Source organism: Trachurus trachurus, assembly GCF_905171665.1.
Source record: "Trachurus trachurus genome assembly, chromosome: 1".
Lineage (NCBI taxonomy): Eukaryota > Metazoa > Chordata > Actinopteri > Carangiformes > Carangidae > Trachurus > Trachurus trachurus.
In genome coordinates this window covers 7,579,401-7,867,758 of record NC_139891.1, presented here as the reverse complement: position 1 = coordinate 7,867,758, position 288,358 = coordinate 7,579,401, and the positions used below count along the sequence as shown (strand labels likewise).

The 288,358-nt window shown below is 42.6% G+C and overlaps 13 protein-coding genes across 15 annotated transcripts; 7 read left to right on the top strand and 6 right to left on the bottom strand.

The window, feature by feature from the left end:
- Positions 1–17,007: 17,007 nt before the first annotated feature.
- On the bottom strand, positions 17,008–26,605 carry LOC310987787 (CD209 antigen-like protein A). The gene is made up of 9 exons (XM_083974216.1): positions 26,578–26,605; positions 25,333–25,422; positions 25,020–25,094; positions 24,261–24,317; positions 20,085–20,153; positions 19,921–19,989; positions 17,673–17,800; positions 17,486–17,586; positions 17,008–17,392 (listed from the first exon to the last, which is right to left on the bottom strand). Exons 5-9 carry the CDS (start codon positions 20,095–20,097, stop codon positions 17,239–17,241), a joined length of 465 nt encoding a protein of 154 aa, XP_083830342.1. The 5' UTR covers positions 20,098–20,153; positions 24,261–24,317; positions 25,020–25,094; positions 25,333–25,422; positions 26,578–26,605; the 3' UTR covers positions 17,008–17,238.
- Positions 26,606–43,184: 16,579 nt separating this feature from the next.
- On the top strand, positions 43,185–49,770 carry LOC310987879 (transcription factor AP-4-like). Its single transcript, XM_083974348.1, has 7 exons — positions 43,185–43,509; positions 45,903–46,068; positions 46,272–46,370; positions 46,792–46,962; positions 48,007–48,153; positions 48,301–48,471; positions 48,595–49,770. Exons 1-7 carry the CDS (start codon positions 43,421–43,423, stop codon positions 48,748–48,750), a joined length of 999 nt encoding a protein of 332 aa, XP_083830474.1. The 5' UTR covers positions 43,185–43,420; the 3' UTR covers positions 48,751–49,770.
- Positions 49,771–52,143: 2,373 nt separating this feature from the next.
- LOC310993661 (uncharacterized protein) lies at positions 52,144–61,933 on the top strand (the record flags this gene model as incomplete). Its single annotated transcript, XM_083982084.1, has 3 exons — positions 52,144–52,201; positions 60,627–61,423; positions 61,574–61,933. The coding sequence occupies 3 exons, from the start codon at positions 52,144–52,146 to the stop codon at positions 61,931–61,933; spliced, it is 1,215 nt and encodes a 404-aa protein (XP_083838210.1).
- Positions 61,856–70,203, top strand: LOC310991059 (sarcalumenin-like). Its single transcript, XM_083978629.1, has 7 exons — positions 61,856–61,925; positions 63,430–63,528; positions 64,238–64,333; positions 65,495–65,611; positions 66,637–66,870; positions 67,792–68,141; positions 69,177–70,203. Exons 2-7 carry the CDS (start codon positions 63,456–63,458, stop codon positions 69,675–69,677), a joined length of 1,371 nt encoding a protein of 456 aa, XP_083834755.1. The 5' UTR covers positions 61,856–61,925; positions 63,430–63,455; the 3' UTR covers positions 69,678–70,203.
- A 6,648-nt stretch (positions 70,204–76,851) lies between these two features.
- LOC310991268 (adenylate cyclase 9) lies at positions 76,852–111,382 on the top strand. The gene is made up of 11 exons (XM_083978908.1): positions 76,852–79,354; positions 96,381–96,580; positions 97,446–97,553; positions 100,027–100,301; positions 101,107–101,209; positions 102,259–102,473; positions 103,327–103,486; positions 106,173–106,315; positions 106,848–106,877; positions 107,927–108,200; positions 110,078–111,382. The coding sequence occupies exons 1-11, from the start codon at positions 77,473–77,475 to the stop codon at positions 111,146–111,148; spliced, it is 4,461 nt and encodes a 1,486-aa protein (XP_083835034.1). The 5' UTR covers positions 76,852–77,472; the 3' UTR covers positions 111,149–111,382.
- Positions 111,383–116,356: 4,974 nt separating this feature from the next.
- Positions 116,357–168,932, top strand: crebbpa (CREB binding lysine acetyltransferase a). 3 transcript variants are annotated; one of them, XM_083981688.1, is made up of 31 exons: positions 116,357–117,266; positions 136,953–137,671; positions 143,349–143,528; positions 144,507–144,774; positions 146,747–146,860; positions 148,221–148,496; positions 148,851–148,950; positions 149,310–149,447; positions 149,665–149,782; positions 149,926–150,097; positions 150,263–150,325; positions 150,587–150,708; positions 152,788–152,997; positions 154,018–154,329; positions 154,673–154,852; positions 155,388–155,562; positions 156,542–156,660; positions 156,764–157,003; positions 157,332–157,420; positions 158,371–158,451; positions 159,369–159,425; positions 160,246–160,323; positions 160,430–160,497; positions 160,971–161,121; positions 162,077–162,223; positions 162,313–162,426; positions 162,572–162,737; positions 162,945–163,112; positions 163,448–163,609; positions 164,850–165,131; positions 165,351–168,932. In XM_083981688.1, exons 1-31 carry the CDS (start codon positions 117,179–117,181, stop codon positions 167,622–167,624), a joined length of 7,431 nt encoding a protein of 2,476 aa, XP_083837814.1. In that variant the 5' UTR covers positions 116,357–117,178; the 3' UTR covers positions 167,625–168,932. The 3 variants fall into 3 exon arrangements, with proteins under 3 accessions (XP_083837814.1, XP_083837813.1, XP_083837815.1); XM_083981687.1 differs by having other exon boundaries at positions 154,015–154,329; XM_083981689.1 differs by lacking the exon at positions 154,018–154,329.
- A 2,364-nt stretch (positions 168,933–171,296) lies between these two features.
- Positions 171,297–185,256, top strand: slx4 (SLX4 structure-specific endonuclease subunit homolog). Its single transcript, XM_083972599.1, has 14 exons — positions 171,297–171,440; positions 171,676–172,202; positions 172,849–173,047; positions 173,205–173,423; positions 173,969–174,189; positions 174,485–174,780; positions 176,670–176,919; positions 177,570–177,757; positions 177,981–178,127; positions 178,786–178,955; positions 180,153–182,488; positions 183,614–183,713; positions 183,927–184,244; positions 184,775–185,256. The coding sequence occupies exons 2-14, from the start codon at positions 171,740–171,742 to the stop codon at positions 185,157–185,159; spliced, it is 5,292 nt and encodes a 1,763-aa protein (XP_083828725.1). The 5' UTR covers positions 171,297–171,440; positions 171,676–171,739; the 3' UTR covers positions 185,160–185,256.
- Positions 185,257–185,622: 366 nt separating this feature from the next.
- Positions 185,623–191,145, bottom strand: mcrip2 (MAPK regulated corepressor interacting protein 2). The gene is made up of 5 exons (XM_083982428.1): positions 190,419–191,145; positions 190,183–190,252; positions 189,046–189,179; positions 187,278–187,385; positions 185,623–186,135 (listed from the first exon to the last, which is right to left on the bottom strand). The coding sequence occupies exons 1-5, from the start codon at positions 190,471–190,473 to the stop codon at positions 186,065–186,067; spliced, it is 438 nt and encodes a 145-aa protein (XP_083838554.1). The 5' UTR covers positions 190,474–191,145; the 3' UTR covers positions 185,623–186,064.
- Positions 191,146–192,730: 1,585 nt separating this feature from the next.
- gde1 (glycerophosphodiester phosphodiesterase 1) lies at positions 192,731–201,095 on the bottom strand. The gene is made up of 6 exons (XM_083980956.1): positions 200,607–201,095; positions 198,374–198,549; positions 196,863–196,968; positions 195,658–195,750; positions 194,895–195,106; positions 192,731–194,275 (listed from the first exon to the last, which is right to left on the bottom strand). The coding sequence occupies exons 1-6, from the start codon at positions 200,859–200,861 to the stop codon at positions 194,128–194,130; spliced, it is 990 nt and encodes a 329-aa protein (XP_083837082.1). The 5' UTR covers positions 200,862–201,095; the 3' UTR covers positions 192,731–194,127.
- Positions 201,096–201,285: 190 nt separating this feature from the next.
- Positions 201,286–205,289, top strand: tmem186 (transmembrane protein 186). The gene is made up of 2 exons (XM_083980971.1): positions 201,286–201,525; positions 204,600–205,289. Exons 1-2 carry the CDS (start codon positions 201,523–201,525, stop codon positions 205,263–205,265), a joined length of 669 nt encoding a protein of 222 aa, XP_083837097.1. The 5' UTR covers positions 201,286–201,522; the 3' UTR covers positions 205,266–205,289.
- A 324-nt stretch (positions 205,290–205,613) lies between these two features.
- On the bottom strand, positions 205,614–212,257 carry LOC310993655 (uncharacterized protein; the record flags this gene model as incomplete). The annotated part of the gene is made up of 7 exons (XM_083982071.1): positions 205,614–206,423; positions 206,469–206,551; positions 206,933–207,235; positions 208,193–208,489; positions 208,928–209,224; positions 210,474–210,653; positions 212,200–212,257. The coding sequence occupies 7 exons, from the start codon at positions 212,255–212,257 to the stop codon at positions 206,301–206,303; spliced, it is 1,341 nt and encodes a 446-aa protein (XP_083838197.1). The 3' UTR covers positions 205,614–206,300.
- hmox2a (heme oxygenase 2a) lies at positions 211,890–215,175 on the bottom strand. Its single transcript, XM_083972690.1, has 7 exons — positions 215,114–215,175; positions 214,487–214,606; positions 214,263–214,380; positions 213,778–213,945; positions 213,015–213,338; positions 212,723–212,855; positions 211,890–212,405 (listed from the first exon to the last, which is right to left on the bottom strand). Exons 2-7 carry the CDS (start codon positions 214,576–214,578, stop codon positions 212,278–212,280), a joined length of 963 nt encoding a protein of 320 aa, XP_083828816.1. The 5' UTR covers positions 214,579–214,606; positions 215,114–215,175; the 3' UTR covers positions 211,890–212,277.
- Positions 215,176–246,991: 31,816 nt separating this feature from the next.
- cxcl12b (chemokine (C-X-C motif) ligand 12b (stromal cell-derived factor 1)) lies at positions 246,992–267,964 on the bottom strand. The gene is made up of 4 exons (XM_083975662.1): positions 267,824–267,964; positions 265,302–265,419; positions 252,496–252,579; positions 246,992–249,907 (listed from the first exon to the last, which is right to left on the bottom strand). Exons 1-4 carry the CDS (start codon positions 267,888–267,890, stop codon positions 249,868–249,870), a joined length of 309 nt encoding a protein of 102 aa, XP_083831788.1. The 5' UTR covers positions 267,891–267,964; the 3' UTR covers positions 246,992–249,867.
- Positions 267,965–288,358: the final 20,394 nt, after the last annotated feature.

Sequence of the window (288,358 nt, the reverse complement as noted above, 5' to 3'; positions counted from 1 at the left end):
ATTGGGCCGGTGGTTTTGGAGAAAATGACCAAAAACCACACAGGCCATTTTGAAAAAAACGCCACTCCGCAGGTTAAAGTTTTTTTTTTGACCAAAAATTAAAATTTCTCCAAACTCAGATATATCATCTGGGGGTCCGAGGGGAGTCCAACGCAGAAGGTTTGGTTGAAATCGGGCCGGTGGTTTTGGAGAAAATGACCAAAAACCAAACAGGCGATTTTAAAAAGACGACAACCGCGCGGCTTACTTTTTTTTTTTTTGACCAATTTTTTTTTTTTTTTTTTACCAAAAATTTAAATTTCTCCAAACTCGGATATATCATCTGGGGGTCCGAGGGGAGTCCAACGCAGAAGGTTTGGTTGAAATCGGGCCGGTGGTTTTGGAGAAAATGACCGAAAACCACACAGGCCATTTTGAAAAAAGTAGGCCACTCCGCGGGTTACTTTTTTTTTTTTGACCAAAAATTTAAATTTCTCCAAACTCGGCTATATCATCTGGGGGTCCAGGATTTCTTGCAGTAGAAATGTAATAGAGACTATCGCCAAAACGCTGCCATCCGTCTTGAGCAAAGGGAACAACAAGAACTTCTCATTAACAAGAATTAACAAATTATTTCTCACAGGGGGTGTGAGGGCAATTTGTAGAAAAAGAGGAAGCAGCAACAACTACTGGTTGAACTGTCACAATGTCATGTGTTATTGTCATACTTTTGAGAAACTTCAAGCACCAGCTGTTTTGCAGAAACAGGCTGATGTCATTAAGACAAGCATTGCTATGACATTTCAGAGAAACAGACATGTTCTCATGTTACAGAGAGGGGAAACCTGTTGTTGGACAATCTGACTTTTGAAAACACAATGTAGTGTTGGCCTGTAATAATGAGAAGTATCAAATCCGTGAAGTCACGTCTATTTATGAATACTATTTAATGCAACATGGCATATATCAGTGGCAACAGTGGGTCATCACACAAGTCTTATAAGTAACCTACGTAAACATGTTTGTTATGTCCCATATTTTTGGTTCATTGATTATAATAACTGATTTCAGTCTCACCTGCTCGTATTGCCCTCATCATCTCGTCTCTCTCTGCAGTCAGGGAATTGAGCTGCAAAACTGTCAATTTAAAAGATGAGGTTACCATTGTCTTCTAAGTCAGTCCAGTCAGTTGCAGAGAAAACACTCAAGACTTCTGTACTTTGAAATCTAAACTCTTATTTCTGTTATAGTTTGGTTATCAAACTTACCAGTGGTGTTCATCCTCCTCTCCACAGCTTCTTTCTCATCTCTCAGGATATTACATCTGGTCTCAGTATCTGAAACAGAGGCTTTCATGAATCCATCAGCTGCATTGTTGGTTTCACTCTGTGAACACTCTGTCTCATGTTCTCTACATGCAACCCTCAACTCTTCTAGAAATTACATTCAATACTGAAAACAATTGTTTTTGTAGAAAACATTGTTGTACATTTTATAAATCACACTGCATTTTTATTGCAACACCAGGCCCAATAACCTTTTGGATCCAGTCCATTAGTGTTGTAGCAGTATCATCTTTATTACCAGAGTTGTTCCTCTTCAGCTGGTCTCTCTCTGCAGTCAGGGAATTGAACTGTGAAACTGTCAGTTGAGAGAAGTAATTACTATTATTTTTTAACTCTATCAATCATTAACCAAATACTCAGTTAACATTTTATTCCCATTATGCCATATATTGGTATCACTGGTATGCATTTATTAGTTCTGCAACAGCATCTTTTTCATGTTTCATGTTTTCATCATACATTGAGGTGGATAGAAACTATTAACTAGAATATTAAACTGAGACCTTTCCAAATAACACAACAAGACTTGTAGCCTCTGAAGTCGAGTCTCTTATCACTGATGTAGTTTCATACTCACCCAAGGTTTCCAGCTTCCTCTCCAGACCATCTCTCTCTTCAGTCAGGTTTTTATATCTATATCTTATAGATATATCTATCTATATCTATATATATATCTTTTTATATCAAACAGTGCATCAACTTCAAGATACTCGTCCTCACCTTCAAAGCCCTCCACCACCTGCCCCCCCCCCCCCCCCCCCTACCTGTCTGACCTCCTCATTCCCCACCGCCCCACCCGTGCCCTCCGATCCTCCTCCACTCTCTCCCCTGACAACACCCATATCCAAACTCAAATCCTTCGGCGACAGAGCCTTCTCCCGTACTGCATCCCGACTCTGGAACTCTCTCCCCCAATCTGTTCGCGACTCACCCTCACTCCCCACATTCAAGTCCCGTCTGAAAACATACCTCTTCTCCCAAGTCTATGACCTCCCCTACCCATAACCGGTGTCTTGTCCTTCCCCCCATACTCCACTCCATCATCTTGCTCATTACTGTGTTGTCTCTCCCGTATGTCTCTACCCCGTTTCTTTGTAAGCGTCTTTGGGTTACTGAAAAGCGCTATTATTATTATTATTATTATTATTATTATTATTATTATTATTATTATTATTATTATTATTATTATTATTATTATATGACAAACATTAATTTTGTAGTAAACATAACTGTCATTGAAAACGATGCATTCACTGCTCTGCATTGTTTTTACACCAAGTTGTCAAGTATAGCTTGTATGTGAAACTGTGGTAGAACAATACTTATCGAAGATTCAGGAAGGAAAACATATACAAAAGCCAATAACTAATTTATATAGAATCCTGACTTTAATGTCAAAGGATAATACTTATCATGTGAAAGAAAGGTGGGATAGAGAGCTACAACAGGAAATCACTGAGGAAGGCTGGATAAAGATCTGTGCTGAGATACATACAGTTACTAATGCCAATTGGTGGAGAGAGTTTCAATGGAAGATAGTAAATAGATTTTTTAGAACACCAGAAATTATGGCAAAGATGAGCTCAAACCAGTCAAATACATGTTGGAGGGGATGTGGTGTGAACACAGCAACTCACCTACATATATTTTGGCAATGCCCACTGTTGGATAATTTTTGGAAATCCATTTTTGCTATTGCGAACAAAACATTAGAAGTCGAACTGGCTAGAGACCCTTTGACTGCGATTCTTGGGATGAAACCAGATGTTATTCTCAGTAGAAAAAGGATGTATATCCTACAAATAGTACTAATAGCAGCAAAGAAAGCAATTACATTAAGATGGCGTAAACAGGACCCTCCCACATACACTGATTGGGTAACAATTCTGAAAAATATTTACACAATGGAAAGAATTACATATATGTTGAGATTACAGAAGGAAGTGTTTACAGAGAGATGGCAACCATTAATGGAGGTAGTGGGAGAACAAATGGATTGATAATGTAAAGAGCTTTTTTTTCTTTTTTTTCTTTCTTTGTTTGTCTTTTGGTACTGAGCGGGATTATAGGTCATACTCAGAAGTGATTGATAAAGATATGCACGTACTGATGAATTGATTGAGAGAACCCATGACTGATATTATTATTTATGATATATTGTTTTTGTTTAGTCTTTGTCTTGTTTTGTCTTTTTTGTTTGGCATGTTTTTTTTTTTATTTTATTTTATTTTTTTATGGTTGCTGTTGCTGATTTCTTTTTTCTCTTTTGTTTTCTTCTTAAATATCCTAAAATTTTGGTTTTCTGATTTATTATTTATTTTTTTTAATTTATACCTGTATATAAATCAAAAAAACAAAAGACGATTGTCTGTCTACTAGCACCACTTGTAAAATGAATTGTCCAAATGGTTGCTGAATTAATATTGTAAAAGTGGTTGCGAGGAAATGATTAATAAAAAAATATATATATATATAAAAAAAAAAAAGAAACTGTGGTGGTAACCAGAAACAAAGATGCTTGTCAGCAGGACTCACAGAGAACAAGGCATAGGGAAATGTTGACCACAGCTTGCAGGATACACAGGAGTCCAACACTCACAGCAACCAGTCTGTACAGTCTGACTCCTGTGTGTCACACACAGACACACACACACACACACTACATTACATTTTAAGCTAAATTACATTGCTTTAAATCAAGTGCCGACGTTCACTGATTGAAAGGCACTAAGTATAAGTATGTACACTTATACATACTTCTAAATTACAACAAATCTCCCTTTTTGTGACCCTTTACTTCCTCTTTCATAGAAACGTTACGTAAAACATTTGCTGGAGTTTGGTCTCAAATGATATAGCCTATCATAACATTATGGGCCCTAGTTTGGTGGCGCAGCAAAGTCAGATTGGCAGATTCGCAGATCACACTGCGCTAAGATAGGCGTGGCCGCGCAGCAGGGGGAGGCGTCACAGATTCAGCTTGGTGCAGTGGAAGTTTCATGCGAAAATGTCCCGCCGAGGTAGCGCTGAAAGCTCGCCACCTCAAACCAGGTCTACTCTCCAGAGATGGGGACTCGAGTTTGCGACTCGAACTCGAGTCGCACTTAAGTCGCACCCACAGAGACTTCAGACTTGACTTGGACTCTTGCCCAAAAGACTTCAGACTCGACTCGGACTCGTGTTTTGAGACTCGTGAACAATCTTTATTTTTTTGGGCTCATGTCTCCCTCCTGACAGGACGACCGACGACCTTTTTTTTTCTTTCTTTTTTTTTTTTTTTTGCCGTTAACACACCACTAGCAGAGCAGCGCCACATGGCCGGTAACGTTATTCAGATGGAGGTTAGATCTTCATACTGAACTCCTACAGAGTGCAGCCAAACACCAGTGTCTAAAGAGAGAGGAGCAGCAGAGCTCCTCTGACAGCGCAGTCAGCTGCTGGTGAGTGACAGGTGACTGTGAACTGGCTCTTTTTTCTTTTTAATAGCGGCACCGTCCGTAGCCTACATGCACAACGCCCGTTTGTTGTGAAACTTTACTTCACGGGGACTAGCTGCTGAATAACTGGCACATATCAGGCTACTGTGGGCTAAATCCTCCTGTTTATTTATGTTTTTGCTGCGAAATATGACTGAAGGCCCGTATGGAAGTCTGGACGTGTCGACACGCCCCCATGAGTTGACGGAGCTAATTAAAAAAATAATAACAACGATGCGGATCCAGAAAGGTTTTGCTGCACATAAAGATGTGAGCGATACCACCCATATCTAATGACCTATAATTAACAGCCTAAATCATGTTCCATGTTGTTCATCTGGGTTTTCTGAATTCAACAAAGCAAAAAAAGAGAGAAAAGGCCAGTGCAGAGGGGCAGAGCAGCCTTGATTATTTCTTGACTCAGAATAGCCTACAGTTTCCTTTAAAGGAAAGCTTTCATTGTGTGTTTTCTTCATATTGCATTGCAATATCCTGTTTAAAGTGATCATATAATAAACAACTAATCAATACTGTATCGATAAAGGAGTGATAATAACCTACAGTAAATGCTTTGAATTTCTTAGATATAGCTGTGCAGTATCCTTAGTAGAGCGGATAGCAGCAGATGATAAAGGGTCATTACAACCAGAAGAGACAGGAGACTTTTATTTTTTAGAGACTTGAGACTTGACTTGGACTCGTGACCAAAGACTTGAGACTTGATGAAGTCTCACCCCTCAAAGACTTGAGACTTGACTTGGACTCGTGACCAAAGACTTGAGACTTGACTTGGACTTGCAAAAAAAGACTTGTGAACATCTCTGGTGCACACACGTCACCAAGACCTCACAGGCAGATTTCCACAGTTCCAGGCACATTTCAATGCAATAAATATCCACAATAACCACTATTTAATGCAACTAATGGAAACCAAAAGCAGGACTGTGAGGGTGGATGACTGCATTTTGCTGCAGTGTTGAGATACGCACTGTGCCCTTGTGATGATCTGCTTTATTTATTTATTTAGGCCTACTTATTAATTCATTAGCGCGAGCGACCACGTAGTCACGCAGCCGTAATGAAAAACAAAACACAAATCATCTCTCTTAGCCCACCACAACAGCCTCGGTATCAGATAGTCAGTATATAGCCTATACTCAGCATCTCTATCACAGAAAAAAAAATAAAAGAAGAGAGAGAGAGAGAGAGAGAGAGAGAGAGAGAGAGATGGTGTTTGTTTATGTTGTGATTAGTGTACACCTCTCATCTTTCTCACACAGGGTTTGAATAAATGTGAGTTTCTTTATTAGTTGTTGTTGTTTTTTACGCTGGGCAGTGGTTCTCAGTGTATCAGATCAAACCTGATTAAGGATATTAGTAAACTCATTATTCGCTGTGTTAATCCCACTTCTCCTCCTCCTGTCTCCCTCCCGCCCTGTCTCCTCCCCCTTTGCCGTTTGCGCCGGTAGGAGGGACGAGGGGCGGGCTTGCGCTGGCGTAAGTCGGACTGCGCTGCCCACCAAACTTGCAAAATGGACCTGGACACGCCTCGTTGGCGTGGCGAAGCTGCGCTGCACTTAGACTTTGCTCGGTCTAAGAAACTAGGGCCCTATAAATGCTGAACTACCGTATACTGTAGTTGAACTGTAGTTAGACTCGCTAAAACTTAGTCATTTGAACTAAGTCTTTGTTGCTGAGGATATAGACAAACCTCACAGTAATCAGGCTTGTGAATTAGCCTATATACATAGTCATGTACATGTCACCACTCTTCACTTTAACAAGACAGTCTGAAGTGAGCATAGTGAGAAACACTGAGATTTTCATTTTACCGTTGTAGGATTCATTGCTAAAATTTGAATTTTCAATTTAATGTACAACAACAAATTATTGTTAACCATTATGTTCAGTTATATGAGTCAACATCAAAACATTACCAGGTGCTGCAGCCTGAATCTCACTGTCTTCTCCAGGGCGATTCTTCAATGCATCATTCATGACTTGAACATTGTGTGCATTTTCATATACCATGGATGTCTCAGATTCATCTGCATGATTAACCATCTCCATAGTCCAGACACTGGTCAGTTATGAAGCTGTTATGAAAGTGCTTAAATTGAGTTATGTGGGCCTTACAGAAACTCTTCTTCTTCCTCATTTTCCTGGGTGCTGTCTTAGACACTACATGATCAAAACCACAAAAACCACATCAGCTTGTCTAAGCAATTTTATAGGTTTCAACCGGAGTTTGGCATAGTACACTGTTATGGAATATTTGTGTGAACACTACAAGATAGTTTGATAACACTCTTGTGCCTCGTTTCTAAGATGCTTGTCAGAATACCAAAAAATATCAGAGTCTCTAATGTGCTTTACCGACAAAATGTCATTAAAAGAAACACAAAACACCCTCAAAGAAACCCAGATGGACTCCAGAGACGTGTAAAATGGCTACAAGAAGCTCCCAATGAAGATGCTACACAAATACAAAAAATATTCCAAATGACTAAAAAAAGCAGACCCAAAAGCAGACAGACATAAGACATGAGACTTAAATACACACCTAACAACATTAAAGACACACATTCACATGAAATGCAAACACATCAAATTATGTTTCATTTTCTTCTTTTTTTAATCTGTGTTTGCATCAATTGAATAATACAGAGACATTGTCATGATGATGCTAAAATCATCAGGCGGTTTCCCACTCAAACTGGTCTTAAAACAAATCTACAAACAAATATACTGATTTAAAAACAAATAGGTAGTCTGAATACTTCAGGTTCTGAATAATCATGTGAATAGACTTCAAAACCTATGATGTTGAACATCTGTAGTTGAAGTGAACCATTTAAATGACCAACAGCTAATTACGGTAACACGTTTTCTTCTGATGTTTCAGCTTGTCAAAACACATTGGTCCGTTTAAAGTGATTTGACTTCTTAATGCACCTTGGAAGTTGAACCAGTTTTACAGGTGTCAATTCATATCTTAAAGAATTGCGGCAAAGTTATTTCAGCACATTTCAATCGATCAAGATAATTCGCTTACACAGTTATGGCCTCCAGGTGGACTTTCTATTCATTCAGGATGTGGTAACAATCCTGTACCACAGGAGGCTGCAATAACACCAAATCTGTCATTAGAGACACATTTAAGTTTTTGGATACAAGAATACTTCAACATGTGGACTGCATGAGCCAGAGATCAAACTGCTATATGAGTCAGACCCTCCCTTTGTACTTCAAAGAAATGATTTTCACTCAGAGGCCTGATTTTGTTTTTTATTGACAGCAAAACCTGCGTTTCTGCATCAGCTGTGTATTAAGAATGAAAAATCCTGCAGCCAAGCTGAAGGAAAATTCCACATCACAAAATGGTATTTGTAAAAGATGTTTAGAAGTGGTTGGTCTACTGGCAAATAGTGAGAACTGATCTGTTTTCTGAATCACAGATGTATAATGTTTACAAATTCTCCTAAATCAGGAGTGAAGTCTATTGGATGATATCCTGGTTTTGAGGGACTGTGTTCAGGAGCTTGCAGGGGTGTTACCTCTAACAAGCTGTGGTTCCTGTTTGTCTCAAAATGTCCATTACCATTCCAGTGCCCAAAAACTCAGCTCTGAAAAGCATTAATGACTGTCACCTGGTGGCCCTCATGCTATTCATTATTAAATGCTTTAAACGGCTAATTTCGACCCACATACAGTAAAGGACACCCCCATCAGTATGCTTACAGGAGTATAAGTGGTGTGTCCAAGGCCGGATTAACCATATGGGCAATTGGGCAATTGCCCAGGGGCCCGCGACCTCTGAAGGGCCCAGGGCAGTGAGGGCATAAGCAAAATATCTGATTATCTCTCGCTTATAAATTAAAATGTCCGCCGGAGCCGCTGCGCTGCACCGTCTATGCACCGCACAGAAAGCCATGCACCTGCCTGTGACTGTATCTGTGACATGAGCTGAGACCCTCTCCTCATTGGTCAGCCCGTGAAGGCTGGTCAAAGGTGACGCAAATCAACGTGCACTGAGCGGGGAGTGTCAAGCAACTCAAAAAATGCAAAGATAGAGAAACTAAGTGGGAGCGCTGAACGGAAATTAAAAAAGGAGAAGGACATCAGAAACACAGAAAGTTTAAAGAATATAGCCGAAAATAGGTAATTTCTTCACGTTACCAACTCCTCTGCTACGGCAGCTTCCGTCAACGAGCCGGACAGCTCAGCTAGCCAGGACGGCCTGAAGTCTGACCACCCGGTGTTATGCCGGTAACTGTTACCGCGGCTACCGCCACCGCACCGGTACGTCTCTGCCTCCTCCGTTCACGTTCATCCGTGAGAACACCCGCCGAGGCGGCGCCGTCCACCGGACCGACCGGAGCTCAGACCGACCGGTGACCGCGGTGCGCGCAGAGGAAATGTTGTGATTGACTGGGAGTGAATTGCTCCGCGGCCAGTCCAGTATTGGTGAGTGACAGCTATTCATCATCATGCTGCCTTTATGGCGCTAGGCTGTGCATTCAACATGTTGATTTATTTTATTCAAACGGAGCAATAACGTATCGGTAAAAGTTTAAAGCAACGGGACAATTCACGTTTGTAATTAATTGAAATAGAAATCCGCTATTGTTGTGCCGGATCTCTATAGATGGTGAAGAGTGTCATAAGGTTGTTGTTGTTGTTGATTGCACTATAACTTGATAGTCCTGTTGAATTCTGAGGTGATAAGTTAATTTCTCTGTAAAATGAGCTCAGAACCAAATTGTTACTTGATTCTAGTAGATTATGGAGTGTCTTGTCTGTGGACTTCCTCTGTGATGGCTCTATCAATTCAATACAATATAATATTTGTGTTGTTAAATAAATATTGAATGCTTTGAAAGTGGTTGCTTATTTATTTATTTGTGAAAATGGAGGACACTTCCCTCTCTTTCTATGTAGTGGGTCAATTTTGCCAGATTATACTGATGCTGATGTGTTTTGTTTTCATAGCATCATATGTGAGTGAGTGGCTTTGACAAGAGGACATTGTGGTGTATTTGTAGTTCTGAGCATTTGCACATCTGCACATCAAAGTGCACTTAATGACAGTTAGATATTGAAGTATTATTGAGTATATTTACTGTGTATTACTGGAATTTATTCTGTATTTTGACAGATTATAGTGATCCTGGGGTCGTGATGATGGGGCCCTTGAATATTGTTGCCCAGGGTACAGCGAAGTGTTAATCTGGCCCTGGGTGTGTCTGATGTAGTGCCACTGTCATCCACTATGCTCTCACCCACCTTGAGAGCAGGGATTCTTCCAGGTAAATTCAACCTGGGTCTATAGTTTACTAACATTTTAGGGCATAAAGAATAAATCTGAAGATTTTCTTTTCAATTGCTCCTGTTGTGTAGTAGTTCTGTCTGTCCCCGCATCACCACAGCAGTGTATAATGGGAGTGGACGGATCTTAGGCTGTTTAGGATATTTATATCTGCAATAACTGCAATTTTTTTTTTTTACAGACAACGCAAGACTTTTTTTTTTATTTAACCTTTATTTATTCAGGAATGATCCATTGAGATTAAAAAATCTCTTTTTCAAGGATGTCCTGAGGAAATACAAGCAAACATACACAACAAGATCAAGAGACATCATCACTTTGCAAGACTTTGTATTACAGCACCGTTTACAAACACTTTCTTGAAGTAAATCAACCCCCTCTGTGTATGTTTGACTAGTCATTTAGCATTGTCTGTGAAAAAATGCGGTTTTGTGGTAAACAGACTATGATCCGTCCCATTATACGCTGCTGTGGCGCAGGAACTACTGCATAACAGGAGAAAATCTTCAGGTTCATTCTTTTAGAACTGTATCAAAGCTTTTTTTTTTTTTTTTTTACAACCAAAGCAGTGTAAACAGTTAAACACGTGTTTTCCTGTATGTGGCCACTCTCCCTGCAGCAGGTTTAACAAAGACCAGTGAGTTTGAGTGCTGACTTATGGAGCCTTTTCACAGATCCAGTAGTTTGGTTCCTCACATCCTCTGTCATTCCACTCTCTTTTAGTGGTATACTGTGGTATATTGATGTGTTGATGAAGAGAAGTGATCACCGCTGACACGTCTTTTCTTGCATTCAAAAAGAGTTTATTACAAGAAGAAGAACAGTGTACAAAAATGCCGAATCGTGGAGCATCTCTGGCCCAATATGAGATCTCTCTCTCTTGGCCCAAAGCTCTAACCTTATATACGTTTTCTAAAACTCCACCTTCTCCCACAGAAGGATATAACTGACCAGGATGGTCAGACAAAGACAGGATCTAAAAACAGAATCTAGCCTATGCCTTCTGACATTTAACCTCTTGACCAGGCTAACTTAAGAATAGATAGTGTCCAGTATCCCCAGAAACTATGACCCACAGAGATGGGTAGATGACAAGAAACACATTTCTCAGGGTACATTCCACACTACTACTAGACACCTAATCTAAACATCTTGCTGTAAATGTATGCATGTGCCTTTTCTCTTGTAACATCTGAATTTATTCATATTTATTCCATTTAACTATAAACTGTTACTTATTACAAATGAAGTTCCTATCCAAATGGTGAATTACTTCTAACCTATCCCTTAACTTTTAGGCTAAGAAAACACCATACAAAACACAAGATAATTCAAGATATTAAAGCAAAAATGTTCAGGTGGAAAATACACTACAATACGCTGCCACTTCTCCACAGTCTTCATCTTCTGTGTATCCCCGGCCATTGTTAGGCTCACCCTCTATCCAGTAGCTGAAATCCATAAACAAAAATATATATCTTATAGACTACAAACCAAGTAACATTTATCCATCGAGTTGTACTGTCAAATGTAATGTATAGAGACTAGTTTCTCATTGACAGATACAAAATTGAAAAAATAAATTGTTACTACTTCATGATTAGAGACTGAAAAATGTGTGAACCTTGTTGTCAGCGGAGTCCCATCAACCCATTTCCATGTCCCCTCCCTCTCTGCATCAGTGAGTCCAATCCACACAGATTTGGTCAATTGTCTTGTGAACTCCTTTTTTATACAGAGAAAATAACATCAGTATAATTTATCACTCATCAATATGTTTTTAACTCACACATACCTGTTCTTCTTTGCTGTTGATGATCATCAGATGTGCACCTTTTTCAACACAGTCACTTTTACTGTCATGCCAGGATTTCTTGGTAGAAGAAATGTAATAGAGACTATCGCCAAAACACTTCCATCCTTTTTGAGCAAAGAGAAAAACAGGAACTTCTCATGAACAAGAATTAACAAATTATCTTTCATTGGAGGAGAGAAGGCAGTTTGTTATGTAGAAAAAAGAGGAAACAGCAACAACTGGTTGAACTGATACAGCTGTGCTGTTAAAGCTATGGTCTATGATTAGAAAGACAATGAGAAAGATTTGAAAAATCTTCTCAAACCCCACTGTGTAGCCTAGTTTTTACCTAAAAATAATGTCTCTAAACTAATCATTGAAGTAGTAGAAAAATGTCTAATAGGATGAATGGTGCCACCGCTACAGCCTGAGTGGGGTCGCTCTGCACACTGAGCTCCAGACCCCTCCTCTCCCTCCTCCTCTCCCCCATACACAGCTCCCTGGGCCGGCCTCCCTTCAGCTCTGGAGCACTGCTACTATCGATGGGGCCGGTACCGGTGGTCCCGTTGCCTCCGCCGTGCACCAGTTACTGTGCATTCACACCGAAAGCATCGGGTGCGTCGCAGCGGCCAGAAGTCATTCATTTTCAATGGAGGCTGGCATCGACGGGTGTCGGGAGCGAGCGTCACATAGAAGTTGAGAGAAGTTCAACTTCATGTAAATGAGGAACAGTTGCAGACTGGGAGTCTCACAGCGGGAGAAATTGAGAAGGCCTGAGTGGACTGTGGACTTAAATGTGTCTGTGGCTGAGCTGCTCAGGGCGGTAAAGCAGAAGGGGGTGGGGACGAGGCAGGACATCTCAGGACAACGAGGAGCCGGGGAGTCGAGGGGATTGGGTGGAGGGTACAGAGAGAAATTGACCAATAGGAGCCGTGCGGGCCTCACGGCTCCTATTTCTCAGTACCCTCATCATCTTTTCTCTCTGTAGTCAGGGAATTGAGCTGTGAAACTGTCAATTTAAAGGTTTTTATATCTGGCCTCAGTGTCTGAAACTGAATTTTTATATTTGTAATTAATACAAATTGATATGATATTGGTTTTATTAACACTCTCAGGTCTTCTAGGAATAACATTTATACAACAAAACTACAAGATTATTTTTGTAATAAACACAACTCCCACTGAAACGTATGCATACAATGCTCTGCACTGTTTTTACACCCAAGTTGTCAAGTAATTCTCATAGCTTGTATGTAAAACTGTGGTGGTAACCAGATACACTTCAGAGGAGAGAAGTCAAACTAGAAACCAATACGCTTGTCAACAGGACTCACAGAGAACAAGGCACAGGGAAATGTTGACCACAGCTTGCAGGATACACAGGAGTCCAAAGGTCACAGCAACCAGTCTGTACAGTCTGACCGCTGTGACACACACACACACACACCTTTCAAAGTTACATTGATTTACATCAAGTGCTGACTTTTACAGATTCATTTATGCTCTTGACACAATTATATTATTTCAAGGCCAAATATCTGATAAATATAGGAAGAAATAGTGTGAGAAATCACAATAAATCCCCTTTTTTGTGTCCCTTTACTTCCTCTTTATTTAGAAATGTTCAAAAATTTTGTGTCTGGTCTCAAATGATTGTACTTGTATACAATAAGATTATACAGTAAATGCAAATAAGTAAAAGTAAAAGTTGTAACTGTAACTGTAGTTAGACTCACAAAAACTTAGTGGTTTGAACTAAGTCTAAATGTGGGTTGTACCACCGCTGATGACTTTATAAGTAGTCTGAAGTGAGCATCCCAGCTTTAAAAAAAACTAAACAGAACAAGAAAAACAAAAAATCTTTTAACTTTTTAAGTACATATCTGAATTTAAAACAGAGACTCTCTTTACCTTTGTAGGCTTCATTGCTAAAATTCAAATTTTCAATGTAATGCACCACAACAAATTATTGTTAACCTTGTTATGTTCAGTTATGTGAATCAACATCAAAACATTTTCACAAGATTTGTCTCACCAGGTGCTGAAGCCTGAACCTCACTGTCTTCTCCAGGACGATTCTTTAATGCGTCATTCCTGACTTTAACATTGTGGACATTTTCATATACTATGGACGTCTCAGATTTGTCGTCATGGATAACCATCTCCATATTTCAGTTGCTGGTCTGTAATGAAGCTGTTGATGAACGTAGTTAGGTGGAACTACAGAAGCCTTACAGAACATTTTCTTCTTCCTCATTTTCCAGGGAGCTGTCTTTCATGACAAAAACTAAGTTCTCAAATAACTTAACCGGTTTCATATGTGCCCAACACAATGTTCTGGATGATTCAGAATGAGATATTTGGTTCATCTGTGAGTTTTTGTATAATGTTGAATTATGTAGGCTACATAATATTTTACTGTACACAAATGTCTGATAGGATAAAGTGATTTTATATCCAAAAGTGTCAAATATGTTCCTCCTTTTTTTTTTTTTTTTTTATATATTTTTATTTCCAATAAATTAACAAAAAGGATACAACAACAAAAATATCCATCCTGAAACAATATCGATGATAGGGTGACTCGTACAGTTTCTTTCTTTCTTCTTTTTTTTTGTTTAACCCATGTATATATACTAGCTATATAGGACAGACAAGAAAACAAAATACAAACAGAACAAACAAACAAAAACAAACCAAAAAATAAACAAATATACAAATATCTAAATCAATAAAAAAATTTAAAAAAATAAAGTGGAAAAGCAGCAATCTGTCTTCACTGACATTAGTGGGTATTTGCACCTATGTGCTTACCTGCACCAACATACACATAAGCGTGCTCGCAACACGTATGTACATCCACATAGTCAAACATACACATATATTTTACAGAGATACATATATTTAATATTAAGGTCTGCCCTGCTCTATAGGGCACCAATTCAGGGCTCAACCAATCATATGTGCCCTTTAGAAAATTCCTCCAGACCTAAAAGTAATGGAAACCAAAATTCTTGAAAAATATGACCACATTTATGTTTTTCCAAAGTTAATTTTTCTAAGGGTAAAAAAGCTGAAATCTGATTTGTAAAAATCTTAAGAGTTGGAGGGAAATCATCTTTCCAAAATAAGAGTATGCATTTCTTCGCAAAGTATGTTATTATAATTAATATCCTGCATTTTTTCGTATCTAACTGAAGATGCAATGGATCATTTAACAAATAGAAACTGGGACTTAAATATGTTCCTCCTACCATATGACAATTCGATCAGTTATCCCTCTGACTAAAGACATGTTTCTGGAAAAAAAAATCTATTGGAGTCATACAGTCAAGTCAATATTTGATAAATGACCTTCACTTTAGCAAAAAACAAACAAACAAACAAACAAAAAACACTTTTATTATAATAGTAATAATAAACTTTATTATAGAGCACTTATCAGACGAAAATACAAAGTGCTTAACAGAGAGAATGAGGATTACAGTTAAAAAAGAAAAAAAAATCACAGGGGATGAAATTAAAATCAAAATGACAATGAAACTGGCCAGGCTGTATAGAAACAAACAGGTAAAAGACAGTGAGAAACAAAGAAAACCAGCAACTTGGATAAAATCAGGAAATGCTAAACAAAAGAAATGTGTTTTAGGTCGAGACTTAAAAGACGACCCTGACTCTGACCACCTTATTTCCTCGGGCAGGTCATTCCAGGGCATTGGGGTACATAAAGGGTTAAAGCCCCTACAAGGAACTTTTAACTGGATATGCAAAAGTTTCTCGTTTCTGCTGATGTCTCTGTGTGACTTATAAGGCCATCAGTGTCAAGATAAGCTATTTCTAAATATTGAAACCGAGAGGCAGTGGTCGGGTCAGCCCACAGACAAAATGATTTACCGCACTCAGACCTGGAGACGGCACACACGGCAGGGCCTTCCTCATCCGTCCCGAGTTGCAAACATGGGTGAAAGCGAGACGATGGGTTTATGCTCCAGCCAGCCGAGTCTCTTCACTCCTCTCACCCACACTGAGCACCCGCCCTGGGCTACAAAGTTAGCCTGCTCCGCTGTCCTGCTAGTGGCTGTTCTGAAGTGTTTTAAATACTTTTCCAAAGTAATTTGCCTAAAACTGCCAAACACTTGACAAAACAGTTGACACACTGACAAAAAAGTTAGTCTGGAGCCCTGATGCACGAGCCAGATAAGCGTCTTTACAACAATACACAAACGCCCCAGTTAACCGTAATCTCTTGTTTATGACAGATAAGACTACACAAATACACACATCATAACATGTATGATAATCCATCGATCCACTGATTGATTATAAAAGGCTTAATTGAAAACAAATGCACATGACCGGGAGGAGGCTTAGCAAAACAGCGGAGAACTGACAGCTACTGGCTGGTAGGAGGTAAATAGGAAGTCATTGTCGAACACATCAGAATTTCTTAAATTATTTAATTCAGACTAAATGTAATTTTTAATGGAAAAGCAATACTTGTATTCTGCACCCCTCTAAATGCCCCGTGGATGTTTTATTCTTGAAAAAATATAGCTTTCAATAAGCATTCTCTATATTCAACCTTTAAAAGTCATCCTTATCTGCCGTTTTGGAAACATCCACACCAAAATGATCAGCTATCAGCAAGAGCCGATCATTTTTACAAGTGTGAAGTAAAACTCACTGGGGGATTGAGCAAACTCCTCAGTTGAAGCCATTACACTGTTACTTTGGGCACTCAAACCATTTCCCCTACTCTTACAAAAGACCAACAAACCAGAGGACAAAGCACAAGCCAAACCAACACAGTCATAACCAAATTACTTTGTACAATAAGCTCATTCACATGCTGCAGGGATTCAGTGGACTGTGATTAAAATGTTTAAATGTATAAGGCCTTGCAAGTGACTTAGATGAAAGCAACAGATACAAACACAGTTACCACAAATTCAAGATATAAATAAAATACATTAAAAGGATGTTATCGCTGTGTGACAACTGCCTCTTTTGTAAATGGTAAAATCAAATGCATTGCATGCATTCATTTGACACTTTTCTAGTTTCTGCAACCACTCAACGCGCTTCACACTACAAGTCACATTCAGTGCTTCCATGTCAACATATTGCACATTGATGTATCTAACCATTCACATATTTAAGTTTTTGATACAAGGATACTTAGACATGTGGACTGGATGAGGCAGAGATCAAACTGCTGGCTTGGTAGGGGACAATAAAATGTAAAAACTATATAGAAACACAAATAAATCTCTTCATGGCCATGACAGGACGGCCAGTGAGTTTGAGTGCTGACTATGATGCCTCTGTCTTTTCACACATCCAGTAGTTCAGTTGCTCACATCCTCTGTCATTCCAGTTGTTTTCAGAGTAATAATGTTCCACTTCTCCACAGTCTTCTGATTTGTTTCTATGGTCTTTATTGTTAGGCTCACCATTTGCCCAGTAGCTGAAACCCATAAATGAAAATAATGTTTCTTATAAAGCATACAATCTAAGAAACATGTATCCGTCAACTTGTACTTGTACTAAATGTGTGAACCTTGTTGTCAGCGGAGTCCCATCAACCCATTTCCATGTCCCCTCCATCTCTGCATCAGTGAGTCCAATCCACACAGATCTGGTCAATTGTCTTGTGAACTCCTTTTTTATACAGAGAAAATGACATCATCAATGTAATGCATCACTTATCAAAGTGTTTTTAACACACACACATAGACATACTTTACCTGTTCTTCTTGGCTGTTGATGATCATCAGATGTGCACCTTTTTCAACACAGTCACTTCTACTGTCATTCCAGGATTTCTTGGTATAAGAAATGTAATAGAGTCTATCGCCAAAACGCTGCCATCCGTCTTGAGCAAAGAGAAAAACACTAATGTCTCATTAACAAGATTTATTTCTCATTGGGGGAGAGTGGGCAGTTTGTTATGTAGAAAAAAAGGGGAAGCGGCAACAGCTACTGGTTGAACGGCTACAATGTTCTGTCTTCCCAGTCCCGGCGGCAAGGGCGGGCCTGGGCGGGCCTGGGCGGGCCGTGCCTGCCCTCGGATGTCAGCTGTGCCCCCCCTGGACTGGAAGCTATTTATTTAATTTGGGTTTTGGTTTTTACCTCGGAGTGGGCGGCACGTAATGGAGGCTAGGGAAGCCTTCCCAGATGTTATGCTGGAAAATTGTGAAATTACCTCTCTCTGGAAAATTATGGCAATCGTTTCCCATACATTCATTTATTCGTGGCGGCCCACCACAAATAATATATGTCCGCCACAAATAGATTTTTCGGCTTTTGGCTTGTTATGCTGAGAAGTGTCTGCTTGCCGAGTTCTGCACGCCGCACAACAAATGCGGGACTAAGGATCATTCATTGCAGGGGGGATGCAGTTTTCAGCACAGCAGTTTTTGGACCTGTGTGATTTGCATCCCCTGGCTGTTTTAGCCAAATACACTGCTACGAAATCCATGTTCATATGCATAACACACCTAAATACAATGGGCCTCATTCACCAATATCTTCTTAAGAACCTTCTTAGATTCTTTCTTAAGTTGTTCTTAAGAAGTTCCTTAAGAAAACCCTACGTCAGATTCATCAACGTGTTCGTAAGCCTCAGAATTGTTCGCAGCTGTGTTCCTACTTGATGAATGCCATCTCCTCGTAAATTGAGGGCGTGTGCCAGGTGAGTCTAATTAACATAGGATTAGCATAGGTAACCGCCCCATCAATGCCCATAAAAGGGCATGAGACTGCAGGGCCGTGTGCACACAGCACCCACAGGCACTGAGCAGAGACAACAAAAGGCTTATATTTAGTTTATATTTTTATATTTATATTTAGGCTATATTTAGTAGCGTCAGCAGTGGATGCAGCTCTTCGGTTGTTATCAGAGAGACCACACTCTCACGTGTGCCATCATAAATATCATCATATTATCACATATGAAAAAAAAACAGTTGTGTGTAGTGTGAACACTTGCAGTAAGTGCACCGTTGCAGCCCGCAATTAGGAAAAAAAAAATCATATCGGCAGCTGTATGCCCCCCCCCCCCTCAAAAAAGAGAAAAAAACAACTGATATGAATTAAGTGTCTATAATGTTTTTTAAGAGACTGCAATGATTTGTCAATTATTATTATTCATATATATGATTATTAAAAACATCATAAAAGATAAGAAAATAATTCTTATTCAAATCATATAATGTCATACAACTGCAGAACAAAAGAAAACGCTATAATCGGTTATTTTTGCAGAAGTCTCAGCACCTAAAAGTGCGTAAGTATACTCCTGACTGTTTGTAGATTTTGTTCTTAGTTAAGAACAAATTCTGGATAAGAAAACATTCATGAATGCCACAATCTTCGTAAAAACTTCGTAAGTAGGATTTAAGAACAAATTTGTTCTTAAGAACGGTTCGTGAATGAGGCCCAATGTGCGTAACTCCATTTGACCACCAGATATCTGCAGTGAAACACATGGGGGATGCAGTATTCAGCACTGCTGTTTTTGGACCTGCCGAGATTTGCATCCTCTGGCATTCCGCGAGCGACATGCAGATCTCGGCAAGCAGGCTCTGCTGGGGTTACGCACATTAGGTGTGTTTATGCATTATGAACATGACAGCCAGGGGATGCAAATCTCGGCAGGTCCAAAAACTGCTGTGCCAAATACTGCATCCCCCCGCAATGAATGATCCTTAGTCCCGCATTTGTTGTGCGGCGTGCAGAACTCGGCAAGCAGACACTTCTCAGCATAACACCTTGTGCAACCCCCCCCCCCTTTTTTAAATCAAACATAACACTGCAGCACAATGTGTTGGCCTGTAATAATGCAACATGGTATGTTGCAGTGGCAACAATGGGTCATCACACACAAGTCTTTTTGGCGCTGACAAGATTTGGCTGTAAGCAACGTAAACATGTCCCTAACGTCCCACTGTTATTTTGGTTAATCGATTATAGATAATATGATTTCAGTCTCACATCCACTGAGGGTTCTCAGTGTCCTCTTCAGCTGGTCTCTCTCTGCAGTCCGGGAATTGAGCTGTGAAACTGTTGATTTAGGAGAACAGGTTACCATTATTTTCTTAAGTCAGCCAGTTAAAGAGGAAACATTCAAGATCTGTGTACTCTGTCATCAAACTTACCAGTGGTGTTCATCCTCCTCTCCACAGCTTCTTTCTCATCTCTCAGGATATTACATCTGGTCTCAGTATCTGAAACAGAGGCTTTCATGAATCCATCAGCTGCATTGTTGGTTTCACTCTGTGAACACTCTGTCTTATGTTCTCTAACTCTTGTTAGGGTGAAAACTCTCTTAAAGCAGATATCAGTGGAATGTTTTTGTTAATATAAGTCCTAAATAGTCATATTTTCCGTCAGCAATCACTTACATGAAGTATTTCAGCCTAAACACGAGTCTCTCCGTCACTCTGCTCTGCTGTAACCCGAGGAGAAAATTTTCCTTGTGGGATACAAGTGTTATCCAATGAGGAGAGAGAACGGCATGAAGGGCTGTGTGTGCAGCCAAGGGATGCGCGTGAATGTGGTGACGTAGCACGAGGACCAATTGATGCCTGACAAGGGCGGGGGCTGCTAACTCATGGTGCGTTCAAAGAAACTCATACTTTGTGTTTTTCCTTCCTGTGAAGTCATACCAGTTCGATCTGGTACGAGTTCACGGGTCGGAAGTTACGAGTGGCCGTTATAGGGAACTTTCACAGACAACAGGATGGTAAAAACACGAGCTACGGGTTACCTGGAACGCTACCAAGTCGTAGTTGTGACTTGAAGCTGTAACTTACGGTTTCAAAAGCCTGCCTTGAACGCAGCATTAGCCGAAACGGCCGTGAAGCTGATATCTGCTTTAACACGGAATACTTACCTTTACTAACTGAGTTTGATATTGTGCCCTACTGATTAACAAATAAAACAGAACACCATTGTTTTACTGACTGATGAGATAAAAGCTGAAACTGTGTCTCTACACTGGAGATTGCCAAGCTGCACACAATTACCTCATCACCAGAACTAACACTGAACATATATTCTCCACTTTGACATCATTGATCAACACTGAATATATCTCACTAATGATTGTTTTAGTAGATTGAGCACTTACACATTTTATCCATTTAAACAAGTTAATCCTGAGTGGTGTGAAACTTTTGTCTTTATATAAGATGTTCTGAACAAGGGGGCAGTTGTCGGTCTGAGAAGTGAAGCTCACTTCCGCGTTCAAAAAACTGCAATCCCCTCGGCTTCCTCTGGGGGCTGGCTCCAGAAGGGAGCAACTCCAATCGAGCCCCATGTTAAAATAGCCGATTTTACAGCTTAAAAAAACATATTTACAGCCTGGTACATTTTATTTTTTTGGTCTCAACCGATAGTTTCTACCCCCGCACACACTCTGAGGGGGGTGAATTTTTTTAAAACTCTACAGTTTTACTGTTATTAGGTTTAAAGTTCTGGCCAATTAGGGCGCAGAACCGTTGAGTGACAGGTCCGAAGACCACTACTACGAGGCCAGTGGGCGGGCTCTCGGCCGGCCAACGGCCGCACCTCTCCAAATATGGCAAGTAGAATCCAACATGGCGCGGTTCAAACCCCCGTAGTAGCGGCACAAAACAGACTCCCCCAAACCAATGGGTGACGTCACGGGTGCTACGTCCATTCTTTTTACAGTCTATGGTTCTGAACTGTATTTGAGCTGTTGTGTCCTGTTGAAGAATGTGAGGGAGTCAAGCATTAGCCTCGTGGTACGAAGGGTTAACACATGGAGAGAGAGGGGCCAGGACATATACTGTAGAAAGATTTATGTACCTGTTTGCTTTCACTTTAAGTAGTAGTAAAGTTTAGTCTCATGTTTTAACTAACCTATTGCGTCTTGTATTTTTCACTAACCCATTGAGTTAAAAGACAACTGAAACTTGTAAAAAAAAAAACATATAGATTTGTGTTGAGCTTAATTCATAATGCAGTGAGTACCAGTAACCTGTTTGATCATTCAGAGGTAAGCTGAGGGCACACAGAGCCACAGTGAAGGCAGGACATCTCCAAGGCCAAAGGGAGGAGAGGATGAGAGGCCTGTGGCCCGCTGAATGAAGCATTGTGAGGAAGAGCTTTAATGGTCTGTATTATCTGCCCTGACCCCTCAGACACCTGGGATGGAAAATTCATGTCAGTGTAGGGAGGATCTTGTTGTGTTTCAGACCCAGAGGTTCGTGTGCTGAGAAGATGGAACCAGCCTGTGCCAGCCAGAGGACACCAACGAAGGGAGGGCTAAGTCTAAACCACAGCCACTCCCCACCTGTTTCTGACTGTAACACACGTGGACAAACGGGACTGTAGCTCAGGGCGTCCCCGTCGCTACACAGCCACAGCAGCTCCACAGCCGGCCAGCTCGCTCGACTCGGCACTTGGTTCTTAGTTCATTTGGTGGGTGACTCCGGTGCGGTGTGTGGGTGTGTGTTTGTCGCCAGCGTGGTCTCTCCTCGTGGGGACCTGCCACTCTTCGTCTCGAAACCCCGTAAGTCGTCTCTCACTTCCGCCTCCAGCCCAGGTGACATGGGTCAAATCAACTCCGCCGACTCATTGGGTTAAAGGAGCATTATCGCAAATGCAAATTCTTAATTCGGCCACTAGATGGAGCCAGGCGGAGCATATCAGATATAAACAACAGCAACTGCAACTTCCTCCTACAAATGTATGATCGTTGGTGTGAAGTGCAGACCGCAGTGGGACGATTCAATGACTGTAAGCAGCCTGACACTGCTACATTACAATTTACTGTTGCATTTTTCCGGTTCAGAGGTCGGATTTGCGAGTTCCGAGTGCAATCGAACGCAGCAAGCGCCGGGCCGGCTTGGATCATAACAAAGACAAATGCTGCATTTGCCCCACGGACACTACACTGTTGGCGATTTTTTTTGTAAATTTAGTTATAGCTCCCCCGACCCATCTTTTGCATATTTCAGCTTGTTTTATGCTATTACTGCTGTATTTGCGATAATGCACCTTTAAGTGAGCTACCTCCCATCTTGTGATATGTTTCTGTGTTGTGTATTTGTGGACAGGCTTGGGGAGTAACGGACTACATAATGGCGTTACATAATCAGGATACAAAAAAAAGGTAACTGTAGTCCGTTACAAGTACAGAAAAAAAAACCGTAATCAGATTACCGGTACATTTGATAAAAACGGAGATTACTTGGCTGATTACTTCACATTTTAAAAATCAACCACAGGCTATAGAGCGGCCGTAGAAGCCACTCGCCGTCTCGCTGTAGTTTCAGAGGTGAGGCAAACAGACAGAGCACCTCTGCCTCTTCTGCCCGTACGGTGTGTGTGTGGCTGAGGCTACCTGCCTCATTGCGTAACTCTACTGAGTGTGAGCGGCACGTAAATTCACGTTGCTTTCGTGAATTGTAAACACACAGACGGCCCCTCAGTTTTAGCGTCCAGCAGTTTAGCGGCTAATTCAACTGCAGTGATGGATAACTGTACCAGAGAGGCTCCACAACTTCATGAGCTTCATCTGAGGAATAAACGGCAGCTTTTACCTGACGGGAGACCGACGCCTGAGCTACGGTAGCTAACAGCTAGCAGGTTACAGACTTTCTCTCTCTCTCCCTCTCTTCTTTACACACAAACACGCGCGTGCGCACACACACACAGCCCAGGTTGTCTGTCGCATCTGTTGTAAACCTTGTAATAATAGCTTGTTGAGTACAGTTAACATTATTGTTGCTTCGGTTTGAGTGTGGATTAATTGTTAACGGTTTGTTGTGTAGCTAATGTGAGCGGTGGTCCGATGATAGTAGGGCTCTTATTGGCGTGTGTGTATGTAAGGTATGTTTGGAGGCTGCTCTTTTTTCATAGAGGTCACACAAGTAAATTTTGTTGTGCTGTTTTTGTTTTCTAAACTGCATAATGTCTTTGAAGAGGAGGAGAGTGCACACTGCCGTTGATGAGGTGCTCACAAACGGAAAATAGACAGAGGAAAAAGGATGTGGCACACTCGTAGCCTTGCAGGAAAATGTATTAATAAAGTTGTGTTAAAAATAAAGTGATTTGATTTGATTTGATCTAACACTCAATCTTATACTCTCTAAATGCAACTCTCAACTCTTCAAAAAATTACATTCATACACTTGTTTTTGTTTGTTTTGGAGGAAACATTATTGTACTATAAACTTTACATTTTTATTAACTCGGAGAATGAGTAAATGTTGAAATGCTCTGGTAGCAACACCAGGCCCAGTATTGTACTTGAACCCTGTGAATCCAGTCCATTGGTGTTGTAGCAGTTTCATCTTAATTACCAGAGTTGATTCTCTTTAGATTGTCTCTCTCTGCAGTCAGGGAACTGAGCTGTGACACTGTGGATTGAAGAGGAGAGATTACTTTTTTTTTTACTCTATTAGTTAGTATATCATAAACCAAATACTCAATTCACTTTAAAGAGGAACTAAGCAGGATTTTCCCGTGACTATACAAAAAAAGCTCCGGAGTAATTGTGATAATTAACTACATGACTTATGACTTGTTGCGAGTGAGAACGGAGGCTCTCTGCCTTCCACCTGGCGTCTCATGGCTGAAAACCAGCCTTGCAACATCAGTGTAGTTACTCGGTCGCCGCCCCGGTGTCCCAGCTCTCGTCTCTGCGACACCACCACACAAACATGCTACGTAACGTAACCCATAATCTTTTGTTTATGACGGTTAAGGCTACACAAATATACACGTTGTAACATCGTGTGTGTTATACGTGATACACCGCTCCATTGATTTCTCACCGGCCTGTTGAAAACAAATGCACAGGCGGACGGCTGTAGCACAACAGCGGAAAAGCACCAGACTTGCATAGTTCCCCTTTAAATTTCTATTTCCATTTGGCATTTCTTATATTTTATAATCAGTATTTATCTATTCAGTTCTGTGAAGACATATTACTCGTGTTTTTAAATCATTGAGGTGTCATAGAAACTGTCAACTAGAATATTAAACTGAAATCTTGCCAAATTACATAACAAGACTTGCAGCCTCTGAAGTCCAAGTCTCTTATGTAGTTTCATACTCACCTAAGGTGCCCAGCTTCCTCTCCAGACCATATCTCTCTTCAGTCAGGTTTTCATATCTGGCCTCAGTGTCTGAAACTGAATTTCCATATTTGTTATTGATCCATCTGCTGTGATGGTTTATTAAGGCTCCGTCTTTAGCTTTCTACATGCAACTCTCAGGTCTTCTAGAAATAACATCAAAACTTTAACATTGATTTTGTAGTAAACATAACTGAAATGTATCATGCGTATGCTTCTCCTGTCCTGTTTACACACCCAAGTTGTCAAACTGAGGTGGTAACCAGAAACAAACATGCCTGTCAACAGGACTCACAGAGAACAAGGCACAGGGAAATGTTGACCACAGCTTGCAGGATACACAGGAATCCAACACTCACGGCAACCAGTCTGAACAGTCTGACTCCTATGTCACACACACACAAATAACTTTTTAAGTTACATTGATTTGATAAGATGGCAAATCTCCCTTTTTGTGTCTTCTTAATCCTTCTTAAATTCCCTAATCTTTCTTAAAGGAGCATTATCGCAAATCCAAATTCTTAATTCGGCCACTAGATGGAGCCAGGCGGAGTTTATCAGATATAAACAAGTGGGCAGCTGTCAGAGAGAGAGAGCAGCCTCGTTTAGTCCCCCCCCCCCCCTCCTCCCCCCTCCTCCTCCCTCACCAAGCTGAATGAACGTGCAATCGCGGGAAAAAGAAAACTCGCTAGTGGAAGCGGCAGCTCTACGTCGCGCACAACCACAACAACGACAACAACAGCAACTGCAACTTCCTCCTCCTTAATAACGCTGAGAGGACAGCTGAAGAAAGACACGGGACGTGGAGACAAAGTGTTCTACCGAGCGATTCAGTGACTGTAAGCAGCCTAACACTGCTACATTACAATTTACTGTTGCATTTTTCCGGTTCGGAGGTCGGATTTGCGAGTTCCGAGTGCAATTGAACGCAGCAAGCGCCGGGCCGGCTTGGATCATAACAAAGACAAATTCTGCATTTGCCCCACGGACACTATACTGTTGGCGATTTTTTTTGTAAATTTAGTTATGGCTCCCCCCGACCCATCTTTTGCATATTTCAGCTTATTTTATGCTATTACTGCTGTATTTGCGATAATGCTCCTTTAAATTTGAACAAAATATTCAAAATTTGGTGAAACCTGGTTTCAAATTATTTATACGTATACATGTAGCCTACATATACATTATAAATGCAATGTAAGAAACAAACCACACAGTAGTCAGGCACACGTATTGTAGCTACACCATCATGAACGCATTAGCTATCACTGTTGACATTAACAAGTAGTCTGAAGTGAGCATAACAGCTATAAAATAAAACAGAATAAAAAAGGAGCACAATGTTCAAAAATGCAATGCAAAAGCAAAAATGTTTTACTACATGAAATAAATACCTGTATTCACTACAAAGTTTTTCATTTTACTTTTATAGGATGAATTACTAAAATTTAAATTTTTCATTGACCGCTCAGAATAAGATTATTGTTAACCTTGTTGTTATGTCCAGTTATCACATCAACATAAAAGATTTTTGCCTCACCAGGTGCTGCAGCCTGAACCTCTCTGTCTTCTCTAGGACGATTCTTCAATACACCACTCCTCCTGACATTCTGGACATTTGCATATACCATGGACGTCTCAGATATGTTATCCATTTCCATATTTTAGTCACTAGTCAGTAATGAAGCTGCTGATCAAAATGCTAAGATAGAGCTATAGAGGCTTTATAAGACATTTTCTTCTTCCTCATTTTCCAGGAAGTTGTCTGAGGGCGTTAAACACACTGCATGATCAAAATCAAGAATAACTGTAGAGTTTTTCAACCAGGGTTTTGTATGTGCCCAATACCACTGAGAATCAAATATTTGGTCCAGGTCATTTAGCTACACCATCCTCAGTTAACTCTGTATTCTGTAATATACTTTTGGGCTCACTTTGGCACTAAAGCATAAGAATAGGGCTACATGTGTAGTGTAAATGACCTTTAATATGAGCATAGTATTTTTATAAATGTGTTTTTATGTTTACTTAGTAACATTCTTTAAAGCCAGGCTTTTATTTGTTATATATTAAGCAGACGGATATTCAGGGCTTTTATTTTGAAAGCGTCTCGCTGAGACCTCGTACACATCCGGTGCTTCGGAGTTTACCGGCAGAAGGAAAAGTGTGTCTGCAAGGCTAAAAGAGTGTCTTCAATGCTAAAAGCAAGCAAAGTGTGTCTAACCCACATGAAACGCCCTAGCACCTGGCTAATAAGGGGCACAAGGTTTGTTTTGTTACCATTTCATGCTATATTTATGTCCGGCTCGAGTTTGGTTGCCGTGGATATTATCATGCATAAAGCGTATTGTGGTTAGCGGTAGCTACTATTAGCATCGGCGAGCTGCCGTGTCGGTCTGTATTGAAGTGAGATGAAGCTATAAGCTAACTCGTAGGTTGTTTTATTAATGCAACAGGACGTATTTTGTCTGTTTTATATAAGGTCTGCTAAGGTTAAAAACTGTTTATTGGGTTAAAAACGAACGGTTAAAAATGCTAATTTCATGTCAAATATTGTTTTATATTGCACTCTATGTGAGGTTGTCTTTCAGTTAAAATGTGAATTTTCCCTCATGACTGTAACATCAATCGTAGCAGTTAAAACATATATTTAAATTCATGGAGTAAAACCTGTGAGTCTACAATAAGTTTATTAGATAAAAAGAGAGTCAACTTACATGATTGTTTGTGATAAAGGCAGTTAAAGGTAATTTCAAGTAAGAGTAAAGGTAACTGTATTTTGTTTTCTTCTTTTCATAGCTCTTACGGTGTGTTTGCATTGAATACGGTCCAAGGAATAAAACATTGTGAACCATCAGTTTGAGAGTCCGACCATCATTTAGCCGGGGATGCTACAGTAAGAGCTTCACCTCATCCGTCACATCACGCCGCTGACCAAGGACAACTGCAGAGGGACCTGATGTGATGGTCAAGGATTGTGGTACCTGCTCACAACATGGAAGCATCAGTAAAGACGCCTCCAGACGACAGAGACTCCGAACAGATGAAGGATAAGGATACTGAAGAGGAGGATCTCCGTCGCTCTGGTCGCCTACGGAATCCCACGGAAAAGATGCTTGCATTTCATGAGGAGGAGGCCCACAAAAAGGAGAAAAGGTTGACTCACATTTATGAACAATGGAAGATCCAGGCACGTAAGGCTAGGGAACAGTTAAAGTTAAACATTCCTGAAAGTGACATTGCAACTCTTATAGACACACTAGAAGAAGGAAAAAACTGTGTTATAAACCTGTACATAGACATCAGAGCTCACCTCACTCCATCTAATGAGACAAGACGTCGTATTGATGCCTGTGAGGCAGTTACAAGGGACATTGTTAAAATTGCTCTTGAAAGGATATCAGGCATAGATGGAGAATTTGATAGTGAAGCTGTAAGGCAACGTCTTCATGAGCTTCTTAACAGAGACTACGCTCGCTCCATCTACGGATCCACAGCTTCACCTCCAAGTCAACACTCAAGTAAAGGTTCCAGTCAACACTCTGTCATAGCAGCAAAAAGAGCAGACGCTGCAGCAGAATTAGCAGCAAAGGAAGCAGAGTATGAAGTGTTATTGAAGGAGGAGAAACAAAAAGAAAAGATGCAAGTCTTAGAACGTGAGTTGGAAAGATTAAAGGCAGAGAAGGGCATTAAAGCTGCACGAGCTAGGTTCACAACTTATGATCAAGAAGTAATGCAGGAAGCAAGTGTTCATTCTGTAGATCAGATGAGAACGAGAGAACACCAGTTTGTGTATCCTCCTCCTTCAGCTCTCATACAGCAGCCCACTGATATCACAATGACAGCATCACCTGCAAGGACAGATGTAAGTTATCTGGCTCAGGCAGTCCAAGATAGCATAGCTCTGAACAGGCTCCCAATGCCAGAACCGTCTGTATTTACTGGTGACCCTATCCAGTTCATTGAGTGGAAGGCTTCCTTCACATCCCTCATAGACAAAAAGAACATTGCTTCAGCTGACAAATTACATTATTTGAAAAAAATATGTAGGAGGTCCAGCTCGAAAGACACTTGATGGCATATTTTATAGAAATGATGATGAAGCCTATAAAGATGGATGGAACCGTCTCAACCACAGGTATGGTCAGCCGTTTGTTATACAAAAAGCATTCAGGGAAAAACTAACAAACTGGCCAAAGGTCCATCCAAGAGATGCTGAGGGACTTAGAGCATTCGCTGATTTCTTACACTCATGTCTGGAAGCCATGCCTTATGTTAAAGGTCTGGACATTTTGAACGATTGTGAAGAAAACCAGAAATTGGTCCAAAAGCTACCTGATTGGGCAGCATCACAGTGGAACCGCAAGGTCACTCAAGTCATGAGAGTTGACCAGGAGTTTCCCAGCTTCCGGGAGTTTGTCTTCTTCATTGTAACGGAGGCAGAAATTGCATGTAATCCTATTACTTCATTCCACGCTCTCCACTCATCAGAGGCTAACTCATCACGTCATCTGAAAGAAAAGAAATGTAAATCCAGTGTTTATCACACACAGTTACAGAGAATGAAACACAAGGACAGTTAAGAACGGGTTTAAAGCCACCATGTGTGTTTTGTCAAGACAGTAAACATCAACTTCATCGCTGTCCTGAGTTTAAAGGGAAAGCTCTGGAGGAACGACGGAAATATGTGAAAGAAAAGAAGCTTTGCTATGGCTGCTTGAGGATGGGCCATAACGCCAAGGACTGCCGCAATAGACATTTGTGCGACAAATGTAAAGCAAGACATCCTACGCTTCTCCATGATGACACCTACACCAAGGCCAAGCCCACGTCAGTCTCAAATCAAAGTAACACAGAGGAAACGGCAACCACATTGGCTCTCAGTGTGGCAACTAAGGAGCCATCTACCAACACTTCAATGATAGTGCCAGTGTGGGTTTCTTCTGTCAGCAATCCAGGTACGGAAAGACTTGTTTATGCGCTGCTTGATACCCAAAGCGATACAGTCTTCATTGACCAAGAAGTCAGCAATAGTTTACAGACTGAAACTCATCCTGTAAGACTGAAACTAACAACCATGACAGGAAAGGATGCATTAATGCATAGTAAAAGAGTGTCAGGTTTGAGAGTGAGAGGTTACTGCTCTGCTATCCACATTGATCTCCCCCCTGCTTACACCAAGGACTGTATACCAGTGAATCGAACACACATTCCTACCTGTGACACGGCACGGAACTGGAATCATCTCATCAAAATAGCAGATGAAATCCCACCACAGCTGGAATGTGAAGTCGGTCTGCTGATCGGCTACAATTGCTCAAGGGCACTGGCACCACGGCAGGTAATCCTTGGAGGAGATAGCGAACCATATGCAGTTCAGACGGATTTGGGGTGGAGTATCGTAGGCTGTTCACCTCACCACAACTCACCAAGCATCACCAACATGTGTCACAGAGTTTCAGTCAGAGAGCTTCCTCCAGTGACCCCAGCTGAGGCACTCAGGGTTCTCGAGTCTGACTTTAAAGATGCCAATAAGGACGGAAAGACTGTGTCTCAGGATGACATCCGCTTCCTGGATGTGTTAAAGGAAGGGATCAAGAGGAACATTCATGGACATTACGAGATGCCACTCCCCTTTAAAGAGAGACCCTATCTCCCTGACAACAAACAACTGGCGATGGTACGGCTCAGTCACCTTAAAAGAAAGCTGGCGAAGGATGACAAGTACAAGGAACATTATGTGAAGTTTATGAATGAAATCATTGAAAAGGGTGAGGCAGAGGAAGTTCAGGATCAAGGGAAGGAAGGAGAGAAGTGGTACATTCCTCACCACGGAGTGTATCACTCGAAAAAACCTGATAACCCCGCAGACATCGCATCTAGGGGATCAAGCGTAAGTGAGATTCTCACATCAAGCTGGTTCAAAGGACCTCAGTTTCTATGGGAGAAAGAGATACCTCTAGCTACAGATGTTAGCGCAGAAATACAGATTGGAGATCCTGAAGTCAAGAGGATTCAGACTCTAAACACACAGACACGGGAACAGCTGAGTCTCTCAGACCGCCTGTCAAAGTTTTCTTCGTGGTCAAAAGCAACTCAGGCTGTCGCTCGTCTCATTCGTCGTGTCAGACATGATAAGTCAACAGACCACAGCACCGTCCAAGAACGAGAAGACGCACGCTGCATCATCATAAGAGACTTACAGAGACACGCATATCCAGAAGAGTTAAAGTTGCTCAGTAAGGTAACTCAACTTCCCTCTCAGAGTAAACTGTTTCAGATGGATGCTTTTCTTGATCAGGATGGACTCCTCAAGGTGGGAGGAAGACTGAAAAATGCATCACTCCCTACCTCACTGAAGCATCCAGTGATCATACCAAAGAGTCATCCCATCACCAAGGCAATAATTGCTCATTGTCACGAGAAAGTCCAACATCAAGGAAAAGGCTTGACTATTAATGAGATCAGATCAAATGGATTCTGGATTCCAGGAATCAACAGAGCTGTGGCAACGCATCTGCATCAATGTGTTACATGTCGAAAACTCAGAAGATTCACAGAGGAGCAGCGAATGGCAGATTTGCCGTCTGAGCGTGTGGATCCATCACCACCTTTCACCTATTGTGGAATGGACTGTTTAAAATGTGACCAAGGAACGAACTTCGTTGGAGCTAAAAATGAACTGAATGAAGCTCTCAAGCAATTGGATGCTGATCGTCTGACTACGTTTTTGGCTGAGAAGCAATGTGACTTCAGCATGAACGCCCAGCATGTAAGCCATGCTGGAGGCGTATGGGAGAGACAGATCCGAACGGTGAGGAATGTTCTTCGTTTAACTCTTTCACCCTCATCAGGCAGGCTGGACGATGCCTCTCTACGGACATTCTTTTATGAGGCAGCAGCTATTGTGAACAGTCGTCCACTCACTGTTGACAACTTAAATGATCCAGATAGTCCAGAGCCGCTAACGCCCAATCACCTGCTCACCATGAAACCCACTGCAGCCTTACCACCTCCTGGCAGATTCATCAGAGAGGATATGTATGCTCGTAAGAGGTGGCGCCGTGTTCAGTACCTTGCAGAGCAGTTCTGGGGCCGGTGGAGAAGAGAGTATGTGTACAATATCGCCACCAGACAACGCTGGCATACTCCAAGGAGAAACCTCAAAGTCGGTGACATTGTGATGGAAAAGACAGAAGATCAACCTCGCAACGAGTGGAAATTGGCTAAAGTTGTAGAGACAGTGACTGATAAAGATGGACTAGTGAGGAGAGTGAAGATTCGTGTTGGAGACCAGAAGATGGGAAAGGAGGGACAGCGTTCTGGCAAGCCATCCATCGTTGAACGTCCAGTGCAGAAGCTGATCCTGCTCCTAGAGACTGTTTAATCACCCCCTTCACTCCACAACCTATCCTTTACAGTATGAAGAGTTTATGGACATTTTTGACCCAAGCACTAAAGGTTAAAGGTCACATGGTTTAGAAATCATTCATGCTTTACATCTAATAAGGGGATGAAAAACCAGTAATGATTTGGTGGGAGTGTAAATGACCTTTAATATGAGCATAGTATTTTTATAAATGTGTTTTTATGTTTACTTAGTAACATTCTTTAAAGCCAGGCTTTTATTTTTTATATATTAAGCAGACGGATATTCAGGGCTTTTATTTTGAAAGCGTCTCGCTGAGACCTCGTACACATCCGGTGCTTCGGAGTTTACCGGCAGAAGGAAAAGTGTGTCTGCAAGGCTAAAAGAGTGTCTTCAATGCTAAAAGCAAGCAAAGTGTGTCTAACCCACATGAAACGCCCTAGCACCTGGCTAATAAGGGGCACAAGGTTTGTTTTGTTACCATTTCATGCTATATTTATGTCCGGCTCGAGTTTGGTTGCCGTGGATATTATCATGCATAAAGCGTATTGTGGTTAGCGGTAGCTACTATTAGCATCGGCGAGCTGCCGTGTCGGTCTGTATTGAAGTGAGATGAAGCTATAAGCTAACTCGTAGGTTGTTTTATTAATGCAACAGGACGTATTTTGTCTGTTTTATATAAGGTCTGCTAAGGTTAAAAACTGTTTATTGGGTTAAAAACGAACGGTTAAAAATGCTAATGTCAAATATTGTTTTATATTGCACTCTATGTGAGGTTGTCTTTCAGTTAAAATGTGAATTTTCCCTCATGACTGTAACATCAATCGTAGCAGTTAAAACATATATTTAAATTCATGGAGTAAAACCTGTGAGTCTACAATAAGTTTATTAGATAAAAAGAGAGTCAACTTACATGATTGTTTGTGATAAAGGCAGTTAAAGGTAATTTCAAGTAAGAGTAAAGGTAACTGTATTTTGTTTTCTTCTTTTCATAGCTCTTACGGTGTGTTTGCATTGAATACGGTCCAAGGAATAAAACATTGTGAACCATCAGTTTGAGAGTCCGACCATCATTTAGCCGGGGATGCTACATGTAGTACAATTTAACCTCAGATGTACATTTAAAACACGTATAGAGACTAACTTTATTGAAGCTGGGATGAATCTGATCTAATATTATTTCAAGTGAAATTTAATGTATATTAACTTTCCATCAGGCATTGCAACAGCAAATCTATTAGCATTAACTTAGTAATCAAGCCTAATGTTCTTTCTTGTATGTAAATTGTATAATGGGTGTGAGCTGACTTGGGTGGTGGGGTGTGATTTCCTGTTTTTGTTATGCTCTAAAGTCACAGTAGCCAAATGTGCCAGGTACCCCAGAGACAAAGACACAGAATCGTGGTGCAAGTTTAACAGATTTATTAAAGGGGCGTTACGTTGGAGTGGAGCTGGGCCGAGGAGGGAGAGAGGGGGTATCCTGGGAGAGGTGAGAGGGTGGAGGGTCCACGTGGTGGTTTGGTGGGGGTGAAGGTGAGGGGCTTGGAAGGCGTGGATGGAGCGAGGAGACACTGGGTTTGCGGAGGGAGCCTGGAACAAACACAAAAGAGAACAGGGTTAGCAAAGAATACACTACACAGTCTTTCACGAGCGCTGAAAATGCTGCTAGGACACAGCCGGCTAAACTGACCACAATAGTCAACGTTCAAGCGGCGGGCGCCTCCTCTCAGCCTCCTCTTATACTCAGGCAGAGTAGATGATGTGGAGCAGCTGGGCTGCTCGTCGTCCTCATTGCCAGCACCTGTGCTGGGCTGACTGGCTGCTGGCTGCTGGGCAGCCCCAACAGTTTTAGGGGGCTTTCACACCTACCTCCTTTGGTCCGGACTTTCGGACTTTCCAGATAGTTCGGATCAAATTGACAGAGGGGGCTTTCACACCTACCTCGTTTGGTCCGGACTTTCGGACTTTTCAGATAGTTCGGATCAAATTGACAGGTGTGAAAGCTCCCCCGGACCACGGTCCGGACTAAAGACCGAGTCTTTGGTCCAGCCTCAGGAGGTGGTCTCGGTCCGGACTATCCTGGACCAAGGTCCGCAGCTGCGTAGTGTGAAAGCATTTTTTTGGAAGGTTCGAACTATCAGACCAAATACAGGAAATAACGTCAGATGCGCTTGTACCGAAAAAGTAAATAAACAGAAAAAAAGGAAAGAGGAGCCGCGGCAACACTTGGGGAGAGGAGGAGATCATATTATATCCAGATTTGGTCAGAGGGATGGGTGTGTCATTGTAGGCTACACTTGTAAACGTTTACACGGAATTAAACAGTAGAGTGTTTAATATAAATCCCCAAACGATACATGCATTTTTTTATATAGCCTATTTTTTTTTTTATATATTGACCCGAATATTTTTTTTTTCCGCCGAAAAAAGTCTGAAAAAGACGGATATTTTTCAGCGGGTGACACCAAACAACATCTGCCCCAGCAAGTCAGAGCTTTTATTTCTCTCACACACACAAGTGACCTGGAGAGATGCAGCCGCATCTGACAGGAGGGTCGCGCGTGTGTGCGCATAGCGTGTGTGTGTGTTCCCCTCCACTACACAAAACAGCTGATCGCTGCCACTCTGATCAATAAGAGCATGTCGCCGCGGCATGCCCTCTTTTTTTTAATCTCCTTTCATCAGCTCTAAACTCACTCTTCTGCACCGCGATTACAAACCACAGCGTGCTTTGCAGCAGTAGGCTATATTTTTCTTTTTCTTTCTTTTTTTTTACTTCTATTTTATTTTTTTCAGAGCACTTTCTATGCGCTAACGTCAGACGCACGCTCATCCGTCATGACGTCGGTAGATCCTTTAGTCCGCTGTCATAATAGCAGTGTGAAAGCGAACTTTACTGGACTATATGGAAACAATGTAACAAAAAAAAAATTTAAGTCCGGACCTTGGTCCGGACTATTAGGTGTGAAAGCGCCCAGAGTGTGAAAGCTCCCCCGGACCACGGTCCGGACTAAAGACCGAGTCTTTGGTCCAGCCTCAGGAGGTGGTCTCGGTCCGGACTATCCTGGACCAAGGTCCGCTGCTGCGTAGTGTGAAAGCATTTCTTTGGAAGGTTCGAACTATCAGACCAATTACAGGAAATAACGTCAGATGCGCTCGTGCCGAAAAAAGTAAATAAACAGAAAAAAAGGAAAGAGGAGCCGCGGCGACACTTGGGGAGAGCGAGGAGGAGATCATATTATATCCAGATTTGGTCAGAGGGATGGGTGTGTCAGTGTAGGCTACACTTGTAAACGTTTACACGGAATTAAACAGTAGAGTGTTTAATATAAATCCCCAAACGATACATGCATTTTTTTATATCGCCTATTTTTTTATATAATGACCCGAATATATATTTTTTCCGCCGAAAAAAGTCTGAAAAAGACGGATCAGCGGGTGACACCAAACAACGTCTGCCCCAGCAAGTCAGAGCTTTTATTTCTCTCACACTCACACACAAGTGACCTGGAGAGATGCAGCCGCATCTGACAGGTGGATCGCGCGTGTGTGCGCATAGCGTGTGTGTGTGTTCCCCTCCACTACACAAAACAGCTGATCGCTGATCGCTGCCACTCTGATCAATAAGAGCATGTCGCCGCGGCACAATCCTCTTTTTTTCTCTCCTTTCATCAGCTCTAAACTCACTCTTCTGCACCGCGATTACAAACCACAGCGTGCTTTCCAGCAGTAGGCTATATATATATTTTTTTTTCAGAGCACTTTCTATGCGCCAACGTCAGACGCACGCTCATCCGTCATGACGTCGGTAGATCCTTTAGTCCGCTGTCATAACAGCAGTGTGAAAGCGAACTTTACTGGACTATATGGAAACAATGTAACAAAAAAAAAAATTAAGTCCGGACCTTGGACTATTAGGTGTGAAAGCGCCCTAAGTTCAACTGCTTCTGCAGCTCAATTTATTGTACTCTGCAGTACAGTCAATCTTCTCTGTATTAGACATCAGTGAGTTTTATAGGGAATTTGTAGATGACTGATTGTGGTAAGGAAATGACATGTTTTAATACAAATCAAATATTATTATAGCTGCTGGGCAGCCATGGTCGGGGCCGGGCAATTTTTTTATAGACAAAATTAGGCAATTTCAAAGTGAAAGTTGCAAAGCCGTAGCAAATATGGTTGATCTGTTATGAATTTATTTTCAAAGTTTTGAAATTTAGATGCTGTAACGCCAACATCAGGACTATTGTTTTGTGTTAAAGCAGAAGTAAGCGGAATGTTTGTGTTAATATAAGTCTTAAATAGTTATATCTTCCGACAGCAATCACTTATATAGAGTGTTTGGTCTGAAACACAGGTCTGTCAGTCACTCTGCTCTGCTGTAAGCCGAGGAGAAATCTTTCCTTGTATCCTACAACATTTATCCAATGAGGAGAGAGAACGGCATAAAGGGGCGGTCCTCTCTGTGTGTGCAGCCAAGGGATGCGCGTGAATGTGGTGACGTAGGGACGAGGGCGGGGACTACTAACTCCATCGGCTGACAAGAAGTTAGCCAAAACCACCGGATCGCTAACTTCTGCTTGAAGGACATCTGGCATTTTGATGTCATCATCACCTTGCTGGGGCTTGAACCCACAACCCCTGACAGTAAGAACCAGCTCCTAACTCACTGAGCCAATTGTCTGAAAGTGAGACCTGGTGTGTGTCTTTTCAAATAGACTCAGGGAGTCAGCGACCGGGCAGCTGTTGTCAGGGCAGATTTCAAAAATTGTCAAAATGTCAGAAATTCTGTAATCTAAACAAAAAAATCTGATAACACATGAATTGCATCTAGATAGCATGGAAATGTTGGTAATTTGTTTTGAACAATAAGACTTGAATCATAAGAGAAAATGTGATGTTTAAAAATGCCACTCTTACATTGACTGCAGTTGTTCCCATGAGAGCAGAATTCAAAATGTTCTCAAAAATTCAGTTTTTGAGATATAATTCTGATATTTGCTAAACTTCATCAACCACGACTCCAAAATATTGTCTTTTTTTTCAGGAAGATTGAAAATGTATAAGAATTAGATGGTATGTTTACAGTAGCCTACTGTTTACAATCAAACTTTTTCATGCACTGTGGGCTCAATTTTTGATAAATCAAAAATCTGTATGGATCGTTTGTGGAGGACAGTCTGAAGATGCTCTCCAGCAAGTTTGGTGTCAATGTCTGAGTAGCCACAATGGTCAGACACACCTGGATTAATCAGTTTGCCCAATAATGTAAGACAGGAAACAAAGGGGCAGCATTAAGTTCAGGAAGTAGTGGAGCTGTGCAAAGAGCCCATTGAGCAAAAACTGTGGGAGGAGATAGGTTTAATAAGTTTTACAGATTTTGAAAAAAAAAACAGAGTGATGGACTTCATCATTTGTATGAGTTTAATTGGAAATGCAAAATGGCTACAAGAAGGTGCAAAATGTCCCTGTAAAGATGCACAGCTACAAAAATATGCCAAATGGCAACTAAACACTGGCAACAAATAGACCCAAAAGCAGTTTCAGACTTAAAATGAATGAATTACATGCCTAACGACATCAAAGACACACATAACTATGAAATGAACACATTCAATTGTATTTCATTTGCTTCTGTTTCAGTCTGTGTGTGAAAATCTGCCAGTCAACTGTCAAACAGAGAGAATAACATCATCAATATAATTTCTAAGAGTAAGAGTAACCTACCCTGGTTTAATGACCACCTGTGGGAAACATGATTTTGCTCTGAAAGTAGCACTTAAGTCTAAATCAATTACCGACACATTTTTACAAGTCTTCGTAATAAAGTAGTGAATGAACTAAGGAAAGCAAAGGCCAAATTTTTTATGGACATTATTAAAGACGGAAAAGGAAATAGTAAATTGATATGGAGGAACATAAATAAACTAACAAAGAAAGACAACAAGCAAAATCAGGGAAAGGGACATGAGCTGAAAATTCAGGGAAATTTAACTAATGATCTCAGTGAAATTGCCTCTGCATTTAATACTTATTTTACTGGATCAGTGCAGAATCTATCCCACACATTTGGTGCAAGAATTAAAAACATAGCAGCACCAGATTTTAATAAGCCGATTTTTAAGATAACTGACGTTCCTGAAAATAAAGTTTGTAAGATCCTAAGCACTTTAAAGTCCTCAAAGGCAAAGTGGGATTCAACATTTCTAAAGAACAATATTTACTCCCTCAGCACCCACCCCCATTACACATCTAGTTCATTTGTCTATAAAACAGTGAATTTTTCCAGCTGCATGGAAGGCTGCAGTGCAGTCGTAGTTCCCATGTTCAAGGCAGGTGAACTAACTGATGTAGCCAACTATAGATCCATCAGTATTTTGCCTGTGGCATCAAAGATCGCAGAAAAAGTGGTAACTGAACAATTAACTGACTTTCTAAATTCTGGACAAGCCCTTCTTCATCCTATGCAATTCAGCTTCAGAAAAAAACACTCAACCGAAATGGCTACCTGCTATTTTCTTGAAAAAATCTAATCAAAACTAGACAGTGGGAGTGCTGTAGGAGCTGTTTTTTTGGATCTGAAAAAAGCTTTTGATACAGTAAATCATAATGTTCTTCTTTCAAAGTTGTCAAATTTTAATTTTTCTGATGATGCAATGAAATGGATGGAATCTTATCTCACTATGAGAAAACAATGCGTTGAGTTGGGAATAAAATGTCATCATTCATTAACTGTTCTGTTGGTGTCCCGCAAGGCCCAATCTTAGGCCCTTTATTATTTAGTTGTTAACGACCTACCACTTGCATGTCCTGAAGTTGAAACCCAAATGTACGCGGATGACACGGTTATCCTGGCACATGGAAAAGACAGATGTGAAGTGGCAGCCAAATTAACAGCAGCGATGGCCAAAATTGCCACTTGGCTTTCAGAGTCTTGCCTGACACTAAACGTCAGTAAAACTGCATGTATGTACTTTTATATAAGGAAAAATGGAAATCAGCCAGATATCCTTGTAAAAATCCAGACTGTGTCACATTTTAAATATCTTGGAGTTACTGTTGATTCACAGTTGTCTTTTAAGAAACACATAAAGCAGGTGTGTAACACTGTTAAATTCAATTTAAGAAACTTTAGACACATTCGAAATCAGCTACCCCTAGATGCTGCCAAATTATATATGCACTCAATTATTTTTTCACATGTTGCATACTGCATCACAAGACACTTGCTCCACTACAAACACTCTATAAACAAACGCTCAAGGTATTAGACAAAAAGCCATCAAGTCATCATCACTGCAATATCATTCAAAAGCACAAACTTTTGACTTTTGAAAATTTAGTGTGTCTTGCCGATGTTAGTTTAGTGCAGTGGTTCTCAACTGGTGGGTTGGGACCCAAAAGTGGGTCGCAGACCCATTCTGGATTGGTCGTGGACAGCTGGTCAAAAAAGTAAATATATTTAATGCACATTTGATGTTGTACATGTCTTTTATTTTGAAAAATAACTTATTTTGAAAGGCACACGAGACACGTGAACACATGCAGTTGTAATGGTCCTCCTCTGTTTCTTATTATTTGCTCTATTTGCTCTGAATGCAAAGATATCAGTTTCTTATTAATGTGGCCTGAATGCAGTGAAAATACCTTGTTTTGTGGGTCTTTATTTTGTGCAATTTGATATTTATTCACTTTTGTGAATATGCTCTGAATGCAGAGATGCATTAGAAGTCAAATATATCATTTTGTTGGTCTCCATTTTGTGCAGTTTGATATTTTTTTATTCACCTCCGTACATGCAGTTGTCATGGTCCTCCTCAGTTTCATTCATGTGCCCTGAAATGCACTTTGCTCAATAAAGAGCTAAATGAGTTTTTAAAGGCTTAAAAAAAATCTTGGTTTGAATTCTATAAAAGTGGGTCGCGACCTAATGATGGGAAAATGTGGGTCCCAGAGTGAGACTAGTTGAGAACCCCTGGTTTAGTGTATAGGGTAATTCATGGCTGCTCCTCCGTTAAAGGAGTTCATACTGTATCACTGCACCCAGACAACAAGAGAACAACTAGGACGACCAGCAGAGGTCACTGTGCAGTACAGCACAGATGTACTGAGTTTGGCAGGTCAGCCTTCTCTGTCAGAGCCACTAATTATTGGAACCCAGTACCAAACGAGATCAGAGACATTAGTACATTTACTGGTTTTAAATCTAAGATAAAATCATGGCTTAAATCTACTCAATCATGCACCCATGCTATAAATTCAAACATTAGATCACTATCTTGCAATCTTTTTAGTGTTGTATCTTAACATTGTTTTGTTGTGTCTTACATTGCATTTTATTCTTGCTGTTGTGTTGTGTTGTATTGTGTGTACTTTGTATTGTTGTTGTTTGAAAGGCTGCTTGTGTGATGATGTTTTTATATTTGTATGTGTTAGACTCATGTTATTTGTTCCTGCCCAGGGACTACAGATGAAATTTAGCTGGTAGCTAATTCTGGTACGACTGAGAGCCGTGCACTGTCCCTGTTAAATAAACGATTAAATAAATAAATAATTTCTCACTCATCAATGTGTTTTTAACACACACATAGACATATATACCTGTTCTTCTTTGCTGTTGATGATCATCAGATGTGCACCTTTTTCAACACAGTCACTTCTACTTTCATGCTAGGACTTCTCAGTAGAAGAAATAGAAACTATCGCCAAAACACTGCCATCCTTTTTGAGCAAGAGAACAACAGGAATGTCTCATTAACAAGAATTAACAAATTATTTCTCATTGGGGGAGAGAAGGCAGTTTGTTATGTAGAAAAAAGGGGAAGCAGCAACAGTTCAACCAGTAGAACTGTTGCAATGTGCTGTGCTCATAATAATTATGTTTTTTGACTACTCAACATCAAACCGAGAAGATGCCTTACACGTAATTAATTCACAGCTTAAAATCCCAGATCAGTAAATTATTAATTCTTAGGGAAATTCAGGGGGGAAAAGGTTGGGAGCCACTGGTTTAGTGGTTAGCCTGGTTCATCGATTATAGACAGTAACTGATTTCAGTCTTATACCCACCTAGGCTTCTCAGTGTCTTCGTCATCTTGTCTCTCTCTGCAGTCAGGGAGTATAGCTGTGAAACTGTCAGTTCAAGAGAAGAGATAATTATTATTTCCTAAGTCAGTCAGTTGAGGAGAATAGCCACTATGTTCTGAAAGACTTTCTGTTTCAAAGCCTTCAGACCAAAGCAATTGATTAGACTAGATCAGCGTTGGCCCCACCCACTGACTTTGATGGGTGTGAGTTTGACAGATAAAATAAAGTCATGATGCACTGCAACACAGGACCATGAAATAATACATTAAATAGTGAAATAATTATATATGTTTTGTTTGTTTGTTTGTTTGTTTTTTTTACATCAAATGAATTGGTATTTAGTGAATTAATGACTCATGTAATAACACATTTATGTAGGCTACTTAATTCCAATGTTTAATGGTGTATTTATTTGTTTCATTTTGGCACTTTGAGTCCTCGATAGTGTAGCTCCTTACCATCATGATAATAACGTTTGTAAATGGCAGCATTCTTGTTGGAAATTTGTGCAACATTACTGCCACCTGCTGTATGTGCTGTGTGTTACATGTATTGTGCATTGCCTCTTACATCACTGCAGTTTACCAGATGTCCAACATGAAGGGACTACAAAGACATGAAAAACAAATATGAGATGTAAAATGGTCACAGGGTGCAAAATAGGCCTATCGCAAAAAAATATGCATAACAATTAGGCTACAAAACTTTGCCAAATGATTAGGAAAAAAGGCAACAAATAGGCTAGACCCAACTAGACTCCAAACAAATAATGACCAAAAATACATGCTTACAACACACGTCCACATAAAATGCCAACACATTATTTAATTTGCCACTGTTTCAATCTGTGTGTGCAATACGAGTGAGGCCTAAATCCATCTATGGATGTAATGTTTCATACTATATTAGCAAGGAAATTAATTAACTGAAGAATATAGACACAGTGGCACGATAAACCTGAAATCATCAGACAGTTTCACACTTTGCCAGAGCAGAGCATAAACATCAAACTGTATATAGCTAATTAGCTACACAACACCAGATCAAGATTAACCATTTATTTATTTTCTGGTCATTTAATTAATAAGACACTTAGAACGATGCAACTACTGCTATCTTTGTATATTAGCTGTTTTTTTTTATTCTATTAGCATCTGTTATTTGCCCACTTTAGTTTTTGTTGCTGGACCATATCAATTGATATTTGCCACTATTTTTTTTTTTTTCAGAATTGTGTTTGTGCTTATTATTAAAACCAACCAACGGGTAGTCTAATATGACTTCAGGTTCTGATTTATCTTTTTTTTTTTTTTTTGTAATTAAAGTGAACCATTTAAATGACCAACATCTTATGTTATCTCAGCCACTAATTATTAACACGCTTTCTTCTGACCCGTCTTATCACTACACAGTCACATATATTCCAGTCCACTTCTTGCCGACATGTGCTCTGTGAGAATTTGATTTGTTCCAGTTACACACCGACTCTGGCTGGTTTGTTTGTTCTGCTTTCCGGAAAACGGTCTCTGATTCCAACCAGCTGTTTCCCGCCTCACACGGATCAGCTGCACACACACACACACACACACACACACACACACACACAGAGTAGTAGGCGGAGGCAGCAGACACACACACAGACACAGACACGTAGTAGGCGGAGGCAAGAGGCCACACACACACACACACACATTGGAGGGAACCCCATCAGCTGTGGGAAGCAACACAGCTATAACTTACTTTTATTTTTCCGACTCTTCGCCGCTCAAATTCACAGATTTGTGAAGTGGTGTTTTTAGATATACGTCACCGAGGAGCACGGCGAGAGCACAGCGGCGAAAAGGAGCATCTTTTTGTGTTTGAACCAGAGGAGCGGTGGAGGGAGAGAAAACAGAAAACACGGACTAGAGACGGTGGCTGTGAAAGCATGGAATATTTCATGATGCCGACAGAGAAGATCCCGTCCTTACAGCAGTTCAAGAAGACGGAGAAGGATGTTATCGGAGGACTCTGCAGGTGTGTGTGGCCACCTATGTGTGTTGATACCCGACCGCTTGCATAAATCATGTTTCATGTGACCGTAGCGCGTGTGTATAATGTGTGCGAGTGTGTGTGTGTGAGAGAGATGCAGTATGACTTCAGTTAGCAGGCTAGCAGTTAGCTCCTCCGCGACACCTTGGCAGCAGGAGCGTGGTTGTGAAAATTAGCAGCTTGTTGTGCCAGCTGCTGGGGCTGCTGCTGCTGTTGTTGCTGTTGTTGTTGGCGGCGAGGATAAAGACACATTATTACTCCGCTTTGTAACATTTCCCGCCCCAATGTCATGAAAAGACCCAAAGAAAACATTTGCAACCATTCAGCTCGAAAATATGTAAATTGGTGAGGTGAAATCGATACATTTGCGTCTGGTTGAGCACCAACCACGTGGTGGTGAACGTGCTGCCCGCCGTCTCGCTGCTACACACATGTTTGTAACGACACCCTTTATTACACCGTGTATTATCCCCTCCCAAGTACTCGTGTGTGTAGTATAGCCCGTCTGTATTAAACGGTGTGGTGACAGATAGGGGTTTCTGCGGCGCCATGTGTTGTGTGGTGAAGTAACGCTCAGCCATGGTTGTGTCGTGTGCTAACATTAGCCTAGCCTGGCTAACGGGTTAGCCATCACTGCGCAGTCGTTTTCTGACCGCGCCGCGTGCGCCCTCGTTTGTTTTCACCCGTCTATACCAGGTAATGTGAGCCAAACACATCGACGGGGAGGTGTATTTTCGCACACACTTAGTTGTATCTACTTGTAGCGAGCTGAAACCCCAGCGCTAGCTCGGTGCTAGAAGTGGAAAGCATTGTTCTCCATGATGCCAGGGGGCCTGCTGCTGTAGCGGAGTCACATTTCGCTGCTGCCGCCGTGCAGACGCGCCCTCCGCCGGCCATGTTGGAGGTCCGCAGCTACAGCTGACAACAGCTGATCTCATCCCTCCACTAGAAAAAAAAAAAAAACACCCGACACGCTTCACCTGTGTGGGACAGATGTGGATGTTTTTCTGTGCTGGTGGCTGTGTGGCCCAATATCTACTACATTATTGAAAACCACCCTGCGGTGTTAAATGGCCAGTGATAGAAAGGTCTTGTATATTTGTATATCTTGTATATTCACCTAATCCCAGTTAACGTGGATATTTAATATCAAAGTGATCATCTCATGTGTCTCTTCATAATAGATGGTTTGTACTTGACTTGGCAGTAACCCTCTTGTTAAATTCCTCAAAGTCCACTGAATCATTTCATTAAGGGAGCATGTGGTCAATAAGTAACTTTTGGGGATTGAACAGTTGAATCATAATGGGCCAAATTAAGCCCTGAATGCTGCTGTACTGGGGCCAGTACAGTGATAATGAAGGGTGTGAACCGTAGGTGAAGATGTGCTTAAGACATCTTTAAAAATAATAAGAATCAAGGCCATGATTTAAGAATTCAAAGACCTGGAGCTTATTTTAAAGCCGGTGTGGGTGTGTTTTAAGGCTCCTCTTGACGTATGTTTTGGCTGTCTTTCACAGCTTTTGGGCTAAGCTGATGTCACTTTCTTGTAAACACAGTTTCAAAACACCCCATTTAATTTTAGCTCTGAGGATGGCTGCAGAGCCCACACACTCATCTTTTAAAGAGAGGAGCTGCTCAGAGCCATGTGAGCTGCGTCCTTTGTCAGACCTCACACTTTTGTAAACACCCTGATCTGGTTCTACGGGTTTGTTGTCGTCTTGGCGTCATGTCCATCTTTCGCCTTAATGGTTCACCTATTTCTTCCCCTGTGTAAATAGGACAGGGATGGTTTCGCCCCCATAACATCCAAACTCGTGGGGTGGAGGTGTGTGAGGGGGCACTGGGTTCACTCACACTCAAAGACCTCCTGACAGCTAGACTGAGGAATGTAGAGAGGTCAGGACTAATGCCTGGTTAAGTTCCAGGTTAAAGGTTTAAAGTGTCAGAGATTGCAGCTGGTTGAGGATTTTATTGCTTGACGTCAGTTGTGTTCATTCAGCCCAGCGAGGTGGATTTCACCTATCTGGTGCGGTTCTAGGTCTCACTTTATAGTGAATTGAATATTTTGGGGCTTTGGGCTGATGGTCATGCAAAATGAGATATTTTATCATGTTTCTTTGAGGTGATAATTTGTAGGGGGGTTGTTGACACACTATTCTTTTTCATAGCAAGTAAAGAAAATAATAAACAGACTAATTGGTTGTGGAAACGGCTCACGTACCTACTCAACCTGTCGCTGTTAATTGCTTGTTTTAATAATTTGTAAGAATAGTTTAACACAAGGTGCATAAAACAAGACAAGACGCATCAGAAAGCAGATTGTGCGGTCATATCAGACATCCATGGACAGAATAACAATCGTCTTTCTTCCTCAGCCTGGCCAACATCCCGCTCAGTCCAGAGACGGCCCAGGACCAGGAGAGACGAATCCGCCGTGAGATCGCCAACAGCAACGAACGTCGGCGCATGCAGAGCATCAACGCTGGCTTCCAGTCCCTCAAAACACTCCTGCCCCACACAGACGGAGAGAAACTCAGCAAGGTGCAGGAAGAATTGCATGCAGTCACACATAAAGAAGTTCCCGCTATAGTGATGATAACTTAAATGACTGGGCACAATGATAAATGATGGGATTTATACATTTTACCTCACTGGTCTCGGATTTATTTTCCTAGAGTTTTGTAAAGTTTAATGTCGGTGTGTGCACTCGTCTTTATGTTTACCTTCGACTTGATCCCTGCCAGGCGGCCATCCTGCAGCAGACAGCAGACTACATCTTCGCCTTGGAGCAGGAAAAGACAACGCTTCTGGCACAAAACAACCAGCTCAAACGCTTCATTCAGGTAAACACCTGCACTGTTGTTTTCACCACATCGGTGTGTCCATGTGATTTGTTTAGGTGCTTTAGTCCAACACACTGTTTGTGTGAAATGCTGTGGCAAGACTTCTTGTCTCAGCTGACTTCTTTTTAGCAACAAGAAAACAATTAAATGTCAGGCACTGAGCATGTTCACATGTACTGCCGCCTCCTTTGATATTTGGACAGCTTGCAAATGTTGGCAGCGCCAGTGCACTGACTTTGATGCCACGCTATGTGAAAAAGTGTGTGTTTACCAGTTCATAATTCTGTTTGTTCACCTGGTGTTTTATTTTCTTACCACACTGTCTATCTGTCCAACTTCACAAGCAGCTCCTACTCTGCTGGCGGGAGTTGATTGTTTACATAGGCATCATGCACATTGACTGTTTTACTTTGAATTGCAGGAGTTCAGTGGTTCATCACCGAAGAGGAGGCGAGCAGAGGAGAAGGATGAAGGGATCGGGTCTCCGGACACGCTGGAGGAGGAGAAGGTGGAGGAGCTGAGGAGGGAGATGCTAGAGTTGCGACAACAACTGGACAAAGAGCGCTCGGCTCGTATGCAGATGGAGGAGCAGGTGAGACCAAAGGCATCACATGTGATCTCAGACAACGTTTGCTAATTTTAGTAATGGACAACGGAAACTTAGGACCACACAGATGAACAGAATGGCCACAATTCATCCCGTAACTGCTTTGCACAATTACTGCATGTTTTCCATGGTTGATTTTTGAATGTCAAAACGGATAATGGCCCAAGCTTCAGATCATGCAGGTAAACCAGAACAGGTGAACAGTGGATATTAGGCGCTTAAACAAACTTTACAGATCCACTGCACTATCACAAGCTGATCTCAACAAGGTGGTGTTAGGGACATCTGCCAATTCCTCACATTCTCACTTTCTGGATTTGCCTGAACAGCAGGTTATGGCGGAGGCAACTGAACAGTTGGTGAGGGCAAACAAATTTCAGCAGGAAGTGAGAGAGGAAAGTAAACAGGAGGAACAATGCAGCGGTGTGATATTTCCAAAGAGTGACAAATGAGTGGGGCAGTAATTAAGTATTTTCTGTTAACTGAACGTAACGCTGCAAATCTGTCTTAAAACAAAATGGGAAATTAATTAGACCATGTCAATAAAAACTTCACATTGATATAAATTAAAGGGAAATTACAATTTTTTTTATTTTTTTTAAGTTTGGTGATTTATAAGAAACACCAATCAACAGCAAACATTCCTGACTTTTAGATCTTCATATGAGTCAAGCTGAAGAAACACTGGATGTTACCTTTTGTTAGAGCCTCTGCTACATTCCTTGTGCCAGGTTTGTAATACTTTCTGTTAACGAGCTCAAGTCTCAAGCTCAATCCAAGATAACCCTGTTGACATCCGGATTTCAGTATTGGTCTGAATAGCACTCCTCATGATGAGCAGACTGGTGTTAATGAGTAACAACAGTTGTGATTATTGTGTCGTAACTCTCCCCCCCCCCCCCCCCCCCCCCCCCCCCCCCCCATCCCACAAAGTCACAGGCCATGGATGTGTGGGAGTTGGTGTTGAGTTGCTGCTGGCGTGGTGTTTGATGGAATAAACTCTTACCTCTGCGATGTGCGTGTTTGCAGGTGCGCTCCCTGGACACCCAGCTGCACCCAGAGCGCCTGAAGGTGATCACCCAGCAGGTGGAGGAGGAGCAGGCGCTCATCCAGAGCCAGACACTGTTACGGCTGCAGCAGATCCACGCTGCCGACAGACAAACACAAAGTCCACAGGTTAGAACCACACGCACACACAAAAATATACTAGTCTCAACAGTAGCAGTGTGCAGCAGTAATACATTTGTCTTATGTGAATGTAGATAATCTCTGGCATGGAAAACACCTTTTCATTTTGTATTGTGTTGTAACTCTGTCCTCCAGGTGCTGGCTCCTCCCACTCCACCTGCCCCAACCCATCATCCCACAGTCATCGTCCCAGCTCCAACACTAACCCAGCACCCCCACCATCACGTCACCGTGGTGACCATGAGCCCTTCTGTCCACACCAGCACTGTGTCCACATCCAGACAGAACCTGGACACCATCGTGCAGGTAAGAGCTTGCTGTCTTCTCATGCTTGTTTTATTGTTTCATAGCGAAAATGTTAGTTTTTTTGCCTCCCGTTGGTCTGAACCGTTGCCACAGCCTTGAGTGTTTCCCGTCTTCTTCTCTCAGGCCATCCAGCACATCGAACGCACTCAGGAGAGGAGAGCCAGTGCCGAGGAGGAGCAGAGACGAGCCGTCATCGTCAGCCCCGCCCATGTCGCCATGGACACTGCCTGCTCGGACACAGACACTGACACAGAGGGAGAGGACTGCTCAATGAAATGATCCACTCCACAAACATCATACACACACCTACAAACACACACACAAACACTTAAGATACCTACTCACTGTAAGATTCCCTCCTGGAGCTTGACTACTTTCAAAAAAAATTCTGTCTTTGGCATTATCCAAACTCCTAAATCCAGTGGTTAAGCTTGGTGTCAGTCTTGTACTGTAAAATCTCTGAAGATTGAAAACATAGGATGGTCAGCGTGCAGAGGCCCCGTGAAGATTTCTAGAGGCAGTTTTTCAATGTCTGAGCCGCTGTGTCGCTACTTGAAAACTTCGGGGTGTCCTCGTGTAAAGTAAAAAAAAAAAGAAAAAAAAAAGCTATCAGCATCCATCCGTCCTTCATGTGTGTTTTATGTATGCTACATACAGTCACAGTATCAGTTACCCGTCGTCACTGGCACGCTGACAGTATTATTTGTGCTAGAAATTGATGGATTTAGCATAACAAAGTTGAATGTAATAACACAATAAGCACGCAGCTCTCAAGTCTCAAAAGGGCCACAGAGTTGCAGTTTCTTCTTCCCCAGTCTTAATTTTGTTTTTCTTTATGTCCTGGGTCATTTATTCGAGTGCCAGTGGCTGTGAAAAACCAACCTAGACTACAACTGAGGGCATTTCTAAATTTAAAAAGTTTGGGAAAAATACACACTTAATTACAAATTTAATTTTGAGGACATATGTATAAAACATTTTGTCTGATTTACTTGAAAAAGAGGTTGTTTTTTGATTTCTAAGTAAGCCCTTAAAAAAATAAGCTGTTGAACAATTTACATTAATCATCTTTTGGTTTTAATGTCGTTCATGTTTTTGTTAAGACTTTTCTTTTTCTGTCAGGGTTACTGAATGTTGAAGGTGAACATTTTGATATATTGAGATTAACGACTTAAAATTGGAGATTTGTCAGGTTTTCACAGGGAGCTGGAGGCCTTCAGATGAATTCCAGTTTCAGTTTTGAACCAACCACTTGTCGTTCAGTGGTTACTGTACCCCTTAGTTTAAAAAAAACAAGAACCAAATGTTGGTTTGTTGCTTAAAAACATCTGCAGACATTTTCTTAGTGACTGGTGTTATTTTTGAGTCGCTCTCCAACAATTTCACTGAATCAGACTCACAAAATGGAAGGTTTGGCTGATGTGAAAAAAAAGTAGATGATTCACATGCTAACAAAACACGAAGGCTTCCGGTGTCCCTACAAAGACTACAGTCTATCTTCTGGTCTTGGTTTGTTGATTTCAGTGACTATGCACTAGAGTTTTTGCTATTTATGCAATCCCATCTTCAGTACATTTTGTTGGTGTCATTTATACATGAGGTGAAGTTATCTATGCACCGTTGGTAGGTGTGCACATTACACCTACATTATATGTATGAAACTTGACATGCTTTTATCAAAGAATGTAGTAGTCTTTACTCGCAAGGTGCTCTTTGTCAACCTGGTGCTCTGCTGACGAGCAGTGAGCTGAGGCCAAAACCCGTCATGTAACTTCACACTTGATCATGCTCCCTGATTGTTTTTTTGTTTTTTTTGTTTGTTTTTTTGAAATAATATTTGTCATTTCCACGATTTTGGAAATGCTCAAGAGAGCAGGGGGAGCGGGGAAGAGACACACAGGTTGTGTTGGCTTGTTGTTGGGAAAGTAACATGCAGAACATACTAGGAGCACATCTCGCTCAACCACATCCCCAAAAAGCATCATTTTTGGAGAGGAGTCTGTAAAGAGTGAGTGGGGCAGCTTTAGTTGGAAAACTAAGCCGGCGCTGACAGATCAGTGTGTGTTTCCAGTGCATCAAATGGCACAAAAAGTGCTAAATCATTGTACATTGAGAGTGAAATTTTGAATAAGAAAGACTGAAATGAATTACAGACCACCTCCCTCTCTTCAATAAGCACCAAATCTGCCCACCTCATGTTATGTTGCTTGTAGTTCTTTTGGGAATTTGACTGGAAATCCCTGCTTGGAGCCTCTCTCCTGTCATACTCGATTTGATACGCTGACTTGATGCTGTAAACATTCCTTTTATTTGGATTTGTATCTGTCTTTTGATCTCTTACATGTTCTGTTGCCAATTGAATGCATGTTACTAATTGCTGTTTCCTCTCATCTAAAGCGGGCTTTTGTTTTGACATTGTTTATTTTTTGGGGGGGGAGTTCCTTTTTTCTTTTATTTTTCATGATCACATGACTGATGTGTTCAGTATGAAACTGTCTTGTGTGCAACGTGTGGACACTATTCACCCACTGACATCGGTTTTATATCTGGTTAGATTAGTAATTTTCATGCCAAACAAGGGAGGGGAGGGTACTTGTTTTTTTTTTTGTTTTTTTTAGTGACACGTTGTTAAAGGGTTTGGTGATCTGCTGACTGATGTTTAGCCCCAGCCTGAGTTAAGGTGAGGTTTGATATTGGTCAGACAAAGACATTATGCCCTCAAAATATTTCTGTACATTGTGTTGCAGCACTGCTGTCTTTTGGTGGAATTTAGAGATATTTGATATTAAGCACTTGCTGTTCTGTACTGCCTGAATCAGTGATGAGGAGGATTTTTTGTTTTGTTTTGTTTCCATTTTATTTTTTGTAAGCTCTTCGCTGTGACGCAATTTAACATCAGTTTATTGTGTTCTGCTTTTTTGTCTCTTCATTTGTCTTTCTTGTCCCGTTTTTTCCATTTTTTTGGTGACAAGCATTTTTTTATATATATTTTTGTGTGATTTCTGTTTGTTTTTTCCTTTCCATCAGTCCAGGTCGATGAGAAGCTGTTATATTTTGTTTATAAAAAAAAACTTGGGTAAACAGGCCTTTGTAAAGATGAAAAAAAAATAAAATTTGTACTTTTTTTATTACACTCCCTTTTGTTTTACTGGTCTCCTTCAGTCACCCTTGGTGTCCACCAGGAGGTGATATTGAGCAGCTCCCCACTCAGCAGCAGCAGCAACACACACAGTTCATATAAACACAGCTGGCCCACAGGCCTCATTGTATTCTTTTCAGTGGGAATACAGTAACTGGAGAGAGATGTGTAAATTATACAGCAACATTGAAATCTGACGGGTGAATGAAGACAGTATGAATGGTACTGGTAACTAATGTGGAAACGTTTCAATGAGAAACTCTTAAGAAAAATATGGCCTTTGTGTACTTGTAGTAGATTATCATTTACCGTTAGTGTTAAAAAAAAGTATACAACTACAACATAACCAGCCAATCTCTTCCTGTTTCTTTCTGCTCACAGCCTTCCTGATTGGACCAGACAGTTGTTCAGATACACATTGGCTGAAATGGGTGCAGTTGCTGCGTCCCGCCTCCACTGGCATGCCCTCTGACCTTCAGCCAGAGCAGTATATATAGCAGGGGCGGATGTGGAGAAGGCCCCTGGCAGTCAAAATGAAGTGGCTGCTGTCTGTGTGCTGCTTGGTGTCTCTGCTGGCCCTGTCTGCTGCAGGTATGGTGGTGGGCCATGGGTTTGGGGGAAATATTTGTCTTTAACATAGTCTAATTCATTTGAATGAAACAGGTGTGTGTGTGTGTGTGTGTGTGTGTGTGTGTGTGTGTGTGTGTGTGTGTGTGAAATTGAAATGACGATCCACTGTATTTAAATGGCTATATATGAATCTGGTGTGTGTGTGTGTCTTTGAACATACCACAGTGTTGTGTCTTGCTGAGATTTGGAGAGACTGTGAGCAGTGGTTTGTAATGACATGTATTGCTGCCTCTAAAGGTGCAAATGAATGAGTTCCATTTGTCACTTATGCATTGATACTGCACAATCATTTTTGCGTCCAACCGGTTGTAGGTTGTGAACAAATGGGGTCAAGGTGAGATCTGTGTTCTCAGGTTGACGTTTTTCAGATTTGCAGTGTTTCACAGTTTCCTTGTTTCCTTGGAGAACTGCGTTGTTGGTCTCTGGATTTTAAGCTTAATGGGACAAGAGATGTGTTGGATCCATGAATGTGTCCTGCATGTTACCATGTGATGCAGTGCAAGGTTTTGCGGTTGTACAAGTGGAAATGTCATGGCTGAGGTGTGACACCAGCTGATGGAAACTGTCCTGTGTGCTGCTTATTCTCTCTGCCCCGGAGAGAAACACAGTGACAGCGCTGACAGAGTGACTTGGACTCAGTACAAAAGAGTCACACTGAAATTATTGGTTTTCCCACTGGATCTCTTTCAGTTTGACCATCCCTTCACAGCAACTTCATGCACGCATGTAACTCCTCTCCAACGGCCGGTGCTTAAGCGAGGAGTCTGGCATTTCACTGTAGCTTCGTGTTTATAGACTTTATAAACTTCCCACTCTCTGACAAGCATGTATGATTTTTTTTTTTTTAACTGAGCAAATTAGAGCGGTTACACGCTTGCCCAAGGTTATTCCATCACAGTTGCTCTTCTGCTCCTCTGGTAATGTTGATACTTGGTGAAAGCCAAGGCAGAGAATACCCTTGTCTGTCCTTGCACTGATTCATTTTTGGTCCCCACAAGTTGCCGTAGACAGGTGTCAATAGCCGGACAAAGTTGTCACCAGATACCGTGGTCATCAATGCCATGCGGTGATATGAGTCCCTTTAAAAGTCCCAGGAGTACACACGCACATGTTAATCACACACATTCACAAATATGACTCACATGCTTGAAACTACGATACTATCATACAGCCATACAGTACAGACAGACTCCTCATAAACAGCTAAAGCCTCAATAAAACCTCATCACTGGCTCTCTGCTCCGTCTGCAGAGCTGCTAATCTGTCATTCCAGTCAGCAGGCTCCATGTCCAGGGGATGTCCCAACTAAAACAGGCATGAGAGAGCTCAGCAGAGGACATGTAGGACCAGAGTACAGTAGCCAAGCTGTTGGGCTGTTTTAACTTATATAACTCAAGTTCTATTAAACGTTAAGGTTAAGTTAATTCTTCTAGTTAGAGCTGTGGGTGTGGGAATGGATCAGAAAAAGGGAGATTTAACCAAAATCCAGTGAACAGTGGTGGAGTATGTATGTGTGTCTTACAGGACAGTGACAGACATGTCTCAAACTCATGGTGCAGAGAGAGAAAACGAGAAAGGACCACATCCACTGAGGTCCATTCAGCCTTAACAAACCAGCTAACCAGACATGCAAAACCACTGCTGCTTCCATGTGTGTTTGTATTCCATTTTTGTTGTATTTTTAGGAACCGGTGACTAAAAAGGAGGGTTCTGCATGTTACACAGTCGACGGTATACGTATGTCATCGCTCCTAGTGCTAATGCATTTACTGTCATTAGCATTTTAAAAGACTCTGAGTCACCCGCTGCCTGCACACTGTTGCAGGAATGTGAGCAATAGTGCAGCTGAACTGTGGGCCAGCCTCATGACAATCACAGGGAGGAGAGGAGCGTCACACTTCCTGAAAATAGGAGTGGAATTATCCCTCCTTCTTTTCACCCACTGACTCATTGTAGGACTATTTCTGTCTCGTAGATGTACCATCCAGCTCCAGCTCTAAGGCACCTGTCCCACTCTGTCCCCACAACACTGTGCTGTGCCCAGTATCTGCAGCAGCAGCAGGGTTTTTCTTTTTCACTGCACACTCTTCATTGGCTGCCCCTTGCTATTTCCAAAAATATTTTATTAATGCCAGGAGAAATGTAATCTCTAATAATGTAAAAATGAAAACTGAAATGTCACTGATCAGTATTCTTCTACCCAGAGTAGATTAAATGACTGTGTGAATGGAGAGGTGACAGCCAGTATTCTGCTGCTTGTGTCACAGCGTGCAGCTATATACCTGCCCAGCAACAGCACACAAACAAAGTTAGCAACTAGCTGGTGAACACAATCGAGTGTTCAGCAGCCAAAAAGCTTGTAATTTTCCTCAGGAGGTTTGTGGAGAACAAAAAGGGGCTAAAAGACATTTAATATTTAACAAATAGGCCTACTTAGATCTTGCAAAAATGATGGGAATATGTTTTATGTTTGTTTTTAGCTCAGTTATTACACTATGGTGTGTTATGGCATTATTCTAGTCGATAATAATAACAAGCATAAACTCTCACCAACACTAACCCACTTACATGACTTGTAAGCTATCACAATACAACAATGCTAATTTTCTAACATGTTGATCTATGGCAGGTATGATGATTAGCGTGGTCACTACTACCCTAGTTTAGCATGTTAGCATGGGAATATGCATAGTAGCCACATTTTGCAGGTATTTAGTCATAAAGACATTGGACTAATTAGATTTTTATTTTATTGTATTTTTGCCTTTAATTGACAGGATAGTTCAGAGAGAGACAGGAAATGAGAGGCAGAGTGGGGGGGGGGGGGGACAGGGCCACACAGCGCGGGACTCGAACCGGGGTCGCCTACAGCGAGGACTACAGCCTCAACACATAGGGGAAGGTGCTCTACCAACCGAGCTAAACACCGCCCCGGACTAATTGGATTTTGAGCCGATTGAGACATTAAAGGATCCACAAAGTGACTGTAATTTATCCTAAACAGATGTTGTTTTACCTAATTTTATGGCAATCCATAGCTGTTGAGATGTTTCAGTCTTAAACCAAAGTGGACAGCTGATCAATGCATTCTCCTCTTTATTATATTAATCTTGACTGGATATGCCTCAGTAATCCAACAATGTAACTGTCACATGAATTGTCTAATATTTTCCTCCCCTGTTGGCACATATTTTCCCATCTTCCTAATCACGTTAACTTGAATTTAATTTGGCCATCACTCACCACTTGCCTAGCAGAAAACGATCTCTCTGTTTTTTCCTCAAGGCATGCACTGTGGGGGTGAAACAGAAAACTACATTTTGGCAGTCGGCAGTTAGGGAGACAGAGGGCTTATTTCTATTGCGACATAAGAAAAAACAATCGATGCATAGTTTATCACATCACATCAAACAGAAATAAACTGGTGAATGGCCACTGGAGACTGACCTTCTTACGTGGCATCACTTAACTTTGGCAGCACATCTTCACCACCTCATGTTGGGATCTTGGCCACTGCTGCCGTTCATGTTACAATGCAAACAATGTGGTAGCGCTATGTCTTTGGGCAATATCCAAACCTCCCTCATGGCTCGATCAGAACAGCATCGGACCGCTGTCCTCAGGTTACCCCTCACTAATCTCCCTCTCGTTTGTTTCACCCAATTACTGACACCCACAGTACCCTTAAGAATGGCCAAGACACGTTTCACGAGTCCTGGGCCATGTTGAAAACCGGAGTGCTGGACAGTCGTGGCTCATACCTCGGCCTCTGCCAGTTACAACACTGGACTATACAATGTGCTACCGTCTCTTAATCTGACGTATTTTCCACTCACTGCCTCCCTATTTTATCTCCATCTACTGTCCTCTTGTATTTTTGATTTGTGTTATCGAATTCTTTTTCCAGTTACAGAGTACATTTTACCATTGTGAGTAGTGGTGGCAAAACCAAACATTGGCAATCCACTGCTTTCATTTGTTGATTGACTGGACTCGTATTACAATACACAATGGCTTGCCATGGCCACATTCTCACCCTAACCTTTATTCAGATTTGAAGTGAGACAAGCTTTGCTTTGTGTACAAAACATCATCGAAGACATTTTTTTTTTTTTCGAAACGGTCCACACAGAACTTGGATGCTGTTGGAGCACGAGCTTGATGTTCTGATTGATCGCTAACACTGACAATCCCCTCAGAAGGTGATAAGCTAACAAAGCATCCAGACATTAGAAGTGACAAGCAACATGATGAGCACAAAATTGTCTGATGGTGTGATTCAGGGCCTTAAAATAGGGGAAAGAAACCGTCATGGGAGATGGTGCAGGAACAGGAGAGTACATGGAGTCCCACAAGCATCATTTAGGACAGATGATGGAGTGTTAAGCCTTCAATCCAAGCCCCAAATACAAATATATCTTGACTCAGAAGCAACTGATTTTGGTTTGATGGGATCAGCTTCAAGGCTTCACACTGAGTTAATAGTCATAATGCTGCAACTTCCACATAAGGAAAGAAAATACATGTCAAATCATGCTTGTGATTGACTGGAACTGAAGTTTTAATCAAACACTAACTGAGGGTGTGTGATTCAGAGGTCAGAGCCTGGGTTTACAGGAATTTCATCCAAAACAACTTAATTAACTTCATAACATCATCAGTGAACAGACACAGCCACCAAAACAAGAATGTATGACATCATTGTATGGCATGATTCTCATTTTACAGTCTTGCTGCTGTTGCTGTGGCTAGAATCAGTCAAAGTAATTGAAAACACTTGGCTGCGTGTGGTCGTTTAACAGTCAGGTTGTAGGCTGGTTTGCTGGTTGATTAAGTACTTTTGGTTCAATGTCTTTGTCATTAATTATGTGGACATATATAATACATCAATTTATATAATAAAATTGAGTAAATTTAAAATAATGGAATTCAGAGTGTAATGTTGACATTATATAAATAGTGGTTAAAACCCAGCCTTATCCCCCACTTTCTGAGCTCACAGTGAAAATGTTAAAGGGACAACGAGGAGTTTCTATTTGGTTATAAAAAAAAGTCTCACATTAATGTGGATGAATCTACGCTACCCACACTTGTTAATGGCTCCATTTTCGATATATATATATATATATCGTTTTGTCTCTATCGTTATTTTGTTATTATTAGTGGTGGCGGAAATGCTGAGCCGACCACCGTTTCTTTACTTTTGGTTTCGTGGCGAGTCATGAGAATAACGCCGCCGAATCGCCGTTTATGGTCGGAACTACGACGGTATGTGATCGTCTTTGAACCTCTGACTTTAATTCTTGATGAATGAAAACATGAGTCCGTCTTGCGCCGGTCAAAGAATTTCAGTGTGATACTGTGAAAGGGTTCAGTCATATTGATGAGAACTACTGCCTCACAGTTTGCTTTGTCATGCTAGGGCATAGAGGAGCACTGCATCGGTAGCACAAGTGCCAGGCATTTCCCCCTGGGAGCTGGTAGGGACTAGCCTAGAAATCTCGACGCACCCTCGCGGCAGCAAATATATTTGCTCCGTAGGTGGGTCTAGAAACGAACCATAGGCACTTTTTGAGTCTCAAACACTGATTGTGTTCACCAATCACAGCGCTCTATCTGTTTAGAGAGTCGTTGGGCGGGCTTAACGCGATGACGACATACATTTTAATTGGCTTGTCAGGCTAACGTCATCCTGCTCTTTGCTCTGATTGGTCGTAGCGCTACCCTATTGCGTGCAGAGGCAGTTTGAAAGACAGCCTTCATCCCGCCCCCTGGATTGAGCCGAGGTCTACCGGTCGTTGCCAGACTAGACATGTTAATGATATAGTCTGGCTTGTCAGGCTAGGTAGGGACCCAACCAAGGGGGCAGTTGTCGGTCTGAGAAGTGAAGCTCACTTCCGCGTTCAAAAAACTGCAATCCCCTCGGATTCCTCTGGGGGCTGGTGTCAGAAGGGAGCATTCCCCATAGACCCCCATGTTAAAATCGCCGACTTTACATCCTCAGTAAACATGTTAAAAGCCTGGTGTCAGAACGTTTTTTCGTCTCAATCGATAGTTTCTACCCCCGCACACACTCTGAGGGGGGTGAATTTTTTTTTAACTCTACCGCTTTACTGTTATAAGGCTCTGGCCAATTAGGGCGCGGAAACGTTGAGTGACAGGTCCGAGCAGCTCCGTGGACAGCTGCTTCGAGGCCAGTGGGCGGGTTCTCGGCCGGCCAATCCAACATGGCGCTGTTCAGGCCGCCATATTTGAGTCACAAAAATGACTCCCCAAAACCAATGGGTGACGTCACGGACGCTACGTCCATTCTTTTTACAGTCTATGGACCCAACACAGAGCTGAAATAAAATGTACATTTGGCATAAACTTGCAATACATGTTTCAGAAACAACCCAGACTGAATGATAATGTCCGTCAGTGGGTGTTAAAATAATCAACTATTTACTGTCAGGTTTGTCCTATTTAAATAGTGGTGACAACTCAATGCTGTGTTCACAACTTGTTTTTAAGAAATCACACATTGCAGGTGTTTGAGTATTTAAAGCTGTCATCACGTGTGTTAGCTTCTGCCTTAGCGTTAGCCTGTGTGTCCATGACAGGCACAGGTCCAGAAGCCTTATGAACAAGTAAAAGCCCTAACAGCTGTCTCTGGCTATTAGTCTTCATCCCTTGCACTGACCCTCTCTTGTAACATGAACTGTGGACATACATTTAGCTGCCTCATGTCACACTGTACCCCACTATGCACCCCTCTAACTTAAGACCACACCAGCAGTTATAATTAAATAGAGGTCATGGCCTTGTGCCCTTTGTACACCGTGGTGGTGAAGAGTATTGAATGCAGATGTGTGATATGCATGTGGCGTAACAGAGAGGGAGTTCCCTGTTTAAGATGGGATTGTTTTGAAGCCATAGTAACTGTAATGTGCTGTATGATGCTGTGCAGTAGCTCCCTCGATGTGATCTGGAACGAACCGCTTGTTAACTTGTATTTTAACAACCTAAAATATTAAAATTTGTCCTTGAGGAATAGTTACAGTATGTTAATAAAAAAAAAATATTTGTTTGAAATCAAAATAATTGTTATCTAACCTTTACCAAAAATAAATGCACAGAATCGTTCAGGGAGAAAGTGTATGCACAGTTAAATAGCATACACAGGAAGTGAATAGTCTATGTCAGTGGCAGTCCTAAAGTTTATTTTATTGTAATATGGAAAGGCATGTAGGTTTTAATTGTATTAGTATTGGTATTGGTATTGTAGTTAGAGTGTTATTTTATTCTTACAAATTTAAACTTTAAGTTATGCCGTACATTTCTCAATTTTACATTCAATTTTGGTTTAGTGATGTTTAGGTCCAAAATTCCTTTTAATTCATTGAACCAAACCATATAAACAGTAATAAATCAATGCAATGGCAATAAACACATTATTCTATTCCAAGCCATCCTGTCCACTCAGCTGTCTTCTTTTAGATCTGTGACACAACTGTCCACTGTACGTCGCGCCTCAAATAGTCCATGCCTTGGTGTCCCCATTCAAGGAGCTGAAACCTGAGTCTTAAATCAGGGATGTGCTCAACTTCTGATCCGCTCTGTTTGCGCACAGTGACTGAGCACCGGCACTGACGTAACAAACAAAGGTGGCCGCTGTTTGCACATTTCCAGCTACTTTACGGCGTGCAGTGTGATTGGCCAGAAATGCATTTGCCCCGTCCGTGTCAAGTTTTTCAGCCTTGTGGATGCATAAAGATTTGAAGAAAATATATTAGTCATTAAAGCAGAAGTAAGCAGAATGTTTGTGTTAAAATAAGTCTTAAATAGTTCTATCTTCCGACAGCAATCACTTATATATATATAGAGAGTGTTTGGTCTGAAACACAGGTCTGTCAGTCACTCTGCTCTGTTGTAAACCGAGGAGAAAACTTTCCTTGTATCCTACAACCTTTATCCAATGAGGAGAGAGAACGGCATAAAGGGGCGGTCCTCTCTGTGTGTGCAGCCAAGGGATGCGCGTGAATGTGGTGACGTAGAGACGAGGGCGGGGACTGCTAACTGCATCTGCTGACAGGAAGTTAGCCAAAACCACTGGATCGCTTACTTCTGCTTTAAAACTGTCAAAGGTTTTGCAGTTGCAATCATTGTTGTCTTCATCAACATAAAAAATTATCCCACTGCTAAACGACATCCTGACTTTTTACTAGGTTTTGTTAGTTTGTTAGCTGTTTGTTAGCTTTTGTGTATCAGGAAGGAATTCTTGTCATTTTTCATCAGGGTATGTGTTGTTAGAAAAACATCACCTGGCAATCAAAACAAATGGATGTAGAAGTGGACTAAAACTAGTCTTGTCTAATCAATAAGTCTGTGGTCTTTGTCCTCACAGATCTCCTGGCAGGGCCGTCCATCCACGATGAGGAGCCTCTGGTGCGTCTGCAGCTCCAGCAGCCAGAGGGAGACCTCTTCTCCTGCACATGTGACACGACAGAGGAACACTCTAGCCAGACCTCCTCCAACGACACCCCAGCCCCAGAGAGGGCCATGTGTCAGCCCTGCAAAACAACATCACCTTTGAGCGCTGATACAGAAGAAGAGCCGGCCTCCGCCTCAGAGCAGGAAGAGAAAGCAGCTTCAACTGAGGAGGTGACGAGTGAGGGAGAAGAAGAGCAGGAAGAGGCTGCTTCCCAGGTAGAGGAAGAAGAAGAGGTCACCTCTGAGGAAGAACCTTTGGAGGATCAAAGTGTAGAGGAGAATGAAGCTGAGGAGGTTGTGCCATCTGAAGAGGAGGAGAAAACTGAGGAAGGAGAGGATGAAGCAGAGGAGGAACTATCTCATGACGAAGAGGAAGTGACTGAACCACAGGAAGAAGTTTCAGATGAGGAGGAAACAGTTGAAGAGACAGTGGAGAGGCCAGAAGGTGAGGACACAGAGGCAGCAGCTGAAGAGGAGGAAAGTGTGGAAACGGTGGAGGAGGAAGCTGCTGTTGCTGGAGATGCAGCTGAGGAGGAGGTTGCAGTGGCTGAACCTGAACCAGAGGCAGAACCTGAGGAGGTTCCTGCAGAAGACTCTGAACCTGAGGAAACACAACCAGAAGTCACAGCTCAATCTGAAGCTGAACCTGAAGAAACTCCAGAGCCTGAGCTTGAAGAGATGGAGGAGCCAGAACCAGAGCCAGAACCAGAGGTCATTTCAGAACCAGAGCAAGAGGTGGTTTCAGAGCCAGAACCAGAACCAGAGCCAGAGGTGGTTTCAGAGCCAGAACCAGAGCCAGAGGTGGTTTCAGAGCCAGAACCAGAACCAGAGCCAGAGGTGGTTTCAGAGCCAGAACCAGAGCCAGAGCCAGAGGTGGTTTCAGAGCCAGAACCAGAGCCAGAGGTGGTTTCAGAGCCAGAACCAGAACCAGAGCCAGAGGTGGTTTCAGAGCCAGAACCAGAACCAGAGGTGGTTTCAGAGCCAGAGCCAGAACCAGAGCCAGAGGTGGTTTCAGAGCCAGAAGTGATTCCTGAAGTAGAACCAGAGCCCGTTGTGGAAAAAGTCACACCAGAACCTGTTGAGGAAGTAGCTTTGGACGTACCAGTGGAAACAGTGGAGGAGGCCCGGGCCGTTGTGGTGGAGGAGGCACCTGCTGATGTTGTTGAGGAGGAAGCCACAGTTGAGGAAGTGGCTTCAGAGTCTCACACCACAGGTAAATAATAACAACATAATGTAATCTGACATCTTAAAAGACAAACTGCATGATAGAGGTAACTTATCTTCTCACCGACACCTCGGGGCACTGTCTTGTCCTCATTCCCATGCTGCTCCAATTAAAGAGGGAGGGATCCTGTTACAATTAATCTGTCCCTATCCTGTTGATTCCTCTGTAATTAAAGAAGCATGCCATTATCTGGTGTCTGGGTGTTGACACCTGCTATAGAAGATGGGGGCTGAGTTTTGAAAGAGTTTAACATGCATCTCTTACCCTGATACCACTTCATCATATCATACACTGTACTAAAGGGTGAGGTGGTTTTAACTTGTTCCAGTTTTTAGTATCAAATAAGTCTTGTCACTTATTTTACATTTTGATGTTCTGTGCACAGTGAGTTATGTAATTGACGTATGCTATTTGTTTAAGGTGTTTTTAAGTGTCAATCCTCTCATCTAAGGCTCAACAAGACAGCAAAGCAGTGTTTCTTAAAAATGTCAAACTGGATGGACCATTCGGAGGCTGACACTGTGCACATTAGTCCACCCATAAATCTATAAATCCATTAATAAATGTATTCACATTTACAGAGTCAAATAAAGCTGGAGGAAGATGTGCACCATTGAAAGGGATTTTTCACAATGTTGTTAAACACTCATAAATTCTTTTATAAACCCTTCATTACTAACAACTTATAATGCTAATATAAAACATGCCTCGTGAGAAAGAAAGGGAGTTTCCTCAAATTGCATGTGGAAATATGAATCATGCTTCAGTGGATTTCATTCAACTGACATGGGTCAAGGAATGACAGCAAAGATCTCAATCTTTCTGTCTTCCTCGCTGTCTCTCTCGCCTGCCAAACCCCCAGAATATGACACTGTGTGTAGCTAAAGAGGAATTAGCAACAACCTCTTGTTACAGAAATAAACAGACTGAAATAGCAGAGGAAAGGAACAGAGCAGATTGATGGACAACAGCATGATATAACAGTTGGGCCCGCTCTTGGCCCAGCTGGTCTGGTCACTCACAACTGAAGAAGTCATTTACCTGGGGATCACATTTGTTTTGCAACCAGGTCCACTGAGTTCTCACCGTCAATTGCTCTTGAAAACTTTGGTGGATAAGAGGTTGTAGTCATTCATTCACTGTCAGTGGATGTCAATTGATCGACTGATTTCCTGCACAGATATCTATACCCAGACGTATGTTGTTCAAATGTGGATCTGTCCATAATGCCATTTGTAGATTTCCTCAAGGAGTTTTATCCTTTTGTTAACTGCGATATTGTAATGCACCTGATTTGGTAAAACATCAAATTACTGAACCTGGTGGTTTTTATTGAGACATTTAAAACTTTTATTTTTATCACAACATGGCTGTATGACCCGTGACTTTAAAAAAAAAAAAAAAAAAAGGCAGAAGAATTAAAGGAATTGCATGCAGATGCATGTTAGGGTCTTTGTCCTGAACACCTGACTGACAGTCTGACTCTGATCAGGACATAAGGAGGAAGCAGCCGGCCCGATGCTGAGGGACCGCTCCCATATTGAGGACACACTGCGACTGGCTTCTTCTGAACCCTCAGCTGAGTTCTCAGGTAAGAAACGTCACATCATCTCAAAATCAATGACATGTAAATATTTATATGTCCTCTCCTTACATAGGGAAGGGCAATAACACCAGCACATTTGCACTGCAAACGCATCCTGCTGCTCAAAAACCGGGCCTCTAATGAAACACTGCTCTGCCTCAAATGTCTTCTGCAGCGGAAATGCCTGAAGTTCTGGGCTGAAATGAAAATGCAGCAGAATGTTTACAGCTACTTTGTCAATGGGAAAGGAAAACAGATGTTTTTGAATGTGAACAAATGGAAGTTTGAGACAATTTTGGGGGCTTTTCTACTGAAACTATTGCGGAAAATTGCTTCATGATGTTTAGGGCCTGAGGGCTTTATATTCAAGTGTGTGCACTGCATGCGTGCTTGTACGCATGGGTGTATGTGTGTGAGTGTGCAGACATGTCTTGAGGCAGGTGATTAATCAGTGCAAATGTGCACCTCTGTCCTCAGCATGAAAGCCCTCTCTGTTCTGTTAAACCAGATTCATTTCAGAGCGGCCGGAGTGCTGCAGCACTTAATCCCCTCACCTCAACTCAGTTGAATAAAATTATTGAGAGCAATTCATCATCAAGTACTGCCCGAGCAATTGTTGCAATCAGCAATAGCAGCAAGACCATTAATCCAAAATGTCTTTTCCCTATTATTTTCAAATTATTATATCCTAATGCATCTCTCTGTCTCTCTCTAGCTGCTATTAAGAAGCTGTTGAACATCTACCACACAGCCATCAAGCCAATGGAGCAAGCCTACAAGTACAACGAGCTCAGGCAGCATGAAGTCACAGGTAACAGGTTCCTCTGGGTGATTAAACAGCATTTACAGCCACACTTACAGTTTGTTTCTGTAGGTAAATATCACAAACAGTGTATCAACTTTTTATAGGTCCACCTCGGCAGTAGGTTTAAATCACATCTTTGTTAATGACCGGTTTATGTCAGTTTATAACTTTATTTTAGGTTCAGCTCGTATACTGTTAAATAAGTCTTATTTACAGAGTGAGTATAAAACTCTGGCACCAAGAGAAATATAACAAGACATACAGGTACTACAGCACTGCAGTTAATTATCTGACATAAATAACTGATCCATTTTCATTTTCAAACAGTCACGTATAAAAACTACAACAATGGTAATCCATGACCAACACGTGATACCTGCTCACCTGTGTGGGCCTTTATCAGTGAACCACACTGTTAAATATATCCAGCACATGGTTGCACAGAAACGGAGAAAGACAAATAAAGTCGTAATTAAGTAGAAAAAGAGCCAGGGCCTGACATTATTCAAACCAGACACACAGAGAAGCACAATAAGATCTCTGTCTGCTGAAAATTAAAGGGAATGTTGTGTGGGCCAGACACCTGACAACTTTATTCCAGCACTTGAGGGCACAAAGTATTATTTAATGCTCAAGACTAGGATGAAGCAGGACGTGTCATGTGATACTAGGACACCTTGTGGTGCAGAATGGAAAGACACCATCACAGTCAGAGCATACAAATCAAGTAATTTAACCAGCACTGTATTTATCTCAGAGTTTATAACTGAAACCAAATGCTTCTGTTTATTTTGAACATTAAATGTATTCATCTATTTCATAGCCTGTTGTGCAGTGAGATACAATGTGTGCTAAGTTGGCGTTTTGGCCTGCGGGTGGCACTACAGGGGAGTAGAGATGGTATTTCCACTGCACCAGTAGATGTCATAACTTAAAACTGGCGTGGGAAAATAACGTCTAGTCTCCATTTGTGTCGCAAGAATGTGGTGACGCATGAACAAAATACAGGAAAGTGCAATGAATCAAAAGTGCCCCATTCTGCAATGTAGAGCAAGATGCTGTTGCAACTCTATGTAGCATTATGAAAAAAAAATCTGTGTGTTTTTTCTCTGTCCATTCCCTTTCTCTGAATTCTTCTTGTGTGTGCCTCTCGCTCCAACGCTGCAGATGGTGAGATCACCTCTAAGCCCATGGTTTTGTTTTTGGGACCCTGGAGCGTCGGCAAGTCCTCCATGATCAACTACCTGCTGGGTCTTCACGGCACCTCACAGCAACTCTACACAGGTTCACTCTTTTAAACAAAAACTCAACAGTGGTGTAACTGAAAACAGACACAGCTACTACCCAGTGATTACATGTGGAAATCACCAGGGTTTCAGCAGCAGCAATAGCAAAGGCATTTGTTCTATTTTAAATTGTTTCATGAGTCAGTTACAGCAAAAAGTTAGCTAGCATTAGTCACAATAATGGTCCCAACAGACTGAGAGAGCTTGGAGCAACTCAAGCATTTTGTATTAAACTATGGGTTGTTTTGTTCCAAATTAAGTCAACATTTTATCTATAATTGTGAGAATATGTTAACTCTTCATCAGAGGTGGACATGGTACACTTGAGTCTTGAGTACAAACTTTAATCTGATAGAGGTAAAAAAAAACTCTTAAAAGTACTTTTTTATGTCAACACGCTGACACAATGACAGCAGTCATTTAAAATGAGAGGAATCTTCCTTTAAGTGTAAAATGTGGACTTAAGACAAAACCACAGTCTCTGGTGAAGAATCCTCTGCCTCATCTTCATCTCCTGTAGCCATCGTCAAGAACAGCTCAAACTGAACAGTTCAACACAACATGACACTGTAATAACCTGTGAATAACAAAGTGGATGGTTCATCTTATTTTTCAAGAATAATCATGTGAAGTATGGCTGGAAAAATATACATAAGTACCATGCTCAAGGTACCATGCTTCTTTCCCTTATCATGTCGAAACTTGCTGGACTGCAGCTAATGTATTGACTTGTGAAATACCGTATGCAATTTTTTATCCATTAAGACTGATTAGGTTGATTATGTGAAGAAATAATATATTGAAAGTGATTATACATTAATTAAACATCTCTTAACATATTTTCGATTAGTGGGGAAACATGGTATTATATTACCTAGTAATTTAGTATCAACTAAGTAAATAGCAAAATTATTAGTTAATTAATCATAATTGTATCATGGTTAAGTTTGAATTATAACCATATAGCAGGTAGAATTAACTCAACAAATATTTTTAACCCATGGATCTTCATTCTCCCTCCAGGTGCCGAGCCCACCACCTCAGAGTACACGGTCATCATGCACGGTGAGAAGTTCCGGTCCATAGAGGGCATCGTCATGGCAGCTGACAGCTCCCGCTCCTTCTCCCCCCTGGAGAAGTTTGGCCAGGGCTTCCTGGAGCGGCTGGTGGGCGTGGAGATGCCCCACAAGCTGCTGGAGAGGGTCACCTTTGTCGACACGCCCGGCATCATTGAGAACCGCAAACAGCAGGAAAGAGGTGATCATTGTTGATGGGAATGTTTTTTCATCCACACACACAATTACACAAATATTACAACCACAATAAGTAACACATCTAACCTTCAAGTTGAGGAGTGTGTTTTTAACAGATTTCCTCACCACTAACCGTAGTGCAGAAAACAAAGAATGAATCACGTGAAATTTTTAAAGGGATAGTTCACCCAAAATTGAAATTTCACTCATTACTCACCCTCATGTCGACTAAGGGCTGGGAGAAGTTTCAGAGTCCTCCGTGCCTTCTCTGAGTTACAGGGGGTCTCGGCATAGCAGTGCATGTCAATATAACGGTTGCAAATGGATACCACTTTTCTTCGTAACTAAAAGACACACCAAAAAACATCCAAATACCTCCATGCTGCTCATATGTAATGACCGTCCCGAAATGCGAAATTGTCCCGAAAAAAATTAAATAAGTCTATATTTCAAGCCTGTTTGTAGCGGAAGCTTCTCGAAGCTCCTCTTTCCGGTTCGTCCAAATTTGACGAACCGGGAAGAGGAGCTTCCGCTACAAACAAGCTTGAAATATAGACTTTTTTAGAAATAGAATTTTTTCGGGACAATTTCGCATTTCGGGGCTTCAATACAAGAGGGACATTACACACGAGCAGCATGGAGGTATTTGGATGTTTTTTGGTGTGTCTTTTTGTTACGAAGACAGTTGGTATCCATTTGCAACCGTTATATGGACATGCACTGCTACACCGAGACCCCCTGTAACTCAGAGAAGCCACGAAGGACTCTGAAACTTCTCCCAGCCCTTAGTCGACATGAGGGTGAGTAGATGAAACTATGAACTATCCCTTTCAGACTTGAGTTTCATGTCTGGTGTCTATCCAACTGTATTTTGGGCCTTTGGCAGAGTGAGAAAGTGTTAATTCTTCATTTCCGTCTCTCTCAGGTTACCCTTATAATGAGGTGTGCCAGTGGTTCATCGATCGAGCTGATCTGATCTTCCTGGTGTTCGACCCCACCAAGCTGGACGTGGGCGGGGAGCTGGAGATGCTCTTCAAGCAGATGAAGGGACGCGAGTCCCAGATCCGCCTCATTCTCAACAAGGCCGACAGCCTCACCAACCAGGACCTGATGAGGGTCTACGGGGCCCTGTTCTGGAGCATGGCGCCATTGATCAATGTGACAGAGCCCCCGCGGGTTTACATGAGCTCCTTCTGGCCTCTGGACTACGCTGCAGACACCAGCAGAGAGCTCTTCAAGAAGGAGGAGACCTCACTGCTGGAGGATCTCAACCAGGTACAACTTCCTGACTTGGCTTTTGTTTACATCAAGATTCCCTGAGTAAAGATGCACACAGATTAAAGGGATAGTTCAACATTATTGCAAATTCGCCTATCGCCATAATCCCTATAGTCATAGGGGTAGGTTTATTGCCTTTAATTATTGAGCATGTTGGTTTGAGATCCGCGGGGTAGAGATATAATAATAAGTTAAAGCAGAAGTAAGCGATCCGGTCGTTTTGGCTAACTTCTTGTCAGCCGATGGAGTTAGCAGTCCCCGCCCTCGTCCCTACGTCACCACATTCACGCGCATCCCTTGGCTGCACACACAGAGAGGACCGCCCCTTTATGCCGTTCTCTCTCCTCATTGGATAAAGGTTGTAGGATACAAGGAAAGTTTTCTCCTCGGCTTACAGCAGAGCAGAGTGACTGACAGACCCGTGTTTCAGACCAAACACTCTATATAAGTGATTGCTGTCGGAAGATATAACTATTTAAGACATATATTAACGCAACTATTCCGCTTACTTCTGCTTTAATAATGTAACTTTACGAGACAGAGTTGTTTTCGAGGCAAATGCGTAGCCGGAACAACCTTCCAGACATGGCTGTTGGGCGGAGTGACTTCAAAAGCACAAGTAGTTCAGAGTATTTGCTTCATGTGTCATAATGTTACATAATTATACATGATTATTTCATTGTGTGGTGAATGTGCAGGTCACAACTTCTCCACGAGAGTGTTTTGGAGTTGTTGGATTGTTATTTGATGAGTGTGTTTGCTGAGTAGCTTGAGTATCTGAACAACATGCACTGATAATTAAAGATAATGAACCTACTCCTATGACTATGGGCGAATTTACCAAAATGTTGAACTATCCCTTTAAGTACTTACCTAACTTACCAAAGTTTCTAAGAAAGACGGTAATGTTTTTGAACACTAAAAACCCGTCTATTGGAGCTCAGGAGAAATCTTGCATCAACTTTGTGATTTCTCTTAATGTAAGTAGCACTTGAAGTGACCTTTTCTTTCTCTCTCTTTCTTCCCCCCCAGGTGATTGAGAACCAGATTGAGAATAAGATCGCTTTCATCCGCCAGCACGGCATCCGTGTGCGCATCCATGCCCTGCTGGTGGACCGCTACCTTCAGACCTACAATGACAAGATGGGCTGGTTCAGTGATCCCTACGAGGTGTTCCAAGACATTGTGAGTGACCCGGACAAGTACTACATCTTCAAGTCCATTCTGGCAAAGACCAACGTCAGCAAGTTCGACCTGCCCGACAAGGAGGCCTACCAGGACTTCTTTGGCGTGAACCCCGTCTCCAGCTTCAAGCAGCTCTCCTCCCACTGCAGCTGGAGCGGTGGATGTCTGCTGGAGAAAATAGAGAAGGCCATCTCACACGAGCTCCCAGCTCTGCTCAGCAGCGTCAGCAAGGCCTCAGGCACGCCCGCCCCGGCAAAAGCTGCACCAGGAACCCCACCTCCTCTCCCTGGTACTTGCGAAGGTCCCGGGTGTGAAGAGAAACCCAAAAACCGTTGGAGGAGGCAGTGAGGTGGAGGAGAAGGATGGAGGAGAAGGAACAGATCAAGGCAGATGGCAGCAGCAGCAGCAGCAGCAGCCAGAGGGTTTCCTCAAGTATTCCCCACTGCTGTGATTTTCAGGACTGGATGTGGGGAGACAGAGCAGAGAGAGAGAACGAGGGAGGAGGAGAATACAAAATGTGCAAAGGTCTAATGTACCAAGCAGTCTACTAGTATTTAATAATACTTCTTAGTGCTTGTCCTTAGCTGTAAGCTGTACCAAACGAAGGGGTTTTACTACACTGGGACAGTGCAGATGATGGAAAACCGAGGTACGACTATTATATAATGAGACTTGGCCCATGTAGGTCAAACCAGCATTAGTCTCATTATTTAATAGCCACACCTCCTATAGCCAGCTGATTTTCAAATACTTTTCTATGACTGTGCAAGAACACTGTTACACATTGTCCAATACGAAACCTATATAGGATCTGTGTGGGTCAAATCAAACAATGCAGGTGCAAGTGTTGGCACGTAGTATTTATGACCACTGTCTGTAAGAAAACAAGTGTAGAAAAGGAGACATGTAGACAGCACCATCTCTTAGGCTACTTCTGGCTACAAATGTAATTGTGTGGAGCAGGGAAAGAGGAGGAGAGAGAAAGTGGCCTTTATTTCTACATAATTGCTCGTGTCATATTAATGAAATCTGAGAATTCTCACTGTTTCAAGTTTGTACATTATTTATTCAAGTTTCTTTCTTCAGAGAAAGATGCTGGCGGTGACTATGCTCCTCCAGAGATAAATGCTGCCACGTTTGCTAAGTCTGAAGATTCTGACAAATCTGCTGTGCTGTGTTTTTACAATTAAACCAGTGTCTGTATCATGTGGGTACATACTGTAATATCATTGGGACAATTGAATAGACTGAAGGGTATTCTCATAGTATTTTATTTATGGACGATTGAACCATGTTTAGTAACAGTACTGTACTGCACTGCTGTATCATGTAGCTACTATCATTTGTCTTTGTATGGTTCTATAGGCTAATACAGGTTCATGATAAAAACAAGTTTTGTTTTACCATTACTCAGCACTGCACTAAGGCTGAATACAGCCATGACAGAAGACATCATCATTTAACGATAAGTTTCTGACCATTTAAGCTTGTACTTGTGTCATTTTGAGCACTGTTGTTAGTTTTACCTCATCGTGACTGCATCCCACGTGGGCATTTCCTTTAAATATGTAATCTCTTCCTGATTCTTTTAGGTCTATTTGTAATTGTCTTTCTTTCTTTTGTGTGACTTATTTTGAGTAAACCAACAAAAAAAAAAATCTGCAAGTCTGTTTCCTTTGTGAGACTACAATGACATCACAGATAAAATCTCTTCCACTGAAACAATATATAATTGATATGATTTGCTTGTTTAGCAACAAAATTCAGTGAAAGAGGATTTTAGGACGGTGGGACATAGAAAAGCTAAAAACAGCTTCACGCAGCTGTCAGGGTAAAATATCGCAGGCTAATTTCTTTACACATTAGAAACATGGTTTTAAATGTGTAACAGCTGGACAAGCACAGATGTCCTGCAGTTAAGAGTAATACCCCCTGCAGTGACATTAAACGGCCACCAGGAGGTGCCTTCATTCAATGTGTTGATCAGACATGTGTTACAAAATGTACATTCACAATACAGTACATTAAAACAAAAAAATATCTTGGTATAGAATTGAATTATGCAAGATAATTTGTAGACCTCAGAAATAATTTGCATTACACATATAAATTCAGTTTTGTTGAGTTGTAATTCATCCAGCAATTTGTAATAGAAATGGCATTAGTATGACTCTCTTTGAGAAAAACACACAGTAACGCAACATTAGAATGCATCATTATGACAGATAACGTTAATTAGATTCAGAATATCACCCTTTTAGTGGTGAACAGTAAATATTAGATACATTTCCTTAAATAACAGTTCATTTCATCCTTCAGGCTTGTCAGTCAATACAACTGTCTCAGCTGATTGTAAACTGTGTGTGCACACGCAACAATAAAAGTGGGTGCTCAGTGAGCGTGGCTCTGAATTTCAGCATCACCACTTGCATCTCATATTGTTCAGTGATTCAAAAAGAGGCGACAGTTCAGTCAGTAGGCAGAAACTAAATCTCTCACTGCTGTGAAATCAATAGTTACAATCATAACGTCATAAACTATATTCCAAACTAACTATTCTTTATCCTAATGCAAACATGCAATAATACAAAGAGCTTGTTATGAATAGGCTACATTATGGAAAGCTAAATTGAAGGTATTTATGCTCTCTCACTGTCAGTCTCACAAAAAAATTTCCCCTTTCAATACAGCACCTACTTAAAAAAAAAAAAAAAAAGGGTCCAGGAAAACAGCAAAAGGATTATTGTTCTGACAGCAACAATATACTGTAAAAAAAAAAAAAAAAAAAAAAAAAAATGATACACTGTGTGTATTGTGATCAACCACAGCACTGGACAAGTTGGCAATTTGGCCTGATGGTGGCACTAGATGAAAAGTCAAGTTGTCAAAGTTGTCGCTTCATATCATGAGGGACATGAATAGAATGTTTGTACCATATTTTGTGGCAATGATCCTATTGTAGTGGAGACATCTCACTCAAAACATGTTAGTGTCATCATAGTGGCACAAGAGGAAAGCCATTTGAATACAGTGTGTGGTGATGAAACGGCAACAACGAATGCATTTAAAGAAAAGGGGTTTAGCCCATGTGCCACCATGTTTTTTGGTCTCTTGTTCCAACACAAACATTTCTCTTACATATCTGCAAGACAACCTGCGCATGTCCTGCAGCTGACCCTCAGCTCTAGCCAGAAGTTAATTTCCCCACAGCAGTCAATAAAAATCAAACCATACCACAAGCACATGTGGCATCAACACACCTGTGCACATGCAGTAAATATTATACATGCAAATATGTGTTTGAGCTCATACTGTATGTATAATCTGTGTTTGCTGAGCCGACAGGCAGCACTCCCAGGTTTTAGTCACACTGTTAACACAGACTTATCAGTGTAGCTTTATCAACTCTGCAAACAAGCCTCTCTTGTAAGCTCTTCAGCATAAGCACGCACACATGCACTCACACACAAACACACACACTTGAATGACTCACAGAGGGTTACCTGCTTTATTGGATTCAAAGTTTAAACATTATTGCTTCTTCAAAGGACACGCACATGCACACACACACACACACACACTGAATCAGCATCAACACTGTAAACCTGTGTTATCTTATTTATCTTCTTTCTAATTGCCAGCCGTTGACAGTCTCATCCCATTATGTTCCAGCAGCTATGAAGCACAGATCACCTTGGATACATGATGTCTGACATGACTTGGACATAAATACCAATACTTTCTGTTTCCTATACACCGTTTACCAGAAATATTTGTTGGGTCACTCCCAGCACAATAAATCATCTTTCTTTCATTCTTCTTTTTTTCCCTCTACTTGATAAACTTGGCCATTGAGATTGAACTGTCTCCTACTTTCACTGCATGCGTGTGTGTGTGTGATCATTTGCATGGCTGTGTGTGCTGTAGGCTGCTTCCACTCCCCAGACAATATTATTACTGCCACTGGCACTAACTGAATTTTGAAAGTCAACACAAGTAGGCTATTCTGTTGTACAAATTAAGTGGAAACATTTCATAGGATCTGTCTCAGTACAGCACTATTTTTCCTCAATATAAAGATCACATTGAAGTCTTTTGATTATTGTCACAAAATTGCTGCCTTAATGTGTTCCCTTTGCATGAAAGTGTTTTTTGTTTGTTGTTTCAGACAAATTAACATAACCAAGTACGATTGAGACACTTTTTGCTTTTCCATTTTTGAACAGATATTGCAAAAAAAAAAAAAAACTATAGCCTACACAGAAAATAAGTGATTTTTCATATGCTGTTTAATATGTTTGTATACTAAGTTATTATTGATGAATATCATTTATTAGTTGTCTATTCTTTCCGCAGTCAGGTCATAAACATGAGGTGCATTTTTACCATGGTCCCGTCTCAACCATACCCCATACGTGTACAGTTGAGACGGCACCATGGTACAGTTGAGACACCTATTGAAACCCATTGATGATGACTGAACATCAATTGTAAATGCAATAAACTTTTTTTTAAATGACAATTTGATATTTCAATATAAATTAATTCATTCCAAACAATGGAATATTATTGTATTATATATATACAATATACATATTAGTATATTATAATTATATAACATAAAATTATAATATTAATAGTATATATTAATATAACACTGTTCAGGTATCACAAATATTAGTTCCATTTTCTTTGTTTTTTTTAGCCTTATTATGACTTATAACATCGTTAGCCTACACTGCACAACTTAACAGTGATGTGATGTAATAGAACTCTATCAGGGTACAGTTGAGACACCCCACTGACCACTTTGTGTATTTCTCTAGATTGTGCAGTGACCTAACATAGTAGGATAGCATGAAATATGTGAATATTTGGGGCACAAAATAACGTTTGCAATGATGTAAGTTGTGTTTGATGGTCACAAAAGGATAATAAGCTATTCATTGTGGAAGGCACATGGTAAAGTGAAATTCTTACCCTAGTAAAAATACTTTTGCTGATATCTTTGGACTGGAGATGTTAAAACTCTCCAAATTTCCCACAACCAAAGAGGATGCTAATATGCATGTGCTGAGTAAAAATGGTGGCTGAGCCTTGCTGCGCGGGCAAGATATTAAGGGTGTTTCAACTGTACACATGTCTCAACTATAGCCCACTGCACCCAAGGGGGCCCTGTGACATATTTGGTTATTCTGTGAGTTTGTGTTAAGAAGTGCCTTCCCACTAAGTTTAACTAATGAACAACCCCCTCCCAATGTATTGTGAAGCTGTATTTATTTATTTTTTTATTTTTTACAGGAGATTGGAAAATAGGAGTATGAACTCATACCTTGAACGCAACAAGTACCCCACCCCCTCCCTCCCTCCCTCCTCGCCGTTGTGGTTTGTACCTCATGTGTCATGAACGCAGCTCTACTTCAGACACCCAACACAGCCGACATGGACCGTCAAGCTGCACACAGACAAGCCGGAAAACACCGCACGCCTTCAAATTAAAGGCGCCAGCTTCTTTGGTATCGTTGTTTCTCCACGCGGTTTTCAACTGTTCAGTTTACTGTGTGTCTTTTTAAGAGGAGTTGTGGCTGCGGAGATACATCGACCATCTGCTAAATTCCAGCCGGGCTGCACACCTGTGTACTCTACTTTTGGTCAGTTGTTGCCTTTTATTATTAGGCTGTTTGGCTTTTACTGTAGTGTTCGGCCTAAATGACAGTTGTCTGAATAGTTGCTTTAACTACAGCCTAATCACATTTATTGCAGCTCGCATACCACGGCTTTTTGCATTAAGCCATTCGGCTACAACTAAGGTTTTTTAGTCGTCAAACTTGGCCTCTCTTATTCCTATTGTTGAAACCCAGACCGGAAGCAGTGTCATTGAAAACTGCGGCGTGCTTGACAGGCTGGTCCCACAAACCCGCACCGCCACAACAGCTGGGGGAGGATTTCCGACCGAGTCACAGCGAAGATGGTGGCAGCTACAGGAGAGGAGATAGTGCGCTCGCCCGGATAAGACGGAAAGGCAGCCGCCAAACTCCCGCAGTACGCCCGTCTTTATTTTTTGCCCCCCAACTCCAGCAGAGGGATATATCAGGAGGAAAAAGGGTGGCAACCAGCAGCGGACGGAAGAGGACGCACCACAGTCAGAGCGCACACAGTGTTGTATTTGTTGGACACATGCATGCCAGCGAAAACTAGAGCTATCCAGACCCGAGGAATTGGTTGAGATAAGGAGTCATTGCAGTTTGTGGGGGCGGTTTTTTGATAATCCCACCGAGGACACGTCCAAGGGGTTTCCTTTATTGCTCTGGGGATTTTCTACTTCTTTGCTCTGGGGGGAATGCGAGGGGAGGAAATCCAGCCTCCAAATAACCAGAGACTCCTAACTGGGTCTCCTCTCCAAACGCAGGAAATACGGCCTGGGAAAAAAAGTTTGGGAGCTTTTGGAAGCGAGAGGGGGCCTATCGCTGACGTTCTGCACGCTTTTTTTTTTACGACTTGTTTTTAAGTATTACTTTTTGTGTGTGTGTTGGACACTCCTGCTATTCCACAGAATAAGTTGAGGAAAAACATTCAAATGTTACACTTCGCTGGTGTTGTTATTGCAAGAGTTTTGATCATCACTATTTATAGACCAGCCTGTTCCGACCGAGGCTGTTCCTCATAGCTGTATGTTTTGCCAACTGCGCGCAACAAGTTGCAGACACTCCCAGCAGAGGCAAACCTACGCTAATTTGGGCCAGTGGATGGTATTTTCTGTGCTTCTCTTTTCGGATTACGCGTCTTTGAATAGCGCATACCCCTCCCCGACCCCCTCTTTGGAAGGCAGAGGGGGAATAAACGGTGGAGATCCGGAGAGGGAGTTCAGGAAAGGACGGGGCTGGATCCGTGGGAATAGGCCTGCCTGTCAGGCCTCTTCTGATCTGATTCTTGGACTGGACAGAGCTCCAAAATAACTCAGCCTGGAATATTTGCAAGGGCCCGCTGGAATAAAGATGGAAGGCCAGTGTGTGAGAATAAGAACTGTAAAGCCTTAGGAGACTGAGCAGTAAACAAGAAGGGATGGTAAAGTCTGCTTAATTACACATAAACCTTTTTTTTTATTAACGAAATGAACAATTAATTCCTGGATGGGCAATACTTTATGTGAAGCCATCACAGTATGTAAAATTAATGTAAAGCAAGAATTATTCATTTTTTGAGATATCTGATTGCTACTTCAGAAACAATATTTTTGTGTTGTTTCCACGCATTATTTCAGCACTAGCTGTTCATAACCACAAGACTTTGGGGTGTTCTTAAGAAGGGACAGGACGCAGAAACGGACCATTTGTCACGCACGTTGCAGGGATAAGAGACAGTGTAACTTTTGTAGCCACTTGCTGTGCACAACGCACAACTGTTGACATCCTATAGCTTATCTGTATCTGCTCATACAATGAAGCCCTGGACCTGAGCAGCACTGTGTGTTTTTTTTTCCCTCCACACACACACAAACAGTTATTTCGGAATGAAGAGAAATTTGGCCATTTTTCCTTAAGCTGTCTGACTCTGTCATGTCAGCAGTATTGAAATATTGCGCACATCCAAGAGGAGGTAATTTCCAGTCATGTAACGTCAGGACTGACTTGATGAAGGCATAAAAAAAACCGTTGCATCACTAACCAGTCCTTTCCGAGAAGGATGTTCAATTCAGGAGGCAGAAAGAGTGATGACAGTGTTTTTACCGCAGCTGGAGAGAAAGCCGGGCTCAAACCCAGAGCCTCTTTGGAGAAGGATACATGTAATGTGAGTACTGACGCAAACCCGGGGTCGGATAATGAACTGCTCAAGAAACTGGAACGGCGCGTCTTGTGTGAGTGAGTGTGCAGGCTGCTGTGTGCGTAGCAAAGACGTCTGTGCCGTGCTCACCATTCATGCAGTGTGATTATTCCTACAAACACCTTTGCTCTCTCTCTCCCCCTCTCCGTCTGCCTGCCTGTCCCTCTCCCTCTCCCTCCTCTCCGTGCCACATGTGCACACACGGCGCCCACGCACCGCGTGTAATTGCTGGGCGCCATCAGAAGATACTGTATTAATATTTAACACCTTTCCCCGCGCCACCACCCCCACCCCCCCTCGTTTCCGCGTCACACCAGTCAATATGGCCACTCTGCAACATCACCGGCAGCTTCTCATGCATGGCACGGAAGTGAGCTGCGACTCCAGCGGGGACGGTGCAGTCACCGTGCGGATCACCAACAGCGCGCCACACGTGCATCAACATGAGCCACTGAGAGGCAGTGGAGCAGGAGGAGCTGGAGGCTTTGGGGCTGTGAGTAAAATGAACCCTAACCTCCACAAATACAGCATCTCCTCCAGCTGCAGCTCAGCAGACTCCAGACCAGCTCTGACTTCCACTTCCAGGGTGCAGAGGAAGGCGCCGCCGCTGTTCGAGCGCTCTGCTGCACAGTGCTGGGACCCCAAGTTTGACTCCTCTATCCTGGAGGAGGCGTGCCAGGAGAGGTGCTTTCCTCAGACACAGCGGCGCTTCCGTTATGTCCTGTTCTACCTGGCCGTGGCGGCCGTGCTCTGGGGCGTGTACTTTGGGGTCAACAGTGACCGCTGCAACCCCCTGACCTTCCTGGCCCCCACCGCCTCCTTTTTGGTCCTCCTAGTGCTCCTGTTTTTGTTCACCTTCACCCAGCCGTACACACGGCTGTACAACCAAACCTCCCTACTCTTGATAGCGGTCACCTTTGCCATAACCTTAGCTCCACAGATTCAGACTGCAGGTTACACTGAGCTGGAGGGGGCTGGTGGTGGGAATACCTCATATCTCTCACCAGATGCAGCTGCACCATCTTCAACCTGTTGCATATCCCCTGTAGGCACCTTTTCCCTGTGTATGGAGGTTCTGCTGTTGTTATACAGTGTCCTCCATGTCCGTTTGTATGCCTCCGTGATGCTGGGGTTCCTCTATTCTATATTATTCGAGGCATTAGGATGGCTGCCATTGCTTCAAAGTTACGATACAGGATTGGAAACAGGATTAGCACGTCCAGCTTCCAACTGGGAAGGAGACACACTCCGTTGGCTGGGCCCAGCCAAAGCTTTGCTCCACCTCTGTGCCCATGTCATCGGCATCCACCTGTTCATCATGTCCGAGGTGCGTTCCCGCAGCACCTTCCTCAAAGTGGGCCAAGCCATCATGCATGGCAAAGACTTAGAAGTGGAGAAGGCCTTGAAGGAGCGCATGATCCACTCGGTCATGCCACGGCGAGTCGCAGACGAGCTGATGAAGCAGGGTGATGATGAGGGCGGCGGTGAGAACTCTGGCAAACGTTACTCCTCCGGTGCATGCTCTGCCTCGGCCGTCTCAGTGGGCGGCGGAGGAAGTGGCGGAGCTTCACAAGCCCCGAGTGCCGCAAACCCCAAAAATCACCCTCACAACAATCACAAACGCAAGAAGACCTCCATCCCTCGCGGACAGATCATATTTAGGCCCTTCAACATGAAACGCATGGAGCCTGTCAGCATTCTCTTTGCAGACATTGTAGGTTTCACCAAAATGTCTGCCAATAAGTCAGCGCCAGCCTTGGTGGGCCTTCTCAATGACCTGTTTGGGCGTTTTGACCGGCTCTGTGAACTAACTTGTTGTGAAAAGATCAGCACTCTGGGCGACTGCTACTACTGTGTGGCAGGATGCCCCGAGCCCAGACCGGACCATGCCTACTGCTGCGTGGAGATGGGCCTGGGCATGATCCAGGCCATCGAGCAGTTCTGCCAGGAGACGTGCGAGACCGTCGACATGCGTGTCGGTGTCCATACGGGCACAGTCCTGTGTGGGATCCTGGGAATGAAGCGCTTCAAGTTCGATGTGTGGTCGAATGATGTCAATCTGGCCAACTTGATGGAGCAGCTGGGCATGGCAGGGAAGGTCCACCTGTCAGAGGCCACCGCTCGATTCCTGGATGACCGCTACCAGAGGGAGGATGGGCGCGTGGCAGAGAGAGCTGGGCAGAGCGCGGTGGAGAAACTTAAGGGTAAGTTCATATTTGTTCTATATGCTTTTTTTAAATGAACTGAACCTCGGTGTAACAGAAGTTGGATATTAGAGAAAGAAAGAATCACTGATCTTGAACACAAATTCATCATAAATGATTTGACATGAGAAAAAAAAGAGAAAATTACCTATGAGTTTATCTACAAAGCTGATTGAGCCTGGCTTATGATAACACTCAACTTGTGATAATAAGGTGAAGAGGACAGCAAAGGCTAAATACACATGATAAGAAGAGGCCATGTCATTTCAATAAACTCAAACGTGTACGGGATAAAGGTTAAATGTCTACATTCTCTCAATGTGGTCAGTCATCAAGGTTGAGTGGGGTCACTGCGTGCCTAGACAGCACTAAAATATGTTATCTGACCAGTTAGTCCTGTTGAAACAGCCACCAACAGAAGCAGATCAGGCTACAAGATCAAGAGATTAGAGCACCAGGAAGAGAGACATGTTTTGGTTTATTTCAACTGGCTATATTTCAACATTGACTTGTAATACTAACTGTCATTGTCAGTGCTGGGGGAATATCTCTCTGAAGAAAACAAATCAATTGAAGTATTTAATAACATGTGAAACATAGGCCAGTTTATAGTGTATTTAATGTAGTTTTGTTGCTCAAGGACGTACATTGTCCACTCCAAAAGGAAATATTTTCCTAATGCTGGTTTTGCACAAATGTGTATACATTTTAAGTTTGTTGTTTTGGAGTGAAACTCTACAGATTTATTTGGAGCTCCATATTGAAGTTACTATCCATTAATAGTATTGCTATGCAACAAATGTTACATAGTAATACTATTAATGGATAGTTATGGCATGAGGATGGCCTCAGTGTATTTGAACAAGTAGTTAAGATGCAGTCAAACAAGGTCAGTTTTACTACACAGATCAGGCCTGCTCTTGGACTAAGTGCAGTTTTAAATCATGCAAACAGTGTATAACCTTCATAGGCTGTTTGTCCTCTTATCCCTGACTGTGTTTGTGGCTTGTTGTTGTGGTTGGCTAGAATGTTGAAGCAAGAGATCGCAGTTGGTAAGAGGAGGGCCGACCGGCTTTACTGTTCTGAAGCAGGTATTGTACTTGATTCCACTGGATTAAACAGTTGATCACCATATTGTGTCCGCTACTTGTAGGATAGGAATAGTAGGGGGATGGTGCAGACAGAGACCAGACAGAGGCTGGTAAAAGATATGGAAAGAAATGTGACTTGACTGCCTGCTGCTAGTCCATGCATGGATCATGCTACTTGCTAAGTGGAAAATTCATCAATTCAGCAATTGCAACTGTGTGCTCGGCAGTAAACCTTAAAGGCAGGCCTTGCATTTAGTGCACGGGGATGCCATAGGTCATTCATGAAACAGAAGATAAAAATGTTTTGATGGTCACAGACTTAAAAATTAAAGTGCATATTTGCTTGTTTTACTCTGCTGCTGGTCAGATTAAGTTTTTCTAAGACAGCACTTGGAGCTCTGGTGATATGAAGGACCTTTGTTACACAAACACACACCCACACAGACACAAACCCAGACACCAACACACTCAGTCTGTCTCAATAGTCTGTGAAAAGCAGCATCAATGGAGCTAATCTCTCCAGCAGGGAATTCCTCGTGGACCATCTAATCTTAGGTCTCTAGTGAACAGAGACTGTCTGTTCTATTGTCAGGCCTTATGTCAGAGTATATTCACACTTGGCTCTAAATGGTGCCATCACTCTCTATTTCCAGACTAGTGAACAGTGACAGAGTGAGATATTGACATGCAGCCTTTGTTCAGGGAGAGAAAAGGGGAGAATGGCATCTAGTTTCCAGCTGAAAGAGGGACCCACATTTTCCTGCTCAGAGAAAGAGATGACCTTAACAGTTAGCTTCTGTAGCACAGGGAAAGTGTTTGGCACAGGTTTTTGTAGGTAAATCGTTCTCAGAAATCAGCATGCCCCCTCTTTTTGAGAGAAATGAACAGCCGGCATCATAGGCTATACTGAGCGAGGTAACAGCTGTTTTGCACAGGAGACTGAATAGCTGGAAAAATGACGTTTTTGTAGGTGTTGATGATGTTTGTTTGCTCATCTGAGATTGATTCATTTGCCAGTGATTTTTCAAACCACCTGAATGTGTTTGTCTGTTTGAGGCATCCTTTCCCCTGAAAATCAAATCCATTCTCTTTGAAGTTTTGTGAATTGTTGTATCACTGGGCCCACTGTCATGCCCATTTTCTTTTACAACAGTTATAAGCTTTTGCTTTCATTGCACATCAAACCACTCCTCCATTTCTCTTGAATCTCACAAACAACAGTTAGTAGCTGGTCAGGTAGGCTACATAGTTTGTTAAAATGTATACAGTTTTAAAAATTGAGGTTTCAGAAATCATTTAATCAGTTTCATGTGTGGTATACTGAATCATTTGGTTTATTTCTTTAATTCCTCACCTCCCACTGGCTGTCTGCCCCCCCTCCCCCCATGTTACACATCCCTCTCTCTGCTTGTGCTTATTCTCATGGTGTTATCACATTCATTGCCCCAGACTCTCACCTGTCACCCAGGCCTGTGCATGTGGCCTGTTGTGTAACTCTACTTTAGCGCTGTCTGTCTGTCTGTCAAGGCTTTGCTCTAGATCCCACAGCAGGCTGAATGAGTTGTCTCAGATAGCGTGCTTTCAACCTTTCGTTTTCTGGTAGTCCCTGAATACCCATCTCCCTGCTCTCCTTTAAACAAGACCTGAGCGCAAACCGAGCTTTGTTCGACCATGAATGCTGTCACTTGTTAAGATACTGTAGTTTCCCAGTAGTTGTTTCTGAATTGCACTTAAAATGATGTATGTAATGGATTGTGAAGGATGATTGAGCCACAAACAATCTCCCATCACGCGCAATGCAGCGCATGGAAGGGATGAGTCATTTCTCTGTTGACAAATGTATTAATTATGCAGGTATGCAGTAAAGGGTTTAAGTGTGAGGCAAAATAAGCAATGTTCTCAAGGCTCAGAGCACTCGAGTGATAGATGAGAGGTCTAAGATGGTTAAAGCTTGAACTGTACAAACTTCTGAAAAGTACACAAGTACAGTTTACTTGTATTTCATATCCACAATCCATTTATGAAATTGAAATATAATAGGCTAAATAAGCTGCTCTAAAGTGTAAAAAGGGTCAAATTAAAAATTAAAAAATTACCATGGCTATTTGGAAAACATAAAACAGGACTCATGCTTTCAAACTATCACTATTACTTAAACTATCACTTATTGAATAGGTAATGAAGGAAATACAGCGCACCGTGCAGAGCTCACATCTCCTCCCCCCCCCTCCCCAATCTAAAAACAACTTGCACCGACAATTAAAGGTAATAAACCTACTCCGAAAACTATAGGGATTATGGCAATAGGTGAATTTGCCAAAATGTTGAAATATCCCTTTTAAGTAATTTCTAATTGGAGCACATGCGTACTTATGAGAACAAATATTAAGCCTTGTTTGATGCTGTGGGATTTTTCATATCATATATCATTTGCCAGTGAGAGACTGTGATTTTACATCCTCCATTTTCCCGTTTGGTCTTGAATCTGAATTTCACTCGTGTCACTGGCTGCTTCCAGTCTCTCTGTCTGACTGCTTGTGTCTCCTCCATCCTCTCTAATCCAGCCCTGCCATTTCTGTTCCTGGCAAACATACACACTTGTATTTCACTGCAGGTGGCAAGGACTGCGGTTTCGTGCCCCCAATATTTTTTGTTTGTTTAGCTTGTCTTTATATTCTGTCCGTCAATGCTGTGTTAATACCTTTCCAGGCTTCCCTTGATGAATGTTCTAGTTTGGGCAAATGAGGTTGTAGAGTTTCTCTGTATGCCTGTGTCTAAATGTTAACTTTACAGTGTAGTATAGCAGGAAAGTTGTGCACCTGCAGACTCGAGATTTGGAGCCTGAACCCTTCTCATGGTGTCGGTGACACTGGCACCTTGTCGGTTTCAATCCGTGTGAGTCCAGAGGTACTTCTTGTGTGTGCATATTTGTATTCCAGTACAGTGTGTTGCAGTGAGAACTCCATGCCCTGAGGCTGGTTAATCTGCGTTAAATCAAATGTGTCACCTAAATATGCAGCACCAAATGGCAGATCCTTAATCATAACCAGGCCAGACCGCAGTGGGTCATGGGCTTTGATAGTTTACTCTGTGTTTGTCCCCATCCACTGTTTTTCTGTGAAATAATTTGTAAAAGCAAGATCATTGATGTGAAAAATACGTTGATTTTCAATCCACTATATACTTTATCATAGATAATGCTGGTTGGCAAATCCTTTTCTGCAGACTAACGACAGTGGAAATCCCTTCACCTTCCTATTGTTTAATCTTGTGCAGTAATGGCAATTTCACATGTACATAGATCATAATGACTCTGATCTAAGTGGCAAATACAGACATTCATCACTTGGTTTGAAATTTAGTGAGTTTCAAAGAACGGGTTAATACATACAATAACTTCTCTGATGGTGATTCATGTCATGTAACATTCATTGAGGCTCTTCATAGCAGGCCTCTTCACAGGCAACATCTTGACATGTCATAAGAAGAAAAGCACAGGTGTGTATAATAATGAAATGAATGATGGCTGAATTGCTTTTAGCTGCTTGAGTCTCAGGGTCCGGGTATTGTTCATGCTGACTCACTGTCACACTGTCATGGCTTCCAGGGAATCATTGTCAGTATATTTAATAACACCTGTGCTTTTCCTATTCTACCAGCTCAAAATTTGCACTTTATTACTTGCCTAGCCGATGATCAGAATCGTCTCAGCTGACAAACTTAACAACATTTCAAGTAATTTCCAGGCAAACGTACTGAAAATTTCAGGTCTAATATTTTGAATGATTTTTTTGACGTATGAAAAGCTCCTTTGACACAACAAGAGTGTCTTGACGGCAGTAGAGGAATGAGAGTATTACTTGTTTACTTTCTGCAGCCAAAGTTTACGCTGTTTTTAAGCGGGTTCAGATTTTATTACAGAACATCGGAGAAGGAAGAGATGAGCTAAGAGTTAGAGCACCAGGAAATGTGTTCTTTCTGCTGTATTCTAACTGCCTCACCTCTTCAGATATTCATCTGTCAGTGAGAGCGGCAGCACCACATACACGGCATGCTCTACAAGTGACTGTGTATCTGTATCTGTGTTTGTGTGTGTATGTTTTATGATAGAGATAAAGCATCCAGAACATAAAACTAAATTGATTGGTGAAAGTCTTTGTGGCTCATATACATAGATGCTCATGTTATCACTGAGATTTATCACTGAGAGGTGAGAACAGAGCCTTTAAAATGATTCAGACTTCCTCAAACTCTGTATGCTTGTTTTATTTTCTTTATCTATACCTTTTCTCTCTCCCTCTCAGCTTTTTTGCATAGCCTTCCTCCTTCACTGTCACACACACTATCTTAAACATACCTTCTGGTTCTTTGGATACATAAATCATATCTTGCTTCCCTGTGTGTCTGTGTGTTGCATTTGTGTTTGTGAGGGGGCTTTTTTTTTTTTGTATGTAGTTGATAGGAGACAGTTGCCCTCAGGCTGGTGACCCATCATGGTGTTGCTTCGGCCCAGCTACTCTTACATCACTGGTTCTCAGAATCGCTCTCACTACGAGGTTCAAACGTCAACTGTAATCACTTGACTAGCTGGTCATGCAAGTGTGTCTCAGTGTCTCTGTCTGTGACTGGCTGCAAGGAATAAAGACAAAAATTCTGTCCAGCATCAGAGCAGAACCTGTGTCAATCAGACATAAATTAATGCCTAAAGGAGACAGAAAAAAATATAAAAATGTGAGTTATTGAGATGATAACATTTCTAATATTATAGTTTTATTAACCTAGGTTATCATTTCATTAGAATTTGCAGTATTTTTGTTACAATCAAAGACCTTATCCTATGAATGGTCATCATCTCAGTGCTAGTGTGTTAATGAGACCAGGATTCATGATTTATCGCTCACTTTATGATGATAATGTCCTGGGAGAAAAAATCTCTTGATATTTGACCTGTCTCTTGGTACACTCCTCTCTTGGTGTTTTATGTAGGCCTACACTAAAGCAATGCCCTTTGTTACATGACATGAGTCGATCTGATTGAATTCTTCAATGTGTATTTTCTAGTGTTTAGGACTCTGAGGCAGCCGAGGTAAAAGTCTGACTGAAGGGTACACAGTAGAGTATAGGGAATCCACAGCTTCTGTATTTCTTTTCTCTTCAGACAGGTCACTGTTATTGCTACTTACAAGTTGTAATTGTCAAGACCGCATACTTGATTTGAAATATTTTATAACCCCTTTACTACAAATTGCATATATTCTACTAATAAAGGTTTTCTGAGGTGTTTCAGATGCTTTCCGGGCAGAGTGTGTTTCATTCAGAAATGAGCACCAGCTCTTACTTTTGACAATACTCACAACAGACAACCCTGCAACACAAACATTTTCTAAAACTGTAATTTATCTAGGTAAATAAAATGTAACTAAATACATAAGATGAAAATGCATTACTTGACTGTCTTTCCAGTGAACACACACACACACACATACTGCACATGAGTGGACCTACAATTACCGACATTATGCTCCTCTAACAATATTATATTAGGTACATCCTTATTCTATTATCATTAATACTGTGTGTTTGTTCCAGAGAGAAAAGGGATCATGTAGATCTGGCACTGAATCATAATTATACAGTGATGGCAAGCTAACTAGCAAATGAAATAACCTCCAGAATAACAAGGGAGGACCATACAGTAGGTAGAGCTTTCTGAGGCCTGTTCTCTTTCTCCCTTTTCTCCTAATAGAAATCCAGTTGCTCTTTTATCTTCACTTGCACCCAAATATACACTTTGTGTTATTCTCTCTCTCTCTCTCTCGGTAGATCTAGTAACATTCAGTCATTGTGTCTCCCACACAGCTGTCTAATGGAGCTTATTCTATTCATCCAGCCGACATATTTCACGAGAAGTTTGTCATTCCTGTTGCTCAAGAATGTGTTGAGTCAACGGTGTTCATGTGTGCGTGTTCAGTGTAGATAAGCATGCCCAGCCCTGTCCTAGTCTGATTGCAGATGTGCAGAGTGTACACGCGCGCACACATATTTTAACTGGTCTTTCCAGAGAGTTGTTGTCCATGCAATATGCTGTGCTATTTCTGGGCGAAGTCTTCAGTTAATTTCTGTAATTAAGTCAATTTTGAATAGATGAGTCACCTGCTCATATTTAATCATTTTGACAAGTCTGTCCAGTCTTCCTAGAGTATGAGTGTGTTTTACCTAGAATTAGCAGGTTGAATAGTCAAGTCAATTACACATTACATAAAGACGTGTGTCACAGGTATTTAACAGACAATGCTATCACAGTTCTATCTCAAAGACTTTATCATGGCCACATGCCCATGTAATGATTTACTGAAATATGACTTGGTACAGGTTGATTCTTTCGCTCCCTCATCTCATTTACTGTTTTATTACACAGAAGGTGACTTGCGTTTTATTCCCATGTGCCACCATGCGGTAGTTTTAGGCCTGGCAGACAAATGCGTGGCTTTAAATAGCCAGAAAATAGTTCAACATTAAGTAGATATTGACAAAGCTGACTTGCATCAACACTGAAGTTGTGTGAAAATCCTATGCGCTACCAGCATGGGCTTTTTTGGGCAAAGTAACTCTCAGTTCATAGCATGCAGCACAGAGGCAGGGAAGAGCTGTGGGAAAGAAGAAGGAGAGAGGGGGATAACATTCATCAAGGTCTGTGCTGGGCTTTGAGTCATGGACATTACAGTGATGTTAAGCAGCAGCTTGGACCACCAGGCCACCATATGTGGCTTTTTTTCAATTCCTGCAGGGATGATATTTTGGGTAAAATGTGGGAAATTTGGACTCCACCTTGGCATGCACTCATAAAACTCTGACGGTCCTGATACTCCACTTCCTGTGGACAAAGGCCTACCTGACACTCCTGCCAAACTGTTACTAATTGACTTGCTCACACAGAATGCTCAACTCTCAGCATAGCAGAGGTCGAATACTGACTGTGTGCTGTGTCTAAGCTTTCTGTAAATTTTCATTTTGGATTTGCGCACATTTTTTTTCTGCAGTCACGTCCCTGTTGTCCATTTATCTGCTTCTTCTTTGATTTGCACGTGTATGCATGTACTTTTACAATTCTTTAACTTTTGTAACAGCTTTTTTGGCAACATGGCAACAGCAGCTATTGTGTGTGTGTGTGCGTGCCAGCAATAGTATGCTGGAGATGCTGTTTTCAGTGGCTGCAACAATAGATATGGAGCATGCAAACAACAGTTCGAGGACATGCAGTGACATCTTTCATAGCTTACAGCATATTCATTTTAAGTTATCTACTGCGTTGGAAGTTTTAAAGTTTCTCTCAAGACAGTCACTCATTCTAGACAAAATCAAAACAAAGATGTATGTTTTTTGTATTTGGTAATAATTGGCTCCTTCATACAGTGGAGAGGGGTTGTATCAGTGTTTTCCGTGCTGTCCCAAACAATGTTTGTGAGACTTCACCAGTAGTTATACCCTGTAGCGAGTTAGAGGGGAGTTGTCTGTTTACCAAAAGGCCTTACTTCCTTGATGAACCCGCTTTTCCTTGTCCTGCCCTCTTCAGTCATTTTTCAAGCATTCCCTTTGGTCTCAGCATCAACATGAAGGGGTATTCTGTTCAGCATTTGTTGGTGTTGAGTATCAACAGGAGCATATTGAGATATAGTTCCACATTATCTATTATACTGTATATCCAGTCATTTCATTGCATGCTGGTCAGTTGAGACTAAGTTTAGTGCTGAAACCAGTGCCTCTACCCGTGTTGGATGATGGATTTCTCCTTGAGTTAGTGTTGAATGTTGATGCAAAGTAGTGCGACTCTATGTAACCACTGGATTTCAGATCAAATACTGCAAATCAGTGATGCTTTAAAAGGGTATAAATGGGTGTTTATTTTCAGAGTCAGTGTTTCAGCATTATTTGAGATATATATACCGGTATTTAAAAATACATGTCCTGGCATTCAAAACCTGTATCAGTCAAAGTCCTGCCATAAAAAGCATGTAAAGCTCTGTTCCCTGGTGGTCTGTGGAAAGAGAGAATTGTGTGACATTAGAGGGAAAAAGAGAAGAGAGACGGAGGGAGAATGGGAGGGAGGGAGGGAGGGAGAGAGAAGACGGAACATGTTTTCTGGTCATAACCCTTTCCCAAGGATTTCCCACAGTCTAGCTTAGGGTAGTGGGGGAGGTTTGTGTGTGTGTGTGTGTGTGTGTGTGTGTGTGTGTGTGTGTGTGTGTGTGTGTGTGTGTGTGTGTGTGTGTGTGTGTGTGTGTGTGTGTGTGTGTGTGTGTGTGTGTGTGTGTGTGTGTGTGTGTGTGTATACACATGTGTGTATGTTTGATGAGGGGCATCGTGAATCCATGGCATACAGCAGAATGAATCACCCCATGCAACAACTGTGTGACTCAAACGAGACTATGCAGTTCAAGCACATTGGTGCTCACCTTAAAGGGATAGTTCACCCAAAATTCAAATTTCACTCATTATCTATTCACTCTCATGTCAACTAAGGGCTGTGAGAATTTTCAGAGTCCTCCGTGCCTTCTCTGAGTTACGGGGCGGGGGGTCTGCGCAGCAGTATTTGTCTATAATGGTTGTCAATGGATACCAACTTTCTTCGTCCAAAATGACACACCAAAAAACATCCAAATACCTCCATAGTACTCGTCTGTAATGTCCCTCTTGTATTGAAGCCCCAACATGAGAAATTGTTCCGAAAAAAATTAAATAAGTCTACATTTTAAGCTTGTTTGTAGCGGAAGCTCCCAGTGTCTCAGTTCACTGCTCTTCCTGTGTCAGTGCAAATCTCGCGTGATTTGCACTGACCGGCGGAACAATTTCTCATGTTGGGGCTTCAATACAAGAGGGACATTACAGACGAGCAGCATGGAGGTATTTGGATGTTTTTTGGTGTGTCTTTTTGGACAAAGAAAAGTGGTATCCATTCACAACCATTATATGGACAAATACTACTACACAGACCCCCCCGTAACTCAGAGAAGGCACGGAGGACTGTGAAAATTCTCACAGCTCTTAGTCGACTTGAGGTTGAGTAGATAATGAGTGAAATTTGAATTTTGGGTAAACTATCCCTTTAAAATATGTCATGTGGAGATAAAGCCTTAGCCAGCCTGCTGCATATGCATACTTTAATACCATACACAGTTAACCTGCCAGTGTGTGTAGAGTTAATATGTGGCCAAGAGTGTGAACATGCATAAAACAAAATGACGTGCCAGCCGTCATTAGTGTCCTCTTTGCATCAGGGCCAAGGTTGGTCATTTCTTGCTCAAGGACTGTCCTCTGTCCTCTGCTGTTGAACGACACATTCCCCGAGAGAAACTCTGAGCTTCTGTGAAGTGAAACACTAAAATGCCTTGTTAACAGCTGTGAGTATGCATGCATGCGTGTGTGTGTGTGTGTCTGTGTTTATTCAAGTGACGCAGTGACACTTGGAGTGCGTCACTGCCCCTGTCAACCCACTACACTACATTTTGCATACGCACACACACATATACACACACACACTTGGAGTTACAGAAAGAAGAGTTGGTGGATGTTATAAAAGAAACATGTGTTCTTACAGCATTTTGTATTTGTATTTGGATGTGATTTTGATTTTATTGATAAAAAAAATTCCAATTTGGGCCGCCGTGTGGGGCAGTGGGTTGAGCAGGCGCCCCATATTCAGAGGCTATAGTCCTCGCTGCAGTCGGCCCGGTTCAAATCCTGCATCGGGCGGCCCTTTACTGCATGCCATCCCCCCTTTTTCTGCCTCCCGATTTCCTGTCTCCCTCAACCATTCTAAAGGCAAATCAAGGCAAAAAATACCCCAAAAATATCCTTAAAAAAAGATAATAATAAAATTCCAATTTTGTTTATCAGTTTGTTATTGATTCATGGTTCCAACTCGAGACCTACTGTTACCTGAGCAGAAAAGAAACCAAAATATGTATGAAAAAAAAGTTTGATTGTTGTTCATGTTTTGCACTTTTGCACACCTAGAAGTGGATCCTGTAAGAACCTGGTCTCAACACCCTAACCTCTGCTGGGATGATGGGACGAGGGTCCTGTTGTAGGCCTGAACTCAAAAATCCAGCTCATAGAGTAGTCTGGTCATAGATGCTCCATTAATTCCTTGGAGTGTGATTAAAAGATAAAGGAACAAGGGGAGGAAGGAGAGGGAGAGAGCATGGAACTCCCTGGACTAAAACGATGGCACAAAAGAGGGAAGGGGGAAGGGATGGATGGATGGGAGGGAGGAATGGGAGTGTATTTGAAGGAGGATCGTGTGAAAGCCTCATCCCTCGGTTCGATCAGCGTGTCCAAATATGGAGGCATGTGCTATTGCATGAGGCCTGTAGTCAAGACCCACCACCGACCAGGGAGAAAACCGAAGGGCAGGGAGGGGAGGGATGGAGGGAGCGAGGGCGGTAGAAAGTAGGGAAGACGGCTGAAAAATGAGACGCAGAGACAGCAGAGACAAAACAGACTAGGTAGATGTAAAGAGATGTAGTGAGAGGTGGCAAGAGATGTAAGGTTTGGCAAGACTAAAGAGGAGAAGTTGAAGAAGATGGTTAGAGATGGATGAGGACAGTTTGACAGTTGGAAGGCCATGTCTGCGAAAAGGGAAAACAAGTTGAAGTCTATTTTTAGGGCTGAAGTTGTTTATTTTCGGACTGTTCTAAGCAGCCGGATGAAAGTGAAGAATGGGAGAAGAGAGGTTAGATGAAGCTTGAAGAGAAAATGAGAAGTTAAGCCGCTGTCAGTCTCGTCCCTCTCCTGCTCCGCTTCGGTTTTGAGCCTGACTGAAGCTGCTTTGATGCTTAATTGGTTTGAGTAAATGTTGACGCATCTCCTCGTCTCCCTCTTGTCTCTCTCATATTCACACACATGCTCACTTTTCTGTGTGTGGGACCAGAAGGGGGGGTGATGACCTTTGGGTCACTGGGGATGGTTTTGATCATGTGGTTGGAAGCCGCCGTAAGGTCAAAGATCATTTGTCAGGAAGTGCAGAGTCCAGATTGGGACGGCTCTCTGGGGATTATCTGAAATGTCAGCTTCAGTCTAAGACTTTCACCCAAACACACTCAACTAGAGGACTTGCTCAGGGGGGACGCCTAGATGTCCAGTAGTGGGGAGAAGCGTGTGTATGAGTCTGGATAGAAAGGATGATTGTGTCAGTATTTGTTTGTTTGAATTCAGAGCTTTTTGTTGCACAGAATTCTACAGTCAAGTTGTTTTTTTTTCTTTTCTGAGTCCTTTAGGCAGAACAATTCAGCACAATGAATCCCAAACCCCCAAATATTATTTTTTACAATGACATGATGTAGAGAAAAGCATCAACTCCTTCTCTCAAATGTTTCATTTTTTTTTTTTTGGTCAGGAAAAAATGACTTGAATGTCTATGGTAATTAATTTATTGTAATTAGGCCTGTGTGTGTCAGCGTTGGGAAGGTGGAGGTGCATCAGTTAGAAAGTCATTCTCGTGTGTGTGTGTGTGTGTGTGTGTGTGTGTGTGTGTGTGTGTGTGTGTGTGTGTGTGTGTGTGTGTGTCCATGGTGCGCATGGTTTTCGGGCGTACATGTGGAATTTAACAGCTCAGCTAGGCTTCCTTTCCATTCATCCTCTCTGTTCATTCATCGATTCATTCATTCATGTGTTCACACTCGGCCTTTTGAAAGTGACTGTGTGTGTGTGTCTGTGTGTCTGATGCAAATTGTGGTAGTTTTCTAATATATGAGGATATGAGAGGCAAAGGCAATCACACTGCAGGATGAGTCATACACACAGCAAATGCCAGGTTTGTGTGTGTGTGTGTGTCAGACAGATCATCCATCCAATATAGAATCTCAAACAGAAACTCCATATTTACTGCAAGGTGTATTGTGCGTAAAGCACTTTAGGTGGATGTAGGTTGTATATAACTCACACATAGTAGTACAGGAGGCCTTCTGTGGAAAGCAGGAGTTAGATCAACGGCATCTTAATTCGATTTGTAGTGATTTTTTATACGATAATTATGTGTATTTTATGATGTTTAGCAGTAATGTGTGTGTGTAACTACAGGTGCGGACTGTCTTTTGAATGACATCAACCTTTGTTTAAAGACATGCTATGTTAAGTTATGTAAGAACAATGTATATAATAGAATATATACAGTATGGGCATTTTTGTGTCTGTGTTTGTATGTGTGTGTGTGTAGTAGTACAGTAGTTGTAGCTGTCCTCAGATGAACCCTCTGTGCTCCAGCCGGATGGTCGACTCTACATCAATAAAAACCATTGAGCTACATTGAGACTTTAGAGTGCTGGTGTCAGTTTCTGTCCCAGAGTGCTGCCTTTACAGAGTCTGGAGAGGATCAATACCCAAAACGCACGCACACACGCACACACACACACACACACACACACACACACACACACTGGCTGCAAAGCAAAGACTGGGTTGTAAAGGATTAGCTCTGTTATGCCTTACAGCTTATATAAACACACAGAAGCTACATGTGGTATTTTATCTAGTAGGTAATTGACACAAAGGTTGTTAACAGGTTTGCACTCAAGCATTCACACGTTAACCTCCTGTGCACTTGACTATTGGAAAAGTACAATTTCTCGCTGTTTTTTTTTTGGTCAAGCCTTTCAACGCCTTCACAATTCAAGGCCTGTTTTAAAGTTTAGAGCAGGCTGTTGATAAAGTTAGAAAGATGAAATGGAAGTAGACAAGGAATGTGGGTTATGTGAGGCATGCTAAACTCAGTGACCTTCAAACTACTCTCTTCCTCCCCCTCAATGTGTCTCCGCCGTTTACCACTTTGCTTTCGCTATCTCCTTTATCACTGTGTCTCTAATTCATTAGCATTTTGCCTCTCATGCTGGGACACATAGAGTAAGACTGAATATCACAAAAAAATAAAAAAACACTAATTACCACCTCCCTATCCATCTTTTGCCAGATCATTTTGTGACCTTTACTGACAAGAAAAAAAAAAAAAAGAAAACACATTTGAAATTCAAGATATAAAATCATTTTAGTTTTTGCTGCCACTTCCAAAGCCAAACTCAAACTGGCACTAAGTCAATACACATTTAATATATTTTGTCTTTGAATTACATTAAACTTTTAATAGAGATTAGAAAGTTTATTGCATCAGTTAGCCTGCTGTCATTAGAAGGTGATGGATGCGCTATGCTTGATAGATTTTGTACCTTTGGTGCTGTGGGAGATTTACTTTTGTGTAGAGTAAGTACGTTTTGATATCTGCTTAATAGATCTCTCTCACATCAGACATGTTGACATGTCACAGTTGGAAAGCGCATTGAGTGAATTATTACTAAATTACATTTAGCTGCTTCGGTTCCTTGTATAACACTCTGACTAACTGAGACACTTTAATTGAGCAGAGCCATTAAAACCAAGACCTAGCGCCCAAGATAAACATTACATGAAGCAAAATACATTTTTTTTATCTGTTATGTAATGAAAAAATTATAATTGACTGACTGACCTTTTAGTTTAAGGTAATTCAGAGGTTTGTTAGAGCCAATATCAGGAGAAGATGAGATAAATTGTATCTTAAGCTAATGATTGTGCCCCATGTTCCTTCATGTTTTTCCATGTTTTTTGTTTTGTCTTCTTTTTCCTTTGTCATTCATCCATACAATTCAGCCAACAAACATCTGGTTTATAAATCTTTGTAAAGAGAGTCAGGAGGTTTGGGTTTTTGTGTGAATGATCGTCCTTACACTCTGTATACAAGCAGACTGTGGTTTCTGACTGTGGCCAGGTTCAGGATCTTCATGGGAAAGAAGATGAGCAGAGAAAAATATGCTTATTATGATTTATTTTTCTGTGTCTTTATTCTTTCACTTCACAAAAGCCTTCGTTTTTTTTTAACCTGCCACTCCTTTCTCTCTGTACAAACTCCATACGAGCTCCCCACCCATCATTCATTTGCTCCCGCTGTTTCCCAACAAGCCGACCTTCTGTCTATGACAGGAGCCTGCTCTGTGTGTGTGTCCGTGTGACGGTCAGTGAGTGATTGGAGATCAAGAACAAACCCGGAAGAGGCAAACGAGCCCTCATTAGCCAACTCACAGTTGTATGCTTCACTTGTCGTACAGAGGGCCCCTGTTAACATCCATTAAAATCTGCTTTGCCTAAGAGCTAATGGACACTAGAGACTACAGTAGCAGTGAACCTATTCGGGACAGTGTACATGTGAGTGTGTGTGTGTGTGTGTGTGTGTGTGTGTGTTTTTGTGTGTGGTTTGAGGTCCCATAAATGGCCTTTGTTGCTTATTTGGCAATGGACTCAACCCCTAAGTTAGGACTGTTGGTGCCCTAAAGGCTTAGGACCTTTGCCAAGTCTGCATTGTCCTGGGGGCCCAGAACAAAACACACAGTACCTCCAGACTCCCAAGATAAGTTCATTAGTTACATTTTCATTACTAATATTATTAATGCAAACAAAGGGAGCAGGACAAACACTGTGAGGAAACTCAATCATGCTCTCATTCAAATTGTGAAATCACAAGGGTTTGATGGTTTTGTTCGACTACTGAATTAACTGGTTTTCAAAGCTAGAGGTGATAGTAGTGGTAGCTCTACATCTGCTGTTCCTCATCTCCTGACAGTATCCGGGATTTAAAAAAAAAAAAAAAAAAGTAGTTAGACTATTTAGCTAGTTGATTTATGTTACACCGACTCACTAAAAAGATTAACCTTTACAAATGAAAGGAATTTAAAGACATGAAAGACTGATGGCAAGTGCGTCTGTCCAGTGAAAGTAGAGACACATGAGGGGGAAGTTCACAGAAAATGTACTGTAGTACAGAGGCCAACACATGAACACACCTACTCATAAACTGACTGACTGACACACACATACATACTTGGAACTCATCAGTCGCACTCACATCATCACATGTATTTTCCTTTTTCGGTTTAATAAAAAATGACATCATGCATCAGAGTGACCAGAGTTCAAATGTTAAACGCTTTCGTGCCAGACAGGAGCAGCAGGATGAGCTTTTTAAAATGATAATTCATTTCAGATAATATTGTTGTTATTGTGGGGTTTCTTTTACATCAAGACTCTTAATGGTTGCTCTTCAAGTCATCAGTATGCTGACAAGGTTAGCGTCTTTAGCTGTTTGAACGAAGCCAGCCAGGTTACTGTGTGTTTGGTCAGGCTGATTGCAGCTGGATGTGGGCCACCACTCTAATCCACTGATTGTGTATTCCCTTGTTGGCCCTACAACAGTGTGACCATGGCCTGAGCTCTGGGCTGATATGCAAACATTGTTGGTGAAACACTGAGTATTGCCTTACCACCTGCTTGCCAGCATGTGTGTGCATGAACAAAGAGTGGCTAATGATTGGCTTATGAGGGCATGTGTGCAACTACCCACTATTTTCCAATACAAACTTCAAGTCTGTTTTAGTCTGAGCAGTAAGAAACAGTGTTTATTTCATAATAATGTAAAACAAGAAACACAACCTAATTTTAGCATTTGATGCTCTAACGGTACCAACACATTTTTGACCTAACCTTATTTTTATCTAATCGACTTAAGCAATTCACTATCACAATTATAGATCTGTAATTGCCCTGAAGACTGACTCATTGTTTCAGCACTAGATCAGAGTACATAGGTGTAACATGCAGCAATCTTCGCATTAGAGGATTTGTTGCCCAGTGAATGTTTGGCACAAACAAATTGCTCACTACTTTGTGGTGGTAAAGCCCTCCGAGCCAGCTACTGGGCTGTCGAAAGGATTGCATTCTCGCCGTAGTGTAACCATCGATACTCTGAGTAACATCACAGATGATATGTATATTGTATGTAGTGGTTGAAATTTAAACAAAAACAGCAAAAAGTCACGGTTATGCAGTCCTAAATGTACTTTTTCTGCCCCCCGTAGGCTTGAGGACCTACCTGATCTCAGGGAAGAGGGTGGAGCACGATGTGCAGTGCGGCTGTTCTCAGATGGGACTGCCAGGTGGGGATTTTGGGGGAGTCGGCCTGTCTTCCTGTCCTCAATCCCACACACCAGACCTCATCCCTGGAGGAGCTCAGGCTGCAGAGCCCCTGCTGCCCCACCAACCATCACACAGGATTGGGGTAAGTGAGGTTAAAGGGATAGTTCACCCAAAATTGAAATTTCACTCATTATCTACTCACCCTCATGTCGACTAAGAGCTGTGATAATTTTCAGAGTCCTCCGTGCCTTCTCTGAGTTACGGGGGGGTCAGTGCAGCAGTATTTGTCCATATAATGGTTGTCAATGGATACCAACTTTCTTCGTCTAAAAAGACACACCAAAAAACATCCAAATACCTCCATACTGCTCGTCTGTAATGTCCCTCTTGTATTGAAGCCCCGAAATGCGAAATTGTCCCAAAAAAATTTAATAAGTCTATATCAAGCTTGTTTTTTAGTGGAAGCTTCTCGAAGCTCCTCTAATTTGACGAACCGGGAAGAGGAGCTTCCGCTACAAACAAGCTTGAAAAATAGACTTATTTAATTTTTTTCGGAACAATTTCGCATTTCGGTTAATTTCAATTTTGGGTGAACTATCCCTTTAAAAAAAAAAACTGAGGATGGTGTCCCAAAAAGTACAATGTACCAACTAACAACTAGTAAGAAACTCAAACTAACATTCATTCTGTGTGTCTTTGATATTGAGTGATTCTCCTTCACTCCTTCAGTTGTAGAAGACAGGACGCTAAGCTCTGACATTGTATTTTTAAAATATGGGCTGGTGTGACCTTTTTCATTACTCCCAAATGTGGCTCATGCACCAAGTGATTTTGACTGTGTCTGTTCTGTCATGGGAGAGGTAAAGATATCAGAGACTACACCCTTTGAACTAGTCTGACTAAACGGTCAGTCATATATAAAGTGATGATGTTGTAGTTAATGCTCCTTCTGTGTGATCTTTTTTTATTTGTCAACCACTCCCCCTGTCATCCCTTTCTCTCTCCAGCCTCCCTGTGTGTCCCGTAGTGCGGCCTTGCCTGCGGGAGCAGAGCAGGCTGATGATGTGGCTGTGTTGAACGGCTGCCAGGAAGAGCACAAAACTAGCAGTGCAAAGGTACAACTGACATTTGTCATTTTATTTTTAACCTTTGTTTAACCAGGAAATCCCATAGAGATCTGATATCTCTTTTACAATAGAAACCTGGCCAAGGTAGCAGCCATGTAAAATCAGTTCATACAAGATATAAAATAAACAATAAAACAAAACCCAGATACTCACACACAGCTCATACGAGAAAAACAATCACACTCTTCCCTCACTGCATTCTTTATAATACACTTGAAGTCACTCATACTGTAGGTACAAATGATTTTAAGGTAAGCACTTTTTGTAAATTATTCCAAGACCATGGTGCATGGTAGGAGAATGATGTTTTGCCGAGGTCCATCCTGGCCTGAGGTGCGTCCAAAAGCAACCAGTTATGCACATGTCACAGATAGTAGCTACTGGAACTGACAGAGAGAAGGGTACTGAGTTTACCAACAAATCTTTGTAGATGTACCAGTGCTGCTGTCTGTGAATATTCAGTGATGTCCAGCCAACATCATAAAAAATGCAGTGATGAGTGAGTGATGTTGCATTGGGAATGAAACGTAGAGAAGCATGAGGCTCCTTAGAGTTGATGAGGCTGCATGCATGTACAGTACTGTATATCACCATAATCAATTTCTGACATGAAGGTGGCTTCCACAAGTTTTTTCTTTGCAGAAAAAGTAAAACATGATTTGTTTCTAAAATAAAAGCTTATCTTCAGTTTGGGTTTCTTGATTAGATTGGAGATGAGAGCTTTTCATCAATCCATATTCCTCGGTACTTATATGAGGACACCCTTTCAATCAATGTACCGTCAGATGTAGAAATGTTTAGATTGTTAAAGTTTTGCAAGCAAACTCTTGATAAAAGATCCCTCAAGCCTCTCTGCAATGACTGAAATGCAGTCTGAAGTTTGTCAGTCGCCTGTACTGCAGAGGGAGTAAATGTACTGTATATATGATTGTATCATCCGCATGCAAATGCAAATTAGCTTGAACGTCTTTACCCAAATCATTTATAAAAATAGAAAGTAATTCATGATCCACAGAGTCAAATGCTTTTGAGAGATCTACAAATAAGGTGGCGCACTGCTGTTTTTGGTCCAAGGCACCAGTGAGGTCATTTGTCACTGCCATAGCAGCAGTAATAGTACTGTGACCACTTCTGAAACCAGACTGAAACTCACTTGTTCAGATCACAAAGGTCTCCACCCTTGAGTAGAGGAAGAATGTATGCAGCTTTCCATATTGTGGGTATTACATTTGATTGGAGACTTAAATTGAATATATGTGCAATAGGTGCAGCAGTAATATCTGCAGCCATCTTTAAGAGATAGGGATCCAGATTGTCTGGACCTGCAGATTTTATGTGGTTAATGTCTTTTAAGGCTTTGTAAACTTGATGGGTTTAAAATCAAATAAGTCTATGTTTACATCACTTCCTGGGGTGGGAGAGCATGGGTCGTAAGTATTTGAAAATTGGCTGTCAGATATAGACCCTGCATTGATGAAGTGTTTATTAAGATGATTCACAATAGCAGCTTTGTCCTTTACTTTAGCTGAGCCAACCAGACAGACAGGAAGGGTTGAAACAACATTAGCATTAGACAGTGATTTAATAATTTTCCATAATTTTGATGGATTATTTAGGTTCTTCTGTGACTGACTTCAAATAAAACTCAGATTTAGCCTTTCTGATCATCAGAAGTACATTTGTTCCTTATGGTTCTAAATTTTGTCCAATCAGCAGATGAGTTTGTGAATCTAGCTTGTTCCCAATATTTATTTCTTAAATGAATTAGCTCTGACAGACTTTCTGAAAACCAGGGATTGTCATCACCACTCACCCTGAATCTCTTGACAGGAACATGCCAATTTGAAATGGATAAGAAAATAGAGTGAAAATAATCCCAAAACAGGTCAAACTCAGTAATTAAAGTGACTCTGCTGATGTTACTATTGTACAAATCCTGTAGGATGGCCTGCACTTCAAACTTTTTAAATATCCTTAAATGAACCGTGCAGTCTTGGGAATTTTTCTATTTCTGACACAGGCAATTGCACAGTGATCACTGACATCATTACAGAATACGCCAACTGAGGAGTATTTATGAAATGCATTTGTTAAAATCAGATCAAGCAAAGTAGATTTATTTTCTGACTTTGGGTTTGGTCTTGTTGGTGCTTCAATAAGCTGCACCAGGCCCAGGGAATCACACAACTCTTTAAGAATATCTGAGGTCCAGGGGAGCCAGTCCCAGTTGAAGTCACCCATAAGGATGAATTCAGAATCATTTAAGTCATGTAAAATATCTGATATGGATTTGAAGGCATCTTTTGTGTCATCGAAGCACCTCAACAATCACTCCCTCTGTCACTTCCATTTCATGTTCTTTCCCTTTTGCTCTTTTTCCTCATCTTCTCTTCAATTTTTTTCTGAACCTTGTCCCTCCCACCCTCTTAATGTTCTTCACCTTCTCCTCCTGCTCCTCTAGTTCGTCCCCGGTCACAGCCCCAGGGCGGCCAACGGCCTCCTTAGTCCCCCACTGGAAGACCCAGTGCGTGCCAGCCAGAGCTCCCTGTGTGACATGCTCCAGGAGAAAGAGAAGAAGACTAGCACTAGCACGGGGACCGGCACCAGTTTAGGCATGACTGGTGGTACAGGGACAGCGGGTCCCGGTATGGACCACTCCGCCCTGATACAGCTGCGTGCCAAGAACTTCCGAGAAAAGAGCGACGTCCACTTTGTGGATGTTATCAGGGAGGACAGGTGAGCAAAGAGAGCAAAGGTAGAATTTGTGATAGATCGTAGCACTCAAGGGTGATGGCTAATATCTGATCAGGGTGATGGGGTTAATGGAGATGAAGGGACACATTTGATAATGCTGCGTTCACACCAAAAGCGACGCGGGTCGACGCCCCTCGACGCAAGTCTCCATTGAAAATGAATTACTTCTGGCCGCCGCGACACTCCCGACGCTTTTGGTGTGAACGCACAGTAAGCATCGGTAATGTGAAGAATATAAACCTTTTCTATTAAGGGTGTGTTCCTATCCTTCCAAACATTTTTTTTTAAAAACCACTTATGCTCAGGATTGCAGGGCTGGGGCCTCATTTATAAAACTGTGCGTAGGAAAGGTCACTACAGGTGGCGTACGGAGGAAACACAGGAAATGCGTGTGCATAAAAACTTACAGATTTATAACAATGCGCACGCACGTCCTACACCTCTTTCTATTTATAAATCACAATCAGTTTTAAAGTTGGTGCATGTGAGGAAGCATTTTACCCTGCCCATACGGTGCCTATAAGGTCAGGGGAACACCCTTGATGAATATTATTATATAATATAACATGATCTTTGGATGCTCTTGATAAAAAAAAAAATACAAAGGTACAGTCTGTAAAATCCCACAATCTACTCAAATACTTACTTATATGAAGTATCTTATTGTCACTAAAATATACTTACACTGGAAATCCTGTTACAATTTGCCAGTAAGGTGTGCTTTTTCAGTGGGATCTAATTTTAATGCATGGCCTTATATTTGGACTTGTGTTTCTCTGGTTTACAGTCTGATGAAGGATTACTTTTTCAAGCCACCAATCAACAAGATCAGTCTTAATTTCCTAGAGAGACCTCTGGAGAAGGCCTATCGCAGCAGCTACAAGGAGGAGGTACACAAACACACACATGAACACTCCTACCTCAGTATTATTGCACCTATAAATACTTCACTGTCCGTCACTATAACCTTCATCGCTGCCCTTAGAGAATTTTCTCCATCTTTCTGATCTCTGTGATGATGCTGGGTAAGTACATGGGTAGGACAAGCAGAGCACAAACTGACCACATACAAATCGCACATCGATGGATCTTGGTCGGTGATATTCGTCTATGTGTGTTTAATGTTTGTGTACATGTTTGTGAGTGAGAAGGGGAGGGATGTTGTTCCCAGTATCCCACATTTTATGCCACATTAGTGCCACACTCACACACACCCAGGACCAGTTCCAGTTGGCCTGCCCTGACCTCACAGACTTGCAGCCCCCTGCTGTCACACCAGTGTTACTACAGAGAGAAATGTCTTGGACACGTTGGCTTCAATTCAGATTTAGTTTATCACAGCTTTCCTCTTCTTTTCTTTTCAATTTGAGACAAAGTTATTACACCTGCCCTTCATCCCATTAGTCATTTAGACTATCACTAAGTTAAAGTACAATACAAATGGTATTAGCATAAAATAGGGCAGCTATAAAGGTTATAGTAAGAAACAACCTAAAATGCACTTACAGTAGAGAAGGAGGTATACATAAATAGACTTGGATTACATATTAAATTACAGCATTTACTTTTGATAACACCAATATTCTTTACATCTTTTATTTTAACTCACTTTATGTATAAATGGAGTTGGTGGATAAACCTGGAGCTTTGGTGATTGTTACAGTCACAGAGAATTTAGAGAAATTATGAAAAAGAAGAAGGCAACATAATAACATAGTGAAGATAGCATCATCAAACAGAGGCAGGAACATGTGGACTTTGGATGATACAGGAAGAATAATGTTTGACTTTTCAGTCTGAAAACCATTCCTGCTCGATTTATGTCTAAACGGCCAGGCTGGTGAATATGAATATGCGTGCAATGTAAGCTGTAGGCCTGATTTCTGGGAAATTCGAGCCACTGTGTCTCCTCATTTTTGCATCCCGCCTCCTCTTTCAGGTGAAAAACCAGGCTCAGGTGGAGACATTTGCCAGCTCCACCTTCAGCTCCTTCCTGGATGTTCTCCTCAGCTGTTTTGTCTTCCTGGCCCTGACCCTGGCTTGCTTCCTTCCACCTCTTGTGAGCCCAGCCACCGGGACCCCGGCTCCTGCTGCCCTGGCCCTGGCTCCCTTGGCTGGTCTGTTGGAGCTGGCCTCTCTGGTGCTGTCCATACGGTGAGGAGGCTTCGGCAAATGACATGGAGATGGACTTTGTGTTAAATATCGTCTCAAACTTTGACTATATTATGAAACAAAATGACTCTGGACTCAGTGTTTTCCACAGAGTTATTTTTTTCCTGGCATGGACGGAAAACCCTCTGTCATTTAGGCTGCTGTAGTCAGTGCTCTGCCGCTGGGGCCTAAGAATATCCAAGTGTTTGTATTCTATCAGCTGCTCTAGTTCGGTTGGAACAAAAACCTCCATCTCTTGGGCCTCAGACAGTGGCACATTATGGAAAACCACTGATAGACCATTCTGTAGCACTACAGCTCCCCACTAAAACCAAAACAAATTATTTTATGTGTTGGTTGGCTTCCACACCACAATGGATTAACTTCCCCCTGGTCAGATACAACTGGCTCATGTCCATTTTGTATGTGCAAGAGCATTATTGGCTCAGACATTGGCATAAGGACATACTGGTACCAGGTACAGTCCCTCTGCAAAGTTTACGTGACTTTTTCCAGTATTCCAGCGCAGGCTTTGGATGGGTCTCAGTGGAGAGAGTGTTTAAAAATGAATCAATTTTCACTTATTGCCACTCCTAAATGGGCAATACATTTTCATCTTCTAGCTGGGAATTGGACAACATAGCTGTGTTTTAATGTGTCTTAATTAAGGGCTGGCTAGCAGCCTGCTGCAGTGTTTTCCTTACTGCGTAGGAAGAGGACTGAGGGTGGGGTGAGAGTTATAGAGCGAGAGTAATATTTTCTTCTTACTCTGTTGTCATGATTTTGTTGATTCTGGTGTGTTGTTGGAAACTCATCTTCTCCCCCCCCCCCCCCCCCCCCCCCCACTCTGCTGCAGTATGGCCTTCTATTTGGAGGAGGTGATGAACTGTACTCGCTCCCTGCTACTGGTGGTCTCTGGATGGATTCCTCGTCATGTGATTGGGGCTGTGTTGGTTTCCCTCCCCGCCGTCTCTGTCTTATCCCACCTCACCTGCAGCGTCCACTTGCCCCTCCAGGTAAAGATGTGCATCAGAAAACACTGTGGTCAGACTGACTCTGTATATCCAGGATGTGCAGGATGTCATTTTTCTTTGCCAAAACTTTTAAATCCCATTGTCTGAACCATATTTAGTTGTATTCAGGGCATAAACATGCAAAATGTGAAATGTGTTTATAAACTAACCAAACTAATTGAGCATTTCTCTTTTTTTCATTAGTACAAAATCTTTGACATACTTAAGACATATTTTACATCTCAGAGGTTAAAAGTGAAAGTACATCCTTCCTATATATATATATATATATATATATATATATATATATATATTTATTTATTTATTTATTTTTTTGTATTTGCACAATTGTAGAATGAAAAAATAAATAAATGAAAATAAAAATAAAACATGTGCGGGTGAGGTAGAAACCCACTCTGGTCTTATCTTTAAACCTCACCTATAAAAGGCAATACACAAATAACATAGCAAAACAAAAAATAAACTACACTTGCTGCTGCTGCACTCCTACTAAAGCTACCATAACTGCCACTATTTGTCCTAGTGCAGTAACTAATCTAACTAGTGGTCGACTCTTAGTTCAACTGTGCTTTCTGTGTGGTTACAGTGGTAATGCTAATACTAGTGCTGTTCAAGCCGTAAGAGTTTACCCTCATTGATATCTCTAAGCCTTAAGAGGAGTCAGAGAGGAGTCGGGTGGTTTGAGACCTTGCCCATCGTGGTCTGAAGCCAGAGATCCTCGGAGACCAGCATAGCCATTAGCTGGCATTAGCACTGATAGGAACTGTAGAAAGAAAACAGCTAGGAGGCTTCACGAGGTTTTAACTGTGGACCTTGGCACCACAAATGTTGACATTTCTTCTTCTTTGAGTCCTGCATGTGAGAAGATTGAGAGCAGCTATACTTAACAGTGTTTTTTTTCCTGCTGTATTGAGTCAAGGCCACAGCCAACTCTGTATAAGTTTGACTCTCGCCTTCCAGTTTTGAGCCAGCGGCTGCTTGGAAGATGTGTGGTGTTTTGATATCTTGTTTTTCAAGGATTTTCAACACCCCATTTCTCTATCCATTTCTCTCCCACCATGTTCTGTCTATCCTCCACTCTCTCCATCTCTTTGGGGCTTACAGATCAAAGCAGTTGTCTCATGGAGAGTTGTTAATTAGACATGCAGTTTTCTGGACTTTAATGCCTTTGAAGATATTAAGACCCAATAACAGTGCTAGAGGGAGGGCATGACTATGAGAAAGGGAGGACATGTGTAGGGATGAGAGGGAAAAGATTTTATCCTGTCCTTTGTCATCTTTAACAACCTGTGAATGTCCCCAAATTACAACCACTGTCTCCATGTGTTTGCATAAATCAACCAGTGCTTATGGAAATCAGCTTGTTTCTTATCAAATCCTATACTGACCTTGAAGAATCTTTTCCAGCATGTGATTTATGAAGAGTGTTTTTTTGCAATGCAATATGCTCTCGGTTTCACAGTTGGTTTATATTGCATCTGACATTTAGACTTTGGATACCCTTTGATTTACATGAGACGACTGGCAGAGCAAATGTTACAGTCTAATCGCTAATAATGAGCCATATTTCCAACTAATTTGTTATTAACACACTTGCAACCAGTGCTTTTATTGAAAAATTAGTTAGCAAAAAAGTAAAAACAAAACAACTTAGGATAAAACATGATATAATATAATACAATACAAATCACTTTATTGATCCCTGAGGGGCAATTAATGATGCAAAAACAATGTTTGATATTTATTTAGGTTTAAAACATTCAGGTGAAAATATTATATCAGGTCCATGAAGAAGTTGCCTGACAGTAACACAAGAGTCAGTGATTTCCCTCCGTTTAAACTGACAAATGTCCATGGAGGTATTCATAAGTCACTGAATTCAAATTTTGCTCAGTGTTGATTAATTTAAAGTGTTTCATCCATCCATCCATTGTCTATACCACTTATCTGTGCAGGGTGCTGTAGTACTGTGATAACTCAGTATTAACTTTTACTATTAAACTGCAAGTGAGATTTGAGATTGAAATTATGTTCAAAGTCTTCATAAAATAACTTGCATTTTCAGTCTTAAATCTTGATAAACCATGCCTGACAGTATTTAAAAAAACTAAACAAAAAGTGAAACTAAAACTGGATTGAAAGTGAAAACTGAAACACACCTGAACAGCCTGGGACAGCTGGCACCTGAATTGAAACTTGAGGACCAACCTTAAACCTTTAAAAACATTAAACACACCAGTCTAAGAAAAAAAAGTTTGCTGTGGAATAAAGAGGGATTTTAGCTAATAGATAAAAGAGATATAAGACAGACCAATTAGTCAGTAAACTTTTAAAACAATGATTTAATGACAAAAGGTGTTGTACAAGAGGGTAAATGTAATGTAGGACATCAGGCGATGGATTGCTTGTGGCCAGAAGTGGTCACTTGCACTGGCATGAAGGAAGAAATTTGTTATGTTGTTTTAGACCGAGTCTGTATTTGTAACAGTGCATCACACAAAGCACATTGAGCACAGCAGTCACTGCAGTTGGACACATTAACATCATTCTGATCTGTGGTTTTTGAATTGATATGATATCTTGCCATGTTAGCCCCCATGAACTGAACCTGTGGAGAACCCTATTAGATTTTTCCCTCATCTCTACATCAACCTGCTTTCTCCCCAAGGTGACCATGTTCCTGTGCTGTGCCACCATTCTGGCCATCATCCAGTATTGTAACTTCTGTCAGCTGAGTTTTTGGATGCGCTCAGTCCTGGCCACAGCTACAGGGGTCGCTCTGCTGCTGCTGCTGTACAGCCCCCTACACAGGTACAGGTCAAAACTTATTTCCATATACTATGTTTATGAATACACACGTACAAAACGGCAATAGATACATATACAGGAGCACATGTACTCCCGTGAGTATACACACACAAACACACACGCGGCTATAATATCTATGGTATTTATTACTTATAGTAGCATTAAAATACTAATAATCCAGTCTGAGCTCTACTTAGTTCATAAAAGTGAAACATGTAATAATCATCATTTAGTTCCACAAAAAATGTGTTTTATCTAAGGAAAGTAGTGCTTTTGAAGCAGCATAAAGTGAAATAATTTTCAAATGTATTTTATGATATATGTTACAAATGTAAATTTGTAAATTTATTTATAGATGAATTAGTTGTTGATAAACATTATAACTACCTTCATCGATCTGCTACTCAGCCAGAAAGGGGGATTTGAGCCCATTTGTATGTACATGTGTTCCTGTGTGTGTTGTGCGTACTTGTGTGTCTGTGCATATATGGGACCGGTGCTTTCTCCTGACTGGCTCAACTCTTGTTGCTTTCAGCTCCAGTAATAACAACTCGCCAGTTCATGGGTGAGTGTCTCCGTGGAAACAGAGGGGTTTGATGGATGAGTGACATTTGAGGGGTCAACATGAACTATGTGTCTCTTTTTTATATATATATTTTTCATAACTCCAGCTCTCTCTGGCTTCCCTGCTGTTTTTCCTCCAATCCCTCCCTGTCTCTTCTCTTCCTCTCCTGTGTGCACCAGTAGTAATGTCTGCTAAATGTCACTAGTGGTGAAAATGACTCATGCAGCCGGTGCTGGCTTGAATTTTGTATTAGGGCCACAAGTTAAGTAACTCCTCTTCTGAGCAGGAGAAAGACGTGAGTGAAAACTCTCTGTCTTCACTAGGTAGCGTTTTGATTTAGGCTTTACCTGTATCACCACTGTATTACTGTAATAACATTTTGTTGCTTTGTTACTTGTTACTGCATACCAATAGTTTTACTACAGTTTCTGATTTCCCAAGTTACCCAAAATGTCATTTGACAATAACTGCAGAGAAATGGAATAAACATCACGTCATGCAATTAAAGATGGATATACAGGCGTTAAAGTGTAGCTTGGTATTCAAGTTGTAAGTTTAGTTTAGTTTAGTTTATTAGTTTAATAAGGGACAATGTGCAATTACATCAATCATTTAAAGGAAAAAAATGAAAAGATGGTTGCACCAGATTTAGCTCGCAGCTAATTTCCATCTGTAGTCCCTACACATAACATAAAAGTAATAAAATACACAGAATACAAGCTATTATACAAAGATGAGGCATAAACAGACACAGTTAGACAATGGACAACATTGCAACAATTGTGCAACATTGTAAGCAATTAGTGTAATTGAGTTAGGCCATTAAAGTATCTCTGATTGGTCTGCTGTTTTTAGAGCCTGACTGCAGAAATCTTCTATCAAACTTTATTAAAACAGGACCAGAAATGTTCCATCATGATGACATGTCATTTAGATGAAACACACATCACATAATGATAGACAGGGCTAAGGAAATAAATGTATCTTCTAGCCTTCTTTCTCTTGTTACCTTTTAATCACATTTGTTGTCCCACTGTTTCCTCTGTCAGACGGAACATCTCCACATCAGGTGATGATGGTTCAGACTCTCGGGACCCTCCCCCGCAGCCTCTGGACCTTTTGGTCCCAGAAGCCGTCCTGGCTTTCTTCCTGCTGCTTCTTCTGGTCTGGTTCCTTAACCGTGAGTTTGAGGTCAGCTACCGTCTCCATTACCATGGCAATGTGGAGGCCGACAAACATCGCTCCAAGATCCAGACGATGCGAGACCAGGCTGAGTGGTTACTGGGCAACATCATCCCCATCCATGTCGCTGACCAGCTCAAGGTTTTTTGTCATTGTTGTTACAAAAATACAACCCCGTTTCCATAAAAAGTTCCAAAACAAGCTGTGTAAAACATCAACACAAAGAGAATGTGATGATATAGCCATTCTGAGTTTTATGTCAGCAACACGTTTGTAGTTGGGACAGTGGCAATAAAAGACAGGAAAAGTTACGAAATACCAAAGTCAACACCATATGGAACATCTCACAATGAATCAGGTTACTTGCAACAGGTTAAAGGGATAGTTCACCCTCAAAATTGAAATTTCTCATTATCTACTCACCCTCATGTGGACTAAGGGCTGGGAGAAGTTTCAGAGTCCTCCGTGGCTTCTCTGAGTTACAGGGGGTCTCGGCGTGGCAGTGCATGTCCATATAACGGTTGCAAATGGATACCAACTGTCTTCGTAACAAAAAGACACACCAAAAAACATCCAAATACCTCCATGCTGCTCGTATGTAATGTCCGTCTTGTATTGAAGCCCCGAAATGCGAAATTGTCCCGAAAAAAATTAAATAAGTCTATATTTCAAGCTTGTTTGTAGCGGAAGCTCCTCTTCCCAGTTTGTCCAAATTTGACAAACCAGGAAGAGGAGCTTCGAGAAGCTTCCGCTACAGAACAAGCTTGAAATATAGACTTATTTAATTTTTTTCGGGACAATTTCACATTTCGGGGCTTCAATACAAGACGCCGAGACCCCCTGTAACTCAGAGGAGCCACGGAGGACTCTGAAACTTCTCCCAGCCCTTAGTCCACATGAGGGCGAGTAGATAATGAGTGAAATTTCAATTTTGGGTGAACTATCCCTTTAATAACATTAGTGGGTTTAAAAAGAGCAACCCAGAGAAGCTGAGTCTTTCTGAAGTAGAGATGGCTAGGGCTCCACCACTCTGTGAAAGACTGCGCTGGATAGAATGTGCAACGATGTAAGAATAATGTTTCTCGATGTTAAACTGTCAAGAATTTGGGGTTTGGTATCATTGTCTGCAGTTCATATTATCATTAAAAGACTCAGAGGATCTGAAGAAATTTCAGCGCTCAAGGGACAAGACCAAAAACCAACATTGGGTGCCTGTGGTATTCAAGCCTTCAGAGGGTCCTGCATTGAAAACAGACATGAATTTGTGGTGAACATCACTCATCACTGTATGAGCCCAGCAACACTTTCAAAAAGCCTTGTCTGTGAACACTGTCTGTCGCTGCATCCACAAGTGCCAGTTAAAACTCTACCATGAAAAGAGGAAAACCGTGAATAAACCAGATCCAGAAGCTCCACAGCCTTCTCCGGTCCCACGCTCATTTACTGTAAGATGGACTGATGTGAAGTGGAAAACTGTCCTGTGGTCTGATGAGGCAAAATTTGAAATTTTTTGGAAAATCATGAATGCCATGTCCACATATTGAATTATGAAACATGAAGAAAAAAAAATCCACTTTCAAAATTATAGCAATTGGTCTCCCCCGTTTCCAAACAGAGTATTGTTAAAAGGAGAGGTTGATGTAGTAAACATGACCCACCCTGTCCCAACACAGCAAGCTCAAATTATAACTCGTATAATTGTCAATAACAATGAAATTTCAACATTTGATGTGTCTTTGTGCTATTTTGAATTAAATATGTGGTTTGAATGTTTTACCCATCATATTCTGTTTCTATTTATGTCACCTTTTTGGAAACAGGTCTTGTGAAATAATGAAGAACAATACTTTATACATACTTCCTCTTATTTTGTAATCAAGAACAGAATATTTTAAGGATCTCTATCAACACAGTCCTCTCTGAATTTTTCCTGAATGAAGTAGAAGAAAGGTGAGAATCCTAATCACTGCATTGTCACTCGGTATTAGCTCATCTTTGTCTTGTCTCTGTTCCACCAGGTGACCCAGAGCTACTCCAAGAACCACGACAGCGTGGGTGTGATCTTTGCCAGTATTGTGAACTTCAGCGAGTTCTACGAAGAGAGCTACGAGGGCGGAAAAGAGTGCTACCGTGTCCTCAACGAGCTGATCGGAGACTTTGACGAGCTCCTTCGCAAACACGAGTTCAAAAGCGTTGAAAAAATCAAAACAATCGGTGCCACCTACATGGCGGCGTCGGGGCTGAATGTCCGGCAGCTGGCTGAGAATGAAGATGACTCCCCGCACGCTCACCTGAGGGCGCTCTTCAACTTCGCTCTGGAGATGATGGGCGTCCTGGACGATTTCAACAAGAACATGCTTGGTTTTGGTTTCAAGCTGCGTATTGGATTCAACCATGGGCCCCTGACGGCGGGGGTTATTGGCACTACTAAGCTTCTCTATGACATTTGGGGAGACACGGTCAACATTGCCAGCCGCATGGACTCCACCGGAGTGGAGTGTCGGGTGCAGGTGAGCGAGGAGAGTCACGCTGTGCTTAGTGCCATGGGCTTAGAGTTTGACTACAGAGGTACCGTGAATGTTAAAGGCAAAGGTCAAATGAGGACCTTTCTGTACCCGAAAAGTGGGGAAAGTGTATATCAAGATCACACGGAGCAGGCCGTCAGAGCCGGACCCCCGTCCGTGGCGTTACCAGACAATAAGACTTCAGGATCTGTTGCCCAGGCAGCAGCTCCTCCCCCTACTTCTTCCTCTTCCTCTTCCTCTACTCTTCCTTCCCTCTCTTTTTCCACGCCTCCTCCTCCTCCCCAACCCCAAAACGCAGCAAGGCCTCCAGGAGCAGGGCCTGAGCCTGTCCTAGCAAAGTCCACAGAGGTGAGGGAGGAAGGATATAGGGACGCTCCACAACCTGCCACAGACAGTCACACTCCTCCTCGCTCCGAACCGGGCTCCGAACCGGGCTCAGAACCTGGTGCTGCACAGGTGGCCTCCCAGGTTCTGCCTGCTCCTCTGGCGCTTCAAGAGGAGGAGGACGAAGAGGAGACCAACGAGCTAACGCAACTCAATGAAGAGTTTTATGCTCGTCTCTGATCCCTCCTCTCCCCTTCCCCTGTCCTCTGCCCCCCTGCCGCCCCCCAGCTGCTGCCTCTCCAGGACTGATTGCAGGCGTGGGCAGGATGTCCCTTCCAAAAGGCAAATGTTTTTCGGCATGGATGAAGAAGAAGGGAGTTTATCACTCCAACACAAACAGTGGCTAAAGTGGCTAATAAAAATGGCCACTAATGTCTTTCATGGGAATGTTGCCTGAGTGCTGGGGTGGGTTGGACATGTGTTGAGCACAGACGTTTATAGTGGCGAGCAGGTTGACAGAGGGTAATAGGGAGAGGAAGATTTGTTGGTGGTGTTGTTGATGTTTTTTTCTTATTCATTTTTGTTATTAAGTGCCTTCAGGACTAGAACAGTGAACAAACAAATATGAATACTGAACAAAGTTTTAACAATCTTAGACTACGGAACATGCTGTGGTTTCTTACTCCATGCTCTTATTTTCAATGCAAGTATTTCTTTAAAAAAAAAAATTGTTATTGTCGTGCCATATCATTTGTTTTAACTTGATCAAAGTTTTGACCTTACTTAAGGGAAAATCATTTTAGATTCTATATAAGTGCCAGTGCAGCATGATGGGCTGAGCAGGGAACTAAGGGAAGAATGAGGGAATCACATGAAGCAGTGTTAATTTATGTATTCTGCTTTGACATGAGGGCTTAATACATTATTCATTTGTGCTAGAGTCCCGTTAAAAGGGCATGCTACAAAGTAGGCTGCATAGATTTTAGTTTGATTAGCAGCTAAATGCACATTTTAAGCACGGGTCTTGCACAGCATTTTCTCGACCACTTGTATTTGGTAGTTATTACCGTGTGAAAGATTTGAAAGTTCTTTGTCTTTCACAACAAGTACAACCAAAAGCACAAAACCAGATAAGGGAATATAGATTTGGAAGAAATGGTGGTTAAAAGTGAGATCGTCACAAAAGCAGGAAGGCACTTTAAATGTACTTAAAGTGATACTCTACATTTGAGTAAGAAACACTCACCCCATGTAGACCTGAATGGTGGCTGGAAAAAATGTAGGTTTGTCCTAAAAAAAAACAACATATATGGTGACTGTGATCAACTTAAGCTGACAGTGGTTAAATTGGAATCTATAGGAATTTCTATCCTGCACTATAATCCACTTCTCTGCTGCCGTACATGTATTCCTACTAGAGTATGCTTAAATACTCTATTTCAATGTCACTCTGCTTTTTCATTGGGTCAGAACCACTCTGTTGGAGCTAACTCACTGGCTAAATTAAAAGCTATTAAGCTGTATAAAAGAGCAATCTAAAACCTTTTCACACCCAGCCCTTCGGCTAACAGTAACGTTGCATTTTTGTTGTTGCCAAAAATAATGCCATGAAGACCAAAAAACAAACAAATATGCGTGTAAATGCATCTTGTAACTCTCAGACTTCCCTCTCCTGTCTGTGGCTCTCAGCCCAGATTTTAGAATTTTAGGGAGACATTTTACGCCTTTTAATTATAGCAGACAGCAAAGTGATGACAGGGAACAGGTTAAGAGAGAGGGAGATGGGGATTGACATGGAGCAAATGTCCCCCCGTTATAGTATATGAATCGGGGATGTTGTGGTAAATGTTCAGCACCTTAACACATAGGCCATCAGGTCAGTAAACAGTGTCAGATTTATTTTGGAGGGGGGGGTGGTATTTTCGATGGCAATTTGGTGCAGAACTCAGTATTAACGGCAACAGGACAGTGTATGTGGGGAAAAGTTAAAAGAAGTGCAGCTCTGTGGCACAGAAAAGATTTGGATACTTGTTAGTAGGATTAATTCAAAGAGATACATAATACAGAATATCACCACATTTATTCTTTAAAACCTACAGCGGGGTGAGAGTTTGATACCCAAAGGTTTTTGGATGGAGTAGCACTCGGTAGGACTGTGAGGGACAATCACTGTGTCGTTCTTGATAAATGAAAGGGTGGTCCACATTACTGTTGGTTAAAGTGTCAGAGCACACAGCATAATAGAGTTTATACAATACTGTGTGTGTAAAAACCTCAGACTCACATTTAGTGACTTTCCATTTGTTGCCTTCGTTTGCTAGAATACAAAACAAACTATTGGTCAGTCCATCACCATAGATTTATTCAGTAGTTCAGTATTGTCTGCCTTTAGCTGTGTGATATGCTATTGAAGGGGTGGGACTTTTAACTTTGATCCTGTCACAGCCTCACCACTGAGAGGAGCCTCTACTGTATCAATATACTTAAATTGTGCCACTTTAATTGAGTGATCTATAGGTGCAGTGCAACCTAAACTAGCTGATTGTTTTTGTGGTGCCTAAAAGTATGACTGTATTTTTTGAGTACTTTGGTTTTCAGAAAGTTTTTTATCATGCTGTTGTCATAATTTAGGATAGATTATGATTGTATGTTTGACAAAATTATGGTCGTTGTGCAGGTTTTGCTGCATTTTTTTTTTTTGACAAATTCCATTATTATTATCATATTTTTCTTCTGCTCTTTTCCATTTTTCTCATTCTGATTCTGTTCCGCCCACCTGGATTAATGTGGTGGTGTTCACCGGGCACCTCTTTAGTTCCTTTTGCTTCATGCGTTTTCTTTACTCCTGCACTTGCTTCCCGCTTGTACTTTGACTGTGTGTGTGTGTGCGTGTGTGCGTGTGTGTGTGTGTGTGAGTGATTGAGAAAGATATTTAAGTTTTATTCAGTCAATAAAATAGAAGAGATCACTGTTAAATGATCAGGAAATCAGTCAACCACATGGCCACTGTTTAACTGTGATGATTTTCCTGTCGCTGCCTTATATGTAGAGAAATCACTGCACAAAGTTGCATTATTTAAAAGGGAGAAAAGAAAACACATATCACCATCACATCTTTTATCGACAGGTCAGTGTTTGGCCTAAGAATCTCTCCTTGAGAAACTACGGCCGCAGACGGACGCACAGATAGTAGGCTACGTATGAGAAAAGAGGAACCATTTCTCTATATATGTAGCTGTCTACATTTGTAGCATAAAAAGCAAAGCTAACGAACACAACCAGTGCCTTTTGAATTAGGAATAAGTGAGCTGTGATTATTTGTATCAAATAGTCTTGATAACTGTAGCATACCATTGCATAGCATAAATATCCTGGAAATCCAAAGAAGTTAATGATGACATGAGATCTACTTTGTTGGCCAAAACTTTTTTTTTTTCATTGTTTTTCAAATATTTCTTAACAATCACCTCTCTTTGTACTCTTGCAATTCATATTGTCAACAACATATTCATTTTCACCAAACCTACTAAACCACGTGGGAAACAAATGAGACTATCATGTATAAATCATGAAGGAAGGTTGTATTTTCTTTGGCCCCCACAGGTCATAATCACCATATAGCAATCCACATCTGGAACTATCCAGAGTAGATTTGAGGTGTTGGACCCCACAGGTTGATGGGCACACCACCTCTCCAATAGCGCACATCTGTACACACGTACAAATAAAATATTAAAGTGAACACTGCTGACTCGATGGTCTGTGATAGAGTTTGGGGGAGAATTGAGCGTGATCTTGTTTGCATGGTAGTGAATGAATGGTTTTCTTATTTTACACTACAATGTAGTTTGGTTCTGCACCATACTCTCCTCTTTTAATTTCGTTTCACTCACTTCATTTTCTCTATACTTTTGTTGAGCATTAAGCATGTATTGCCAACACACAGGATTCCTCACATCACCAAGCTTTGCTTATTTATGTAGTTACTTGGATTTTGTCCCTTTCTGACACGTTTTCTTTTAGTTCTGCCAGAGGGAAAGAAGTGTTCCTAGAAGTCAAGCACTCCAATCACAACAATCAAGAATGCATCTGAGGAGATGTTTTAGGCGTTCAGTCATCGCAATTTGTTAAAGTGTTATTCTGCTCGGAGACAGAAAAATAGGGAAGAGGTATAAAGGCATAAAGTGTTTTATTAGCACTTGTTAAAAGCATCACAGCAAAATAGCATTGCCTAATCACTCATTTAAATGGTGACAGCTCCACATGTTTTCATTATAAATTTTCTAGTAAATTCAACCCATATGTGTTTTAAATTACACTGGGACATGAGTTTGACAGAGTTGTTTGATTTCAAATCTTTGTGTATTTGTTTCATGTTTATGAATGAGATGTATTATGTATGTTTTGTGCACATTACCCATGTATCATTTATCAACACATGATCGTAATCTGTACACATTTGCACAAAGCACTCAGTGTTTGTACATATGCAGTTATTTTATGTCACATATGATTTTTTATACATGTGCATGTGTCAGATTTTGCCAGAAAACAATGAAAAGAGACACATATTATCAAATTGATTCAATGTGTGTCTATTTGAGTAAGTGTGAGTGTAATGATTTTATTATTCTTTTTTCCAGTATGAGAGAAATAAATCTCAAAGCAGAAAATAGTTGAGTGCACTGTGAAATACAAAGTGAGGACAGGTTTATGTGAAACCGTTGGCTTGATTATCAGACTCAAGTGCCATTGTGTTTGTTTTGTTTTTGTTTTTTTTAATCAGAAGGGTGGCCTGAAGAAAATTACACCAATGGGATGTTGGCTTACCACTATCATCCCAGAGGGTGGAGGTCTTTCAGGAAACTAATGACCGAAATGTGTTATATAGAGTATTTCACTAAATATTTACAGCCCATACTACATAGATAGTGATAGTGTATATAAAAGTATAATAAGCTTTGCCTTATATCTGCAGTCATACAGAGAGTAAAAATAACACAGATCAGTAAAATGTGACCCCCAAAAAGTCAGTAATCTACCCAGCCACTAAGAGAGACTTAGTCTGATGTACTTAACATGTAATAACATGTTAGTCATGGCAAACCTTTTCTCTTTTTAAATTAAAAAGTTATCCCATGATATCTGCCTTTACAGTGAACCACAGTCGTATTGAAAGTAATATAAGGTGTTTGCTAATACTACATAAAGCAGCCATAATGTACGAACGGATTTATTTTTACCATTTAATCAAAGAAAAAAAAATACACATGGAGTAATTATTAAACTGTGAAAATGTATTGGACTTGTATGCAGCTCTGGCGGTGCTGTAGCGCCCCCGGTGGTGAAGAGCAGCAGTGTTTTCACGTAGGGCGTGATTGCACGGCCCCTCCCCCTCCACAGCCGATCTGGAAAAGAAAAAAAACTTTTTTGTATCGAAGGAATCAACAGCCGCCATCTTGTCGTGGCTCGGAATTAGGATTTCGGTCCAACACTGGTTTTTACGTAGAAATTGAGCATCCTTACCGCGATATGAGAGCGTCCTTCCCCCGAAAACGAAGTCTTAACACCACCTCGGAGACATTTTGTGAGAAAAAACGGGAATTGGATCGGTGGTCGTTGGGCAGAAAAGCTCCGTATATCTGATTTCCCCTTCAGAGTGCGGCGATTCAGCCCCTGTCGCCGTCCGGGAGCAGTATTGTTTACCGTGGGCAAGCGGAGAGCAGATCGTGACTTTCGAAGTGATTTGCAAAAATACAGCATTTTTATGCAATTGTGCATTTTTGTGGAGCTTCGCGCGATTTTTGCATGAAGAAATTTGACGTCACGCAAAATGGGCACTTTGAACATCTAGTAATTACGACTTTAGCACCGGAATGCAGCAATCCACCTGATTTCACCGGATTGTCATTTTGAAGCTCGATTTTTTACATGGGGGACATTTTATCCTGGGTTATTTAACGATAATAATGTGGGTGTTGGGTGTTGGATTATCATGGGGTGAATGGCGGTGGCGGAGCGGGGCGCTGTTGGATCTCTTTTGAAAGACACCGACTCTCGCAGCGAGCAGTAGCTAAGGCTAACGGTTAACTTAGCTGGTAGCAGCCAATTAGCTACCAGCTATTAGCCAGTTAGTTAACGTTAGCGGGCTGCCAGCTTGCTAATGTGCTAACCACCGGGAAGGGTCGTATCAATAGGAACAACTTCCCTGTCATAAAGTTACCGTAATTATCATCTTGAAGCAACCAGCCGGACAAGGTAACAACAACTATGGCTGAAAACCTGCTGGACGTCGGACCTCCCAACTCAAAGCGGCAGAAGCTGAATTCACCTGCCCTGTCAGCGTCTGATGGACAAGGTAAAGGCCTCGGCTCTCCTCTGTCTGCACATGTAAACACCGACATCATTCACATTTTGCACGGAGCTTTCCTCCCAGGTGACATTGGCTCCCAAATGCAGCCAGGTCTGAAGTTGCCCAGGTCGGCTGAAGTGTGCAGTGAGCTGTTTGTTAGCATAGTTATTGTGTTTTGTGTGTGTGTGTGTTTTTACTGCATTTGCTGCAGTGTTGAGGTCTTCTTTCTGTGGTGAGCAGCAGGCAATTTGCTTGGACCTACTAGTCTATACACTAATGACAGTCTTATACGGCTCTAATAACAGTCCTGTAACTAATTCTTCCTTCATAAGTTATAACGCAATTCACCCACAGCCAAACCAGAAATAAAGTAGTTGAAATGAACACATATGACACAATTAAAGCAACGCCAGCTCCGGGACAGGCATAAATGGAAGTCTAGTTTCTTGTAGCTTTAGTGCATTAGACTGTTTGAATGTTACTAAGGTGAGACTCGTCGACATGTGCATGTCAGCAAAGAGAAGTGTCTCTCAAATGCTGGACTTGTAGTCAGTCTCCATAGAAGTATAAGCCAATAGAGATAGTTGTTCAGCAGAGATAGAGGTGTACAGCAGCCCTGTAGTGATCTATATAGTAGCCTATACACAGTAACATGTTAGTTGTATATTTCACTTACTCAAATGTTGCAAAGGTGGCTTCAAAATCACACCAGCATCTAAGACAGATGCCACTTCATTTCATTGCATGATGTGCATCAGACATCTGCGTCTAATGTAGCTAATCAAATTTCCAGGCAGGCCCTGCTAAAGTGGTTCCATTCATTAAACGAGAGATGAAATTTTATTTATGTATTCAGTGCTCAGGTCAGTCTAGTATGATGATCAGGCCTACGTAGCCAGTGGGAGGGAAAAGCGTTGCTAACAAACAATCTTTGACATTAGCTTTTCATTCAGCTGTCAAGTGTGAAAATGTCAATAAACAAAAAACAAACAAACTGTCATCTGTATGGCCACTTTGATTATGCAGTTGATGTTTTATTTGCCAAAATTCCTGCCGATTGTGTTGCACTTTGTGCTAGGTTCTCTTATGACATTTCCCTACGTAGACAAATAAATCCCCAGTAAGAAAAATCCCCTTTTTGGAGTACTGGTTCTGCATAAATAAGACTAAAACACAGTATGCCATCCCATGGCAAACATATTTAATGTGTGGTGTAGAATAACTTAATTAAAGATAAGGTTGTTACTTGTTACATACTTGTCATACATGCGTGGTCACGCCCCTGCCACACAGTCGGAGGTGGCTGGTTGGAGGAAAACATATTTTCAGTGCTTCTCCTCAGGCTTGTCATTATCTGATATGATGATATTCTATGGCAGGTGTTTCTCGGCGGCTTGACAGAAAATGATTTGATACATTTCTGAGTTAAAAGGGATGTTTGGAGTGGATTTCCTCAGCAACAGCAAAACACCTAACTTTAGCCAAGAAACCGGTCGTGTATGCCAAACTGTGTTGAATGGATACGTTTGGGACTCATTTGCAATAGCAGTTGAGATACTCAAGATGAATGAGTGGACGCTTTTGCTGACTAAATTAAGCCATAGGCAGCCCATAATACAAAACTGTTGAACCTGCATCAGTCAGCTTTTTTGATATTAAAAAAAAAAAACCTGAAATCACAGAGACATAACTGTGTGCCTCTCATGGGTTTTGGTTTGCTGGCTGTAGATTTACCGTCTGGTTGGGTATCAGGTGGTCATATTTAACCCCGTAGACCTTCATCACCAAGAAACATCTGTAACCGTGCTAGTGGTGTCCACTGTCCAGCGCCGGACAAAGTGGTTACTGGCAAAAGTTGAATGTCTTACAGATAAAATTTTGGTTGGAGTTGCTGAAAAATTAAAAGAGGAAATAAAGATGAATGTCAATGCAAGTACATGTATGCATGACCAAAGCTGTTATATGTAACAGTTAGGCTACTGTATATATGCCACAAATATATACTGTACGCACTTGGCTGTTTGTTAGTCAACTGGATTTGAAAATGTAATCCCCCCTACTGGTAAAAAATTGAGCAACAGAGCTTTAACCGGCCGCAGGAACACAAGCTGGTACTTACTCAGTGTGTTGTAGTGAGTGCTTTAAAGTGTAGTCTGCAAATGTAATGGGGCCCTCATTATTCATATTCATATGTTTCCATGGGGGAAAAGTTTTATAGCTGTAAGGAAAGCTGTAGTTCTAAGTAAAATATGTGTTTTAATATCTGCGTGTCCCTAAGTTAATGGTTTTCTAGAGCACCACGTGCATCAAATGACACGCGTTCATCACCGTTGAGTTGAATTTCGCCTGGTCCACAAGAGAAATAAGAAGCTGGACATCCTTTGACCAAGAACAGTGGTCACAACAACAACGAACGCCCAGAACACATGGCAAAGGCACCACATGTCTGCAGCGATCAATCAAAGCTTTATAGTTTTTGCCAGTTGCAGTGGGGACTTAAAGGACCCCATGGGACGGCATCGGGCAACACTATCATTAGCCATAAATTACTGCAGATAAAGAGCCGACTTTCACTCTCGGACGTCTGTTGTGCCTGGAGCTTTGTGAACAGCATCCCTCCTCTACCCTGACATTTGGCCTCTGCCTTTTGCAGTAGAGCCCGCTTTGGGCCGTATGCCCCCCGTTTTGAGGTGTAATGTAGCACATTTTATAGGGAGCGTTTGTGCTTTGCATACTTATACGTGTGGGAGAACACTTGCGCTTGCGGTGGCTGTGGACCTAAGATGTTTTTTATGTAGTCAAGTTTTGTGTTGGCTCGGGGAGGTTCCCTTCATTGTTGTGGCAGAGAGCAAACACGTGCCCCCTGTCTGTCTGTTGAGGCCATCTGTCAGCCTGCAGGGTGCCTCCACTCCCCTCGCTGCCCCGTCTTCACAAAATACATCGGTGGTAGTAATAGGTTTTATGTCTTGACACATTTGAACTTTTGTCAGTGGCTGGTGGTGTTCAAATATTTATTAACACACGCCCAGTCTTGCTGTATTCTGATCATATTTTAATCAGTGTAAGGCTGACGGTCAAATAGACTTCATTTTTTTCTGCAAGTTGGGCTGTGTGTGGGTAGCTTCGGTCTCTGTCCCCTCAGTGTTCATCTTTATGTCGATCAAAGCTACAAGTGTGCTAAAACGTAACTAATGAATATTTGCTGCATGTCTTTGCGAGCTCTTAGGTCAACTCCATGTGTCATGAACTCCCTCCCCTGCATCACCCAAACGTTCACTTACTACTGCACAAATGGCATCTTTAATGCCTCGCAGGCAGACAGTAAGCTCATGACGCAGCCGCTAATGAAGCCATTTATGCTTCCGCCTGCGGCCAACCAGAAAAACCCAGAGAAAAATGAAGGGGGAGCAGACGAGGGGAGGTGGAGGGTAGTGACACACCAACCCCCCCACTCTTGTACTGTATAAAGTGTTTATGACAGCGTCTCCTCGTTTTGAGCTGCTTTAGTTTGCGGCACAGGCTCATTAGCAGTTTTGGGATGGTAATTATTTTTCAGTGCCTCTCATTTCTTGTGTTTCAGCCTGTTTTTTCTTGTTGCAATACAGACGGTTTCTATTAGCTTTCTGTTTGTAGACTTCTTTTTTGTGCACACGGTCATGAAAAAAAAGTGAAAGTGTTTAGTTGGTGAACACAATGCAGGGTTTCCCCCCCAGAAAACTTGTTAAGCCCGGTGGTAGGGTGGCACCGGCGGCCCACCAGCGGCCCACTGTTGCCCAAGCGTGTGTTTTTTTTGTGACAGGGGCCTGACCCTGACCATTGACTGGTGGCAGGGCCCTGTAGGTATCAGATTCATTAATGGAGTAATAGAATTTAGAAGGCATGATTTCATAAGGCCTTAAGATCAATGTTAAAAGTTGACAGGAAACGTGAAAATATTACCATTATCATGTCTTATTATAAGACATTTATGTAACATATTTAAAGCAGAAGTAAGCGGAATGTTTGTGTTAATATAAGTCTTAAATAGTTATATCTTCTGACGGCAATCACTTATATAGAGTGTTTGGTCTGTCAGTCGCTCTGCTGTAAGCCGAGGAGAAAACTTGCCTTGTATCCTACAACCTTTATCCAATGAGGAGAGAGGCAGGCAAAGCAAGGCAATTTTATTTGTATAGCCCGTTTTTTACAAACAGTTTGTCTCAAAGGGCTTTACATGGCATCACAACAACATCCACTGTCCTTAGACCCTCACATTGACTGAGGAAAAACTCCATAGAAAACCCTTTTAACAGTAGCCTGACAAGCCAGACTATATCATTAACATGTCTAGTCTGGCAACGACCGGTAGACCTCGGCTCAATCCAGGGGGCGGGATGAAGGCTGTCTTTCAAACTGCCTCTGCACGCAATAGGGTAGCGCTACGACTAATCAGAGCAAAGAGCAGGATGACGTTAGCCTGACAAGCCAATTAAAATGTATGTCGTCATCGCGTTAAGCCCGCCCAACGACTCTCTAAACAGATAGAGCGCTGTGATTGGTGAACACAATCGGTGTTAGAGACTCAAAAAGTTCCTATGGCTCGTTTCTAGACCCACCTACGGAGCAAATATTTTTGCTGCCGCTAGGGTGCGTCTAGATTTCTAGGCTATTTTAACAGGGAAAAATCGGAGAAACCTCAGGGTGAGAAACAGAGGAGGGATCCCTCACCCAGGACGGACAGACGTGCAATAGATGTTGTTACAGACAAACAGATTACAGTTTATGACACAGAATATGCGAAATATGGAAATGTTAGCAATAGTTGAGACAGGGAGAGCTGGCCAGCTCAATGGGGGGACTGGATGGCAGGAGTAAGCGAGAACGGCATAGAACGGCATAAAGGGGCGGTCCTCTCTGTGTGTGTGCAGCCAAGGGATGCGCGTGAATGTGGTGACGTAGGGACGAGGGCGGGGACTGCTAACTCCATCGGCTGACAGGAAGTTAGCCAAAACCACCGGATCGCTTACTTCTACTTTAAACACCAGCTAGGCTATAGCAGAGTCTCACAGATTGCACTAATGCTGTTCAATCAACCACAAAAATAAATAAATAATAAAAATACTATTTAAATAAATAATATCAACTGTCTGCACTAAAAACTAAAAAACAGCTGCCTGGTGTCTCCATTGTTAAAGTCTAGTGTTATTTCTCAGAGATTTTTATTTTTTTCCTCAGATTTTTACAATCTGGAGTCACGTAAACGTGACATAACACGCGTCTTTTTCCGGTCAGTCGTCATGGAAATGAGACAGTCACGGATCTACCGATCTATCTACTGTTTAGACCAGAGTGAAAACAAACGTGTGTAAACGCGAGCTGAAAAATGAAACAACGGATCATTTTCACATCAGGTGAATGACCGTGACGTGTCCCGTTATGCGCGACGAAGTTGTGATGTTGTCAGGTGATGAAAAAGACACCTGATCACGAGTACAAAAACAGATTTAAATAAATAAATAAACGATGCTTAGCCTGGCGGTGGGGCAAGTAAGACCTGGCAGCCCGCTGGGCTTATAATACACTGGGGGAAACCCTGCAATGAATGTCCATCACACCTCACACTTAAATCTTTTGCATTTCTGTCAGAGCAAACCTCCTCGTGTTTTCAGTGCTCAGCTTTACAGACCGTTATAACGAATTTGAGCTCTCTTTTTAACTGTACGCCTGCAACTTTACACTGTTGTTATTGCTGTGTTGCTGTGCTATTGTCAGTGAAGGTACGGTAGCTGTTTTCTGTGAGGAGGTTTGAAAAACCCACGGTACTCTACCTGCTCAAACAGCAGTAAAGACACAAGTAGCAACTAGATTGTGAACATAGCTGAACGTTTAGCATCTAATAACCCAAATACTTCCTTTGGGAGAGACTCAAAAGGTAGCTCAGCCAGTCAATGGTTGTTTTATTTTCACTTGGCCAACATAGTTTTGGAAGAATGGTGATGTTGCTCCATAACCACTGGATGTAAATGAGCCCCTGTTGACTTTATCAGTTTGATAATACACTGTTCCCATGCACTGATTTATTTCCAGCGGCCCATAAATTGTATTTATGGCCCCGTGTTTTCCCTTATAGTCACTCAGCAGCAGCACACCACCACTGCTACATCGAGTGCTGCTGCTAAATTTCACACTATCATCAATAAGAATGGACACACTTGTACGTTGTGCGACACCCAGTGTAACCTTGGAATTGTTTGAGTTGTCAACTTAAGCAATAATAATATATAATGTAGTAGCCTAATAACAATAATAATAGTGTAATATTGTGCTTATACAACTGTTACCAACAAAATAAAATGTATCATCAAAATATATTCATGTTGATGGACAATTTGCGAGTGTGCGTCCCGTTTCCATGGGAATACATGGGGTCCGACTAATAACTGAAACACAATCAGTCACGTCAGTGGACCCCTATGTGTAATGGAACCTAGTTTACCTCTACAGCAAATAGTCCGACCCTTAGTAACGACCTAGCAACAGAAAGGATTTTCTAGTCCCAGATGAGTGAACTCTGAGCTGGCGTTATGTTTTATCACGGTCTGGGACTTTCCCGAACTTAATCAGTATCGTGTTGGAAAGTCAAACATTTTGATTACTCCAGATTATTTAAAAGCCCAAAAGTCGTGAAAAATAGAGACAGAAAAACATAGAGGTATAATATCTTCTGTCTTATCCAAGGAAAAAACACGGTCACAACTAGTGTCTCTCTGACTGTACAGATGGAAGGGAACAGCCTCTCGGCTAAAAAGGGGCAGTTTACAGATTTAGTTTGTGATTTATTTTCACGATTAACGTAATGTTGCACAAAAAAAAAAAGAGTCAATGGATGGTTACCATGGAGATGGATACAACAACATGACATGGCAAACTAATATTTTTAGTCAGGCATGCTGTCATGCTAATTTGAGCACGTTCTGAATGTCTTGTTGACCAATCGGATTGCTTGGTCGGAACTAACTTGTTGTATGCATCACACCCTCCCAGACCCTCTCCTTATTCTTCAAAGGACAGCTACCGGTATGTTAAAGGAAATCTGTTACAGTAGTGCAGCTCTTTTGGGAAATAGAGCCAAAATGTGATGGTGAAGCAGCGAGTATGAGCGGAGCAGAGTCAGAGTTTTGCAGTGAGCTTTCAGCATGGCAGCACATGTACAGTACGTCCTGCAGTGTGTCCGTCAATAAATGCTGCAGCCTTTTCAAGACCAAGAAAAGTTGTATGTTGTTTCCCAGCTGGTGGAGAAGATGGCTGATGTTAACTGTTTTTTTGTCAGCACTACCTCCGAGTCCAGTATTAAAGGGATAGTTCACCCAAAATTCAAATTTCACTCATTATCTACTCACCCTCATGTCGACTAAGGGCTGGGAGAATTTTCAGAGTCCTCTGTGCCTTCTCTGAGTTACGGGGGGGTCCGCGCAGCAGTATTTGTCCATATAATGGTTGTGAATGGTGCTCACTTTTCTTCGTCCAAAAAGACACATCAAAAAACCTCCAAATACCTCCATAATGCTCGTCTGTAATGTCCCTCTTGTATTGAAGCCCCGACATGAGAAATGCGCGGAGCCCCCCGTAACTCAGAGAAGCCACGGAGGACTCTGAAACTTCTCCCAGCCCTTAGTCGACATGAGGGTGAGTAGATAATGGGTAACATTTTAATTTTGGGTGAACTATCCCTTTAAGATCCTCGGTTAGTAATTAGAGCAAATCTAGTGAGCTCCACAGGGTGCGGCAACTTACTTGACTACGGTAAGTTGCAACGGTACTGCTTCACTTGCTTGTCCAAATAGTGAACATCAAGTCTAGACTAAACATATACACATACGTACATCTTAGTCTAATCATATTTTCACACAACCTTTCAGACGGGTGTCAAATATGTCATCTTTTAAACTGTTGTGAAGTTTCTGTAGAGTTATGATGTAGAAATTAGGGCCCGACTGATATGGATTTTTTGGGGCCGATGCCGATTACGATTATTAGGGGGGAAAAAACCCGATAACCGATTAATCGGCCGATTATTATTATTTTTTTATTAAGTTTTAAAATTGTATTACTATAATAATATATCTATATATATATTATATAATATATAAATTAGGGCTGCCTGGTCGACCAAAAAATCATTAGCCGACTAAAATTTCATTGGTCGATTGGTTGCATGAAAAAAAAAAAACATTTGAAGCCCTGTCTTGTCAAAATGAAGTCAAAATCAATATGGGCTTTTATTTTGAAGGGCCAAATACAGGAAGCGGTTGCTGCCGTGCCCGGCACCGTGTCAAAGCGCTCACCGGCGGTCAGTCTACAAACAGTGTCACGGAGCGGATCCATGATAGTCCCCGCTGCAGTCAGAGTCCCACAATGCTCCACGCCGCGGACCCCCCCACCCGTCACACAGCCTCAGCTCAGTCACTCCCTCCCTCATCTACTGTGTTTATTGGTGATAAATGAGCATACTGCCGTGCCGGTATATAACGGTAAAACCCGACCCCGACCGGCTTGTTGAATCTCGGACCCAACACGGCCGGAGACGAGCATTAATTAATTAATTCACAACCCGACCGCGGTAAAAAAAAAAAAAAAAAAAGGGAAACAGAAAGCCAGTGGCAACACTGGTTTTGAGACAGATCAGTCACTCTGCTGTGTGCTGTGACTGAGGTGGTAGTGGATGGAGTTTGTCATGAGGTCGGCGCCGGTGCGGGGGAATCTTTTCAAAGTAAAACCAAGTTTTATTCCCTGCATTTTATTCCTGAAAATATCGGCGACAATCGGCGAGTTTTGGCCGATTACCGATTAGTTTCAAACGGGCTATAATCGGCCGATTTAATCGGCTCGCCGATAAATCGGTCGGGCCCTAGTAGAAATAGCTGTACAAAAAATGGAGTAAACAAAATGCCAGCTACATGTTGAATCTTGTTGTCCAGTAAGTGAGGGAGGAGAGAGGAGCAAGGGAGCAGCAAGGAGGAATGATGGTCATGAGCATGGAGAGGGGGCAGCGCTGTGGATTTGCTTCATACAACACTTGTATCTAGAGAAAACAGCAGAGTGTCGTGGTTCTGGTGGTCACGGTGAACCTGGTGAGGTGAAGATGTCACCAACCACCTGTTCAAGCAGCATTTACAGAAGTGTTTTGCACTCAGTCTCCAGGCATGTTTTACACAACCACTGGCTCAACTAATAACCTGGAGCCATCTGTCTGTTGTCTAATTGATTGTCTTGGTTTGCCACCAATCTTAAGATGTGGCAGATTGTTGTAAACAGAGCTACTGGCTGAGACAAAACAACCCCCATCTCCCTTCCAGCGGTACCTGCAGGCGGTGAATCACACCAGTAGCAGAGGGAGGACTGGGGACAGGGGGAAGTACCGACACTGACTGATGTCTGTGCTTTTGATTCTTTCTAAACTTAAAGCAGAAGTAAGTGATATATTTGTGTTAATATAAGTCTTAAATAGTTATATCTTCCAACAGCAATCACTTACATAGAGTGTTTGGACCGAAACACGGGTCTGTCAGTCACTCTGCTCTGCTCTGAGCCGAGGAGAAAACATTTATCGTATCCTACGGTTTTTATCCAATGAGGAGAGAGAACGGCATGCAGGGCTGTGTGTGCAGCCAAGGGACGCCGTGAATGTGGTGACGTAGGGACGAGGACTGTTATGGTGCGTTCAAGGAAACTCGTATTTTTCCGACCGTGAAGTGGTACCAGTTCGATCTGGTACGAGTTCACCGGTCGGAAGTTACGAATGGCCGACTTTCACAGGTAAAACAGGTCGGAAAAACACGAGTGGGTTGCCTGGAACGCTACAAAGTCGTAAGTTGTGACTTGAAGCTGTAATTTACGGTTTCAAAAGCCTGCCTGGAACGCAGCATTAGCCAAAACTTCTGCTTTAACAGAGTAATTTGATGTCAGATATGATTTACTTTACTGACGTTTTAGAGTTTCGTAGCGACTTAACTGTTGTCAACGTTGCCATTGCTGCTGTAGAAATAGTATTAACTTCATTTTATATTATAAATCATCAAAGTGCCACCTTAAACAAAAGTCATACTTAACTCATTGAGTGCCAACCACGTAATTTCTCGTTTTTCGTTCCCATGCGTTGAGTGCCAAAAACGTAATTTTACGTTTTTTGCTTTTTTTTTAAATTATGAAAATAGACACTTTAATACACATTATATGTAAATTTGGGGACTCTACGACGAGGAGAACTGAAATAGATGACGATCAAAGTCACATGACAGCTCATGATCTGGAAGTTTTTATCATAACTCGGCTTCTGCAAACGAGTTCCGCTCTCACCCGCGAGGCTGCAGCAGCTCGGAGCTGAACCAGGAAGCTCTCAGCCGACTGTCCGCCCGGTCTTCATCTGGAGCAACACCGTGTCCTCCCCAAAGTCCTCCCGTGGTAAAATCTGATGGTCTCTGGGCCAAAGCAGACCGGCATCACCGACCCGTACCACAGAAGGACCGCGACCACCGGCGGGACCGGTCTTCCCGCGGCGCTGTGGCCGACTGACACTCACGTTCCGCGGGGAGAAGCTGTGACACGGCACGGTGCGTCTGTGTTATTGTTGTTTAGTGGCGCCCCCCCCGCCCCCGCTGGTGGTTTTGTGAATAGAACAACCATTGTTGTATATATTTATCTTATACGAGCCCTTTGATCCAGAAATACGAGTGTGAGAAGAGCGACAGACACAAACAGCGCACCTTTCATAAAAGACGCTCCATCTCCTTTTCTAGAAAAAAAGGAGGGATTTTGGTGAAACCCAGCCATGTTTAGCTTGACTTTTCTCAGGAACGGAGGCACGTAGAAACAAACGGTTTGTGGCCACTTGACGCATTAAGTTAAACCTTTCAATTGAGCCACAGTATGTGTTGGTGGCAATAATATAGAATACACTGTGGCTCTACAAAAATCGTCAAAAATGGTCTAAATTGCCGGTACACTTGACTAAAACTTTGGAAAGGAGCGCGGCACTCACTGAGTTAAAGCAGATATCAGTGGAATGTTTTTGTTAATATAAGTCCTAAATAGTCCTATTTTCCGTCAGCAATCACTTACATGAAGTATTTCAGCCTAAACACGAGTCTCTCCGTCACTCTGCTCTGCTGTAACCCGAGGAGAAAATTTTCCTTGTGGGATACAAGTGTTATCCAATGAGGAGAGAGAACGGCATGAAGGGCTGTGTGTGCAGCCAAGGGATGCGCGTGAATGTGGTGACGTAGCACGAGGACCAATTGATGCCTGACAAGGGCGGGGGCTGCTAACTCATGGTGCGTTCAAAGAAACTCGTACTTTGTGTTTTTCCTTCCTGTGAAGTCATACCAGTTCGATCTGGTACGAGTTCACGGGTCGGAAGTTACGAGTGGCCGTTATAGGGAACTTTCACAGACAACAGGATGGTAAAAACACGAGCTACGGGTTACCTGGAACGCTACCAAGTCGTAGTTGTGACTTGAAGCTGTAACTTACGGTTTCAGAAGCCTGCCTTGAACGCAGCATTAGCCGAAACGGCCGTGAAGCTGATATCTGCTTTAACATGTAGCCTAAATTTTGTAATTTAAGGACTGAATTTTTAATGCACGTTTTAATTAAAAACACACTCCAATTACAGCAGATTTAAAGTAGGGCTGCAATAACCAAATTGCAGGAGCTGCAATAAAGATAAAGTGTGTTGTGAATTGTTAGTATCATAAGTAGGGATGGGTATCGTTGAGGTTTCATCTGATACCGTTGCCAAACTGGTACTTTTGAAACGGTGCAGGTGTTTAAACGGTGCCCGAACCAGTGCTTAAAGAATGGAAAACATACAAACTTTGTCTAAAAATGGTGCCTTTTTTTTAGGTGAAGATTGCATGTTCTGTCTGTGTGTGCATTGGTTTTCTCCTGGTTCTCTGCCTTCCCCCACAGTCCAAAAACGTGCACACTAGATTGAATAGCGATTCTACACTGACCATAGGCATGAATGTGTGCGAGTGTCCATGTGTGTTGTTTGTCACCATATGTTGACCCTGTGATGGACTGACGACCTGTCCGATCCAGGGTGTAACCCAGCCTCACCCTGTGTCAGCTGGGAGTCATAATCTTTGGGAGATCATCATCAGTCAGCAGACACAAGTGGACAAGTGGGCCCCTCATTTCTAAAGGCAGTAATGTCTATATCCTGTGTCAATCTGCAAGAATCAGGATTGAATATTCAGTTATATAAAATGTTATGTAAATCCTTCATAATCATTTATGATCACTTTGTTTATCCTGGATACATTAACAGTCAAAAGTTGTTGATTTCCATTAAAACACTGGAAAGTCTGACACAGTGTTGGAAGCAAGTGAACCCAAAGCGCCCAGCATCCTGCTGATTCAGTTAATGATTATATGTCACTAAATGTCATTGTGCATTTTCAGAAGACCTAGATAGAAGCAAAGGTCTATTAAGGTTACTATACCTCTAAAGTGTTGGTTGCAATATCAGTGTTTTGTCCCTTTGTGAGAAAGATGAGTCTGATTCCTGTCCAGGCTTCCTCCTCACTACGACAGACGCACATTGACAGATCTCTCCGCCCAAACCTCTGATGAAGATTTCCCTTTGAAACATTTTGGAGCCCATGCTATCTAACATGAGTCTTTAAAGATACATCTTTGCTATACCACAATCAAACTCATCAAGAATCTTAAAACAAGCATCTATGAAACACATGAAACAAATTTGTCATTAGATGATGAAAATGGAAACACTATTTCTTTCCACACTGGTGAAAAATATATGATTGTGGTGGAGCAGGGGAAAAGCCAAGTTCATGAAATCTTCCGATGCAATACAATGAAACTTATCACAGTGCATTAAGTTTATGTTCAATCATTTTACATTTAGTGTAATAAAGCTACATGCTGCCGTTCAGCATGATGGGACTGGGTTGTTGGTTAGGCAAAAGTGAAAAGCTTGTCCTGATAATAAAAAGTTCCAGTATCATAGTAGGATCCATCCCATGGGAACCACGAATGCCTGTGCCAATTTGGTTTTGGTAATCAAGGTGTAATTTTCCACTCTGGGTCAAAGAGTTTGACTAGCACTGCTGCCATCCCATAGCTGAACTCAACAAACTGGACAAACGTGCCTGAATTTCTTCTTCCGGTAGCTGCAATGAGCTGCTGATTTTATTTTGAAGGCACTGCTGTTCATTGAAAAATAATCCCTACAGTGATAATTATGTTTTTTTTAAATATCACATTCAGTATAAATGGGACGGGAATTTGTAAAATTGCTCTTTAAAGACCCAATGATACATTCACTTTATTTCATACAAGTAATTAAAGTGAGAATAAGATCCATCACATAGTTTTAAAAATAGTCCATTAATTAAATGATCAAACAATAAGCCTCACAAGTCCTAGTTAACTTAAACATTTCAGTCAGTAAACCACTCCCAGATGTAATTAATCTTTCACATTTGATGGGTTGAAGTTGATGTATACTTGCTGGCTGGAATGTAAACAAAGCCCCTGTGGTTGGTGTGCTGCTTAGGGGTTTGCTGGAAGTGGTGTCAAGCCTTTACATGATTGGACTGACCGGCCAGTGGAAAGAACCTGAAGTTGGATAGCTTATTAGCTTTTTCAGATTTTTTTTTTCTCTCCATACTTCCCTCCATTGTCACATTTCTTGAATAGGTAAACCACCTCAAGAGTGACGACTGACTCCAAGGTAACCCTTAGAGTGTTGTTGAAAAGCAGCGGTTAGGTTACTTTCCCTTTTCTCTTATTGCTGTGATGGTGAACAGTAAGTGAAAGGCTGCCAGGAGCCATGCTGCACCTGTCCCTCCCAGTCCAGACACTCTGCCCCAAGGCCAGATGACAGACAGCTCTAGTCTGGACCCCTGCTGGGGCTGCTTTTGCGGGTATTTATAGTCACCAACTTCCAGACAGGAGCCACGGGGGATAAAACAGGAAAAAGATCATTGTGGCGATCAGTCAGTTGAAGAAGGATAATCAAGTAAAGGAGCATAAGAAGGAAGTGAATGTAAGCAGGGAAAGGAGAGGCAGAAGTTTCCCCTCCCCCTCCTTTCATGGTCGGGGCTCCCCTGACTGCATGTGGCGCTACCTAACCAAAACATTGCTTTGCATCGTTGGTCTCCAGCCAAGGAGCCTGGGGGCAAGGTTGCAGTGTGTGTGTGTGTGTGTCCATTCTGAAATTAATGCAGGACCTGAGCACATGTGGTTGAACTGAACACCGCTGCTCCGAGAGCGTCCATGTGCCTGCTGGCTGAGCGGAGTGAGTGACGGCTCCTTAAACAAGCTTCCACCACACGGAGCCTGCTGCCCGCATGATGCAAGGAACAGATAACGGCCGAGCATGGCAGATCTGGAGGACTGTGTTTACTCAGGACAGTGTGTAGGCCTTGTAGCCTCATTAAAGGCAGGATCCTGACTCAGTGTAGACATCAGGCAGCAGCAGACAGTAGGTGGTGATTCTCTCACTCTAGTCCCCTTTTTACATCAGACAACAATGCCCAACATCTGGCTTTTGTTGTCATAACCCCATTCAGACCTGATATTAACATCTGTCTCAGGTGATCAGGTCACAGTTGGTGAGTTCTAAGAACGGGTGTGAACTAGAGGCTCACACGGGAGTGTTTTTTTCAATCTTGTCCCGTCCACATCTACCGTTTTGTTTTGTTATTTCAATTAGCGATAATGAACGCCCTACTCGTCCTTTCTCTCTCCCTCTCTCTTTTTCTTTCTTTCTTTTTTGCTTGTGTATCACCTGTTAACTGCGAGGTGGCAATTACGCCGCCGCCGCGTTAGCTGACTCCTCATACTGGCGGAAAACGTTTGCCTACCAGTATGTTGATTTTCTTACAGCCTGGTCGCACTGCACGCGGAACCAAAGCACAGCGCTCTGGAGCGGAGGCAGTTTCAGATAGGCACACATGTTAACCGGTCTGCCTGGTCGCACATATCGCACTCTGAAGCGCAGTGCGCGCGCCTGCAGCACTTCAGATCGGTTCAGTTCTATTTTTCACACGAGCCGCGAGCGCCGAGAGCGCCGTCTGTCAAGCTGGATAGACCAGGTCGTACCAGACAGGAAGTCGGGCACAGAAAAGGCGAGAGAATCCGGTCAATTTTCTAAATAAAATAAATAAAATTATGATTAATGTTGTTGCTTGTCCGTCTAGAGCCTAAATATTTGTCAGCTGCGCCTGCACACGAGACACACACACGCGTTTAAAATGACGTGTGTGTGGAAAACCGAGTGACGTAGCCACGACAGTGATCATTGAGGGTGTGAAGTGTGCATTGGTCCACACACTCAACTTTTGGACTGTTATGAGAGCACCATCCGGGTTACTGCCTGGCTTGTGCTTCTTTGAATGTTGACTCCCGCTCCCGTTCACTCCCGTTTACATTTTTCCCGTCACGTCCTAATCAGGTGACTAAAAATAAATTGACTCCCGAATCACGGGAATCCCGAGAAAATGTCAGCCTCTGGTGTGAACACACCCAAGACATGTTTAAGATCTGATCACTCAGAGGACATCAGGAAGTGGTCTGGGCCACATTTTTTTGCAAATGTGAACACAAATGTTTCCTGGACAGGACAGGACCATGTCCACAACTGACTCTGCCACTGTCAAATCAGTCCAAATACAGCGGCATTATGAACCGAAAACATTGTACTATGTTAAATGGATACATCTTGCCTGCAGAGCATCATTTTGCTCAGCTCCTCCAGCTTTTTCTCCCTCTCCTCGGACACTAGCTCCAACACATATTCATTTGCAAATAAAGCAGGGGGGGGGTGTGATCCGATCAGAAAATTGTCAATTGCTTCTTTTCCGTGCTGTGATGTCTTTAAGAGCACGGCCACTCTAAACAGACTCGCCACCTGTCCAACACACTGTTGTTAAACCAGAAACACAACGGCTACACCTTCTGCTGAGATTGTGTTTTGCCCGGTGCCAGACCTTGAATAAGCTTCTAAAACACACAATAACAGACTGAAGCTTCTCACTCTGATCCGACACTCGCAAGAGCCTAAATGAAATCCATTTTACCAGTCTTCACTGCAGCTAGCAGCTCACCTTTTGAATCTTATCCCCTCCCCTTCGGTGTGTGTGTGTGTGTGTGTGTTCTGTAACTGCAAAGGTAATGTTGCTCCTTACTGTTGTTTGTCTGTCCAAACAGAAAGGCAAACTGAAATGACTCAATCTCTTTTTTAGTGGGGTTAAAAAGACCTGCATATGTACTAAATCTGGTGTGAAGAGTGTCTGCCGGCTCTGTCCCGTCCTGTAGGAATAAAACCGAGGCCCTGCTCATTCTACGTTAAGTGATAACTTGATTCAATTAGGATATGTCTAGGAAAGTAACATTCCTCAGCTCTCGCTACCTTCAGCAGCGCGGCAGCAGGAAATTGTGAAACATGGTGCGACAAGCCACAGACATGAATGCTGATAATGGGCTCAGCTTTTTCTCAAGATGGTAACGTGAAAAAGCGTCTGATTCTCCGAGTGAGATGTTTGGATCCGCGGTTGTGTGTTTTTAAAAACATGCTTTTCATCCTCCAGTGCCGTTGCTGCCTCTGCCATGTTTTGACTGACGCATAACAAACCCGAGGTGGTCGCTGCACGCGCGTCACCACAGAACCTAACGAGTCCAGTTCACCAACCTAACCAGATGACCTAAAAATCGTATGTATTTGTAAAAGTGGTTGGATTATTCCTTGCCAGTGTGTCCTGCACATTACGGAATAGACATTTAACCTCTGGGTAATAAACTTCCTCCAGAGCAGACATGTCAGCTCCATATCTGTAGATGAAAAGTGTCAGTGATCTCAGATGTCGCCACCTTCATCATAAAAAGTTTGTTGTTTACAGTTGAATTAAAACAGTCAACTCTCCTTTTGTCACATACTGTATTAACACTTACACTTTCACTTACAGTTTCAGTATCTGAAGAAGAATTAACAACTAGTGTTTTACAGATGATGGTTTGTATTCCTGATTTGGACAAAATAAAAAAATAAATAAAAAGACATAGGACATTAAACCAGACTATCCTCTCGAGTCCTGCTCATCGATTAGTCAGAAAGGTGGTTTTCTTGAACGAGGACACCCCTTATGCACACACACACACACACACACACACCTCCCCGGTCTCTTCTCGCTGTCTTAATCACTTAATCTCAAACCAATCGTGGCTCCGGAGGCGCTCGGCATTACGCTCACACCTCTGGATGGTGCGACACAAATATTCCACCGCCGCTCAGCAGGAACCCTGAGTTGCTGCTGGATTCTCTCCGTTGTCACACTGTGTTTGTCAGCCAGTAGCGGTGCTCTTATTATCACACTGCGTCTTGTTTCTGTCTTGTGCTGTAGGGACAAGTCCACAGTGCACCACCGGATAGCATGTTGCTTCTTTAATACCCCCACCATTGGAGTGCTTGTGAACAAGGAGAGGGTACTTGGTGAATTTGACACCTATCGTCACGTGTGGCAGTGTTTACTTGGTATAATTCAGAGAACACTATAGTGAATTCCTTCATTTTCAGCGTGGCACCCTTGACATCACCAACAGACTACGGTTGTGCGGTATACCGGTTCGTCGAAAACCGTTTTTTATTTTTGTTATGATATGAATTTTTCATGTACCGCAATACCAGTGAAAAGCCCAAGCACCACCCAGAACGTGTGCAGCAGGAAAGTGTTTTAGCTGGGAACCGTTTTGCCAAAACAGGCGTGCTAGATAATCGCGGGGTAATTTGAACACTGTATAATTGGCGATTTAGTGCGTTTAGCATTTATTAGTGTTCCAGTGCGACCTGTGCACACACGCAAGAGCGCGTGCACGAGAGAGAGCATTCAAGGCGGCAATAACACCTCTCGGCCATGCCTACCAATGATACTGCACTGTAACATCTAGCTGTATAAGTAGATGTGAAGTGTCACCATCACAGTGAACAACAAATGAGATGCAAAAAAAAATCAACAGGATTGGTTGCTAGGAATTCTGATGTATTAAACCTGACTGGGTGCTGAAAAACCAAATCCAACTTTTTCAGACTTTGAAACTGCATTTTCAAATCTAAAATGCTCAGTTATTAGCGACTTTGTTGCTGAAACGTCTTGTAGCAGAACCCAAACACTACATTGACATGTTAACTCATTGAGTGCCGCGCTCCTTTCCAAAGTTTTAGTCAAGTGTACCGGCAATTTAGACCATTTTTGACGATTTTTGTAGAGCCACAGTGTATTCTATATTATTGCCACCAACACATACTGTGGCTCATTTGAAAGGTGAAACTTTCTGCTTCAAATGGCCACAAACCGTTTGTTACTACGTGCCTCCGTTCCTGAGAAGACTCAATTTAAACATGGCTGGGTTTCACCAAAATCCCTGCTTTTTTTCTAGAAAAGGAGATAGAGCGTCTTTTATGAAAGGTGCTCTGTTTGTGCCTGTCGCTCTTCTGACACTTGCATTTCTGGATCAAAGGGCTCGTGTAAGATAAACAGGGCTTGAAATTAGCGGTCGCCACTCGCCATTTGCGACCCAGATTCCTCTGTGGCGAGACAGATTTTTAGCTGTCTCGCCACTTCTGTTTCCTGGGTTTCCCCCAGTGTATTATAAGCTTATAGTCACCTGACAATGTCACAACTTAGTCGCGCATAACGGGACACGTCACTGACATCATGCTTATCAGACCACTGCTTCACAGCTGACCGAGAGGAACGCACCGAGCCCAGTTAACGTGAGCCGAGCCGCGGCTCCAAAAGGTTCAGTCAGCTGCTGTAGCACAGCTGGTAGCTGGTAGCTGTTAGCACGCCGGAGTCGGTGGTCGGACTATCCGAGGGCGGACGGGGGGGTGGGGGGTGGTATCTGAACACTGTACAATCAGCGCGATATAGCGCATTTAACGTTTACGAGCGGCCAAAAAGCGGCTTCCATTAAAGAAAGTCATCAAAAAACAAAAAAAGATATATTTTATTTTTTTCTGTGAGAGCCTGTGGCAGGCCGCCACACATAGGCTACTGTTATTCCAGAAAAGTTGAAAGGTCATCGTCTACAGAGCACAATTGATTGAGAAGAACAGGATGACTGTTATATGGTACTACTATGACTGCTATATAACTAGTGATGTCGAAATACAATAGTGAAGCAACTTGTTGGTTTTGGCTAGTAAAAAATCTGTCTGGCGAGTAACTTTTTTTTTGGTGTGTTAAAGTGTCTATTTTCATAATTTAAAAAAAAAAGCAAAAAACGTAAAATTAAGTTTTTGGCACTCAACGCATGGGAACGAAAAACGAGAAATTACGTGGTTGGCACTCAATGAGTTAATAATGTCAAAAAATAAATGTTTGGTTTTGGTGGTCTTTAAAAAAAACAAAACACTGAGGGGTCGTGCTGCATTAACCTGTGTGGACATGAAAACAACACTACACAGTCCTTATGACAGAAGAATGGGCTATTTAAAGTCGATGCTCTGCATTAATTCTTCTCCCATTAGAAGAATATGTGGGTAAGCCCACTTTTGCATAAAAAAAACGTCTATACCGTGAAACTGATATGATAAAAAAAAAAAAGTGACATGAAAATTTGGTCGTACCACCCAGCCCTGAAACAAACTCTTCTGAAATCTAGTAAAACATTTTCTCTCCTCTCTCTTAGATCTGGGATCACTGTCCTGGGATGACCTGGAGAATGACCTTCCAGACGAACTGATCCCGAACGGCGGAGATTTAGGCCTGATGGGTGGGATGCCTTCAAACGGCGGAGCAGCACCCGGAGCCGGTGGACCGGGCGGTGCCCCCGCAGGCCTTGGCGGCGGAACCCCCGTCGTCCCGGACGCAGCCGCCAAGCACAAGCAGCTGTCGGAGCTCCTCCGGGCCGGCAGCACCTCCGGTCTCACAGGCGCGGGGCTCAACTCGGCCAGCCCGCAACCAGGCGGTCTGGGGCCTCAGCTGGGCAAGAGCCCCCTCGGCCAAGGCTCCCCCAACAACCACCCGTCCCCCCAGGCCCAAAAAGCTGGAACACCAACTGGAATAGTAGGACAGAACAACAACAACAATACTGCAACAATGGGCCTGAACGCAGCGGGCTTCAACCAGGCCATGATGAACAATACCCAGGGCCACGCCGGGCTGCTGGCCCAGGGGGGGCAGCCCCAGCCCGGCCAGGTGATGAACGGTGGCCTCGGACCCGGAGCCGGCAGAGGGAGGGGGGCGGGGGTGGCGGGCCTGCAGTATCAGGGACCAACAATGCAGGGAGCAGCACCGGGACCAGGAGGAGCGGGTAGTGCTCTGGCAGAGACCCTCACCGCGGGGGGGCAGCAGATGGGGGCTCACGCCACCCTCAGTGCAGCCCAACAGGCCGGCAGCATCAACAAGGTGAGTCACAGCCTTATTTTCAGTTTTGCGTTGGTGCATGTGCATTTCATGACTACAGGATCAAATATTAAACTGCATCTATCATTTGCATAAAATTATTGATTTGACGTGGATTAGACCGTGGGTGGAAACTATTTAAACATTTTGACACTAATGAATCGGGGTCATTTTGAAAGCGTGCAAACTCCTGACAGGCGACTGATGTAATCAGATGGTTGATGGTGATGAGTTTTTGCTTGTTGTTGCTCTGAGCCTCGTTCCTGTGCATCTTTGCTGATCCAGACTAACAAGTCACAGTTAATATGATCTTGGAAACTTGGAACTCACTGGGATTTGTCAATCCTGGGTTAAGTAGTTATTTTGAAAAAAAATTAAATAAATAAATAGTGCATTGTACCGTATTGTTTACAAAGTCTTGCTGTCCTCTTCTCCAATTTTATTGGCACATGCCTATTGGGTGCATTTCCACCATATGAGTGATACCCATGAATCTCAAACAGCTGGTTTTCTCAGCAGCACCACTTCTGCTCAGAATCTAATAGTTACGTTATGTAAATGTTTTCCTATTCTTCAGTTTTATTTGTCTTTTTACCAAAAGGATATGCACAGTGGTTCTTGTCACTGCTTTCCCGGATGATCTACGGTCACCGCCTCTTGAATTTGAAAATGTCTTGCATGTCTCCGGACATATGGCAAACTGTCAAATCCCAACTGTGAATCAAGCAGCCTCATATTAGGAATGAAGCTCAATCTGGATGTAGTGGCTTGTTTTTGTAATGCGGTTGTAACAGTGTAATTGCTTGCGCTCAACTTCATGTCCAGTTATTGGGCTGGTTAATCAGAGTGGAGATGTTTCATGAGCAACCATATCATCAAAGGACACACTATGGCAGCAAACCGAAACCTTAGAGAGCACTGACGAGGACCTGGATTTCCTCCGACATTTCAAATTGCTCCCTTTTTTTGTGTTTGGGCTTTGTGCATCTGTATCTGTACATCTGTCAGTTGCTCTGTTGGTTCATATGCACAATCTTTTCTCCCTCTCTGCTCATTTCCACTACTCCGATGAGTAAGAAATGAAATGTGCATTCCTCATTTGGCAGCTGTGCTCTCACTTTTGGCAAGGAACGGGATATTGACTCGGCTGTCAAATGCTCAGTCATTGTTAAGATTAATCTTGGGACTCTTCAACAGTCACGCGAGTGTGTGTGATTGCATTTGTGTGTGTGTGTGTGTGAGAGAGAGTGAGTTCATAATGTCATGGGCTGCTTAAACATGAGCTCGCCACCAATGTGGTTTCACAGGAAATCAGTAGGAAGCCATCTACTCTACTGGCTGTGTGTCAGAGCCAAGACACCAAAGCAGTACGTAACCACAACACAGACAGATGCTGCCAGCTTCTGAGAAGAGACTAGGGAGAGATGGTGAATCTGTGTGTTGAAATCCTTTGTTGAATAGAGAATGTACATGAGCTGTAACCACAAGAGAGATTAGAAACCAAAGAGTAAGTGACTTTGAGGGGGACTGTCAGCGTTTTGATTCTGGTGCCTGTGTGTGTGTCGTAAGCTCGGTCAGTTTCCTGTGATTATCATGTCACCAACGGCTCCAGAGGAGAAAAACCACCAGACCCAGTGTGCAGCTTCCTCCATTGTGCTTTTTTACTCGCAGGTTGTAAATCTCCTTTTGGGCATTTGTGTCGGGTCGAGGCTGCTGTCGCTCCTTCCCCGGGCCTCGCGCTCCTTTTGTTTGCTGTAAACGCGCGGACACTCCCCTTTGCTTTCTCTGGCTTATTGGGCGGCTGCTTGCCTCGTCAGTCACGTAGAGGAGGACAGGTATTGTAAACCACTTAATCAGTTAGAATGACAGAGGGCGAGCGCGGCGAGGAAAGGAATAGCGTGACCTGGCAGCAGAGCGGCGAGATGATAGGTGGCGACCGTCCTGCTTGCCGATGTGTGGAGTGTGTTGGAGAGCAGTGGGGCTGAATGGGAAGAGCGGAGAGTGTGTGTGTGTGTGTGTGTGTGTGTGTGTGTGTGTGTGTGTGTGTGTGTGTGTGTGTGTGTGTGTGTGTGTGTGTGTGTGTGTGTGTGTGTGTGTGTGTGTGTGTGTGTGTGTGTGTGTGTGTGTGTGTGTGTGTGTGTGTGTGTGTGTGTGTGTGTGTGTGTGTGTGTGTGTGTGTGTGTGTGTGTGTGTGTGTGTGTGTGTGTGTGTGTGTGTCCGCCTGCTCAGCTGTGTTGAAAGGCTGCCAGTGTCTGGTCGTCTCAGCTGGGTCTTTTTTTATCTGGTCTGTTGGAGCGGTGTCAACAGCCTGAGGGGATACAGCCTGGCCTGGCCTGGCAGAGTCTGGTCTGGTCTCTCAGCAGTTCAGTGGATGAGAGAGCAGCAAGTTGATCAGTGTGTAAAGCATGGCACTAACAGGGGTTTTAATCCCTCTGGCACCTTGTAGCGTGATTTATGCAGTCAAGGCACTTGAAGGAGGGCAATATGGGTAAACTCTTCTGTCACTGTAATTTAACCTCACTGCTTTAGTGAGGTACGTTTTATAAAATAGCAGCCAAGTTTTAATACGTGAGTTCTGCTGTAGATTTTACAAGGTATATAATGTTCAGTTTTTGTTTAAGATGTTTTACAGATGTGCTGCTCAAATTTAGAACCATTTAGCGGGGTGTTATTGGGCTGTTTCTATTATTTTATCTGCTTCGTAATCAAATAACAGCACCACAAATAACATCTTTTAAAATGATCCTATAGTTAGATCAACACCTAAAAGGAATTCAAACAAAAATCAATCATTATTCAGCATTACAAGTGTTGAAGTTGGCAACTGGCAACTGATATTTTTGTAACTGATGTATTACGTCACAGGAAATTAATAGATGAACATTAATGCTTCAAATTAGGAAAGGGCATTTGAATAAATTTCCTTTATTCAATCATTGGGGGAAATGAACGCTATTGATCTTAAACAGTGGCGGTTGAAAAAAACGGAACAAAAACAAACATGTGCAGCCCAAGGCTCTGAACCAAAGTACAGGTTATATTCCAGGGTTCGACATTAACGGTTGCCCGATTGCCCGGGGCAAGTAAAAAATTACCGGCGGGCCAGTAGAACCGGACTTGCCTGGTCGGGCAAGCACCGACTCAGATTTTCTTATTTTTTATTTTCGGACTTTTTATGCATTTATTTTGAAAGGACAGCTGGAGAGAGACAGGGGAGGGAGAGAGAGAGAGTGAGAGTGAGAGGGGGGATTGACGCGGAGCAAAGCGACTGTACAGGTTATATTCCAGGGTTCGACATTAACGGTTGCCCGATTGCCCGGGGCAAGTAAAAATTACCGGCGGGCCAGTAGAAAACGCCCGCCATCACCACGCTCTCTTCCTGTTTACCTGAGATGCCTATAGTAGCTGCTGCACCTGCAGCCAAGTTTGAGTTTTCTCAATAGAAAATTTTAATTGCATCCAAGGTTGGTTCCTACCACTTAGTTAAATTTGTTTCGTTTTTTCAAGACGCAGTACACAACCTCATTGCTAGGTTGGCCAGGTTACACATGATTGACAAAATTAAAACTATCAATCATGGTCAACAATAATCTTGCCCACTCCTACTTCAAATGACAAATTGTACCAAAAGAATTTTGTAAACACTAATTCCATATGATCGTAAAGCAATACAGTTCAGTAATAATCGCTCATCAGAAGAACGAAATTGCCATGGGCTCTTGATAAATATTTCCTTCCTGTGGGGCGACACTTGAGTGCAGGGAGTTCATTTATGGACCTTAATTAGCTGAAAACGTAATTTGTTCTAAAAACCCAACAGAATCTTGAGAATACAACTGCCAAGTTGTTCTTAATTACCTGTCAGGGCGGCTAATTGAAGAAACACGCCGAAATAGAACAGCATTTATCTGGCTCCCTCAGCGACTCGCTGTAGTGTCAGGAATGTTTTTAACGGTGTTGTCTCAAGTGGAACCACTGGTTGCAGGCCGTCTGGTAGTTGTAGAACAGAGGGGAGGTGGCAGAGGAGGAGGAACAAGGTTGGAAATGTTTGTGTAAGGGTGAACAAGTCCCTGTTCCTGCCAATAGCTGGTGTCATGCTGAGCTGTCGTGGTGCCAGAATCTCAGTGGGCTGGGTTAGATCAACCCACTGGTTTCTAACCAGCATGGTTAGCCTGGCTCAGTTATGTTGGTGCCTGTATTGGCAGAGAGTCTTGTGTTGACAAATTGGCTTTAAGTGGAGACAAAACCTTTGTTGGCAGGTTGGTGCTGTTTTGACACGTGTCAGTGTAACGGAAGGTACAAGAAAATCATAACCCATCTAACATCTGGACTTTTTAAAACACAGTAATCTGCCTGTTTGCTGTTCAGGAACAATTTTTGTTTAGTTAATGGTGTCGCATCATTTTCAGAAAGATGATAGCTGCTGGCAAGGAAGTAATAGGGGTTTGGCTGGTGGGGACAGTGAGTTAAAATCACCCAGATAAAAGTCTAAGCACATCAAACCCCCAACTGATAACAAAAGATCAATTGATGCTATCGGTTAAAGGTGAAAACGTCCACCGTACCACCTGATCTTGGCCATTGGTCTGACAATTAACAGACTGTGCTCCAGACTGAAGCAGGCCTGGAATTATTTCGAGGTTTAATGCCAGTCCAACTCTGTGTTACCTGAGCAGTAGTCTGGCTGTTCACAATAGAAGTTCATGTCTCAGTGTGATTATCTGCATGTTTGCTCCACGATGTGTGCTCTACAATCCCTCTGTGTTTATACACTCCACTGGGCTCCTGTGTAATGATATTGTTTAAGGGGGTTAGTCTATGGCCCCGTCCACACGAATCCGTTTTTTTCGAATCCGGATAAATACTTTATCGGATCGGCCTCGCGTCCACACGAATACAGCGTTTTCGGGGGGTGAAAACGGTATTTTTTGAAAACGGGTCCCAGAGTGGGAAAATTTGAAAACGCTGCCCCAGCGTTTTCGTCTGGACGGCCAAAACGGGTTTTTTCTGAAACGATGATGTCATACCCCCCACCGCTCTACCTGTAACCTGAGACACACCCCTACAGCAGCTACACACTGACGGTCTATGTGGACGTAACAACAACAACGGCCGACTGCCGTCAGGTCGCTCAGACGCTGCGGCTGAATCACGTCTGTTTAATCATCACTGATGGTCATATTTACTCTGACACGACTCCCTGTCAACATTTAATCCCATGTTTGAGTTTGAATACAGCGGGGGACTTCTTCTTCGCTTGAATTTCAGCGGGGACTTCCCATCTTCTTCTCTGTCTGAAGTGTTTGTGTGGCAGCGCTACAGCGCCACACACGCTCCTCCACACACGTCTGGAGTACTACAGCGTTTTGAGTCATTTTCAGTGGATCCGTGTGGACGCAGATATTTCTGAAAACGATGCCGTGTTTACGGAGATTTTTTTCAAAACGATTAAGAAAAAGATCGGATTCAGTGAAGCCGCGTATTCATGTGGATGGGGCCTATGATAGTTTCTTCTAAATGGCTGCTTAATGAGCATTGACTGTTGGTCAAGACAAAAATGAACTTTAAGTTTATTCATACTTGGGGTATTCAGGGTTGTAAAGCAGCTGTTCCTATCTATAAGCTAATGCTGCCATATTATTACATTAACTTCTCTTCATCCGTCTGTTTTTTCCCCTAGATGAGCCTCGGTAGCAATGGGGGTCCATTCGTAGGTCAGCCCTATGGCCAGGGGGCGGCAGGGCCGGGCCAGCAGCTAAACCCTCAGCAGCAGCTCCAGAACAAGGCGGCCCTTGCCAACAGTCTGCCACCCTTCCCCAGTGAGCTCAAAGGGGCCGCTGTCACCAGCGTGCCAAACATGGTTAGTGCTTACACGTAATCAGACATTACCATACAGATGATAACAACAGTGTTTTAGACAAATTAATTTTGAACAAAATTAGAAATCTCTGTAAATAATTTTATGAGTATTATTCACATTTATGTCTTCCACATGATTTCACTGTCTGTGATCAGCATTTCAGTACGGTTAATATTCTGTACAACTTAAATGTTGTTGCTGTTCCATATCTGTGACTGGTGGTTGCTGCCCTTCAGTTGCTTTACCTTGCTTTCACAGTGATTCATGATGATTTCAAGTTAAAGGTGTACAGAAATGGCCGTTTGTCCTGTTTGTCGCGCCGAGTTGTCACGAGCTGCAACACGAGTTTACCCGAGTGAGGAAAACGAATTTGATTGGTCGTTATCGAGCGGGCGGGATATTCAAAGCTTGGGGCGAGACCGAGCTCCGTGTGTGTGTGCGTGTCTCAGACGTTTGAATGACGGATGACGGATCCAATATCAGTGGCTGGTGAATCGTGTACAGGCTGACGTATAATCCGTGCGCCTGCATTATCCAATGCGAGAAAAAAAAATACACACTTTCATCCCGGATTTACTCAAAAATAGAATTTTGCACAAAGTTTGGCCTACAACGTCTGAAAGATGAGTTATCACATTAATTTTATGACCCAGAGTGGGCTCAAATTCAATTTTCTTTTCTGTACACCTTTAACATATTATATCACCACTTTGTTCGCTAATTAGATCTATTTATACAGTAAGACAGTCTCCAAGAACTTTGTTTTTTGTTGTTTTCTACTAGTCAAATTAATAAGTTAATCTACAGTTGAATACAATGAAGAAACATTTTAGAAGCTGTAACCAGTAAATGTCTCACAACTTAAAATCTGAAGAATCAATCAACTCACCTTTGTTAACACAAGCAAAAAAAAAAAAAAGAAGCTGACAGCTTTAACCACTTGCAACAAATGTTGCCTTTTGTTTGTCTACCATGCAGCAGCTCCAGCAGCAGCCTCAGCAGCAGGCAGCGATGCTTCCCCTGGCCGGCGGTGGAGGTGTGGCGGTGCCTTCGGCAGGTCCCACAGCTGACCCAGAGAAGCGCAAGCTGATCCAGCAGCAGCTGGTCCTGCTGCTTCACGCACACAAGTGCCAGCGGCGAGAGCAGGCCAACGGGGAGGTGAGGGCCTGCGCCTTGCCTCACTGCCGCACCATGAAGAACGTCCTCAACCACATGACCCACTGCCAGGCCGGCAAATCCTGCCAGGGTGAGTTGGAATATTTGAAAGTGAAATATATACTGGTAATGCTGTACAGTATGTATATACAGATGTACACCACCGTTTCAAATATCAAGTTGAACTGTGACTACAAAATAGAAAACTTAAAAGGTCTTATCATTCCCTTTATAACATTTTGGGCTCCAATCTGGTAGGTTTTTACACCTACCACATACAGAAAACTGTAGGCACAATAACACCTACTACACTGTGTAAAGAGCAAACAAAGAAAAACTCACTACAGCAATAGGGGAAAAAAATACATGGGGATCTACCTAATGGAGCAATCCAGTGTGCAGTGGGTGTTAAGTGGGCAATTCAAATGAAATGCTGATAACGTATAACCTCTAAATGTGGAAAAAATGTTTCTTGATGAAGTTGCACAATGATAATTTATTTTACACCATGATCAGGAGCTTTGATTCAGGAATAAATAATCTCGCACTTCAGAACATTTCTTAGATACACAGCTAGAGAGGTTCTTTGTCCTTTTGTCCTGTTGGAAAAAACACCCTAATTAATTTGATCATTTAAACCTCACTGTTCTGCTTGGAGCTGAAAAGTTCTCTCTTATCTTCCTTTTGTCCCTTTTCCAATGTAAACTGCCTTTACAAACATGATGGTTGAGCATATTTCACCCAAATGTATTGATTACTAATGAAGTTAGTTTGATTAGGAATTCTGTGGAAACAATGTCCTTGTCTTCACTGCATGGCTTTAAAAATAACACATGAACATTAACAGACCTCAACTATATAATCGACCAGACGTAACCACAGTGATAATAAATCCTGAAGATTAAAAGGGGCTGGATGCTAGATTTACTTAAGCCATATTTGGTTATGCCTCATTAATTGTTCCGCCTTGCTGCCCCATTATCTTTTGCTTTACATCCCTCCCTGATCTCCATGGCGAGGTCACAAGCCCGGCCAGGGCCGAGCAAATGCTTCCGTTGTCTGCTCGTCGGTCACACCACGTGTCTCACATGGGGATTTCCATCCAATCAAAAGTTACTCACAGTTATCCCCTCCCACTCATTTGCCTGCTTACCGTTGCATCTTGTTCTGCCGCTCCTCCCACCACCAGTTTCTTTATCTCGATTTGTGATGCTCCCAGTTGCTACTTGCTCTTGAACCCTCTGGTCCTCTCCGTCCTGTTTCACCCTCGGAGTTGCTATGATTTTTTTTCCCTCCCCTCCTAAAACAAAATGCCCTTAAGCTATATTCAGTTAACTCCAGTGTGTTTGCGCTGCTCTCTGACTTGAACGCTCAAGTTAAATTTCAAGCCAAACATATTCAGAAGCTAGGGCGTGTTAAGCGTACAGGAGTCTGTGCTCCTTCCATGCCAGCTCATTTCCTCTCACTCAGAATCTCTGCTTCTCACTGAAATGAAATAACAATTTTTTTTTTTCCTTTTTTCCCCTAACACATAGTTATCGTCTCTAAGATTTTAGATTTAGCTGATGTCTGTTGGCTTAGTTCATGTTCACCTGAGGAACCCTGGAGTCTATGGACTGCTTGGTTTGGCTTTGGCCCTAAATCGGAGGCCTTTTCCTTGACTGCACACTGACTCACAGAAAGCCACCAACATGATAGCACTGCTGTGTTTGAGTCTTTGCCAGTGGTACTGGCGTTCTTACAAAGATAATAAGATTTAATTTTGTTTCTTTGTGCATAGTCCTTGAAGCTGTGTAGTAATTGCGTATGGAGCAACACTTAGCAGCACAGATAAAGAGCCGGGGCAGAAACAAATTTCTCCAATCGGTCATGTGGGCACACTGGGGGCTTGGGTAAACACAATATGGATCTTTATTTGGTTTATTGTAATAACCATGATATTGATTTCAGGAGATACAGCCCATCCCCCTAATCAGTGTTGGCGAAGACTGAAAATGTGTCAGTGTAAAGATTGTATACCTCGTTGCTCACTTTCCCCTCTCTCGGCCTGCTTTCCTCCACAGTGGCTCACTGTGCGTCGTCCAGACAGATCATCTCCCACTGGAAAAATTGCACACGACATGATTGTCCCGTCTGCCTGCCGCTGAAGAACGCCAGCGACAAGCGCACCCAGCAGCGTAAGTATGAGCAGCAGGCTCTGGGCCGATCTGACTTAACCATTGTCAAATTGTTCATCTTTAACCACTCAACAAACATGAGGCCAGATTACCTCTATTGACTGCTGAATAAGGAGAACATCTAGGAATGGGTTCGTTTTCACAAAGGCCACAACTTTTTTTTATCTCAGTCGTATTATGTCGGTATTATGGTATACTGAACTCTAACAGTCTGGGAGTGACAGCTTTAGAAAGAATTAGACCTGCTTGTTGCTTTTCTGAAACCAGCCAGAGACGTTTGTGTGTAGAAAGTGTTTATGTTTGGCCGTTCAAGCCAGTCAAGCAATTTATTTCTAAGCTTGTGCTCCTCCACAATGACTAAAAGCGCTCAATGAGTAACAGTGTGGTCCTGCTGGGCTTGTAATCTGACACACAGAAGGAATAGGAGTGTGATGGAGAGAGAGAGAGAGACAGAGAGTGAGACAGAGAGAGTGGAAACGGAGAGCGTGTGCTTGAGAAGTCCCACTGAGCCACTGGCTGTTTGGCTGTTTACAGCGACTCTCCGCTAGCACAGCGCAGAGTTTGACACTGTGCCTCACACTAAAACTTCTCTTCTTTCTGTTTTGTTTTTCACTCTCTCCATGTAACTGTTGTCATGGACTTATGGTCTGTTTTGTTTAATGCCCTGCCATTTCCTTTGCGACATCTCTTGATAACTAAAATTAGTTATTTATTTTAGCTGCTACTACTATTTTTTTTTTGTCCCTGTTCTGCTTTTTTTTTTTTTTTTTTTACTTTATTTCACCACTCTGTGCAGCATCTTTCATCACTTAGAGCATTCCAGTGTTGGTCTGTCCCTGTTTGGCTCGCGTGTTAAAGAACATGATGCTGGGGCTTGTGTCTCTCCTGCCAACGCAAACAGAGTGCAGCATTACTTTGTTCTGCCTCCTCTGATTTTTGTCTTTGCACAAATGGAGCCCAACCCAAGCCTGAACCCAGAAAAATATGCTAATGCTCTGTCCCCTGAAGCGATTCATGCATTTATTCAGTTGACTGCTTTTTAAAAGCATTTAGCCTTACATTAATGTTCTCACTGTATAATGCTGCCATGTTATGACTTCATTTTGCCAGAGGTCAGAGTGTCCAAATGTGTTGTATTTTGTATTACCCATTTTAACAAGCCTGCATCTTTGCCATGTTTTCACCAAACCAGATTCTTCTCACATTTATTTATTCTTGCACACAGCATAGATATTTGCCTGTAGTTACTCTAGATGGTGGTAGTATAACAGTGGCGTGATCATCACTGTCAATGCTGCATGTTGCTAACGGTGTACGCAGCATGAGTGTGTTGGACTGATGGATCCGTCTCTTTCCCCAGCCATGCTGAGCTCTCCCACCGCGGGCCTCCAGAACACCATGTCTTCAGTTGGTGTGGGCCAGCCCAGCGCTCCCACCATCAATACCTCGGCCCCCATAGACCCCAGCTCCATGCAGAGAGCCTACGCGGCACTTGGGCTGCCCTACAGCAGCCAGGCCACTGGGCAGGCCCCGTCCCAGCAGGCCCCCGGCCCAGGACAGACAGCAGGAGCACAGAATGCACAGACCCAGCAGCAGCAACAGCTTTCGCAGCAGATGAGACCCATCAATGCACTTGGTAAAGCCAGACGGCTGATTCTACTCTTAAGTTTTCAATGAGTACTGTGGCCCGTCTGGCAACATCGTATCCACTGTTGAATTTGTGTCGGTGTGTATAAGTATCTTAAATGAGCTTGAATTATTAAAAAGAAAAAAAAAAGTGAGACACCACTTACCCGTTGAAGTAAGTGGGAAAAATGGTCTCCAGCTTTTGGATTCCAGCCGGCGGTACGTCAAGGCTGTAAACTTTACTACTCGCAGCCAGACTGCTGTTTTTACACATTTTTTTTATTTGCTGTGTGTAGAGTGCATGTACTTAGTCTGATTTTGAAATTGGGCTGTGCTGTTTGCTCACTGCGTTGTGTATTTACAGGTAACCAGATGGCTCTTGGAGGTGCGGCAATGGGTGTGACCACTTCAGAACAGACAAACCTGCACACAGACTCCCTCCCCAACGCGCTCAACACTAACAAGTCAGTCTCTACCAATAAGCAGGATGAGCAGCAATAAGCAATAATCTTGCATTCAGTAATCTGATATCTTTGTTATGAGTTTAGTTTAGTTGAGTTTAGTTTAACTTAATTGTCTAAAAGTCGAAATTTGTCTTTGACTTCCCCACATAAAATTACAATACATTACACACAAGTGCACAAGAAATAACAACAAACAAATAGCAGCAGCAAAAGATCAAATTCTAAATGTAAGGGGTGTGAAGCATCCCCAGGTATCTGTCTGGCCTTTCTGAGCTGACATTTAGTGCATAATGTCACATTATATTTAAAAACATACATGATGTAAACTGTCTTCTTTGTTCCTCCTGTTTGACCTCCAGTCAGCTGCTGTCAGACGGGTCAGCGGTGGGATCAATGGGCAGCCTCCCCACAGCATCACCCATCTCTGCCACAGGCACCAGGAAAGCCTGGCACGAGCACGTCACTCAGGACCTGCGCAATCACCTCGTACACAAACTGTAAGCACAAAGCCCTCCTGAATGGAACTGTTTGGTGCCTCTTCTTGTCCTTTGTTTTCAAGGCCAGAAGTTTCGATTCACTCCTTATTGTGATCCAGCACCTAGTTGTAATTGTTTGTAGGATGTGCGTGTCTTTTGATTGCCTCAAGGCCAGGATTCACCGCAGTAAAAGTTTCCAGAGCCATTTATTGCTCCAAATTCTGTTCTTCTGTAACAGAGTACAAGCCATATTCCCTACCCCTGACCCGGCAGCTTTAAAAGACAGACGAATGGAGAACCTGGTGGCCTACGCCAGAAAGGTGGAGGGAGACATGTACGAGTCAGCTAACAGCCGGGTAGGTTCTTACACAACACAACATTGAAGTGATCACCTATGAAAACCTTTTAACATACCTACAAAATACGGAGTTTGCTTATTTAAAAAAAATAATAATAATCTTCCAATCTCCTTTTCCACTCCCTGCCCTCTGCCCCACAGGATGAGTATTATCACTTCCTTGCTGAGAAAATCTACAAAATCCAAAAGGAACTGGAGGAGAAGAGGCGCTCAAGGATACAGAAGCAGATCATCAACCAGGCACCAATATCGGCCCAGGGGACCCAGCAGCCCGGCCTCGCCCAGCCCAACGCCATGGGCCCAAGGCCGCAGAGTAAGCACAAATAATTGATATACAGAATTTTTCGGGTAAAATTTTAAATCATTAAAATGTTTCCTGGTTATCGTTGAACACCTCTGCTATGAATTCTACCTTGTTCTTGTGCAACAGTTCATTTTATGCGGTTTAACATGTAGGTGTTTTGTTTTTGTTTTACAGACGGACCTGTCTCTCTGCCCAACATGCCAAATCAGATCATGAATCGAATGCAAGTTTCCCAAGGTACGTCATTGTTGCAGGTTACACATGGTCATTTCAGACCCAAATTCCATAGTGAGGCCCTCAGACGGCAGAGCAAGCTGCAGACAAAAAGCTTCAAGTTGTATAAACCAAGATGAAGTAGTACAGAGGAGATTATTTAAATATATTTGGAGATGCTAAAATAAAAACGTGGATCTTAAGCTTCAATTTTTTACCGCGATGGGGTTGTGTAGAACTTCTGCACGTCCATTGGTTGACATTGTGGCCCACTCTTCTGTCCAGGAATCAACCAGTTCAACCACATGACGCTGCCCAACGCGCAGATATCCCAGGCGCCCATGGGAGCCCGAGCTGCCTCACCCATGAACCACCCACAGCAGATGAGCATGAGCTCCGTCCCAGCGGTGAGAAGGGCAGGGGGCATGCAAATCACAGTATACACACACACACATGCACGAAGACCCATTCCAGTAACATGAGCAAACTCTGCTCAAGGTACCTCAGGCTTATTAAAAATGTAGTCCACTGGTCAGTCCATGAGTGTTTGCTGAATTTTTAAGATGGACGAGTCTCGGCACCAGGGAGATGAATGAAAAAATAAAAAAGCAAAGAGCTGCTGTCAGCATAATCTTGGACTATTACTGAAAAGATTTTTTCAGTGTGTTACAGCAGTGTTGTGTTCACACTTTTTTTTTTTTTTTCTTTTTCCAGAATTTCAGTCTTAGGAAGGTGTAAGGCTTACCAGTATCACACATTTAAATGTAAACCTGATAATATTAAAAGTATTGCTGTCAATCCATTAAAAATATTTATCATGATTAATCTCATGAATGGCATAGTTAATTCGCAAGTAATCGCACATTTTTATCTATTCTAAATGTCCCTTGAATTATCATTTTAATACTCTTATCAACATGGAAAAGTGGATAGACTTGCTTTGTGCAAATGTTTTTTTTTTATTGAAAACAATGTGTACTGTAATATTTCACACTAACATTCTCGCTTTGAGCAGTCATTCATATTTGAAGCAAAATCTCACACAATGTAACACTGTCTATCAGTAAACGGGGCTTCAGAGGCTGAAAGATTTAACTCATCTGATGAGAAAGATTATGAAAAAAAACGAGAGAGTTCAGACTTCAGCCTGCTCAGACAGCAGGGCCACAGCTCCAGTTGTGTTTCAGTCAATCCTGTAACAAATCCAGTGTGACCGCGGTACCGGCAGAGTGACAGACAGGTTTGTTGTTAATGTGGACGAGATTACAACTGTCACTTAAGTTTCGTCCTGACACTTAAACTTGAGTTGCTTCTATATCAAAAAACTCTTGACATGTCAAACTGTAGGATGTGTTAGAGACTAATTAATCTGTCTCACCATCATAACTATGACACCTGAAACTGTAAACACAGCTGATCGATTGGAAAAAATTACCTCTCAAGTGAATTTCCTTTCCATCATTGAAAGCGTCGGTCTAAGTAAGACGTGTCCTCAAGATTTGACATGCATGCTGACAGAGTGAGGCATACCAGACTTCAGAAGTCCGGCAGATGTTCATGATCGTCTGGCTGTGGTTGAACTACTCCAGCGTGACATCATAGCACGATCCACCGTCCCAAGACTAGCAGAAGCCACAGCTTCTAAAAAAACAAGTTCACTAGGTCACTAAGAACATTAATCTCAAGGGGGGGGGGAAAATTACGCTGTTCAAATTGCAGCTCGGAGCCGAAACGGGAAGCTCTCAGCCGACAGTCCCGCCTGGTCTTCATCTCCAGCAGCACTGTGTCCTCCCGCGGTAGAATGTGATGGTCTCTCGACCAAAGCAGGCCGGCACCACCGACCCGTACCACAGACGGACCGCGACCACCGGTGGGGCCGGTGTTCCCGACCTGCTGTGGCCGAGAGACCATCACGTTCCGCGGCGAGAGGCTGTGACACGGCACGGTGCGTCTGTGTTATTGTTGTTTAGTGGCGCCCCCCCCCACCCCTGATGGTGGTTTTGTGAATAGAACAACAATTGTTGTATATATTTATCTTACACGAGCCCTTTGATCCAGAAATGCGAGTGTCAGAAGAGCGACAGGCACAAACAGAGCACCTTTCATAAAAGACGCTCTATCTCCTATTCTAGAAAAAAAGCAGGGATTTTGGTGAAACCCAGCCATGTTTAGCTTGAGTCTTCTCAGGAACGGAGGCACGTAGAAACAAACGGTTTGTGGCCATTTGAAGCAGAAAGTTTCACCTTTCAATTGAGCTACAGTATGTGTTGGTGGCAATAATATAGAATACACTGTGGCTCTACAAAAATCATCAAAAATTGTCTAAATTACCGGTACACTTGACTAAAACTTTGGAAAGGAGCGCGGCACTCAATGAGTTAATGGCTGGATGGTATGGTAATGTCTTTCAGAGCACCGGCACTGTACAATACTCAAACAATGTCCATTGCAGTAGTCATAGTAACGCTGATTCTCCTGCCTCGTAGATGGGCATGTCTCCCTCCAGGATGCCCCAGACCCCAGGCATGATGGCTGGACATGGCGGCGGGAACATGGTGGGCCAGACAGCCAGCCAGGGACCGTTTCTGGCTCAGACTCAGTTCCCACCTGGATCTGCTGCTGTGGCTGCAACAGGCGCCATGAACGTCCCCGTGGGGGTCGGCATGGGCCAGCCGCAGGCACAAGCTGTTACCCAGGTGAGACATGAAGAAAGACTGAAAAAGAACTGTAGCAAACTCGTCGGATCATTGATCGGCGTGATTGTATTTGTTAATGCCACCCCTTTAAAGGGATAGTTCAACATTTTCTCAAATTTGCCTATCGCCTTAATCCCTATAGTCACTGGAGTAGGTTCATTACCTTTAATTATCGGTGCATGTTGGTTTGAGATCAGCGGTGCAGAGACGTGAGCTGCTCAGTGAACACAGTGGAGGTGAACGGTACCGTTCCCCTTTTCCTCATCAAATACACAATCCAACAACTCCAAAACACTCTTGTGGAGAAGTTGTGACCTGCATATTCACCACGCGATGAAATAATCATGTAACATTATGAGACAGAGTTTGAGGCAAATGCAGCTGGAACTACATTTCAGACATGGCTGCCCGGCGGAGTGATTTCAAAAGCACAAGTAGTTCAGAGTATTTGCTTCATGTGTCGTAATGTTACATAATTATACATGATTATTTCATCGCATGGTGAATGTGCAGGTCACAACTTCTCCACGAGAGCATTTTGGAGTTGTTGGATTGTTATTTGATGAGTTTGATGAGGGACAGGGGACCTGTACCATTCACCTCCATTGTGTTCACTGATCAGCTCACGTCTCTGCCCCGCTGATCTTAAAACAACATGCACCGACAATTAATGGTAATAAACCTACTCCTATGACTATAGGGATTATGGTGTTAGGAGAATTTGCCAAAAGGTTGAACTATCCCTTTAAGGGATACTACAAATTGCAACTAATTCCAACTGCTAATTCCAACTAGCTGCGGCGGACCTAAACTCAAACTACTTTACCCAATCATACTACACACTAATTGCTCTAAAATTGTTCTGTTCCAATCACAAGGTGCCCTCTAAACCCCAAATTATGTGTGGTGTTGTGTTTGTCTGTTTGGTATTTCGACTGAATGTATGTTTGCTTCGTGTGTGTGTTTGTGTGTGCGCGCGTGTGTCCGTCCGCCCTCTGTGTGTATCCTTCTCTCCAGCAGCAGCAGCAGAGCGCTAACCTCCCCATGAATGCACTTGGCCCCTCGCTGGGCCCTCAACTAGCCTCCTCCCAAACCCCTTTGCACTCCACGCCTCCGCCTGCCGCCTCCTCCGCCTCCTCCTCCTCCACGGCTGGGGGGGCCACTAACCTGCCACACCCCCAGCCCTCCAGCCGCAGCTCCACCCCCACCCTCCCTCCCGGCCCTGCCCCAGCCCAGGGTGCCACCCCGCCCTGCCCCACCCAGCCCCAGCCCCAGGCGGAGCTCCCCGCAGCAGCCCAGACGCAGCCCCCGCCTCAGCCCCCTACCACGCCGGTGAGACTGAGACCCTCCGCATGCCCTCCATCCACTCTGAACCCCTCCCTCCCTTCCAGTGCAAAACTCCCATCCCTCTTGACTGCCATGTGTCACCCCACCCCATCCACATCCACATCCACCTCTCTTGTCTTAAACCTGCATCTTCACCATCCTTTGTAGCGTCCATCACAATGGGAATGTTGCATCTTTCAACCTAAGGGAGCAATGACATGAATATGGGAGGTGTTCATCTGTGTCACAGCTTCAGTTCTGCATGCAGCAACGGAGTGGAGCTGTCGAACACAGCTCAAACTGATCTCTCTCTTCCTCTCTCTCTCTCTCTCTGTCTCCTGTGTTTCAGCTGTCCCAGCCCGGAGCCAGTCTGGACAACCGCGTCCCCACGCCCGCTTCGGCCGCCAGCGCCGACCTGCACCCGCAGCACGCCGGAGCCGACCTGCCGGCCCAGGAGGTCAAAGCGGAGACGCATCGCGACCAACAGGAGTTTGAGGCCGCTGGCGGCAAAACTGAGCCCAAGATGGAGGTGGGTTGGTCGGGGGCTGCACGGTCAAATAACACTGAAAAGCGGTTCAGTCGGCTTCAAAGACAGCGCCTGTCAGATGTTCAAACGGCATCTGAAGCTCCCTCCGCACACACATTTCATGCAACAATTGCATATAAGGTGTCATACCGACTAACCAATGACTGCCAATCTTACGGCCTGTGTTTTCTCAAAAAAAAGAAAAGAGAAAAAAAAGTAGCTTGAGAACTGCTTCTTTTGTTCAGTGTATGATCATAAATGAATCCACGTATTCATTGCGGTTTCTTCCCTTGAATACCTGTAACATGCTTGATTTTGTTAAGTCTTTTTATGCTGTGTTTGTTTTTTAAACGTACTCCTGACTCCAAGCTGTCAGGAGCCAGTCAGCTTATGGTTCTTTGGCAGCCATTCACACCAAACAATTGAATAAATGAGGAGACTCGCTGATTGAGGAGCAAACCATCTTTTTCTTTGTGGCCATTGCATCAGCAGGGTTAGGTATAAGCATTTTTTCATTTATTTGCCCGTTTGTCTGTAGACTGAGGACGACTCTGCTGCTTCCACATTGGTGAAGAAGGAGGAGCCGGAGGAAAAGCCGGAGCCGATGGAGGTGGAGGAGAAAAAGCCGGAAATGAAGACAGAACCCAAAGAAGAGGAAGAGGGCGGAAACAACAGCACAACCTCCTCATCCCCCTCTCAGTCACGGAGGAAAAGTGAGTCTGAAGCCAAGGGATAAATAAAACCAACTGTCAGACGGTCGTGACTTATTTTAAGTTTCAGTTCAACTTGTTATTACATCATTTTTTAGTCTGGGACTGAGTCTGAACAGTTAACAAGCCTTTGATCAGCATTTCAGCGAGCTGGCTGTGCAGCTGCGAGTAGAATATCCTAGACAGAGCGCGATACCCGCTCGAAGGCCTCCAATCATAATGATTCAGTTAGGATTGATTTGTAAGCAAGTAATAATGCAGGTTAAATTTAGAAACAATTAAAACGCTCGCTCAGTCATGGAGTGAGTGCCGCTGAATTACTGGAGACGTCCCAGAGGGTTTGTACAGCTCACAGAAGCACTCAGTTAGCGTAAGTCAAACCAAACACTACAGTCATGTCAGAACGTTTACCATTTTGATTTGGTGTGGTGTTTCAGCTGGTAAGCAAATAGAAACCGGTGAGGCGATGCAGATCTCAAAATGCAGCAGGTTTTTGTTGTATTTTGTTTTTATTGAGTCTGTACTTGTGAAGGTGTTTAAAATGATGTGACTGGGAACCAGGCAAATATTTTGCACTTAACTGTGTAGGTCAGGAAAAGTCAGGAGCCTCAGAAAGAAATTGGACAATGTGAAATTCTGATACATGCTTCTCTTGTTCCTTACTCATACTTCGATTGTTTTTTATAGATAAAGATTTTTTTTTGTTTAGAATGAGCAATTCAGGGTATCTGTGAGTCTGTAGTGTGTTTATGAGATAATAATGTAACGTTACGAGACAGAGTTGTTTTCGAGGCAAATGCAGAGACTGCTTGCCGGAAAACTGCCCCCAACGGGAACGTGCATCAGTGGCTTTGCATGAATTTACCTGGAAAACAAAAAGCCATTGCATTCACACTGTTTATTCCACATGTTCACATCACGGTGTTGGGTCAGCCTGAGTGTAACACTTTTTCTTCTGTTTTCATTGCTTCTTCTTTTTCAGTCTTCAAGCCAGAGGAGTTGCGCCAGGCTCTGATGCCCACTCTGGAGTCTCTGTACAGGCAGGACCCTGAGTCTCTGCCGTTCAGACAGCCAGTCGACCCCATGCTGCTCGGTATCCCGGTAGGTGGCACTTGTTCAATTTGATGGATGCACGGAATTCATCTGCATTATCGTAGCTCTTCGGTCAGTAACACAAAGATTTCCATTGTCCCACTCTCTCCAGGACTACTTTGATATTGTCAAGACCCCGATAGATCTTTCCACAATAAAGCGTAAGCTCGACACAGGCCAATACCAAGAGCCCTGGCAATACGTCGACGATGTCTGGCTGATGTTTAACAACGCCTGGCTTTACAACCGCAAGACGTCCCGTGTCTACAAGTACTGCTCCAAGCTGGCCGAGGTGTTCGAGTCCGAGATCGACCCCGTCATGCAGGGCCTGGGCTATTGCTGTGGGAGGAAGGTGAGTTGGACGTTCATGATATATAAATGTTTCAGGAAAGACTGAAAGACTATTGAGCTGTTGGCTGCCAAGTTACCAAAAAAAATCAATTTTAACTTTAACTCTTTGATTTAGCCTGTAAAACTTTCCCCCGTGTGAATATTTTTTGGTATTTGTCGACATTTCATCACCCAGCAGTAACTCGAGACGAGGCGAATTTAGTTGTTAACTAAATTTTGCTAAACCTTAAATAACAACACTCAGGCCAATTGATTTTCCGCTCTTTAAGGATTTATTAAGAAAGCTGGACATGTTTTGACCATCTTTGCCCTTTCACTTGTGTCAACAGTACGAGTTTTCGCCCCAAACCCTCTGTTGCTATGGCAAGCAGCTCTGCACCATACCTACAGGAGGCACATACTACAGTTACCAGAACAGGTATTTGTGTTTGTGTGTGACAGAAAGACATCGCCTGTGTTTGTTTGTGTACATAATAAAACACCAGCAGGAATTTTATTGAAGCATCTTTCACACGTCACACATGCACAGTTGCTTATTAAGAGTTTTGATGGGCAATAAATGCAGCCATCTAAAGTGTGTTACCCTTTCCCTGCAGCCTGGGATCTGTTCCTCTGTTGCTCTATAGGGACCGCTGTGGTCCAGGCAGTACTGTCAACCCCACAGCTACAGATTTAATGGCTCTGCCTCTCGGCCCTGGCACGGCATAAGACGACTAAATGGGATTCGCTCACAACAACGTTTATTACCAGCTAGGTTCCAGCATTGCATCCCATTCCCATAAAGGGAAACACTCTGAAAACCCCAAAAGAGCGCCAGATACTGAAAGCAGCAAAGCAGAGTGTTTATTGTTTTTCCTCTTAGCTCCCGTCAAGGGACAGAGTGGATTCAGCCCCCTCTCTTGTGTGACAGATGAAAATATAACGCTTTAGTGAAGGCCACAAACAGCATTACCCATCATTGGCTTTTCCTCTGGGTTGAAAGCCAGCAGATAACCATTTCCACCATGTTCCCTTGCACCCCCTGCTGTATGAACTATGTACCTGCAGTCCCTTTTTCACACTTGGACTGGACACTGTGAGAGCAGAGTGGCACAGCAGCAGTAGTGAAACAGCACAGCTTGACGGACAGCACGAGGCTCCTGCGGCGCAGTCCATTTACACTCTCAATGGGAACTCGCGAGTCTGCGCTCTCTATTATAGAACGTTAAAAGACAAGTGTTATTTTGTGCATATTTGTTTTGGACAAACACAAACAAATAGCCAAATACTAAACATTGGAATTCAGTGAAAAAAGAACGTTATAATATTCACCAATGTGTGTGTTCACAGTGTTGAATGTGCTTGAACGTCCACTGTGTGTTCTTCCAGGTATCATTTCTGCGAGAAGTGCTTCAATGAGATTCAGGGGGAGAGTGTGACGTTAGGAGACGATCCTGCACAGCCGCAGACGTAAGTAAACTGTTGATGTGTCCACACACTGCTCCAGGAGACCTCTGCCCTTTTTGTTATTCCTGGGACTTAGTTAAAATGAATTCATAACACAACGTCCCTCTCACTCATTAGAGCACCAGGTCAGATTCAGGAGCACAACTGGGCACCTAACAAGCTTTCTAAAGAAAACCATGTCAAACAACAGTTGTGGCCAGAGGCGTTGAGTTTTCAGATTATTCTATTCCCATTAACACAGCGACACCTTGAGGGATTTTCCTCGAATTTGGCCCAAACTTACTTGGATGTATGAATGGATTTGAATTTGGTGATCAAAGGTCAAGATCACTGTGACCTAACAAAACGCACTCGCCATAACAAAAGAATTCATACGCTACACGTGACAAAATATATTTTGGTTTGTTTGTTTAATTAAATTCCTTCTTAGTCCTCCGTCCTAATATTAAATGAGTCAGGACGGACATGGATGTAAACAGCAACAACCTGAGACTGTAATTCTAGTTCCTCATGTTTCAACCTCATGTATTCTGCTGGTGCTGGTCCTAAAGTATTGGGAATAATGTTAGAAACATGTCATCGTTGCATGTTGCTTGTGTGGTGTCAGTCTAAACTGAGACTTAATATTGACTTCTCAGTCTTTTTATTGGACTTGTACATCTGATCCATCACTGCACACATTTCATAAACAGTGGATTAGTGATTTTAGGATGTTTAAGCATTATTGGAAGCGCATGGAGGAACGGTCCACATGCCCACAAGATGAGTTTCAAGGCCATTTTTTGCAGTGTTGTATTTAAATAGTTACCGTGAGTGAGCCAGCAATGAGAAACACACAGAGCTCAGAGCTGAAAAACTGTCAGATTGTGTGCATGTGTGTGTTTCTTCCTGACGGTCCCCTCTCTGTTCCTCCTCTTCAGGATGATCTCTAAAGACCAGTTTGAACGGAAGAAAAATGATGTTCTCGACCCTGAACCGTAAGTAGACACAAATCCCGCACCTTTCAATGAGAGGACCAAACTCTGATTGAAGCCGTCTTTTTTTTTTTTCTTTCTACGTCGTCTTCCTTCCCAGGAGTTAGTTTCATGTGTGTTGAATAATCATTTCACTTGCGTTTCCTACTTTTGTGTTCAGGATCACATCTTTGAAAGTTATTTTCTGCCATTCACATCTGGCTTTGTTTTTGTGCGTTTGGTGCACAGTCTGCATATTTTTTCTCTCTGGAGCTCTCTGATCAATCACTTTGGTTTCAGCGGAGCCTCAGGGCAACTCAGCAACGCCACCTGCTGAGTGGAACTCAAAACCCAGTGTGTCCAATGAGAGTTTTTCCATCAGAGAGCTCTGGCTCCCAGTACTTCGACACACAGCGATTGCCTTTCTCACTGCCATTGTGATTTATTGTTAAACAAGACGTTGAAAACTGACTAACCCTCCCACAAAGGCGCACTTGCATTGGCTGGCTTGCAACTGCGTAACGAATGGAGGAACATAAACTTGAATGGAGATGTTTGTGCTGCTCGGTGCTTCGGCAGATGAGATATCAACATTCATACAAATGATGATCAGAAACGTGACTTGTACCGTTTTCAGAGATGTAACAGTGTGTTTTTTGTTGTTGTTTTTTTTTTTACGTTTTTGCTTCATGCACATGTAAATTCTCAGTCATCCATGTCAGAACAGTGCACTGGTTGGTGCAGTAACTCCTCATTTAGTACTGCAAGATTTTGCATTTTGAACATTTGGTGTAATTTTATGTGTGAACTTTTGTTTAATCTCATGTGTTTTGTTTCTCCTCAGGTTTGTTGAATGTAAAGATTGTGGACGGAAAATGCACCAGATATGCGTCTTACACTACGAGGTCATTTGGCCATCTGGGTGAGATGTCAAACTCGGCTTCTTTTTTTCTTTTTTTTCCCCCTTTCATTTTCATTTTTTGCTAACTTTTGCTAACTTACAAAGTTTTTACTTCTCTCTCTTTCAGATTTATTTGTGACAACTGTTTGAAGAAGAGTGCAAAAACACGGAAGGACAACAAGTTCTCTGCAAAACGTTAGTGCTCCCCTTTTTGCCTAAAAATGACCAAAAGGATCCAAATAGTTGCAGTAGTTATTTTTACTTGTGGGTTAATCCACTTGTTGAATTGTTGCTGTTGGAATACTTGTATGTATAAATATACTTGATCCAGCTTTCACTGTAATGTTTTGTGTCAGTTGTTCCCTGCAGTGTCGACCTAGCTGTTTTTGTTGTGGGCCTTGTGGTTTCACTGGTCTTCTCAGGTGTTTATAGCCCTGGAGAGCGTATCTGACCTTTATGGCACGTTGTACAAGCAGATGTGAGCTGTAATCATCTCGCCTAAAACATCTGTAGTGTCACAATCATCAGTTCTCGTGCCTTTCTCCCGCTTTACTTGTCACCTGCTGCACGTCGTGTCAGACGTGTTGTAACTCTTTCTTTCTGTCATCCTGGATAGTTAACAGAACTGACTGTTTGAAATCATTTATCCCGTGTTTGTCCCACTGTAGGGCTGCAGTCGACACGATTGGGAATGTACATAGAGGACCGTGTGAATAAATACTTGAAGAGACAGAACCACCCGGAGGCCGGGGAGGTGTTTGTGCGAGTGGTGGCGAGCTCCGACAAAACGGTGGATGTTAAACCAGGCATGAAAGCCAGGTGAGAGCCCCACTGACCGCTGCAGGTCAGGGAGACAATGTATGAAATCAGATTTTGATTTAAAGCTGCCGATGCTGTCTCCAAAAACATGATTCAGGTGAACTTGTTTTGTTTTCTTAATCACTGTTATTATTTTATTCATTATATAACCTGGTTATTATTTATCAACTACAAATCAAGCGAGACCGTAATGTCGTGGACGACCAAATTACCTGTCTCTGCTTTGATTTGTAGATGCGCTGGTACAACTCGTATTTATCCAGGTCTTATTTTTATTGCCCCCGCCATACAGAGCTGAATGCCCTCCATAAAGCTTTTACACCAATCAGGCTGACGGTGGAACCTGCATGTTTGACAAGATGGAGCACCTCAGACGCTGCTTTACCTTTTTTCCTTACACAAGATCAAAGTCTGCAGTGCTCATCCAATCCTCGCAGCAAGCAGGCCCTCATCCAAAAACCTGTTATCTTCTGGTGGACTGATTTAAGGCTGTTTGCCTTTTTATTGACTGAGGGCCACTTGGCTTGAATTGTCCCATTATGTTCTTAGGGCTCTCTAAAAGCAGCGACACACAAGTAAACAACCAAGACAGCTTGGGACTCTTGTTTCCTGGAAGCCTCTAGAGTCATATTATAAAGGGGACGTTTTTTTTTAAGCTGCTATTATATAATGTTTTTACTTGCTGAATTATGTACCTACGAATGTCTTAGAATTAGGTTTTCAGATTAAACTGAACCATATGCCCAAATAAAGTATCATAAAAAATGTGCAGTTGTGCGAGGTCCACACATTGGTGTAGTGTTCAGAGCAGCCCCTCTGAACTTCACATCACACCCCGATGATGTGTCACTTAATTTGTATTAACCCAAAGGCTGAATATCGGAGACTGTTGTAGCGTGTTCTGCAGAGAGGTCTTTTCACATTTTAATACTGGATTTTTTTTTTTTTATTGCAGGTTTGTGGACGCGGGTGAAATGCCCGAGGCCTTTCCCTACAGAACCAAAGCACTTTTCGCCTTTGAGGAAATTGATGGTGTGGACGTTTGCTTCTTTGGCATGCATGTGCAGGAGTACGGCTCCGAGAGCCCATTCCCCAACACTAGGTCTGTACTCCTCATTCTTCCATTTAGAGAGAGATCACCTTTTCGCTCACCTGTGAAACTTACCATCGTCCATCTTTGTATATCTGCAGACGAGTCTACATATCATACCTTGACAGTATTCACTTCTTCAAACCTCGGATTCTACGAACAGCAGTATACCACGAGATCCTCATCGGCTACCTAGAATATGTCAAGAAACTCGGGTGAGCCTCTGCCCTCTGTTCTTTGTGCTTCAACTCTTGACACATTACGTGGACGAGAGTCTCGGGGATCCATTTCTAGGACAACAGACGTTTTAACCTTTACATCGTCTCACTGGTCTGATCTTTGGTGCATGCGTCTTGGCAGGTACGCGCAGGGCCACATCTGGGCATGCCCTCCCAGTGAAGGAGACGACTACATCTTCCACTGCCATCCTATTGATCAGAAGATCCCCAAGCCAAAGAGGCTGCAGGAGTGGTATAGGAAGATGCTTGACAAGGCATTTGCAGAGAGGATCCTGCATGACTACAAGGTATGATGGAGAACATTTCTTTCACATTTCTGAATATGCAGTTTGTAAATTTAGTTTGTCGAGGTGTCTTATCACATCCCTGTTTAAAGTATGTTGAAACACATTTTCTACTACATAAAACATGTAAACACACAACATGTTGGATTGAAGAAAACATGCAAAAAAACATTTTTACTATATACTATACATTTTTTTTCTCTCCCTCAGGACATCTTCAAACAGGCGACTGAGGACCGAGTGACCAGCGCCAACGAGCTGCCTTACTTCGAAGGCGACTTCTGGCCCAACGTGCTGGAGGAGAGCATCAAGGAGCTGGAGCAGGAGGAGGAGGAGAGGAAGAAGGAGGAGAACACGGCCGCCACTGAAACTCCTGAGGTCAGAACTTTGTATCATTGTATTGGAGCAGATATGAAAACGCACATCCACTGTTTCGTAATTTTTTGCACTATCTTCGGCAGACATTTTGCCCTTAAGTTTCTATAGATTGAATTTACATATAACTCTCTCGACCACTGGACTGTTGTTAGCAACACATTTTGAATCAAATTTTAATAATCTCCAATTAGAAATTGTTAAATGATGCAAAGAGCCACACAGTTACCTTGGCCTCTTTAAGAAAACAAAAAAAACTGTCAATAATCAGAACGGTGGCAAAACATAATCACTTCATGCTGTTTTCTTTATTGTCTGTCATTACATAACTCCCACAGGGTACGCCAGGTGACAGTAAAAACGCAAAGAAGAAAAACAACAAGAAGACAAATAAAAACAAGGGCAGCGTTAGCCGAGCCAATAAGAAGAAGCCAGGGATGCCGAATGTAGCCAATGATCTGTCCCAGAAGCTGTACGCCACCTTGGAGAAGCACAAAGAGGTCAGACTTGGTTTGTTTTATGTTGTGGATATGTGACAATACTAGGGATGTCCCGATCACATTTTTTTGCCTCCGAGTCATTTGATTTTGAGTATCTGCCGATACAGAGTCCCTTTAATGTAGATCAACTGTATCATCCCACTATTTTTCTGTTCTTTGTGCTCTACTAGGGATGTAACAATATCACAATCTCACAATAATACTCTACCTCAATAACAAGCCCATGACATTTATTGCAGTATTGTAAGACATGTCATGATATCAAACTCTCCCTGTATGATAATAGCACAGTAGCGCCACAGTTTAATATTAATTCTGTTATCCATAAGTCAACAACAAGAACATTTGGTCAAAAATAAAATAGCTTATCATGTCTTTCTCAATCACCAGCCTCTCTCCCCTGATCCCACCTCGCTCATTCTCCCTCTCTAACTTTAAATAAATACCTGCTTCTGTATCTGCCGTCACACAACACAGCGGTATTTTTTTTCCAACAGTATGAGAAGTTTAACAATGTCCGTGACATCTGCGCGGTCGGTCCGTGTGTCGGTCTCACGTGCGTTACGTCTGACTCGCTCTCAGTAGAAGCTGCAGGTGTCGTAGCGCTCAAACATCAACAACAAGCTGCTTGGAAGTCAGCAGTGAAACAACGCAGCCACACACACACACACACAAACAGTCAGCTGACACGGTGACACGGACGATTGTCTCTCACACTCTCGCAAGCGCCGTCATTTCATATCGTTACATGTCCGCGACGACGCAGCCACACACACACAGCGCCACGGACCATGCACAGTAAAAGTAATGGGTTTGAGAGTGCATAAAATTATGCATCTGAACGCCCCCCATGCGGGCCCGTCTTTGCTTTAGACAGATAGGGAAAACCCTGACATGCAGCTGATATGTCATATAGCCGATCCCTGATCGGGATGTAACGTCCGATTCCGATCGAGTCTGAAACCACGTGATCGACCCTGATTTCCGATCACGTGATCGGATCGGGACATCCCTAGACAATACACACCAGTTGTTTTGGGTATGTTTGTTTTAGATGGTGAGAAATGGGCAGTAGTTTGACTCTAGCAGAGTGTGGAGTTGTTTCCCCACTATTTATCTACACGATAATCATCTCTCTCGTGACATTTCCTTTTTAATGTAAATCCCTGAATAAATTCTATCCAAATACTGGTTTCAGTTTAGTTTGTTGCTCCTCTGACTCATTCTCTGTCTGCTGAAGGTGTTCTTTGTGATCCACCTGCACTCTGCCCCCATGGTCAACACTCTGCCGCCCATCGTGGACCCTGACCCCATGCTCTCCTGTGACCTCATGGACGGCCGCGACGCCTTCCTGACTCTGGCCAGGGACAAGCACTGGGAGTTCAGCTCCCTGAGGAGGTGCAAGTGGAGCTCCATGTGCATGCTGGTGGAGTTGCACAACCAGGGACAGGATCGCTTTGTCTACACTTGCAACGAGTGCAAGCATCATGTGGAGACACGCTGGCACTGCACCGTGTGCGAGGTGAGTTACCATCGCTGTGTTGCGCTCCATTTTTACACAGGGATTCCTTGTGCCTGAAGCAGCATCATACAGTAACAAGTAAATATAAAAGTGTCCATTTTTAAATGAACAGACAAGGACAAACATGAGGACAATTGCAAACATGATTAAAGAGATGAATTGTGAATACTCTGTTAGACCCCTGTTAATGACTGTGCCCCCCTCTCTTCTTGTTTTCAGGACTTTGATCTTTGCATCAATTGTTATAACGCGAAGGGCCACGAGCACCAGATGGTGAAGTGGGGCCTCGGCTTGGACGACGACAGCAACGGCCAGAGCGGAGAAGCCTCCAAGAGCCCTCAGGAGAGCCGGCGCCTGAGTATCCAGCGTTGCATCCAGTCCCTGGTCCACGCCTGTCAGTGTCGCAATGCCAACTGCTCTCTGCCGTCCTGTCAGAAGATGAAGCGCGTGGTCCAGCACACCAAGGGCTGCAAGCGCAAAACCAACGGCGGCTGCCCCGTGTGCAAGCAGCTCATCGCTTTATGCTGCTACCACGCCAAGCACTGTCAAGAGAACAAGTGTCCTGTCCCGTTCTGCCTCAACATCAAGCACAAGCTTCGCCAGCAGCAGCTGCAGCACCGGCTCCAGCAGGCCCAGCTGATGAGGAGGAGAATGGCCACCATGCAAGGCAGAACCATGCCGCTGCCGTCCCCGCCGGCCTCGGCCGCGCCCACTACTCCCACGTCCCACGCCCAGCCCAGCACTCCCCAGACGCCGCAACAGCAGCCGCTCTCCAACCAGCCGCAGACCCCCAACTCGGCAGGAGTCATGTCCCCGACTTTCCCCAACGCGCCTCGCAACGGGCAGCCTCAAGCACAGGTGTCCCAGGGCAAACCCGGGCCCCAGGCCTCCCCGCTACACCAGCAGCAGTCCCCGCTCCCGCAGCCGCCCCAGCCGCCTCAGCAGCAGCCGCCCCTCGCCGCCGTCAAGATGGCGCGGCACATCGAGATGATGGCGCAGGCCCAGCAGAACCAGCAGAACTACCGGGTCAACATGAACGGCTTGGCCATGAACCCCCAGCAGCCGCAGCAGCGCATGACCGGACCGATGCAGCCGCCCATGCAGATGGTGCCGGGGCCCCGGGGACCACAGGTCATGCAGCCCGGCATGGCCCCGGGACAGTGGCCCGGAGCTGCGGGGCCCATGCAGGCAGCTCCAACCCAACAACCAGGCCTGGTCCCGGGCCAGACGCCACAACAGGCCCTGACCTTGCAGAGAGCCATGATGTCTCCAGGGCAGCAGCCTCAAGGCCAGAGGATGCTGATACCACAGCAACCCGGCGCCCGGCCACAAACGCCCCAGAGACCCGGCGCTATACCCCCCAACGCCCTGCAGGACCTTCTACGCACCCTCAAGTCTCCCAGCTCGCCCCAACAGCAGCAGCAAGTCCTCAACATCCTCAAGTCCAACCCTCAGCTGATGGCCGCCTTCATCAAACAGCGAACAGCCAAGTACCACGCCAACCAGCCGCAGCAACAGCCAGGTCAGCAGCAGCAGCCGGGCATGCCCACCATGCAGGCCATGACCATGCCGGGAGGGGCGGTGCAGCGGCCGGTGATGCCCCCGCAGCAGCCCCAGCAGCCCCCCTCGCAGGGCTTGGCAGCATTAGGAGCTCAAGGGCAGCTGCTCAACGCAGCGCACAACGCCAGCCCCCAGATCCAGGAACTCTACCGCCGACAACTCTTAAGACAACAACAACAACAACAACAACAACAACAACAGCAGCAGCAGCAGCAGCAGCAGCAGGGCGTGTTGCCCCAGGGCCACCCGGGCCAGTTCCCTGCTCAGACGCAGGCCACGGCAGCTACATACTCGCAACTCCGCATGCAGCAGCAGCAGCAGCAGCAGCAGATCGCCATGCAGGCAGGCGCGGCTGCAGCCGGGGGTCCGATGGGCCAGCTCCCCCCCATGGCTCAGATGGCGCAGGCCGGCATGGGGATGGACGCCACCCAGAACCTGCTGCATCAGCGAATGCTCCAGCAGCAGCAGCAGCTCCCCCAGCAGCAGCAGGCCGTCCTCAAGCAACAGATGGGCTCCCCCGCACAGCCCAGCCCCATGAGCCCCCAGACCCATCTGCAGGGTGGAGCCCACCTCCCCGGCCAGCCCGCGCTCGCCAACGCCCTCGGCAACCAGGTCCGATCCCCCGCGCCCGTCCAGTCCCCCTGTCCGCCTTCGCAACAGCAGCCACAGCCGCCACATTCCAGTCCCTCCCGGCAGGTCCAGAACCAGCCCCAGCCCTCGCCGCAGCACCCGCCTCCACCACACTCGGGTTCCCCCCGCCCGGGACTCGGGGGTCCGCTGCAGTCCATGGAGCAGGGACACTTGGGGACACCAGAACAGAGTGCCATGCTACCGCAGCTTAACACACCTAACAGAGGGGGGCTGAACAGTGACTTGGGGATGGTGGGAGACGCTACAGGGGACACTCTGGAGAAGTTTGTAGAGGGATTGTAGCATTTCTGCTGGGAACTAGAAAAAAAGAAAGAAAAACACAATCTCTCTCCCAGGGACCCATCTCCCCACTCCTTCCTCCTAGTTTCCCCTCAAGACTCTTTACAGCGTTGGAGGGCTTTGTTTGTTCTTTCTAAGGTTGAGAACGGTTTTTTTTGTACTGACATGTAAAAAGTTTCAGTTGTTGTAAAAAAGAAAAAAGGAAATTTGGTCAAGGAAAAAAAAACCAACAAAAAAAAGTCAACACTTCGAGGAGATGAAAACCCAAATTGAGGGGTATTTCTTCCTTAGGATGTTGAGGAATTTGCAAATTGCTTCTTTAATGAAAAATTAAATCACAAAGAATATATTTTTTGGTTGAGACCAAATGTGTTCAATACTCAATTTATTTTTGGTTTGTTTTTGGTATGATTTCATGCCTTCTCATTTCTTTCTTTTTCTTTTTTTTGAAGAAAATGTACAATTGCATTATATTATTCATATCTTTTTATTTTGTACCTTTGGAAAAAAAACGTAAGCATTTTTGTGTTGAAAATGTAAAATAATTTGTCTGGGAATTGGGCCAGGTTTTTGTTCTCTTCTCAAACTGTCATTCCTGGCAATTGTACTCTAGTGTTGTACCATTACTCCAAGACGATGCGTTCAGGGACAGAGACTGCTCCCTTCCTCTTTGTGTGTATGAAGAGCACTCAGTTGTATTAAATAGGAAACGGACTGCGCCAGGTTGTGTATACACGGGCATGTATGCAGGCACACATGAAGACACTGACACAAACCCTCACAGTCACTAAGAGAAACACAGCTGCGACTGGTTTCACCAACAACACAGACAACAAGGACTGCAGCCTACATTTCAGTGGCCTGGAATTTGGAAAAATCTGTCTTGCAGGTGTAGAAAATTGTTGCTTTGACATTAAAAAGAATTTGTCATACCTTTTTTGTCATACAAATGTTGTAAAGTGTAAAGAGAGTGTGAGAAAGAGACCAGCCCCCTAAGCTGAGGTGGAATGATCACCGGTTGTTTGTAGGCCACATCTCGGGTGACGCCCCATCCTCTGAATTTTACACTAAGTAGTGTGTTATCTAGAGATGAAGGGCACATCTGAGATTCACCCCGAGGAAAACTAAATCAACCCTTGTTCCTCTCTCACAGAAACTTGAATTAGGGGGATTTACTTTTTCTCCTATTGTAAATCAAGTTATTAAGCAAAATACTATAAATATAAGGAAGATAGAATGAAATCACTGTATAAACTGGTAAAAGACTCATTTCTTACTTATATACCATATTGTTAAATAAACTGTGTGCAACAGAAGAACTCCAGTACTCTGTTGACTAAATAATGAGGCATCACTCCTCCTCTTGGTTTGTGTTCATTTGTTTCAACTCACCAGGGTTTTGTCGGCCGATCACGAGCAACCGTGCGGAGAAATATTAGCGATGGTCGTCGGAAAAGTGTCTCGGCGATGCAGGTCAGCTTGAAGCCATGCGCCTGCACAATAACGTTTACTCCTGTGCTTCTGTTCTCCACCTCAGGCTCAACCGATTGGAAAAGTGACATTGCAGGTGTTGTGACTGTTGGGATAGTTTACTTACAGTGATGCAGCACTTCTCAGACAGAGCTCACATTTCAGAAACAATTAAATTTGCCATTGCAGGGTTTTCCTAATTAGTTGGCAGGGATGTGGTGAGGGGTAAACATCTTTGAGTGTTCACCCACTTCATCATTAATAAATGGTAAAAGACCACTAGACTACATCTATTGTAACTTTATTCCAAGTCAATCAAGCTTGGACAATAGAAAAAGCATCCAAAACGTTGCATTAAATCAAGAGTCAGTGCCTCCATCTAACCTGACTCCCAAATTTTGTAAAGGTCTTAAAGGGGATAAATGCATTTTTGAATTCAGATCAGTCGCAGACTTTGTCCAAGTCCTAAAATAGATAAACTTTTTTTTTTTTTTTTAAGTTTTTTCTTATAAGTTAAGCATACAGAAAATATTTTCAACATGCAGAAGATCAGGCCTGTGTTTATCAGACATCTAAGAATAACACTTAAGAATTTCCTAAAGCATCAGATGGGAGCGTGCCTATGTTCCCTCAGCCCTATGTTCCCTCTGGACTCTCTCTACCTATCTGGACTCTCTCTCTCTGGCCTGTCTAGCCTCTACCGGGTCTTTTTACTAAACTTAACCAACTCCTTTCTTCATTGCCTAAACCCAACCAATGGTTGGACCAAAGGGCTGTGGGAACATAGGGCCTAATTTTCAGTGACAACAAAAGTTAGAAATGAGGGAACATAGGGCTGAGGGAACATAGGGCTGTGGGAACATAGGAATGACCCCCATCAGATCAGGATAATTTGTTGGAGATTTAAAAAAAAAAAAGAATATACTTTTTGGGATGCAAATTTTAATGTCCAACATGGGAGAAGAGGTTTGATTAACAGGTCTCAACAGAGGAGATGTTTTTTTTCTTATCTTTGAAGTTCAAAATAACAGTTTCAAATGCTCACATCTTTTTATTCTCAGTTCCTGCATGTTTCTTGGTGTCAAAGATATGAAGACAGTGTTTCACAACTCAGAATGACATCAGCCTCAGGGCCGTAGCCAGGGTTTAGAAATTGGTGAGGTCCAAAACTATGCTTCACTTTGGACCCCTCTAGCTAGTAGTAATTTTATAGGCTGTACATAATTACATCAAAATTACCCACAATTATATAAAGTAGACGAAAGTTCCCCACATACTCGGGCATACTGTGGCCCCTTTGTGGAGACCTTTAGACTTTTCATTCTTATTATTATAAAGGCCCATTACTTATGAAAGGAGGCTGATTGAGCTTTACACCCGCTGACTATCAGGACATGTCCTGTGGTTTCCAGCCTTTAGTCTACCGTTTACAGCTGAGAACATCAGGTATTGTTCCCTCCATTAAATACAGTGCAGTGAAAAAGTATTTGCCCCCTTCCGGATTTCTTACTTTCTTGCAGATTTGTCACACTTAAATGTTCATTTAATATATATATATATATATATATATATATATATATATATATATATATATATATATATATATATATATATATATATATATATATATATATATATATATATATATATATATATCCTTTATGGCTGCCCTACCAAAATACTATATATATATATATATATATATATATATATATATAGTATTTTGGTAGGGCAGCCATAAAGGATCTAGTCCCAAAGCTTTAGACATGTCTTTGCAACACTTTCCAGACTGGTAGATGTCAATTACTTGCTTTTTCTGCTCTTGAATTTCTTTAGATGATATATTGCTGCTGAGATCAGCCTGTCAGTTCTCAGAGGCCTTACTACTGACAGTCTGTCAGGCATTAGAGACCGTGATGTAAGCATTTCTATTTTACCATTTGGGATAACTATACATTGACAGCATCACAGTTCACTCTTTTACTAATATATTACCCAGTTTTTCTAATAATTACTTAAACCTCTATGTAGTATTATTGACAGCAAAGCAATAACCAGAGGTGTCATAAATGACGCTGCAGCTGCAGTCACGTGCCCTGTATGACAGCTAGTCATTGGTCCGCTGAACGTCACATGACCGGAAGTTCGAAATGAAGCGGTTGAGTATGAGTTTAAAATGAAAACAAACCAGCGGCCTCCGGTCTGTTTCATCCACCAGATACCTACTCCACACCATTTAGTTCACAAATACACGAGACTCGCCGCTGCCACAGACCGACCGTGGGGTCGACACGATGAACAGCCATGTGGCGGGAAGCTGAAGCAGAGGAGCAAACACATCAAACCTGGGTAAGAACTAACAAGGAGTTAGCATCAGCAGCTAGCTGGCTAACTGATAATGTCACAACAACAAACACCCTCGCGTTTTATATCTCAGAGTATTATCTCCAATACAGTGTGATTAATGTGAGTTTCTATTGAATGATACCTTTCTACTACTAACTACTCTTATTAAAAAGAGTAAAATAGCAAAACTGTATCTTAAATTTAGCTGTTAGCTTATGATGCTTCTCTAACTGTGCAGCCGGGGACATGCTGAGACTTTCTGCCCGGGGCTTTTAGTGTGAGCAGGAGCAGAGCAGACCACCATGGACGACTCGGACCAGGATTTCGTAGAACTGTGTTCAAAGCCGCTGAAACGAGTCCGTAAGAAAGCAGCAGAGTCCAGACCGGCTCGGCCCTGCAGCCAAGACGGAGAGGGCGACAAGAGGAGGAGAAACAACAGGAGGAATGGAGACAATGGCTGCAAAGCCACCGGCAGCCAGTCTGTCTGCACTGGAGCCAGCCAGCAAATGGTTAATGGAGGGACTGTACATAGTGCGGGTGATGCTGGGTCGTCGGCTGTGCTTTCTGCAGCAGCAGGACCAGGACCAGGACCAGGACCAGGACCAGGACCCAGAGCTGAGAGAGGTTTGAGAGCAAAAGACAAAGTCCTCAACAGAATGCAACAGTTCAAGAGAGCCAGTCCTCAGAGGATGGTGCACAGGTCCAACAGTGAGCCAGCCCAGCACGAGGACCACTGTGGACCTCTGTCACAGCCACAAAGACAAGGTGAGATGATATCATGATGCTATTTGCACAAATGTCCAGTTCACTGCATCGTTGATTCAGGAGGTAGCTGAGATGAATATCTAGTTTATTCTTTCTCCCTTTGTTTTTAAAAATGTTCCATTATCTGTGATTGAGATAAGGTGGGTTGTTTTTTATCTTGACACAGTTGGCTCTTCGCCGGTGTTTTATTCTTTTTGCAAATAGGTTGAAATGCATTTTGATGCAAAATACAGGAAGAAAACCATCACTTGTAATTTATAATGGCAGTATATGTACGTTACAGTGCTGGTAATGGTGTTGTATGTATGTATGTATTAGGATGTATTCAATAGAGCTTTGTGATATAGGAAAAACAACGTTCTCAATATTTTTGACATCTATAACTATATTTATATTGGTAATGTGATGGTGCTTTTCGAGGAGCTTATGAGAGGCAACAATGACCAAGCACACAAGATTATGCAACTTTTTAATTTAAGGTTACAATGTGTCTATATAAACAATAGATGATGCGTAATGTGGGCAGAATTACTTGTCATGACAAAAACCCATAAATAATTCAGTGAAGCATCTTGGTGTATTTCAGATCAATGTATTATCAGTTTAACTGTTCTGTTTGTTTGTTTTTGTATATGTCTGTGTGCAGATCCTCCAGAGCCCTGCACCTCTGGTCTCCACCTTGACAGTGATGAAGCTCTGGCCCTGCGGCTGCAGCAGGAGCTGGACAGGGAGGCGGGGGGGACTGAGAGGGTGGACCTAGAGGACGGAGGGCTCTTCTTCTGTCAGATCTGCCACAAAGACATGTCACACATGACTCCTGAAGGGCGAACGCAGCATCTGAACAGGTCGGGACATTTGTATTCTTGGTGTTTGACTGATGCTCTGAGTGAGAGAGATTCGCAGCTGATGAACTTTGCAGTAGAAATTTTCAAATTTTCACATTCAAGTCGTAGACGACGGGTTTACACACACAGAGTGAGGATGTCTGATTTCTCTTCGTAGGTGTTTAGATGACAGTGAAGAAAGTGCCCCGGCTCCTCCTCCTCCTCCTCCTGGTGTCCCTGACTGTCCCATCTGTGGCAAGAGGTTCAAGTCCCAGAAGAGTCGCTCTGCCCACCTGAAGCGCTGCTCCTCAGACATGGGCGTCCCTCCTGCTGTGCTGCTGCAGGTTCTGCAGAGACAGGCTGAGGAGACCCAGAGCGTCCCCACGGGTAACACACTGTGAGTCGGCCTCAGTGCTTCTATTATTCTTTTTAAAATTATGATTAAAATCACCACACACGATCTTAAACAACTGTATTCTATACTTTCACTTTCTTGAATATAAATCAAGTTCAAATAAAATATCTGAGCTGGCATTGCAGGCCGCAATCACTACGGGGTCGGCAAAAATTTGTGATGTCAAAATGGGCTGACAAGTCAAAAAAGGTTGGGAACCACTGTATTAGTTTATGGCATAATAACATGTCTGTTATACTGTAGCAGCTGAAAAAGTCCTGGAAAACAATTTCCAGAAATGAGTGGGAATCCTGCTGTCTGTGTGTGTGTGATGTCCAACCGAGTTTCTTTAAAAGACTGGGTCTAAAGGTGGCATTGTTTCTATTAAACTGATAAACAGAGAGAGAATATAACTTGCCAGTCTCCTCCTATCACATACATACTAATGTAATATTCCTATAATAACTCACCTTACTTCAGTGTGTGAGTACTTGCAAAGCCAAATCAAACCTCATTCTAGCCTTTGTGTATTTCTTTTCCTCATTCAGTGCACAGACTGGAGGCATTAAAAGGAAAGGCGCCTCTAAGCCAGGCAATCCAGCGAAGAGGAAACCCAGGAAGAAGACTGATCCCGTGGATGAAGACACCATGGTGGCTCTGGCTCTGTCCTCCTCTCTGCTGGAACAGGAGAGAGAGATAGAGGTGCAGCCTGGGCCTGCTGCTCCTCGCCCCTCCCTCATACCAGCGCTGAAGTGGAGGACTGATGCAGGTACAGGACATTCAATCTAAGTCAGTCTGACAGCGTTGGGTTTCTCACAGTAATGCCATCTTCAGGAATAACTTGAAACATTATATACACTGCCGTTGACTTAGCTTTATATTCTTTGCAGCTAATTGTTCTGTGGTTATGTCAAAATAGAATAAATCAAAATGCAGTAAATTAGCCAAAATGTAGTCAATCATAAGTGAACAAAGGAAAGTGATGATACTGGAAACTGGAAGTTACAAATAAAGACTTTGAGACGCAAGCAGCACCTGAACACAGTCTCGTCCTCTTGGTGCAGGTACGGGACGTGGAAAGAAGAAGAAGGGTGCCGTCCCTCGCCCTCCTCCGCTCCTCCTGGTTCAGGATGCTCAGGAGGCCCTGATCAGGCTGCAGGAACGTGTTTCTGCTCTCCTCCTACGCAGTCGGGCTCCCTCTCCCCCCACCCCGACCCGCTGCCCCAGCGGTCTGTGTGGCTGGAATGGTGCTGCCCCCCTCTGGCAGAAAAGCACACTGCCGAAGGCCAGCTCCACCTGTCCGTCGGATTTCTACACTCCAGAGCTAAAAGAGTTCATCACACCTTGGGAAACGGCAACGGTGAGATTGACCAAAAAAAGCGACTTCATGCAGTGTTATGTATGTATGTAAAATGGTAAATGGTAGGGCTGCCCCCGACCAAAGATTTTGTTGGTCGACCAGTAGTCGTCACTTATGGCGATTAGTCGACTAATCGACCCCCCACCTTGAGGGAAAAAAAAAAATTATTAAAAAAAAAAAAAAAAAAACATTTTTAAAATAATTTCTTTCTTTTTTTTTGCCCGCGGTCAGGTTGAGAATTAATTAATTAATGCTCGTGACTCCAGCCGTGTTGGGTCCGAGATTCAACAACAAGCCGGTCGGGTTTCACCGTTATTACCGGCAGAATGCCCGTTTATCACCAATAAACACAGTAGATGAGGAGGGTAAAAAGTTACTGAGCTCAGGCTGTGTGACGGGGGTGCGGGGGTGGGGGTCCGCGGCGTGGAGCGGTGCGGGCATAGACCATAGACTGTAAAAGGCATAGACATGTCTATGGGTGCGGGTCTCTGACTGCAGCGGGGACTACCATGGATCCGCTCCGTGACACTGAGACTGACCGCCGGTGAGCGCTGTGGGACGGGACCGGGGCTCAGACAGCACCCGCTAATGGTGACAGCGGTGATACGAGAGAGACTTGCCGTGCCGTGTAAAAAAAAAAAAAAAAAAGTGTCACGTCACGACTTCCTGTATCTGGCCCTTCAAAATAAAAGCCCCATAACCGTTCCTATACAGTTCAGTCATTGATGTTGGCTTAATTTTGACAAGACACGGCTCCAAATGTTTTTTTTTTTCTTCCTGCGACCAATCGACCAATGAAATTTTGGTCGGCTAATGATTTTTTGGTCGACCAGTGCTTGGTCGACTATTTGGGGGCAGCCCTAGTAAATGGAGATCAGACCGAACACTGGTCGTTCTGTCCTGTCCTAAAAATACAACTGGTCAAGTTAATATTAAATGTTTATGAATCTAAAAGGGAGATGCTGTGTTTAGTTACTTTACTATTGAGAATTGAAGTTATTATTGACTACTTGTTAAGTCTGGGCTGCTGAAGCTCAGAGAGTTGACTGAATTGGGAATGTTGTTGATTGTATACAAAGTAAAAAAAAATTGACTTGCCTGCAAATTTGCAGAAGTGTTTTGTTTTAGTTTCACAACATGTCAGTCATGGTAGGAAATTTAATTTTAAATATTGAATGGCAAGGACCAAGCTAAAACAATGTGCATTTCTGTGGTTGGTGTTCAAGCAGAAGTAAGCGGAATGTTTGTGTTAATATAAGTCTTAAATAGTTATATCTTCCGACAGCAATCACTTATATAGAGTGTTTGGTCTGAAACACAGGTCTGTCAGTCACTCTGCTCTGCTGTAAGCCGAGGAGAAAACTTTCCTTGTATCCTACAACCTTTATCCAATGAGGAGAGAGAACGGCATAAAGGGGCGGTCCTCTCTGTGTGTGCAGCCAAGGGATGCGCGTGAATGGGGTGACGTAGGGACGAGGACCAATAGATCCATGACGAGGGCGGGGGCTGCTAACTCCATCGGCTGACAAGAAGTTAGCCAGAACCACTGGATCGCTTACTTCTGCTTTAAGCTTAGGAATTCGTTAACAGTTGAAGCGAAAAAATGTTCAAATGTTTTTCAGTTTGAGAGGGTATATGAGAAAAAGGTGGGGATTTTATATAGAAACATGTTGTGATGGAAGGTACTGGTTGTGGATTTTATTTGTATATTGTTGGCTGTAAATTGGCATTTCATCTGATGTAAGTGTTCTTTTGTTTTAAGAAAGGAGCAGGTAGTTTTCTTCATCCTGCTCCTTTCCAATCCTTGGATTGGAACGAATAATAGAAATGGAGGAAAACAAAGTTAAAATTTAAATCATGCAAACCAACACTGTTTTCTCTACATTCAGACAAACGCAGCATCCTCCAACGCCGGCAGCAAGCCCGACTCTTCTCTCCAACCAGGAACTCCCGCCACAGAGACCGGGGCCTCCGTCCTGCCGTCCTCCTCTCAGACTGCAGCCGCCCCCTCAGCTCCCTCCACCCCGGGGACGGGGCCGGCCCCGGTGGGGAGCCAGGCCCTTCGGGACCTGATGGATCTGGCTGAAGACGGCATGACCCTCACACAGTGTGGATACTCTACCTCAGGCAGCGACAAGAGTAAGACGCCCACATTTTTACAAGCTGTACTAAATGATCTGTTTACCTTCTATAACCATATAAATGGTCCAAATATTCATAGTGCCTGTGAGAACAGGGTTTCATTTTTCTCATATTTTTATATTCAAATGGAAGAATTCTCTAGGTGACAAACAAATCTGTACTAATCATAATGTCAAATCAACTTCCTAAATATGTGAATGGTACAGGCAGAGATAACTGGTAATTATTTACCTTTTCAACCTGTCCCTGTAGTGAATATTGGTTATCTTATAAAACTGTTTTGTGGTTGTAAACCTGGAAGTGCTTCTCTTGTGGCCTCCACTTAGTGTTCAGTCAGTTTCAAATGATCTACTGTAGTGCACATTCGGTTCCACTGAACACTTTACTGTACATGTAGTGTTCATTGTTGTTTATATTTTAACCACTCAAATTAATGAATGTGACTGTGGATTCTGAACAAACAAGATTTTACAGTTGATTATGTTCAGCATTGCCTTGCAGCAGAAAATGATAATGCTTAGATGGTCTGATCAACAACAGGTGTCAACAGTGCTACACTCTAGTAGCCTGTGGGAGCAACTTGTCAAGTCGAATAGTGAAAATCTTAAGTGGTCGTAGGTTGGTTCTGAGTGTCTCTGTTCCTACAGACAAGCAGAGCAGTGCCAGTCTGTCCGTAAACCTTCATCTGAGCGGCTTTGTCCCGGAGGAGGCGGAGGAGCAGGCTGACCTGTGTGTGAGTGGCTTCCTGCCAGAAACGGCACACACACTCTCCGAGGGCAACCACAGGAAGACACATCAGCCCAGAGCAGATGAAGAGCCAGGAAGCCACCGATCAGTAAGAGCAGTTTAAACTGAAGTGATTCTCATCACATCAGGTCAATGTAGTTTATATCAGGTTATAGTATCATTTAAAAGTTGCATTAAGTCATTTGACATGAATTTATAACACTGTTGAGCTTTAAGAATCGTTGAGGTGTTTCCTGTGTGACGTGCCTGCTCCATCATGTCATCATTTCATTCTGCAGTGATTTGACCTCTGCTGACGTTTTCCTCTGTAGGTAGCACTGTCCAGACTGGCCTCGGACCTGAGCAGCATGGTCAACAACCCTCAGCTCAGTGACCTGCAGCTCCAGGTGGACACTGGAGAGGTCTACTTTGCCCATTCCTTCATGGTCTATGCTCGCTGCCCCCTGCTGGCAGAAATGGTAAAAATGATCACAGAGAGTATTGAAAACATTAAAGTGAAAACGAGGAGTTTGTAATTGGTTATAAAAAAGTATCATATGTATGTATACTTGTTAATGGCTCCATTTTCGATAAATATATAGTTTTGTCTTTATCGTTATTTTGTTATTGTTATTAGTGGTCGGCTCGCCCAGCATTTCCTACTTTCGGTTTCCCGGACGCTGCCCGGTGGGTTGTGGGAATAACGCCGCAGGATCGCCGTTTATGGTCAGAACTACGACGGTATCTGATCGTCTTCAAACCGCCGACTTTCATTCTTGATGAATGAAAACATTCTTGGCAAATGTTTTCCTTTCGTCCATCTTGCGCCGGTCCAAGAATTTCACCGTGCGCGCGGCGTGGAGGCTTATGGGAAATGTAGTGTGAAAACACTTCACTTTCCAAAACTCCTCGTTGTCCCTTTAAGGACAACCCGGATACTATGAGACCTATAAAAATTTCTCATAAATGTGAGGTGATTTAATACAGTCACTTAAAAGTGATTTATATGAGATGTAATGAATGGACAAATCGTGATTTTCTGAATCTGAAACCTTCATTAATCTTGGCCTAGAAATTCCCTATTTCTTTTCCCAACTAATCATTTTCTCTTCCTCCCATCCTCCGCTCCTCTTACAGGTTCATGAAAGTGGTTTCAGGGTGCAGGAGGTGGACATGCCTGCCGCCCAGAGGGTGTTGGTGAGTGACGTCCCAGGACAGGCAGTGTTGACTCTGCTGCAGTACCTGTACACGGCCCGCTGCTCCATCCCTGCCTCACTGCAGCCTCACCTGCTGGAGCTGGCCTCCAGGTTAGTACAGAGCCAAAAGCCTCATCCTACAGACCTCACGCTCCGCCGCAGGCAGAGCTGCCACCACACTGTGTTTCTCCAGACCTGAAGACCAGACCCACCGATCGACCGAGCGAGCCTCGGCCGTTCCTGATTGGCCCCGAGCTGCAGACATCCTACGGGTGAAAGCGGGCAGCTGGTGCTCCAGCCAAGTCTCTCCGCTCCTCTCACCCGTCCTGGGCTGCACAGTGTCGGCACGCTCCACTTTATTTTTTTGTGAGGGAATGGAACAACCAATAATGTCACTTGCAACATAACTAATGACTACTGAAATTGATTAAAGCAGAAGTAAGCGATCCGGTGGTTTTGGCTAACTTCTTGTCAGCCGATGGAGTTAGCAGTCCCCTCCCTCGTCCCTACGTCACCACATTCACGCGCATCCCTTGGCTGCACACACAGAGAGGACCGCCCCTTTATGCCGTTCTCTCTCCTTATTGGATAAAGGTTGTAGGATACAAGGAAAGTTTTCTCCTCGGCTTACAGCAGAGCAGAGTGACTGACAGACCCGTGTTTCAGACCAAACACTAAGTGATTGCTGTCGGAAGATATAACTATTTAAGACTTATATTAACACAAACATTCCGCTTACTTCTGCTTTAATCAAAACAGTAACTTGATTAGGCTACTTTTAAAAGGAGTCCTCAGTAGGTTTAAATACTTTTCCAGAGGAATTTGCCCAAACTGCTTCTTGATCCTTGTTTTTCACCATGCATAATCAAAATAATATGTTTTAGAAGAAATCTTTGTTCTTGTATGTTTAATTTTAAGACTAGTAGGCTACATTAATTGATTTGCAACATCTCCCCTTTGGGCCTCAGTGGAGACGCAGAGGACAGTGGGACACAGGAACATTTTAGTTCCAGAAAAACAAAGCTCCAGGAACTAAAAGTCCCTGGAACCTTTGGTGGAAAAGCGCCTCTAGATATTTGTACAAAGAGCCAGTTGTACCAAACCATGGATTTTGACTACTGTGCAGTAGTTTTTTCCTAGTTGATGTAAATTTAACAACACACCAGTTATTTAAAATAATTCTTTCTTTTCATGTCAAACTGTTGTTAATTGACCCAAGATTTTATGACACTTTACAGATGAAAGATAAAGAAGAACGCTGCAAAAATCATTGTTTAATTTTTACGCCAATACCTCTCTTCTCTTCAGGTTTGACTTGCGGGAGCTGCAGTGGCTTTGTGAGCTCCACCAGCAGGAGACGGACCACATGAACCAGGATAGGAACGTCGGCGACCAAACAGACCAGGCCTTCGTGGAGCTCCTTCGCTCCATGTGGAACGAAGAGGACGAGGAAAACGAGGGGACGGATACCGACGGAGGAAACGACGAAGAAGAGAGGCGGTTGGAAGAGGATCGTAAAATCTGCGATGTTACATCTGGAGAGAGAGAGATCTGTGAGGAACGAGTGAATGAGGAAGAGCTGGAGGAGATCTACGAGTTTGCCGCCACGCAGAGACAGAGGGGGGAGGAGAAAGACAGTGTGGAGGAGGAAGAGAAGGAACAGGAAGAAGAAGTGTTCACAAAACTGACAGAACCTACGAGACGTTTGAGGGAGAAAGACCCAAAGCCGGACGCTCGACCAGAGCCAGACCCCAGTCTGGATCGCAGCTACAGCCGCCTCTTTGCACACTCTTGGGGAGTCTATGAAGAAGAAGACTCGAACTCCAGTCCACAAAAGACTCACACCCCTCAGTCCCAGAAACATCCGTCTCCTCATAAACCTTCACTCGAATTGTCCGGCAGAACTTTGCTTCTGTCCTCGCCAAGTATGGTGGACGACGTCTCCACCAGCCCTCCTCCCTGTACGTCCAACCTGCCCATCCCAGGCCTGTCCCCTGGTCTAGTGGGAGACGGCGGCGGAGGAGGCGGAGACAACGGACCAGATGCTTTTAAACTGGACGCGCCTGAAGAATGTCTGTCCTTCAATCGGGAAAGCCGAGGTCCTCGTGGTGTTGGTTTTCCTGTGTCTCCTGTGAAAACGGAGGAGCCTGAGCTCATAGTCCTGTCTGACTCCAGTGAGGAGATGGAGGTGGATGTCGCTGTGCTGAAGTCCTGCAGTCCTCCACCGCCTTCTCCCTGCGCCATCCAGGACCTGCAGCGCTTCACCCACATCAAACCTCAGTCCATCCCAAAAGCCACTCCAGCGTCAGACACAGAGAACGAACCCGCAGCCTCGGGTCAAAGTCGTCAAGGTTCTTCTTGTGATCAGAGTCCAGCCGACTGTTCTCCAGAAGTTTCCTGGCTGATCCCGTCCACACCAGTGCACCGTACCATCTCCACCCAGACCAAAAGCAGCATATGCAGGACGCAGCTGTTCCCTAGAGGTGATATTTCCTCCTCCTCTGCGTCCTCTCCGTTTCCATCTCTGCACAACCGACCCGAGACATCAACCAGAGTCTCTGCCCACGCTGATCCGACAGAGGGCGGCGTTCCCGGGCTCAAACTGGAAGAATCAGTTCCCTGTAGCTCCAGCTCAGAGCTCGGTTCTCCCCCCAAAAGAATCGCTTCTTTCGATGCGAGCAAGAACATAGACGTGTTTGCGGTTCCTCAAAACCAACACAAGCCGTCGCACCGCTCGAACTCGATCCATCACCATCGTCCCCTCGAGGCTTCCTTAAAGCAGGATACGCCGCTCCACCTCCAGCATCCACACCCACAGCCCTGCAGCAGCACTCCCCTGCATACGGAGCTTCACCAGCCTCTCGTCCCTCTGGCCGATTCACCCGTGATTCACAGCGAACACCACCAGCAGAGGTGGACCAGTCAAGAAAGGGACAGGTCTCCGTCTGAAAGCCCACAAGACAAGACGGAGTTGGCGAGCTTTCATCTCTCCCCTTTGTCCGATCGTTTGGATCCACCGTCCTCTTCGTCCCACGGAGGTCTTCAAGGTTCACAGAGAGACGGCAAATCATCTAGTGAAAGTCGACGCTCTGTGGAGTACAGCGATCATAACAACACAGGGGCTGAGCAGAGGACCAGCGCAAGAAATGAGGAGGGAGAACGAGAGACAGAGTGTGAAAGTAAGGACATGTGTTATGAGGAAGAGGAGAAAGGAGGAACAGATGTTGCAGAGCACAGTCTCCAGCAGTGCTTCATGGACGAGCCTCCCATAGCTTTTAGCGACTCGTGGGAAGCCTGCATCGGAGGCAACCCGGGCTGCTTCAGTCTGAGGCTGGAGGACAGCGGAGGATCCAACCAGCACCAGCGCAGTGAAGTGTCCAGGTCCTCGTCTTCTGCTGAGCGTCCACCTCCACCTCCTAGTGGCCGTATCCAGCAAATGAACAGTCGCGGCAGTGCGACAAAGTCTTCTCCAGCCAAAGCTCGCAGCATACAGCCATCCAGCAGCGTACATGCTCCCACTCCACCAGCGCCAGACCATAACAGTCTCCTGGAGTCCAGACTATGGGACAGCTGGGAGGAGGAAGAGGAAGAGGTTCTTCCTCTCTCTCAGAGGGTGAACCCTTCTGCTCAGCTCAAAACCCCAAGTATGAATATACACAACCTAACCGAAAGTAAGGAAACGCTGGTCGGCTCGCCCAGCATTTCCGCCACCACTTATAATAACAAAATAGCGAATGCGATAGAGACAAAACAATATATTTATCGAAAACGGAGCCATTAACAAGTGTGGGTAACGTAGATTCATCCACATTAATGTGAGACTTTTTTATAACCAAATACAAACTCCTCGTTGTCCCTTTAAAGGAATAGTTCACCAAAAATGAAATCAGTCATTATTGAATCACCCTCATGCTGATGAATACTCTGGAGTAGTTTTTTATTCCTCAAAGTGCATCTGGAGACCGGGGAGGGGGGTTCGTAGTCCAACCAAATCCTAATATGAGAGTTAATAGCGCCCGACACAAAAAGGTCCGTAAAACTACACAAAAATCTTGTAATATTCCTCCATACTGCTTGTCTGCTGCAATCCAAGTGTCCTGGATTGTATTTGCCTGTGGCGCGTGCTCACGTTCACGAGATAAATTCAATACAGGACTGTTTAGGCTGTAAAAATGTCTTAAATGACGTCGTTTCGAGTAAACTCTGGACTATATCCCTTCAGGACACTTGGGTTGCAGCGGACGAGCAGTGTGGAGGAAGATTACAGGGTTTTTGTGTGGTTTTATGGACGTTTTTGTGTCGGGCCCTATTGACTCTCATATAAGGAATCAATGATGACAGAATTTCATTTTCTGGTGAATTATTCCTTTAATGTCCTGCTGCAGGGCGACAAAAACAGTATGTTCGTAACAATTTGGGCATCTGCCTTGAAAATAAAGCGCATGTGTGTCTGGACAGAGGAAAACAAAGAATAAAAAAAGAAACATGAGTGAAAACATAAGTGCAGAAACCTCAAAGAGCCTGCACATCAGTTATAGCAGCTGCAAACACCACGAGGCAAACTCATCCAGCGCAGTGATGATCATCATACGAATATGTCACAGTGTGAGAGAGGCTGGATACAGCATGTGGTTAATTTAGTTTTTTGTTTGTTTATTTTATAATGTATCCAACCCTGTGGGTTAGCTGATTTCATAGATGGAACTGTGGTAACGGAATCAATGCCTGTGGTCTGAAAAACGAAACTCTTCTTGGTTCTGTCTCATCAGAGTCTTCGTACATTAACAAACGCCGCTCCCTGGTGCCGATCACTCCATTGCCCCAGTACTCCGACATGGACACGCCGGAGCTCAAGAACAAACTCAACAGGTCAGTGAGTTCACCCTCATCCTGCGTTAAAGAGAGGTTAAAGAACGGCCACTTTTCTAATCAAAGCTATTAACTCACGAGCCTATGCGATTAGCTCCCCCGGTGTCGCTGTCAACTTATCCTGTCTGGCTCTCCTCTCTGTCTCGGGTTCTTTCCCTCCATCTGTTCATCGATCCGTCTGCCACAAACGCCCGCTACTTTCCCCTTCTGCAGGTTTGGTGTTCGGCCTTTACCGAAGCGCCAGATGATCCTCAAGCTGAAGGAGATCCACCAGTACACCCACCAGTTGGTCAGCAGCTCGGACTCTGAGGACGAGGCGCCCTCTGCAGGCCGTACGGCTCAGATGAAGCCCCCTGCTGCTGGCAGCAGACCAGTCTCCTGTGCCCAGACAGTGAGGTTTAAAGAGCCCAGAGCACCGGCAGCCATCTCCCCTCTGAAACATATAGGAGGAGAGGAGGAGGAGGGAGAGCTGCTGTCTGCCTCACAGGGCTCCAACACCTCTTCAACTGCTGCCAGTGAAGAATCTGAAAGGTAGAGTGTGGGGGATGTAGCAGCACGCTCGAGTTGGTGCATGTGTCTGGTTACTATACATATTTTCAGAGAACTCGGTCAATTTTCTGTTCAATGAGGAGACAAAGACGGTTCCTCATTCGCAACACTCAGTCACAATCGCACCTCGCAACAAAGTTGTAATTATTTTATAGAAATCCCACTGTGATACTTCAATAAACATGGTTCGAAACGTGACATTGAAGTCACTAAAAAGGTGAAACAACAGTAAATAAAGCTTATGATTAGAACATAATTTGTCACCTGTCAAACAGAGATGCCTCACATTTATTTGCTGCCAAAAGCTTCTTAAATTCTGATGTTTTGGGGGTTTTATTCTGTAAGTATCTATGGTCAACATATTTTTTGTCCTGTCCAGATTTAATAAGGGAGATGCATCATTTTCAATTGGAGCTACACTACAGTCAAATGATCACATAGATATGGTACTTTGTGTAGTTCTGTCATAATGGTTGCTATCTATATCTAACCCCTTTCTTCTCTGTCATCAGGTCCAACCCAGAGCTGTGCGTCTCTTCTGACGGCAACTCAGACAGCGACGGCGGCATCTCCGCCTCTCAGGCTGCCAACCGCCTTCAGGATCGGCTCCGGGCCGTGCGCTCCTTCATCCTGTCCGACCCCAGGTTGTACAACCAGATCCTCCAGTACAAGCCGCTGGTCCTCTCCCAGCTCCAAGAGCGGCTCAAGGCGGCCGGGATCCGGCTCGGTGCCGCCAAGCTCGTGGACTACCTGGACTCTCAGTGCATCACCTTCACGACAGCCAAGCCGGGCCACAGCGCACCCGGCCGCAGGCGGGGCAATAGGACGGGCAGGGGGGCAAAGGCAGCAGGTGAAAAAAGAGTGTACAAGAAAAAGGCTGTTACAGTGACGCTTTAAAACCTGCTGACTGCAGGAGTTTGGACCATGTGTTTTGAGAAACTTTCATGGAAGAAAGAGGCAATGAGAAGATTAAATTATGACGAGTTCTAAAAAGAGATTGTGTGCTTGTTCCTGGAGAATCTGCACTCAGTTTAATCCTTAAATGTTGACTTGTGCTTTTACTGCTTTGTTTAAAACTAAAACATTTTCCTCTGTCTGAAGTTTCTTCAGGGTTTATTTTATTTTAGTTATTTAGCTTTAAATGTTGAACTCTCACTGTGAAAATTAAAATGGTAAACGCTGCCATGGTGGTCACAAAATGTTCTCTTTCATTCAGACACAGTAGCCACAAGATATATTTTATATTCCTCACCTGTGATGGTGCAATGATAACGTATTATCATGTAGTACCATAAACTGTATTAATACCAGGTCATGAATATGTGCAAATCAGGATTAGAGGAACTCATTTCAAAGAAATGATTCTACACGGGAAGTTTTTTGCAAAACATTTTACTTTTTTTTTGCTCATCAGTAGATTTATATCCAAAGATCAGTCAAGACTTACAGCTGAGCACATGTGAGAAAGGAGGCGGGTTCTTCAACAAGAAAAATCTCACAACTTCTATTGAATATGTCATTCAAGTAGAGAGAGAGTCGGGTCCTTTGCAGCAGCACCACATCAAGTCAGCGCTGTGTTCAGTCGGCCCAGTGTTGTTGCATCAGAGGCAGTCTCGTCTTGTGCACCCAGTTTTCTCTACAGCAGCGTGAAGCGCAGGGCGTCAAATCAGATTCCAAATTACGCACGACCCTTTTGCACTGCAGATCCTGGAGACGGACTCTGCTTCTCTCCACTCCCGCGATGCCTTCACCGACGAAGCATCGACGCAGTGCTTCCTGTCCCGGCTCCGAGCCTCAACCAGTCATGACAGGTTGGCAATGTTGGCAAGGAAGCGCTGAGCCCACCACTCCTCCAGGTCTATGGGCACAAAGTCTGCAGAGAGAGGAGGTCAACACAGGACAAACGAATTAAAGAATAATCCGTTTTATGATTGATTCATTTTGTTCATGAATTATTAACCTGTCGCCAAGTTAGATTTGTAATCACAACAAGGGATGAGTATCTCAGCAGATTAAAGATTTTAAAAAAAACTGTCAATCCAATTGACTGATTCAGGTTTTACAGAAAATAAACTACTGGATTTTAAATATTTTAAAATATGTGATACAAAGTTGAAAATCTATCTAGAGCTGCACTTTGAATTAAGTAACACAGAAGCATAACTCAGACCCTTCACTGTTGCTGCCTTTTCCCCAGTACTCCACAATGACAAAGCAAAAAAGTGAGTTTTTGCCGAGTCATCAAGAAGGGAAAACTGAAACGTCACATTTATATAAATATTTACTTATGAGCCAAATATTTAAATATCAGATAAATAGTCGTGTTGGCACTGGAGGAAAAGCAAATAAATCATGTCACATGTCATTAGGCTCCGTCCCCTCCTGGGACCATGAATGTTTGTGCAAAAATGTTATTGCATTCCATGAAATAGTTGTATTTATATTCATATTTCAGTGTGGGCCACTGGGGTGGAGATAAAACAAACAAAACAGAATCCAAGAAGTTGTAAGGGAACCACAGCGCTCACGTGAGCCGAAGTTCACTAGATTATTGTAGTTTCCAAACTATGTTTTTAACTAATGTTAAAAAAAAAACTCAGATTGTCCAATGAAATAATAGAGTGTGAAATGAGCCACAGGAGCAGAAAGGTGTGTGAATCCAGACGAGAGATGTGCTCGCAGTCAGCAGTCAGGGCTGGTTTATCTGGAACCAGCCAGGTTCACACAGGCCGATGAAGAGTTAAAAATTAAAGACAACTATTACAACAGTTGCCCTCTGGCTACAGATAAAAGCTTATCCAAAAAAAAAAAAAAAACATTTGGCGTGTGATCCATGCGGAGAGATGAGAGCTTCCCCGCGGGGTTTCAATAACCAGTGAGATTACTGATTCAAAGTTCAGGGGGTCATGGAGCAGGAAGCGGGTTATCTGATCAGGTGCTGTAAAACTTTAGCGGCTAAGTGAATGGGAAATGCCTGATAATCATGATCGGCCCCGAGGAGTTCCAGGTACTTACTCTTCATCGCAGCACTGGGGGTCTTCTCCGTGTACTGAACGGGCCCCTGGCTGCTGGTCGACTCCCCTCCGGCCCCATCCCCCAGCTTCTGCTCCACCTCCTGCCACGCTGCACACAAAATACACACAGCGGATAGTGAATTAGAAAAACAGAAATGTTTTGTTTTATTGTTCAAAATACAACTAAATCCATCTACTTTTTTCCATTTCTTAACTCATATTTTACACCCAAAGCATCTGCAAGACACTCCATTGCTTCACAGCCACTTCTGTCCAGTCCAAACCTAAGTTTTGCAAACACTAGTGCTCTTGTGACAGGCCTGCGCTGGTCTGTGATGTATGGTTATCAGTTGCTGTGGGTGAAGGTTTTTCCAGCTTCACTCTGAGATAAATCTCAAGGTTTCAGCTCACACACACACACACACCGCAGGTAACACACTGTTTACCTACAGCTTGTATAACTAATGTAATGATGTCAAATATGAAGAACAAATACCAGAAACCAGTTGGAAGGGGGGAGAAAACACTATCTAAATATGTCTGGAGGTGACGTGCCTATGTGTGTGTGTGTGTGTGTGTGTGTGTGTGGTGAGGGGGGGTCAGGTCCATCAGGGTGTCTGTGTTGAAACGACTCGACAGGCTGTGACGGAGGTTTTTCTGTAGGTGTGAGCGACTGAACTTCACAGTCACAAAGGAGCGACATGGAGCGGTCCTTACTGGCAGCCGTCCAACAGCAACACAGCTAGCCGCTTCGTGCCGATTCAGCGCTACAAGTCATTCATTTCCACCGGTGCATGAAGTGCCAGCCGGCACTGAGGCATGCTGGGTAAACACCAAGACCGGGTGAATAGTGCACAGTCACAGTTTTTAATTATCGTTAGGTTGTTTTTTTTTTTTTTTTACACCCACTACGAGTCGAGCAGCACTCTCCGGTCTCTGTGGACGGTCTGCTGAATTCTTGCAGTTGTGCCACCTTAATCCTCATTTGTGCAGCTGCTGTTTGTTCATTAGTGTTGTTGTTTGTTGGTTCAGCCTTGTTTGTAACAGCCAAACACATTAACCCTGGGTTAATATGTGGCTGAAGCACAATGTGCACTGTGGTTTCTGAGCAGCACTTCACAGACCTCTGAACAGTGAGCAAGGAATTAGTGAGTAACACTGATTAACAGAAAATTAATCTTTATCTGACAAAGTGTTTTGCACTCAACACTCTGTGGTGTTATACACAGTCCTGTTGCATCGATGTAATCTAGCACTGATAACCTGAAATAATGCTGCTGAGGCCTGTAGGGATACAATAAGGAATTGTTTTCATGATCAATTAATCTGTCAAATATTTTCTCAATTGCTTTGTCTATAAAATGTCACAAGATCATGAAATATAGTCTGTCAATAAGTCTATCAATACACAAATTAATGTTCTTACTTCTGAAGCTCGTTGCTTTCTCCACTTTCAAATGGTTTCAGTTCGTGAAACCACAGCAACTAATCAAATACATTCAATGAACTAAATTTGTCTTTACGTCAGCATCCACAGTGCAGCTGCTCAGTGTGTGTTGTGTTGTGTTTTAAAGGGACAGCAGAGAAAGCAGTGAGATTATCTTCCACCCACAGTGTCCAGGTTTTGATCTTCACAACCTCTGACCTTGTAACCTAATAATCCTGACAGAGCGATCTGCAGACTCTCCTGGCTGTAGGTCAGGATTACGCCCTGGATATATGACCCAGTACCTCATCATCACCCTCTCACCTACTCCTGCGGCTCTCACCTTCATACACGAATCTGACGTTCTCCTCATGTGCAGGAGTGAACCCCTCCGCCGGGCTGTCGCTCTTCTGCGTGGCTGCACTGTGGTAGCGCTTCCCGTTGAGGCGGTTGAACACGATCTTTGGTGGTGGCGAGCTGCAGAAACGACACCAGGGTTAGTTACAAAATGAATCATTTTGGGACTGAGGCAGCCTTTATATCACAAGAGTAGGGTCTCACAGTGAAGATAAATGATGCTGGCTCCCTGTTTCACTTTGGGCAACTTCATGGTTGACTGACAGACATGCCTATACATTTACTTTCGGTTGGATTATTGGAACTGTAGTGATGCTATAGCCTCGGTTTAAACTAATGTTCCCATCAGCAAACAATAGACAATGTGTTCATAGTTAGATATCAGTTTTCCTTCCGTTTTGTTTGTTCACGCAACTGAGTATTACTTCATCCCAGAATGCATTCCATCATCCATTCTGGTCATCTGAGGCTTATTTAGTTGATATAGTTGGTTATGGTCTAATACTAAGGCAGATATTTCCTATTAATACACTGACTTTGAAATCTGACTTTTACCTTTACCTTACCTTTAAATTTAAGTCAGTCATTGGAATTCAATTATACTGAATTACACTGATAAGTACCTCAAACTACCCCCTCCTCCATTATATAATAGTGGGCGATAGACTTAACTGGCTTCAGCTAAGTGTAGCACGTTTAACTGGCAACTGAATCGACCGCAGGCGAGGTTTTGTATTTTCCGAGCAGCACCTGAAGGAAGCACAACATATTCCTGCTGCTTTAAGGGGCCACAGTGCGCCAGACAGGTGGTGGCGGGCCCCCCACGACACCTTGGCCCCCGAAATCCGGCGGTGACATGCGGTCACGGGCGGCAGAGAGAGGGGCGTGGAAAAACACACGCCAACAAGCAGCGAGGAGCCGTGGGGGGAGAGGACACAAAAGTTGTGTCCGATAATGGGCGCAGCGTCGTTACCTAAGTCACAACGATGTGTTACATGATCGCACTTCACGGCGCACGTGCGGGCGGCGAGTATTTCGGGCCCACGCTGCTCAAACAGCGTAAAAAAAAACAGTAAATAGACACTTTGTTGAACACGTGATGACTGACAGAGCAGCTACTTACTTTGACGTGAGCCAAGACGTCGGCTTGAGCTTCAAGTCGCTGAATTTGCTCTCGATCTGTTGTGTGGGACCTGGGAGACACAATCCAGTGACACAGTTTTATATATTGTGCAGTTGTATACCCCTGACATCTGACCTCTGACCTCTGCACTGACGCAACGACCCCCGGCCCACCACTCTCCCACTCTCAGCAGCGTGATGTTACGTTGCATCATGCCGTGTTGCTGAAACACTCACCTGTCCTCCGTTGTGTAACAAGTTTGCTGGGACCTCTGGTGATTGTGTACATCATGTGAACGCCAGTAACCTCAAGAAAAATCCTCGTCTTTTCGTGTTAAAACCCGACCTGTCTCCTCGGCGATCGGCTGCAAACACCGACTGTCAACCGTGCAACTTCCAGTCCTGTGTCCGCTCCTCCTGACGCAGCCACGGTTGGAGGAGAAATGAGCGCAGCGGGTCTTATGGTGCAGTCCGGGTCAGGTGCTCCAGGGTTCGGCCTGAAGCTGCAGGAGCCTCCGCTGTGTGTTGATGCCTCCGACCTGCTCCTCCTGCTGACCGCCAGGTGTTGAGCTGTACCGAGGCGACGTCCGCTGCTCCTGAGAGGAGGAGGTGCTGTGTAGGTCATCCAAGGAGAAAGCGGCTTCTCATGCCGGGGATCAGTCAGTCAGTCACCGGGGGAGGGAGGGCGCTGTGGTTCCTGACAGTCCGAGGACAGGGTCTCTCTGGGCCGGACAGTCCGCTTCTCTGATGCTCCGGTTCGGCCTGATAAACCTTGGCTCTCTGACACCACACAAGGACACCGCACACTTTGATATTTTCATCAGTATGGAAAGATACCATGCTTGGCCAGTGTCAAGCACACCCCAATTAAGACTGCGGACTTCCGGCTGTGGTTTTCAAAATAAAAGCTTGTCCTATTCGATGCCCTCTCCAAGCACTTGCAATGCAATCCCGTAAACTACACACACAAAAAATATGCACCACATTAATCAACATTGTGGTCTGTCATCATGTGGTCTCTGACCAAACTAAAATAGCACAAATTGTTAGTCTTCATTTAACATCCTGAAAATGTAAAAAGGAGCATGAATAAGGAAAGAGTGAATGGTTTGAGTGTGATTCAATAAATAAGTGTGATTTTCTCTGATAGTTTTAATTTCTTTCATAAAAGGTTTTTCAAATATAAACACGGGAAGTTCATAAATAGGGCAATGTTTTGGGGAAAATTTGAAATTATAGTCAATCCCATGACAGGCATTGCAGTAGAAATCAAGCGGGGATAGATACACAGAAGCAGGCAGATGAGGATATTTCAGATGTTTTCTGTGATGTTTATCATGTGGCAGGCAGCTATTATGTGATAATAAATCTGCCTACGTTATATCATCATCTGACCACTAACCATTTTATTTTCAACAGTACAGTTGGCACCGTTTCTGGTTTTGTCGGCTTTTATTTTGAAGCTGGTGTCTCCATTCCGCTCTCGTTGTATCTGTTTGTATCTGGTCGGACTTCAGATGGGCAACCCCCCTTCGTGACGTCACAACACGCCCCTCAGACCGGCTTTTGGAGGAGGAGCCGGAGCGCTCACCCTTCACCTATAAAAATAAATGCGCAGACAGATCAAGGAGTCATCAGCCTTTAAGAAAACTGATACAAAGTTGACTTTTTTTGTGCATACTGCATAGATTTTCCCTTACACCATTTATAATGCTGTAACAACCAAGAAAGCCTGATATTAACCAGTTAATTTGTATTTCTTTGGACTGACAGCATGATTGGTGCCAGTATAATTTAAACAAAACCTTTCAAGTCATCTGTGTGGGGGGCCCTTATTAATTTAGCTGTGTCCATATTGTAGCCTTACTGCAAGATCTTATACTGTATGTTAATATTACCATGTAGGTGAAATTCACCCAAGTGGCCCAAAGTGAGCTGACAGTCTGCCTTCAGCGACTGAAGATCAGCCAGGACAAGAAGTGGCTCAGACAGGCTTATCCAGGGTGATATCCAACACTACACCCCCATTCATCTCTACTATCTGGGTCAGTCACCTGAGTCTCCAGGACAAGAAGCTAATCATCAGCAGTCCAATCTACACAGGCCTGGTGCTAGTAGCAGAGTGGCTACACTGTGGCCAATGGGTGGCTGATTTAAGCTGAATATTGTAAATTGCCCACTATTAAACCTTTTAGGACCAGCATCTGTTCAGACCAGTGTGGACAGATGCTCAGTATAAAAGTTAAAACAGTGTAGTAATGGTTCATTTTCCTATCAGCTCACAGCTTGTCCCTTTAAAATTCTTAGAAAGAGAATAATGCCACACATCCCATAAAAACATTTGTGGTTTGAAATGTGGGTGTCATTTTTCCAGACTCAGGGTATGGATTGTACATTAATGATTGCTACCAACACTGGTAATTTTAGCTTTGATCTACTGAATCTTTTCTGTTTTGTGTAGCATCAGCTGCTAAAACATAGGAGCCCATTTGGTGTTCCAAAAAAAAAAAACATCTAATGAGAAATAGCAATGTCACTTTGAAGTCAGGCATTCTGCCTTTTATTAAATTTCATCATTCACAACAACTTTCATTCATATGTAATCAGATGTTTATGATTTATTCCTTTGAATGACACATTTCTTTTCATTTTAAAACCAATGATTTTGGACAATGAAATACACCTTTAATTGTTTTGTTATCCTTGAAAATGACAAGACACGTTAATGATTTTACTGTCACGTCTGTGTAGATTGATTTCAGTACAAATTAAACGAAACGGTTGATATCCGAGTCACAGAGCACATAAACTGAAGTAGTCCAGCCAATTTCAGAGCACCATAAAATTTGAAAACCTTCCTTATGGTAAATTCAGCTTGAAGAGGTCAGTCCATTACATCCACTCTCTCATTACGCACTTTTTCATCTTTAAAGCTTTATATTCTCTGTACATTCACTCTTTAATCCCTTATTCCAACCTATTTCATTGCTGAGCCTGTGTTGCACTGACACACTGTGTTACCCCAAACAGTACCGCCTTCTACTCTAATTCTAATAGTAGCAGAATGATTGTTATTAGAGATACTAGACAGGTACTGGAGTCACTGGTATCTGCACTACAGACACAGCTGGGTCTATGGCCTTTTCCAAACCAAATTGCATTATCAATTAGAAATAATGTAAATATTTGACTATATGATGTTGTTATACTGGACTGTGCAGCCATCACAAGCTGAAAGAACTCTGCATCGATCAAATGGCACCATACAGAAGAATGACATAAGCTGAAAAACCTTATACTGTACTTGTATATCACTGTTATTCTATTTAACAGCTCAGCTCCGTATGTGCATTTCCGAAAAGTACAAAAATGTTAATTAGTGTTAATTTCTAAACTTGCATTAATCTTTTATACAGTGGGATGGAAAATTGCTCTCAGACTTTTTGACCCTACTGTTAATTATCTCCCTGTTTTTTCACTTGAGACCTTTACCGAGTAAAAAGCACAGGCAGCATATGACATACAGTAGTACTCATGTATATACAGAGACAATAAGACATAAACATTTACCAAGACAAAAAGACAAAAAAAAAATATTGTCCTGAGTTGATCAATACAGTACAATTGATTAAGGTCTATTATAGACACACATTACCAAAATGTAAAATGTTTATATTAAATTGTCTATAAATGCAGGGGTCCAAACACATCTGAGAGAATTTACCATCATATTAAAATGATTCAGAGTAAAACCTGTTACATGGCTTCTTATTAGTAAGTATAGCGCCCAGTTTGATCAGAAATAAGCATGGAAACAGAAAAGTGGCACACTGTACGCCCTCTTACCTCAATGCCACATATGGGTGATGATCAGTAAAATATTCCTTTTGTGTGTGTTTTAGTTTGACTATGTGTTTGAGGATATTCTGCAGGGTTCATGTGAGTGTCAGTAATGGGGTTCACAGTCTTCCACCAGGCTGTCTGTGATGTAGTTGACTCGCAGCAGCTCCTGGTAATAATCTTTCTCCACTTTTGTGTTGACCGTCCAGGACACCACCTCCACTCCTCTCTGGGCCCAGTACTGCACATAGTCTCTGCAGACGGCACACAGCAGCACAGAGACACACACAGTTATTCAAAGCAAAGAGCAATGTGGTCTAGAACTAGATCTATATATATTTCCTCTAGCGATCAATTTTAAATTATTAACATGAGATGGTTCAGTGTAACTTGAGTTACGACCAAGTTATTGACCAAAGAGACCAAATAATATTGACCAAGTAAAAACCAGGATGTAACGAAACAGCCTCCAAATAATTATAGCCTTGTATGGCATGTGTGTGTATATAGCCTCTGCAGATTAGGACTGCACAAACACTTCAGTATTTTAAGTCTTTATTAAAAACACATTGTTTTTCTTTGGCATTTTAGTTAGGTTTGATATACAGTGTATTCGCTTCTGCTTTATTGTTTTAGTCCATGTTTTTAATGTAAATTACCTGTATCCGCTTTAGTTTTATTGTTATTATATGTTTTACTTGTGTTTTGTTTATATTGTACAGCACTTTGGTCAACTTGGGTTGTATTTTTAAATGAGCTACATAAACATGTATTGTGAGTCTAATGTCGTCATTTCAGTGTACCGTATCCTGAATGAAGTTTCCAGTGAGGATGAGGGTGTACGACTCTACGACTGCAGCTGCACAAACTCACGGTGAGACAAAGTTCTTTTGTATCAAGAAGGCCGAGATGCCGCAGAGCTTCCACAGCACATGGTAGTGCGCCGTGTCCAGCATGATGTCCATCAGCGTCATCCAATGGTGTTTCCATAGTGATGAGAAACGCGGGGCGCCGTCGCCGAATCGACTCAGGCTCCACGGCCTGTGGGTCAGCGCCGTGACCACCTCTGGGTCGCTCTGTCTCATCTGGGCCGGAGGAAGAATGGAAACAAAAGCGTGGGTTGTGTTTGTTAAACACAGTCGCTGACGATACATGGCAAACATTTCAGTTTATTCAATCAGAACAAATATTTCAAAAATGGGAAACGGCAAGGGATCTCATTTTCCTGCACATAAACATGTTTGTGTTGTCGTTTTAAACACACTATGAGAAATGAGTCCATTGTTTGTGTGTGAATGTGTGTGTGAGACAGAGAGAGAGAGAGAGAGAGAGAGAGAGTGTTTATAGTCAAATTGATTGAGATGGGCTATGGTACTGTGGGCTAGATGATGGGATGTGTGACCAGAAGACTTTGGTTTTGATCACTACAGTCTGTGGCAACACTGTAGTATCAAAATATTCATGGTCTCATTTCCTGGATCCTCAGTGCTCAGTTGCTGGGAAATCTTCATTTACATGGTTGTCATTTTCTCCCCTTTGGTCAATTTCATGGTTTTGGGCAATTTTCTTATTAAAGTATTCTGTCAACCCAATTCTTTGGTGTTCCATCCGTACACACTTTAGGGCGTCCACTTACCCTGTAGATGACTTTAGGCTCAAAGGAACAGACGATACTGCTGTTGTAGAGGACTGGATGCTTCTTATACACTTCTTTAAGAGCTGCGGCCGCCTGGGAGCGGAGGAGAGACACATGGTTATTGGAGGTCAGGGTGTGTAACCAGTTGGTGGTAACCAGCAGCTGTGTATGTGCAGAGAGACACACTGACTGTGCTGGGCCCAGAACTCAAGAATGTCATTGCCTGAAACAACAACCACAGCTCAGTCCTCACTCTTGATCATAGTTACAACTCAGCATTTTAATGTGCAGAATGAAATGGCATGAACTCTGCAGCCGTGCGTGTGTATGTGTGTGTGAGTGAACTGGCACACACAATAAAGCTGTATAAGCTACATATTTCTGGTGATGATGCAACATTATCATGCGCACAAAACAGATACACCATCTCACTGTGGCATCAGGTTGTCAGTATGTATTTTGGAGGTTTGGGTTCACGCACAGTTTACACAAGTTGTTACAGACTATACCTAGAGTGTTTCCAGCACCCAACAATACTCCTCTGTGTTTGCCAAAGATGACTGGTTACCAATCAAAAAGAGGGATTTGTATTAGACTACATTAAAGGGATAGTTCAACATTTTGGCAAATTGGCCTATTGCCATAATCGCTATAGCGACGGCGTTTTGGAGTTGTTGGGTTGTGTATTTGATGAGTTTGATGAGGGAAACCAAGAAATTCCCTTAGCCTCCATAGCATAGCCCTGAGCAGCCTGCTGCTCCACTCTGCCGTTCTAAAAATAGCTTACACCGACAATTAAAGGTAACGAACCTACTGCTATGACTATAGCGATTATGGAAATGGTCCAATTTGCCAAAATGTTGAACTATCCCTTTAAAGAAGACTTTCTGCCTATGTCTCCAGGAAAATTTGCAACAATGTGTGAAGAACTGGTACGGCCTTTATAAAGTAACGTTAAAGTAATAAGTTATGGAGTCACTTTCAACCCCGAACTAATTTGGAGACATTTGATGAATAAATTATACTAAAACAACCCCATCAAACCAATGCAGTTATATGGTGATCCCTTTGTACAAGGACAGAGTAAACACCACCATCTTTAGACCAATACAGTCACATCACCACACTGCCCTCGTTATGCAATGTTGACTGGCTACACGTCAATTAAATCAACCAAGTGTATGACAGATTGCACATAGCTGCACCTCATCTGGATGACCTTTGACATCAAAGTAGATGGTGAGTTGCAGTTTGATGCATTCCTCCACCGCCTCCTCCAGGGTTGGGATCTTCTCTCCAGCAAATGTTTCCCTGATGACGAAGAACACAAATGTCACGGTGCCAAACATCACAAATGTCCGACTCGGTAATAAAATCACCATAATCAGTGGCCCTGTGTGATTAGAATACAAGTTACACCTGTAAAACATTTATGCAGAGGTTTTGCTCCTGTGTCATATTAAAAAAAGCTCCCATGTTCTATTAAGGAGTCTGGTACAATGTAATGAAGGCACAATTAACAATTATACTAATTTATTCACATAATCCTCATGTTCTTATCATCATAATATTATTTAATACATAGATACACTTGGAGAACCCTGGTTTATTGCTGTAACAAAAATCTCCAAGATGGCGGACACTCTCTTTTTGGTCTTCCTGAACGGTCCTAAATGGTGTTTGAATGAATGTTGTGTTTATTCTGGCTGCATCGTAACGTGATTTCTTTATTTGAGGAGCTATTTTGCATTACTATTTTGTGATGCACTATTTTGTTTGTTTTTAAGAGAGCTGTTTTAAGAACCCCCCCATGTCATTTATCTCAGCAGCATGCCTCTGAATTAAAGGTAACTTCGCTTTTAAATTTTATCTGGATTAATTGTAACAGTGTGTTTACTTATCTTTGTCGTTTACTCACAGTATCTTTGTCAACTCCTTTTAATGTTTTGTTACAGAAGTCTTGGAGACCATTATTACAATCAAACATATCCACCTGCTAATATGATCGTATCAGTGTCTCAAAATTGCTGCCTGTCGCTTAACATTTTAATATATAATAAAACAGGGAACTCTACTGCAAAAACTGCATTTGCAAAAGAAAACCATTCTTGCATTGGATAGATAATGTTCTGACTTGCTGATAAAGGTCAGCTTTATCAGCAAGCTGCAATTGAAAGTCTGCTCCAGGGCACTACAATACGTTATAGTCAGTTTGAGTAGCAGTATTCAACACCTTACAAAACTTGTTTAACCTGCTGCCACCCCTCCCAGGCTTTAACACATATGGTATGCTGGAGATATTGGTTAAAAAACTGTTTTCTGACCAATCCTTCATATGAACTTTCTTGGATTTCTTGCCCTCACCACGGATCTACAGACTACGTACATCCTACAGTATGTGATATGTATACATCTATGTGATAAACATGTCTATGACCCGGCTGTTAACCCCCATCATACATTTTACTTTATCCAGAGTTTGTCAGATGAGTCAATCCACCTTAAACAGAGGCTGCTTTTTTAAAGAATTTGTCTTTAGTCTGAGTTTTAAAGGAATATCTCAGTGCACCACATCAATATACCTGCTGCTTCAGATGCTTTTCATGCAGACAATATAGACTGGTGAATAGACTGTTGGTTGCACTTAAAAGCGTACTGGTATCAGCTTGGAAACTAAAATCTAACCATGTGGATCCCTGCATACATTCTCTCTTACCTGAGTCGATGTTTAGCTGCTGCGTCCAGTTTAGTCAGGTCAGAAAATCTCATCTGGGTGAGTGGTCCTGATCCGTTGGTGGTCCGGTCAATGGTGTCATCATGCATCAGTATAGGGACGCCATCTGCTGAGAACTCCAGGTCCAACTCCACACCAGTTGCCCCATTTTTACTGGCCTAGTATAGAACAAGAAAGTTGACAGATTCATTTGAAAAGATTCATACCACATAAAAGGCCACCACGCAGGCCAGACTTTGACTTGTTTGTAGATAATATGCTGTATGTGTAGCAATAACCATACCTCACTCCCGAGTCCCTACGTGTTCATGTTTTTGTTATGTTCTTTTGTTATTTATTTATGTTCTTTTATTAATAGAAAAAGGACATTCATGCTGATACTCTATTGAAATGGATGTACATGTCATATTTGTTGCGAAGTGTCAATAAAAAGGTACATTTAAAAAAAAATAAAATTTCATACCACAAAACCATAATTTTTCCCTACAGACATTGATTTTTAACACTGCTGTTTAATTGTCGAGCAAGGTGAAAACTGGTTTAGCAAAACTTTAAAGGGACAACGAGGAGTTTTGGAAAAGCGAAGCGTTTTCACACTACATTTATGAGCCTCCGCGCGCACCGTACATTTCTTTGACCCGGCGCAAGACGGACTCATGTTTTCATTCATCAAAAATTAAAGTCAGAGGTTCAAAGAGGTTCACATACCATCGTAGTTCCGACCATAAACGGCGATTCTGCGGCGTTATTCTCATGACTCCCCACGAAGGAAACGCTGGTCGGCTCGACCAGCATTTCCGCCACCACTAATAATAACAAAATAACGATAGAGACAGATCGATATATTTAGCGAAAATGGAGCCATTAACAAGTGTGAGTAGCGGAGATTCATCCACATTAACGTGAGACTTTTTTATAACCGTATAGAAACTCCTCGTTGTCCCTTTAAGATGACAACACAGAGAGAATGAAAGTGAAACATCAAAAGGAAAAGGACTGAAGTAAGAGTCCATACTAGAGCTTTACCAATAGATTACCTGGGCCAGTACTCACAAATATAATGAGAGGGGGTGACTGCTTAACATAAAATATTATAACAAAAATAGCAGGTATTGTTCCCTCTCTAGTACTACTTTTGTGAGCTCAAGAAAAATTCAGTATCAGTCAGGCCATGGAGGCTAAAGTGTTGATTATGTTATCATACTACACACAGTCCCACTGTATATGGGTAGTTAACTGGATGACTCTGTGTGTGTGTGTGTGTGTGTGTGTGTGTGTGTGTGTGTGTGTGTGTGTGTGTGTGTGTGTGTGTGTGTGTGTGTGTGTGTGTGTGTGTGTGTGTGTGCAGAGATAGTGCTGCATATGAACTATCAATGGTTAAAATGGACTTGATGTCCTCATGGAAATTATACCTGATGTTCTGCCCTTATTTTTATCCAACTCCTTGCCATCTTCTAAATAGATACCTAGGGCACTTCAGTGAAGTTAGTTTTAAGTTGGATATTTGACAGACATTCGCTCCTTCTCAATACATTAAAAATTCATAGAAAATATCAGATGTGTTTTGAGCCAACAGGTCACATGACCTGGGAGTTATTGAGCTATAATGCTCATATTTACAGTATAAAATATATTAAAAATTCATATAAAATACTACATGTGTTTAAATGCAATAAAAACAGGTGTGTGTCATAGAGGAGATTTAGATCTTCTGTTCTGTGTTGATTTTGAGTCAACAGGTCACATGACCTGGGAGTTATTGAGCTCTAACGCTCATATTTACTGTATAAAATGAATTTAAAATTCATATAAAATATTACATTTGTTTAAATGCAATAAAAACAGGTGTGTGTCACAGAGGAGGCTTAGCCCTACCTTCCTGTGTTGATTTTGAGTCAACAGTTTAAAAAATATAAAAAAAAATTCATGTGACCTGTTGGCTCAAAATCAACACAGGACAGAAGATCTAAATCTCCTCTATGACACACACCTGTTTTTATTGCATTTAAAGTTAACACATTTAATATTTTATATTAATTTAATTTTAATGTATTGAGAAGGAGCGAATGTCTGTCAAATATCCAACTTAAAAGTAACTTCACTGCGGTACCTAGGGCAACGATCACTGCCGTCTCTAGTAGTGCTGTGACCTTTGTAACCACAGCTAACTAACAGGGAAGTATAACCCCCCTGACTTATCCCCTGCTGCTCTCACCTCACGGATAGCTGCTATAGTGTTCTCCGGTGCGTCGTGCCCCCCGCCCCGGTGAGCGACCACCGCCGCCTTGCCCTGTGCCGGGTGCAGCACCTGCTGGGCTCGGCTGGCGGGGACTTGGGGGAACCGAAACATAGCCAGGAAGAGGTAGAGGGAGGCGGTGAGAGCGGTGGTCCATAGCGGGCTCCTGGTCCCCAGGAGGACCACCACGAAGACGACAGAGTACAGCGTGACTTCGTCTCCCAGCTGCAGCATCGTTGTCCTCTGCTGTCTTTCTGAATGGACCGTGTCCAAACTCAGAGAGCAGCAACTGGAGTCAAACCCACCGCCGCTGCTGCCGCTGCTGCTGCCGCTGCCTGTCCGGTGCCGTTAGCTGGGGTTAGCCTCAGCGAGCCGCCCGGATCTTCAGGTGCCCCGTCTCAGATAAGGTCATACTCCACTTACCGGGGAGGTGGGTGACATTGGCTGGAGAAAATTAGCAATTAAACAACATCATCATCAGCCGAGGAGAGGAGCGGAGAGGAGAGGAGAGGAGAGGAGAGGAGCTCCAGCTGCTCTGACGTCCAGTTGCTCTCTGGGCGGAAATGAGTCTGACAGCTCTGTCGCGTGTTACGTTACCGTTTCAAAAAAAACACCAAAATAAAAATATTGTTAATTTTTTTTATACACATGTTTGAATACAGCCCAGCCACATTACCTAAATAATTCATTCTAAATCCAATGCACACACCTACAATACTGTTATCCCGCAAGGGGGCACACAAAAGAAACGTAAAACCTACTAGGTTAGCAGCACTTCCGGGTCAAAGTGTGCACATCATGCTAGCTACATGTTGACTTTAGTGTTGTCTTTGCTGTATGTCTCTCTCTGTTTTTAAGTGTCTTTTTCCTTCATCTAGTTGGTCTGTCGTCTGTCATGGTGAGCATCCTTCTTTCTCAAGCTGTGACACTGTGCTCATTGTCACGGACGTCCTGTACAGGATGTAGAAATTGAATTATTGGCCACATAAGCTAATTGTTAGCCACTGGTTTGAATGAACAACTCAGTCTGGTCCATTTATACATGGGTATTACTTTTTTTGGTTAGTGTTGCTAACCTCAGTTATAATGTCAGTTGTTCTGTGTGGCGTTATTTTTGATTGAGATACTTGGAGTTTCTTACAGTGGATACTGAAGAATAAGTGCACAGGATGTTTAACATTATTCCATGTTGGTGGTTAAAATTAAGGTACAGTGTGACAAAAATTCTTGTGGACGTGGCAGTGATTTGAGTTTCTCAAGTGGCCTGCAATCTTTTTCCCTCAAATGTTGTTTTTTTTTTAAATTTTATTTCTAGATTAGCCCTCACTTTCAAGTTTGTGCATATTTTTTTTTTTTACCTTCACATGCCCTGAACAAAGATGCTGAGACATCACAGGGAATCATACACATTTAAATTGAAGAGAAAGATGAAGTAAAAACAGCTCAATTTCCATTCCGCTGTAAGAGACCAGCTGCCACACATTTTACAAGAATTGTTGTTTGTTTCTTTTATCTTAAAAGTGGCAGAGTAAATACATTTTCAAGACTGTAATGATTTTTTTTTGTTTATTATTGATGAAAGAAATTGATGTCATGTCAGACATTGGTCTCTCATGTTGTTAAGAAGGAGGTCTGTTCAGATGACATTGTCGGATAAGGGCTCCCTGTTGTCCTTCCATCTCTGGGGTTTTCATAATCCCAGGAAGAGGAGTGTTCTTTTCCACACAGACTTCCTCTTCGGTGTGGTGGCCAGGTTCTGATCTGCAGGTTCCTCCTGCTGAGTTCGGTGTTCCTCTGGATTCTCCTGCTGGGTCTCCTGGCTGCTGCTGCTGCTGTCTTGGGAAGGCTGAAACCACTCTCGTTCAGCCTGGAGCTCCATGCTCAGCTTTCGGTTGCGTGAGAGCTGATTCTTCAGCTGAGTTTTCATCCCCTTTAGCTTTCTCTTCAGGGCCAGCTCCTGCTTAGATGATCTTTGATGAGCAAGTCTGATCCCTGCCATGTGTTCTTCAAGGACTTGGATCTGGGCCCTCAGGTCTCTCTCCAGGAGCAGGTCCTCTGACGCTCTGTCAGCGTGAGCCTGCTGCTCTTTCTCCAGCTCATGCTGCAGGTTCTCGGCCTGCTGCCTGGCACTGAGGACTTCAGTCTCATACCTGTGGGTGACATCTTGGTGTGAAGCCCTCAGTGTCTCCAGTTGTTGTTGGAGAGCGGTGTTCTTCTCTCTCTCTGCATGCAACTCGACCGTGAATTTTTCTTGGCTGATTAAATGCGCCACCTGCAGCTCCTCGTGGTCCTTTTGCAGGAGCTTCTTCTTCTTTTGCTTGATGGTGTTTCTCACCTGGGTGGCGATCTTTGCAGTGCCTAGGGTCTCCGGATCTGTATATTTCTGGACCATCTCCAGCTCTCGTCGGGTCTCTTTTTCCCTGTTGATGAACATTTCCTTTTGGGATTTCTGATGGGCCAACTGTTGCTTAGTTGACCCCAGCTCCTGGGAAATTTGGACCCTCCGGTGTTGCTCTTGCTCATATTTGGCCCTTTCCTCACTCAACCAGACATTGAGGTTGTAGACCTCATGTCTAAGTGTTTGAATTTGCGCCTGGCTCATGTCCATGACCTGTGGGGTGGTCATCTCATTGTTTGGCGTTGAACTGGAAGTCGCCATTAGTTGGGTTGAATAATTCTCCAAGTCTTCTCCAAGGTTAAAATCACACTCTGTAATCACGTGCCTGTGTCAGTTGTGTTTGTGTCCGGAACTGTGAAAGTGTTCTCTACACAGATTCCTGGCAGTTGATGATGTCACAATAAAAGAAAGGAAATTAGTTACTCTTGCTAGCTGATGAGAACAGTTCAGTTGGTGACATCATGATGTCAGTTTCTTTCTTTCTTTCTTTCTTTCTTTCTTTCTTTCTTTCTTTCTTTCTTTCTTTCTTTCTTTCTTTCTTTCTTTCTTTCTTTCTTTCCTCTAAACAAAAAAAAATCATTACAGTCTTGAAAATTTATTTTCTCTATCTACTCTACCACTGTTTCATTTCTCTCTTCAGTTTAATGTGTATGATTTCCTGTGATGTCTCAGCATCGTTGTTCATGACATGTGAAGGTAAAAAAAAAAAAATGCACAAACCTGAAAGTGAAGGCTAATCTTAAAAAAAATAATAATAATAATTTGAGGGAAAAAGATTGTAGACCATTGGTGGGCCATTATTTTTCCTAGAAGACCACTTGAGAAACTCAAATCACTGCCACGTCCACAATAATTTTTGTCACACTTCTTCATTTTAACTGACAGTGGCCAGTCCGTGCCCTTAAGAAACTTAACGTAACTTTTTCTTAGGGAGCTATGAGGGTTAACCACGAACAGGGACATGCTATGCACTTATTCTTCAGCATCCACTGTAAGAACAATTACTCCAATATCTCATTAAGATCAATAAACTATGAATCTTTGAAAATATTGTATGAAAAGTAGCACAACTTCAGGGATGCTGTCATACACACATCCTATACTCTTTTAACTTGTCTAGAACTGTTATTTAACACACAAATGTTAAATAAGTATTAAAGCAGAAGTTAGTTTTGGCTAACTTCCTGTCAGCTGATGGAGTTAGCAGTCCCCGCCCTCGTCCCTACGTCACCACATTCACGCGCATCCCTTGGCTGCACACACAGAGAGGACCGCCTCTTTATGCCGTTCTCTCTCCTCATTGGATAAAGGTTGTAGGATACAAGGAAAGTTTTCTCCTCGGCTTACAGCAGAGCAGAGTGACTGACAGACCCGTGTTTCAGACCAAACACTCTATATAAGTGATTGCTGTCGGAAGATATAACTATTTAAGACTTCTATTAACACAAATATTCCGCTTACTTCTGCTTTAATTATTTCTGTCAGTGCTATTACAAGAGGTGTGACTTGGTCCAGCTCCTTCATGCAAGTTGAGGTGAGTGTCAAATGAAATGTCAAATGTTATGTTTCTACAGATCAGACCAGCGCTGCTGCGCCGTTTATCCTGGCACGTCCTGTCCTGTACCAGAGGGTCATGTCTGCTGACGGGTCGGGTGCCTCGCGGGGTGCAGCCTCCTTCACCAGGTCATACCCACGTCCAACAGAGCTTCCACCAACCCCTCCTACCAAAAAGCACATCTCTGGTCAGGTACTCGGACCTATCCACGCAGGAGTACACTATGATTTACACCCTGCAGCACATTAAGCTCCTCAGAGCTGTGTCCAGGCTCAAACTGCTCCAAACCGCCATCACCGTGGTCATCCTGCCCCCAGTCTACGTCCTCTATCTCCAGGGAGACGTCCCCTTTTTCCTTGCCAGCTACACAACCGGGATAGCACTGTTTGCTGGCGCCATGTTATACACTGTCAGTCACTTTTTCAGGAGGGTTGTGGGTATGATGTACCTGGACCCGTCCCAGACTACGCTCAAAGTGTCCCACCTTACCTTCTGGGGCAAGCGCAATGATATCTACCTCCCTGTGTCAGATGTTATGACCATCAGCGACACAGGAGACTCCGCAAAAGAGATCGTCTTGAAACTGAAGAGGTACAGCAGTCCACAGACGATGTATTTCTCCACTCATTATGGACGTGTGCTCGACGAACAAGGATTTGAGAGGGTCTTTGGGAATTTTAAATAATGAATCATTCTTGAAATTGGTTAGATTTGGACAATGATTACAATGTAATGATGAGGAGTCTGTTCTCGTAATGAATGTTGTAGTAAATTAAACTTGTGATTGAAAAGTGAGGATGCACATAGTGGCTGCTGCTTCTGCTTCTGCACTTTGTAGAACAACATGACATACTGTATAACCAATGCAATAATGAGTTAACATTATTGAGTTGACTTTCTGGTAACCAGTGACCTAATACGTGATGCAGGAAAAAAATAAAATAAAATCAATGTCTGCTTCATACAGGTGAGATTGTCATGTTTTACAAATGTAGAGTGAAAGGTTTTTTATTAAAATTAATTTCCAAGCAATGATATGAAATACAAATTCAAAAGAAACTTTACACTGTTAGTGACCCAGCTGTGATCAGACTGAATTACAACACATAACATTCAGAATAGAGAGGCTCATTAATATCACACAGAAGATATGAAATACAATGTATAATCTTAGCCTATATGATTTTAGAATTGAATCAGAAAATGCCTTGTAAGAACCTTGCACCAGATCAAATGCTGCATTATGTACATGCATAAGTTTCCATTTTCAGCTCTCTGACTGACTACATGCAATGATAATAATAGTAATGGTCATGAAGCAGTAGCCTACAATCTTAGAGTCAGGAGAAATGTGAAATGTTCAGACTTGCTCTTGTGCTTGAAGAGGAAATCAGATCTTGAATTCTAGTACTAAGTATTAAGTATCATCACCAAAATATACCAAATGTACAATTTATGTATGAAAATATATCAAAGGTTGAGCCCCCATGCAGAAATACAGAAAATACAACGTCTAGTGTCTATCATGCATGCGGTATTTACACTAATGCAAGTAGCCTTTTACTATTATAGTCAGTGTGGCCCTACGATTCATGCCGTCACTCCTCTTCAATAATAGTGATTTTCCCACTTAAACAGGAACCGCTCTGTATCTGTAACTGCTTTGACTGAGATGATAGAAAATAACATGGGTGATCCATTTGGATGCAAGATGAGAGTCTTAGACATGTGTTTCCTGGATGTCTGCTGCATCATTTAGTCCAACTTCAGCTCTGGAGGCACTAAGGTGGCAGCAGTTAAGCCCAATCTTCTCCTGTCCTCCTGACTTCTGCCCCCCGGTGGCCTGGAGAGACATAGCAGGAGACCTTTTTCAAAACATGCACTATACCTTTTTATGGAAATAAATGGTAGAGAGACACAATGCAACAGTCAATATCAGGCCAAGTCTGATGACAAAAACTTTTGGAGAGGCTGAAACAGATTCACAATAAACACAGCAAATCATAAACCAGTACGACAGATCAATCTGATCTGTAGAGGTTTGGTTGGCTAAAGAGAACAAATTCATGCTGATTTTACTTATAATTCAATATTTTTATTGAAATGCTAAAATGCATTACTAACATAATATAGTGAAATAGTCATATTTATCTAATTGGTTCAAACTCCCAATGTCAGAAACAACCTAATACTTGGGGCATAACACTTTCATAAACAGCCAACTAACATTAGGTTAAATTGTGACATGGAAACAGCTTACATGCTCTACGTGTTTAAACTTTAATAAAAACCCAGCTAGTGCCACATTCCCCTTGCCTGGCAGATTCAACTTTGCACTTTCCTTCCTGTTACCTGGGATACTGAGAGAGAGCAGCTGGCTCTGTGAGCTGAAGTTATGAGAGAAGACATTGACGTGATAAACACAGCTGTAGTTCCCGTGGTGGCTGTTGTGTACAGCAGGGAACAAAAAGTGTGCAGTGTGATTGACAGCTTTTTGGGTGTAGTTGTGTGCGGAGCTGGAAGTGGTGAAGACGATGAGCTGGAAAAAGCCTCTTGGGTACTGTGGTTTAATGGAGCAGCTGATGGTGAAGCCGGAGGACGTGTCGATCCGATCGATGGAGGGAGAGATGGAAATGATTGGCTGATAAAGCAGATCTGTAGAGACAAAGGGACATGGATGAAGGAGCAGGACTGGCTAAAGCTGCCTGTGATACGCAGTGAGCAGTAATATCAACCAGCACCTCTTTGGCCTCTTTGCAGTCTTGTCATGCGGTAAAGTTCAGTAAACTTCTGGTGGTCCAGCACAACATAAGTCTAGAGATACACGATGCTGGAGACTTTGTGAGGAGAATAAAGCCAGTCATTTTCATATCTTTTGGGGATGCCCCTGTATTCTCCCTTATTGGCGGGAGTTACATAAGAGTATGGAAAAAAAATTTGAAAGTGAAAATTCCATTTACATTTGAAGTTTTATATTTGGGAAAAGAGAACCAGGAGATTACAAGGTCAGGAGAAAAATAAAAATTTCGAATAATGCTGGTGGCAGCTAAGAAAGCCATCACCAGAAAATGGCTTAAAACTGATGCACCAAAAATGGAGGATTGGGTAGAGGAAATGCTCAATATTTATAGAATGGAGAAGCTGACTTTCTCAACTAGACTAAAAACAGAGACTTTTAAAAATTACTGGGAAAACTGGGTTAATTTTGTGTCTCCATTGAGAGCAGAATTTGTGCAGTAAGGATAATGTGTATGGTAGATTACGGATCCCCTTGGTTCAGGCTACAAATTTGTTCATTGTTCATATGTTTATTATGTTTACCCTCCAACAGGAGAAAAGGGACGATGTAAGAGAGATGTGAAAATAAGGACAGGAGTGAAAAAGTGTTTCTTTCATTTCTTCAAATTTACTCTACGGTAACTTTCTTTGAGAATGTATGTTTATAGTATATATGTCTCTGCCCCCTGGTGGAGAAGTTGTTGTATACTGTTTGAAAATTGTATATGTGAAATGTTAAATATTGATATGTGGAATCAATAAAAAACATTAATGAAAAAAAAACAAAAAAACTTCTGGTCACTGTGATTAGTAATGAGTCACTGAAATGATTACCTGAGCAAGCGACCTCCAGGTTGTTAGAGGAGTACCAGGGCCTCATTGACACATACTCCCTCAGTGCAGAGCCACTCTGAACCCTGGAGGGAATGATTCCCCACGCATATGTTTTCTCAGATGACTCAATTTGGATTGAAACCACAGAGCCGCATTTCAGCCGTCTGCAAACTAATGCTGCTGACTTCTGGAGCTCCTCCTCCTCGCCATCCACTGGCTTCCACTCACCGTGGAGTTTCAATTCGAATCTACCACCACAGCGGCTTCCTCCTTCCACCAACCTGACATTATCAGGCTCTGAACAGAGACACAAGAGAATAACGGAGAAACAGTTGAGAAAAGTCGATTTGTGTTGCTTTTCTGGAGTTTATTGGTATATCCCACAGTATTCAACAGCAGATGGACCAGTTGTGTTAGATATTTAGGTTGGTTTTTTTTTTCATCTGTGCTGGAGGCAAGGCTCTAGGAATAGCAATAGTGTCTGAGTTTTGTATTGGATGGGGTTAAGGATTGTGGTGATCCCGATATGTGTTAAATATATTGATTTATAACCAAATACCTACAGAACTGATGAATCCTTCAGCTTCCATTTTACCCAAAAGTACAACCTGATGCTTGTCTTGTTTTCTGAGAACTGAAAAAGCTCCAGAATAGCTGCTAAATGGACTTAGAAGTCAACCGGTGATTTTTTAAAGAGAACAACAGGACACATCAAAGTAGTAATGTGGCCTCTACCTGAGCAGGTGAGATGTACAGGTGAGCAGGTGTTCCTAGCTGACTCATATGTCTCACAGTCCAGAAGAGTGGACTCATTTTCACTGCACCGGAACTCTTTTGTCCACTCAGGAGCCTGTGTGTTTTCATAGAGTGCCCTCTGGAGTTGTAAAGGAGCCCCACATCCAAGCTCTCTACAGACCACCACTGCATCCTGGTGGTCAAAATCACCCTCACACACTGTGGACCAGGACTGGTCAGCTCTGAGCTCCACTCTGCCTGAGCACAGAGTCGTCCCATTCACCAGCCTGACAGACTCTGAGGGCGAGAGACAGTCTGAGAGTCAGTGATAGCAAAAACCACACCATGTTTAATGACTGATAATAAACCAAGCTCTGACTGAATACTTAGAAAACATTAAACAATGGCAACAAAAATCAGAAACCACCCCCCAAAAGCCGCTGCACATGCATGGAATCACTATCACAACCCAACAAGTTTATCCTTTATCTGCACAGCTGCGCCTGACCACGTCTCCTCAAGTAACACTATATCGTGAAAATAAATCAACCATAAACTGCCCTCAATTTTCAACACAGGTTAAATGATAAAACATGATTGAATCTGTGTTCAGATTTTAATAATATTGCAATGAACTAAAAATAAAAACACCCCTGGCCAGATACAAAATCCCCTGAATAATCCAGTGAAACCATATTCTTAGTAGTTTCCCTCAGAATAACACTTTTGTCTGCTGATTATTAACACGAGGCTTCTCTCTATGTATATATGATATGTTTGGTAAAATCCATCTCTTTAACTGAGACACCCTTTAATCCCATATAACTTGGCAAACAGAACAGTTCAGTAGACATTTACAATGAGCAGATTGTGTGTTGTAGTTGAGAAGCCTCTTTTAAATTGTGCTCTTTAGTTTCCTACAAAGGTAATTATATCTAATTGTTATTAGGTACTTGTATTTTTCTAAGTATGTCCTCTATTGGTTACGTTATATTTCTATTTCCGCACATGTCAGAAGCACATATCATTTTTCTATTTTTGGCAGCTGCTGTTACTTCCTGGCTTTCTAAATAACATTTAAAACTGGCTCCATGTTGGTCAATGACAACATGGACTTACAGGTTGATGAATCAGCAATCATAAACCAATTGTGTAAAATTTGGCAATATTAACAATCATAGTTGCTGTGCCCTTTTACTTTTGATGCAGAAAGCACATTTCTCTATTAATTATTTTTAATTGATTAAGAATTTGAATCCATGACTTGCACCTGTTATGGTGTTATATTTCTACTTAAGCTTCTAATGATATATAATACACAATAAAAAAAAAACACAATACAAGGTTAACTTACTGTACCTTGATTTTTTTTTTTTTTCAAAAGAGGTAAGGATTATCATCATAATAGTCTTACTGATAGTGGTACCTGAACAGGTGATCTCCACATGAGAAAAGGAGTGTTGGGGCTTCGCTGAGACATACTCTGTCGGTGCAGAATCAGACTGAACACTGGAAGTGTCTACTTTCCATACAGGTTTTGCGTCACCGTCTTTGAGTCTTGCTGAAACAACAGATCCACAGTCCAACTGTCTGCACACTGAAGCTGATGTTCTCAGGTTCCAGCCAAAAGCATGGTCATCCACTGGTTTCCAGACATTTTGGAGTTTCATTTCCAGGCCACCGACACAGCGGTTAGCTCCTCCCATCAACCTGATAGCAACAGGCTCTGAACACAAACAAGAGAGTTATTAGCACATAAGATGCCAAACATGGCTGTTAATTCCTATTTTTCTTCTCCCTTTACCTGATGAATTCATTTTTGCTTCAGTCTGGAGTCCTGAAGAGTGAAAAAATGAACAAATCAACCACATACAGTATACAAGGTAGTATAATAATTTCATCAAAGCTAGACTGAGAGATCAGATGACCTGATGAAGACCCAAGTGGTCGAAACGTTGTCCTTATAATACATTTTTGGGAGCTCGATTATAGCAGTTGTGCGGACATCGTTTGTTTTTTCTTCTTGTTAGTTTTTGTCCTGCACCTGCCTGCACTGTCTTGGATGTGCGTGCACTGTCCTTCCTTATGTAGCTACATCACTCACACTACACAACCCCTTACATAGCCCTAATTTTGCTGTAACTGAAGGCTGACCTTCACCCTAAAACCTGAAAGTCTTATTTCTTGCAGCACACTGCTCTTCTTTCTTGCTGATATGACCTCCCAAAAATATCACTAGAACTTTCTATCTGACTTTCATAAATGAATGAGCAGACATTTAAGAGCACGGCTAGCGGCTGATAACTAAGCCGGACTCTGGCTTCTCCCTTCCTGCATTAAAAAACAAGGTCTTACCTGAGATCCAGAGCAAAATGAGCCATTTGAATATAAAATCCATATTCTGTTTCAACTGGTCTGTGCCTTTGCTACTTTGCTGTCTGCCATTTGATCTATAAGTCAAACGTGCTCACCACAAATACTTATTTCCTTTCGTTATCTCATCTGTCAAGTTCCTGTGGTTTCTCTTGGGTCTCTGGGTTGACTTTAAAACTCTAGTTTTAAAGTCTGGGGGCCCATCTCTATTAATATCCAAGTCTTTTAGATTTCCAGTGACCCATCTTTCCCACTAACTCCAGTTGGTTGAACGTACTTGTTGAGCAGTGGTTAAAATGACAAACTGAAATCATAACCTCAATTATAATTTAATTTTGCATGCAAACTCTCTAGGCTTCCTCTTCACTCATTGTCACTGTCATACACTGCGACTGATGATGATGACTCATTTGCACTTAACATTTTTTGCTGACTATTTCATATGCTTAAAACACTCCAAGCCATTTGTTTGCATTTATTTCCTTTTGTCAATGTCACATTGTCGTTATGAGGTAACACAAATCAGTTTGCAAGCATGCATAATGTAACTCTGACCAAAAATTACAGTAAGATTGTTGCAGGCATAGGTTACTGTAAGTGCATTTTAAAATAACCTTTTAATGCTTTTTGTATAAGCACAAGAATTGTTTTCAAATATTTGCAAAGACATAAAATGCAGGAATTTAAAAAAATATGTCCGTGACAACAAAATGACATGTGGAAATTGAACATCAGCGCATCTTCAGGCAGCCTTGAACACATTGTGCACTTCTCTTTCATATTAAATACATTCAACTAAAACTATAATCACATTGAGAAGGAGTATAGATTGAATATTTCCATTAAGTAAAATGTCTTCAACCCTGTATACACATTAGTGCTGAATATGGTGTGCAAACCACATGCATCATCGAGTCTCTTGTCATGGCCGGATACAGCAGCGTCCTCCTCAGACATGATTCCTGTCAGAACAAGTGTCACAGAAGGTACCAGGCGGTGAACCCGGCGAGGACGGCCACCCAGGCAGCCAGCGCCACCTGACAGGGCGGATGTCTGAGAAGCATCATGGCTAACTGGCACACATAGGTGGCATTTCCACTGGCAGCTGTAGAGGAAGTGGAGAAAGAGATGAAAAAGAATAAAGAAATGAGACCAGACAAAGCACGATGACTGGATTTGAGTCAATTCATGGATTTTCAACCTTGTCACTAGCTTCAGCAGCCTGCGATAGATCTCTTACTGGACATGTGCCGTTACAGGGAGATCATTTAAACTCACTCCTCTCTATACATATAGACTATAAAACGACTGTTATACTGACACATAGTGTTTGGTTTTAGGGTACTTTCCCCGTTTCATATTTCTGATTTTGAGAATGAATGTGATTCGTTTCAGACCAAAACCCCTCAAATGACGTCTTACCCATTTTTGCTGCATAGTAGGGGCACCTGTTGATGTCACCTCCCTGCATGATCTCTGCATGACTGTGTCCAAGACCTGCATCTTGGACTTCCTCTTTGATGGTCTTCCCAATCTCTTCCAGCTCGGTGAAGACCTGTTGTCGGAACGAAAGCAGGGTTTTGTCATAATTTTGTCTTTTCTCCATCAAACAATGTGTTTCTTTTTGACATTTTACTGCATTATCATGATCATTAAAAAAACAAACAAATCTGTTATCAGGACTTTCCCAACCCATGATGGTTCCAATCCTCACCATCATATTAAAGCCAAAGGCCCGGTTGGACTCATCCACAATCCTCTCCTTGGCGGCTGCGTCCATTTCCAGCTCGTTAATTCTGCTTCGGTAAAGCTGCTTGAAGCCCTTGTGACTGTGGATCCCCTCAAACTGGTAGAAGTTGATACCCTCGCCCGTTGAGGGGAGCTTCAGTGCCCTCTGAGCCACTTTCTTGAGGATCTGTCCACCTGAGAGGTCTCCCATGTAGCGGGTGTAGGAGTGGGCCACCAGCAGCATTGGGTCCTTCTGTCCCACCTCATGGACGCGGTCCACGTAGGGCTTGGTGCCTGCAGAGAGGCTGATCTGTGACACACAAACACAGAAAAGGTCAGCAGGCTTTGCAGCTCTGTCATGTCACTCGCTGTAATGTCTCTTTGATCATAGATATCAAGATTATTGTTTTGATTTTAGTCCGTTTTATCAAAGAAATCTCACATTAAAAACTAAATGAAGTGAATATCTGGATTTGGTGAAATGCTAGCTGCATCAGGATTGAAACTTTTGCTTATTTTAGTTTAGGAGAGAAAGAGACCCCATACATACAAAGCCCTACAACGAGTTGATAAAAACATACTGCATAAAGTAATACAATATCAAATAAAAAAAATAAGTCACACACTGGTTCATGTCTGAATTTCAGCGACGATACAAGAGGCAGCAGGTGATTGATGATCCATCATGGGCAGCCATGTCTTAGTTTGAACCGTGTAAGCTTTCTATCATGAGAGTGACCTCTGCTGACCTGGCTCTCCCAGTCCTCCCCATAGAAATACTCCAGATCCCTGGCCAGGGCCTCGCGCCTGTGAAGCTCTGTGGGGAAGTACATAGGTGCGATGTGAGGATGGTCTTTATTCTTCTCAATCTCCTCCTCCATGGCCGAGTAGACGAAGTACAGAGCAGCTGTGCCTCTCTGGAAAGAGAGAGAGAGAGTTCATACTGTAACTCCACAATGGGTTCGCCAAAATGATTAACAATAGTTTGGGCAAAGGTACCGCAGATGTGGAAATGAACATTTTCTGTTTAATGGTTTTGATTTAGTTTCACCATATTAAAAACATCTATAATATGTTACATTCTCACAAAGATCACAGGAATATATGAAAACCACATAATAAACATCTGGATCTCCATTTAATGCAGCCAGTAAAAAACTATATTATGAAGTGATGTGATGTGATGTTTGACTTGTTGTGTTTGACACCGATGCAGTACGACTTGGAGCCCAACCTTAAATAGCTCTTTTTTGATGCGACCTCTGAGGAAATCTTTGACAAACTGGCAGTTCTCTGCTCTGTCGTGGGACTCCTTGGTCCCCTCTGCCAGCATCTCAGACAGGTCGGTTGGACTTTAAGGAGAGGATTTAAAAGAGAAAGAGAGACGTTTATAATTTTGCTTTGAGATGCGTGCCAGGGTCCTAACAGACTTTTGATCACAGTAGATTCCCTTCATACCTGAGAACTTCATCATCGTCATCCACAACAATCCTTGGCCCTCCGTTTGGCACGCCGTTGGATTTCGGCTCTGATGTCAACTTGGTGTCCATCTGGCTGGTTGTCACGCTGTATTTTTATCTTAGATAAGCAGGAGAGAGATATATAGCAAATGTATCACACTTGGTGAAGATATGACCTGAGAAAACTACTGTGAGAAACTATGATCAATTCTTGAGTATACATGCAAGAGCAGCATGTCGACTCAAATCTTCAATTGTTGTAACTTCTTTAGATAAAACACTTATTCTTAATCTACCAACCAATTCCATAAGTGAGAGTATATTTTGTATCTGCTTTCAAAATGATAAAGTCAAACAGCCGCAGTTAAAGCATTATAGTAGCAGTTCCTGGCTCGTATTTGGACAAAAAACATTGCACTGAAACAAGTAGAAGCAAAGAGCAGACACCGGTCAGTTACAAAACTGTCATTGCACGTCTTCAGTGTTATTGTGTAAGCAGCAACAAGACGCAGACACTTGAACACCGTGTTGACTTGTAATAAATCACCTTGTGTCAGTGTAGACGCACGTACACACCGAGTATTGTTCATTATATTCGCAAAATTAGAATAAAACATATGTTTACCTTGTTTAAATGCTGCTGTTAACGTCTGTCACAAGGCACACGGACACCACGTTCAGGGGGCGTGTCTCTAATGACAGCTAACCAATCAGAGGACTCTCCGCAGAGACGCGTCGCTCTGATTGGATCGAGCTACAGATCGTTCACAGAAATGAGGCCTCGTGCATGTTTTGTTGATAGATAAGGCTCAAGACGGTGCTGCAAGGAAAGAAAGTCGCACCTTTTTAGTCGATATGCATTTTATTTTAAATTCTAAAGAGAAGTCCTGCTGTTTGATTGTCCTCATTTAAACAATCTGTTTCGTTTTCAGAGCCTTCATTCTTTAAGCTTTTGGAAGTTTAGGCTATTTTACATTGTTCCTTTCAATAAACAGACCTGCAGACCTGTCAGTTGTCCGTTCACATATCCTTTCTCATCGCCATAGTCTAATGTAGGATCTAATTTCGACCACCAGGTGTCACTAGACACCGTGTAATGTGCCTCTAACGTGCAACAAGTGGTCATGTTATTCTGTTTAGCAGCTCAACAGTGTATCGCAGTTTAAAGCAGATGGAGCAGGAGGTCGTTGTCTCTTTTCATAAGTGCACAGGTGATTCTTTTACAGCCAGCTACTGTTGTGTGAATGTTACTTGTAACAATATATTGGCTCATTAAACTCTGCAGGAGCTTTCCTCATTTGTAGATGCAAACCCTCATCGTTGTTACATCACCACATTCTTTACTTGACTCTGCTTCTTCTGTATGAGGCCAGGGACATAACCACACGTCCGGCTCTACCACCATCTGACAATGCATAGGAAGTGTACGGTTTACATGGCACCGTCATATTTTGTATAGCTTGTCCCCTCTTTGGCCTGTTGTTTACTATATTGTTATCTATACATCTACTCCTGGCTGAAACATCCAGCAGATAGGGACTGCTATTGTGTGCATGGTGTCACACCCCTAGATAAAGAACATCCTCAGTTCACCTATCGGTTCCCAGATGAACACTTGAGAACATGAACAAAGGAACAAAGGTACTGAACTTTTTAGTGAGTTTTTTTTTTTTTTTCCTCTGCAAAACCTCCGTGTATTGAAAGGGATCCTGGAAGCTCGGAGGGCCTCTTTCATGTGTTGAAGGGCCCTGGAGAGCCCAGCTCCACTGTAGGAAAGCCCCACTTCTACTTGTTGCTGTCTTGCTCCGAAACGTCCAACTACAGACCCACCTCTGTTTGTTGTTGTCATTGTTAATAACCGAGACAAGCTTCCTATGATCAACAATATTGCATTGACCTCAACTCCACTGCTGCCTGAATGATTTTGCTTTTATATTCAATACAATTTCCTGTGTTTATTAAAAATTTTGGCTGCTTTTCTCTGACTCATTAGTCATTAACAATATATAGGAAGGTGCGTGTAGCTTTTTAAAAGTAGTGTGTAATATTCTTAAGTATGCTTAACGGCTTGCGTATTCCCCAAGAGGCATTTATCACAATTGCAGCCTAGATACTATCATGTTTGGATCACTCCCTATAAGTGCTAAACTAAAGCCACTTCTCCCTGGGGCTGACATGACGCTGCTATATGATCAACTGCCCTGCCATACCAGAGCCTGGTAATCACACATCTACCATGTGGGCAGTTTGTTCCCTCATTGTTTGTCACATTCCAGATTGTTTTTTGGCACAATATTTTGGATCTTTATTACACAAAAGGGAAACCTTCCTGTCTGTGAAGGATTTCCTCTTGTTTTCAATAATGAAAAGGCTCAGGCAAAAAATAATCCAAAGCTTGATTCATTCTGGCTCGGTTCAAATTTTAAAAGTGTTTTCTTCCTGTCAATACTAGTTGGTGATAGTAGCCACTGTGGTGCCATTGATATTTTGTTATTTTGTTTCATTCAGTGACTGTTTTCTTTTATTGTTATGGACACATACAGTAGCCTATTTTATCTACTTTATTTTTATCTAAACTTAATTTAACATCAAGTACAATATATATAAATATATAGACTTTTCTCAGTCTGATTATTTAGTAATATGTATGTATTTTAGAAAATAGGCTTATTTGTTCTCTTGCTGAGAATTAGATCAGAAGAGAGATACCACTCTGTGTTAATCATGGAGCTAAAGACAGCTCAGCATGAAGGCTGGAAACACAAACAGCTAGTCTGTCTCTGTCCGAAATTATATCCACCACCAACTCTAAAGGTCACTAATATGTTGTATCGCGTTTATTTAATCATACTCAAACCAAAATGAAAATTTGTGGTTTTGGCGGCGAGACACTGCTTCAAGCTGCTGTTCACCACCGAAGAGTTAAAGCATGTAACTCTCTGTAAAAATGCAACGCGTTTTTACACCTCTGTTTTTGTATGGATTAAACAAACGAGATACAACATGTAGGAGTATTTTCGAACTTTGGGGAGAGCCAAGCCAGCTGTTTCTCTGATAAATGAAACGTCTCCTGGCTGTAGCTTCAGAGGCATACGGACTTCCGTGTGTAGGCTATATCAGGGATATGCTGAATATGATATCAACAGCAAATATTCCTTGATAATAATTAATTTTTCTAATATGAAATCTATGAATGGTTTTGACACAGAAAACTGCACTTTCTCAACAAAGCACACCCAAAGTGTTAGTATCCAGAGTTGATAACACTAATGTAATGACTATTTTTTATAATAGCTAGCAGTGTTGATCCTACATCTCTTAAAACCAGTAAAAGACAGAGATGCACCTGCTGATTGAGATTCTTGTTCATGCACCCACGCTCTCTGTGTGTGCAGCATTATGAGACACGCTTAAACATTTAAGAAGCCACACCAGAACAAATAAAATCTAACATGAGTGCAAGGAGCAGATTTGTTTTCTCTCCTCTTGTTGGATACAACACTATCAGTTTGCAACAGAGTGGCAGCTACCGGCGATACTTTTCTGATTTACAGCCACAGAAAGTGAACAGCTTTGCGTCTCTGGAGGGTTTCTGGGGTGCTTGGCCTTGGTACCATAAATCCTGGTGGCGGAGCTAGGTGGCCTGCACAGAGTGTGCTTAACCCTGCATGAGGTTTATAATTAGAAACATACCTAACTGCATTCGCAGGCAGGAAACAGCCCGGGCCTCCATGTGTGTGCGAGGGGCTGTAGGCTAACAAAAAGAGGAAAGTGTACACATGGGGCAAGCATGCGATATGATCACGGTCTGGTGTTTGAGCGCTGCGATCACCTCGTTAGAATGTGCAGGTGGATGGGAGGGCAGGATGGAGAGAATAAGACAAAGTAATGAGACGAGGGAAAGGAATAGTCATCCTGTTACTGTATATGTTTCAATAAGACATCAGTGAAGTACAAACGGCTCTGCAGTTGACTCATATTCAGGAAACAATGGGATTTGACCGTTAAAAATGCAAATACAATTGTTTTGAACATATCTGTGAGCTTAGTATGCAGCAACAGTTCTCTGTTGTTTCCAGTAAAGAGTTTTATCACAACTCTGAATCTTGACTTTTGTTGATTTGCTCAAAGTTAAATCCCTCAGATTTGTCTGTGTCAGTGTTTTTCAGTTTATTGATTAGATTTTTAATGTTTCTTTAAGTATTTTGTGTAATCAAATTTTTTTTTTACCCTACAGCATGGTGCCAAAATTTACACCCTGTCAAAGATCATTGTTCCTCAATACAACCACTACATCCCACTTACCTCCCACTAGCAGTGTGCAGGAAGTGACTGAAGTACAGAGTTATCCTCATCGCGGTTCGCATTGTTTTACTTTTGGACAGAGAAAGAACTCTTCAGGGACGAATAAGAATGACACATACAGCCTTCATTGTCTAACTTTTTATTATTTTAGCCAAAAAAAAAAAAGGTTTCTGGGGAGACTTAATACAGTGCATGCTGGGGAGTAGATGCATATAGGCTAACAATAATTCTAAACAGCTTAAACGTTAAAAATTCATCAGACAATTCATCAAGGGAACTCAACCCAAATTTTCCTTTGGCTTTTATTCAAATGCTGATAACTGAAGTTTCTTTTTTTTTTTTTAGGCCTAACCACCTCTTAGTGATATTCATGCAGATATGTGAGCTGCTGTCACTGAAAGTATGTTTCTTTTTTTTCCATTGTGACCCAGACAGTTCTTGTGATGAAGAAGATCTTGCTCTGCCAAGCTTGGCAATGTAGGATATTTGCTTTTTTCACCTTTGACATCCACTGATCCCCTCTATACTTCATCTGTGATCCACTATGTCTCCAAGGAAATCTAAAACATATGGGCTAACATGAAGTCTGATTAGAAACCTTATATATTAGTGGGAATGGGAAATCCTATTTTGTAAGTGAATACAGTTACATTTGGTTGGAATCCACAGAGGACAGGAAATCCAGCTGATTCACAACATACACCCAGTTTAATATCTGACTTTTTCATATAGACATCAGTTTTTTCTGTTGTAATCACATTCACACAAATATTGCCCAATTAATTCTCACAAACTGGACTATGTATAAAACACAGTTTGTTCCTATGACTGAGGAAAATAAAACAAAAAAACAAACAATGCATAAATTAAACCTAAATCCAAAACCCAACATTTAAAAAGGCTGCAAAGATGTTGTGAACAAGCCACAGATCCACTCCATGAAGTATCTTTAACCTGGCTGCTCCTCACTGACAGTGGATCACATGAAATAAAGGATTCATGAACAGAAAAGGAAGAACAGACAGTCACTAGTTAGGGCAGCCATGTTCCTGGACACGCTTCACGCCATCTTCTGTTTCATCAATTGTTTTTACGAAGTGTTGCGTCCCACCGCACTGACAACCCGGGCCAAGGCCAAGGCCAGGCAAGGCGCTCGCTGATGGGATGTGTTTGAAAACAAAAAGAGTTAGAGATTCACCAGTTCACTCTGTGTTTTTTCCAGTAATAGTAGAGGGGATGTGTTGTGGGGTAACGCAGGGTGAGGCTGGGGGCATCTGACAATAGACAATGGATAATCTGCATCACAACATCCATTGTGCTCTGGGCTGAAGTGTCTCCTAGTTTGATTCACGGAGCCCAAATATTCCCTTTTTTGAACCAGACCCAATTTTTTTTTCCTGAAATCACAGCGCAGCATTCTTTCACCAGGGAATCCGCAACAAAAATGCTCTATTTCTGTATCTGAGCCTTTAGTCAGCACTGAGGGGGCATTTAAAGATTGATTTCTTTTAAGGAAATGGAAAATGTCTACACAGCAAAGGGCAGGTCTCTGTTTGTGGCCGAGCATTCCCAAATGACGGTAGATTGAACGTATGCTTCAATTGCCCTTATAAGGTTAATTAAGTGTTGTGTGATAGAGGACCTGCATGAAACACATTGCATTAACACCCTCACGGGGAGAGCCTGGAAAGTTCAGGGGTTAATGTGTACAGCATTTGCACCAGTTTGCCATGCTGAGCGTACTTCCCCCAATTGGACTGAATCTTTGTTATACAATTTCCCTCCCTAAAACAACACATTGAAGCCAGCATACCGGGCTGCTTCTCACACCCGACCTATAGAAAAAAGCCCTTGTGAGCCATGCTGCACATTTGAATTCTTTGAAAGCGATGCCTCACCCAGCGGGGGGTTCCTGCTGAAAAGAGAAGCGCGGCTCAGCCTAGACTAATACAGGATGGAGGGAGGAAGACCAACTCTGCTCCCAACATTATGTCCCCCCGGTGTTCCCAGTGCCATTCCCAATCCAGTTTTCCACCAGTGAGTACGATAGGTGAGAACAGCCTTGCTTCCTCATTAGACAGGTGTCAGATGAGCACAGAGGGGTGGGCGACTGATTGGCTAATTTAATGTGTTTACCTTGGCTGCACTCCTTAGACCGACAGACTCCACCTGAGAGCTGGAGGGAATTTCCTCAAGGTCAATCTCATCAATACTGAACAATGCCACATTACTAGGGGAGCGACGGAGGCAGCAGGAGAGGCGAGGTGGGGTGGTAGGTGCCCTCCGGGTGCTGAGCGATGTAATCTGGTCACTTATTGTAGCGCTGCCCCTTGAGGCTTCAGGCACTTACCTTGAATGCAGCACAATGAGCACGGCAGGAAGTCAGTATTTTGGTGTATATCAAGAGCTGGCAGGTTTATAGCTTAATCGCACCGTTATCTACAGCTCCATTGTGTAAAGCAGAGTTTGAGATGCAGTATAGAGTAAATACAGTGAGAATAGATTATGAGCTATTCAACATGTAGGTGATGGAGTACATTGAGAATGCAAACAATGACAATGCCGAATCATAAAGTACATTTTAAGCACCAGACCCCTGTATGAACTGACCCCTTGTTTTGTGTGTAATGCTGTTGCAGATAGTGATCAACTCTGTGGTTGTGTGTTCAGGTTGATCGTATGCACAAGGCAAATTTAATGTGTGTTCACCTGTGCACTAATTTCTGCCGTCAGTTTCATGTTTCCCTTCTGTAAATCTAATAATTTATAACTTTATACCACAACTTGACTCTGTCTAATTAGACCAATAGAAAAAGGAGTTAAGACTTAATGGTACTCTTTACCTGCAGCCGATACTGATGCTGGGCGTTTATCACAAAACCCACTCATGTTGGAAGTGTGTGCTAACATATGAGCTAACATTAGCTGTTTTACAAGCAGTCTCACATCGAGAAGTCCAGGGGGTCCAACGTGATTGTGAATATGACATTTGAATGTGTATTTTTTGTGACACTCAGCACAAAATAGGAACATATTTCTCAAAAGAATGACACTACACTACACTATGTAGCTGCTGCTATAGGTCAGTGGGTTGGTTGGTGAAGAAAACACACCACATTCATTTCACAGCACATGCTTTTATTTCTCCAGAAACACTGTGAATGTCAGGTTTCATTGCAGAACTTGTTGAGTATTGAGCAAACTACATTAAAATTATTCAGCACTGAATCTCCACTTCAAATTTCACTATGCTGCCATCAGCTCCACCACTTACTCTTTAACAAGAAAATTCACTGCCGCAAAAAAGCAGCCTTCATTTGGTTTTGCTGACTTCTGTGTTACCCTGCAAGAGTTCACTATGAATCGGCCAAGTTTCAGTGCAGGCATGGTTTTACATTCTGCTTACTGTTAGTCACCTGACAGCCTTGAAGAGAAATAGAAATCTCTGCCAGAATATCATTCATCAAAAGCTTGTGCTTTTCCAGAGCCCCTGTTAATGAGACAGTGTGGCTGATTGCTGAAAAGACCAAATGGAAAAATCAAATGTTTCATTGTGTAAATTAATACCTCATAACTTTTGGAAGAAAGCAGCGAAACCACAGTCACAAAGTCCCATTATATAGGGAGAATGCTGTTGACAAATGAGTTCAGTATGCACTCATTTCTCAACATCATCATCTCTAAATAACTGTGGCCTTGGGGAAGAAGAATATCAAGGTAATACAGATTACACAGCAAAGATGAATGTATGTCTTTAATATTGCTTCATAAAGATGTACATGAGATTAATTACACTTAAATTGGCTATAGCTCATTTAAAATAATTGTGTGTTCATATGGTTGAAAATATTCAGGTAATTACCCAAACATTCAATGGTTTCCAATCATTTCAAAAGCAACAGTACAGTTTTATTTATTCTCTTTAAAAAAAAAAACTTCTTCTGATATCAAGCAACAGCAACTTTGTACAGTATGTGGTCTTAGTTTGAAAATCACAGATTGGATCAGGGAATATATTTGACATGTTTTCATGAGGGGGTACAAGATTTATTATTTCATCAAAAACAAAAATTGCCTACTATTCAAAACTTACTGAAAACAAGTTAAAAAGTAGTTACTGATTACCGGTATGTGTCATGCAACAATTGCCGGATAACATAATAATATCACATTATTACATAGTGAGGTGATAACTTGGGCTTTTACAGATATATCACCAAAATAAATATATCATACCTCTTAAACAAAGTTTTCCTTGGTCCAGGTCAAGGAAACACTGAAACACGTGGTTTTCCACAATTTGACATATTTTCAAGGACTCCGATAAAATCTTGGTATTTCAAACCAGAACTCGAGGCCCATTTGTTCTGCCCAGACTACACCCTGCTATAACTATCAGCTCCAGCCTGTCATTCATTATTCCTGCTGTGGACTCACAGGGTAGTGCCTGGTATTTCCATCTACACACACACACATACACAATCATACCGCATAAGAGTAGAGCACACACACAGTTGTTCTGCCTTTTGTTTTTCGTTCGGCGGCCTGGAGTGACTTGATTGTGCTTTAATTCACCAAAGTCAAGTCATACATCATTCACAGCAGAACGTTCAGCCAGTGAAACAGATATTCTGCAGCCTGGGAGTTTGCTTTCTTATTATCCTTTGATTATGATCAATGTATTGATGCATTGCTTTTGGCCATGCCAAAACTAACCAATATGGTGACAGACTATCACCGCATTAAATGATCGGTATTTCTGATATTTTGTGTTTTGATACCTGCCACAGCTCATGTCAACATTCTGACAGTAACAATCAGCGTGTTAGCATTGTTTTGGCTGTAGATTCTTGGCCTGGTTAAATGTTGTTTGTATTATTTTGGGATGCTTCTGAATATTTGTACAAGGTGGCTTAAAGACACACCGTCATTGTATCCTAAAATATGCCTGCCTCATTCCCTAAGACTTTGTGGCGCTCTGAGTCTCTCCCACTGGGACCACTAGCTAATAACAGCATACAATCAGCAAGTGCATCACTTTTTTGTCATATTAGGGCATATCGAAAAAGGGAGAGAGAGCTCTGGAGCAAGGGAGAGAGAGAGACAGTTCCTCCTCCAGATTCTCAGGCCTCTGCAGGTCTGTCTCAATGGCAGAATGGACGGTTCCTGTGTTTGTGCCTGTTCCTGTCTCCTGCTGTCACCCTGAGGCGCGTCGCCATTGTTTCCTCCTCTAGCGCCGGAGGTCGGGGCTGCTCCCTCACTGGCTCATGCTCTCTCTCTCTCCCTCTCACTCTCTCGACCTTGCCGCCCCGGCGAGGGAGGGGAGCGGGTCAGAGAGCAGGAGGCGAGGCTCCAAACAGGGCCGGGGCCGCTCACACCTAAATGAATCAGAGGTAGAGCATGGAGAGAGGCTGCTGACTTGGAGCAGTGTGGCTGCTCAGAGTGAACAAGGGCACGGGCACACACACACATGCACACACACACACATACAAACAAACACAGGTCACTTGTACAAGCACACGTCCACCTTTTGTTGTGCAGCAGGGGGATTCCAAAGGTTTCTTGTAAACATCATGCAGGTAAACAGACTCACTGTCTGGCACATTGAGATTAGAAGCAGCCGACTTCACTGTACTCTTCTCTGCTGAACTCAAATGTGCTTTGATTCTGTGACATTTAGTTTTTTGGTATTGTTCTTTGGGCCGTGCTGTTGTCATGCACATCACTATTCCTCTTTATCCATCTCCATACTGTACCAGTCCACTGTTTAGTTCTTTACTGTAGTTTTTGAAACTAATTTTGTGCCTGAATGCAGAATGTGTGAGGACGCAACATCCAGTTTCCAACAACCTGACATACAGAAAAACAAATACAGGCCTTATTTTTAGAATTACATGTGAAAACCCAGTAAGTATTAAAGCAGAAGTAAGCGGAATGTTTGTGTTAATATAAGTCTTAAATAGTTATATCTTCCGACAGCAATCACTTATATAGAGTGTTTGGTCTGTCAGTCACTCTGCTCTGCTGTAAGCCGAGGAGAAAACTTTCTTTGTATCCTACAACCTTTATCCAATGAGGAGAGAGAACGGCATAAAGGGGCGGTCCTCTCTGTGTGTGCAGCCAAGGGATGCGCGTGAATGTGGTGACGCAGGGACGAGGGCGGGGACTGCTAACTCCATCGGCTGACAGGAAGTTAGCCAAAACAACCGGATCGCTTACTTCTGCTTTAATTATCATGCTTCCACCAAAACAACATCTATTTGTTTTTTTTTAAATCACTTTAAAATAGAGTTGCACAGAAACACTTTTTGGCTTCACCGTCATATACATGTGTGAGTAATCCTGGTTCAACTCCAGCTCTGATATTTCAATAAATACAGATTTAACTGAGCTGCTGTGTCTTGGCAGCGCTGCAGGATTCAGACTGACATGTTTACCCGGTCTTCTCACCTCACTGAAAGTGTTAATTGGGGTAATTTACACATGAAATTACTATGATATTTGTGCTGGCGTGTGTATCGGATGCTCTCATCATAGTCCCAAAAATAAATCCAGTGTGTTAGTATGATGGGTCATGAACTATTGCTTTTAAATAAATCATCATGATCACTGTGATAATGGGGTGTTGAAGGCCTGTCATTATTGCTAAATTCATCTCTGTGCTGTATCAATTTGACAGCTGCTTTCTGGGCTGTGGTCAACTTTCACGCAAGGCTACATGTCTTATAAATTATGATATACACAAGTGTTTATTCAAGGAAAGTACATTGAGCACACATTTTTTTGATCACCTTGTCTCATGTTCAGAGTCACATCTGGAAGCTTGAGAAATTCACTGTCTCATATAAGGAGGAAGAGTCACGGGAACATCTGAGTGTGGTGTTTTGATGAAGAGTAGTTCATAGCTGCTGTGATGGGGTTGAACATTATTGAAATTCACCGCATATTGATTTCACTGTACAGTGTTGCAAGGCCAGATCTGCAAGATCAGCAAGATTTCAAAGATATACTGTACATGCAAGCCATGAACAAAAGCCTTGTTCTGTTGAATAATGGCCCTTTCAATCAAAGCAGAAATATTCCACTTAGAATATTGATATTGATCACTTGTGTGATTTACTGTAAAACCAATATTCTTCCCTTAGTGATCTCCTATCACTCAGACGTTGCTCTATGTTGCAGAGACCGTAAAAAACAATGTCAAGCCATAAACTGATATGTTCATATCAGACTTAAATCAATTTACTCATATACTGTATGGCCAGAAATATGTGCACGCTGTACAGAATGCAATTACATTATAGATTCTAAACTCTATTCATTCTCCATCCAGGTTTAGGGGAGACCCGCTCCCATTTCAGCCTGACAATGCCTTTAAGAAAAGAAGAGCTTTTTAAAGCTGTACAGAAATGGCCGTTTGTCCTGTTTGTCGCGCCGAGTTTCAACGAGTTGCCGCACAAGTTTACTCGGAAAACGAATTTGATTGGTCGTTATCGAGCGGGCGGGATATTCAAAGCTTGGGGCGAGACCAAGCTCCGTGTGTGTGTGTTGTCTCAGACGTTTGATTGACGGATGACGGATCCAATATCAGTGGCTGATGAATCGTGTACAGGCTGACGTATAATCCGTGTGCCGGCATTATCCAATGCGAAAAAAAACTACCACACCTTCATCCCGGATTTACTCAAAAATAGAATTTTGCACAAAGTTTGGCCTACATCGTCTGATAGATGAGTTATTACACTAATGTTAGGACCCACAGTGGGCTCAAATTCAATTTCCTTTTCTGTACACCTTTAAGGTTGTTGTGAAAGACCATGACTGGTCGGCACAGAGCCCTGACCTCAACCTCAACTCAGCACTTTTGTGATGAACTGGAACACAGATTGTGTATCAGGACAAAAGTGCTGCAACGATGTTGTTCATGCTTTTGTGGCTGAGGTTCAACCAGGTTCTTAAAAAACACTTCCCAGAAGAGTGGAGGCTGTTTTAGCAGCAGATTAATGGCACTGTAGATGTTTAACAATCATATATAGGTGTAATGTTCAAGTGTCCACATAGTTTTGTGTTCCGTGTTTATATGATCATTACACCACATGAATTACACCCAGCCCTCCATCCATCCATACATCTATATATCTCTCCTAATGCAAACAATGAATAAATGCCCTCTATCTCACTCCACATCTCTTCCACTTTGTGTCCTGTGGTGTTATTTGCTCAGCTGGCAGCAAGGGCCTGGACTCTAAGCTATGCAGACCTTCATGTGTAAGTCCCCGCTGGCTTCATATGTTATACTGATCGACATCTTGAAAGTCCCTTTTCAGTCCTCCTCCAAATCATGCATCATATTTTCTTTTACACATTCAACACACATGAGACTAATTTCTCCTCACCTAGTGGCACTTTTTTCATGTCTATATTCAGCATGGCTACATAAACAGTTCAGGCCATGAGGTCGTGTAGCTCCGGGTCAAAATTAGCTCAAATGTGATTAATAACACTATCATAAATACTGTGGGGCATGTTTATCTTCTCTATTTTTAATATATGACCATTAGAGATGGGTGAAAGAGCATCTGTGCTGCATTGTCTTCGGTTGCAGGTAGCTCAGTCACATAAAGCCTAAGATTTGACTGTGAAATCCAGCATTTTCCAGCTGAGCTCAAGTTCTTAACTAATGGCTGATGCCATCTGGTCCTGATGAGGAAAGGAAACACCCTGTGAGCCTTACATACAAAAAAACCCACTGCTATTTCACCGTGCATGGGGTGCGAGTTTGTCTAAACAGAGGCAAAGTGTTAGTGATAGATTCCAGTCATGATAAGGTGGGTTGTTTTTACTTTGACATTGGCAATCTCCTGTTGATCTCGAAGCAGTCGAGACCACTGATATGTCACTTCTCAGAATTATAAAGAAATATAATTCCTCAACAAACGTACACAGAATCTGATAATCCTATCAACAGCAATAGCCATAAACTGCATAGTACATTCGCTCGGGGTGACAATGTGCTGAACATAAGGTGTAAAATTAGTTTGGGTGTGAAGCTGAATAAGGAAAATCAAAACCTGACTATAATTAATTTTGTTACACTTGATAAATCCTTTCCACAGCCACTTTGCAGTTGTGTAAAGTAATGTCATGGGATTCATTTTGCTGTTCTGAAAACCGTACATGAAATTGGTAATGTTCTAGTCTGAAAAATGTACTAAGAATAGAAGTTTTTTTGATGCCAGACTGATATGTTTTATTATCAGCCCTTGTGATATTGCATATATTCAAGAAGTAGGCCGATATGAAGGGAATGGTTACTGAGAGTCTCTTTCTGGCTGTATGTAGGCACATGAGCTATGTACATTGTTTTATCCAGATTTTTGGCCATGAACCAATATACTGGCAGCAGTTTAATAATGATCTGATGGTCTGAGCTAATATGCGTCATACCAAGAGGTACATGAATGTTTGCACCCAATTATTCTTGAGACATTTCATTCAAAACCACGCGTCAATCTACTGCTGCCGACTGAGTCAATGTCTGGGAACCATGAATATCTGTTTTCCATCACTTAGATCAAACCTATGCTTCATTAACATTTATTTAAACTTCCTCATTCTTCCAGCTGTTTGACCGCTACAGCTGTGTACCACCACTGGCATTTTCTTGACCTTGCTGTCCATCTTTGAGCTGACACTGAACAGGACGTTCTCCCGAGGCCCCTACACTGTCAAGCACTAAGCCTCGGGTGACGTTACATCAGGCAGCTCAATCAGGAAGAATCACAAATACAGTTGACATGAGCGCTGTACATGAGGACATATACATGTACAGTGCATGCATTACATACTGTTAAAAGAATGATCCCACTTCCCCTTAGAAATCATACGTAATCTTGCTCTAATTTAATGTGTAACAGCTTGACCCTCTTAAGTCTCAAGATATCTTTTTCATTGTCCACGACGGGCTGATACGGACCTGATCCAAATGCATCTGCTGTTGTGGATTTAAGCTTTTGTTTGAATAAAGTGGTTTTACATTAACAGCAGGGTGCAGCACCCCTGGGACACGTAGGAACAAAGGCTGCTGTGTTGGCTGTTTTTGTGAACCTGACTGCTTTCAGATCACGGAGAGGACAGTTAAGGTGGTGCAGTGGATATTTCAGAACCACTGAAAGTGCACAATTTAGCTATTCATTAGATTCACATGACGTCACTGTGTTTCTGCGCCGCCATATTTGTGTCCGAATCAGGGCGATCTGGGCACAGATCACAGCATGTCACGTTACCAGAACAAGTGGAGTAGTAGGAGGAAATCAGCAAGAGACCGAAAATTGACGTTATTTGAAATATGCCAGGATTATATTGTGCTGTTGACTGTGATAGCAGTCGCCAAAAAAAAACCCGGACTGCAGTTTTATTCCATCCGAAAAGACGTAAAGTTATAGGCGGAATAAATAGTTGACTGCAGGCAGTCTATCAGTGGCAGCATGGGCTGTGACAAGTCTCACAAAAAGAGGGGATTCACTTTTTTTTTAATAACATGGATATATTGAATTCTGCATTTTGATTACTTTCTTATTAATTACTCACTGATTCTGCATTTAGGGTCTTTTATTTCTGTATAACAGACCGTTGCTAAGTAAAACGGGCCGTTGCTAGGGACGCCGCTCTGATCAGCGGAGCAGGGCAGAAGAACTATCAAGGACTTTTACCTTGTGTTTCATTTTTACCAGCTTCAGACTAATTGTGATGTTAGAGAAATGACTTGTAGCTTGTTAGAGGGAGAGTGGAGGCTCTCTGCCTCCCTCACCGCTGCTGGAACCAAACCTGCGATCAGAGCGGACAGAGCGGACGGGCCAGCGCAGTGTCACAGCTGTGACCAGCTGTGTCTGTGCCACCGCGAGTCCGTGACACAAACGTGTCCCGTATCGTCATCTCTTATGACAGACAGGACGACATACATGCGCACATCTAACATTTACATGATAATTCATCAATCTACTGATTGATTATCAAAAGCTCGTTGAAAACAACTACACACGAGTCGACCGGGAGGAGGGTGAGGAGCAAACAGCGGAGAAGTGACCGGACTAAGGACTTTGATCAACATTACGTCTCAAATTAATTAATTAATTGATAAACTGTGTAATAAGTGGGATAATATAGAGTTTGTCTGTTGTTATAGAGATATAAACCCAGACAGGATGTATGAAACCCTGTCATTTTGTCAAGAAACGGTAATTTCCATTCTGCGGTTTGCATGCTGTCATATGAGGAGACCTGTCAAATCGGACACAAATATGGCGGCGGTCCCTTCGACGTGACGTCACTGCAACCCATGAATAGCTACTGGATTGTGCTATTCCCATGTGCTGGTGTAGTATAGTAAATTGAAAAGCTGTACATATTTTAAACTTTAAATGAGACAACTTTTTAACTTGAACTTCATGGTGATTTAAATGAATTGGCACAGTCAGTTACAATTTCTCCCCAGTTCAGTCATGCTTTTGGATGAAAATCAAGATTAGGAGATATGCAGATGGTGTATACAAAGAGAAAATACTGCCAGTATCTGGCATTTTCCGTGCCATTATTACTTTACCGTACCTTCAGACAAACAGAGACCTGTGTATGCAACACCACACTGATAACACAGATAGTCTCTGAAATGCTGCATGGAGGTACGCTAATTGTGTGAAGAATGAAGAACGAGAGGAGTTTAAACCTGTAAACATGTTACACAACCTAACAAGTTAATGTAAGATTGTGCAACATACTCATGAAGTTGGCAGTAAAGAACAGAGGTTGTTTTGTAAATGTAGAAAGCATCTGTCCAAAGGTTGCTAACATTAGCTAACAGCTAACATGAGCTACGGGTCATACCAGGCCAAATAAGGCAGTTGCATCAAAACCCTGAGTAATTATGAGTTTATCTTTACATCTAGATGAGGAATGGTGAGTTGTTTCACTCAGAAGATCAGTGCACTAATGGTTAGGCTACTACTAAATAATGTCACATGAAGGTCCCTGGTTTCACCACCCATCATGTCTGTGTGGGTTAACTCAGGGAACTTCTTCTTCATGAAATCATATAGGCAACAAATATTTGCACAAAACTGATTTAACAAATCGGTGTCATGACTTTTAACTAAGAAGAATGACAACCGGTATCTTTTCAAATATGCAAATACTAAAATGACAAGTGTAATGCAGAATTTTAACAGATTTGTGTTGTAGATCTCAATCCCCATACTCCCACAGAATGAAAACCCTCTATCCCCAATAGTCAGACAGAAAATACATTATGAAGAAAGGAAAAAAGAGCCCGGAGCACACGAGTCACTGTGATGCGTTTCGACGTGTAACGTCTTCATCATTTTGACCCTGATGAAGGCGTTAAGGGGTGTTCACACCAAACGCGATGCTGCGTTGTCGCGCGTCGAGATTACATGTAAAGTCAATGCACAGACGCGATTAGATGCGAAATCGCGCCGGGCGACGCGATATGCGCGTCACACGCGACGCGATGGACGCGATGCCGCGAAAATCGCGCCAACGCCCGAGTTGAAAATATTGAACTTTTGACGCGACATCGCGTGACGCCGTGATGCGACAGCCTATCAGCGTTGAGATTCTGACACAACAATACACTGCTACCGACTGCTACTCACCGGGGACAGATGGATAATACATCCATGATGGACAGGCACTCTGCAGCTGAAATGAAGAGCCTGTAACTTTAGTTGGTGTCCTGCCTGGAGATCCTGGCACCAACCCTAGCTAGCAAGTCCTCAAACTCAGCAACAGTCAGTCTGAAGTACCGTACAACGGCCGCGATACGAGCAGGGCTGAGCGGAGTTTTTTTTACCTGCTACACCAGGACCAGGACGTCAAGGATCAGCTTCACCTCGCCCATTGTCAAGCCTACGGTAAAATGAGTGCACTTTCTGTGTCTCAACACATTTTTACATCCGTCCTGTTAGCTGGATTGACAGTAGAGGGGAGGGGAGGGGGGACGCGATGACGCGATGACGCGAATTTACACAAAACGGTCACGCGTCAAAACACGAGCGATAGCGCGACGGATTCTCATTTGTCGCGCGAAAAAATCGCGTTCATCGCGTTTGGTGTGAACACAGCTTTACACGTCAAAACGTTGGTCCTTGTCTTGTTTTGCACTAAGTAAACTACTCGCATCACAGTGACTCGTGTGCTCCAGGCTCTTTCTTCCTTTCTTCAAGTTGCTGGTCCTTCCTGAGAGCACCGACCTCCACCTGTGGAGGGGCTGCAGCGCACAGACATTCCTATACAGTATGTGTGACACTGCAATATCTATCTACTAATAAAATACCCATTATAGACCCTTTCAGAGAGTATAAACAAAGACAGGTGTGGCTCATTAGAAAACGCTCTGCTACACTAAATGGAATGGAGCCTTAATTAGTATCCTTGGTAACACCTGTATTTGTTTATACTCTCTGAAAGGGTCTATACAACCATTGGACATGGTCTAAGTCTGATAAGACCTCATATCTGATATGAATGTGATTAAAACTAGGATATTTTCAAGAAAGAGCTATCTCACTACCAAGATGCTGAGTAAAGTTGAATAAAGAAAATAAATTTAAGAGATAAATGGATTTAATTAAAACGTTATTCAAACGATGCATCATGAATTTAGGATAAATGCTGCTCTGTGATAAATTCCTAACGAGGCGCCAGTGGATGTCTGGCTGAGGACACCAACATGTTCAGAGACAGCACTGAAGTCATAACTGAGACTCTCTGAGAAAACTCATCACATTATGTCATAGCTAACATTTACTCAGCAATTACATCCAAAGTCTGACTCCTTGTGCTTATATTTGATACAACATAAACATGTAATGACAACAAGAAACCACTGGAATGTATTTAAACATTTATGCTGTTGTATGTAGTGATAATAAAATAATTTGTCTTGTCTTGTGAACATGTTTATAGGTTTAAATTGGCTTCCTCACCATTTATCTAAAAGGCTCATGTCAGGAGTGCATACTTACTTTGGCACAGCAGCATGGCACACTGGTGCAGCTCCTGTGGGTAAAAACTGAGCTCTCTGTGTACTTAACTCTGCTCTTACTGCCCACTTTCATTTTAATCTCTATTCACTCAGTTGCCTATAGCCCCACTTTGCATTCATACATGTCTTGAATATAGAATATAGACACGTAGCCCGTGTGCTGTTTGCTCTGCTTTTCAGGCTTTGTTAACCCGCCCAGTCAGCATTCGCCAGACCAGACGGCAACATTTGGTTCTGCTCATTTTAAAGTGAATAATTACAAAGATAGCTAATCAAGACTAATGACTTTTTAACACGAGTTTCTCCTTCAGAGGTGATCGCTCCCTCCTCAGTCAACAGATAACATGCGGCGTGAACGGTCATGCCGTGTTGACAGAGCTGTCAATGGAGACACCAAGGACTGGGCAGACACCAAGCATATGGTTAAATGCCCTGTCATGCTGGTGGTGATACACACACACATGCATATGTATACTCACATCACCCTGACCCCGACTCTAATCATTGCCTTAATACTCCTCGTCTTGGGTTAAGACACCAGAACACATTAATCATGTGTAATTGGCCTGGGAAGCAGCAGTGAAGAAAACAAGCAGGACGGCTCCAAGTGGCCAGAGAAGACATAGATGGTCATCGATATTATGGTGTGGAGCCCTGGAGGTGCCATGGAAGAAAACAAACATAATTTGTGCTGTTTAGCAAAATCAATCACCCTCATAGAGTTGTGTATTTTATTTATGTACTGGGTATTGGGTGTAAATTCCAACTTTGTGTTTTTATTGGCATCACTTACACCTAATTGAAAGGATAGCAGACTATCTAAACTTGTAAGTTTTGATGGTTCTCTATGAATGTCAGGATTTTGGAGAATTGTATGCTCTGGCAAAATTTAACTCACACAGATTAATATGAGTTGCAGATTAGTTATTTGCACAATATTTGAAACTGAAAGCACTTCAGAGTAATAACTTTGGAATACTTTTCCATGATGATTACCTTAATTTTTTCATTATGTTTATTTCTGTACCTAGTATTATTATTATTATTATTTATTTATTTTTAGATGTATCAGGTTAGTACGTTAACATATAAAATATTAATATACTGTAATACCTGCAGTTGAAAGCATCAACTGTGTCCACAGATAACACATGTGCCCAGGGTGTCACTTTTGATTTACAAATTATATTTTAGGGCACATGATGTACAATTTAAATTACAATAAAATCAAAATGTCTCCTAGTATAAAATGACTTAAATAATTTGATAACTTGACTTGATGAGACTGGATATTTTTAATCCCCTACCAGCTCTACTTCCTTCCAATGCAGCCTGTGTGTTTGCAAATACCTCCCAGATGCCACATTCAAGCACTGGCAAACTGACGCACATGGCAACACAAAATTACGGACTCATCACGATCATGATTATAGCCAACAGTGTTCAGTGAATTCTTCCTTAGAAAAAAAGAGAGATTACTCATTGGACTCACACACGTCCAGATCTCTGTCTTTGCTCATGATACAGACCATGCATGTCTCTGATGAATCTCTTAACTTCAAAGGGCCGTATTTCTCCAACAAAGAATGCACTGTTTTAGTGAATATGGCAGCTGTGGCGCTGAATTCTCATTTCTCATTCAGATTTACATCTCCATTCACTGTTTCTGACCTAAGGTCCTCCCTTGAATTTATCAGAGTGCTTCATGTGTGGATGTCTGATGCTGCCTGTCTAGCCCCAGTGACGGCCTGTGCTCAGAGTTATGGATCTACCAGCTGTTTACAAGTGGCTATCGGGCCATCAGGTGAAGACTGAATGATGACTGAAGGGTTGGGGAAAGCACCAGCAGTCTTTATTTTGGTTTAGAGGCCTCCTGTGGCCCACTGAAATCCCCTTTAGACCAACCTTGCCCCGCCTGCAGACTCCCTCCCCTTATGTCTATTCAATATCTGAGAGATTGTCTGATAATTGTTCTGTTTATGTCCTGTGTTCTCTAAAAGGTACTTTGTTGTAAACCTGTATTGTTGAAAGCACTTTATAAATACATTTGAGGTGAATCAGGTTATGTTCACATACACGTACACACACTTGCACGTCTTCACACAATGCAACAGCAACCATGTGCATGGTTGCATACACCAGACCAGACATTAATTCTATACATTTAGGTTTGTGGTCAATTGTTCACCATATCCATAATGGTGCATATGGTATGAACATGGCATCGGATCTGAAATCACTTATATTTCATTTTATTTTATTATAATTTCCTTTCTTTCTTTCTTTCTTTCTTTCTTTCTTTCTTTCTTTCTTTCTTTCTTTCTTTCTTTCTTTCTTTCTTTTTGAATTTCCTATTTATCTCCCTGTGCGTTCTTTTGCGTGTTCTTTCCTCTGTCCTCCACAGTATGTTTGCCTATTTGGCAAACTGTGAATTGTATTTTTTTGATCATTTATCGTATACTGTTTGTGCAAAGTGACCCTGCGATTCTTATTATTGTAATGAATTTTGTAAAGTGTATCGAGAGAGTCAGTGCAGTAGCTATTATGAAAACAGAAACATGCTCTAGAGCAACACACACTAATTGGCCTCATTTAAACTGAGTGAACTGACATAATTATCAGGATCTGAACTTTACTGAGCAAATTTGTTCAAAGAGGAGTAAAAAGAGGAGAAAGAAGATTGATGAAGTGCATGTAGCCTAGATGTAGTTCATTTTTTCCCATTGGCATGGAGAGGTCTCCCATAACTATTTCTGCCTACCAAAACTCAGCTGGGCCGCCGTCTTGTCTATTCCCCTTATCTATACACTCCTCGTCAAAATCTCTCAGCAGCTCTTTCCCAGTGCACCCTGATGTTTAGCAGGGGAATAGTGTGTAGGTTTGGAGTCGCAGCAGGGTACTGAGACATCACCGTGCGTTTGTCCTTGTTCACATCTATTATAAGTCTCCTCATGGGTCCCAGAGGGAGGATTTTGCAGGGGAAATCCAAACTATGCCACCCAAGGTAGTTCCACAGCCTCTGACCTATGTGACATCCCTCTCTGGCTGTTAAATCATGTGACCTGTCTCTCCACAGGAGGGAGTCACGGCTCAGTTCATTTTCACTGTAGCATTTTATTATGCTTTCCCAGCCACAGCGAGCCCTTTGAGTTATTGGTCTGCAAGTTGATAAACTCCACACCCTAAAATTACATGATGCATTTGTATGTCTGTCCACTTGAGTGCATATACTGTAGGCTACGTGACTGTTCATGCATTTTGCATTTTTGAATGGGCCTTTGTGGTCAACCGATGTCTCTCATGAGAGAAGGGATTTCCATGTTATGAATCAAGTCTGACCAACAGGGCCAGTGGCTGTTGTATTTCACTTGTTGTCACTTTAATGTCTATAATATAAAGCTGTCAAGCTATCAGTCATGAGTAGTTTTCTCAAGATTGATGGAGAGGGAAAATGCTGCATTCTTATTTATAGCTAACGTTTCTTGGATGCCATGTAAGGAGGTGCCTCTGTATTGTTGCTTTACAGCCAAAAGATAACAGTGAACATTTAGATCAAGTTTTAACCTTCTATGGCCGTACCCTGAAGTTGGATGGAGCACATTGTCAACAACATCAATTTAGTGTGGAGTGAAATGAAATTCACAAAAACAAAGCTGAGCTACTGGTTCTGTTGTGCGTCATTTGTTTCCTCTTGTTGTTGAGTTGGATTCAATCTTGTCTCATGAATTCTGCTTCATACACTCAACTCTGTTGGTACTAAATGGATTACCTTAATTGTCTCCAGAGATAGTCATGTTTGAAATACATTGTCATGTATTTCCCAAGATAGATTTCTATGTTTCATGTAAATTGGGCAACACAAACCAAGGAACCCAAGCTATTTCTATAACAGGCCAACAATCAAGCCTTGGACTGAGGCTATCTGTAATATTTTTAGTAGCAGAGAAAAACTTTCCCAATAAAATATGACACACTGAACCTGGATATATCGTTATTGTCTAATCTTTTACCTATTTTGTGTGGTGGTGGCAGTTTCAGAACAAAGGAAGTCAGTTTGTATCTCAAATAGTTTTTCTGCCTGTTGACTCTTTTTTAAAATGTTGCTGCAATATACACTTTAAACTGCATGACTTTTGGTTTTTTGGGATGTGTCACGAAGACAAGCACTAACTTTCTCAGCGGCTTATGTTTTGAAAAATAGCTGGTGAACTTACACTAAACAAGTCTGCGTCTCCAAAGATGCTGCTACTGCTGCCCTTCATGGCTGAACTAAAACAGAAATACCAGAGGAATTCCACCTAGTAGATGTACCACATGAATATTAGCATTTGCATGATTGTGGTTCAGGTTCACAAAGTGGTGAATATATGAAGTCCACTGTGTGACCCTCCCTACAGCCATGAGAATTTCTTCACGACATCCAAAAATGCAACAGACCTGAAATGAGGCCTATGCAATGCTATGCTCAGTGCTGGATTGCATGTTAGACTTTGATTTGACATGATTAAATAACTGCTGCATCTCACTTTCCAGTAGTTAACCTCCGGTGGGAGTGTGAAGTGTGTGTGTGTTTACATTTGATCACTTCCTTTGGTGTTTGTGTCCCGCCCATGAGTCCACACACTGTATTTAACATCACACCTACAAAATGAGGCCATATGAGACAGAAACTTATGAAACACATATGAGGATTTCACTGTGCCCTTTTCCCAAGTGAGGCAAGTTCACAATCTAAACTCCATACTGGGTATGAGAAAAACTTAACCTCTTGAGGGTCAGCCAGGAAAGTCCAGTCCAATATAATCTGATGTCTTACTTCAATAACCACACTGGACAGAAAATGTTGGGAGCTTATTTGTCTGGACCAAAACCAAAATGTGCAGGAGGAACGGAGCTTGTCGTTACCTTGCTAAGATTGTTAGTTTTACAGTAACAGACACATTTGGTAATATTACGTATTTATCTTGGCTTTAGACCAAATCTTACTTAAACTTTCATTTAAATATTTTAAAATGAAATGAACACGGATATCTGAGGAGGAATTGTGTTGTGCTTGTAGAATATAAAATAGGCTAGGCTATTGCTTTTCCTCAAGTCACAAGATGCAGCAAAAATATTATACTAGTTAATTTTTTTAAAACTTTATTTAGCCTATTCATCAATTTATTTACCTTTTCAAGGATTTAGTTTTAAGGTGCTGTTGGTGGCCACATTATGAAACTATACTAAACTAAACCACTTAAAAAACACACAAAATGTTTCAGTAGGGGTAGGGCAACGTTATGTTTGTTCTCCCACAGCACATCAGTGATGGAGAGCTTCCTCACAGCACAAGGCAGAGATTTCGCACCATCTCCTGTTGTCAGAAAGTGTTACAAATGTGTAAAAAAAAATCAGCAGATGACACAGCAGATGGTGAATGCAATAATACACTGAGAATGATGGTAAACAGTGACGAAACTGAGAGAAAGCAGCAGCTTTAATCTGAGTTTTTTCAGACCTTAGGAGCAAATTATGATGTGCTGTGGAGAAATGTTGGCGGATTTGCCTGAACTCTGCTCTCTGTGGTTCATCAGACTTCAGAGAAATGTGGCTTTCAAAGGCCGCAAGCTCACACTATAAAAAATGTTTCTTTACAGAGGTGAAATCTCCATTTCGATCTTCAGTCACATAGGCTACTTGGGCAGGTTATGATAACTCATAGCCTAAAGGTGATTTTATGTGAAAACATTTTTCAGATTCTGAAGAAGCGATGTTATCTTGACAATAAAGGAATTTAATTTCATGAATTAATTAACAGTTTGATGAAAAGCAAATATAATCACATTTTGAGATCTTTTATTTAGAAGAAGAAAAAAATCCCGCGAATATCAGACCCCTTTTCTGGAAATAAAACTCAAAATATAAAAATGCACAATTAGCCTACAAGTTGTAGTAGTTCTGTATTGAATAGGTTTGGCCTACTTAATAAAAGTGCAAAATTGTAGATACTCACTAATGGAGGAAAATGTTTCTGTGAGTCTTATCCATTACTGGATTATCATAAAGTAACATCTCAGTTGTTCAAGGTGGGGCAAAGCTGAATCTGCATGCAAAGATTAACACATGTCAATAGACCTCATATTTGTGCTGAACGCCCTGGGGTCTCATTTATAACCGTTGCGTACGCACAAAACGGGGCTGAAAGTGGCGTACGTGACTTTTTACGCCAAGGTTGTGATCTATAAAAAACTAACTTGACGGGAGAATGTGCGCAGCTCTAAGCAAACTCTGACCCAGGCGTACGCATGGTTTGGAGGAAAAGGGGAATTGGCGACACAGACGGTGTGGTGGTGAACTGAAGTCAGACTCAGGAAATGATGATTGAGAAGAACGATTATGTTTTTATTATCGGCCGTCACACATTTAATTTCAACCCGTATGTGTTAGATCCATGTTGCCACGGTGATTTAATTCAACAGCGTTATGTTGCATCGGACTGGTGTTTCAGAAACATCTTCTTAGAATCTAACTTAAAATTCAAAATCAAAATTCCTTCTCTATATTTAATCACCACCATCTCTCCGTCATATTGTCCACTCCCAGAGCGCAGGAGGAGGAGAGGACGCCGCGGCTGCATGGAATAAATACATGGTGTAAATAACTATATGTTCCTGTGATACTGTGTGAACATATGATCGAGAGTCAATTCAATCTCAAACCCTGGAGAAAAAAATCCAGTAATCGTTCCCACAATTGTTACATTCTGTTTTCTTGTTATCAAGAGAAGTGATATGTTTGATCATTCATCAGAATGTAACTGATTCCGCTAATTATTCAAAGTTTTATCGATCAGTCTAATTACTGTAAATGTATGAATACAGCGGTGAGCCCCGTGCGTAATTCTGCACCACGGCACCGCTGGAGGAGAAAGGAGGGAGAGGGAGACGAATGGTTAATAACTCGTTTCAGATTATAACTGTTGTCATTGTTGTAACTATGTGCCGAACCGGGTCCAGCATGTGAGAGGCAGCGCACCAAAACAACACCGCGTGCGCTCTGTGCCGCTGACGCCGTTAACAGCTGCAGCAACACGTCACGTCGCCACTTTCACACCTGCAGCTGATTCACAACAGCGACAGAACAAGAGCACATCAGGCTCATTGACATGCAGATCGCATTCATGTGGTGGTTTGCATTGACCATCTACGGTTGAAACAGGGCGTGAACAGGGCGGAACGTGAAGCGGATTCAGCTGCGCACACTTGTAGGAACTCTGTGATTTATAAAGGGAAGTTTGCTTGCAAGTGTGCGTACGCAGGGTTTTATAAGTCTGAATATTTACTGGCGCACGCAAAACCTGGCTTTTGGGCGTACGTACACTTTTAGTAACGATCCCACGCACAGTTTTATAAATGAGACCCCTGGTCTTTCTTTCTTTTCTTTTTTAACACCCAACCCCCCCCTTTTTTTTCTTTAACACCACAGAGAGGATGTACCTGCAGAGCTCTGACGTCACGGTTTATTTACGCCGCCATGTTGTCAGGAAAACGTAATGGCGCCAGTGCTGATTGAGAGCTGTTGGAGTTAATTGTGCACTTTAAATCCACGGTAATTAAGCGATATATAGCAAAAATTAAGCATAGCAGACCCTTAAGTTGCCCCCGGGATGCTTTTCAACAGTGAAGAAACGGCGGGAGAGGACTTAATTACACACCTGCTTTATCCGGACATCTACAACTTTCCCTCCTAGCTACTACAAACTTTTAAAGCACACAAAAACCTGGAGGACTACTGGACACAATCTGTTTTCGTGACGAATTTCAGCTTTAGGAGTCTGTCGGCGAGTGACAACGCTGTCTTCAGTGGAGGGGTAAGTGTCACTTAACCATATTAACTACAGTACATTAGCATAAGCTATGGGCAGTGTAAAATAAGTAGGCTAGTAGGCTAAGTGCTGTGCTAACTTGTATGTTAACTGGTCTTTGTCTATGATTTGTCAATGATTGACCAAGTTAGTAGATGTGTGTATAATTTATTATGTTTCATGGCAGTACAGAAGGTGTCAGCCATGTTCACTTTGTGTGTTTGAGTAGGCTACAGCAGGTGAAGAGACAAGTTGTTTGCTTGGCCAGTCATTTGAAAACCCTGCTTTCCTGCCAATGTGGCTTGTTTTGATTGTGACTGTTGAATGCTGGATGCCTTACGTCAGCTAATGGAGCTCTATGTGTGGTTATTACAGAATACAGTGTTTTAGTTTTTGTGCCAAGGTGGGCCATTAACGTCTGCCTGTTAGAAATGTGAGTTTCTCTCTTTTATTGATTGATTGGTTGTTGGATGTGTGTGGTGGATGGACTGGATTTAGACTGATGGGTATATGAGAGCCTCTGTGTAGGCTATGTTATGTGTGTGACTTACTGTATCTGCTGTATGTGCTTGTGCTTTGTGTTTTATGTTGGGCCCTCTCAAAAACGAGATGATTTCAGTATTGATAGATAGTGGATAAATTGTGTACTTGTTTGTCACTTTTTGCAGTGGAATCAGAGTGGGTCAGTAGGGACTGGCTGCAGGGCACGCTGGCCTCACAAAAGGAAATAGCTGGGAAGTCAGCTCTCCGCTAAGTTAATGATGCTTGTCTGTTGAATGCCAGCAGAGGCGTCTGATAACCAGGCAACAAAGAAACAGTCTGCTCAGTCCTGCATCACAGTGGAATGACTCATTGAACGGGGATCATTACGAGCCTTTTGTACGCGACGCCTCCCAAAATGAGCCGTGAATGATGACATCCTTGTTTTTCTCTCTCAGACCTTTTTTTTTTTTTCCCAGAAAATGCTAATAAACAAAGATGTATTGCATCCTTTTCTTTGCTATGGAACAGTTAGGACTTATTGCTGATAATTGATTACATTTATCTCTTTTTCGCTTTCTTTTCTCCGCTCTGCCTTGTCCATTGTTCAAACATAAGGGATGTCCTTGCATGGAAACAGTGATCAACCTGTTTCCAATAGCATTACCCATGACCTCTCTCTCCTCTGTAAAGTTAGGGAAAACACTGAACAGGCATGATGGATCTGCTGACATCCTCTCACCCCCTGGAGCTGTTTACACTAATTCCAATGGATTTGATAGAGAAGAAGTGTCTTGTGGGAAATGTGGTTTCTGCAACGCTGTTGTTTCTGGTGCTGTTTTCCTACAATGGTACTGCCTTTGACTCTTTCATAGGGGAAAAGAGTGAGCACTGCGGGCAGCTCAGCCCTCGTCTGTCTTTTTGAGTCTTTGTTTGTTGATGCTGAAGCTGAACTGTGTGTCTAGGCCTGTAGTTACTGGTCTGTAGGGGGTAACTAGGGCCCATGCATATGTGGAGGGGTCACCACACAGTCAGAGAGATGAGGGACACATGTTGGCAGAGGGATCACGGAGGTGGTCAATTGTGGGGCAGCTGCGGCTCAGGGGGTTGTTCATTTATTGCCGTGAAGTGCTTTGCAATAAAAACACTGTCAATTTACAGTGGCATGCAAAAGTTTGGGCACCCCGGGTCAAATTTTCTGTAAATGTGAACAGTTAAGCAAGTGGAAGATGAAATGATCTCCAGAAGGCATAAGGTTACATATGACACATTCCCTTTACATTTTAAATAATATAATCTTTTTTTTTTTTTAATTTTCATCTTTACATTTTCAAAATGACAGAAAAGGAAAAGGTGCCCGCAGCAAAGATTTGGCCACCCTGCATACTGTAATTAGCCCTCCCACTTTGGAAACCATCACAGCGTGTAAATATTAAATAGCTTGTCTGATACATTGGTCAAAGCTGGAGCTCAAGTTTTCTATTATTTTGCATGGTGCTGCTTTGTTTCCCTTTGTCATTCTTATGAAAGAATATGATATTGCTTAAAACAATGCAAACAAGTGTTTCATGTTTAACTTGGAGATCATTTCATCTTCCACTTGCAAATTTTGACCAGAGGTGCCCAAACTTTTGCATGCCACTGTATTATATTACTATGTATACCAGAGTCACTTGTGAGGTAAGTGAGCTGTGTTGTCTGCTGTTTCATAGGTTTGTATACTTAAATGTGTTAGTGCTGTATAAAGATGTAGCATAAGAGATGTCATAATATTGAATTAGAGTTTAATGCACAGTTGTATTGCTTTTTTAAAAAAAAAATTTGGGTTGTGAAAATAGTCTCAATTTAAAAGATATGTTAAACATCTCAGCATTGATAAAGGTCAATGAATTGTCAGCATTGATTACCTAACATGACACATATTAACCTTTATGGAGCATGAACTTGTGTTTGTGTCTGATTTCATCCCGTTCTTCATCCACATTGAATAGTTGATGGCATGTTCCTGTATGTTTAACCTGAGAGTTTAGCCTTTCTGTAGTGCTGTGTGTGCACATGTGTGTTGGTCGGGTTCTTATATTCTGAACAGGAAACATCATGTTAGCAGCCCCCCCACCCACCCCCGTCTCTCTTTTCATACAACGACTTACTTCAGGAAACCAGAGGAATTACATTCAGATTCGTAACTTGTCCCACTGACATCCTTCACTGTCACTGCACACACACACACACACGGCCCTGTGTGGTTTCACAGCCAACATGTTTCCTATTAACTGCCATTCGGTGTGGCTGGCTATTAAGTCGTTCAAAGATGCACGACTGAGAGCCTCAAATCACGCCGGATTACCCACAAACCACCACGACCAAATCAGCCGAGCAATTTGTTGTCCAACCTGGTCATGTTCTCTGTCTCAGGTGATTCGACTTGAAGGCCGCTGTGTGTTGAGCGAAGCTGTGTTGTTTTCATGTGGTTGCTGTTTGCTCTTCGATTTAGGACGAGAGAGGATTAGCATATAGAAAATATCTTTCCACATGTAGCTAAGACGTTTTGTTGAACATCAGAGTCACTGAAGGAGTATCGAGTGTAAGGTTTCACGCCACCGCTGCCAGTTAGTAGGAAAAGTCGTGAGAAGAAGTTGGACTTGTTCTTATATTTTCTCCACTCTGAGGAGCAGTCCGCTATTAAATATCAAGTCGACTCAAACAAGAGACTTTTTTTATGGAGCCATGTAAAATTTTGTCTGAGCTATTAATTTAATGTTTTATATTTATCTGCATTGATATTGACATTTATTTAGTGACTTGTTTGTGTTTCACAATAAGAATCTATAGCAATTGCACGTTACATGGTTTATGTCCTGCATTAAAACCTCTGTGGCACTGGAGCTGTTTTGTTTGGCAATGGCAAACTTCACATGAGATGTAGAAGAAGCAGGTTTGTGGAAAGGTTTCATTTATTGACAAAATATTAATGAAAGAGAAAGAACACAAATGAAAACTAGGGAAGCCAATGCCAATGCCGATTTCAACCACTGGAAATGATTAGTTAGTAAGAAGTTAGATAAAAACACAGGTAAAGTTGGAAAACAGGGGAGGAGCAACATCTGCACTGCATAATTCTGCAGTATTCACCTGAAACATTTTGTGCCCCGAAAGATTATTTTCGTTCCTTTTTCTGAATACATAAAGCACACTCAAGATAGAAGGACCATTTCACCCAGTACAAAACGTGTTTCTGAACATGATTAACAACCATATCACAGTTCAATACATGTTACAATGTCTTTTTTTACTAGACTGAATTTCCTCATCATTATGCCGCTATGTTCTGATAAGTCCGTGATGTAAAAATCTCAGTTTTTGTTAAACGTCCATAACCTCAAGACCACAAATCTGACTTTGATGAAACTTGGGGATAATAATGCATCATGCAGTCAACCCAGTGACCTCACACTGACTTCAAGCACCCACAGAATGACTTTTTTATACTCTGTAACACAAGTGTGCTGTGTGCTGCGCACCCAAATCAAATCAAATATACTTTGCGGTCTCCCTGTGAGGTCCAAGTTTCCTGCACCGTTTGTATCAACGTTTTCTCTGCTGCCTCATCCGTTGATGTGTCTCTTCATCAGTTTCTGCTTTTATTGTTCTCAGTTGAACAGTGCATATCTGATTCAGACTCTAATTAGCCCCCTGGACTTACTTTATTAGTCACAAGTGGCTGGTAACCTTTTATCTAGTTTTATTAAGAATATTGCACACACTGACCTGTCACCTTTTTGTGTTTGGTTAGACTCTTTTGGTCTCGTAAAAATCTCCAAATTCCTCAGTTAACCTGGATCAGTTGTGTCAGTTAAAAACACTTATTAATAAACATTCTTTACGTTTGTCAGCCACCTCCATCATGGCCGAGTCCCAGCTGACTAAGCACGGTATAGAAATCCCGTAATCATTTCTGAATGCGCCCAAAAGGCCCAAACATGCAACTCTGACCCTCTAAACGTCTTGGTCCGCGTCCAAACCGTGTCTCATGTTCCTCGTATGTATCTCCACAGAGGTCAGAGGAGAGAGCTGTACCATGAAATTAATCCGCTCTACATGGTTCCACTTTATTAGAGCTGACAGCTTTATAAAGCTACATGGGCTCCTTGGTGCTGTGGTTGAGTAATGAACCTGCACAAATGAATACTTCTGGAATCTCAGGTGTTAAAGTATCAGATATGGATGTTAATGACCATTACATGTGCCTTTTACTCTTTACGCCTTTACTGGAAAAGGATTTGCTGAATAGGTTTTCAGTTTGAAGGTGGAAAATGTCAAGTGATAGTCCCACTGAATTATTCATGGAGCCTCAAACTCACTGTTCATACACAGTGCCAGACTGTTTTCCATGAGGTTTTGGCTTGTTCTTGCTTTCTTTGTTTGAACTGGTTTAGTCTGGTGAACCTGCAGCAGAAAGTCTCCAGTGTGTTATTTCTCTCTCTGGAAATGGAGGTTGCATGGTCTGTGGTAGCTTATTCCACTTGTCTGAGGTGTGGTACTGCCACTTTTTGTTACCGTCAAAGTGAGGAGGTAACTCCTCTTGACAGATTTTGAAAGAGAGAAGTTTTTAAACCTGCCCAAACACTTCTGCTTTGTATTTTCATACCACTACAACCCACTCCAGAACTGCCTCAACGATATTTAAGATATTACCGTTAAACCAAACCACTCCTTATAACGCTGTTATGCTGGTGGTGTTGAAAGCACGACTTGTCTCTAAAGCTTTGCATGTTTTTAGTTCATTATTTGATTAATCCCTTAAGTTTGAGCCCGTAATATTACAAATACCACGATATCCATAGGCATCCATTCATAGCAGCAATAATACACCCCGCAGGAGTATAACAGCAGCAGGTGTGCTGGACCTTTTTCATCATGGTTACAACAATAAGCTGGTAGTTAAGCTAATAGTTAAGCTAAATAGTTACAGTTTGTTAAGGCACAATGATAACAAATTCTTGAAACGATCATGATTTTTGTTTAAAGGAGTATTTGGCATTAAAGCAACACTATGTAGTTTTTCGACCTTAAAACAATGTTTCTAAACTCATTGAAGTGGTAGAAAAATGGTTAATAGGATGAATGGTTCAGATGCTTAAACTGCACTATGTGACTTCCTTGCGTGGGTAGGAACACCGTGGTTAGCTCGGCACTAGTACCGACAACGACGATGGCTACTGGCAACGGCGCCGGTGATGGGACCGCCCGTACCGGCAATGGCACCGGTATTGGTAATGATGGCGGCGACTGCACTGGTACCGGTAATGGCAATGGCAACAGTACCGGACTCTGCGACAGCACCGACAACAAATTCTCTGGGAAAGACACAGTAGCAGACAGTTGTTCTTCTCAACCGGAGTACCAGTAGCTACCGCAAATCCTACATAGTGTTGCTTTAATTTCATAGAGGACCTTTGCTGTCATGGTTAGAAAAAGTGAACACATTGAAGGTTGTTCAACAGTTATAGTTTTAAGAAACAGCGTTTGGTTCACACTGGAAAGAAACAGTTTTCTGTTTTTATTATTACGACGTACAGAGCTCGACTTGGGTTCAACACTGAGATAAGTGAAGGCTCTATCTCGGATGTGTGTCTGTAACTTGTAATCTTCTGATCAAAAACCACTCACTGTAGCTTAAAATAAATGCAGTTTACATAAATAAAAAATGTGAAATCGTCAGAAATAAAGAGAGATTTTTTTTTAAAATTTCATATGACTTTATTGAAAAAAAAGGCTTGAGTATCATAGCTAAAATACTGTCTCTTGGTTTACAAACAGTGGAAATACACAGGGTAATACTCTAATACATTTCACGTATATGAAGAATATGTGTCAGAAGCTGCCTCAAAAGAAATAAAGTCACTTCACATTGTCTTGGGGTCCAAAGCAGAATACATATACCCACTTTGATGCTTTTTTTCTTGACACTAATGCACTAATGCAGTGTCAAGTGAATGTGAACCTGAATGTGTTTTAACATGTAAAACTGTTACGGACATTTGGTCTCAAATACACACTTTTAAAAGCTCTGGTGGCAAATATGCATAATAATAATCTTGCCTAAATATTCAGGTGGTAGTTCAATCACACTAAATGTCGTCTACAGTTATTTTATGGTGTTGACTGGTACTAACACTGCAAAAGATAAATGGGACCCTGTACAGAAACTCTCTTTAACTCTGTCTAGAACAGCTCATTATTCGTTGTTGCAAATGCATCTCATTAAAGTAAATCAATAATGAAGCAAATGCTGCTAACAGTGTAGTAAACACATCTCCCGTTGATTTAATAGAGTTCACCACTTTTTAATGTTGAAACTTTTTGCTGGTGTTGATTTATTATATTATAGAGATTGGACTTTACACAGGTAACTACACAATCTTCCTTCTAAACAAGTTAGTGTAATAATATAAAATTAGTGTCCATTAACTTCTATTACATTAATGGGAAATAAATTACACTTAGAGTATTATTGCACTATTAGCTGCAAATTGATAAGATTATCACCTGTAAACCAGTCAGTCAGCAAAAGAGACCACATACAATAAACCAAAACAAAACAGAGACCATAACAATTACTACAACCACCAGGACTTCCATTACAACTCTGAGGGAAGAAAAACAGGCTCTAATTTTTGCGGCATGGCAGCAGTTGAGTGAAATTGAATGAAAGCCTGAGGGATGCTGGGAGTGTCTAGATTGAAAGCACATGTTAGTCGCCTGGCTCTCAGCTCTAAGGTTTTGTTCTGTTTTGGCTCGGTGGCTCTATTGACACATCATCTGTCAATACGTCAAGTGTCCGATGGGGATGACTGGTGGGCCGAGCTGAACGCACTCCTGTGACACAGCGACAGTGGCCTTTGTTTTTAATCACAGTGTGTTGGATTTGACAGATTTTATCCAGTTCACCCATTTTACCTCTGGGGTAACTACAAAGCAGAAGGAAAATATTTGTCTTGTTTGGCTGAGTTTTGTATCCCCACTGTGAAATTATGTTCAGAGTTAGTGTTTTATTCCTTTGGAGCAGGAATCTGTTGCATACTGTGCATAACGACTGGAAAGAAACCATTATTGCATGAAACCATAAAAATGAATTTTAATACTGTTTCCTTTTTTTTTTTGCATTTTATGGAATAACCTTCATTTAGTAGCTACTGTCTACTGTACATTGCATTAAAAAACATTTAGTAAAATTATACAGACAATATAAAAATAAAACCATTACTTATAAAAGACACATCTGATAATAAAGTGGCTCAAATATATATATAAAAAAAAGAATGATCAAAAACTTTCCTTTTGCCAACATCAACATTCCCTTTGTGACATTTTATCATTCAGTTTCATGTTTTATATAACAGTTTATTAGCTTTTCATTCCTACCAGGGACAGGTGTTGGTATGAAAATAGTAAATACTGCTCTGTTGTCATGATGACGTACGATTACTTTGATACCTCTGATAAGGTGTAAAAAACAAAAATAGCCCAGAATTACAATGGTGTTCTGCTTTTAAAATAGAAAGCCATTCACAGGTTTCTAATCTCAAATGTTTTACTGAATAAATATTTGGTCTTTTTTCCGCTGTTTCCACTGATAGGTGTTTTATTCCACTTGTTTATCATATGTATCAGTACAGTATGGCCTTCGCATAGCATCATCTTTCCATTTCACTTTTCACCTCCAACAACAGCTCTTGTGTGACTCATAAAAAAAACACAACTGAGTTTCATATGAGACACAGAAGTCACAGCATCCCGTCTTAAATCTTGCATAAAATAAACAGTGAAATACAATTATGTCTAAGGCTCTGACCCCTTATTATGAATATATAGCACCATAAGATCAGTGCTTGTTTAGGAAACAGTTTCTGTTTTGTTTCTGCAGCAAGCTCAAAGACAATGTAAGACCTGTGGTAGCACGGCCTGCCCTGACTGGTCCCCCCCCCGTAGGAGGTTAACCCCACTGGCCAGCTTCCATGTCTGTCCCATGACCCCTCTGTCTGAGGGTAACGCCAAGTTCATCCTGATCTTATCTTCATTTTTTAATGAATCTTCATTTTTTAAAATGAAGATAAGATCAAGGATAAAAAGTTAGTAGGATTCACTCTTTCCTTTGCACCGCTGTAAAAACAACTTTTTTTTCAGTTCACTTGGGTGAATTCCTGATGCACCTCTTCAGTTTGCCAAAACAGATTTGGACCATTTAGACGGGACCATGAAGGCAGCATTTCCCACAAAACATTGAGTGTGAGACAGAGAGGTCAGTTTGTTCCTTTATGTGTGAAGTGAAAAAAAAACATATGTACAGACACACAGTTTGACGCACATTCAAACACACACACATACACTTTGTTAGGACATTGGGTCAGCACTCACACAAACACACATCTGACATCGACATCCATCCCGTCATTCCAAGGTGTAACTGCATTGTGGTGCTAAGGTGGAGGGCTGGAGGTAACTGCGTGGTGGAGGTGGTGGTGCAGGGGGCCGGGGGGGGTTTGGCGGTGAAGTGCTGGTTCAGCGAGCGGTCCAGAGAGGTGGACAGGTACATACAGCGTGTTTACATGCATCCGTAGCAGTGAGTGGGAGGTATGCTGGTTCGACGCAGGCCTGACGACATACACGTCTTCACTTGTCGTGTTTAGTTCTTCTTGCTGCTGCGTCTTCTGGATTTCTTCACCCTGGAGAGAGATTCAGGAGGATAGGCATTCATGAGACTGAAGGCAGCTACGTTTCTGTAATATATTCTCTGAACATGGTACTATACCATCAACTCAAACGATAAATGGATAACCTCCAGTTTGAAGAGTGTATCTTGATGATTTTAATGATGAATGGGTAATTCTCAAACTTTTGGCTTGTGACTTCAAAGCAAAGTCTGTATCAACTTGAAGCCTCTTATGAGGTTTTAAGCTGTTCAACAAGATAAATAGTTTCATTTAAACACCTACACGAAGCCCAGAAATGTCAAATTCTACAATGTTTTATTTTAAATAATAGAAAAGATTAATTTAGTCATAGATTTATCTGATGACCCTCTGGAGGGGCCTGAACCTTAGGTTAGGAACCACATAACTGTGTGTTGCTCCACCTCAACCAGTCAGAGCAGCAAAATGATGCTGATGCACAGTTGCAACAGGATCTAATCATGTCATCTGTGAAACTTGTATTGTGTTTCTGCGTGAGAACTTCTACTTTTGGACACTTTTGCTGATGATATTTGCTTTTCTTGAATGGAGGACTTTTACTTGTAGTGGAGTGTTTTTCCAGTGTTTTATTGGTGCTCTACTGAAATCAAGCACCTGAGGATCTATAAATGTAGAGATTTCTACACTAGAAAAAAAAATGCTGTTGAGGAACCAAGTCCAGCAGCAATGGCGATTCCTTCCAAAAAGTGTTTGGAAAGAAAAGTGATGGTGTATGTTGTTCTCAGCAGAGCAGTCATACACATGTTAGCATGTCAGGGGCCTCAGGTGTTGGCAAACAGTTCTGATTGGTGAACACCACAGCATAAATGTAATTGTACAGTAAGTGAACACGAAAAGGGTGATGCTGACAAAGAGCAGCGATGCTCACAAAATGTCCTTTTATACATAAAATGGGAATAAAAAGCAGTATTGGTTGATGCTTGCATGCATCACACATCTCTGGAGTCATTTATGACTCCCATTCTCAGCACTTAAAATGTAAGTGTACTTTCAAACACGTCGCTAAGTGTAATTTTAGACACTGTCACATTCTGCTGAAGTTAAGACCTCGATGAATAAGCTCAAAATGTCTGCAGCTTCTCAGTTGACACACTGGACATTTTTCTCTTGACGGTAATGATGTGTAATGAAAACCCCACTCTCCTCATACAGTGCCAAACAAACAGTCTGAATGTAAAAGGTCTGAGTTTCATGTGTCTTTGGGTGAAATTATTTTCATATACAACTAAACTGCAGCAGCAAAGCTATAAAACAAGCTGCAAATAGGGTGCTATTTGACATATCAGTAAACTATTTGGAGACAATGTGTTTCCACCAAAACATCTGACCTTCCAGTAAAGTATCCACTGGTAGTGCCCACCGCCTCATTAAACCTTTATATGGTTGTGTTTAGATTCTCACAGCACTTTGTTAAGTTTAGGGAAAGATTGCAGTTTGGTTTTTATACAGAATAAGTTCACAGAGAGTTGTGTTTGTTGACATTTAACCAAAACCAAGATCTTTCCTGAAGCTAAACCAGAGCACTTTTGGTAGGGGGCTTTGTGCCACAGACCGGACTCTGATTTGTACCCACTGATTGTACTGTGGGTACAAAAATCCTGCGTGCTCTCTCACTATTCAACACAACCACTTCCTGGCAACCCCAAGCCTGCTAATAAATGTAGGATTATTCATTCAATCACTCTTTCATTAAAACAAAACAAAAACAAAACAAAACAAAAAACCCCTCAGAACGTATTTGTTGCTTGGTTGTTTATAAACCAAATTAGTAGGAGACAGTGTTGGTCTGGGAGACTGTTTGCTGCTGTGCCACATGCCAGCTTCAATGAACTATGACAGCTCCCATGATAAGAGCACATGTTTTAAAATATTCCGTATCCACGCAGGTTCCCTCACTGACACAATAAACAATAAGTCGTAACTCCTCAGAAATCACTTTATTGTTTGTTTTCACATTGTGCACTTTAAGTGTTTATGGTTTTTTAAGAAGCGGCCTGGCGATAATCACCACCAGACATGTTGGGAACATTTTTTTTACGAGGAACTGCACACGTTTTAACTACAGAGCTCATTAAAAAAGTGAATGAGCTGCCGCTGCGCCTTTTTACTACCAAGAGCCTGTGACCACAGTGCTGCTCCACTTCAGGACAGCTCTGTCTCTGATGTGCAGTAAGTGATAAGAATTATTTGGAAAATGGTCTTTAGGAAAAAAAAAAAGTGTTATAAGACACATGTGAACATATAGGGTAAGAATGATGAACGGCTCATTCTGGGGTCTTTGCTAAAGTCTCAGACGTTACCGTATGCTTATGAGAAAGACGGAAGCAGAAACGCCAGTGGCAGATTTATTGTGACTCTTACTTGATGCTAATTGTGTCACAGATAATAACTCAGCTGCTTACATCAACCTTGTCAGTGGTTTCTGAGCAGCAAACTGAGAAATGACTACTTTTTTTTTTTAGCAAGGGTTTATTTCTTCTTTGCAAGCTGGAAACTGAGAAGAGGGTCGTATTTCATGTCTGTGTGTGTCTGTGCAGAGAGAGTGAGCAGGTTTCTCTTACTTGTTAATGGCGTTCTTTAAGTACTGCTGCAGCCACTTGGTCTCGGGGTTGATGCAAACTTCACGGTTGCTCTTCAGCTTGGCACTGTAGGAGAAACAAGAGGGATAAGACTCCACATCCCACTATACATACAAATGCACATTTGCCTGTATAATTTCCACACGTTCACACAGAGGAGAGGCAGCAGAGATGAGGAGGAAGGTAAATATCTCAGGAGGATCTTAATGCTCATGTAATAAATCAGCTTTAAGCTCATATGTCCTGCACATTTCAGTTAACACTCAAACTTAAGAAACTCTTGTAGGTTCCTCGCTTGGTTTCCATTTTAGGCGTTTTGCTAAATTTTCCTGCAGACACTTCAACAGGATTTTGTCGATGAGATAAATGATCTTCTCTGGACCACACGGAAGACTGATTTCCTGAGCACACTAAGTTGATTTTCCATATTTTGGGAGCCTGCAGTTTAGGTCAGCACTCAATTAATCAACTTATAAAAACTTGGAACAAAGGAACGAGGTAATCCATCACAGCAAGAGTCTATCACTTACTGTAGAATCTTTTTAAGGCTAAAATGGCCATTTGGGAACAGGAAAGTTAAGATACACATTATGAACTGTGCTGTGCTCTACGTTGTTGCTGATCAGTTATTAGAGTGATCTTGAATCCAACACCAACATATTTTTTAATACTAACCACCAGCAGGCAACAAATATGAACTATGATTTTAAAAAAGGTGACAAATTCCAGACTCTGATGCATAAAGTGCTGAAACCTATGGAAAAGAACTGTGTCTTGCAATGTGGGAAAATTGGCATAAAAACTCACTGAAGCCTATAATTTAGTTAATGATGGTCAAAAATGTAAAAAATATAAGACATTTACACTTGTTAAAACTAAATATGCAAAACCACCTTGGTCTTTACAACTTAAAGGCGCCAGCCAACATTCATAACTCCCCACAGCACCGTAAAGACATAATATACATTTGTGTGGGTACTCAAGGTAAAGTTGAAGAGATAATGCCCTAAAGATGCTGCAGGTTGAGCACAGTACATCTGTTTCTGTGTGGCTAATAAATCACAATAATGTCATCTATTTATTTATTTTTTGTGAAGCCTTGTTTTAATAAAAGCTCAACTTAATCTTTAATCTCCTGAAATATCACGCTACACATCCCAGTTAAACCCAGAGGATTACTACATCTAACAACCTGTCACCTTAATGCCAAGGGTAAAAAATCACACCAGTGATGCTTCATTTAACATCAGGTCACATGCATCGTTTGTAGCCATAAAAGCAGCAGTGCATACGGTAAGATCAAATAAAAAAAATACCAGCCCTATTTAAATCAACTATTGTTGAACAAATCAAAGGACCTCAATGTTGAAATGAGTGCAACACGTCAGGATAATATCTGATGGGGCTGAGCTCAGAAACACCTCAGCTAAGCTCTAAAAACCTCAGCACATCCTAGCTGAAAAAGCGGAGGATTAAGTGCACATAACAGGCTGTCACGCTGCGGTCGGTGGTGAAAAATCACAGCTCTCTGTTTCCACTCAGGGACAGCTGGGAGGGAGGCGCGCACCGCGGATCGCACTGCACTGTAGGTCCTGTAAAACTTTCTCTGTGTGGCGCACAGAAAATCTTAACAGGTATTTCGGCCAAAGATTTTAAAAAAATTTTGAAATACTGAAAGTCCCATTTTAATGTTGATGTTGGTCTTTATGAGGGGGAACATTGGTCTTTATGAGGGGGAACATCTCACATCTCACACCAAAAGGTGCATTTACAGTGATTTTTACAACCTCCTCTGTTCTTAACACTTTCTTTTATTTTTTTTATTTTTATTATTATTTTGGACACTTTTAGACAGTTTAAACTGCAGTTATCAAAAAGTTGCAAGTGAAGCACGAGTGTGGGTTGTGTTAGGATGAAATTTTAACGTTTTAGAAATTAGATTTATAATGCTGTTGTTGCTTTTCTTTGTATTGCAGAATTATCTGATGATTTTTGCTACCTCTTAACCCTTGTAAAGGCTTTCTGGGTTGTAGATATATGTTTCTTTTTTTTTTGGTAAGTGCAGCGACGTCAGATTGATCCCACATTATGATTTACATCCCTGTGGTCACAGAGAGTGTGTGTTCTTGCGAGTGATGTGTGGCCTGTTGATGGGGAGCTGAGCCAAATATTTAGGAGAGGATTTGTTCTGTTATCAGACTCTGCTCCGCTGGTCTGAGCAGGGCGGGGGGTGGGGGGTCTAAACATGTGGGTCTCACACCTCGGTGGCAAAAGGTCGTGTATGAGAGTTAACAACTCGGAGGTGTAGCGCCTCACTGCTCCTCTTTCTCCTCCTTCCATCTCTCCATCACACGACTCTGCAAATTAAACACATTCCTCTCCGCCTCAAACTGCTGCCTGATTCAATTTGTGCCCCACCACCTTCTCCTGCACCCTTGCTACCCCTTTAATGTGCCACCTCCCCTATTTCTCACCCCATTTAGATGCACACACACACGCAAGCAAATGAGCAAATGGCCCCTAAACTTAAAAGAGAGGTTGAGGAGCATCAATCCAAGCATCAGCCCCAAAGCCCTCAAACCAACATGAGTCAGGAGGCCAAACAGCTCAGTAACTGGATCTGTGTTTGCTTTTCCTCCAGGGATGTCCCCTTCTTCCCCTCCTCTCTTATTTTATTAGGGATGGCCAGCTCATCCGCTCAGGAGCCCTCTGCTGTTTTGATGTGTCTCCCTTCATCCTGTTTATCTGTCTGCTTGTCTGGATGACCAACCGAGATCCTAAACCCTAATTGACTTGGCTGGAATTTGAGGGCTGGAGTTCCACAAGCAGCAGGTAGTAATTACTTCACAGCAAGTTAATACCAACAGCATGCTGGGATGGGTCGGGGGGGTGGGGGGTAGGATGAGGGCGCACGGCGGGACACAGGGAGTTGGTGCGGGGGCAGAGGAGGTTTGGGGGACAGAGGCTCTTGTGTTACTGGCTTTCTTTCATCTGCCTCAATAGAGATACAGGAGCTGCGCTCTGCGGGCGCTTCGTCTCAATGACTTCTTGACTCCTCACACGGTTTTCTGGAGGGAAGTTAGAGGGAGTCCGTGGCCCGGCCGGAGAGCTGTGTGTCCTCTCTGACCTTTCGCCATTCAGTCAACCCCTTCAAATAGCCTGCCCCCCCCTCCTCCATTTTTTGGCAGAAGCCCCACAGACTTTAACCTTTTGGCTGTGAGGCTTCTGCCATCCCATTTTCTATAGCGGACAAATGAATGAAGCTGTTTAGTTAATGTGTTCCAGACCACTGACATTATACTGCAGTGTTGCTGGGCAGTTTGAGTTGGGAAATAAAAAAAGGAAAAGTGAATGAGGGACGTGGGGGGTCAGTGGAAATACAAAGGTAATCACTTTGACCTTTAATTATTGCTTCCTTTACAAAACAGAAACGGCCCCCTTGAGTTCTGGCCGCCACCGCTTCCCTCTTTCTGAGTGGATCATGTTTTTTTTTAAGTCAGGCATCTCATTCAGGAAATCATGGAAGGATATTAACATTATACTTCACACAACCAACTCTCATCCACACTGTATTAAAATAACATATGTTTTTTTCCGGTTCTTTGTTTAATTTGTCAAATTAAATTGAGAAGCTAATGAGATTAAATGAAAATTATAAATACTTAAGGATAATGATGTAATAATGTAAGGTAAAATGTCCAGTTATTTAAAATGATGCTGAATTATGAGGGTGGAGGGTGTAAAATATGACATCAGCTTAAAAATAAAGATCAGTCATTAATGCACAGATGTTCTTCTTTTGAAGTACAGTACAAACAAAATAGAATAAATAACTGATATAATAGAAATAATCACTAACAGATGAGCACTCTTTACATCGCAGTAATTCCTCCACATTTTGAATGGAAACAGTTGATTATTGATAATTGCAGTCCTGTACAGTGCATATGCACATGTACAGGTGCATAGATTTATTAGGGCCCGAGCGGCGACTGCAAGTCGCCTGGCGAAAGCCCTATTGAAATTCGTTCATGCCCCAACGTGCAAGTGACCCCAAAGTGCAAGTGACCCCAAAGTAATCAAGTAATCAAGTAATCATGTGGTATGGAAGACCCCCGGGGAAAAATGCTATATTGAAATTGTAATGTTTATTAGGGCCCGAGCCAGTGACAACGTCACAGGGAGGACCCTATTGTAATTCGACATGCACATAAATCAACGTGCCAGCCGACGAGTAACAACAAGTAAGCAAGCAAGTAACCAAGTACTGCATAGACCTGGCGCAAAATACCCCAGATATTGCAATGTTTATTATTATTATTATTATTATTATTATTATTATTACGCGCGTTTGAACGCGATTTCGACCCCTTTGCCGAAGCGAGAAACGGATGAAATTTGGCATACACGTGTAGTCTGGTGAAAATAGACGTACCATGACATCCGTTCGTGTGCGCAGAATGTAATGGCGCAACAGCGCCCCCTTGAAATTTTGAATTGATCAGCCCCGCCACACCGTTGCACTTACATGCATGAAATTTGGTGGGGTTATAGAACATGGGAAGACACACAAAAAATCCTCTTAAAGCCACGCCCTATACCCAACCGGAAGTCGGCCATTTTGGATTGAAATTTTGACCTATTTGACCGAACCCCTCCTACAGATTTCGTCCGATTGACTTCAAATTGGCTATGGACCATCGAGACGCCATGCTGATCTTATCTTGTGAACTACATGCCTGTAGGTCAAAGGGCGTGGCTGCTATGATGCGACACATTTTGGCGACTGTTCGTGTTCGGCGCCGTTTCACTTCGAACGGCTCTCACGCCGACATACTTGATCGTAGCCGCTTCAAACTTGGTGGACATGATGATGGGTCCTTCCTGGACAATCTGACATATTAACTTCCCACGTTACTCATAGCGCCCCCCGGTGGTAACAGGAAGTCGACACAGATTACGCTAACATGAATTAATCGTACATAGTTCACCCCAGCAACTTCGTTCCACTTCTGATACATGTGAAACAAATCGGTGAAGCTACATTACGTACGCTTTGAGGCTACGGCTAATTGCCCCCGTGTGGCGGCGCCACGTATTGCGGTCCATCAGAAACGAACTCCTCCTAGGGGTTTCGCCCGATCGGCTTCATATTCGCTACACATCATCCTCAGACCGCCCTGATTACAGCTTGTGCTCTGCAGGTCGGTAGGTCAAAGGGCGTGGCCACTGTGGCCGCCGCCATTTCTGATGCCTCGCCATGCATACACGGGCTGCTCTATCTCCCATGTACTTCGTCCGAACTGCTTCAAAATTTATGTACGTGATCAGACACCCGCCCTCTACACCTCCATTTGATCGTACGCAACCTCGCTCAAGTCGCCCCCTTGTGGACACAGGAAATGCCATATTTTACATCGACATTGTCCGATTTGCTCGAAACTTCACATATGTGATGAGGTCACGACCTTGAACGCAACGACCCACATCCCGTTACTGCCCCCTGGTGGACGAACCGTAAACTTGCCGTAACTCCATCGTACATTGTCCGATTTTCTCGAAATTTCACGTGTTTGATGAGGGAACGACCCTCTACTAGCTGCCGACGTCCGGTGGCGCGCGGGGGTTTCGAAGAGCGCCCCGGGGGTGGCGGGGACCGGGGGGTCGTGGGAGCGAGACGCCGAGTGGCGTGGAACGAGGGCCCGTCATAGCCGCTTGCGGCTTTAATTAGGGCCCGAGCGGCGACTGCTGTCGCCCAGCGAAAGCCCTATTGTTTCTGCTTTGTTTATTATTATTATTATTATTATTATTATATTCTCCCTAAAATCGCATTTTTGGGGGCTTCAACATGCCCCAAAACGCGTATATTTTGGCATGCACATCAGGACTCGCGAAAAATTTGATATTTTAAAGTCGTTGGAAATGGGCGTGGCCAAATGCCTCTATAGCGCCCCCTACAAAATTTCAAAACATCAGCCCCTCCTTTGCATTTCACCTACATGCATGAAATTTGGTGGGCTTATAGAACATGGCAAGACACACAAAAAAGCCTCTTAATGTCATGGTGAAATCACAACAGGAAGTCGGCCATTTTGATTTGAACTTTTGACCTGTTTGATCTAACTTCTCCTACAGATTTTGTCCGATTGACTTCAAATTGGCTAGAGACCATCGAATTGCCACTCTGATCAAAAGTTGTGCTCCGCAGGTCTCTAGGTCAAAGGGCGTGGCTTCTGGGGCCTTGAGGATTTTGGCGACTTTTCGTTTGCTCGCCATTTCACCTTCGAACAGCTCTCACGCCCACATACTTTATCCGATCAGCTTCAAACTTGCTGGACATGATGACGGCTCCGCCCTATACGTCCCGATATATTAATTTCCTACGTCACTCAAAGCGCCCCCCGGTGGTAACAGGAAGTGGCCAGGTTTTACCTTAACGTGTACTGATGCCACATAGTTCACCCCATCAACTCCATTCCACTTCTACAACATGCAGACTAAGGTGGTGAAGCTACATTATGAACGCTGTGAAGCTACGAGTAATGGCGTCCGTGTGGCGACGCGGCGACCATTCCTCGCCATGAAAATGCGTTTGCCCTTTTGATGGCTTTAATGAACTCGTATCAACATGAAAATTGGTACACAGGTCCAGGGTCACGACCTCAACGTCTCCATATGCTCATAGGTGATCTCACTCATGTTGCCCCCTAGTGGAAACAGGAAGTGGCATATTTTACATCAACATTGTCCGATTTCCACGAAACTTCACATGTGTGATGAGGGGCTGACCCTGAACGCACCTGCACGCATCCCATTACTGCCCCCTAGTGGACGAACCTTTAACTGCTCATAACTCCCTCATGCTTTGTCCGATTTCCACGAAACTTCACATGTGTGATCAGGGGCTGACCCTGAACACACCTGCACGCATCTCATTACTGCCCCTAGTGGACGAACCTTTAACTGCTCATAACTCCCTCATGCTTTGTCCGATTTCCACGAAACTTCACATGTGTGATCAGGGGCTGACCCTGAACACACCTGCACGCATCTCATTACTGCCCCTAGTGGACGAACCTTTAACTGCTCATAACTCCCTCATGCTTTGTCCGATTTCCACGAAACTTCACATGGGTGATCAGGGGCTGACCCTGAACACACCTGCACGCATCCCATTACTGCCCCCTAGTGGACGAACCTTTAACTGCTCATAACTCCCTCATGCTATGTCCGATTTCCAAGAAACTTCACATGTGTGATGAGGGACTGACCCTGAACGCACCTGCACGCATCCCATTACTGCCCCCTAGTGGACGAACCTTTAACTGCTCATAACTCCCTCATGCTTTGTCCGATTCAATCCAAACTTCACACGAGTGATGAGGGGCCGCCCCTGAACGCACCACACCACATGCGGTGACTGCCCCCTGGTGGACGAACGAAACATTGCGTTTTTGGCCTCCTTCCGGGGTTTTTTCTCCATTTCTGCTCCGCGCCACGGCCCCGGCGTGCCTCAGGCCCCGCGGCGGCATGGGCGAGCGAGGGCCCGCCATCGCCGCTTGCGGCTTTAATTAGGGCCCGAGCGGCGACTGCAAGTCGCCTGGCGAAAGCCCTATTGAAATTCGTTCATGCCCCAACGTGCAAGTGACCCCAAAGTGCAAGTGTCCCCAAAGTAATCAAGTAATCAAGTAATCATGTGGTATGGAAGACCCCCGGGGAAAAATGCTATATTGAAATTGTAATGTTTATTATTATTATTATTATTATTATTCTTCCGACATTTCGTGCCCCAATTTCGCCCCTTTCCCAAATGCGAAAATGCGTATACTTTTGCACGGACGTCCGGCCTCATCCGAAATTCGATATTTTTGGGTGGTCGCACATGGTCGACGCAGAATGGCGGAATAGCGCCCCCTACAAAGTCAAAAATGCACATAGAGAATTTTGCTATCTAACTTTGTCCTATGCTCACAAAATTCGGAACACATATGTATTATACCCAGATATGCAAAAAAGCCTCTTGACCTCATGACCTCAACCCAACAGGAAGTCGGCCATTTTGGTTTTGATTTTTCCCGCCTAAAATTAACTACTCCCAGAGCGTTCGGCCGATCACGTTCAAATTAGGTACACCACATCTCCAGACCTAGCTGAGCTTATCTTGTGCTCCGTGAGTCCGTAGGTCAAAGGGCGTGGCTGCCAGCGCTCATCAGACTTTGGCGTTCTCGCCATGTCCATACGTGTGGCTCTCACGCCCACATACTTCATCCAATCAACTTAAAACTTGCTGGACATGATGATGGCTCCGCCCTGAACGCCCCGATATATTCACTTCCCACGTTACTCATAGCGCCCCCCGGTGGTAACAGGAAGTGTACTAAAATTTTAAAATGTACATACTTTGCCCCATCAACTTCATTCCACTTCTACAACATGCAGAACCAGTTGGTGAAGCTACATTATGAAGACTGTGAAGCTACGAGTAATGGCGTCCCTGTGGGGGCGTGGCTACCATCAATTCCTCGCCATTAAAATACGTTTGGCTTTTTGATGGCTTTAATGAACTCGTATCATCATGAAAATTGATATACAGGTCCAGGGTGGAGACCTCTTCCATCTGATAGGGGTGTCGCTCATGTGGCCCCCTAGTGGAAACCGGAAGTGCCATTTTTTGCATCAACATTGTCCGATTTCCACGAAACTTCACATGTGTGATGAGGGGCTGACCCTGAACACACCTGCACGCATCTCATTACTGCCCCCTAGTGGACGAACCTTTAACTGCTCATAACTCCCTCATGCTTTGTCCGATTTCCACGAAACTTCACATGCGTGATGAGGGGCTGACCCTGAACGCACCTGCACGCATCCCATTACTGCCCCCTGGTGGACGAACCTTTAACTGCTCATAACTCCCTCGTGCTTTGTCCGATTCACTCCAAACTTCACAAGAGTGATGAGGGGCCGCCCCTGAACGCACCAGACCACATGCGGTGACTGCCCCCTGGTGGATGAACGAAACATTGCATTTTTGGCCTCCTTCCGGGGTTTTTTCTCAATTTCGGCTCCGCGCCACGGCCCCGGCGTGCCTCAGGCCCCGCGGTGGCATGGGCGAGCGAGGGCCCGCCATCGCCGCTTGCGGCTTTAATTAGGGCCCGAGCGGCGACTGCTGTCGCCCAGCGAAAGCCCTATTGTAATTGCTATGTTTATTATTATTATATTCTCCCTAAAATCGCATTTTTGGGGGCCTCAACATGCCCCAAAACGCGTGAATTTTGGCATGCACATCAGGCCTCGCGAAAATTTTGATATTTTAAAGTCGTTGGAAATGGGCGTGGCCAAATGGCTGAATAGCGCCCCCTACAAACACATGTCAATGGCATCGCCATTCGTCTTACTTTGTCGTACACACACAAAATTCGGTACACATCTGTATTATACCCAGATATACAAAAAATCCTCTTGACCTTATGACCTCAACCCAACAGGAAGTCGGCCATTTTGGTTTTGATTTTTCCCGCCTAAACTTAACTCCTCCCAGAGCGTTCGCCCGATCAAGTTCAAATTAGGTACACCACATCTCCAGACCTAGCTGAGCTTATCTTGTGCTCCGTGAGTCCGTAGGTCAAAGGGCGTGGCTGCCAGCGCTCAATTCACTATGGCGTTCTCGCCATGTACATACGTGTGGCTCTCACGCCCACATACTTCATCCAATCAACTTCAAACTTGCTGGACATGATGATGGCTCCGCCCTGAACGTCCGGATATATTAACTTCCCACGTAACTCATAGCGCCCCCCGGTGGTAACAGGAAGTGTACTAAAATTTGGAAATTGTACATACTTTGCCCCATCAACTTCATTCCACTTCTAAAACATGCAGACTAAGGTGGTGAAGCTCCATCATGAACGCTGTGAAGCTACGAGTAATGGCGTCCGTGTGGCGACGCGGCGACCATTCCTCGCCATGACAATACGTTTGCCCTTTGGATGGCTTTAATGAACTCGTATCAACATGAAAATTGGTACACAGGTCCAGGGTCACGACCTCAACGTTTCTATGTACTCATAGGCGATCTGACTCCTTTTGCCCCCTAGTGGAAACAGGAAGTGCCATATTTTACATCAACATTGTCCGATTTCCACGAAACTTCACATGTGTGATGAGGGGCTGACCCTGAACACACCTGCACGCATCTCATTACTGCCCCTAGTGGACGAACCTTTAACTGCTCATAACTCCCTCATGCTTTGTCCGATTTCCACGAAACTTCACATGTGTGATCAGGGGCTGACCCTGAACACACCTGCACGCATCTCATTACTGCCCCCTAGTGGACGAACCTTTAACTGATCATAACTCCCTCATGCTTTGTCCGATTTCCACGAAACTTCACATGTGTGATGAGGGGCTGACCCTGAACACACCTGCACGCATCCCATTACTGCCCCCTAGTGGACGAACCTTTAACTGCTCATAACTCCCTCATGCTTTGTCCGATTTCCAAGAAACTTCACATGTGTGATGAGGGACTGACCCTGAACACACCTGCACACATCCCATTACTGCCCCCTAGTGGACGAACCTTTAACTGCTCATAACTCCCTCATGCTTTGTCCGATTCACTCCAAACTTCACACGAGTGATGAGGGGAGGCCCCTGAACGCACCAGACCGCATGCGGTGACTGCCCCCTGGTGGATGAACGAAACATTGCGTTTTTGGCCTCCTTCCAGGTTTTTTCTCCCTTTCTGCTCCGCGCCACGGCCCCGGCGTGCCTCAGGCCCCGCGGTGGCATGGGCGAGCGAGGGCCCGCCATCGCCGCTTGCGGCTTTAATTATTATTATTATTCTTCCGACATTTCGTGCCCCAATTTCGCCCCTTTCCCAAATGCGAAAATGCGTATACTTTTGCACGGACGTCCGGCCTTCTCCGAAATTCGATATTTTTGGGTCGTCGCACATGCTCGACGCAAAATGGCGAAATAGCGCCCCCTACAAATTTTAAATTTGCCCTCGCCTATTCGGTTAGTTTGTCGTAGGCAGACGAAATTTGGTACACACATTCATCATCCCCAGGCGCACAAAAAAGTCTCTTAACGTCATGGTAAAATTTCAACAGGAAGTCGGCCATTTTGATTTTGATTTTCAATTTTTCGCCATTTTTGGACATTTCCAGTACTTACGTTTGATCTAACTCGTCCTAGGGATTTCACTCGATCGGCTTCAAATTTGTTTTCCAGCATCGAAACCCCATGATGACCTTATCTTGTGCTCCGCAGGTGTGTAGGTCATAGGGCGTGGCTGCTATGGCTCGATTCACATTGGCGCCTGTTTCGGTGCTCGCCATGTAAATACGAATGGCTCTCACGCCCACATACTTTATCGTAGCTACTTCAAACTTGCTGGACATGATGATGGCTCCGCCCTGAACGTCCCGATATATTAATTTCCTACGTCACTCATGGCGCCCCCCGGTGGTAACAGGAAGTGACCAGTTTTTACATTACGTGTACTGATTCCACATAGTTGACCCCATCAACTTCATTCCACTTCTAAAACATGCAGAACCAGTTGGTGAAGCTACATTATGAACGCTGTGAAGCTACGAGTAATGGCGACCGCGTGGCGTCATGGCAACTGATGATCCCTCGCCAATAAAATACGTTTGGCATTTTGATGGCTTTAATGAACTCGTATCATCATGAAAATTGATAGACAGGTCCAGGGTGGAGACCTCTTCCATCTGATAGGGGTGTCGCTCATGTGGCCCCCTAGTGGAAACCGGAAGTGCCATTTTTTGCATCAACATTGTCCGATTTCCACGAAACTTCACATGTGTGATGAGGGGCTGACCCTGAACACACCTGCACGCATCCCATTACTGCCCCCTAGTGGACGAACCTTTAACTGCTCATAACTCCCTCATGCTTTGTCCGATTTCCACGAAACTTCACATGTGTGATGAGGGGCTGACCCTGAACACACCTGCACGCATCCCATTACTGCCCCTAGTGGACGAACCTTTAACAGCTCATAACTCCCTCATGCTTTGTCCGATTTCCAAGAAACTTCACATGTGTGATGAGGGACTGACCCTGAACGCACCTGCACGCATCCCATTACTGCCCCTAGTGGACGAACCTTTAACTGCTCATAACTCCCTCATGCTTTGTCCCATTCACTCCAAACTTCACACGAGTGATGAGGGGCCGCCCCTGAACGCACCAGACCACATGCGGTGACTGCCCCCTGGTGGATGAACGAAACATTGCATTTTTGGCCTCCTTCCGGGGTTTTTCTCCCTTTCACCTTCGCGCCACGGCCCCGGCGTGCCTCAGGCCCCGCGGCGGCATGGGCGAGCGAGGGCCCGCCATCGCCGCTTGCGGCTTTAATTTCCACTATTATTTTTTGAAGAATTTAACTAAATGAAAATTGAGATTTTTGTTTGATGTTATATTTGCAAATAATTCAACAAAAAATATATATCTGTTTGAAGCATTAAGTTAATAACTATTCCTATAGATATCCTGTTAAAATCACCTTGGCTCTGTCACTGACCAACCAGCTCTATGAGTGTCCAAGAATAACACACACTTTCTAGATGAGGGGGCCAGGGTCTGTATGTCAGAGGACTGCAGGATACTAGGAGCTCAACTTGTCTTTGATCAGCACAGTCATTAAAATCCAACTAATTACACCAACATGCAAAAGAATGAACTTAAACAAGAGTGACAGAGTAATTGAAGTGACCACAGTCACTGCAGTCATTTCATTCTTATTGACTTACATGACTTGGAAGGGGCAGTTGGGCGTGTGGAGGAACTTGAGCTCTTTGATGGAGCGCTGAGGAACCGTGTTAAGGGTGGAACGACACCAGCACCGCTCAACCAGGCTGATGGGCTTTGCTGCAAAAACACAAGGAAAAGGACAAATGAGCAGTGATGTTAAAGAAACGTTACACGGGAACAAGTAGCCGGCTGCGTTTGAAGCCAAGTAGCTGAATGAGCGGATCAAGCGACTGCAGCGAAGAGCAGTGAGGGGTTCTTTTTGAGGTCCGTTCCAGGATTTAAATATTTACGTCAACATTGATTAAAAATGAAAATTCAACCACAGTAGCTTCGACTCCATTTCAGTTGCAATTAAACGCATCACTGCCCCCTGAGCACAAATTAAAAACATGCTTAATCTACTGTAACAAGTCTTTAAAAAGCATGGGAACGTATGAGTTTACCTGCTATAGCTCTGAACAACATGTTCATTAAAAAGAGATTAGCCCTTTTACCACTCGTACACACACACACAGACACTCACACACACTGAGATTTTTAGCTTTTCACTCCCAGACCATTCAGTCCTGCTGCTCTTAAGGCGGAGGGCCCTCAACATTCAATTTCCAATATTCGCCTCTTTTATGAGGGAGCACTTTGCGGCTCAGACGGCATCAACGGCCTCTGTGGAAATCACCTCGAGTACATTCTTAAAATGATTACAAATCACCTCTGTGCCTCCATGGAGGATTGTGGGGGCCCAGAGCAGAGCAGATGCACACGAATAACTCCAAATACAGGCAATTACAAACCAATTGTAGTTTTTTTCCGCTTATTTGCCTTCTTGAAATATAGTTTCCAAGGGAATAGTGAAAGAGGTTGTGAAAATGTCAGTGTTGGGATTAAAAGCAACACCCTGCAATAAAACTCTAAATGAATTAAGAAATCAGCTTAATAGCCGTGACTGGAATCCTAATAGACTGGGTGTGAATGGGAAAAAAAAAAAACTATGGCGAAGCTGCAGAGAGAGTCAGGGAATTGAAAAGGTCACAGAGCAGATGCTGATCTTAACTGGATGGATATTTAGACAATTCCAGCAACTTGTTCTGTGTGTTTCCTGTCCAGATAAACACACAGATCAACAAAATCAAGTGCATCAAGTATAGCTAACAGACCTTTGTCCTGGGGTTTCAGCATATTGCCACTGATATGCATGTTAATCATGCCACACCAAATGTCCTGCCACAAATGGCTAAATCCTCCAGTAATATCAGCCTAATGATTCACACCCATTCAGGCTCTTTTCTCATGCTAACTAAGGGATCATTATGCAGCACGCAGCACCAGGGCCAGAAGCGAGCATCCACTGCTATCACCACCGCATTGTTTATCCCTAATTAGAAACTAATGAAAAGAAAGCAAAGAGAAAGGACAAATACACACATTTAGACCTAAGTCTTTAATGTGCAATCAGGGGTCTCACTGGGGCCGAAACAACAAGCCTGGCATAAGCCAGACCTGACTTGTCCCCTATAGGTTAACATGAGCTGCTATTCAACTCTGGTACATGAAGGATCTTAGCTCAAAATATTAGATATAGTGATTAATGGAAACAACAAAATCACTTTCAGTTATTGCCTCTAAAAAACAATGTCAGTAAAATGTTACAATAAAATGTTACAAAAAGACCCACAAGTGATATAGATCAGGCATCCAGGGCTGGGACTAATGATTATAGATTATATTTGTGAGTATTTCAAATCTAATTGTTTGTTTCCCAGTCAACACTTCAAACTTGCTCAAACTCAAAAGAGATTTCAGAAAAGCAGCAGGAATTTCACATTTGATAAGTGAGATTGGCTGTTCCTCTGAGAAAAGCTTCGACTATGAAACAATTTACAAAATCTTAAAAGAATTATTTTCTACTCATCAATTAATCAAATCATTTAACACAAATGGATGGATGAAATGTAATCAAAAGACATGTATAAATATAAAATATAAGAATCATTATCAAACTACAAGTCTACTCGTTGCTCACTAACTTTTTGCTCACTTGCTCATTTATCCAAGTCCCCCGAAACATCAGATGTGATTAAATAGAAACAAAACAGGGAATAAAAATCCTGGAACTTACTGCAACAACCAGAAGAGGACCTGCACTACATGTTTTATTAAAAAGATTTATTTCCAGCGAGCAACAAATGAAAGTAATCAATCATCAAACTATAAAAACTTGGGAGGATGAAAGCAGACAAAGTATGCAGAGGGATTCAAGAAGTAAAGCTGTGACAGTCAAAAAAAGTAAAAACGAAAGTTGAAGTTAAGATAAAGCCAACTCAAATCCGTCTACATGTAGCTCATGTCTAATACAGTCAGTGGCCAAATTCATACTGTATGTCAAATATTTAAAAAAGCAGAAGCCAAGGCATCCACGCTGTCCAAGCAGCAAAATCCTTTCCTTGTCTTTTTCAGCAAAACATCTCATAAAATCTATGTAAACTCCCAGTAAAGATGAGACTCTAGCCTCTGCTGGACTCACCGTTGGCGGTTGGAGTATGTGTGGCCACGGCCAGCAGAGTCATCAGTGCCAGTAGTTTGACATCCATGGTGGTGGGCGAACAGGCTGCAGGAGGGCTGCTCTGCTACAATCCAGGGCACGACTGTGACCGCCAGCTCCGCTCTGCGCTGTGTTAAACCTTCAGATCGGAGAGAGAGCGAGAGGGAAAGGAAGGAAGGGAGGGAGGGAAAGGGAGGGGAGAGGGAGTCCCACTTTCTCAGGAGGGAGGGGGGTCCCAGCATGAGAGGAGAGGAGGTGAGAGGAGGGGAGCGGAGGGGAGGGGGAGAGAAAGGAGGGAGCAGCGGCAAGTCAGTAGAGACTTCCTCGATTGTAAATGTGTTGGCTGAGAATCAAGGAGAAAGTCTGAGGGGAATTCTCTCTCTCTCTCTCTCTCTCTCTCTCTCTCTCTCTCCTCCAATCTCTCTCCATTTTTCAGTTGTTCTCTTTATTACTCTAATTTTACACTTTTACCCATTTCATTGCCGTTTTATCACTGTACTTTTCCTCCTTTCCCACTTAGACACACACAGAGACACCACGGGACACACAGCTTCCACCAGGGCCAGAGCTCCCTGCTGTTGTGCTAATATTGTTGTATAAGTAAGCAGTGTTGTGTTATTGTTTACTGGGACACAGACTGTCCCCCCACCCCCCTCCTCACCTCACTCTGTACGTCTTTGGCTGAGTCTCTGTCTCTTTTTCCTGCTCGCTAACTCCCCGTCATCAGCCTCGGCTCCCGTCCATAACGCCTGCTTCATATCTTTATCAGGCTCCTCTGGACTTTTATTGTTCACTCTGTGATGAGACCATTAAAGGACTGTTTAGGCTTCACAATTATCCTGTCAATACCAGAAAGGAAAAAAGCTGCGTTGAATGAAAATGGGAATAATGGGAGATCTTGATGTAACTGTGCAGACGTCCGTGACCCTGCTGGTCTTTTCTGTGGCAGACAGATGATTAGAAAGAAGCTGGAAGTAAATGTGAGGCTTCAGCAATGGGCTGCCATGTTTGTCAAAGCCAGAAAACTAAATGAAAATGTATCTCTTCCTAGCTTCACAAGCATATTTCATATCAAAAAGGACAGAAAAGACAATGACTTACGGCACAACATCAAATACTGTACACTATCAGGACAGACTGCAGCTACAGTAAGAACAGATTTTCGCATCATTCATTATTTTGAACTAAAATAAAGTATATTTTCACAGAGTTTATGTTGTCAATCAGCAAGTCAATGAAAAATAAAACTTTTAACACTTTGATCATTATTGGTATGATACTGTCTGGCAGAAACCTTATGTTAAAGACAGTTAAAGGAAGTTTGAAGCAGTTTCATTAAGCTAATGAATGCAGTAGGTGGACTCTTTCTGGATAAGACACAGGTCTGATATTCATTTTCTATTTGATCATTTTCAGTTTTTTAATGTAATTATAATCAGATTTCAAAGCATCAACTCACTGCTAATCGTGTGATACTTCAGATTACATACAATATTGAATTAAAGTGTGCTTGCACTGAAAACCTCAGAGTTAATTTGATCTCTGTTAATTAATAGCAGCGTGGGAGTCGTAACAGGTGGGAGGGTAAATAAAATCCTTCAGACAGACATAAGCTCCCACATGTTCCTCCAGCACTTAGTCTAACCCATGAGCCGATGGCCAACGTCCAACTTCATGTGGAGAAACGGGACTGAAACAGTGAGCAGCGATGTAACAGGACACAGATGTGTGCGTAGATGTGGCCGAGCAGTCAGGAGTCTACACTACACACATGTGTGTACTTGTCTGTACATGTGTGTGTGTGTGTGTGTCGCTGTAAAACATGTATGCAATTATGCATGTTTCTGTCTGCTAATGCATCGTTCTGCTGCATTGAACCCAGCAGCTGGTAAAGTGAAACTGCACGGTCTTCATGCCAGGACTTGACGCCCTCTCTGTTGGAGGTGATGCAACCACGCCCCCTCCCCCCGCCCTCACCTGCAGGCTGCAGCCCCCTACCACTACCACCACTAGTAAAACCGTACACTGCTAAAGACCGCCTGTCAGTCCATGCTCTGAACCTCCTCCCCTGCGGTTTACAGGCCCGTAGCACGGCAGCGTGCTGAGAGAGAACACGCAGGTCTGCGTCCTGCTGTTGGCTGTAAACCTGAGAGAGTGTTTACTATTAGCCAGAGACTCAGCCACTATAACTGCTGTTAACAGTGAGGGGATGAAGCTGAACTGAGAGGAGACAAACATCAAATTATCTTGGAGGAATTTGCTCTGCTATTTTTAGACAGACAAACTTCTGTTGTTTTATGGCCCAGGCAACAGAACAATTCACAATTCAATAAGGCAGCAGCTGTGTTTGTGTGATCATGCTTTTTAAAATAATGTATTACAAAGTAGCTTATTTCCAGTGGTATCTCACCGTACACATAGTTGTGATTTAATTCCCGCAGATCTCGAAAGCTTCAGAGATTTCAGTTGCTATCTCAGATTAATAGATTTTTTTTCTTTTTAGTGTTTAGAGCAAAGATGAATTATGTTTTTAAAATTGTATCAGCAATTTTGCATTTTAAAGCAGTGTCTCACTTCTTCTGGATCAGTCACAGAGCAGGGAGTTGAAGTGTGGAACAGGGTAAGTGTGAGGAGCTCGCAGCCAAAACCGAGCCTATAATGCAGTCATTTGTGCATTGGAGCAGGGCTTTAAAAAGGGACCACAGGACTAGGTATTCTGAGTAGCGCTGGGAAACAGATGTGGGTTGAAAAGGTTTGATTTGATTAAACATCAATCCATCCCAGTGAAAGCTCAACCTTGCTATGAGCTCCACACCTTCAACATGCAGCAGTGTTTGGATTGGCTCCACGGATGTACCGTTTCCATGATGGGATGTTTGGCAGCCTAAAATAAGTCTGTATTATGTTTCGTGCAAACACTAACATTTACATGTTAGCTCGGGTAAACCCCAAATCCCCAAACTACCTAAACCCATGTCAATCTCACCACCTCAGCGCCGAGGCCTTGTATTTACTGAGACGTAAAAACAAATGTCAGGAAGGTTTGAGCCGCTCATGGCTAACACGCCACAGAAGCGCGGGCTGCGATGGAGGCCGGGAATGCGTCTGGCATGTTTACCGCAGATCTGTGGGACAACACCGCCACTTGTATCACACGAGGGGTCAAAGGTCAGTGTTTCATGTCCCTGGATTGGGTTACGGCGGTAGAGCTGCCAGGTCTTTGTTGTGGACCAGCCCGGATAGACGAGCATGCACAAATGGCTGCCATGATGAGGGATATGATGGAGAGCAGACGGGTGTTTGGTCTGCATCGGGTCCACACATGCAGCGTTTGCCACATCATCCCATCTGAATTAAGTAATTGCCCAAATAAAGATTATTATTAGGTGCAATAAAGGTGTTTGTCACTTACAAAACAGGACTGAATAAGTAAGGATGTGGTTAAATAGGAACTAATGGGTTCTTTTAATGAGAGAAGAAAAACATCGGAATGTTTTTTGCTCTCTGAAAAAGCTGCTGTTTTCCCATCATGCCGCTTTTCAGGGCTCGCACTGAATTTGAGTGTTAGAGGAAAGCATTAACACAAGTTAAAATCTCCCTGAAATAAACCAAACTGTATAATAAATACCCTGTGTCCACTTCAATAGTCGTCTCTCATCAGCAGGTGTGTCGTGGCACTTAAAGCAAACGCACACCAACTCATTATTAACATCCCTCATGGCCTTCCGCGTAAAAATGAACCCAAATAAACACAGACTAATCTGTTCAGTAATCTCCCACGCGACGGCAGATCCCCACTTTCCTGTTGGGATCTCTGTGAGGAGATTGCTTTGTGGTCCAGTGTTGATTGTGTTTGTCCAGCAGCAGTTTGAGTCTGGTGCTGAGTTTGACTTTATGGTGGCGGAGCAGATGAAAGGCTTTCCCTCCACTGGGCTTAGATAAACAGTAGTTCACAATCACTGCTGGGTCAGTACGAGAGGCTCAAAATGTGCAGTGTAAACACACATTAATCAACATGTGGAAAAATTCTCAAGAGCATCAGATTTATCGGCTGCTGGATCATAACAGGAGAAAAGTGTTGAGCGAAAACTAATCCTATTCTAGTCTGATGGTTTACAGAATGAAAAAATCACTGTTGGATTCGATTCTTTTTTTGAGGATGTGTGTGAGGTTTTGAGGACAAACAGCATATGTGGTGGATTGTGTAGGGAGAGAATTGTGTGTGTTATGTGAGTATGACTGTTTTTTGGGCTGGGGGGGGGGGGTCGTCAGGTAGCACATTTATCGGTAATGGATAAAATATTCTCTCCAGTGGCCAAAGTGATTCTCAGTCTAATTTTTATCAGAAATGCTGCAGCTCAGCAGAGGACAAATCTGTTTCTAGTTACAACAGTGTTTTATGTGAAAGTGTGTGAGTGTTATTCAGTGTTGTAATCCAAAATTAGTGAAGGCTTTCGTGCAAGAAGGCTTTTGTGTTTTATTTCTTTTAGTTCATTGAACTGATTTGTAGTCACTGATGATGAAGTGAGTTTCAGGATTGTATCTGGGGACATAAGTTATATCTTTACCCAAAAATCTGGGGGCAGTCATAATATTTACAGAACGATTTTATTTTCTGATAATCAATATGTTAAACGGAGCCATTTATAGCGGGTCTTTGTCTTACACCACAGTCTTATATCCTTTACCACCAAAATTAGCTGGAGTTGATAAAATCCCTACTTTACTGTGAATGCTGAGTGTGTCCTTTGCCATCGCTGACCACCCCACTGTTAATGGGTCTTTGACCAATAGAAAAGGGGCTTAACAGAGTCACTGTCGCCTGGAGACAGTTCTTTCATCAGTACTTTAAGATTCAGATTTTTTTAATGGTAATTTCTTGAGCACCATAACATAAAAACACGAGACATATTGGTGGAGGATTCAACCTGAGCACAGTATGTTAAAGTGCTTTAAGGAAAGTGCAAATTTTCAACACATAGAATCACAACAATACTTTGTCTCTCAGGAGTTTTAAATTAAATAAATCATATATTTCTTAAAAGTAAGAAATTAAACCAGTCTAATTTACACACATGTAGGATGTTCATTTCTGTAGTAGACGGTAGACAAACAGAGACATCCCAAATATAATCAGGACTTTGGAGCATTCAGTGTAAATGACTGGTGACTAAATACATCATCATTGAACAGAATAGCTCCTCATTCACAGCAGTGATGCAGCATGTCAGCCTTCGACAGTACTGAAGGTAGAAAACTCCCAATTGACAAAACGCCACCATGCATGTCAGAAATGTTGCTGGCAGCTCTATGTCACAGTTTTAATGAGCAATGTTGAAATAATAGGCCAGCAGCATTATATGAGGCTCAGAGGGCAGCAGTCTGCTCGCCGTCCTGAAGAAACAATGATTAAAGAGCACTGAGGTCTTGGCTCAACAGAGCACGGAGAAAGCTCCTCATTGACTGAGCCTCTTGACCATTTTAATCCTGAACCTCCCATTCACATGTACAGCACATACAGTCAGAAAGCTATGGATGCCAGCAGGGAGTGATCATAAAGGCATTTCCATGTGAATAAGTGTCTGGTCTTTAGGTAGAAACGTCCTGAATGCCTTTGAAGTTTCCAGCGCTCCTTGGCTGTCAGTTATGGGAGAAAGGCCTCTCAATGACTAATCCAGTTTACTTTGTGCCTGTCTGTGGAGGAGAGAATCTGGCATGACACCAAATGCCACTCTATAGATGCTTCCACAAACAAAGGCCAAAAAAATGGCCGCCCCTCCCCTGCTCTCCTCCTCCTCCTCGCTCTCGTTTCCTGCTTGACAAGCACATTGAATCTGTCTAGTCTTTCATATATTTGTCAAGAGCATGGTTTGTATCTGACCCTGTTGCCATGGTTTTCAGCCCCCTGTATGGGGCAGTACATGTGTTTACTGTATATATTATTCAACGCTAAGAAAAGAGAGGGCGGTCTGGAGTGTTGGTGCCCTTTTGGTGCCACATTCAAGAGTGTGAGACTGTGAGTGTTTTTAATGGCGGGCAGTTGCCTGCTCCTCTGCTCAGGGGGAAGCTGGGAGGCCGTACACAGGGATGCTCATCACAACTAACAAACTGTAATTGGATGGGATGTACCATGAACGCTAAGTGACCACAGGCGTGTGGTCAAACCACATGGGTGTGGTTCTGTGTGTGTTGTATGTACAGTAAAGGCCCCTTGCGGACTAGACGGAAAGATAGAAAAGTGCCCTTAACAGTATATCACCCACACATCCTTAAATATGGAGGAAAAAATACCCTTGATAATTCTGAAATGCATCCTATTCATTTTTTCTTAATGATGTCTCTTATTTAATAGAAAAGCTAAGGTTTTTTGCTCAGTAGACCGCCATGTAAATCATGAGGTTGAAGAAACGTTTGGCCAGCGGTATGAGAAAATACTGACCTCAGACAAATGACCGCAACAACAAAAAATAACACAATCAACAGCGTTAAAAAAAAAAAGAACACTGAAGATTTGCGTGCAGATTAGGAGCAGAAAATTGTGAAATAGCACAAGAAGGATTAAAGGTGAATTTAACATAAAGTAGAGGAATTTACATCTGTGTTTTTTTTTTTCGCAGATCAGTGACATTGTCCACAGTTTCGTGCCCACACATGCATGTGCACTGAGCGTGATAACACACGCTGTTCTCCCTTTGTGCCACTGATGCTGCATGCAGACTTCATCTGGAAGTGACAGTTTTCATGACATCACTTCTGAGATTCTTGTTAGAAAAGACACATTAATGGCAGCAGCTGTTTGCCCCCCCCCACCTCCCACCTCCCACCCCTCTAGACGTCCCACGACGATGTCTGATTGAGGGGTCCGTTTCAAATTGACAACTTTAATTTCCATGAGTTTGTCCTAAGCTGAAGCTGATGGAGGCCAAGAGGCCTGGGAGAGAGACGGAGATAAATTGGAAACACCGGGCTACATGGCAGAGTTTTAAAGAACATATTCCTCGGAGCTGGCAAATTAAATCAGAATTGGCTCACACACATCTTTCAGAGCTCTTGCTTTGATAGTAACAACTCTGCAAACAGCAACGTTTTGTTGCGTTCAGGCTGCAGTTTGTCTGCTCTGAAGGGATTCACTGTGTAAAACCTGTGCAGTCAAAAGAGATGGATGCTGTCTTTGTGATGTAAATTACTTATGGGCTCTGAGGGCTTAATGGGATGTATGCCTGGCACATCAGGAACAAATCTGTTGGCTTTGGCGCATACCCACATAACTTTTATTGAAACACCCCACACACAGACGACGCACGCATCCACATTTTTTCCAGCACCAGCTTCTCTGCGTGTCTTGATCGACACACAAACGAGCTGAGCGGCGCTGTGGACCGAGGCCAGACCGAGATCCTGGATTCAGTGGGACGGAGCTGGGGGTCGTGACCCCGGCAGATTGGAGAGCCAGTGGTGGAGCGGGTTCTCCCTGCTGCTCCCAGTCTGGCCAGAACTCCCAGTCTGGCAGGTGGGGGGGCTGACAAGTACATTGTTGTTTTAAACTGTTAAAGTCACAATAGTTGACAGATTGTTTGTGGCTCAGCAGCCAACACATCCCTGTGTTAAACAGAGGAAGCCTGTTCTGGATAGGTGTTTTATTCCAAACCACCTGACAAACACAACATTGCTATGGGGAGTTTGTTGGTTCAAATTAAGACTGTTGGCATGGTTATTGTTAACAAAAGGTAACAATGACTCCTCTACATGACTATTTAAACTACATCATCCCACTGTATGGCTGAATGGATTTCTTCAGTATAGGAGACTTCTGCATTCATTCTGACTGCACCTTGGGCAGAGAGGGAAAATCTGAATATTGAACTGCAACAATTTGTTCTGAGTTACGCTGCTGCGCCAAACACAGGTTTGTGATTTTTTCCTTAAAGGGACAACGAGGAATTTTGGAAAAGCGAAGTGTTTTCACACTACATTTATGAGCCTCCGTGCGCACCGTGAAATTCTTTGAACGGCGCAAGACAGACTCATGTTTTCATTCATCAAGAATTAAAGTCAGAGGTTCAAAGACGATCAGATACCGTCGTAGTTCCGACCATAAACGGCGATTCGGCGGCGTTATTCTCATGACTCGCCGCAAAACCGAAAGTAAGGAAACGCTGGTCGGCTCGACCAGCATTTCCGCCACCACTAATAATAACAAAATAACGATAGAGACAAAAAGATATATTTATCGAAAATGGGCCCATTAACAAGTGTGGGTAACGTAGATTCATCCACATTAATATGAGACTTTTTTATTGTCGCGGAATTTTTCGTCCTGCCGCTTGAGAAACTCCTTGTTGTCCCTTTAAGGTTAGCCAGCCCATAGGCTACATTCGCCCACACTATAAGATTTTCATTTTAAAACAGTGTCCATACTATCACACCTGAAATGCATTCATTGCTTTATCAGTGGCGTACAATGAGCATGTGTGAGCCGGTGAAAACAGGAAGCAGATTATTTACTTTGCAGTGGATTAGTTGCAACAAATAATAAATAGGAGAACAAAGACAGCTGCAGTGTTAAAATGCAGATTTTAACAGGACAACCGCAGCTGGCAAAGACAACAACGTCGCAAACACTTTATTTCATTATTCGTGTTGTGTTTCACAGTCGAGGCTGGTAAGACCCGGTCAGGGAGTTAGTCCGTTAGTCACTGCGTCATTGTTTCCAAATGTCTTAGTTTTCAGACATCCAGACCACAACGCACCCCCAGAGTTTTCAGACTGAAAAGGGGTCACCCATGTTTCCAGAACATAGTGTGGACAGGAGGCCAAAACGTTGCAAAAGAGATGCATTTTAATGTGAAAATGTAGCAGTCTTGATGTAGCAGTAGCGGCTCTCTGCGCTTGCTGCATAGGTTGTGAAAACAACTGCAGCCAAACTTCTATCAGCATCTTTTTTCTATTCAGTGGTTAAACACAGAACCAGTGTGATCAATTGTGGAATTATTGAGAACCCAAAGTACACAGTCACGGTTGTTAGTCGATTAAAACACAGGAAACCTCAGGTCACGTAAACCTGCATTAATTCACACAGTACTCGTAAGCATTGGAGTTGGAGTGATTGAAATAGTGGAATATGTTCAGTTCAGTCAGAGGTGTGAGGGATGGACAACTGAAAAATCCCAAAAGTTTACAAATCAGCAAACCCTGTGAACCTGTTTAAAGGGTTTCTAACCAGTGGCTAATGTCAGCAGGTCTGATCTGAGCACACAGCCCCAGCAGCCTCTCTACTGAATGCACAGAAAATAACAAAGCATTAGTAGAATAAATGCCTGTTATTTAATTACTAAAGTTCAAACATAATATTTCATTAACATATCCTTGAATAGTAGCTAGTAGTAGTGTGCTATTACTAACACTGCTAAACCAACCACCCTAAAAAGGCTCAATTTCAGTTACAAAGATACAAATATAGTGTCAGTGCGACTTTCATAGGATATGATACAAAAACAAAAGTATGATTTCCAACAGTGCACTTTTAGATCCACCATTGTGTCAAACATCTCACTCAGATAAATGTCAGGCCTCCAGATGAGACAGATTATTTCAGATACTCTGGGCCTTCTGAATGGCCTCCTCTTCTTGTTTCCTTTTTCATGACAAGCTGTTTCACTTCACACTTTCCCTCAATTTGCTCATTTTCCTTGTCTTCACTCACCACCTCTCCATCTCTTTGAATTTTCTGTTTCTTTTTCCTACCCTAAACTTTTCTTTGCCTCTTCTAATGTTACCAGTCATTTATTCTATCCATCTACAGTCTGCCCCACAAGCTTGTTTTCAGAGCATTAAAGGCCGTTCCTCCAGTCAGCAGAGAAAACCATGCATTTGATAGGACCTGGAGCTTTAGTGCCAACACACTCTGGAGATAGAAAGATTAAAGTGTGCAGAGTCAGGCCAGCCAGACTGTGGCTAAACACATGGGAACACATACACTAAGTATGAATCCACATCTGGACACACAGAAAAATACACTAGTTGTCATATAAAGGTTTGTAGAATATACACCGACAATACACATACATAGACACATTTATTATTATGTTCACCTGTCCAGTTTCCAAACCATACCATACCATACTGACTGTCCAGTCTGTCCAATCATATTGCAGGGAATTTATTCTTTTCAACAAATATAACCGACGACTGTATTTTGTTGCTTCAAGTGTATCTGAGAAAATGAGAAGAAACCATTATTCAATAATCAATTTCATTTTTAGTGCGTATAGGTGAGCATTTCAATATTAAGATTTAGACTTTTGTGTTTTACAGAGATTGGTTTCCTTGCACAATTCATACACAGCCAATAATTGTATTTTATTGTTGAATAACTTCTACATGAGGGGACGTAGTGCAGTGACAAAGTCTGCATTAGGAGGAGGTTGAGTTGGACGAATGAGTTGACAAAACACAGGACTTTGGCTGATGTTGGTCCGAGTGTAAACCCAAACTCCACCGGCTACAAAGTTTCCTTTTTTAGAAAAAAGAGGTGTAACGAGATTATAAATTCACTCTTGACCTTGGAAACAGTAGTTTCACAAAACACTCTCACCAGAAGTTTTCCACTGTGTTGCACAAGCTTGCTCAGTAGGTGGAATTTGAGTGGTTAAAAACTTCACCCCTTGTTCTGTTGCTCTTATATTTCTTCTCGGCAAAAAAATGGCCCCACCACAGTCACAGTGACCCTTTGAACCGTCACTGTTACTCCACATTAATTTCTTAAGAAGACTAAAGTAAGTTATGGTTGCTGAGCTTCAACTGGACAATAGACGTTTGATGTCTCTGCAGCAACATCTGCAACAACCTTGTCTGCTTGTTTTAATTCAGCCATTCGAGCCTGAAGTGAGGAAGTAAAGAATAAACACAGATGTTGCAAAATCTCTCGCTCAGTCTCTTTCTAAATTCTGCAGATCTCCTCCCATCTCATTGTAGATGTTCTTTTATGATAAAAAGACATAGACAACAAGACAACATGGAATACAATATCAGTGAAATAACTAATCTTTTTTCAGCAAATGTTTGGAATGGGTTTCATGTATATTTAGACTGACAAACGAGGAAGAGTGATGTGGCAAAACTGGTTCCATTAGAGCTGAAAGGTCCTGAACTTCAAAACAAGCTTTCTGTAATAAATATAAAGACTTTTGAATCTTACGCTCTCGTGTAAACATCCCCCTTTTTAATCGTACACTACAAACTAATCACACTATCCATTACAATAAATATTTTCATGTCCAACATTGAGTTGAGTTGCATCTGAGACCAAAAACTGGCTGCCGCTCAAAACCACTTTTGGCCACTCAGCTTTTTGCCGGAGAACCATTAACTGGTATTATAAGTCCCCTCGTTTCAGCATCGCCAATTTATGAGCCGTCTGTGAAAACATGACGGGACTTTCTCTCTCCTTCCAGTCAGACGGATAACGAGAGGAGAAGTTCACCCCCCCCCCCCCCCCCCCCCCCCCCCCCCCCCCCGAAGTCTCTGTAAGATGGTTCCCAGATGGAGGAGAGGTATAAATCCTGACGCTAAATGTGACGTGACAGATCAAAGTCCACATCACTTTCCATAGAAACGGTGGTGCAGGTTGTGTCTTGATCCTTTTGCTGAATAAAAACAAAACCTCTCATACCCAGATGAAAATGTACAGGGCATCACAGATCTTATCCCCACAGATCGAGGAAACACAGATTTGATTTTTAAAAACTTTGATGGTGAACACATCCAGTGGAGATTTATGCCTGTATCTCTATCACCACCTGACAACTCTCGTAAAATAATGCATAATATGAACCTGACAGTTTGTCACTTTGTCGTTTATGTCATCAGCTCACTTAGGAGGTTCTGTATATTTACTCACTGAGCCAGATCTTGATATCACGCTTGATATCTGTCTTTGAAATGACACTCGATTCAAATATTCCCACACTACTTAAACAAAAAATAGTATAACTGTATGTCATAAATCCCAGAAAAGGCATAATGTACAAAGCTTGTGCAGTAATTCATACACTACATCACAGTTCAGTTTTAGCAAAGGAATCAAGCCAAAAATGTAGCAATGGTGGCAGTTTTTGAGGGTTTCATCATCTGAAAATGACATAAATGTTCAACTATGTGGCTCTTGAACATTTATGTCTTCATTTGTGACTTCATTTGAAGTCAGGTCAACCGAAAGATGTAAGTTGCCTTGGTGATTTAGTAATGTATGCTGACCAAACAGCTTCAAATTGTGAATAAAATTAAATAGTTGTAGTTTTATGAGCTTTTAAGTTCAATGAATGTGTGATATTAAGTTGCACAGACTGTTAAATCTCAGTCATAACAGACACTTTTACATTTCTCAGTTTAAAGACTCTGGTTTTTCCCTCAAATGTGAAGTTACAGCTGCAGTCGGTACAGACACATGTCACTGCTCATTGTGGTTTGCCTCATCATGAAACAAGCAACCGTAACTTGATTACACATCAAAGACAAAAGGCCAGTTTCCATCACAGATGGTTTCTTCAAATTACAAAAAAAAACTCTCAGGCAGTGCATACTGGGAAGTGAGCTAATTTTTGTTCATTTATAAATGAACGAGTTGAGTGAGAATGAGAGCCGTATACGCGAGCATGGTGTATCGCAGACACAAAATCAAATGAGGTGTGTGAAATGACGCGTGGTAAAAGCTTGCTGGCATGTTAGGTCCTTCAAAGCTTTATCTGGTAACGGTAGAGTTGTCCACTACTGAGCCATGAAGGAGCACACACAAAACGGAAAAGCCTCAAGTGTGTCACAGCTCAGCCACCCATAATGATCTCTCCTTCAGAAATCAATGAGAGAAAAGGTTAGAATTACTCTGGGAGACCATGACACGTCTAGCTGTGGACTGTTTATATTGATCAGAAGCTCATCTGTGCAGCTTTTAAGGACCTGATCCCCTTGTGTATGGAAAATGATGGATAGATGTGTGGATGTGAGTAGACAAGGTTCACACAGAGACGGACACAAACACTTAACGTAGACTAAAAGGCACACACATAAATTCCATCTTGCTCTCACCTCTCTTTGCACCTAACACCCATCTTGAAAGATGCCTACGGACTGGTCGCGGTGTAAGGTCTCATTGAGTTCTGTTTGAAGTGTGTGTGTGTGTGGGGGGTTTTCCGCCTACCGACACATACACACTCTGACCTTTGGTGCCAGGCCCGGGGCCGGAGACCCTGTTGAATAAAAGAGCAGATGGTCGAGAGGTGGCTTCAATGGAAACTAAAAGAGAAAAGAAAAACAGTGCAAGGAGGAGAAGAAACACTCAGATTAAGGATGGCTGAAGAGAGGGCAGGTGTGTGTGTCTCTGTGTGTGTGTGTGTGTGTACTCCACACTGTCTATTTGTTATCTGTCCATCCAGGACCATTTACAAATGAAACTTAATACCATGGTGTTTTTGCAGCATGTACGAATTCCCAGGGATGGTCCTACTGTAGACCACACACATCTGAACCAGATCCGGTTGTGTGTGTGTGTGTGTGTGTGTGTGTGTGTGTGTGTTGCTAAACTCCCTATGGGGAAATACTGCAGAGACATCTGCCTCTATGGTTAGCATCACTTATCAGATTCAAGGCAACAGACTTACCGAGGGTCCACACACAAAGCTAACACACAGCTATTTATCGATTATCTGCAGCTGTTACTTTACAAAATGAGTTTTATCCTGTGAGTGAAAAGATTCTTTCTACAAATCAAAAGCCGTTTTCCTCCCAGGTTAAAGCAGAAGTATTTTCAAATCCCTTGAGTCATTTCTGTCATAATATTTCATGTCAGAAAGGACACAAGGACCATGCCCCTGCCCCATCTTCGTTCCTGTACTCAGCAGCTTCTATAAACAGATCCACAAACCAAGTTTCCATTAGATTTGTAACTTTTAAGCCCCAGAGTGAAGAGCTATGCATCAGATGATAAAATGTGCCTAAAATAGTGGCAGGCACTGACCTTGGATCTGCCTATTGGTACAAAGTTTCCGTAGCCTTGGCAATACTCCGGGGAATTATGGGTTTCCCAGATAATGAAGTTAAAAAGCATCAATGCAGAAAGTTCAGGCCTAAGTATCAAAACCATTTGCATGTGAGGTGAGATTTCTCTTGTATAAAGATACCTGAAAAGTAATGGTTTCTTTGGAGATGTGCTTTGAAACGTATCCGTGCGCACATGAACTACTGACTGAGGGTTAAAAGGGGGTCACAGTGACCTCTGTCATTTTCAGTACATGACAAAGTTCAAACCAGGACATCACAGAGGTGCAGTGGAGCACTAACACTGTGCAAAGGGTCAGAATAAGAAGCAACCAGACTGGAAATGTGAGACACCCACATGAGAAGGAGGCGTACCCCACACCCATGTGCCTAACTTATGCCGTAGCCTACTGGATTTTCCTGTATTGGTACTGAGTCTCCAGATGATGTCACATAGCAGAAGCCTGGCGCCCAATGAAGTCCATATCACTGAAACTGGGCTAAATTAACAGCAGGCTTTTATATATTTAACAAGAGAAGTAAACCTGCCAAACCAAATGCATTCACAACAGGAATTCAATCATCCCAAAGGATGGTTTGCAATGATTGATTGGTGATTAACCTTTACTGTCACATTTGTCCAGTTCTTTGATTTATAACCAAACTTTGAAAACTGACATTCCAGTGAGCCAAATAGATTTACAGTTCGTTAAGTGCTAATTAGCCAATGTTAGCATGCCAACATACTAAACTTACATGGTCCACATGTGAAACATCAGCATCAAAAACATCTTCGTGTTCTGGTGTTATAGGATTTAGCATAAAACACAAACTGTGCCTGTGCCAGCCTCATGATCTTGTTAAAACTCAGCTTTTTCAGATTGGATACATTCATACTCACCAATAACTTATGCTAATGTGGATGTGGTTTGTCCACCAGTGAAGGTTCTCCACTGTTTAGGATCATTCATGTCGCCACTGATTTAGATAAATCACCACATGGAAGTAGGGTTGGAGAAGATGAAGAAAGGAAGGAAAGAGGAGAGAGGTGAAGAGAGGAGACACCTGGTTTGTTTTCACATCTTTGACTAAGTCAACATTCACCGTGTGGGACCAGCCATCTGTTGACAGCTCACGTCACTCTAGTGGAGGCTGAGGTTACGGGGGTGAGGGGCGAATGGCTGGAGTGTGGCAGCAGAGGCTGAGGTGCATGTTTGCGTACATGCACGTGTTATGTGGTGGTCAATATGAGCATGTTTGTCAGTCATACATGACCTCATCCTCCATCAGGGCCTGCAGTCTCTTAAAAGAACCAACTAAAAACATAACACATCATTAAAAGTGTCTTATTAGTGAGGCGGATTGTGGGGTACCAAGGCAAAGTGGAGGTTCAGGTCACCAACATGAACGTTTACAGAAGTTCAGGCCTACTGAAGAATGAGTTTGCTCCATGCAACCTCCAAAATAAACACACCAGAAAACACTTGACATGTTTCAACATCTGCTTGTCAACATGTCGGCTGCACATTGACGCGGCTTCCTCCGCCATCTGAAAACATTCGGAAGCGTCAATGAATCACTAAAGTGTTTACTGTTGGGATGAAGAGGGGTCTGCGTGTAGCTTTGTGTGTGCGCGCGCTGAAATGCCTGCCTACGTGCAGCAGCATGTACACAGAGCGTGTGTGACAGGAGGAGAATCTGGTAGACATTATCACCACTCGGCTCTGTCCACAATCAGGAGGCACTTAACCGCGTGAGACAATCACTGCAGGGTTCGCGAGGTCACCACATCAACCGTGCAGCAGCAAACAAAAGGAGAGCATGTCGGAGGCTGTAACACGGGAGCCGGTAGCAGCGAAGACACCACTTACACAGATGCTCAGAGAATGGAAAAAAGAAAATAGCTGCCTGGATTACACGGTCCAGCTGAAAGTGTGTTTGCATAGTGGGCGTCAAACTACTTCTTGTCATTTTAAGTGCAAGACTTTTTGCCTTTAGTTTACACCAGCTGACAGTGGCAGGGTGAGAATCTGTATCTATATTAAACCAGAAAAGACATTTTCCATTGTTTACACCCCCAGTTGTCCACTGATCAAAAACAGACCCTTTTTTTTCCACTTACACTCCCATTTTGGATCCACCACAGTCACATACAAAGCACCATGAGGGACAGTGGTTGATTTCCCATGTGAATGGTGAATCTTCCTTGGCAGTGGAATCAGATTGGAAGATGACCTCCTATAATTAGCCCAGATTTTTTTTTACAACATATTTCTTTGCCAATTATTTTTTGAAGAAAACATAATTGCTGCCCAAATACATTTTTCTCCCACAAAAGGAAATGTGCTGCAATCTGTAGGCAGGTGGTCAGGGCAAATGAGGCGAGGTTTAGGAAACAAGCAAGATTTTTGGTTTAATACATTGAATAGGTCCTGTTTGACCTCTCAACATTCAGGACACAGGGAAGGTCGACAAGGAGAATTCATTAACACTTAGTGGGCGGCATAGAAAGCTATCATCCATATTTAAAAAATCATATCATTTATTATGGCAGCTGCCTATCACTCTGACAGGCTGGGTTAGACAGTGGCAGCTTCTTAGAATGATTTTATTTCATTTAATTTCTTTATGAAGCTTTTTGTGAAAAGTCCTGAATGAATAAACATTGCGTGATTGTGTGGTCATCAGCATGGCTGAAATATCCCTGATAAAGTCCCAGTTTTACCCCCAGCTCTGGGGCTGCTGCTCCACAGCCCATCCTGTGGTCTGTCTGACTTCCTTTAATAGGAACAAGTAAATAAAGAATTTGCCCCCAGGGATCAATAAAGTAACACCTTGTTATTACCAACAGGAGATCTAGTGAAATCAGCTGATGGAAAGAACAGAGCAGTATTGTGGATTTATTTTGTTTGACTATTTTCTTCTTTTAGGCGGTGCTCCTTGTCATAATGACTTACAATACACATTTTGTAAAATTTAATGCAATTTCTCCTTTACCAAAAATCCCAAAAGTTGTGTAGGAGCCCCACAGAAAAACTGTAACAAAATCTTCCTGTGATGTGTGATTGTGTTGGAGACTTACCTGGAATAAGAGAAAGACGAGCTGAGGAGCTGAAGACAAAGGAATGTTTTGTTAAGATAAAATGTATTAGAGCATTTAGAGGAAGAAGATGTGGGAGAGTGGAGTGTGACTTGGAGGTATGAAGTGGAATATATTGTATTACTGGTATGTCTTCAAAAAATATCACTTGCTACTGATACCCAAATGGAACTTTATATTAATTCATCTATTTTGAAAATGTTTTGTGAAAGTGCAGCTTAACTTTTCCCATCCCACAAGAGCTCTGGACCAGAAACGTTTTAAACAAGACATGAAAAATCACAGTGTAATCTTTGTGTTACTGTGTTTAGTTCACAGTAGTGATACCATGGTCCATATATCAGCTTAGGCTCAGATCTTTCCTCCAGTTTATCTTTGTTGGCTCAGTATCTGGTCAGATGGCAGGGGTTTGATAAATGAAGGTCCATACATGCATCATGTCCTCATGTCCTCAGATGCACTGCAGACTCTCCAGACATGTGCACATGTAGTTCTGTAAGGACGACACACACATGCATGCACAGATAAGAATGAAATTTTGCAGCACAGAATCAGAAATTTAAAAAAAAAGTTGACAGGTTTTTTCTTAAATTTTCTTTATTTTCTCAAAACACCAGGGAAATGATCCCTGGTGTATAGGCAACAAAACCATCAAATTGAAATCCTCAGGCACAGCTTGATACTCCAAAATTGTGCTTTTGTTTTGTGCTTAAGTTTATGGCCAACACACACACACGTGTACACACATTGACAAGCATCATAAACTTTGACTTCGTCCTTATGGCAAACCCAGTAAAAGAAATCACCTCTGAGAAAATAAAAAACAAAAGAAGTATTTTTCCAAATGTGTCCAGAGTGTTAGCCTCCAATGAGCTGTTATACAAGTTTACGCCAAAGCACCAACCTTCAGCTATTTTACTGTTTTCCATCGGGCTCAGCCAAGCTGAACAGGTTAGTAAGCCAACCAGGTGGAGAGCTGAACACATCCATCCACAGCAGGCGGAGCCAGACTGAGTTATGGAAGGAGATGGAGCTCGGCGGGGCGCCAGCACTCGCTTTACTGTTTATTTACCCTCCTGTTTAACGAGCTTTATGATTCATAAGCCACCGCTAACGGCCTTTATGGGACCAAATATTTATGTAAGTTAGACCTCTGGTCACTGGTGAGGAAGCTCACAAACTTACACATGCACAAACACACACACACACACACACACGCATGCACGCACACACAACACACACACAATCTGTTTTTGACTCTGCCCAGGAGCTATTTCTCATTATGAGCACGTGGCCCCAAAACACCTCAAAGCAGACAGCTGAGATTAGCTGCTGATGAATGGCAAAGACACAAGTTTCTGTGGTGTGTGCGTTTGTGTACGGTGCGTTTGTGCGTGTGTGAGAGAGAGAGAGAGATGGAGAGAGAGAGAGAAGAAAAGACAGAGTAGGAGCTTACAGCAGGACTAACGGATGGAAAAAGGGGCACAACAAAGAAAAAAGAAGGATGGCAACTGTGAAGTAAAGGCTTAAGAAGGATGAACAGTGAATGCAGCAGAAGCCAGCTGGGACTAAACTCAGGCCTCGTACGAGAAGAAAGAGAGAGTGATGGGTGGACACAGTGACGGAGTGATAGTGCTGCTGTCTTCACTGGTGGCCGTGTGTGATTAGCTGCGGAAGCTCTGGTTCCCATTACCACCCAGTTCATTCCTCTGGACCTGTCTGCTGTACAACACAATGACGTAGGCACAGGGCTGGATGTAGTGATCTGGGAGCCCCAGGCAAACTCACACACGGGGCCTCTGTCGTGCCCCTTTCACCCTCTCTCTAACTCAGAGTGTTGGTATTGGCACTGGTTGGAGGAGCGTTCGGATGTTTAGATTAAAACCGTTATAATTTATAATTTTACAATAGTATTGTAACAAATGACATTATGAAAATAATGTGACAGTGCAACTGCACTTTTGTGTTTTTACTGCAGCTTTTTTCCAGGCAATAAAAACACACTGAACATGCACTACCTGCTCACCACCGATTGGCCGTCACACAGAGTTAACCACTAATAAGCTAAGCTAATAGAGGAGCATTTAGCAAGTGGGGAACCAAACAGTGGCAGAGACAAAAAAAAAAAAAACAGTAACACAACTCCAAATGAGTAACACCATTAACACCTTAAAGGTACAGTATGTAAGAAATCTAAAGCAACTGGCCGTAAAATCCTCTTAATATGTCACAGAGACTCAGGAATAATGTTCATATAACACGATGAACTCACCAACAACAATAGTACAGCCAGAGTATTTGCATTAAAAATCTTTTTTTGAATTTGACTGCAGTAACCGTTTTTGGCCACATTATTACATATGGCACCTTTAACTGCTGACTGTGTAAACAAGGAACATGTGATTATTTTGATCACAATACAGAACTGTTTTCAAACGAAGAGCTCTTCAAATGAGCATATGTGTCCCACATGGCTCAGTTGTAGGTCCGCTTTTCTTCCCTACATACAAATAGTACATGCATAATCATTTATTTTAAATGTAACATTTGATCTTTCCTCTAACTAACTGTCTGGTATTCTGTGTGGTGTGGTTGTGTGGCCCTCATAATAAGTGGAGTGGATGTACGCAGCTGCATACAGTATAGTATAGTAGTATATTTGTGGTGTGGAATGTGGACTGGTGAAAATTTGAGTGGCAGTGTTGGTTAATCTTATCCAGACCTGTCTGTATAACCCTTTTTGAGGCCTTTATAATCCTTTAATTACCTCTGACCAGAGCCGTCTTTATGGCTTTAGTCATGATGACTGGGGTCAATCCACTTAGCACCAATATCTCCTCCATCACTTCCTCTTTCCTTCCTCTTTCAACTGGCTATCATGAGGGCATAAAAATAAAACCCTTTTTCCCTTATCAGATGTCTGATCAAGTTGTAAAGTCTTTCTTTGTGCATACAAAGGTCCCTAATCTATAATGATGATGGCCTGAATAAATTTATATCACTTTATCTCTCTGTTAGTGACATTAATCTCTAAAGCCAGTCTGGGTGGCGAATAAAATAAAATATAAGATAAAATAAATAGAAAGGGCCCATGAATGACCATTTTCCCTGTTTTACACAAAATACTCTCACACAATCAAGTGGTCATACATCCTTGTTCAGTCCAAGATGAATGTTGCAATTCTTAAAGGATAAACAATTGAATTTGGTAATTTGCATTCAAATGCTGCTCTGGGATTATTAGATTTATCCGCCAGCTGCACTGCAGATGGATCCAGCACACTGTGATGGAGATGTACGGTCAGTGTGGATTTTCATGTGTCCAGAGTGATTAATTTAATTGTCTTCCCTTGCCAAAATCATTTGTCCGTGATTAGCTTAACGGA

Excerpts from the sequence above, each read along its gene's own strand:
- mcrip2 (XM_083982428.1), bottom strand. The coding sequence starts at position 190,473 with ATGATGTACACAATCACCAGAGGTCCCAGCAAACTTGTTACACAACGG. Across the intron at positions 189,180-190,182 it reads ACGTCTTGGCTCACGTCAAA|CTCGCCACCACCAAAGATCG; the intron begins GTAAGTAGCTGC and ends TCGTTTCTGCAG. Across the intron at positions 186,136-187,277 it reads CCCCAGTGCTGCGATGAAGA|ACTTTGTGCCCATAGACCTG; the intron begins GTAAGTACCTGG and ends CTCTCTCTGCAG.
- hmox2a (XM_083972690.1), bottom strand. The coding sequence starts at position 214,578 with ATGGACACCAAGTTGACATCAGAGCCGAAATCCAACGGCGTGCCAAAC. Across the intron at positions 213,946-214,262 it reads TCAAAAAAGAGCTATTTAAG|AGAGGCACAGCTGCTCTGTA; the intron begins GTTGGGCTCCAA and ends CTCTCTTTCCAG. Across the intron at positions 213,339-213,777 it reads GGGAGGACTGGGAGAGCCAG|ATCAGCCTCTCTGCAGGCAC; the intron begins GTCAGCAGAGGT and ends TGTGTGTCACAG.
- LOC310991059 (XM_083978629.1), top strand. The coding sequence starts at position 63,456 with ATGCTGAGGGACCGCTCCCATATTGAGGACACACTGCGACTGGCTTCT. Across the intron at positions 63,529-64,237 it reads ACCCTCAGCTGAGTTCTCAG|CTGCTATTAAGAAGCTGTTG; the intron begins GTAAGAAACGTC and ends GTCTCTCTCTAG. Across the intron at positions 64,334-65,494 it reads CAGGCAGCATGAAGTCACAG|ATGGTGAGATCACCTCTAAG; the intron begins GTAACAGGTTCC and ends CCAACGCTGCAG.
- cxcl12b (XM_083975662.1), bottom strand. The coding sequence starts at position 267,890 with ATGGATGTCAAACTACTGGCACTGATGACTCTGCTGGCCGTGGCCACA. Across the intron at positions 252,580-265,301 it reads AACTGCCCCTTCCAAGTCAT|TGCCAAGCTGAAGAGCAACC; the intron begins GTAAGTCAATAA and ends TTTCTCCTACAG. Across the intron at positions 249,908-252,495 it reads TTAAAGAACGCCATTAACAA|GGTGAAGAAATCCAGAAGAC; the intron begins GTAAGAGAAACC and ends ATCTCTCTCCAG.
- gde1 (XM_083980956.1), bottom strand. The coding sequence starts at position 200,861 with ATGCTGCAGCTGGGAGACGAAGTCACGCTGTACTCTGTCGTCTTCGTG. Across the intron at positions 196,969-198,373 it reads GCAGCTAAACATCGACTCAG|GGAAACATTTGCTGGAGAGA; the intron begins GTAAGAGAGAAT and ends CTTCGTCATCAG. Across the intron at positions 195,751-196,862 it reads TCAAAGGTCATCCAGATGAG|GCGGCCGCAGCTCTTAAAGA; the intron begins GTGCAGCTATGT and ends CTCCGCTCCCAG.
- slx4 (XM_083972599.1), top strand. The coding sequence starts at position 171,740 with ATGGACGACTCGGACCAGGATTTCGTAGAACTGTGTTCAAAGCCGCTG. Across the intron at positions 178,956-180,152 it reads CTGCTGGAGCTGGCCTCCAG|GTTTGACTTGCGGGAGCTGC; the intron begins GTTAGTACAGAG and ends TCTTCTCTTCAG. Across the intron at positions 182,489-183,613 it reads TGCTCAGCTCAAAACCCCAA|AGTCTTCGTACATTAACAAA; the intron begins GTATGAATATAC and ends CTGTCTCATCAG.
- LOC310987879 (XM_083974348.1), top strand. The coding sequence starts at position 43,421 with ATGGAATATTTCATGATGCCGACAGAGAAGATCCCGTCCTTACAGCAG. Across the intron at positions 43,510-45,902 it reads GTTATCGGAGGACTCTGCAG|CCTGGCCAACATCCCGCTCA; the intron begins GTGTGTGTGGCC and ends TTTCTTCCTCAG. Across the intron at positions 46,963-48,006 it reads GTATGCAGATGGAGGAGCAG|GTGCGCTCCCTGGACACCCA; the intron begins GTGAGACCAAAG and ends GCGTGTTTGCAG.
- LOC310991268 (XM_083978908.1), top strand. The coding sequence starts at position 77,473 with ATGGCCACTCTGCAACATCACCGGCAGCTTCTCATGCATGGCACGGAA. Across the intron at positions 106,316-106,847 it reads CTGTACAGCCCCCTACACAG|CTCCAGTAATAACAACTCGC; the intron begins GTACAGGTCAAA and ends TGTTGCTTTCAG. Across the intron at positions 108,201-110,077 it reads ATGTCGCTGACCAGCTCAAG|GTGACCCAGAGCTACTCCAA; the intron begins GTTTTTTGTCAT and ends CTGTTCCACCAG.
- crebbpa (XM_083981687.1), top strand. The coding sequence starts at position 117,179 with ATGGCTGAAAACCTGCTGGACGTCGGACCTCCCAACTCAAAGCGGCAG. Across the intron at positions 160,324-160,429 it reads GAGGTCATTTGGCCATCTGG|ATTTATTTGTGACAACTGTT; the intron begins GTGAGATGTCAA and ends TCTCTCTTTCAG. Across the intron at positions 162,738-162,944 it reads GGATCCTGCATGACTACAAG|GACATCTTCAAACAGGCGAC; the intron begins GTATGATGGAGA and ends TCTCTCCCTCAG.
- LOC310987787 (XM_083974216.1), bottom strand. Across the intron at positions 17,587-17,672 it reads TCAACAGCCAAGAAGAACAG|GAGTTCACAAGACAATTGAC; the intron begins GTAAAGTATGTC and ends TGTATAAAAAAG. Across the intron at positions 17,393-17,485 it reads GGGACTCCGCTGACAACAAG|CTACTGGGCAAATGGTGAGC; the intron begins GTTCACACATTT and ends TATGGGTTTCAG.